Raw genomic sequence first — 288,358 nt, forward strand, 5'->3', positions numbered from 1 at the left:
TGTTATTTCAAACAGCATATTCTTAGCCAAGTTCTGAGACACATGCACTCTACTCAGATGGGAAATGTTAACAATATTGCTAGCTGGCAATTGTGGTGTCAGCTTCTCTGGACAACACAACAACAATAAGACATAAAATATAAGAATACCAACATAAATGGTAGTAGAATAGAATAAACATTTTAGCGTCAATATAATTCAGGAAAGCAGAATTTTTGGTCCAATATTTACACGTGTTTTGGGGAAGGGAGTATTTAGAAATCATAATAAGATTCTGGTAGCAGCTGTTGTGATGTGTGTGTGTGTGTGTGTGTGTGTGTGTGTGTGTGTGTGTGTGTGTGTATGTTGATAAAAAGAAAAAATATTATTTCAACAAGTAATTGGACAATGTCTCTGAGAAAAAAATAAAAGAGCCGAGCGAAAGTTTATTTGTTCGATGTAAATAAGACTTGACGGTAATGTGATTATCTTCCACATCAGGATGAGAGAGAGAGAGAGAGAGAGAGAGAGAGAGACTCCCCGTATTGATGAGCTGTCAGCTACACAGTTAGCTGTTCAGAAAGGTCAAGGATTTTATTAGGCAGGGCTGAGGGCATGAGGGAGACAGCATTAGCAATCAGACCAGTGTTTACATACTATTTTAAATCATTTCAAATACTTTATCTGGGTTTGATTAAGCTCGTTTAGCATAATAGTACCTATACAACAGTCACTAATACTACAAGCTCCACCGATCTGGGACTCCAGGCAGACTAGAGCGAACGCTGAAACTATGTGGAAGAGGTCTGGATCAGACATCCATAGCAATGCAGTATTGATTCTTGTGAGTCCGCTGTCTCCACTTGAACCTCCCTCACTCTGCAAATATGAAGTCAAAATGACAGCAGATTATTTTGATTGCAACTCAGAGCTCCCAAATCACATTACTCTGCAGTGTGGATGAATGTTACAGAGACAGAGGGTATTACAGGAATCTACACTATGACCCAGTACATTCCCATCCCTCTCTGACCCAGTACATTCATATCCCCTCTATGACCCAGTACATTCATATCCCCTATATGACCCAGTACATTCCCATCCCTCTATGACCCAGTATATCCCCATCCCTATATGACCCAGTACATTCATATCCCCTCTATGACCCAGTATATCCCCATCCCTCTATGACCCAGTGCATTTACAACCTCTCTATGACCCAGTACATCCCCATCCCTCTATGACCCAGTACATTCATATCCCCTCTATGACCCAGTACATTCATATCCCCTATATGACCCAGTACATTCCCATCCCTCTATGACCCAGTATATCCCCATCCCTATATGACCCAGTACATTCATATCCCCTCTATGACCCAGTATATCCCCATCCCTCTATGACCCAGTGCATTTACAACCTCTCTATGACCCAGTACATCCCCATCCCTCTATGACCCAGTACATTCATATCCCCTCTATGACCCAGTACATTCATATCCCCTCTATGACCCAGTACATTCATATCTCTCTATGACCCAGTACATTCATATCTCTCTATGACCCAGTACATTCATATCCCTCTATGACCCAGTACATTCATATCCCCTCTATGACCCAGTACATTCCCATCCCTCTTTGACCCAGTACATTCATATCCCCTCTATAACCCAGTACAATCATATCACCTCTATGACCCAATAAATTCCCATCCCTCTATGACCCAGTACATTCCCATCCCTCTATGACCCAGTACATTCATCTCCCTTCTATGACGCAGTACCTTCACCTGTCTGATTTAACTGCATTAGGTGCAATATATAATATTTAGTATTTGACATATTTCACATGTATATCATATGAATATAGTGAGTACTGTAATTGAGTACTGATAATTGCAGTTATTTTCAACATATCTCTTTACATATGAGTACCTTGTGTATGAGTATATTGAGAATTGAGTATCTTGAGTATCTTGAAAATATAGTATCTTGAATATTGAGTATCTTGAGTATCTCGAGTATTGAGTATCTTGAGTATTGAGTATCCTGAGTATCTTGAGCATTGAGTATCTTGAGTATTGAGCATCTTGAGTATTGAATATCGTGAGTATTGAGTATTGGGCATCTTGAGTATTGAATATCGTAGGTATTGAGCATTTTAAGGTCTGCGTGTGTTCTCCCCCGCTTCCACCTTTAACTGTGCTACTCCTGTTCTTCAAGAGAACATGGCCCATGAACTCCATCTCCGTCAGTCGGAAATTCATATTTGTCACTGTTGAGGATGAGCCCCCTCTCCTGCAGTCATCTCAGGACTATGATGTGGTCAGGAAACGAGACTCAGGTTTCAGTTCGGTCTGATGGTGTCCCATCCTCGTCGGCAGTTGTATTGTATCGACTTCACTCAGACTCAGGTGAATCATTTACTTGTACTTTATTATTGGTTCCCCAAGCAAAGCCTCCCTCTGTTCCTCATGTGACTCCTAGTGCCTTGCTGGAATTCAACCACTAGGTGTCAATAATACTCCCGAGTGGCGCAGTGGTCTAAGGAACTGCCTTTCAGTGCAAGAGGTGTCAATGCAGTCCCTGGTTCAAATCCAGGTTGTATCCCAACCGGCCTTGATTGGGAGTCCCACAATTGGCCCAGCGTTGTCTGGGTTTGGCCGGGGTAGGCTGTCATTGTAAATAAAAATGTTTTCTTAACTGACTTGCCTAGTTAAATAAAGTTTAAATTAAAAATGAAATACACAACAGTCACCACAGATTAGTACATGTCCCTGGGTCTGGAAATTATTAATTCCCCCTCCAGGATGGAGAAGCTGGGTAGCACACAGGAGGACATTTTTCAATGATTTACTTTTGAATTTCTAGCCAAACGTAAAATGTTCCTGTTTAGATCAGTTTAAAACCTCTTGAAGCTAGGAGGCACTATTTTCATGTTTGGAAAAATAACGTTCCCAAAGTAAACGGCCTATTTCTCAGGACCAGATGCTAGAATATGCATATAATTGACAGATTAGGATATAAAACACTCAAAAGTTTCCAAAACTGTCAATATATTCTCTGTGAGTATAACAGAACTGATATTGCAGGCGAAACCCTGAGGAAAATCCAATCAGGAAGTGCCTCTTATTTTGAAACCCTTCTGTTCCTATGCATGCCTATCCTCCATTTAAAGGGATTTCAACCAGATTCCTTATTCTATGGCTTCCCTAAAGTGTCATGTCTTTAGACATAGTTTCAGGCTTTTATTTTGAAAAATGAGCGTGAAAGATCACATTGCGTAAGTGGATAGGTGGGGGCTCAGTGTGAGTTTTTGCGCTACAGAGTAAAGCGGCCATTGTTCCTCCCGCTATTATTGAAAAACCTACACACTCGGTTGATATATTATCGAATATATTATTTCTTTTGAACTACCTGAGGAATGATTATAGAAAATGTTTGACATGTTTCTGTGGACATTATGGAGACTATTTGGAATTTCCGTCTGCGTTGTTGTGACCGCTCTTTCCTGTGGATTTCTGAACATAATTGCGACAAACAAACAGAGGTATTTTGGGTATAAAAATAATCTTTATGGAACAAAAGGAACATTTGTTGTGTAACTCGGAGTCTCCTGAGTGAAAACATCCGAAGATCATCAAAGGTAAACGGTTAATTTGATTGCTTTTCTGATTTTCGTGACCAAGCTTCCTGATGCTAAGTGTACCTAATGCTATGCTAGGCTATCGATAAACTTACACAAACACTTAGATTGCTTTCGCTGTAAAGCATCATTTCAAAATCTGAGACGACAGGTGGATTAACAAAAGGCTAAACTGTGTTTTGCAATATTGCACTTGTGATTTCATGAATATGAATATTTTTTGTAATATTATTTGACTGTTGTGCTATGCTATTCAGCGGTTGCTGACGAAAATGATCCCGCGACAGGGATGGGTAGCGTCAAGAAGTTATTAATAGAGTGAGTTAGGTCTGCTCCATATCAAATTAGCATACCCCCTGAGTCCCTTCCCTGTTTCACACCTGGTAGTTTGGTGGATGGGACTACCAGCTCTATGCGACCTAGAGGGCAACCAATGGGTCCATCACCTCTATACTATGTTGCTTGTAGGATGACAATTTCTGTTTTTCTGATGTCTTTGCTGAAGTCCAGGTTCCTGCTCTTTAGGCAAAAAGCAGATGACCTAAGGCTTGGATATTCCAGGATGAGATAGTGAAGGCTTTGTGTTCCATAAAGTGTCCAATGTTGTTCGTGGTGTGGTTTGGGCTTCTCTCTCTTTCCACTCCTTCTCTCTCTCTCTCTCTCTCTTTCCAGCCTGTATCTCTTTACTCTCCCTCTTTCCTCTCCGTCTCTCTCTCTTTCCTCTCCGTCTCTCTATCTTTCCTGCGCTTCTGTCTTTTATCTCTGCCTGTCTGTGACTGGACACGATCAGTCTGGGTGTCCAATACTCTGATGTGATTGGTCGAGAAAGAGACCAGATTATAACTGAGTGTTCTATTCCACTGATCTTCTACAGACTTCTTTCCTCACTCCTGGACTAAAAGTCTTGAATCCTAGTACACCGGATCTGACGCTCATCGGATGTGTCAGGGCTTGAAAACTATAACGGATGACAAATGGAAACCCAGCCGCAAGCTGCCCAGAGACACGAGCCTACCAGATGAGCTAAATACCTTTCATGCTCACTTCGAGGCAAGCAACACTGAAGCATGCATGAGAGCACCAGCTGTTCCTAACGACTATGTGATCACTCTCTCTGTAGCCGATGTGAGTAAGACCTTTAAACGGGTCAACATTCACAAAGCCGCGGGGCCAAATGGATCACAAGGACGTGTATTCAAAGCATGAGCGGACCAGGACGTATACTCGGACCAACTGGCAAGTTTCTTCACTGACATTTTCAACCTCTCCCTGACCAAGTCTGTAATACCTACATTTCAAACAGAATACCATATTCCCTGTGCCCAAGAAAGCGAAGGAAACCTGCCTAAATGATTACCGCCCTGTAGTATGTCGGTAGCCATGAAGTGCTTTGAAAGGCTGGTCATGACTCACATCAACACCGCACTCCAAACTTCCCTTTCCCACCTGGACAAAAGGAACACCTCAGGACTCTTTGGACTAAACATCTCCCTCTGCAACTGTATCCTTGACTTCCTGATGGGCCGCCCCAAGGTGGTAAAGGTAGGTAACAACACATTCGCCACTCTGATCCTCAACACAGGGGCCCCCCAGGGGTGCGTGCTTAGTCCCCTCATGTACTTCCTGTTCACCCATGACTGCATGGTCAAGCACGACTCCAACACCATCATTAAGTTTGCCGACAACACAACAGGGGTAGGCCTGATCACCGACAATGATGAGACAGCCTTTAGGGAGGTGTTCAGAGACCTGGGAGTGTGGTGCCAGGACAACAACCTCTCCCTCAATGTGAGCAAGACAAATGAGCGGATCATGGATTACAGGAAAAGGAGGACTGAACCGGCCCCCATTCTCATCAATTGGGCTGTAGTGGAGCGGGTTGAGAGTTTCAAGTTCCTTGGTGTCCACAACACCAACACACTAACATGTTCCAAATACACCAAGACAGTCGTGAAGAGGGCACGACAACACCTTTTCACCCTCAGGAGACTGAAAAGATTTGGCATGGGTCCCCAGATCCTTAAAAAGTTCTACAGCACGACCATCGAGAGCATCCTGACCGGTTGCATCACCACCTGGTATAGCAACTGCTCGGCTTCTTACCATAAGGCGCTACAGAGGGTAGTGCGCATGGCCCAGTACATCACTAGGTCCAAAAGGCTCCTGAACAAAGAGCTGAACAATTAATCAAATGGCCACCCATACTATTTACATTGTACTTTTCTTGTGTTAGTTTTTGATTTTATTTCATTTTTTAAAACTTTAGTTTATTTAGTAAGTAATTTCTTTACTCTATTTCTTGAACTGCGTCGGTGGTTAAGTCAGCATTTTACGGTAAGATCCACACCTTTTGTATTCGACACAAATACAATTTGATTTGATATAAACATCACCTGGAGGGGCTTCCTCTCTCTCTGTCTGACAAACTATCAAGAGATCACTTTTGATATTAGCATATGAATAAAAACAAACAGGGATATCTTTTGTAATGAGCACAGCTCAAACAGCACTACCATATTCATTTTATTTAACCTTTATTTAACTAGGCAAGTCAGTTAAGAACAAATTCTTATTTTCAATGACGGCCTAGGAACAGTGGGTTAACTGCCTGTTCAGGGGCAGAACGACAGATTTGTACCTTGTCAGCTCGGGGGTTTGAACTTGCAACCTTCCGGTTACTAGTCCAACTCTCTAACCACTAGGCTACCCTGCCGCCCCAAAATAGCCATATGTGTACATGTTGCACAGTATGAGAATGTGTTACCGACAGAAAGAAAAGACCGAGAGATGCTACTCATTGTGAAATGGTCACATTTAATGAACAACCTCTCATTGTATATATATATATCTATAAAAATAACCCATGTACAGGTTACAAGAATCTAAAGCTAATACATTATTAAATAATAAATGTTTTTCATTTTAAAGATACATATCATAGTTTTTACAAAATATGATCATGGAGAATTAAGCCGTTCTGAATGTCTGAAAAAACTATCTTGTGTGTGTGTAGATCCTGTGTGTGTAGATCCTGTGTGTGTAGATCCTGTGTGTGTAGATCCTGTGTGTGTAGATCCTGTGTGTGTAGATCCTGTGTGTGTGTGTAGATCCTGTGTGTGTAGATCCTGTGTGTAGATCCTGTGTGTGTAGATCCTGTGTGTATAGATCCTGTGTGTAGATCCTGTGTGTGTAGATCCTGTGTGTGTGTAGATCCTGTGTGTGTAGATCCTGTGTGTGTAGATCCTGTGTGTGTGTAGATCCTGTGTGTGTAGATCCTGTGTGTGTAGATCCTGTGTGTGTAGATCCTGTGTGTGTAGATCCTGTGTGTGTAGATCCTGTGTGTGTAGATCCTGTGTGTGTGTGTAGATCCTGTGTGTGTAGATCCTGTGTGTAGATCCTGTGTGTGTAGATCCTGTGTGTATAGATCCTGTGTGTGTAGATCCTGTGTGTGTAGATCCTGTGTGTGTAGATCCTGTGTGTGTGTGTAGATCCTGTGTGTGTAGATCCTGTGTGTGTAGATCCTGTGTGTGTGTAGATCATGTGTGTGTAGATCCTGTGTGTGTAGATCCTGTGTGTGTGTATGTAGATCCTGTGTGTGTGTGTAGTTCCTATGTGTGTGTGTAGTTCCTATGTGTGTGTGTAGATCCTGTGTGTGTGTGTAGTTCCTGTGTGTGTGTATAGATCCTGTGTGTGTGTAGATCCTGTGTGTGTGTGTAGATACTGTGTGTGTGTGTAGATACTGTGTGTGTGTGTAGATACTGTGTGTGTGTGTAGATACTGTGTGTGTGTGTAGTTCCTATGTGTGTGTGTAGATACTGTGTGTGTGTAGATACTGTGTGTGTGTGTAGATCCTGTGTGTGTGTGTAGATACTGTGTGTGTGTAGATCCTGTGTGTGTGTGTAGATACTGTGTGTGTGTGTAGTTCCTATGTGTGTGTGTAGATACTGTGTGTGTGTGTAGTTCCTATGTGTGTGTGTAGATACTGTGTGTGTGTGTAGATACTGTGTGTGTGTGTAGATCCTGTGTGTGTGTGTAGATACTGTGTGTATGTAGATCCTGTGTGTGTGTGTAGTTCCTATGTGTGTGTGTAGTTCCTATGTGTGTGTGTAGATACTGTGTGTGTGTAGATCCTGTGTGTGTGTGTAGATACTGTGTGTATGTAGATCCTGTGTGTGTGTGTAGTTCCTATGTGTGTGTGTAGTTCCTATGTGTGTGTGTAGATACTGTGTGTGTGTAGATCCTGTGTGTGTGTGTAGTTCCCATGTGTGTGTGTAGATCCTGTGTGTGTGTGTAGATCCTGTGTGTGTGTGTAGATACTGTGTGTGTGTGTAGATCCTGTGTGTGTGTGTAGATACTGTGTGTGTGTGTAGATACTGTGTGTGTGTGTAGATACTGTGTGTGTGTGTAGATCCTGTGTGTGTGTGTAGATACTGTGTGTGTGTTTTATTATTCAATATTAACCATGTAATAATGCACAACAGTATTCCTTGTAATAATATGAACTTGTGATATTGGCTATTAAAATGTAAACTGCAAAAACACATTTTGAAAAGTCAATGGAACTATAAATTAAACTCTTGTCTTTCTACACATTTTATAGTCCACCTGCCAGAGGACTGACGGCCTAATCGAGTGCTTGTCTTTCTACAGAGTATATAGTCCACCTGCCAGAGGACTGAGGGCCTAATCGAGTGCTTGTCTTTCTACAGAGTATATAGTCCACCTGCCAGAGGACTGAGGGCCTAATCGAGAGCTTGTCTTTCTACAGAGTATATAGTCCACCTGCCAGAGGACTGAGGGCCTAATCGAGAGCTTGTCTTTCTACAGAGTATATAGTCCACCTGCCAGAGGACTGAGGGCCTAATCAAGAGCTTGAAATTGAATGGTTCTATCTGCATTTATGTTATTGAGTTATTGAAATATATATTTTTGTTCTGTACAATGTCTACCTATATAGTGCTGTAAATATGTTGGGAAAGACTACACGTTAAAATTGATCAGACCATTCAAACCAATGAGGTTTTGGAACATTAAAGCCAATTACCTCAGAATCAACTTTTTGCAGATAGACCCTTATCCCTTTTAAAGTCATGTATTGTATGGCAATCTACTTCCTCAAATAGTAAAGTCTCAAACAGACGACGATGATGGAGATGAATTGCTCTCAAATCCACTGTGTTTTAACAGCTCTACTCTCTTGGTGATCGCTGGGTGCAGTAGAAAGCTATAGAATTCTTTTTCAGGATTTCTCCAAAGTGTGTTTTAGTTCTCTGTTATGTTGTTGTTTATGTCATGACGTCATGTTGGTTGTCAGATCAGATACAGAATCCTGGAATTCTCTGGGTTCCATCCCTTCTACACAGGCACAGGCTTAAGGAAGCTGAGGATTGTGGGAAACCTTCTCCAAGACAAGTCTTTGGCATGATGAGTTAGCTGTATGTCACCACAAATGATGACAAAGGGGATCTTGGGATCTCTTACAAGTGTCTCAAAATTCACTGAATAATGAATGAAAAAGTGTTGTTTTTTTTTACTTGGAGAATGGATTCAGTCCACTGTGCTGCTGAGGAGAAGTCTTAACAGTCTCAGATCCACTAACAAGCCTGGAGCTCCATGGAGACACAGTCCAATCAATGATGTCTGCTTCTGTGGTGTCCAATCAATGATGTCTGCTTCTGTGTTGTCCAATCAATGATGTCTGCTTCTGAGGTGTCCAATCAATGATGTCTGCTTCTGAGGTGTCCAATCAATGATGTCTTCTTCTGTGTTGTCCAATCAATGTCTGCTTCTGTGTTGTCCAATCAATGATGTCTGCTTCTGTGTTGTCCAATCAATGATGTCTGCTTCTGAGGTGTCCAATCAATGATGTCTGCTTCTGTGGTGTCCAATCAATGATGTCTGCTTCTGTGTTGTCCAATCAATGATGTCTGCTTCTGTGGTGTCCAATCAATGATGTCTTCTTCTGTGGTGTCCAATCAATGATGTCTGCTTCTGAGGTGTCCAATCAATTATGTCTTCTTCTGTGTTGTCCAATCAATGATGTCTGCTTCTGTGGTGTCCAATCAATGATGTCTTCTTCTGTGTTGTCCAATCAATGATGTCTGCTTCTGTGTTGTCCAATCAATGATGTCTGCTTCTGTGTTGTCCAATCAATGATGTCTGCTTCTGTGTTGTCCAATCAATGATATCTGCCTCTGTGTTGTCCAATCAATGATGTCTGCTTCTGTGCAGTACTGTAGTTCTGCTGTTAGTACCTGCAGTTGTTGTTGTGAGTAGTTGATGGGGGTTTTTTTCTGTAGAAAAATTTTCTTTTAACTTTGACTTCATCACATCTTCACTTTCTATTTAACGTTGTGTGAAACTTGAAATAAATGATCAATGCAGGATGTCCATTAATATGTGCAAAATAGACGAAGAAGACTCCTCAATTTCTTCCACAGGAATAAAACATCTGAGAGAGGGAGATAGAGAGAACAGAGTTAGAAACAGAGGAGTAGCATATAGAGCATTATAACAACAGTATATATGTATTGTCTGTCTGTCTGATTCAAACCAACACTGGTGTTCAGATTGGTTACTGACATGAACCAACCTGACCCTCCTCTACATTATCAGAGTTTACCTAACTACCATGGGGTGTTCCAGTGTCCACCTGTCACATGGGCCACACTGAGTCTGATAAGACCTGTCACATGGGCCAACACTGAGTCTGACAAGACCTGTCACATGGGCCAACACTGAGTCTGATAAGGCCTGTCACATGGGCCAACACTGAGTCTGATAAGGCCTGTCACATGGGCCAACACTGAGTCTGATAAGGCCTGTCACATGGGCCAACACTGAGTCTGATAAGACCTATCACACGGGCCAACACTGAGTCTGATAAGGCCTGTCACATGGGCCAACACTGAGTCTGATAAGCCCTGTCACATGGGCCAACACTGAGTCTGATAAGACCTGTCACATGGGCCAACACTGAGTCTGATAAGACCTGTCACATGGGCCAAAATTGAGTCTGAGTAGACCTGTCACATGGGCCAACACTGAGTCTGATAATACCTGTCACATGGGCCAACACTGAGTCTGAAAAGACCGGTCACATGGGCCAACACTGAGTCTGATAAGACCTGTCACATGGGCCAACACTGAGTCTGATAAGACCTATCACACGGGCCAACACTGAGTCTGATAAGGCCTGTCACATGGGCCAACACTGAGTCTGATAAGACCTGTCACATGGGCCAACACTGAGTCTGATAAGGCCTGTCACATGGGCCAACACTGAGTTTGATACAGTCTGTCACATGGGCCAACACTGAGTCTGATAAGACCTGTCACATGGGCCAACACTGAGTCTGATAAGACCTGTCACATGGGCCAACACTGAGTCTGATAAGACCTGTCACATGGGCCAACATTGAGTCTGATAAGACCTGTCACATGGGCCAACATTGAGTCTGATAAGACCTGTCACACGGGCCAACACCGAGTCTGTTAAGACCTGTCACACGGGCCAACACTGAGTCTGATAAGACCTATCACATGGGCCAACACTGAGTCTGATAAGGCCTGTCACACGGGCCAACACTGAGTCTGATAAGGCCTGTCACATGGGCCAACACTGTGTCTGATAAGACCTGTCACATGGGCCAACACTGAGTCTGATAAGGTCTGTCACATGGGCCAACACTGAGTCTGATAATATCTGTCACATGGGCCAACACTGAGTCTGATAAGACCTGTCACATGGGCCAACACTGAGTCTGATAAGACCTGTCAAAATTGGCTACCACTTAGTCTGATAAGGCCTGTCACATGGGCCAACACTGAGTCTGATAATATCTGTCACATTGGCCAACGCTGAGTCTGATAAGACCTATCACATGGGCCAACACTGAGTCTGATAAGGCCTGTCACACGGGCCAACACTGAGTCTGATAAGACCTGTCACATGGGCCAACACTGAGTCTGATAAGGTCTGTCACATGGGCCACCACTGAGTCTGATAAGACCTGTCACATGGGCCAACACTGTGTCTGATAAGGTCTGTCACATGGGCCAACACTGAGTCTGATAATATCTGTCACATGGGCCAACACTGAGTCTGATAAGACCTGTCACATGGGCCAACACTGAGTCTGATAAGGCCTGTCACATGGGCCAACACTGAGTCTGATAATATCTGTCACATTGGCCAACACTGAGTCTGATAAGACATGTCACATGGGCCAGCACTGAGTCTGATAAGGCCTGTCACATGGGCCAACACTGAGTCAGATAAGACCTGTCGCATGGGCCAACACTGAGTATACAATACATTAGGAACCTGTTCTTTCCACGACATAGACTGACCAGGTGAATCCAGGTGAAAGCTATGATCCCTTATTGATGTCACTTGTTAAATCCATTTCAAATTGCGTAGTTGAAGGGGACGAGACAGGTTAATGGCTTGAATCCCGCTAACGGGATCGATATTACAACAGCCAGTGAAAGTGCAGGGCGCCAAATTCAAAACAACAGAAATCTTATGATTAAAATTCCTCAAACATAGAAGTATTTTGCACCATTTTAAAGGTAAACTTGTTGTTAATCCCACCACAGTGTCCCATTTCAAAAAGGCTTTACGACAAAAGCACACCAAACGATTATGTTAGGTCAACACAGCCATTTTTCCAGCCAAAGGGAGGAGTCACAAAAAGCAGAAATAAAGATAAAAGTAATAACTAACCTTTGATGATCTTCATCAGATAGCACTCATATGACTTCATGTTAGACAACACATGTATGTTTTGTTCGATAAAGTTCATATTTATATACAAAAATCTTTACATTGGCGCGTTATGTTGAGTAGTTCCAAAACATCCGGTGATTTTGCAGAGAGCCACATCATTTTACAGAAATACTCATAATAAACATCGATAAAAGATACAACTATAATGCATGGAATTATAGATAAACTTCTCCTTAACCTCTCTGAACTACTGATACCGTATCCGGGAGCGTAACTACACCCTCAGGCTCATTACCATAACGCAACGTTAACAATTTCTCAAAATCGCAAATGAAATGAAATTAATATGCCTGCTCTCAAGCTTAGCCTTTTCTTAACAACACTGTCATCTCAGATTTTCAAAATATGCTTTTGAACCATAGCAAATCAATCATTTGTGTAAGAGTGATAATGGCTGCCGTAGCATTTAGCGTAGCATTAGCGTAGCATTTAGCACATAACATTTTCACAAAAACCAGCAAAGTAATCAAATAAAATAATTTACCTTTGAAGAACTTCAGATGTTTCAATGAGGAGACTCTCAGTTACATAGCAGATGTCCAGTTTTTCCTGAAAGATTCTTTGTGTAGGACAAATTGCTCCGTTTTGTTACTACACATTTGGCTACCGAAACGAACCGGAAATTCAGTCACCAAAACGTCGAACTTTTTTCCGAATTAACTCCATAATATCGACCGAAACATGGCAAACGTTGTTTGAATCAATCCCCAAGGTGTTTTTTCACATATCTCTTCATTGATATGCCGTTCGTGGAAGCATGGTTTGTCTCTGAATTCCATGGAAAAATACCAGCACCTGAGTTTTGCGCATCAATTTCCACGCAGGACACTTGGAAAATGTAGTCTCTTATGGTCAATCTTCCAATGATATGCCTGCAAATACGTCACAATGCTCCAGACCCCTTGGGGAAACGATAGAAAGGGCAGGCTCATTCCTGTCCCATTCACAGCCATATAAGGAGATTATGCAAATTGGTGCCTCAGAAATCCTGTTCATTTCCTGGTTGCAGAAACATCTTGGTTTCGCCTGTAGCATGAGTTCTGGGGCACTCACAGTGAAAATCTTTGCAGTTCTGGAAACGTCAGAGTGTCTTCTTTCCAAAGCTACAAATTCCATGCATAGTCGAGCATCTTTTTGTGACGATATATTGCGCTTAAAACGGGAACGTCTTTTTATCCAAAAATGAAATAGCGCCCCCGTAGGCTTAAGAGGTTAATGCAACTGCTGTGTCAGATTTCAAAAAAGCTTTACCAAAAAAACACACCATGCTATAATCTGAGTACAGCGCTCAGACAACAAATCAAGCAATACAGTTATCCGCCATGTTGTGGAGTCAACAGAAGTCAAAAATAACATTATCAAAATTCACCTACCTTTGATGATCTTCATCAGAATGCACTACCAGGAATTGCAGTCCCACAATAAATGTTTGATTTGTTCGATAAAGTCCATCATTTATGTCCAAATACCTCCTTTTTGTTCCTGCGTTTAGCCCAGTAATCCAAATTCATGACGCGCAGACCAGACGAAAAGTAAAAAAGTTCCGTTACAGTCTGTAGAAACATGTCAAATGATGTATAGAATCAATCTTTAGGATGTTTTTAAAATAAATCTTCAATAATGTTCCAACCGGAGAATTCCTTTGTCTTCAGAAATGCAATGGAACGCAAGCTAACTCTCACGTGAACGTGCGTGACCAGCTCATGCCACTCTGCAAGACCACTGACTCATTCAGCTCCCATTCCCCCCTCCTTCACAGTAGAAGCATCAAACAAGGTTCTAAAGACTGTTGACATATAGTGGAAGCCTTAGGAAGTGCAAGTTGACCCCATAGACACTGTATATTCGATAGGCAAAGAGTTGAAAAACTACAAGCCTCAGATTTCCCACTTCCTGGTGGATTTTTTCTCAGGTTTTTGCCTGCCATATGAGTTCTGTTATACTCACAGACATCATTCAAGCAGTTTTAGAAACTTCAGAGTGTTTTCTATCCGAATCTACTAATAATATGCATATATTAGCAACTGGGCCTGAGTAGTAGGCAGTTTACTCTGGGCACCTTAATCATCCAAGCTACTCAATATTGCCCCCAGCCATAAGAAGTTAAAGTCTGTAGGTAAACAGCCGCCTCGCTGTGCTACTGATGGCTATTTAACAGTCTGATGGCCTTGAGATAGAAGCTGTTTTTTATTCTCTCGGTCTCAGCTTTGATGCACCTGTACTGAACTCGCCTTTTGGATAATAGCGGGATGAACAGGTCTTGGCTCGGGTGGTTGTTGTCCTTGATGTTCTTTTTGGCCTTCCTGTGACATCAGGTGCTGTAGGTGTCCTGGAGGGCAGGTAGTTTGCCCCCGGTGATGCATTATGCAGACCGCACCACCCTCTGGAGAGCCTTACGGTTGAGGGCAGTGCAGTTGCGTTACCAGGCAATGATACAGCCCGACAGGATGCTCTCGATGGTGCATCTGTAAAGGTTAGTGGGTGTTTTCTGTGATTCTTCACCACGCTGTCTGTGTGTGTGGGACCATTTCAGTTCGTCGGTGACGTGTACACCGAGGAACTTAAAACACTTTCCACCTTCTCCACTGCTTTCCCGTCGATGTGGATAGGGGGGTGCTCCCTTTGCTGTTTCCTGAAGTCCACAATCATCTCTTTTGTTTTGCTGACATTGAGTGAGAGGTTATTTTCCTGACACCACAATCCGAGGGCCCTCACCTCCTCCCTGTAGACTGTCTCGTCATTGTCGGTAATTAAGCCTACCACTGTTGTGTCGTCTGCAAACTTGATACTTGTGTTGGAGGTATGCATGGCCACACAGTAGTGGGTGAACAGGGAGTACAGGACGGGGCTGAGAATGCACCCTTGTGGGGCCCCAGTGCTGAGGATCAGCGGAGTGGAGATGTTGTTTCCTACCTTCACCACCTGGGGGCGGCGCGTCAGGACGTCCAGGACACAGTTGCACAGGGCGGGATCGAGACCCAGTGTCTCAAGCTTGATGACGAGTGAAGGGTACTATGGTGTTGAATGCTGAGCTATAGTCTATGAACAGCATTCTTATATAGGTATTCCTCTTGTCCAGATGGGTTAGGGCAGTGTGCAGTGTGATGGCGATTTCATCATCTGTGGACCTTTTGAAGCGGTAAGCAAATTGAAGTGGGTCTAAGGTGACAGGTAAGATGGAGGTGGTATGGTCCTTGACTAGTCTCTCAAAGCACTTCATGATGACAGAAGCGAGTGCTATGGGGCGATAGTCATTTAGTTCAGTTACCTTAGCTTTCTTGGGAACAGGAACAATGGTGGCCATCTTGAAGCATGTGGGGACAGCAGACTGTGATAGGGATTGATTAAATATGTCCATAAACACACCAGCCAGCTGGCCTGCGCATGTTCTGAGGACGCGGCTAGGGATATCGTCTGGGCCGGCAGCCTTTTAAATGTTTTATTCACGTTGGCCATGGAGAAGGAGAGCCCAAAGTCTTTGGTAGTGGGCCGCGTTGGTGTATTGTCCTCAAAGCGCACAAAGCAAGATGTCGATGTCCGCGACTGGTTTTCGTTTTGTAATCCGTGATTGCCTGTAGAAGCTGCCCCATACGTCTCGTAACTGAGCCGTTGAATTGCGACTCCACTTTGTCTCTATACTGACACTTTGCTTGTTTGATTGCCTTAAGGAAGGAATAACTCAACTGTTTGTATTCGACCATATTCCCAGTTGCGTAGCCATGATTAAATGCGATGTTTCATGCTTTCAGTTTTGCGCGAATGCTGCCATCAATCCATGGTTTCTGGTTTGGGAAGCTTTCCATTGTCACAGTGAGTACAACATCTCCTATACACTTCCTTATAACCTCGCTCACCGAGTCAGCGTTGTTCTCCGAGGCTATCCGGAACATATCCCAGTCCACGTGATCGAAGCAATCTTGAAGCAATCTTGAAGTGGAAACTGATTGGTCAGACTGATTGGATAGACCTAAGCATGGGCGCTTCCTGTTTTAGTTTCTGCCTATGGGAGGGGAACAACAAGCTGGAGTCATGGTCAGATTTGCCAAAAGGAGGGTGGTGGGGGCATTGTGGAAGTTAGAGTTGTGTTACTCGCTCGTGTACTGCAATCGATATGCTGATATATTTATTTATTGCCTTACCTCCCTAGTCTTCTACATTTGCACACACTGTACATAGATATTTCTATTGTGTTTTTGACTGCTCATTTGTTTATGTGTACCTCTGTGTTGTTGTTTGTGTCGTACTGCTTTGCTTTATCTTGGCCAGGTCGCAGTTAAAATGAGAACTTGTTCTCAACTAGCCTACCTGGTTAAATAAAAATATTTAAAAAATATTCCTGATCGTAATTCTGGTTGTGCTGCTAAGTTGACGTCTCTCTGATATCCAATAGTTCTTCCTGAGTGTATGTAATACACTTAAGGTTTTATGGGCTACCAATGTAAGAAATAATACATGAAAAAGCAACATAGTGCGTTATCTAAGGACTAGAAGCATTAAAATCCTACATTAAAAGAATCTTAAATAAGTGTGTCTTCAGCAGGGATATAAAAGAGGCCCTGAATCTGCAGGCCTGATCTCCTCTGGCAGACCATTCCAAATTCTATGGGTCCTAATGGCAAATGTCTAGTCTCCTTCATTTTCAATCTAGACTTTGAAATGGTCAACAGTGGCCTGCAAGAGGATATCAGGCTGTGTCCTGTACCGTAATACCCTGTATATAGCCTCCACATTGACTCTGTACCGTAATACCCTGTATATAGCCTCCACATTGACTCTGTACCATAATACACTGTATATAGCCTCCACATTGACTCTGTACCGTAACACCCTGTATATAGCCTCCACATTGACTCTGTACCGCTACCCCCTGTATATAGCCTCCACATTGACTCTGTACCGGTACCCCCTGTATATAGCCTCCACATTGACTCTGTACCGTAACACCCTGTATATAGCCTCCACATTGACTCTGTACTGGTACCCCTGTATATAGCCTCCACATTGACTCTGTACCGTAATACCCTGTATATAGCCTCCACATTGACTCTGTACCGTAATACCCTCCCTAAATTTTATCAGCATATCGATTGCGCAACCAGGGGTGGAAAGACCCTGGATCATTGTTACTCTAACTTCCGCGACGCATATAAGGCCCTGCCCCGCCCCCCTTTCGGAAAAGCTGACCACGACTCCATTTTGTTGATCCCTGCCTACAGACAGAAACTAAAACAAGAAGCTCCCACGCTGAGGTCTGTCCAACGCTGGTCCGACCAAGCTGACTCCACACTCCAAGACTGCTTCCATCACGTGGACTGGGAGATGTTTCGTATTGCGTCAGCCAACAACATTGACGAATACGCTGATTCGGTGTGCGAGTTCATTAGAACGTGCGTTGAAGATGTCGTTCCCATAGCAACGATTAAAACATTCCCCAACCAGAAACCGTGGATTGATGGCAGCATTCGTGTGGAACTGAAGGCGCGAACCACTGCTTTTAATCAGGGCAAGGTGTCTGGTAACATGACTGAATACAAACAGCGCAGCTATTCCCTCCGCAAGGCTATCAAACAAGCTAAGCGCCAGTACAGAGACAAAGTAGAATCTCAATTCAACGGCTCAGACACAAGAGGCATGTGGCAGGGTCTACAGTCAATCACGGACTACAGGAAGAAACCCAGCCCAGTCACGGACCAGGATGTCTTGCTCCCAGGCAGACTAAACAACTTTTTTGCCCGCTTTGAGGACAATACAGTGCCACTGACACGGCCTGCAACGAAAACATGCGGTCTCTCCTTCACTGCAGCCGAAGTGAGTAAGACATTTAAACGTGTTAACCCTCGCAAGGCTGCAGGCCCAGACGGCATCCCCAGCCGCGCCCTCAGAGCATGCGCAGACCAGCTGGCCGGTGTGTTTACGGACATATTCAACCAATCCCTATACCAGTCTGCTGTTCCCACATGCTTCAAGAGGGCCACCATTGTTCCTGTTCCCAAGAAAGCTAAGGTAACTGAGCTAAACGACTACCGCCCCGTAGCACTCACATCCGTCATCATGAAGTGCTTTGAGAGACTAGTCAAGGACCATATCACCTCCACCCTACCTGACACCCTTGACCCACTCCAATTTGCTTACCGCCCAAATAGGTCCACAGACGATGCAATCTCAACCACACTGCACACTGCCCTAACCCATCTGGACAAGAGGAATACCTATGTGAGAATGCTGTTCATCGACTACAGCTCGGCATTCAACACCATAGTACCCTCCAAGCTCGTCATCAAGCTCGAGACCCTGGGTCTCGACCCCGCCCTGTGCAACTGGGTACTGGACTTCCTGACGGGCCGCCCCCAGGTGGTGAGGGTAGGCAACAACATCTCCTCCCCGCTGATCCTCAACACTGGGGCCCCACAAGGGTGCGTTCTGAGCCCTCTCCTGTACTCCCTGTTCACCCACGACTGCGTGGCCACGCACGCCTCCAACTCAATCATCAAGTTTGCGGACGACACAACAGTGGTAGGCTTGATTACCAACAACGACGAGACGGCCTACAGGGAGGAGGTGAGGGCCCTCGGAGTGTGGTGTCAGGAAAATAACCTCACACTCAACGTCAACAAAACTAAGGAGATGATTGTGGACTTCAGGAAACAGCAGAGGGAACACCCCCCCATCCACATCGATGGAACAGTAGTGGAGAGGGTAGCAAGTTTTAAGTTCCTCGGCATACACATCACAGACAAACTGAATTGGTCCACTCACACAGACAGCATCGTGAAGAAGGCGCAGCAGCGCCTCTTCAACCTCAGGAGGCTGAAGAAATTCGGCTTGTCACCAAAAGCACTCACAAACTTCTACAGATGCACAATCGAGAGCATCCTGGCGGGCTGTATCACCGCCTGGTATGGCAACTGCACCGCCCTCAACCGTAAGGCTCTCCAGAGGGTAGTGAGGTCTGCACAACGCATCACCGGGGGCAAACTACCTGCCCTCCAGGACACCTACACCACCCGATGCTACAGGAAGGCCATAAAGATCATCAAGGACATCAACCACCCGAGCCACTGCCTGTTCACCCCGCTGTCATCCAGAAGGCGAGGTCAGTACAGGTGCATCAAAGCTGGGACCGAGAGACTGAAAAACAGCTTCTATCTCAAGGCCATCAGACTGTTAAACAGCCACCACTAACATTGAGTGGCTACTGCCAACACACTGTCAATGCCACTGACTCTACTCCAGCCACTTTAATCATGGGAATTGATGGGAAATGATGTAAATATATCACTAGCCACTTTAAACAATGCTACCTTATATAATGTTACTTACCCTACATTATTCATCTCATATGCATACGTAGATACTGTACTCTATATCATCGACTGCATCCTTATGTAATACATGTATCACTAGCCACTTTAACTATGCCACTTGGTTTACATACTCATCTCATATGTATATACTGTACTCGATATCATCTACTGTATCTTGCCTATGCTGCTCTGTACCATCACTCATTCATATATCCTTATGTACATATTCTTTATCCCCTTACACTGTGTATAAGACAGTAGGTTTTTTTGGAATTGTTAGTTAGATTACTTGTTCGTTATTACTGCATTGTTGGAACTAGAAGCACAAGCATTTCGCTACACTCGCATTAACATCTGCTAACCATGTGTATGTGACAAATAAATTTGATTTGATTTGATTTGATTTGATTTATAGCCTCCACATTGACTCTGTACCGTAATACCCTGTATATAGCCTCCACATTGACTCTGTACCATAATACCCTGTATATAGCCTCCACATTGACTCTGTACCGTAACACCCTGTATATAGCCTCCACATTGACTCTGTACCGCTACCCCCTGTATATAGCCTCCACATTGACTCTGTACCGGTACCCCCTGTATATAGCCTCCACATTGACTCTGTACCGGTACCCCCTGTATATAGCCTCCACATTGACTCTGTACCGGTACCCCCTGTATATAGCCTCCACATTGACTCTGTACCGGTACCCCCTGTATATAGCCTCCACATTGACTCTGTACCGGTACCCCCTGTATATAGCCTCCACATTGACTCTGTACCGCTACCCCCTGTATATAGCCTCCACATTGACTCTGTACCGGTACCCCCTGTATATAGCCTCCACATTGACTCTGTACCGGTACCCCCTGTATATAGCCTCCACATTGACTCTGTACCGGTACCCCCTGTATATAGCCTCCACATTGACTCTGTACCGGTACCCCCTGTATATAGCCTCCACATTGACTCTGTACCGGTACCCCCTGTATATAGCCTCTACATTGACTCTGTACCGGTACCCCCTGTATATAGCCTCCACATTGACTCTGTACCTGTACCCCCTGTATATAGCCTCCACATTGACTCTGTACCATAACACCCTGTATATAGCCTCCACATTGACTCTGTACCGGTACCCTCTGTATATAGCCTCCACATTGACTCTGTACCTGTACCCCCTGTATATAGACTCCACATTGACTCTGTACCGTGACACCCTGTATATAGCCTCCACATTGACTCTGTACCGGTACCCCCTGTATATAGCCTCCACATTGACTCTGTACTGGTACCCCCTGTATGTAGCCTCCACATTGACTCTGTACCGTAATACCCTGTATATAGCCTCCATATTGACTCTGTACCGGCACTCCCTGTATATAGCCTCCACATTGACTCTGTACCGTAATACCCTGTATATAGCCTCCACATTGACTCTGTACCGGTACCCCCTGTATATAGCCTCCACATTGACTCTGTACCGGTACCCCCTGTATATAGCCTCCACATTGACTCTGTACCTGTACCCCCTGTATATAGCCTCCACATTGACTCTGTACCATAACACCCTGTATATAGCCTCCACATTGACTCTGTACCGGTACCCTCTGTATATAGCCTCCACATTGACTCTGTACCTGTACCCCCTGTATATAGCCTCCACATTGACTCTGTACTGGTACCCCCTGTATGTAGCCTCCACATTGACTCTGTACCGTAATACCCTGTATATAGCCTCCATATTGACTCTGTACCGGCACTCCCTGTATATAGCCTCCACATTGACTCTGTACCGTAATACCCTGTATATAGCCTCCACATTGACTCTGTACCGGTACCCCCTGTATATAGCCTCCACATTGACTCTGTACCGGTACCCCCTGTATATAGCCTCCACATTGACTCTGTACCTGTACCCCCTGTATATAGCCTCCACATTGACTCTGTACCATAACACCCGGTATATAGCCTCCACATTGACTCTGTACCGGTACCCTCTGTATATAGCCTCCACATTGACTCTGTACCTGTACCCCCTGTATATAGACTCCACATTGACTCTGTACCGTGACACCCTGTATATAGCCTCCACATTGACTCTGTACCGGTACCCCCTGTATATAGCCTCCACATTGACTCTGTACTGGTACCCCCTGTATGTAGCCTCCACATTGACTCTGTACCGTAATACCCTGTATATAGCCTCCATATTGACTCTGTACCGGCACTCCCTGTATATAGCCTCCACATTGACTCTGTACCGTAACACCCTGTATATAGCCTCCACATTGACTCTGTACCGTAATACCCTGTATATAGCCTCCACATTGACTCTGTACCGTAATACCCTGTATATAGCCTCCACATTGACTCTGTACCGTAACACCCTTTATATAGCCTCCACATTGACTCTGTACCGTAACACCCTGTATATAGCCTCCACATTGACTCTGTACCGGTACCCCCTGTATATAGCCTCCACATTGACTCTGTACCGTAATACCCTGTATATAGCCTCCACATTGACTCTGTACCGTAATACCCTGTATATAGCCTCCACATTGACTCTGTACCGTAATACCCTGTATATAGCCTCCACATTGACTCTGTACCGTAATACCCTGTATATAGCCTCCACATTGACTCTGTACCGTAACACCCTGTATATAGCCTCCACATTGACTCTGTACCGTAACACCCTGTATATAGCCTCCACATTGACTCTGTACCGTAATACCCTGTATATAGCCTCCACATTGACTCTGTACCGGTACCCCCTGTATATAGCCTCCACATTGACTCTGTACCGTAACACCCTGTATATAGCCTCCACATTGACTCTGTACCGTAACACCCTGTATATAGACTCCACATTGACTCTGTACCGTAACACCCTGTATATAGCCTCCACATTGACTCTGTACCGTAATACCCTGTATATAGCCTCCACATTGACTCTGTACCGTAATACCCTGTATATAGCCTCCACATTGACTCTGTACCGTAATACCCTGTATATAGCCTCCACATTGACTCTGTACCGTAATACCCTGTATATAGCCTCCACATTGACTCTGTACCGTAATAACCTGTATATAGCCTCCACATTGACTCTGTACCGTAATACCCTGTATATAGCCTCCACATTGACTCTGTACCTGTATATTTTTTAGATTTTTTTATTTCACCTTTATTTAACCAGGTAGGCTAGTTGAGAACACCTTTATTTAACCAGGTAGGCTAGTTGAGAACACCTTTATTTAACCAGGTAGGCTAGTTGAGAACACCTTTATTTAACCAGGTAGGCTAGTTGAGAACACCTTTATTTAACCAGGTAGGCTAGTTGAGAACACCTTTATTTAACCAGGTAGGCTAGTTGAGAACACCTTTATTTAACCAGGTAGGCTAGTTGAGAACAAGTTCTCATTTGCAACTGCGACCTGGCCAAGATAAAGCATAGCAGTGTGAGCAGACAACAAAGAGTTACACATGGAGTAAACCATTAACAAGTCAATAACACAGTAGAAACAAAGGGGGAGTCTATATACAATGTGTGCAAAAGGCATGAGGTAGGCAAATAATTACAATTTTGCAGATTAACACTGGAGTGATGTATGATCAGATGGTCATGTACAGGTAGAGATATTGGTGTGCAAAAGAGCAGAAAAGTAACTAAATAAAAACAGTATGGGGATGAGGTAGGTGAAAAAGGGTGGGCTATTTACCAATAGACTATGTACAGCTGCAGCGATCGGTTAGCTGCTCAGATAGCTGATGTTTGAAGTTGGTGAGGGAGATAAAAGTCTCCAACTTCAGCAATTTTTGCAATTCGTTCCAGTCACAGGCAGCAGAGTACTGGAACGTAAGGCGGCCAAATGAGGTGTTGGCTTTAGGGATGATCAGTGAGATACACCTGCTGGAGCGCGTGCTACGGATGGGTGTTGCCATCGTGACCAGTGAGCTGAGATAAGGCGGAGCTTTACCTAGCATGGACTTGTAGATGACCTGGAGCCAGTGGGTCTGGCGACGAATATGTAGCGAGGGCCAGCCGACTAGAGCATACAAGTCGCAGTGGTGGGTGGTATAAGGTGCTTTAGTGACAAAACGGATGACACTGTGATAGACTGCATCCAGTTTGCTGAGTAGAGTGTTGGAAGCCATTTTGTAGATGACATCACCGAAGTCGAGGATCGGTAGGATAGTCAGTTTTACTAGGGTAAGCTTGGCGGCGTGAGTGAAGGAGGCTTTGTTGCGGAATAGAATGCCGACGCTTGATTTGAATTTCGATTGGAGATGTTTGATATGAGTCTGGAAGGAGAGTTTGCAGTCTAGCCAGACACCTAGGCACTTATAGACGTCCACATATTCTAGGTCGGAACCATCCAGGGTGGTGATGCTAGTCGGGCATGCGGGTGCAGGCAGCGACCGGTTGAAAAGCATGCATTTGGTTTTACTAGCGTTTAAGAGCAGTTGGAGGCCACGGAAGGAGTGTTGTAGGGCATTGAAGCTTGTTTGGAGGTTAGATAGCAGTTTCCAAAGACGGGACGAAAGTATATAGAATGGTGTCGTCTGCGTAGAGGTGGATCAGGGAGTCGCCCGCAGCAAGAGCAACATCTTTGATATACACAGAGAAAAGAGTCGGCCCGAGAATTGAACCCTGTGGCACCCCCATAGAGACTGCCAGAGGACCGGACAGCATGCCCTCCGATTTGACACACTGAACTCTGTCTGCAAAGTAATTGGTGAACCAGGCAAGGCAGTCATCCGAAAAACCGAGGCTACTGAGTCTGCCGATAAGAATATGGTGATTGACAGAGTCGAAAGCCTTGGCAAGGTCGATGAAGACGGCTGCACAGTACTGTCTTTTATCGATGGTGGTTATGATATCGTTTAGTACCTTGAGTGTGGCTGAGGTGCACCCGTGACCGGCTCGGAAACCAGATTGCACAGCGGAGAAGGTACGGTGGGATTCGAGATGGTCAGTGACCTGTTTGTTGACTTGGCTTTCGAAGACCTTAGATAGGCAGGGCAGGATGGATATAGGTCTGTAACAGTTTGGGTCCAGGGTGTCTCCCCCTTTGAAGAGGGGGATGACTGCGGCAGCTTTCCAATCCTTGGGGATCTCAGACGATATGAAAGAGAGGTTGAACAGACTGGTAATAGGGGTTGCGACAATGGTGGCAGATAGTTTCAGAAATAGAGGGTCCAGATTGTCAAGCCCAGCTGATTTGTACGGGTCCAGGTTTTGCAGCTCTTTCAGAACATCTGCTATCTGGATTTGGGTAAAGGAGAACCTGGAGAGGCTTGGGCGAGGAGCTGCGGGGGGGGCGGAGCTGTTGGCCGAGGTTGAAGTAGCCAGGCGGAAGGCATGGCCAGCCGTTGAGAAATGCTTATTGAAGTTTTCGATAATCATGGATTTATCAGTGGTGACCGTGTTACCTAGCCTAAGTGCAGTGGGCAGCTGGGAGGAGGTGCTCTTGTTCTCCATGGACTTCACAGTGTCCCAGAACTTTTTGGAGTTGGAGCTACAGGATGCAAACTTCTGCCTGAAGAAGCTGGCCTTAGCTTTCCTGACTGACTGCGTGTATTGGTTCCGGACTTCCCTGAACAGTTGCATATCACGGGGACTATTCGATGCTATTGCAGTCCGCCACAGGATGTTTTTGTGCTGGTCGAGGGCAGTCAGGTCTGGGGTGAACCAAGGGCTGTATCTGTTCTTAGTTCTGCATTTTTTGAACGGAGCATGCTTATCTAAAATGGTGAGGAAGTTACTTTTAAAGAATGACCAGGCATCCTCAACTGACAGGATGAGGTCAATGTCCTTCCAGGATACCCGGGCCAGGTCGATTAGAAAGGCCTGCTCACAGAAGTGTTTTAGGGAGCGTTTGACAGTGATGAGGGGTGGTCGTTTGACTGCGGCTCCGTAGCGGATACAGGCAATGAGACAGTGATCGCTGAGATCCTGGTTGAAGACAGCGGAGGTGTATTTGGAGGGCCAGTTGGTCAGGATGACGTCTATGAGGGTGCCCTTGTTTACAGAGTTAGGGTTGTACCTGGTGGGTTCCTTGATGATTTGTGTGAGATTGAGGGCATCTAGCTTAGATTGTAGGACTGGCGGGGTGTTAAGCATATCCCAGTTTAGGTCACCTAACAGAACAAACTCTGAAGCTAGATGGGGGGCGATCAATTCACAAATGGTGTCCAGGGCACAGCTGGGAGCGGAGGGGGGTCGGTAGCAGGCGGCAACCGTGAGAGACTTATTTCTGGAGAGAGTAATTTTCAAAATTAGTAGTTCGAACTGTTTGGGTATGGACCTGGAAAGTATGACATTACTTTGCAGGCTATCTCTGCAGTAAACTGCAACTCCTCCCCCTTTGGCAGTTCTATCTTGACGGAAGGTGTTATAGTTGGGTATGGAAATCTCTGAATTTTTGGTGGCCTTCCTGAGCCATGATTCAGACACAGCAAGGACATCAGGGTTAGCAGAGTGTGCTAAAGCAGTGAGTAAAACAAACTTAGGGAGGAGGCTTCTGATGTTGACATGCATGAAACCAAGGCTTTTTCGATCACAGAAGTCAACAAATGAGGGTGCCTGGGGACATGCAGGGCCTGGGTTTACCTCCACATCACCCGCGGAACAGAGAAGGAGTAGTATGAGGGTGCGGCTAAAGGCTATCAAAACTGGTCGCCTAGAGCGTTGGGGACAGAGAATAAGGGGACCAGGTTTCTGTTCATGGTAGAATATATTCAGGGCATAATGCGCAGACAGGGGTATGGTGGGGTGCGGGTACAGCGGAGGTAAGCCCAGGCACTGGGTGATGATGAGAGAGGTTGTATCTCTGGACATGCTGGTTGTAATGGGTGAGGTCACCGCATGTGTGGGACAAAGGAGTTATCAGGGGTATGAAGAGTGGAACTAGGGGCTCCATTGTGAACTAAAACAATGATAACTAACCTGAACAACAGTATACAAGGCATATTGACATTTGAGAGAGACATACAGCGAGGCATACAGTAATCACAGGTGTTGAATTGGGAAAGCTAGCTAAAACAGTAGGTGAGACAACAACAGCTAATCAGCTAGCACAACAACAGCAGGTAAAATGGCGTTGACTAGGCAACGGGGCCAACAGATAAAACAAACAAGCAGAATGGAGTACCGTGATTAATGGACAGTCCAGCGTGCATCAGCTATGTAGCCAAGAGATCAGTGTCCAGGGGGCAGCGGTGGATGGGGCAGGGAAGCTGGACTGGCGCGTGTTATCCAGGTTTAAAATGACAAAATAGCTTGTAGCTAGTTAGCTGGTTAGCTTCTGGAGGTTCTTGAGTGTGTTCTAAAAATTAAAAATAATAGCGATTCCGTATCACATTGGGTGAGGCAGGTTTCCGGAAGGTATAAACAAATTAAAAGTCCAAAGAGATAGAAAGTAAATATGGGTCCAGTGAGAGTTTTGGGACGCGGCGATTCAGGCGGTTAGCAGGCCTGTGCTAACAAGCTAACAGTTTGTAGGCCCGGGCTAGACAAGGTAGCAGTTAGCGGACCGGAGCTGGACAAGCTAGCAGTTAGCAGGCCGAAGCAGGGAGATAGCGAGGACTAGAGAGTTAGCCTTTGGGGGACGTTGCGATGGGGTGAGTCTGTTTATTCCTCTTCATGCGGTGACATCGATAGACCGGTCGTGGGCCCGGGTATTGTAGCTCAGGAGTATGCTATGGTGGTAGCACAGGTGCGCAGGCCGGGCTAGCTTCAAGCTAAGTGGGTGGAAACGCTAGCCAGGAGTAATCATCCGGGGTTGCGGTTTAGCTAAATAGCTAGTTGTGAAGATCCAGCTGAAAAATCCAGCTGAAAAATGTTCCGTTTGCGGTGGGAATCCGGGGATGAATCCGGGGATGAAAAATAAGTAGGTCCGTTATGCTCTGGTTAGAGTCGCGTTGTTCGAACTGGCGAGAGCTTTCCGAACTAAAGGTTAGCTGATGACCGGTTAGCTGAAGACCGCTAGCATACCCGCTGGTTAGCTGGCTAGCTTCAGTTGAGGGGTTCCGAAGTAAATATAAATACTTTAGGAAAAATAGCTACATTGGGTGAGGCGGGTTGCAGGAGAGTATTTGGAAGCTTAGGTTTAGCAAAATGTTTTTAAAGAGATATGCGGAGAAAAATATGTAAAAAACGAAAAAGAAACGATATATACAGGGACACGACACGACAGGACGACTTACTGCTACGCCATCTTGGTAGGAGGGGATAGCCTCCACATTGACTCTGTACATTAACACCCTGTATATAGCCTCCACATTGACTCTGTACCGGTACTCCCTGTATATAGCCTCCACATTGACACCCTGTATATAGCCTCCACATTGACTCTGTACCGTAACACCCTGTATATAGCCTCCACATTGACTCTGTACCGTAACACCCTGTATATAGCCTCCACATTGACTCTGTACCTGTACCCCCTGTATATAGCCTCCACATTGACTCTGTACCTGTACCCCCTGTATATAGCCTCCACATTGACTCTGTACCGGTACTCCCTGTATATAGCCTCCACATTGACACCCTGTATATAGCCTCCACAGTGACTCTGTACTGGTACCCCCTGTATATAGCCTCCACATTGACTCTGTACCGTAATACCCTGTATATAGCCTCCACATTGACTCTGTACCGTAATACCCTGTATATAGCCTCCACATTGACTCTGTACCGTAATAACCTGTATATAGCCTCCACATTGACTCTGTACCGTAATACCCTGTATATAGCCTCCACATTGACTCTGTACCGTAATAACCTGTATATAGCCTCCACATTGACTCTGTACCGTAATACCCTGTATATAGCCTCCACATTGACTCTGTACCGTAATACCCTGTATATAGCCTCCACATTGACACCCTGTATATAGCCTCCACAGTGACTCTGTACTGGTACCCCCTGTATATAGCCTCCACATTGACTCTGTACCGTAATACCCTGTATATAGCCTCCACATTGACTCTGTACCGTAATACCCTGTATATAGCCTCCACATTGACTCTGTACCGTAATAACCTGTATATAGCCTCCACATTGACTCTGTACCGTAATACCCTGTATATAGCCTCCACATTGACTCTGTACCGTAATACCCTGTATATAGCCTCCACATTGACTCTGAGCCGTAATACCCTGTATATAGCCTCCACATTGACTCTGTACCGGTACCCCCTGTATATAGCCTCCACATTGACTCTGTACCGTAATACCCTGTATATAGCCTCCACATTGACTCTGTACCGTAATACCCTGTATATAGCCTCCACATTGACTCTGTACCGTAATACCCTGTATATAGCCTCCACATTGACTCTGTACCGTAATACCCTGTATATAGCCTCCACATTGACTCTGTACTGTAATACCCTGTATATAGCCTCCACATTGACTCTGTACCGTAATACCCTGTATATAGCCTCCACATTGACTCTGTACCGGTACCCCCTGTATATAGCCTCCACATTGACTCTGTACTGTAATACCCTGTATATAGCCTCCACATTGACTCTGTACCGTAATACCCTGTATATAGCCTCCACATTGACTCTGTACCGTAATACCCTGTATATAGCCTCCACATTGACTCTGTACCGGTACCCCCTGTATATAGCCTCCACATTGACTCTGTACCGTAATACCCTGTATATAGCCTCCACATTGACTCTGTACCGTAATACCCTGTATATAGCCTCCACATTGACTCTGTACCGTAATACCCTGTATATAGCCTCCACATTGACTCTGTACCGTAATACCCTGTATATAGCCTCCACATTGACTCTGTACCGTAATACCCTGTATATAGCCTCCACATTGACTCTGTACCGTAATACCCTGTATATAGCCTCCACATTGACTCTGTACCGTAATACCCTGTATATAGCCTCCACATTGACTCTGTACCATAATACCCTGTATATAGCCTCCACATTGACTCTGTACCGTAATACCCTGTATATAGCCTCCACATTGACTCTGTACCGGTACCCCCTGTATATAGCCTCCACATTGACTCTGTACCGGTACCCCCTGTATATAGCCTCCACATTGACTCTGTACCTGTACCCCCTGTATATAGCCTCCACATTGACTCTGTACCATAACACCCTGTATATAGCCTCCACATTGACTCTGTACCGGTACCCTCTGTATATAGCCTCCACATTGACTCTGTACCTGTACCCCCTGTATATAGCCTCCACATTGACTCTGTACTGGTACCCCCTGTATGTAGCCTCCACATTGACTCTGTACCGTAATACCCTGTATATAGCCTCCATATTGACTCTGTACCGGCACTCCCTGTATATAGCCTCCACATTGACTCTGTACCGTAATACCCTGTATATAGCCTCCACATTGACTCTGTACCGGTACCCCCTGTATATAGCCTCCACATTGACTCTGTACCGGTACCCCCTGTATATAGCCTCCACATTGACTCTGTACCTGTACCCCCTGTATATAGCCTCCACATTGACTCTGTACCATAACACCCGGTATATAGCCTCCACATTGACTCTGTACCGGTACCCTCTGTATATAGCCTCCACATTGACTCTGTACCTGTACCCCCTGTATATAGACTCCACATTGACTCTGTACCGTGACACCCTGTATATAGCCTCCACATTGACTCTGTACCGGTACCCCCTGTATATAGCCTCCACATTGACTCTGTACTGGTACCCCCTGTATGTAGCCTCCACATTGACTCTGTACCGTAATACCCTGTATATAGCCTCCATATTGACTCTGTACCGGCACTCCCTGTATATAGCCTCCACATTGACTCTGTACCGTAACACCCTGTATATAGCCTCCACATTGACTCTGTACCGTAATACCCTGTATATAGCCTCCACATTGACTCTGTACCGTAATACCCTGTATATAGCCTCCACATTGACTCTGTACCGTAACACCCTGTATATAGCCTCCACATTGACTCTGTACCGTAACACCCTGTATATAGCCTCCACATTGACTCTGTACCGGTACCCCCTGTATATAGCCTCCACATTGACTCTGTACCGTAATACCCTGTATATAGCCTCCACATTGACTCTGTACCGTAATACCCTGTATATAGCCTCCACATTGACTCTGTACCGTAATACCCTGTATATAGCCTCCACATTGACTCTGTACCGTAATACCCTGTATATAGCCTCCACATTGACTCTGTACCGTAACACCCTGTATATAGCCTCCACATTGACTCTGTACCGTAACACCCTGTATATAGCCTCTACATTGACTCTGTACCGTAATACCCTGTATATAGCCTCCACATTGACTCTGTACCGGTACCCCCTGTATATAGCCTCCACATTGACTCTGTACCGTAACACCCTGTATATAGCCTCCACATTGACTCTGTACCGTAACACCCTGTATATAGACTCCACATTGACTCTGTACCGTAACACCCTGTATATAGCCTCCACATTGACTCTGTACCGTAATACCCTGTATATAGCCTCCACATTGACTCTGTACCGTAATACCCTGTATATAGCCTCCACATTGACTCTGTACCGTAATACCCTGTATATAGCCTCCACATTGACTCTGTACCGTAATACCCTGTATATAGCCTCCACATTGACTCTGTACCTGTATATTTTTAGATTTTTTTATTTCACCTTTATTTAACCAGGTAGGCTAGTTGAGAACACCTTTATTTAACCAGGTAGGCTAGTTGAGAACACCTTTATTTAACCAGGTAGGCTAGTTGAGAACACCTTTATTTAACCAGGTAGGCTAGTTGAGAACACCTTTATTTAACCAGGTAGGCTAGTTGAGAACACCTTTATTTAACCAGGTAGGCTAGTTGAGAACACCTTTATTTAACCAGGTAGGCTAGTTGAGAACAAGTTCTCATTTGCAACTGCGACCTGGCCAAGATAAAGCATAGCAGTGTGAGCAGACAACAAAGAGTTACACATGGAGTAAACCATTAACAAGTCAATAACACAGTAGAAACAAAGGGGGAGTCTATATACAATGTGTGCAAAAGGCATGAGGTAGGCAAATAATTACAATTTTGCAGATTAACACTGGAGTGATGTATGATCAGATGGTCATGTACAGGTAGAGATATTGGTGTGCAAAAGAGCAGAAAAGTAACTAAATAAAAACAGTATGGGGATGAGGTAGGTGAAAAAGGGTGGGCTATTTACCAATAGACTATGTACAGCTGCAGCGATCGGTTAGCTGCTCAGATAGCTGATGTTTGAAGTTGGTGAGGGAGATAAAAGTCTCCAACTTCAGCAATTTTTGCAATTCGTTCCAGTCACAGGCAGCAGAGTACTGGAACGTAAGGCGGCCAAATGAGGTGTTGGCTTTAGGGATGATCAGTGAGATACACCTGCTGGAGCGCGTGCTACGGATGGGTGTTGCCATCGTGACCAGTGAGCTGAGATAAGGCGGAGCTTTACCTAGCATGGACTTGTAGATGACCTGGAGCCAGTGGGTCTGGCGACGAATATGTAGCGAGGGAGTCGCCCGCAGCAAGAGCAACATCTTTGATATACACAGAGAAAAGAGTCGGCCCGAGAATTGAACCCTGTGGCACCCCCATAGAGACTGCCAGAGGACCGGACAGCATGCCCTCCGATTTGACACACTGAACTCTGTCTGCAAAGTAATTGGTGAACCAGGCAAGGCAGTCATCCGAAAAACCGAGGCTACTGAGTCTGCCGATAAGAATATGGTGATTGACAGAGTCGAAAGCCTTGGCAAGGTCGATGAAGACGGCTGCACAGTACTGTCTTTTATCGATGGTGGTTATGATATCGTTTAGTACCTTGAGTGTGGCTGAGGTGCACCCGTGACCGGCTCGGAAACCAGATTGCACAGCGGAGAAGGTACGGTGGGATTCGAGATGGTCAGTGACCTGTTTGTTGACTTGGCTTTCGAAGACCTTAGATAGGCAGGGCAGGATGGATATAGGTCTGTAACAGTTTGGGTCCAGGGTGTCTCCCCCTTTGAAGAGGGGGATGACTGCGGCAGCTTTCCAATCCTTGGGGATCTCAGACGATATGAAAGAGAGGTTGAACAGACTGGTAATAGGGGTTGCGACAATGGTGGCAGATAGTTTCAGAAATAGAGGGTCCAGATTGTCAAGCCCAGCTGATTTGTACGGGTCCAGGTTTTGCAGCTCTTTCAGAACATCTGCTATCTGGATTTGGGTAAAGGAGAACCTGGAGAGGCTTGGGCGAGGAGCTGCGGGGGGGGCGGAGCTGTTGGCCGAGGTTGAAGTAGCCAGGCGGAAGGCATGGCCAGCCGTTGAGAAATGCTTATTGAAGTTTTCGATAATCATGGATTTATCAGTGGTGACCGTGTTACCTAGCCTAAGTGCAGTGGGCAGCTGGGAGGAGGTGCTCTTGTTCTCCATGGACTTCACAGTGTCCCAGAACTTTTTGGAGTTGGAGCTACAGGATGCAAACTTCTGCCTGAAGAAGCTGGCCTTAGCTTTCCTGACTGACTGCGTGTATTGGTTCCGGACTTCCCTGAACAGTTGCATATCACGGGGACTATTCGATGCTATTGCAGTCCGCCACAGGATGTTTTTGTGCTGGTCGAGGGCAGTCAGGTCTGGGGTGAACCAAGGGCTGTATCTGTTCTTAGTTCTGCATTTTTTGAACGGAGCATGCTTATCTAAAATGGTGAGGAAGTTACTTTTAAAGAATGACCAGGCATCCTCAACTGACAGGATGAGGTCAATGTCCTTCCAGGATACCCGGGCCAGGTCGATTAGAAAGGCCTGCTCACAGAAGTGTTTTAGGGAGCGTTTGACAGTGATGAGGGGTGGTCGTTTGACTGCGGCTCCGTAGCGGATACAGGCAATGAGACAGTGATCGCTGAGATCCTGGTTGAAGACAGCGGAGGTGTATTTGGAGGGCCAGTTGGTCAGGATGACGTCTATGAGGGTGCCCTTGTTTACAGAGTTAGGGTTGTACCTGGTGGGTTCCTTGATGATTTGTGTGAGATTGAGGGCATCTAGCTTAGATTGTAGGACTGGCGGGGTGTTAAGCATATCCCAGTTTAGGTCACCTAACAGAACAAACTCTGAAGCTAGATGGGGGGCGATCAATTCACAAATGGTGTCCAGGGCACAGCTGGGAGCGGAGGGGGGTCGGTAGCAGGCGGCAACCGTGAGAGACTTATTTCTGGAGAGAGTAATTTTCAAAATTAGTAGTTCGAACTGTTTGGGTATGGACCTGGAAAGTATGACATTACTTTGCAGGCTATCTCTGCAGTAAACTGCAACTCCTCCCCCTTTGGCAGTTCTATCTTGACGGAAGGTGTTATAGTTGGGTATGGAAATCTCTGAATTTTTGGTGGCCTTCCTGAGCCATGATTCAGACACAGCAAGGACATCAGGGTTAGCAGAGTGTGCTAAAGCAGTGAGTAAAACAAACTTAGGGAGGAGGCTTCTGATGTTGACATGCATGAAACCAAGGCTTTTTCGATCACAGAAGTCAACAAATGAGGGTGCCTGGGGACATGCAGGGCCTGGGTTTACCTCCACATCACCCGCGGAACAGAGAAGGAGTAGTATGAGGGTGCGGCTAAAGGCTATCAAAACTGGTCGCCTAGAGCGTTGGGGACAGAGAATAAGGGGACCAGGTTTCTGTTCATGGTAGAATATATTCAGGGCATAATGCGCAGACAGGGGTATGGTGGGGTGCGGGTACAGCGGAGGTAAGCCCAGGCACTGGGTGATGATGAGAGAGGTTGTATCTCTGGACATGCTGGTTGTAATGGGTGAGGTCACCGCATGTGTGGGACAAAGGAGTTATCAGGGGTATGAAGAGTGGAACTAGGGGCTCCATTGTGAACTAAAACAATGATAACTAACCTGAACAACAGTATACAAGGCATATTGACATTTGAGAGAGACATACAGCGAGGCATACAGTAATCACAGGTGTTGAATTGGGAAAGCTAGCTAAAACAGTAGGTGAGACAACAACAGCTAATCAGCTAGCACAACAACAGCAGGTAAAATGGCGTTGACTAGGCAACGGGGCCAACAGATAAAACAAACAAGCAGAATGGAGTACCGTGATTAATGGACAGTCCAGCGTGCATCAGCTATGTAGCCAAGAGATCAGTGTCCAGGGGGCAGCGGTGGATGGGGCAGGGAAGCTGGACTGGCGCGTGTTATCCAGGTTTAAAATGACAAAATAGCTTGTAGCTAGTTAGCTGGTTAGCTTCTGGAGGTTCTTGAGTGTGTTCTAAAAATTAAAAATAATAGCGATTCCGTATCACATTGGGTGAGGCAGGTTTCCGGAAGGTATAAACAAATTAAAAGTCCAAAGAGATAGAAAGTAAATATGGGTCCAGTGAGAGTTTTGGGACGCGGCGATTCAGGCGGTTAGCAGGCCTGTGCTAACAAGCTAACAGTTTGTAGGCCCGGGCTAGACAAGGTAGCAGTTAGCGGACCGGAGCTGGACAAGCTAGCAGTTAGCAGGCCGAAGCAGGGAGATAGCGAGGACTAGAGAGTTAGCCTTTGGGGGACGTTGCGATGGGGTGAGTCTGTTTATTCCTCTTCATGCGGTGACATCGATAGACCGGTCGTGGGCCCGGGTATTGTAGCTCAGGAGTATGCTATGGTGGTAGCACAGGTGCGCAGGCCGGGCTAGCTTCAAGCTAAGTGGGTGGAAACGCTAGCCAGGAGTAATCATCCGGGGTTGCGGTTTAGCTAAATAGCTAGTTGTGAAGATCCAGCTGAAAAATCCAGCTGAAAAATGTTCCGTTTGCGGTGGGAATCCGGGGATGAATCCGGGGATGAAAAATAAGTAGGTCCGTTATGCTCTGGTTAGAGTCGCGTTGTTCGAACTGGCGAGAGCTTTCCGAACTAAAGGTTAGCTGATGACCGGTTAGCTGAAGACCGCTAGCATACCCGCTGGTTAGCTGGCTAGCTTCAGTTGAGGGGTTCCGAAGTAAATATAAATACTTTAGGAAAAATAGCTACATTGGGTGAGGCGGGTTGCAGGAGAGTATTTGGAAGCTTAGGTTTAGCAAAATGTTTTTAAAGAGATATGCGGAGAAAAATATGTAAAAAACGAAAAAGAAACGATATATACAGGGACACGACACGACAGGACGACTTACTGCTACGCCATCTTGGTAGGAGGGGATAGCCTCCACATTGACTCTGTACATTAACACCCTGTATATAGCCTCCACATTGACTCTGTACCGGTACTCCCTGTATATAGCCTCCACATTGACACCCTGTATATAGCCTCCACATTGACTCTGTACCGTAACACCCTGTATATAGCCTCCACATTGACTCTGTACCGTAACACCCTGTATATAGCCTCCACATTGACTCTGTACCTGTACCCCCTGTATATAGCCTCCACATTGACTCTGTACCTGTACCCCCTGTATATAGCCTCCACATTGACTCTGTACCGGTACTCCCTGTATATAGCCTCCACATTGACACCCTGTATATAGCCTCCACAGTGACTCTGTACTGGTACCCCCTGTATATAGCCTCCACATTGACTCTGTACCGTAATACCCTGTATATAGCCTCCACATTGACTCTGTACCGTAATACCCTGTATATAGCCTCCACATTGACTCTGTACCGTAATAACCTGTATATAGCCTCCACATTGACTCTGTACCGTAATACCCTGTATATAGCCTCCACATTGACTCTGTACCGTAATAACCTGTATATAGCCTCCACATTGACTCTGTACCGTAATACCCTGTATATAGCCTCCACATTGACTCTGTACCGTAATACCCTGTATATAGCCTCCACATTGACACCCTGTATATAGCCTCCACAGTGACTCTGTACTGGTACCCCCTGTATATAGCCTCCACATTGACTCTGTACCGTAATACCCTGTATATAGCCTCCACATTGACTCTGTACCGTAATACCCTGTATATAGCCTCCACATTGACTCTGTACCGTAATAACCTGTATATAGCCTCCACATTGACTCTGTACCGTAATACCCTGTATATAGCCTCCACATTGACTCTGTACCGTAATACCCTGTATATAGCCTCCACATTGACTCTGAGCCGTAATACCCTGTATATAGCCTCCACATTGACTCTGTACCGGTACCCCCTGTATATAGCCTCCACATTGACTCTGTACCGTAATACCCTGTATATAGCCTCCACATTGACTCTGTACCGTAATACCCTGTATATAGCCTCCACATTGACTCTGTACCGTAATACCCTGTATATAGCCTCCACATTGACTCTGTACCGTAATACCCTGTATATAGCCTCCACATTGACTCTGTACTGTAATACCCTGTATATAGCCTCCACATTGACTCTGTACCGTAATACCCTGTATATAGCCTCCACATTGACTCTGTACCGGTACCCCCTGTATATAGCCTCCACATTGACTCTGTACTGTAATACCCTGTATATAGCCTCCACATTGACTCTGTACCGTAATACCCTGTATATAGCCTCCACATTGACTCTGTACCGTAATACCCTGTATATAGCCTCCACATTGACTCTGTACCGTAATACCCTGTATATAGCCTCCACATTGACTCTGTACCGGTACCCCCTGTATATAGCCTCCACATTGACTCTGTACCGTAATACCCTGTATATAGCCTCCACATTGACTCTGTACCGTAATACCCTGTATATAGCCTCCACATTGACTCTGTACCGTAATACCCTGTATATAGCCTCCACATTGACTCTGTACCGTAATACCCTGTATATAGCCTCCACATTGACTCTGTACCGTAATACCCTGTATATAGCCTCCACATTGACTCTGTACCGTAATACCCTGTATATAGCCTCCACATTGACTCTGTACCGTAATACCCTGTATATAGCCTCCACATTGACTCTGTACCGTAATACCCTGTATATAGCCTCCACATTGACTCTGTACCATAATACCCTGTATATAGCCTCCACATTGACTCTGTACCGTAATACCCTGTATATAGCCTCCACATTGACTCAGTACCGTAATACCCTGTATATAGCCTCCACATTGACTCAGTACCGTAATACCCTGTATATAGCCTCCACATTGACTCTGTACCGTAATACCCTGTATATAGCCTCCACATTGACTCTGTACCGTAATACCCTGTATATAGCCTCCACATTGACTCTGTACCGTAATACCCTGTATATAGCCTCCACATTGACTCTGTACCGTAATACCCTGTATATAGCCTCCACATTGACTCTGTACCGGTACCCCCTGTATATAGCCTCCACATTGACTCTGTACCGGTACCCCCTGTATATAGCCTCCACATTGACTCTGTACCGGTACCCCCTATATATAGCCTCCACATTGACTCTGTACCGGTACCCCCTGTATATAGCCTCCACATTGACTCTGTACCGTAATACCCTGTATATAGCCTCCACATTGACTCTGTACCCTAATACCCTGTATATAGCCTCCACATTGACTCTGTACCGTAATACCCTGTATATAGCCTTGTGTGTTATTTTACTGCTGCTCTTTAATTATTTGTTACTTATATTTTTAATTATTTACTGCATTGCGCAACTGCATTGTTGTTTAAGGGCTTGTAAGTAATAATTTCAGGTCTACACCTGTTGTATTCAGCACATTTGACAAAAAACATTTGTTTTGATTTGAGAAACTTATTTTGTGAGCTTACTTAGAAGCGCGTTAATTAACTTGTATAGGTCTACTATTTAGTTAACTAGTATAGGCCTGCTATTTATTAATTGAACTAGTGTAGGCCTACTATTTATTTAACTGGTACAGGCCGACTATTTATTTAGTTAACTGGTATAAACCTACCATTTATTAATTTAATTAGTATAGGCCTCTATTTGTTTAGTTAATTAGTATAGGCCTACTGTTTATTTAGTTAACTAGTATAGGCCTACCAATTATTTAGTTAACTAGTATAGGCTTACTATTTATTAATAAGTTAACTAGTGTAGGCCTACTATTTATTTAACTAGTGTATGCCTACTATTTATTTAGTTAACTAGTATAGACCTACTAGTTATTAATTTAACTAGTGTAGGCCTACTATTAATTTAAGTAGTGTATGCCTACTATTTATTTAGTTAACTAGTATAGACCTACTAGTTATTAATTTAACTAGTGTAGGCCTACTATTTATTTAGTTAACAAGTGTAGGCCTACTATTAATTTAAGTAGTGTATGCCTACTATTTATTTAGTTAACTAGTATAGACCTACTAGTTATTAATTTAACTAGTGTAGGCCTACTATTTATTTAGTTAACAAGTGTAGGCCTACTATTAATTTAACTAGTGTAGGCCTACTATTTATTTAGTTAACTAGTATAGGCCTACTATTTATTAATTTATTAATTTCAAATAGCTCTTTGTTGACTGTTGCTGGGTGGTATCGTCCTCCATCAGCACCGTCCGGTACCCTACAGCTCTCTCCTGGCCCCTTACCAGTGCTTCATTTGGAAAATAAATCAGGAGGTGCCAGAAAAGAAAGGGAGTGTGACCTGGGGAGCTCTGGAATGCATTAGTTATTTCATGCAATTCTATGTAATTATTTTTACATGAAGTGTGTAGAGGACAAGGATAGTTAACTAAGAGGCAACTCAAATTAACTTTTTGCTAGCTTTTTTGATACTTTTTGCAAAAAGAGAGAAGAAAAAAAATCTGACCACAATAGGTATCGGATCTGGCCAAGTATTGTTTTAGCCTGTAGCCCTGTAGCCCTGTTGCCATGTAACACTGTAGCCCTGTTGCCATGTAACCCTGTAGCTCTGTAACCCTGTAGCCCTGCAGCCCCGTATCAATGTAGCCATGTATCCATGTAGCCCTGTAGCCCTGTAGCCATGTAGCCCTGTAGCAATGTAGCTCTGTAGCCCTGTAGCAATGTAGCTCTGTAGCCCTGCAGCCCTGTAGCTCTGTAGCCCTGTAGCCATGTAACCCTGTAACCCTGTAGCCATGTAACCCTGTAACCCTGTAGCCCTGTAGCCCTGTAGCCCTGTAGCCATATAACCATGTAGCCATGTAACCCTGTAACCCTGTAACCCTGTAGCCATGTAACCCTGTAACCCTGTAGCCCTGTAACCCTGTAGCCCTGGAGCCATGTTGCCCTGTAGCCATGTAACCCTGTAACCCTGTACCCCTGCAACCCTGTAGCTCTGTAACCCTGTAGCCCTGTACCCCTGTAGCCATGTAGCACTGTAGCCCTGTAGCCATGTAGCCATGTAACCCTGTAGCCCTGTAGCCCTGTAGCCATGTAACCCTGTAGCCCTGCAGCCCTGTAGCCCTGTAACCCTGTAGCCAGGTAGCCCTGTAGCTCTGTACCCATGTAGCTCTGTATCCCTGTAGCCCTGCAGCCCCGTAGCCCTGTATCAATGTATCCATGTAGCCCTGTAGCAATGTAGCTCTGTAGCCCTGTAGCTCTGTAACCCTGTAGCCCTGTAACCCTGTAGCCCTGTAACCCTGTAGCCCTGTAGCCATGTAGTCCTGTAGCCATGTAACCCTGTAGCCCTGTAACCCTGTAGCCCTGCAACCCTGTAGCTCTGTAACCCTGTAGCCCTGTAGCTCTGTAACCCTGTAGCCCTGTAGCCATGTAGCCATGTAACCCTGTAGCCCTGTAGCCATGTAACCATGTAACCCTGTAGCCCTGTAAACCTGTAGCCCTGTAGCCCTGTAACACTGTAACCCTGTAACCCAGTTGCCCTGTAGCCATGTGGCCCTGTAGCTCTGTAACCCTGTAGCCATGTAACCCTGTAACCCTGTAACCCAGTTGCCCTGTAGCCATGTGGCCCTGTAGCTCTGTAACCCTGTAGCCATGTAACCCTGTAACCCTGTAGCCCTGTAGCCATGTATCCCTGTAGCCCTGTAAACCTGTAGCCCTGTAGCCATGTTGCCCTGTAGCCCTATAGCCCTGTAACCCTGTAGCCATATAGCTATGTCACTCTGTAGCCCTGTAGCCATGTAACCCTGTAACCCTGTAACCCTGTAGCCATGTAACCCTGTAACCTTGTAGCCCTGTAGCCCTGTAACCCTGTATCCCTGTAGCCCTGTAACCCTGTAGCCATGTAACCCTGTAACCCTGTAGCCCTGTAACCTTGTAACCTTGTAGCCCCGTAACCCTGTAACCCTGTAACCCTGTAGCCATGTTACCCTGTAGCCCTGTAACCCTTTAGCCCTGTAGCCCTGTAACCCTGTAGCCCTGTAGCCCTGTAACCCTGTAGCCCTGTAGCCATGTAACTCTGTAGCCATGTAACCCTGTAACCCTGTAGCCATGTAACCCTGTAACCCTGTAGCCATGTAACCCTGTAACCATGTAGCCTTGTAGCCCTGTAGCTCTGTAACCCTGTAACCCTGCAACCCTGTAACCCTGTAGCCATGTAACCCTGTAACCATGTAACCCTGTAGCCATGTAGCCTTGTAACCTTGTAGCTCTGTAACCCTGTAACCCTGTAGCCATGTAACCCTGTAACCCTGTAACCATGTAACCCTGTAGCTCTGTAACCCTGTAACCCTGTAGCCATGTAACCCTGTAGCCATGTAACCCTGTAGCCCTGTAGCCATGTAACCCTGTAGCCCTGGAGCCATGTAACCCTGTAGCCATGTAACCCTGTAGCCCTGTAGCCATGTAACCCTGTAGCCATGTAGCCTTGTAACCTTGTAGCCCTGTAGCTCTGTAACCCTGTAACCCTGTAACCCTGTAGCCATGTAACCCTGTAACCCTGTAGCTCTGTAACCCTGTAACCCTGTAACCATGTAACCCTGTAGCCCTGTAGCTCTGTAACCCTGTAACCCTGTAACCCTGTAGCCATGTAACCCTGTAACCCTGTAGCCATGTAACCCTGTAGCCATGTAACCCTGTAACCCTGTAGCCATGTAACCCTGTAACCCTGTAGCCATGTAACCCTGTAGCCCTGTAGCCATGTAACCCTGTAGCCATGTAACCCAGGCTTCACAGATCAGTGACTGAGTTAAACTCAAAATATGTTATTCTATGCCTAAACAAATGAATAAAAATCTATTCGCTGTTTCATGTAGTAGGCTATGTATGATAGAAATATACGGAGCTGCTGAAGGTATAGATCAATATACGGAGCTACTGTAGTTATAGATCAATATACAGAGCTACTGATCACCAGCAGGCCACGTCAACAAGTGGAACATACCGTTTATTTAGGCCTACACTGTGCATTTTCTTACGGGTTTGAAATGTTTTATAAAAATGGGAATTTAAACTCCAACTCCACCCGTTGTATTTTTACATCTCAATAACTAAGGCTGTGGGCACCAAACTGAAAACATAAATGGGCCCATCCATGGAAATTACCGTTCAACTGATTTGTTCTGGCGCCGGGTCTGGGTTATCTACTCAACACAAGAGGGCAGAGTTAGGTCCCCTTGCAGCAGACATCACTGTAGTGTAGGGTTTAGTGTGGAGTGTGTATGTACTCACCATATCAGGGCCAGAGTTAGGGCCCCTTGCAGCAGACATCACTGTAGTGTAGGGTTTAGTGTGGAGTGTGTATGTACTAACCATATCAGGGCCAGAGTTAGGGCCCCTTGCAGCAGACAGGAGGACCAGAGGAGGGGTGAGGGGAGGTGTCGGGACGATGAAGCTCTGCCCACTGGGACACCTGCCCTATGGGGCTCTGCTGAGGGAGGGGCCGGGGAGGGGGTAGTCTCTGGAACACAGCCAATCACAACACAGCCAATTATAACATAACAAGTCAGATACACATATCCAATCAGAACATAGCAGGTTAAAACACAGCCAATAAGAAGGCAACAGAGATGGCAGGACATGTCTGACCATAGTGCAATGTCAGAATAGAGCATAGATACATACATATAGCTCCATACAGTATATCTACAGCCACTATACACTTGTCAACATATCAAAAACTCAATAAAGACAGCAGGGCATGCCAAGACATCTTGACAGAACATCTTCTACTAGAGCAGAACATGGCAGAACATCTTCTACTAGAGCAGAACATGACAGGACATATTCTACTAGAGCAGAACATGACAGGACATCTTCTACTAGAGCAGAACATGGCAGGACATCTTCTACTAGAGCAGAACATGACAGGACATATTCTACTAGAGTAGACCATGACAGAACATCTTCGACCAGAGCATAATATAACAGAACATCTTCTACTAGAGCAGAACATGACAGGACATCTTCTACCAAAACAGAACATGACAGAACAACTTAAACCAGAGCAGAACATGACAGAACATCTTCAACCAGAGCAGAACATCTTCAACCAGAGCAGAACATAACATCTTCAACCGGAGCAGAACATCTTCTACCAGAGCAGAACATGACAGAACATCTTCTACCAGAGCAGAACATGACATCTTCTACCAGAGCAGAACATGACATCTTCTACCAGAACATGACATCTTCTACCAGAGCAGAACATGACATCTTCTACCAGAACATGACATCTTCTACCAGAGCAGAACATGACATCTTCTACCAGAGCAGAACATGACAGAACATCTTCTACCAGAGCAGAACATGACATCTTCTACCAGAGCAGAACATGACATCTTCTACCAGAGCAGAACATGACATCTTCTACCAGAACATGACATCTTCTACCAGAGCAGAACATGACATCTTCTACCAGAGCAGAACATGACATCTTCTACCAGAGCAGAACATGACATCTTCAACCAGAGCAGAACATCTTCAACCAGAGCAGAACATAACATCTTCAACCGGAGCAGAACATCTTCTACCAGAGTAGAACATGACAGAACATCTTCTACCAGAGCAGAACATGACATCTTCTACCAGAGCAGAACATGACATCTTCTACCAGAACATGACATCTTCTACCAGAGCAGAACATGACATCTTCTACCAGAACATGACATCTTCTACCAGAGCAGAACATGACATCTTCTACCAGAGCAGAACATGACAGAACATCTTCTACCAGAGCAGAACATGACATCTTCTACCAGAGCAGAACATGACATCTTCTACCAGAGCAGAACATGACATCTTCTACCAGAACATGACATCTTCTACCAGAGCAGAACATGACATCTTCTACCAGAGCAGAACATGACATCTTCTACCAGAGCAGAACATGACATCTTCTACCAGAACATGACATCTTCTACCAGAGCAGAACATGACAGGACATCTTCTACCAGAGCAGAACATGACAGGACATCTTCTACCAGAGTAGAACTTATAGTAGCCTAGATAGCAACCTCAGCCCAACAACAAGCAACCTCTTCAGATGTTAGGATGTCTTGGCGTAAGGGTTGACAGTAGCTGGACCAGGGTTTGAGTCCCAGCCAGGGCTACCCCCCAAAATGTCATACAATACCTAAAATCAAATCAAATGTTATTTGTCACATGCTTGGTAAACAACCAGTGTAGATGCTTACTTAAGGTCCTTCCCAACAATGGAGAGAGACAAACAGTGAAATGCTTCCTTAGGGCCCTTCCCAACAATGCAGAGAGTAAGAAATTGAGATATCATAGAAAAATAACAATGAATAAATCCACAATGAGTAACAAGAAGTCGATGTGCAGGGGTACGAGGTAATTGAGGTAGATACACTTCATGACCAAAATTATGGGAATTAATATTGAGTTGGTCCCCTCCTTTGCTGCTACAACAGCCTCCACTCTTCTGGGAAGGCTGTTATAGCAGGTCAGGGCTCTGTGCAGGCCAGTCAAGTTCTTCCACATTGATCTCGAAAAACCAATTCTCTAAGGACCTCGCTTTGTGCACAGGGACATTGTCATGCTGAAAAAAATTATATGTGCTCGATTTTATACACCTGTCAGCAATGGGTGTGGCTGAAATAGGTGAATCCAATCATTTGAAGGGGTGTCCACATATTTTCGTATGTACAGTCCATAATGACAGACTGTATTATTAATTACAGTATGACATACTATAATGGTTACAGTAGTTAATGACAGACTACAGTGCCTTCGGAAAGTATTCAGATCCCTTGACTTTTTCTCCATTTTGTTATATTACAAACTTATTATAAAATGGATTATGGAAAATCGCATACTTTCGGCATTCCTAGGAAACTGCAGTATTTAGTTTTTTTTACGTTATTTCTTACATTGATACCCCAGGTAATCTTAGGTTTTATTAGAGACAGTCGGGAGGAACTACTGAATATAAGAGCAACGTCAACTCACCATCATTACGACCAGGAATACGACTTTCCCGAAGCGGATCTTGTGTTTTGCCCACCACCCAGGACAATGGATCGGATCCCAGCCGGCGAACCAAAACAACGTCGCCGTAAAAGGGGCAGATGAAGCGGTCAATCTCCTGGTCAATCTCCAGAGACAGGCACATCACTCCCTAGCATACTACTCACCAATGTCCAGTCTCTTGACTACAAGGTAGATGAAATCCGAGCAAGGGTAGCATTCCAGAGAGACAGAGACTGTAACGTTCTTTGCTTCACGGAAACATGGCTCACTCGAGAGACTATCGGAGTCGGTGCAGCCAGTTGGATTGATGGCAGCATTCACGCGAAACTGAAAGCGCGAACCATTGCTTTTAACCAGGGCAAGACGACCGGATACATGACCGAATACAAACAGTGTAGCTATTTCCTCCGCAAGGCAATCAAACAAGCTAAGTGTCAGTATAAAGACAAAGTAGAGTCGCAATTCAACGGCTCAGACACAAGAGGTATGTGGCAGGGTCTACAGCTGGCTGGTGTGTTTACGGACATATTCAATCAATCCTTATCCCAGTCTGCTGTCCCCACATGCTTCAAGAGGGCCACCAATGTTCCTGTTCCCAAGAAAGGTAAGGTAGGAGAGCTAAACCACTACCGCCCCGTAGCACTCACTTCCGTCATCATGAAGTGCTTTGAGAGACTAGTCAAGGACCATATCACCTCCACCATACCTGACACCCTAGACCCACTCCAATTTGCTTACCGCCCCAATAGGTCCACAGACGACGCAATAGCAACCACACTGCACACTGTCCTAACCAATCTGGACAAGAGGAATACCTATGTGAGAATGCTGTTCATCGACTACATCTCAGCATTTAACACCATAGTACCCGCCAAACTCGTAATCAAGCTCGAGACCCTGGGTCTCGACCCCGCCCTGTGCAACTGGGTACTGGACTTCCTGACGGGCTGCCCCCAGGTGGTGAGGATAGGTAACAAAATCTCCACCCCGCTGATCCTCAACACTGGGGCCCCACAAGGGTGCTTTCTGAACCCTCTCCTGTACTCCCTGTTCACCCACGACTGTGTGGCCATGCACGCCTCCAACTCAATCATCAAGTTTGCAGACGACACTACAGTGGTAGGCTTGATTACCAACAATGATGAGAAGGCCTACAGGGAGGAGGTGAGGGCCCTCGGAGTGTGGTGTCAGGAAAATAAATTCACACTCAACGTCAACAAAACAAAGGAGATGATTGTGGACTTCAGGAAACAGCAGAGGGAACACCCCCCTATCCATATCGACGGGACAGTAGTGGAGAGGGTAATACGTTTTAAGTTCCTCCGTGTACACATCACGGAAAAACTGAATTGGTCTACCGACACAGACAGTGTCGTGAAGAAGGCGCAGCAGTGCCTCTTCAACCGCAGGAGGCTGAAGAAATTTTGCTTGTCACCAAAAGCACTCACAAACTTTTACAGATGCACAATCGAAAGCATCCTGTCGGGCTCTATCACCGCCTGGTACGGCACCTGCTCTAACATTGAGTGGCTGCTGCCAACATACTGACTCAACTCCAGCCACTTTAATAATGGAAAATTGATGTAATTTTTTTATTTTTATTATTATTATTATTATTTTTTCACCTTTATTTAACCAGGTAGGCTAGTTGAGAACACCTTTATTTAACCAGGTAGGCTAGTTGAGAACACCTTTATTTAACCAGGTAGGCTAGTTGAGAACACCTTTATTTAACCAGGTAGGCTAGTTGAGAACACCTTTATTTAACCAGGTAGGCTAGTTGAGAACACCTTTATTTAACCAGGTAGGCTAGTTGAGAACACCTTTATTTAACCAGGTAGGCTAGTTGAGAACACCTTTATTTAACCAGGTAGGCTAGTTGAGAACACCTTTATTTAACCAGGTAGGCTAGTTGAGAACACCTTTATTTAACCAGGTAGGCTAGTTGAGAACACCTTTATTTAACCAGGTAGGCTAGTTGAGAACACCTTTATTTAACCAGGTAGGCTAGTTGAGAACACCTTTATTTAACCAGGTAGGCTAGTTGAGAACACCTTTATTTAACCAGGTAGGCTAGTTGAGAACTCCTTTATTTAACCAGGTAGGCCAGTTGAGAACACCTTTATTTAACCAGGTAGGCTAGTTGAGAACAAGTTCTCATTTGCAACTGCGACCTGGCCAAGATAAAGCATAGCAGTGTGAACAGACAACACAGAGTTACACATGGAGTAAACAATTAACAAGTCAATAACACAGTAGAAAAAAAAGGTGAGTCTATATACATTGTGTGCAAAAAGGCATGAGGAGGTAGGCGAATAATTACAATTTTGCAGATTAACACTGGAGTGATAAATGATCAGATGGTCAGGTACAGGTAGAGATATTGGTGTGCAAAAGAGCAGAAAAGTAATTAAATAAAAACATTATGGGGATGAGGTAGGTGAAAATGGGTGGGCTATTACCAATAGACTATGTACAGCTGCAGCGATCGGTTAGCTGCTCAGATAGCAGATGTTTGAAGTTGGTGAGAGAGATAAAAGTCTCCAACTTCAGCGATTTTTGCAATTCGTTCCAGTCACAGGCAGCAGAGTACTGGAACGAAAGGCGGCCAAATGAGGTGTTGGCTTTAAGGATGATCAGTGAGATACACCTGCTGGAGCGCGTGCTACGGATGGGTGTTGCCATCGTGACCAGTGAACTGAGATAAGGCGGAGCTTTACCTAGCATGGACTTGTAGATGACCTGGAGCCAGTGGGTCTGGCGACGAATATGTAGCGAGGGCCAGCCGACTAGAGCGTACAAGTCGCAGTGGTGGGTGGTATAAGGTGCTTTAGTGACAAAGCGGATGGCACTGTGATAAACTGCATCCAGTTTGCTGAGTAGAGTGTTGGAAGCAATTTTGTAGATGACGTCGCCAAAGTCGAGGATCGGTAGGATAGTCAGTTTTACTAGGGTAAGTTTGGCGGCGTGAGTGAAGGAGGCTTTGTTGCGGAATAGAAAGCCGACTCTTGATTTGATTTTCGATTGGAGATGTTTGATATGAGTCTGGAAGGAGAGTTTACAGTCTAGCCAGACACCTAAGGACTTATAGATGTCCACATATTCAAGGTCGGAACCATCCAGGGTGGTGATGCTAGTCGGGCATGCGGGTGCAGGCAGTGATCGGTTGAAAAGCATGCATTTGGTTTTACTAGCGTTTAAGAGCAGTTGGAGGCCACGGAAGGAGTGTTGTATGGCATTGAAGCTCGTTTGGAGGTTAGATAGCACAGTGTCCAAGGACGGGCCGGAAGTATATAGAATGGTGTCGTGTGCATAGAGGTGGATCAGGGAATCGCCACTAGCCACTTTAAACAATGCTACTTTTATATGTTTACATACCCTAAATTACTAATCTCATATGTATATACTGTACTTGATACCATCTACTGCATCTTGCCTATGCCGTTCTGTACCATCACTCATTCATATATCTTTATGTACATATTCTTTATCCCTTTACACTTGTGTGTATAAGGTAGTTGTTGTGGAATTGTTAGGTTAGATTACACGTTGGTTATTACGGCATTGTCGGAACATCTGCCAACCATGTGTATGTGACAAATAAATTTGATTTAATAGTTTTTTCCCTTATTCCCTTTTCCCCCTCAACAATCTACACACAATACCGCATAATGACAAAGTAAAAACAGGTTCACAGTATTATTTTCAAATTCATAAAAAAATTTTAAACTGAAATACGACATTTACATAAGTATTCAGACCCTTTACTCAGTACTTTGTTTAAGCACCTTTGGCTGCGATTACAGCCTCGAGTCTTCTTGGGTATTACGCGACAAGCTTGGCACACCTGTATTTGGGGAGTTTCTCCAATTCTTCTCTGCAGATCCTCTTAAACTCTGTCAGGTTGGATGGGAAGCATTGCTGCACAGCTATTTTAGGTCTCTCCAGAGATGTTAGATCGGGTTCAAGTCAGGGCTCTGGCTGGGCCACTCAACAACATTCAGAGACTTGTCCCAAAGCCACTCCTGCGTTGTCTTGGCTGTGTGCTTAGGGTCGTTGTCCTGTTGGAAGGTGAACCTTCACCCCAGTCTGAGGTCCTGAGAGCTCTGATGCAGGTTTTCATCAAGGATCTCTCTGTACATTGCTCCGTTCATCTTTCCCTTGATCCTGACTAGAGTCCCAGTCCCTGCCTCTGAAAACAATTCCCACAGAATGATGCAGCCAACATCATACTTCCCTGTAGGGGTGGTGCCAGGTTTCCTCCCAACGCGATGCCAAAGAGTTCAATCTTGGTTTCATCAGACCAGAGAATCTTGTTTCTCTTGGTCTGAGAGTCCATTAGGTGCCTTTTGGCAAACTCCAAGCAGGCTGTCACATTCCTTTTACTGAAGAGTGGCTTTCGTCTGGCCACTGTACCATAAAGGCCTGATTGGTGGAGTGCGGCAGAGATGGTTGTCCTTCTGGAAGGTTCTCCTATCTCCACAGAGGAACTCTGGAGCTCTGTACAGGTAAACCAACAGGACACTCTGTACAGGTAAACCAACAGGACACTCTGTACAGGTAAACCAACAGGACACTATGTACAGGTAGAGGTAAAGCAACAGGACACTCTGTACAGGTAAAGCAACAGGACACTATGTACAGTTAAACCAACAGGACACTCTGTACAGGTAAACCAACAGGACACTCTGTATAGGTAAACCAACAGGACACTGTACAGGTAAAGCAACAGGACACTCTGTACAGGTAAAGCAACAGGACACTATGTACAGGTAAAGCAACAGGACACTATGTACAGGTAAACCAACAGGACACTCTGTACAGGTAAACCAACAGGACACTCTGTACAGGTAAACCAACAGGACACTCTGTACAGGTAAACCAACAGGACACTCTGTACAGGTAAACCAACAGGACACTCTGTACAGGTAAACCAACAGGACACTCTGTACAGGTAAACCAACAGGACACTCTGTACAGGTAAAGCAACAGGACACTCTGTACAGGTAAAGCAACAGGACACTATGTACAGGTAGAGGTAAAGCAACAGGACACTCTGTACAGGTAGAGGTAAAGCAACAGGACACTCTGTACAGGTAAAGCAACAGGACACTCTGTATAGGTAGAGGCAAAGCAACAGGACACTCTGTACAGGTAGAGGTAAAGCAACAGGACACTCTGTATAGGTAGAGGTAAAGCAACAGGACACTCTGTATAGATAGAGGTAAAGCAACAGGACACTCTGTACAGGTAGAGGTAAAGCAACAGGACACTCTGTATAGGTAGAGGCAAAGCAACAGGACACTCTGTATAGGTAGAGGTAAAGCAACAGGACACTCTGTACAGGTAGAGGTAAAGCAACAGGAGACTCTGTATAGGTAGAGGCAAAGCAACAGGACACTCTGTACAGGTAGAGGCAAAGCAACAGGACACTCTGTACAGGCAAAGCAACAGGACACTCTGTATAGGTAGAGGTAAAGCAACAGGACACTCTGTACAGGTAAAGGTAAAGCAACAGGACACTCTGTACAGGTAGAGGTAAAGCAACAGGACACTCTGTACAGGTAAAGGTAAAGCAACAGGACACTCTGTACAGGTAGAGGTAAAGCAACAGGACACTCTGTACAGGCAAAGCAACAGGACACTCTGTACAGGCAAAGCAACAGGACACTCTGTATAGGTAGAGGCAAAGCAACAGGACACTCTGTATAGGTAGAGGCAAAGCAACAGGACACTCTGTATAGGTAGAGGCAAAGCAACAGGACACTCTGTACAGGTAGAGGTAAAGCAACAGGACACTCTGTACAGGTAGAGGTAAAGAAACAGGACAGATAAAAAACAGTATCAGCAGTGAATGTGCAAAAATTGCCAATGCACACTAACTATTTAGCAGTCTTATGGCTTGGGGTTAGATGCTGTTCAGGGTCCTGTTGGTTCCAGACTTGCAATCTATGACTTGGGTGGTTGGAGTCTTTGACAATTTTTAGGGCCTTCCTCTGATTCTGCCTGGTGTAGAGGTCCTGGATGGCAGGAAGCTTGGCCCCAGTGATGTACTGGGCCGTACTCACTACCCTCTGTAGCGCCTTGTGATTGGATGCCAAGTTGTTGTCATACCAAGCGGTGATGCAGCCAGTCAAGATGCTCTCGATGGTACAGCTGTAGAGCTTTTTAAGGATCTGAGGGCCCATGTATGAGGGGGCCAAACCTACTTGTCACAATACACCTGTCAAGATATTTCTAAAAGGTGAACATTTACTACAGCTAATATCAGAAAACTGGCATAAATGTGAAGACGACCAATTCAAATCTCCAAGAACTGTGAATTACATAGTTGTTATAGATAATATATATTGTTGTATAGTCGTTATACATGCAGTTAGGAAGTGAACTGGTACTGAGTACACATTCATATTACTGCTGCCCTGTTAAAAACTTCTTGGTGATAGGCATCCCGTTAATGGGACAGTTGTAAATCCTGCAGCGCCTTGTGTCTCGATCGCAGATTTTTAGAGAAACAACAAATGTCGGTACATATAAGTGTGTTATATTGGCTGAAAGCTTAAATTCTTGTTAATATAAATGCACTTTCCAATGTATAGTAGCTTTTACTGTGAATAAATGCCATGCTATTGTTTGAGGAGAGCTCCTAAGAACAAAACACTTTTTTCACCGCGATAGGTTTGATACCTTCACCTCTAAAGGTGAAATGTGTACTTACATTCTGAAATCTTGCTCTTATTCATCATCCCAAGGGTCCCAGAGATAACATGAAGTGTCGTTTTGTTAGATAAAATAATTTTTCATATCCTAAAAAGGTCCATATAGCATACACGATTGATTGTGTATTTCCATTCGTTCAATTTGCAAAGAAAGGAATCTGTGAAAATCTCACCCTAAAAATAGTTTCAACCAGTCAAATGACGTCCGTATTTATTCCTCAGAGATCCTAGAATGTAACCAGACTTCCCTATATCATTAGGGGGGGGAGTATACCCTACAGGACACCAAATTTGGTCCGAGAGCGACGCCTTCAAGGAGCACCGACGACGCGGGCGGCCATCACTTCATTGACTGTAACTTTGTCAGCTCAGCACCAATCGGGGTTAAACAAAGCTAGCTAGATAGCCAATGAGCTGGGCTTTACGGGAGTATTGGGAAGTCCCGTATCTGTCGCAAAATGTAGCTGCTAACCTTGTGGGACAACCAGCCTTTTCCTTTTGGACAGAAATTACAAGAATATGAAGTTATGAAAACTGGGTGTTTGCAAATGTTGATCTTATCATATGGCTACTAATACTGGAAAAGTTCAATCAAAGTCCAAGTACACAGATTTGATGATATTCTTGCAGAAAAATGTAATGTGAATGTAAATGTCTCCTTCACGATTTGTCCAAATGTACCTGGGTGACTTCACACTAAATGTCATGTAGTTTGCTCATGTTATCTGTCTGAAACATTGCACCTACACTGCTGTACACCATCGGAATTACAACCAGAGTGAAAAATACTTTGTATTTTCTTCTACCAGATCCATTGTGTTATATTCTCCTACATTCCCTTCACATTTCCACAAACTTCAAAGTATTTCCTTTCAAGTGGTACAAAAGAGTATCCTTGCTTCAGGTCCTGAGCTACAGGCAGTTCGGGAAAATTGAACAAAGGGGGATGTACCTGTATGGGCCAAATAATGATGATCCACACCCTATATGGGCCAAATAATGATGATCCACACCCTATATGGGCCAAATAATGATGATCCACACCCGATATGGGCCAAATAATGATGATCCACACCCTATATGGGCCAAATAATGATGATCCACACCCTATATGGGCCAAATAATGATGATCCACACCCTATATGGGCCAAATAATGATGATCCACACCCTATATGGGCCAAATAATGATGATCCACACCCTATATGGGCCAAATAATGATGATCCACACCCGATATGGGCCAAACAATGATGATCCACACCCTATATGGGCCAAATAATGATGATCCACACCCGATATGGGCCAAACAATGATGATCCACACCCGATATGGGCCAAACAATGATGATCCACACCCTATATGGGCCAAAGAATGATGATCCACACCCGATATGGGCCAAATAAGGAGGATCCACACCCTATATGGGCCAAATAATGATGATCCACACCCTATATGGGCCAAATAAGGAGGATCCACACCCTATATGGGCCAAAAAATGATGATTACACACCTCTTCAAATATAGATATAATAATCTATTGAGATCACAAGCAACAAATCAATCTACTATAGTGGGAGATTAATATATGTTTTAAAGTACCTCAATGGACCATAAAGGAAATCACACCACAAACTATCACCCTCTAGCACTTAAGGAGATCACAAAGATCATAGATACATTAGAACTAGTGGATATATGTAGGCTGAAACACCCTGACCTAGTGAGATATACATGGAGGATTCTTAAATCAAGATTACTTCCTGGTCTTGTTCTTGTTGGCATCAAAAGTTTTTAAAAAAGTGTTAATAGGAGACCGAATGCGATTGGACCATCATCTTATTGGCCTCCATATAAGTCTTACAGAATTTCCACGTTGACAGGGATATTGGAAATTTAATCAAAGCCTATTGGATGACAATTTCTTCTTAATTAAGACAAAATATTTCATAATTTACTTTTTTTCTGCACAACACACAGTACCAGTCAGAAGTTTGGACACCTTCTCATTCAAGGGTTTTTCTTTATTTTTGACTATTTTATATATTGTAGAATAACAGTGAAGACATCAAAACTATGAAATAACACACGTGGAATCATGTAGTAAACAAAAAATGGTTAAATAAATGAAAATATATCTTAGATTTTAGATTCTTCAGAGTAGCCACCCTTTGCCTTACTGACAGCTTTGCACACTCTTGGCATTCTCTCAACCAGCTTCATGAGGTAGTCACCTGGAATGCATTTCAATTAAAACAGGTGTGCCTTGATAAAAAATAATTTGTGGAATTCCATTCCTTCTTAATGCGTTTGAGCCAATCAGTTGTGTTGTGACAAGGTAGAGGTGGTATACAGAAGATAGCCATGTTTGGAAAAAGACCAAGTCCATATTATGGCAAGAACAACTCAAATAAGCAAAGAGAAATGAGAGTCCATCATTACTTTAAGACATGAAGGTCAGTCAATCAGGAACATTTCAAGAACTTTGAAAGTTTCTTCAAGTGAAGTCGCAAAAACCATCCAGCGCTATGATGAATAAGTGACTGCCACATGAAAGGAGGACCCAGAGTTACCTCTGCTGCAGAGGAAAATTCCTTAGTGTTAACTGCACCTCAGATTGCAGCCCAATTGAATGCATCAAAGAGTTCAAGTAATAGACAAATCTCAACATCAACTGTTCAGAGATTGTGTGAATCAGGCATTCATGGTCGAATTGCTGCAAACAAACAACTACTAAAGGACACCAATAATTTTGGTTACTGCATAATTCCATGTGTGTTATTTCATAGTTTTGATGACTTCACTATTATTCTACAATGTAGAAAATAGTAAAAATAATGAAAAACCTCAGAATGATTAGGTGTGTCCAGTAGGTGTGTCCAGTAGGTGTGTCCAGTAGGTGTGTCCAGTAGGTGTGTACAAACTGACTGGTACTGTATGTCACATATGCAGCTGTCGAAAATATATCGAAAATATATGTGAATGTTTGCTCAATCCAAAGTTACAACCAACTGATTGTAGCAATACCACAAACATGGAGGAAAAGGGAGAAGGTAGGGAACTTGTTTGAATGCCCTATATGAAAGATACAAACTGGCTGAAAGGAACTGGCATAAATAGAAAAATATTCCACTTTCATTTGAGGACAAAATGTTGACAGCTGAGCCATACAGTTTGCAAAAAAATGGGAAGATATTTTTGATGTACCGATTCAATGACACGTGGTTTAAGAAATGGTACAAAAAACAACACTTGATTCAACACTTCAAGTTTTCTATTTAAATCATTTACAAAATTCTTGCCACCAACAGAATGCTATAATGTATGGGGCGTTTAACAATCTCAGCTCTGTAGATTTAGCTGTGAAGAGACATAATCAATAGGTCATTTATTATGGTATTGCCCCTATGTAGCTGGTCTCTGGTCACGGGCTCAGGAATGGTTCAACAAAATCACAACATTCACTGAAAATGAACCTTAAAATGAACCTTACAAATAGTTAATTGGGCGATTTGGAAAGCCATAGTCAGTCAATAAATAATATAATAATAGTTGTAGGGAAGGTTTTCATCTTTAGCTCACAATCTGTGGAAACTATATGATTAGAAAGGTTCAAAATTAAGTAAAACATCACAGCACAATGGAAAAATATACGGCACATGGAAACCAAATTAGGGTGGACTATGGTGACAGGTGGAATGGGCTGAGAGTGGCTGAGGGGGAGGGATTAAAGAGATGAGGTCTATGGTGATAGGTGGGATGGGCTGAGAGTGGCTGAGGGGGAGGGATTAAAGAGATGAGGTCTATGGTGATAGGTGGGATGGGCTGAGAGTGGCTGAAAGGGAGGGATTAAAGAGCTGAGGTCTATGGTGATAGGTGGGATGGGCTGAGAGTGGCTGAGGGGGAGGGATTAAAGAGATGAGGTCTATGGTGATAGGTGGGATGGGCTGAGAGTGGCTGAAGGGGAGGGATTAAAGAGCAGAGGTCTATGGTGATAGGTGGGATGGGCTGAGAGTGGCTGAGAGTGGCTGAGGGGTGGGATTTAAGAGCTGAGGTCTATGGTGATAGGTGGGATGGGCTGAGAGTGGCTGAGAGTAGCTGAGGGGTGGGATTTAAGAGCTGAGGTCTATGGTGATAGGTGGGATGGGCTGAGCGAGGTTGAGGGGGAGGGATTAAAGAGCTGAGGTCTATGGTGATAGGTGGGATGGGCTGAGAGTGGCTGAGAGTGGCTGAGAGTGGCTGAGGGGTGGGATTTAAGAGCTGAGGTCTATGGTGATAGGTGGGATAGGCTGAGAGTGGCTGAGAGTAGCTGAGGGGCGGGATTTAAGAGCTGAGGTCTATGGTGATAGGTGGGATGGGCTGAGAGAGGTTGAGGGGGAGGGATTAAAGAGCTGAGGTCTATGGTGATAGGTGGGATGGGCTGAGAGTGGCTGAGAGTGGCTGAGAGTGGCTGAGGGGTGGGATTTAAGAGCTGAGGTCTATGGTGATAGGTGGGATAGGCTGAGAGTGGCTGAGAGTAGCTGAGGGGCGGGATTTAAGAGCTGAGGTCTATGGTGATAGGTGGGATGGGCTGAGAGAGGTTGAGGGGGAGGGATTAAAGAGCTGAGGTCTATGGTGATAGGTGGGATGGGCTGAGAGTGGCTGAGAGTGGCTGAGAGTGGCTGAGGGGTGGGATTTAAGAGCTGAGGTCTATGGTGATAGGTGGGATGGGCTGAGAGTGGCTGAGAGTGGCTGAGAGTGGCTGAGGGGTGGGATTTAAGAGCTGAGGTCTATGGTGATAGGTGGGATGGGCTGAGAGTGGCTGAGAGTGGCTGAGAGTGGCTGAGGGGTGGGATTTAAGAGCTGAGGTCTATGGTGATAGGTGGGATAGGCTGAGAGTGGCTGAGAGTAGCTGAGGGGCGGGATTTAAGAGCTGAGGTCTATGGTGATAGGTGGGATGGGCTGAGAGAGGTTGAGGGGGAGGGATTAAAGAGCTGAGGTCTATGGTGATAGGTGGGATAGGCTGAGAGTGGCTGAGAGTAGCTGAGGGGCGGGATTTAAGAGCTGAGGTCTATGGTGATAGGTGGGATGGGCTGAGAGAGGTTGAGGGGGTGGGATTAAAGAGCTGAGGTCTATGGTGATAGGTGGGATGGGCTGAGAGAGGTTGAGGGGGAGGGATTAAAGAGCTGAGGTCTATGGTGATAGGTGGGATGGGCTGAGAGTGGCTGAGAGTGGCTGAGAGTGGCTGAGGGGTGGGATTTAAGAGCTGAGGTCTATGGTGATAGGTGGGATAGGCTGAGAGTGGCTGAGAGTAGCTGAGGGGCGGGATTTAAGAGCTGAGGTCTATGGTGATAGGTGGGATGGGCTGAGAGAGGTTGAGGGGGAGGGATTAAAGAGCTGAGGTCTATGGTGATAGGTGGGATGGGCTGAGAGTGGCTGAGAGTGGCTGAGAGTGGCTGAGGGGTGGGATTTAAGAGCTGAGGTCTATGGTGATAGGTGGGATGGGCTGAGAGTGGCTGAGAGTGGCTGAGAGTGGCTGAGGGGTGGGATTTAAGAGCTGAGGTCTATGGTGATAGGTGGGATGGGCTGAGAGTGGCTGAGAGTGGCTGAGAGTGGCTGAGGGGTGGGATTTAAGAGCTGAGGTCTATGGTGATAGGTGGGATAGGCTGAGAGTGGCTGAGAGTAGCTGAGGGGCGGGATTTAAGAGCTGAGGTCTATGGTGATAGGTGGGATGGGCTGAGAGAGGTTGAGGGGGAGGGATTAAAGAGCTGAGGTCTATGGTGATAGGTGGGATAGGCTGAGAGTGGCTGAGAGTAGCTGAGGGGCGGGATTTAAGAGCTGAGGTCTATGGTGATAGGTGGGATGGGCTGAGAGAGGTTGAGGGGGTGGGATTAAAGAGCTGAGGTCTATGGTGATAGGTGGGATGGGCTGAGAGAGGTTGAGGGGGAGGGATTAAAGAGATGAGGTCTATGGTGATAGGTGGGATGGGCTGAGAGAGGTTGAGGGGGAGGGATTAAAGAGATTTGTTTGTTAATGTATTATTGTTATGTGATTTCTTTATGTAAAATTACCATGTATGTAAAGTGTATGTAGCAGAAAAGCTGAAAAAATATACAAATGTGTCCTCTGAAGAGCGTGTGTTGTAATGGCTACATACTGAGGATCGGTTCCTGCTCGGTGGTGGAGGGGATCTGTTGGGGTTAGGGTTGGGGTCAGGGTTGGGGTACGTACCGAGGAGTGGTTCCTGCTCGGTGGTGGAGGGGATCTGTTTGGGTTAGGGTTGGGGTCAGGGTTGGGGTACGTACCGAGGAGTGGTTCCTGCTCGGTGGTGGAGGGGATCTGTTTGGGTTAGGGTTGGGGTCAGGGTTGGGGTACGTACCGAGGAGTGGTTCCTGCTCGGTGGTGGAGGGGATCTGTTGGGGTTAGGGTTGGGGTCAGGGTTGGGGTACGTACCGAGGAGTGGTTCCTGCTCGGTGGTGGAGGGGATCTGTTGGGGTTAGGGTTGGGGTCAGGGTTGGGGTACATACTGAGGATCGGTTCCTGCTCGGTGGTGGAGGGGATCTGTTGGGGTTAGGGTTGGGGTCAGGGTTGGGGTCAGGGTTGGGGTACGTACCGAGGAGTGGTTCCTGCTCGGTGGTGGAGGGGATCTGTTGGGGTCAGGGTTGGGGTACGTACCGAGGAGTGGTTCCTGCTCGGTGGTGGAGGGGATCTGTTTGGGTTAGGGTTGGGGTCAGGGTTGGGGTACGTACCAAGGAGTGGTTCCTGCTCGGTGGTGGAGGGGATCTGTTGGGGTTAGGGTTGGGGTACGTACCGAGGAGTGGTTCCTGCTCGGTGGTGGAGGGGATCTGTTGGGGTTAGGGTTGGGGTTAGGGTTGGGGTTAGGGTTGGGGTACGTACCGAGGAGTGGTTCCTGCTCGGTGGTGGAGGGGATCTGTTGGGGTTAGGGTTGGGGTCAGGGTTGGGGTACGTACCGAGGAGTGGTTCCTGCTCGGTGGTGGAGGGGATCTGTTGGGGTTAGGGTTGGGGTACGTACCGAGGAGTGGTTCCTGCTTGGTGGTGGAGGGGATCTGTTGGGGTCAGGGTTGGGGTCAGGGTTGGGGTACGTACCGAGGAGTGGTTCCTGCTCGGTGGTGGAGGGGATCTGTTGGGGTTAGGGTTGGGGTCAGGGTTGGGGTCAGGGTTGGGGTACGTACCAAGGAGTGGTTCCTGCTCAGTGGTGGAGGGGATCTGTTGGGGTTAGGGTTGGGGTCAGGGTTGGGGTCAGGGTTGGGGTACGTACCAAGGAGTGGTTCCTGCTCAGTGGTGGAGGGGATCTGTTGGGGTTAGGGTTGGGGTCAGGGTTGGGGTCAGGGTTGGGGTACGTACCAAGGAGTGGTTCCTGCTCAGTGGTGGAGGGGATCTGTTGGGGTTAGGGTTGGGGTCAGGGTTGGGGTCAGGGTTGGGGTACGTACCAAGGAGTGGTTCCTGCTCAGTGGTGGAGGGGATCTGTTTGGGTTAGGGTTGGGGTCAGGGTTGGGGTACGTACCGAGGAGTGGTTCCTGCTCGGTGGTGGAGGGGATCTGTTGGGGTTAGGGTTGGGGTCAGGGTTGGGGTACGTACCGAGGAGTGGTTCCTGCTCGGTGGTGGAGGGGATCTGTTGGGGTTAGGGTTGGGGTCAGGGTTGGGGTCAGGGTTGGGGTACGTACCGAGGAGTGGTTCCTGCTCGGTGGTGGAGGGGATCTGTTGGGGTTAGGGTTGGGGTCAGGGTTGGGGTACGTACCAAGGAGTGGTTCCTGCTCAGTGGTGGAGGGGATCTGTTTGGGTTAGGGTTGGGGTCAGGGTTGGGGTACGTACCGAGGAGTGGTTCCTGCTCAGTGGTGGAGGGGATCTGTTTGGGTTAGGGTTGGGGTCAGGGTTGGGGTACGTACCGAGGAGTGGTTCCTGCTCAGTGGTGGAGGGGATCTGTTGGGGTTAGGGTTGGGGTACGTACCAAGGAGTGGTTCCTGCTCGGTGGTGGAGGGGATCTGTTTGGGTTAGGGTTTGGGTCAGGGTTGGGGTACGTACCGAGGAGCGGTTCCTGCTCGGTGGTGGAGGGGATCTGTTGGGGTTTGTCCATCCAGGGGGTAGCGTGCACCGCGACGCTCCAGTCACTCCAGGTGCCGATCTCCATGTCCTTAGCCGCCACCTGGATGATGTACTCCTTCCCTGCGTACGCATCCGTTATGGTGTGGGCCGTACTGTCTGTCAACTCCACCTGAAACACACCAATCAGAGAGAAGCACCATCCGTTATGGTGTGGGCCGTATTGTCTGACAACTCCACTTGAAACACACCAATCAGAGAGAAGCACCAGACAGCCAATCAGAAAGAAGAGGTAGAAACACTTACACTTACTTAATTTACCAAATAATGGGAAAATGTGGGAATGGAGGATTAAAACCAAACAACAACAAACAATACATATTGAGTGTCACTAAATTACTGCAAGGAAAGGGATGTCAGTGTTCCAACCTAAAGAGAAGAAGAAGAGAGAAATGATTGAAGAACTTCAGAGCTGTTACATCAAGGGACAACTCCTTTAAGGGTCCACTGCAGCCGTCTCAACATCAAAAACAACATTTTACATAGTTGTATAGACACTGAGTGGACAAAACATTAGGAACACCTGCTCTTTCCATGACATAGACTGACCAGGTGAATCCAGGTGATCCCTTATTAAATCCACTTCAATCAGTGTAGATGAAGGGGAGGAGAAAGGTTAAATAAGAATGTTTAAGCCTTGAGACAATTGAGACATGGATTGTGTATGTGTGCCAGAGGGTGAACGGGCAAGACAAAATATTTAAGTGCCTTTGAACGGGGTATGGTAGTAGGTGCCAGGCGCACTGGTTAGATTGTGTCAAGAACTGCAACACAGCTGGGTTTTACACACTCAACAGTTTCCTGTGTGTCAAGAATGTTTCACCACCTAAAGGACATCCAGCCAACTTGACACAACTGTGGGAAGCATTGGAGTCAATATGGGCCAGCATCCCTATGGAACGCTTTCGACACCTTGTAGAGTCTATGACCTGATGAATTGAGGCTGTTCTGAGGTCAAAAGGGGGGGGGGCGGTGGAGTGGAACTCAGTATTAGGATGTAGTGTCCGACCAAACACAGAACGTTGGCAACATACGATATTCATGTTCAAGACACATTTCATGGGTTTTATGAGGGTTTGGAGAATATTCCATCGACGTCCCACCTCGTTCATGACTTCATATATCAATTATACAGTCTACTGTCCAGGAAGAAATGTGAGCCCTGTCCTCTGTAATATAGCTAGCATAATCAATACGTACACTAACATTCTGCAAACACATTAAACCAGTGATGGAGGGAATCTGACCTCTGATCAGGGCATCATGGCAGAACTCAGTACAATTTAGGCAGGATTCATCTATAGGAAATGTTTATGCATTGGTATGGAGAGGAATGGTAATGCACTGGTATTGAGAGGAATGGTAATGCATTGGTATTGAGAGGAATGGTAATGCATTGGTATTGAGAGGAATGGTAATGCATTGGTATTGAGAGGAATGGTATTGCATTGGTATTGAGAGGAATGGTAATGCATTGGTATTGAGAGGAATGGTAATGCATTGTTATTGAGAGGAATGGTAATGCATTGGTATTGAGAGGAATGGTAATGCATTGGTATTGAGAGGAATGGTATTGCATTGGTATTGAGAGGAATGGTAATGCATTGTTATTGAGAGGATGGTAATGCATTGGAGACTGCAGACTGTATAAAGGAAAGGTGATCTTTCACATTGTTCAACATGCAGTGTAGATACTACATTCACCCTGCTACTACAGTAGTGCTAGAAAGGCTCTGACTCACATGTTCCCACTGGTCTCTGATGAGGGGTCTGTATCGTAGGAAGTACTTCAGGGGGAAGATCTCTACATCAGGCCAGGTAGAAGGGCTGTTCCAGGTGACCTCCAGACGACGCACGTTGCTGGGGATGGGAGTGGCCACCACCCTTTCAGGGGGGTCTGGTTTCACTACAGGGAGAGAAATGGGTTGGGGTTCACATCACCACAATATAATATATACAGTTGTCAGAAATGTACACAAATACATTTTTTTTTACAATTACTGACATTAAATCCTAGTAAAAATTAGTTAGTTAGTTAATCAGTTAGGATCACCATTTTATTTTAAGGATGTGAAATGTCAGAATAATAGTAGATTATTTATTTCAGCATTGATTTATTTATTCACACTCCCAGTAGGTCAGATGTTTAAATACACTCAATTAGCATTTTATAGCATTGCCTATAAATTGTTTAACTTGGGTCAAATATTTTGAGTAGCCTTCCACAAGCTTCCCTCAATAAATTGGGTGAATTTTGGCCCATTCCTCCTGACAGAGCTGATATAACTGAGTCAGGTTTGTAGGCCTCCTTGCTCGCACACGCTTTTTCAGTTCTGCCACAAAATGTCTATAGGGTCAGGGGTATATTGAGGTCAGGGCTTTGTGAAGGTCACTCCAATACTTTGACTTTGTTGTTCTTAAGCCATTTTGCCACAACTTTGGAAGTATGCTTGGGGTCATTGTCCATGTGGAAGACCCATTTGCGACCAATCTTTAACTTCCTGACTGATGTCTTGAGATGTTGCTCCAGTATATCCATATCATTTTCCTCATGATGCCATCTATTCCTCATGATGCCATCTATTTTGTGAAGTGCACCAGTCCCTCCTGCCCCAAAGCACCCTACAACATGATGCTGCCACTCCCGTGCTTCATGGTTGGGATGGTGTTCTTCGGCTGGCAAGCCTCCCCCTGTTTCCTCCAAACATAAAGATGGTCATTATGGCCAAACAGTTCTATTTAGGTAGCGGTAAAGTACGATCTTTGTCCCCATGTGCAGTTGCAAACCGTAGTCTGGATTTTTAATGGCGGTTTTGGAGCAATGGCTTCTTTCTTGCTGTGCGGCCTTTCAGGTTACGTCGATATAGGACTCGTTTTACTGTGGATATAGATACTTTTGTGCCTGTTTCCTCCAGCATCTTCACAAGGTCCTTTGTTGTTCTGGGATTGATTTGCACTTTTCACACCAAAGCACCTTCATCTCTAGGAGACAGAACGCGTCTCGTTCCTGAGCGGTATGACTACATTTTATTTTCTGAGGTCTAGGCTGATTTCTTTTGATTTTCCCATGATGTCAAGCAAAGAGGCACTGAGTTTGAAGGTAGGCCTTGAAATACATCCAAGCTGTTTAAATGCACAGTCAACTTAGTGTATGTACACTTCTGACTCACTGGAATTGTGATACAGTGAATTATAAGTGAAATAATCTTTCTGTAAACAATTGTTGGAAAAATGACTTGTGTCATGCACAAAGTAGATGTCCTAACCGACTTGCCAAAACGAAAGTTTGTTTACAAGAAGTTTGTGGAGTGGTTCGAAAAACGAGTTTCAATGACTACAACCTAAGTGTATGTAAACTTCCGACTTCAAATGTATACAGAGAGAGAGACATCAGACCAAACAATACATATGACAAACGGAGGACAACAACATCAACACCATTATCCCAGACACCCTGGATCCACTCCAATGTGCATACCGCCCCAACAGATCCACAGATGATTTCCACTCCACCCTGCCCCAACAGATCCACAGATGATTTCCACTCCACCTTGCCCCAACAGATCCACAGATGATTTCCACTCCACCTTGCCCCAACAGATCCACAGATGATTTCCACTCCACCTTGCCCCAACAGATCCACAGATGATTTCCACTCCACCTTGCCCCAACAGATCCACAGATGATTTCCACTCCACCCTGCCCCAACAGATCCACAGATGATTTCCACTTCACCCTGCCCCAACAGATCCACAGATGATTTCCACTCCACCCCGCCCCAACAGATCCACAGACGATTTCCACTCCACCCCGCCCCAACAGATCCACAGACGATTTCCACTCCACCCTGCCCCAACAGATCCACAGATGATTTCCACTCCACCCCGCCCCAACAGATCCACAGATGATTTCCACTCCACCCTGCCCCAACAGATCCACAGATGATTTCCACTCCACCCTGCCCCAACAGATCCACAGACGATTTCCACTCCACCCTGCCCCAACAGATCCACAGACGATTTCCACTCCACCCTGCCCCAACAGATCCACAGACGATTTCCACTCCACCCCGCCCCAACAGATCCACAGACGATTTCCACTCCACCCTGCCCCAACAGATCCACAGATGATTTCCACTCCACCTTGCCCCAACAGATCCACAGATGATTTCCACTCCACCTTGCCCCAACAGATCCACAGATGATTTCCACTCCACCCCGCCCCAACAGATCCACAGATGATTTCCACTCCACCTTGCCCCAACAGATCCACAGATGATTTCCACTCCACCTTGCCCCAACAGATCCACAGATGATTTCCACTCCACCCCGCCCCAACAGATCCACAGATGATTTCCACTCCACCCTGCCCCAACAGATCCACAGATGATTTCCACTCCACCCTGCCCCAACAGATCCACAGATGATTTCCACTCCACCCCGCCCCAACAGATCCACAGATGATTTCCACTCCACCCTGCCCCAACAGATCCACAGATGATTTCCACTCCACCTTGCCCCAACAGATCCACAGATGATTTCCACTCCACCCTGCCCCAACAGATCCACAGATGATTTCCACTCCACCCCGCCCCAACAGATCCACAGACGATTTCCACTCCACCCTGCCCCAACAGATCCACAGATGATTTCCACTCCACCTTGCCCCAACAGATCCACAGATGATTTCCACTCCACCCTGCCCCAACAGATCCACAGATGATTTCCACTCCACCCTGCCCCAACAGATCCACAGACGATTTCCACTCCACCCTGCCCCAACAGATCCACAGATGATTTCCACTCCACCCTGCCCCAACAGATCCACAGATGATTTCCACTCCACCCCGCCCCAACAGATCCACAGATGATTTCCATTTCATTTGTCACGTACAGCAGCTGTAGACCTTAAATGTATGCAGCTTTAAGAACAGTTAAAAACGTATTTACGAAATAAATTAAAGAAACAAAAGTCAAACAATAAAATAACAATAGCGAGGCTGTATACAGTCGGTACCGGTACGGAGTCAATAGGAAGCGGAGGGGCACGAGAGCTTCAAGTATCTCAGTGTACACATCGCTAAGGAATTAACATGGTCCTCACTGAGGCTCCAGACTCCAGCCACCCAAGTCACAGACTGTTCTCTCTGCTACCGCACAGCAAGTAGTACCAGTGCAGTATGTCTGGAACCAACAATATCCTGAACAGCTTTCACCATCAAGCCATAAGACTGTTAAAACAAGACTTCTAAATAACAAATCAAATTGCTACAGTACCCGTTGCTGTTACTGTCTATTATCTATCCTTTACCCCTACCTACAGTACCCGTTGCTGTTACTGTCTATTATCTATCCTTTACCCCTACCTACAGTATGCTGCTGTTACTGTCTATTATCTATCCTTTACCCCTACCTACAGTATACTGCTGTTACTGTCTATTATCTATCCTTTACCCCTACCTATAGTATACTGCTGTTACTGTCTATTATCTATCCTTTACCCCTACCTACAGTATACTGCTGTTACTGTCTATTATCTATCCTTTACCCCTACCTACAGTATACTGCTGTTACTGTCTATTATCTATCCTTTACCCCTACCTACAGTATGCTGCTGTTACTGTCTATTATCTATCCTTTACCCCTACCTACAGTATACTGCTGTTACTGTCTATTATCTATCCTTTACCCCTACCTACAGTATACTGCTGTTACTGTCTATTATCTATCCTTTACCCCTACCTACAGTATACTGCTGTTACTGTCTATTATCTATCCTTTACCCCTACCTACAGTATACTGCTGTTACTGTCTATTATCTATCCTTTACCCCTACCTACAGTATACTGCTGTTACTGTCTATTATCTATCCTTTACCCCTACCTACAGTATACTGCTGTTACTGTCTATTATCTATCCTTTACCCCTACCTACAGTATACTGCTGTTACTGTCTATCTATCCTTTACCCCTACCTACAGTATACTGCTGTTACTGTCTATTATCTATCCTCTACCCCTACCTACAGTAGCCAGCAGCATACCACCCTGCATACCAGTGCTGGCTTGCTTCTGAAGCTAAGCAGCGTTGGTCCTGGTCAGTTCCTGGATGGGAGACCAGATGCTGCTGGAAGTGGTGTTGGAGGGCCAGTAGGAGGCACTCTTTCCTCTGGTCTAAATAATCATATTAATACATTTATGTCCTAATGCCCCATGGCAGTGATTGGGGACACTGCCCTGTGTAGGGTGCCGTCTTTCGGATGGGATGTTAAACAGGTGTCCTGACTCTCTGAGGTCATTAAAGATCCCATGGGACTTATTGTAAGAGTAGGGGTGTTAACCCCGGTGTCCTGGCTAAATTCCAAATCTTTCCCTCAAACCATCACAGTCACCTAATAATCCCCAGTTTACAAATGGCTCATTCATCCCCCTCCTCTTCCCAGTCAACTTACCTGTTAAAATAATGGAAAAATAAAAAAAGTATTCTGCTGTTACTGTCTATTATTTATCCTGTTGTCTAGTCATTTTACCCTACCTACAGTATACACTGATTATACCAAACATTAGGAACACCTTGTTCCTCACCCATCTACACACAATACCCCATAATGACAAAGTGAAAATGCTTTTAGAAAATGTTGCTAATTTATTGGGAATTAAATACAGAAACATCTAATTTACATAAGTATTCAGACCCCTGAGTCATTACTTGTCACGCCCTGACCTTAGAGCTTTTTATGTCTATATTTTGGTTTGGTCAGGGTGTAATTTCGGTGGCATTCTGTTCCTTTTTCTATGTTTTTGTATTTCTTTGTTTTGGCAGCGTATGGTTCTCAATCAGGGACAGCTGTCTATCGTTGTCTCTGATTGGGAACCATACTTAGGTAGCTTTTTCCCACAGGGTTTTTGTAGGTAGTTATTTTCTGTTTTGTGTTTCTGCACCTGACAGGACTGTTCCGGTTTTCGTTCAATCTCTTTGTTATTAATGTTATTTAGTGTTCAGTGGAAATAAAAGTATGTAACGTGTGGTGCTTTGGTCCACACCTTCTTCAACAGACGATCGTTACAGAGCTAGAGAGGATACCGTTTACCACGCTGTGCTTTGGTCCTCCTTCAACAGACGATCGTTACAGAACTAGAGAGGATACCGTTTACCACGCTGTGCTTTGGTCCTCCTTCAACAGACAATCGTTACAGAGCTAGAGAGGATACCGTTTACCACACTGTGCTTTGGTCCTCCTTCAACAGACAATCGTTACAGAGCTAGAGAGGATACCGTTTACCACGCTGTGCTTTGGTCCACACCTTCTTCAACAGATGATCGTTACAGAGCTAGAGAGGATACCGTTTACCACGCTGTGCTTTGGTCCTCCTTCAACAGACAATCGTTACAGAGCTAGAGAGGATACCGTTTACCACGCTGTGCTTTGGTCCACACCTTCTTCAACAGACGATCGTTACAGAGCTAGAGAGGATACCGTTTACCACTCTGTGCTTTGGTCCACACCTTCTTCAACAGACGATCGTTACAGAGCTAGAGAGGATACCGTTTACCACGCTGTGCTTTGGTCCACACCTTCTTCAACAGACGATCATTACAGAGCTAGAGAGGATACCGTTTACCGTGCGGTGCTTTAGTCCTTCTTCCACATGTCCCTCTATTCATCTGTTTCCTTCCTTCACATGTCCCTCTGTTCATCATCTGTTTCCTTCCTTCACATGTCCCTCTATTCATCATCTGTTTCCTTCCTTCACATGTCCCTCTATTCATCATCTGTTTCCTTCCTTCACATGTCCCTCTGTTCATCTGTTTCCTTCCTGCACATGTCCCTCTGTTCTTCATCTGTTTCCTTCCTTCACATGTCCCTCTGTTCATCTGTTTCCTTCCTTCACATGTCCCTCTGTTCATCTGTTTCCTTCCTTCACATGTCCCTCATCTGTTTCCTTCCTTCACATGTCCCTCTGTTCATCTGTTTCCTTCCTTCACATGTCCCTCTGTTCATCTGTTTCCTTCCTTCACATGTCCCTCTGTTCATCATCTGTTTCCTTCCTTCACATGTCCCTCTGTTCATCTGTTTCCTTCCTTCACATGTCCCTCTGTTCATCTGTTTCCTTCCTTCACATGTCCCTCTGTTCATCATCTGTTTCCTTCCTTCACATGTCCCTCTGTTCATCTGTTTCCTTCCTTCACATGTCCCTCTATTCATCTGTTTCCTTCAGATGTGCCAAGTGAACCTGCAACCACACATCAATAACACTTATCATAAGATCTCCTCTAAGCATTTCAGGGATATGGCTCTGAATATATACAGCAACACCTCCCCCATAAGCATTCCTGTCGCTTCTATCCTTGTATTGCTGCTGATGTATCATCAAAGGAATTATAATTTCATGAACCTTATTTCTAAGGCTACGTATATTAACATGGGCTGTTTTCAGCCCTTTCCTGGGTAGCTGATCAGAGATATACATAATACTGAAAAGACCCGACAAGATAAAAAAAATATAAATTCACCAGTCCATTAATCAGTTTGTGCTTGTGTGCTGCGGGGTTGAAGCTACGAACCCATACTGTAGGCTTGGCTCTCTCATCCCTTCCAGACCTCTGGGTCTGTCCCAAATGGCTCCCTATTCCCTTTGGGTCTTTGCCAAAAGGATTGCAAACTATAGGGAATAGGGAGCCATTTGAGACACAGGCATTGTGTCAATACAGAGAGGATTGAAGGTTATAGGTTTCAGAAAATATTTACCTATGGAATAACGACTATTAATAATGACTGACATATGTTGTCTGTCCTAACAAATTTCTGTCGTCTGTCCTAATGAGTTTAAAGAAAATATAATTAGGCTGCCTGCAGGTTGCTGTTGTAGAGAGTTGGCTATAAAATAAACTATGACTGCTGTGATGTGAAGGTTGACACAGCCTGATAGGACAGGTTGTTCTGAGTGATATTTGGCTGGTGAGGTGAGTTGACATCAAGGTTGACACAGCCTGATAGGACAGGTTGTTCTGAGTGATATTTGGCTGGTGAGGTGAGTTGACATCAAGGTTGACACAGCCTGACAGGACAGGTTGTTCTGAGTGATATTTGGCTGGTGAGGTGAGTTGACATCAAGGTTGACACAGCCTGATAGGAGAGGTTGTTCTGAGTGATATTTGGTTGGTGAGGTGAGTTGACATCAAGGTTGACACAGCCTGCGATACAACAAAAAACAACTATGGTCTACATACCTATGTTGATCTCTTCAAAGGTGATGGTGGTGGAGGCTTTTCCCAGGGCGTTGACAGCTGTAACGTTGACTCTGTAGGGGTAGCTACTGAACACCTCAGGGAACAGAACGTGGCAGCGGTTCTTATGGACCACATCCCTTGTTACTTCTAGGGACTCCTGGTTGTGTCTGAGAGGAGAGAGAGGAGAGAGCGAGAGAGAACAACAGAGGGGGAAGATGACAGGGAGGGGGGAGGATGACAGAGAGATGGTGTCTTATTATGTTATAGAAGGAGATGTCTTATTATGTTAGAGAAGGAGGTGTTGTCTTATTATGTTGGAGAAGGAGATGTCTTATTATGTTAGAGAATGAGATGTCTTATTATGTTAGAGAAGGAGGTGTTGTCTTATTATGTTAGAGAAGGAGATGTCTTATTCTGTTAGAGAAGGAGATGTCTTATTCTGTTAGAGAAGGAGATGTCTTATTATGTTAGAGAAGGAGGTGTTGTCTTATTATGTTAGAGAAGGAGGTGTTGTCTTATTATGTTAGAGAAGGATATGTCTTATTATGTTAGAGAAGGAGATGTCTTATTCTGTTAGAGAAGGAGATGTCTTATTCTGTTAGAGAAGGAGATGTCTTATTATGTTAGAGAAGGAGGTGTTGTCTTATTATGTTAGAGAATGAGGTGTTGTCTTATTATGTTAGAGAAGGAGATGTCTTATTATGTTAGAGAAGGAGATGTCTTATTATGTTAGAGAAGGAGATGTTGTCGTATTCTGTTAGAGAAGGAGATGTTGTCTTATTATGTTAGAGAAGGAGATGTTGTCGTATTCTGTTAGAGAAGGAGGTGTCTTATTATGTTAGAGAAGGAGGTGTTGTCTTATTATGTTAGAGAAGGAGATGTCTTATTATGTTAGAGAAGGAGATGTCTTATTATGTTAGAGAAGGAGATGTCTTATTATGTTACAGAAGGAGATGTCTTATTATGTTACAGAAGGAGATGTCTTATTATGTTACAGAAGGAGATGTTGTCGTATTCTGTTAGAGAAGGAGATGTTGTCTTGTTATGTTACAGAAGGAGATGTCTTATTATGTTGGAGATGGTGTCTCATTATGTTAGACAATGAGATCTCTTATTATGTTGGAGAAGGAGATGGTGTCTTGTTATGCTAGAGAAGGAGATGGTGTCTTGTTATGTTGGAGAAGGAGATGGTGTCTTGTTATGTTGGAGAAGGAGATGGTGTCTTGTTATGTTGGAGAAGGAGATGGTGTCTTGTTATGTTGGAGAAGGAGATGGTGTCTTGTTATGCTAGAGAAGGAGATGGTGTCTTGTTATGTTGGAGAAGGAGATGGTGTCTTGTTATGCTAGAGAAGGAGATGGTGTCTTGTTATGCTAGAGAAGGAGATGGTGTCTTGTTATGTTAGAGAACGAGATGGTGTATTGTTATGTTGGAGAAGGAGATGGTGTATTGTTATGTTGGAGAAGGAGATGTTGTCGTATTATGTTGGAGAAGGAGATGTCTTATTATGTTGGAGAAGGAGATGTCTCATTATGTTGGAGAAGGAGATGTCTTATTATGTTGGGGAAGGAGATGTTGTCTTTTGTTAGTGAAGGACATGTTGTCTTATTATGTTAGAGAAGGAGATGTCTTATTATGTTACAAAAGGAGATGTCTTATATTACAGAAGGAGTTGAAGTCTTGAAAACTTCCTTCACACTGCAACTGTTTCCAAAAGAAAATTCAGACATGGTGATTTTGGTGTTGTCAGTATCTAAGGGCCTCTGAACCAGGGTGCTGAAGGGCTTTCTCAGATCTCTATAGGAGATTGTGGTTGTGTCATTATAGTGGGTGGTAGTGGTCGTTAATGAGGCTCAGAGTATGGGTTGTAGTGTGGGTTGTTATTTATTTTTTATTTTATTTATTTCACCTTTATTTAACCAGGTAGGCAAGTTGAGAACAAGTTCTCATTACAATTGCGACCTGGCCAAGATAAAGCATAGCAGTTCGACACATACAACAACACAGAGTTACACATGGAATAAACAAACGTACAGTCAACAATACAGTAGAAAAATAAGTCTATATACAATGTGAGCAAGTGAGGTGAGATAAGGGAGGTAAAGGCAAAAAAAGGCCATGGTGGTGAAGTAAATACAATATAGCAAGTAAAACACTGGAATGGTTGATTTGCAGTGGAAGAATGTGCAAAGTAGAGATAGAAATAATGGGGTGCAAAGGAGCAAAATAAATAAATAAATACAGTAGGGAAAGAGGTAGTTGTTTGGGCTAAATTATAGATGTACAGGCTATGTACAGGTGCAATAATCTGTGAGCTGCTCTGACAGCTGGTGAGGGAGAATTTTTTTTCCAGTTTCAGAGATTTTTGTAGTTCGTTCCAGTCATTGGCAGTAGAGAACTGGAAGGAGAGGTGGCCAAAGGAAGAATTGGTTTTGGGGGTGACCAGAGAGATATACCTGCTGGAGCGCATGCTACAGGTGGGTGCTGCTATGGTGACCAACGAGCTGAGATAAGGGGGGACTTTACCTAGCAGGGTCTTGTAGATGACCTGGAGCCAGTGGGTTTGGCGACGAGTATGAAGCGAGGGCCAGCCAACGAGAGCGTACAGGTCGCAATGGTGGGTAGTATATGGGGCTTTGGTGACAAAACGGATGGCACTGTGATAGACTGCATCCAATTTATTGAGTAGGGTATTGGAGGCTATTTTGTAAATTACATCACCAAAGTCGAGGATTGGTAGGATGGTCAGTTTTACAAGAGTATGTTTGGCAGCATGAGTGAAGGATGCTTTGTTGCGAAATAGGAAGCCAATTCTAGATTTATCTTTGGATTGGAGATGTTGATGTGGGTCTGGAAGGAGAGTTTACAGTCTAACCAGACACCTAGGTATTTGTAGTCCACATATTCTAAGTCAGAGCCGTCCAGAGTAGTGATGTTGGACAGGCGGGCAGGTGCAGGCAGCGATCGGTTGAAGAGCATGCATTTAGTTTTACTTGTATTTAAGAGCAGTTGGAGGCCACGGAATGAGAGTTGTATGGCATTGAAGCTCGCCTGGAGGGTTGTTAACACAGTGTCCAAAGAAGGGCCAGAAGTATACAGAATGGTGCCGTCCAGAGTAGTGATGTTGGACAGGCGGGCAGGTGCAGGCAGCGATCGGTTGAAGAGCATGCATTTAGTTTTACTTGTATTTAAGAGCAGTTGGAGGCCACGGAATGAGAGTTGTATGGCATTGAAGCTCGCCTGGAGGGTTGTTAACACAGTGTCCAAAGAAGACATGGTGACACAGAATGGTGTCGTCTGCGTTGAGGTGGATCAGAGACTCACCAGCAGCAAGAGCGACATCATTGATGTATACAGAGAAGAGAGTCGGTCCAAGAATTGAACCCTGTGGCACCCCCATAGAGACTGCCAGAGGCCCGGACAACAGGCCCTCCGATTTGATACACTGAACTCTATCAGAGAAGTAGTTGGTGAACCAGGCGAGGGAATCATTTGAGAAACCAAGGCTGTCGAGTCTGCTGATGAGGATGTGGGGATTGACAAGAGTCGAAAGCCTTGGCCAGGTCAATGAATACGGCTGCACAGTATTGTTTCTTTTCGATGGTGGTTAAGATATTGTTTAGGACCTTGAGTATGGCTGAGATGCACCCATGACCAGCTCTGAAACCAGATTGCATAGCGGAGAAGGTATGGTGGGATTCTAAATGGTCGGTAATCTGTGTGTTGACTTGGCTTTGGAAGACCTTAGAAAGACAGGGTAGGATGCATATAGGTCTGTAGCAGTTTGGTTCTAGAGTGTCACCCCCTTTGAAGAGGGGGATGACCACAGCTGCTTTCCAATCTTTGGGAATCTCAGACAACACGAAAGAGAGGTTGACCAGGCTAGTAATAGGGGTTGCAACAATTTCGGCAGATCATTTTAGAAAGAAAGGGTCCAGATTGTCTAGCCCGGCTGATTGTAGGGATCCAAATTTTGCAGCTCTTTCAGAACATCAGCTATCTGGATTTGGGTGAAGGAGAAATCGGTGAGGTTTGGGCAAGTTGCTGTTGGGGGGTACAGTGCAGTTGACCGGGGTAGGGGTAGCCAGGTGGAAAGCATGGCCAGCTGTAGAAAAATGCTTATTGAATTCTCAATTATAGTGGATTTATCGGTGGTGACAGTGTTTCCTATCTTCAGTGCAGTGGGCAGCTGAGAGGGGGTGTTCTTATTCGCAATGGACTTTATAGTGTCTCAGAACTTTTTTGAGTTTGTGTTGCAGGAAGCAAATTTCTGCTTGAAAAAGCTAGCCTTGGCTTTTCTAACTGCCTGTGTATATTGGTTTCTAGCTTCCCTGAAAAGTTGCATATCACGGGGGCTGTTCGATGCTAATGCAGAACGCCATAGGATGTTTTTGTGTTGGTTAAGGGCAGTCGGGTCTGGAGAGAACCAAGGGCTATATCTGTTCCTGGTTATACATTTCTTGAATGGGGCATGGTGAGGAAGGCACATTTAAAGAATAACCAGGCATCCTCTACTGACGGGATGAGGTCAATATCCTTCCAGGTCCAGGTAGATTAGAAAGACCTGCTCGCTGAAGTGTTTCAGGGAGTGTTTGACAGTGATGAGTGAAGGTCGTTTGACCGCGGACCCCATTACGGATGCAGGCAATGAGGCAGTGATCTCTGAGATCTTGGTTGAAAACAGCAGAGGTGTATTTAGAGGGCAAGTTGGTTAGGATGATATCTATGAGGGTGCCCGTGTTTACGGCTTTGGGGTGGTACCTGGTAGGTTCATTGGTGATTTGTGTGAGATTGAGGGCATCAAGCTTAGATTGTAGGATGGCTGGGGTGTTAAGCATGTTCCAGTTTAGGTCACCTAGCAGCACGAGCTCTGAAGATAGATGGGGCAATCAGTTCACATATGGTGTCCAGGGCACAGTTGGGGGCAGACGGTGGTCTATAGCAAGCGGCAACGGTGAGAGACTTGTTTTTAGAGAGGTGGATTTATAAAAGTAGAAGTTCAAATTGTTTGGGTACAGACCTGCATAATATGACAGATCTCTGCAGTAGATTGCAACACCGCCCCCTTTGGTCGTTCTATCTTGTCTGAAAATGTTGCAGTTAGGGATGAACACTTCAGAATTGACTGTTATAGAGGTAGTGTGGGTTGACTGGGTGGGTGGTAGTGGTGGTTAATGAGGCTCAGAGTGTATGTTGTAGTGTGGGTTGACCATTAAAGTGGGTGGTAGTGGTGGGCAATGAGGCTCACAGTGTGGATTGGCAATTATAATGGGTTGTAGTGGTGATTAATGAGGCTCACAGTGTGGATTGGCCATTATAGTGGGTGGTAGTGGTGATTAATGAGGCTCATGGAGAGATATCCTTTCAGACAACAACAGCGTTCAGAGGACCTAGTTGTTCTCTAAATGATTATTCTAATGTGAAATATTGTCTGCACACCATCAATGAGGTTGCTAGGAGACCACCTGCTGAGAGAGGGTGTCAGTGAGTTGTCTGAGGCATGGTGAAGTGTAGCCCCAAACTCAGACAGAACATAGAGACAGAGAGAGACAGAGAGAGACAGAGAGAGACAGAGAGAGAGATAGAGAGAGAGGGACAGAGAGACAGAGAGAGACAGAGAGAGAGACAGAGAGAGAGACAGAGAGAGAGAGAGAGAGAGACAGAGAGAGACAGAGAGAGAGAGAGACAGAGAGAGACAGAGAGAGAGACAGAGAGAGAGCTAGAGAGAGAGAGACAGAGACAGAGAGAGAGAGACAGAGAGAGAGAGACAGAGAGAGACAGAGAGAGAGACAGAGAGAGAGAGACAGAGAGATCCAACGTATGACCATATTAGAGAGACATATTTCCCTCAGATTACACAGATCCACAAAGAATTCGAAAACAAACCCAATTTTGATAAACTCCCATATCTACTGGGTGAAATACCAGTGTGACATCACAGCAGCAAGATTTGTGACCTGTTGCCACAAGAAAAGCGCAACCAGTGAAGAACAAAAAACCATTGTAGCTACAACCCATATTTATGCTTATTTATTTTCCCTTGTGTACCCTTAACCATTTGTGCATCGTTACAACACTGTGTGTATATATATATATATATATATAATACCGGTGATCTATACATATATATATATCTATACATATATAATATGACATTTGTAATGTCTTTATTGTTTTGAAACTTCTGTATGTGTAATGTTTACTGTTAATTGTTATTGTTTATTTCACTTTATATATTATCTACCTCACTTGCTTTGGCAATGTTAACACGTTTCCCATGCCAATAAAGCCCCTTGAATTGAACTGAATTGAGAGAGAGACAGAGAGAGACAGAGACAGACAGAAAGACAGAGAGACGGAGAGACACAGAGAGAGAGAGAGACAGACAGAGAGACGGAGAGACACAGAGACAGACAGAGAGACGGAGAGACACAGAGAGAGAGACAAGGTTTTGATTCTTACAGGACGGTGACGTCGAAGTCTGTGGGTATGGAGGTGGGGTGCTGAAGGTGCCAGCTACAGTAGAAACCTTTAGGGTAGGTGTTGGATCGACACGTCACCGTGGGTTCCCTAGGTGAGGCTGGAGAAAAAGGCACAATACCGGTGAGGATCTCGTACATTCTTCATCAAGTTAGAAAATAGAGAGAGAAAAGGGATTATTCCTACTACTCTGACCCCAGTCCTCTTCCTACTACTCTGACCCCAGTCCCCTTCCTACTACTCTGACCCCAGTCCCCTTCCTACTACTCTGACCCCAGTCCCCTTCCTACTACTCTGACCTCAGTCCCCTTCCTACTACTCTGACCCCAGTCCCCTTCCTACTACTCTGACCCCAGTCTCCTTCCTACTACTCTGACCCCAGTCCCCTTCCTACTACTCTGACCCCAGTACCCATCCTACTACTCTGACCCCAGTCACCTTCATACTACTCTGACCCCAGTCCCCTTTATACTACTCTGACCCCAGTCCCCTTCATACTACTCTGACCCCAGTCCCCTTCATACTACTCTGACCCCAGTCCCCTTCAAACTACTCTGACCCCAGTCCCCTTCATACTACTCTGACCCCAGTCCCCTTTATACTACTCTGATCCCAATCAGAACCCTACTGTCTATACTTTCCACTTCACAGAGGCTGCCTCCCAATCAGAACCCTACTGTCTATATACTGTCCACTTCACAGAGGCTGCCTCCCAATCAGAACCCTACTGTCTATATACTGTCCACTTCACAGAGGCTGCCTCCCAATCAGAAGGAGGAGGAGAGGAGAGGGGGAAGAGAGGAGAGGGATGAAAGGAGAGGAGAGGAGAGGAGAGGAGAGGAGAGGAGAGGAGAGGAGAGGAGAGGAGAGGAGAGGAGAGGAGAGGAGAGGAGAGGAGAGGAGAGGAGAGGAGAGGAGAGGAGGAAGAGAGGGATGAAAGGAGAGGAGAGGAGAGGAGAGGAGAGGAGAGGAGAGGAGAGGAGAGGAGAGGAGAGGAGAGGAGAGGAGAGGAGAGGAGAGGAGAGGAGAGGAGAGGAGAGGAGAGGAGAGGAGAGGAGAGGAGGAAGAGAGGGATGAAAGGAGAGGAGAGGAGAGGAGAGGAGAGGAGAGGAGAGGAGAGGAGAGGAGAGGAGAGGAGAGGAGAGGAGAGGAGAGGAGAGGAGAGGAGAGGAGAGGAGAGGAGAGGAGAGGAGAGGAGAGGAGAGGAGAGGATCCAATTGGAATGTAATGCTGTTCAGCCAATGCAGATGTGCATGGAATTGTTTTACTATCACTAATTGTCATATTTTAGATAATTTATCGATTTGATATGGACTGTTAGTAGCCAATTAGGTATAACAAAAATATATATATATAAATACTGCAATAGCCCAGGAAACATTCAGAAATGGCAAAAAATACAATGATAAAGGAAATCTTGAGCAACAAGATCTAGTAGACATTTAAAATAAAGGAAATATAAACATATTTTTTATTTTACACATATTTAACTCCTTTTTGGGTAGGCACAGACGGCCATTCAAGTACTTAAAAAAGAGTCATGTGACACTTGTTTGGGTTGAAGAGCAAAACAGACCATTTATTTTGTCTTCCTTTTCAAGAGGGAAGAGTTTGTCAAGCTGTTTGAGACGCTACAGACGTTTTCGTTAGAATAACGATTTGTGAGATGCCTCATGTTGTGACCAACACCTATCATAGCTCTGCCCTGGTCTCATCAGGACCATGGCCTGTGTATCATAGCTCTGCCCTGGTCTCATCAGGACCATGGCCTGTGTATCATAGCTCTGCCCTGGTCTCATCAGGACCATGGCCTGTGTATCATAGCTCTGCCCTGGTCTCATCAGGACCACGGCCTGTGTATCATAGCTCTGCCCTGGTCTCATCAGGACCACGGCCTGTGTATCATAGCTCTGCCCTGGTCTCATCAGGACCATGGCCTGTGAATCATAGCTCTGCCCTGATCTCATCAGGACCACGGCCTGTGTATCATAGCTCTGCCCTGGTCTCATCAGGACCATGGCCTGTGTATCATAGCTCTGCCCTGGTCTCATCAGGACCATGGCCTGTGTATCATAGCTCTGCCCTGGTCTCATCAGGACCACGGCCTGTGTATCATAGCTCTGCCCTGGTCTCATCAGGACCATGGCCTGTGTATCATAGCTCTGCCCTGGTCTCATCAGGACCATGGCCTGTGTATCATAGCTCTGCCCTGGTCTCATCAGGACCATGGCCTGTGTATCATAGCTCTGCCCTGGTCTCATCAGGACCATGGCCTTTGTATCATAGCTCTGCCCTGGTCTCATCAGGACCATGGCCTGTGTACCATAGCTCTGCCCTGGTCTCATCAGGACCATGGCCTGTGTATCATAGCTCTGCCCTGGTCTCATCAGGACCATGGCCTGTGTATCATAGCTCTGCCCTGGTCTCATCAGGACCATGGCCTGTGTATCATAGCTCTGCCCTGGTCTCATCAGGACCATGGCCTGTGTATCATAGCTCTGCCCTGGTCTCATCAGGACCATGGCCTGTGTATCATAGCTCTGCCCTGGTCTCATCAGGACCATGGCCTGTGTATCATAGCTCTGCCCTGGTCTCATCAGGACCAAGGCCTGTGTATAATAACTCTGCCCTGGTCTCATCAGGACCATGGCCTGTGTATCATAGCTCATTACATAGCATCATTAAAGATAACCAGGTGCACTCCAACACTCAGACATCATTACAGATAGATAGCCAGGGGAACACTCCAACACTCAGACATCATTACAGATAACCAGGTGCACTCCAACACTCAGACATCATTACAGATAGCCAGGGGAACACTCCAACACTCAGACATCATTACAGATAGATAGCCAGGGGAACACTCCAACACTCAGACATCATTACAGATAGCCAGGGGCACACTCCAACACTCGGACATCATTACCGATAGCCAGGGGCACTCCAACACTCAGACATCATTACAGATAGCCAAGGGCACTCCAACACTCTGACATCATTACAGATAGCCAAGGGCACTCCAACACTCTGACATCATTACAGATAGCCAGGGGCACACTCCAACACTCAGACATCATTAACAGATAGCCAGGGGAACACTCCAACACTCAGACATCATTAACAGATAGCCAGGGGAACACTCCAACGTTCAGACATCATTACAGATAGCCAAGGGCACGCTCCAACACTCAAACATAATTTACAAATGAATCATGTGTGTTTAGTAAGTCCTCCAGATCAGAGCCAGTAGGGATGACCAGGGATGTTCTCTGTTTAGTGAGTCCTCCAGATCAGAGCCAGTAGGGATGACCAGGGATGTTCTCTGTTTAGTGATTCCTCCAGATCAGAGCCAGTAGGGATGACCAGGGATGTTCTCTGTTTAGTGAGTCCTCCAGATCAGAGGCAGTAGGGATGACCAGGGATGTTCGCTGTTTAGTGAGTCCTCCAGATCAGAGGTAGTAGGGATGACCAGGGATGTTCTCTGTTTAGTGAGTCCTCCAGATCAGACCAGTAGGGATGACCAGGGATGTTCTCTGTTTAGTGAGTCTATCAGATCAGAGGCAGTAGGGATGACCAGGGATGTTCTCTGTTTCGTGAGTCCTCCAGATCAGAGGCAGTAGGGATGACCAGGGATGTTCTCTGTTTAGTGAGTCCGCCAGATCAGAGGCAGTAGGGATGACCAGGGATGTTCTCTGTTTAGTGAGTCCTCCAGATCAGAGGCAGTAGGGATGACCAGGGATGTGCTCTGTTTAGTGAGTCCTCCAGATCAAAGGCAGTAGGGATGACCAGGGATGTTCTCTGTTTAGTGAGTCCTCCAGATCAGAGGAAGTAGAGATGACCAGGGATGTTCTCTGTTTAGTGAGTCCTCCAGATCAGAGGCAGTAGGGATGACCAGGGATGTTCTCTGTTTAGTGAGTCCTCCAGATCAGAGGCAGTAGGGATGACCAGGGATGTTCTCTGTTTAGTGAGTCCTCCAGATCAGAGGCAGTAGGGATGACCAGGGATGTTCTCTGTTTAGTGAGTCCTCCAGATCAGAGGCAGTAGGGATGACTAAGGATGTTCTCTGTTTAGTGAGTCCTCCAGATCAAAGGCAGTAGGGATGACCAGGGATGTTCTCTGTTTAGTGAGTCCTCCAGATCAGAGGCAGTAGAGATGACCAGGGATGTTCTCTGTTTAGTGAGTCCTCCAGATCAGAGGCAGTAGGGATGACCAGGGATGTTCTCTGTTTAGTGAGTCCTCCAGATCAGAGGCAGTAGGGATGACCAGGGATGTTCTCTGTTTAGTGAGTCCTCCAGATCAGAGGCAGTAGGGATGACCAGGGATGTTCTCTGTTTAGTGAGTCCTCCAGATCAAAGGCAGTAGGGATGACCAGGGATGTTCTCTGTTTAGTGAGTCCTCCAGATCAGAGGCAGTAGGGATGACCAGGTATGTTCTCTGTTTAGTGAGTCCTCCAGATCAGAGGCAGTAGAGATGACCAGGGATGTTCTCTGTTTAGTGAGTCCTCCAGATCAGAGGCAGTAGGGATGACCAGGGATGTTCTCTGTTTAGTGAGTCCTCCAGATCAGAGGCAGTAGGGATGACCAGGGATGTTCTCTGTTTAGTGAGTCCTCCAGATCAGAGGCAGTAGGGATGACCAGGGATGTTCTCTGTTTAGTGAGTCCTCCAGATCAAAGGCAGTAGGGATGACCAGGGATGTTCTCTGTTTAGTGAGTCCTCCAGATCAGAGGCAGTAGGGATGACCAGGTATGTTCTCTGTTTAGTGAGTCCTCCAGATCAGAGGCAGTAGGGATGACCAGGGATGTTCTCTGTTTAGTGAGTCCTCCAGATCAGAGGCAGTAGGGATGACCAGGGATGTTCTCTGTTTAGTGAGTCCTCCAGATCAGAGGCAGTAGGGATGACCAGGTATGTTCTCTGTTTAGTGAGTCCTCCAGATCAGAGGCAGTAGGGATGACCAGGGATGTTCTCTTGATAAGTATATACATTTGACCATTTTCCTGTCCTGCTAAACATTCAAAATATACTTTGGGTGTATGGAGTAAGAAGTATATGTCACGAATATCACCGAAGGTGGCTCCCCTTCCCATTCGGCTGGCGCTCGGCGGTCGTCGTCGCCGGTCTACTAGCTGCCAACGATCCTTTTCGTTTGGTTTTGTCTAATTGTTTTCACCTGTTCCTTGTTGGGGTTTTTGGGTTGGTGTTATTTGAGTTCGATTAGCCCGCTTGTGTTTGTGTGGGCTTGTTGCTGTGTATGTAAGAGGTGATTGATGATTGTTGGGTTTTCGCTGTCCGGTTTATACCAGTGATACTTGGGTTGTGTTTTACGCCTGTGTTCGGCGTCACCCATGGTACGTGTTCCTGTTTTTTGGACATTAAAGAGTTCTTCTGCTCTCTGTGCCTGACTCCACACCCATCACTCTTTGAGCGTTACAGTATATTTGTTTCTTTAGGAATGTAGTGAAGAAAACATATATATATATACTAATAAAGCATTGTACTGTAATACTGTGTTGTACTGTAATACTGTGTTGTACTGTAATACTGTGTTGTACTGTAATACTGTGTTGTACTGTAATACTGTGTTGTACTGTAATACTGTGTTGTACTGTGTTGTACTGTGATACTGTGTTGTACTGTGTTGTACTGTAATACTGTGTTGTACTGTAATACTGTGTTGTACTGTAATACTGTGTTGTACTGTAATACTGTGTTGTACTGTGTTGTACTGTAATACTGTGTTGTACTGTAATACTGTGTTGTACTGTAATACTGTGTTGTACTGTAATACTGTGTTGTACTGTAATACTGTGTTGTACTGTGTTGTACTGTAATACTGTGTTGTACTGTAATACTGTGTTGTACTGTAATACTGTGTTGTACTGTAATACTGTGTTGTACTGTAATACTGTGTTGTACTGTGTTGTACTGTAATACTGTGTTGTACTGTATACTGTGTTGTACTGTAATACTGTGTTGTACTGTAATACTGTGTTGTACTGTAATACTGTGTTGTACTGTAATACTGTGTTGTACTGTGTTGTACTGTGATACTGTGTTGTACTGTGTTGTACTGTAATACTGTGTTGTACTGTAATACTGTGTTGTACTGTAATACTGTGTTGTACTGTAATACTGTGTTGTACTGTAATACTGTGTGTACTGTAATACTGTGTTGTACTGTGTTGTACTGTAATACTGTGTTGTACTGTAATACTGTGTTGTACTGTAATACTGTGTTGTACTGTAATACTGTGTTGTACTGTAATACTGTGTTGTACTGTGTTGTACTGTAATACTGTGTTGTACTGTAATACTGGTTGTACTGTAATACTGTGTTGTACTGTAATACTGTGTTGTACTGTATACTGTGTTGACTGTACTGTATACTGTGTTGTACTGTAATACTGTGTTGTACTGTAATACTGTGTTGTACTGTAATACTGTGTTGTACTGTGATACTGTGTTGTACTGTGTTGTACTGTAATACTGTGTTGTACTGTAATACTGTGTTGTACTGTAATACTGTGTTGTACTGTAATACTGTGTTGGTACTGTGTTGTACTGTAATACTGTGTTGTACTGTAATACTGTGTTGTACTGTGTTGTACTGTAATACTGTGTTGTACTGTGTTGTACTGTAATACTGTGTTGTACTGTAATACTGTGTTGTACTGTGTTGTACTGTGTTGTACTGTGTTGTACTGTAATACTGTGTTGTACTGTAATACTGTGTTGTACTGTGTTGTACTGTGTTGTACTGTGTTGTACTGTAATACTGTGTTGTACTGTAATACTGTGTTGTACTGTGTTGTACTGTGTTGTACTGTAATACTGTGTTGTACTGTAATACTGTGTTGTACTGTGCTACTGTGTTGTACTGTAATACTGTGTTGTACTGTGCTACTGTGTTGTACTGTGATACTGTGTTGTACTGCACTGACTACCGTATTGTACTGTAATACTGTGTTGTACTGTGATACTGTGTTGTACTGTGATACTGTGTTGTACTGTAATACTGTGTTGTACTGTGCTACTCTAGTGTACTGTATTGTACTGTAATACTGTGTTGTACTGTAATACTCTAGTGTATTGTATTGTCTGGGACTACTGTATTGTATTGTACTGTAATACTGTGTTGTACTGTGTTACTCTAGTGTATTGTATTGTACTGTAATACTGTGTTGTACTGTGATACTGTGTTGTACTGTAATACTGTGTTGTACTGTGCTACTCTAGTGTATTGTATTGTAATACTGTGTTGTACTGTGTTGTACTGTGCTACTCTAGTGTATTGTATTGTACTGTAATACTGTGTTGTACTGTAATACTGTGTTGTACTGTGCTACTCTAGTGTATTGTATTGTCTGGGACTACTGTATTGTATTGTACTGTAATACTGTGTTGTACTGCACTGACTACCGTATTGTACTGTAATACTGTGTTGTATTGTGCTACTCTAGTGTATTGTATTGTAATACTGTGTTGCACTGCACTGACTACCGTATTGTACTGTAATACTGTGTTGTACTGTAATACTCTAGTGTATTGTATTGTAATACTGTGTTGTACTGCACTGACTACCGTATTGTACTGTAATACTGTGTTGTACTGTAATACTCTAGTGTATTGTATTGTCTTGGACTACTGTATTGTATTGTACTGTAATACTGTGTTGTACTGTGCTACTCTAGTGTATTGTATTGTCTTGGACTACTGTATTGTATTGTACTGTAATACTGTGTTGTACTGTGCTACTCTAGTGTATTGTATTGTCTTGGACTACTGTATTGTATTGTACTGTAATACTGTGTTGTACTGTGCTACTCTAGTGTATTGTATTGTCTTGGACTACTGTATTGTATTGTACTGTAATACTGTGTTGTACTGTGCTACTCTAGTGTATTGTATTGTCTTGGACTACTGTATTGTATTGTACTGTAATACTGTGTTGTACTGTGCTACTCTAGTGTATTGTATTGTCTTGGACTACTGTATTGTATTGTACTGTAATACCGTGTTGTACTGTGCTACTCTAGTGTATTGTATTGTCTTGGACTACTGTATTGTATTGTACTGTAATACTGTGTTGTACTGTGCTACTCTAGTGTATTGTATTGTCTTGGACTACTGTATTGTATTGTACTGTAATACTGTGTTGTACTGTGCTACTCTAGTGTATTGTATTGTCTTGGACTACTGTATTGTATTGTACTGTAATACTGTGTTGTACTGTGCTACTCTAGTGTATTGTATTGTCTTGGACTACTGTATTGTATTGTACTGTAATACTGTGTTGTACTGTGCTACTCTAGTGTATTGTATTGTCTGGGACTACTGTATTGTATTGTACTGTAATACTGTGTTGTACTGTGCTACTCTAGTGTATTGTATTGTCTTGGACTACTGTATTGTATTGTACTGTAATACTGTGTTGTACTGTGCTACTCTAGTGTATTGTATTGTCTTGGACTACTGTATTGTATTGTACTGTAATACTGTGTTGTACTGTGCTACTCTAGTGTATTGTATTGTCTTGGACTACTGTATTGTATTGTACTGTAATACTGTGTTGTACTGTGCTACTCTAGTGTATTGTATTGTCTTGGACTACTGTATTGTATTGTACTGTAATACTGTGTTGTACTGTGCTACTCTAGTGTATTGTATTGTCTTGGACTACTGTATTGTATTGTACTGTAATACTGTGTTGTACTGTGCTACTCTAGTGTATTGTATTGTCTTGGACTACTGTATTGTATTGTACTGTAATACTGTGTTGTACTGTGCTACTCTAGTGTATTGTATTGTCTTGGACTACTGTATTGTATTGTACTGTAATACTGTGTTGTACTGTGCTACTCTAGTGTATTGTATTGTCTGGGACTACTGTATTGTATTGTACTGTAATACTGTGTTGTACTGTGCTACTCTAGTGTATTGTATTGTCTTGGACTACTGTATTGTATTGTACTGTAATACTGTGTTGTACTGTGCTACTCTAGTGTATTGTATTGTCTTGGACTACTGTATTGCATTGTATTGTAATACTGTGTTGTACTGTGCTACTCTAGTGTATTGTATTGTCTTGGACTACTGTATTGCATTGTATTGTAATACTGTGTTGTACTGCGCTACTCTAGTGTATTGTATTGTCTTGGCCTACTGTATTGTATTGTACTGTAATACTGTGTTGTACTGTGCTACTCTAGTGTATTGTATTGTCTTGGACTACTGTATTGTATTGTACTGTAATACTGTGTTGTACTGTGCTACTCTAGTGTATTGTATTGTCTTGGACTACTGTATTGTATTGTACTGTAATACTGTGTTGTACTGTGCTACTCTAGTGTATTGTATTGTCTTGGACTACTGTATTGTATTGTACTGTAATACTGTGTTGTACTGTGCTACTCTAGTGTATTGTATTGTCTTGGACTACTGTATTGTATTGTACTGTAATACTGTGTTGTACTGTGCTACTCTAGTGTATTGTATTGTCTTGGACTACTGTATTGTATTGTACTGTAATACTGTGTTGTACTGTGCTACTCTAGTGTATTGTATTGTCTTGGACTACTGTATTGTATTGTACTGTAATACTGTGTTGTACTGTGCTACTCTAGTGTATTGTATTGTCTTGGACTACTGTATTGTATTGTACTGTAATACTGTGTTGTACTGTGCTACTCTAGTGTATTGTATTGTCTTGGACTACTGTATTGTATTGTACTGTAATACTGTGTTGTACTGTGCTACTCTAGTGTATTGTATTGTCTTGGACTACTGTATTGTATTGTACTGTAATACTGTGTTGTACTGTGCTACTCTAGTGTATTGTATTGTCTTGGACTACTGTATTGTATTGTACTGTAATACTGTGTTGTACTGTGCTACTCTAGTGTATTGTATTGTCTTGGACTACTGTATTGTATTGTACTGTAATACTGTGTTGTACTGTGCTACTCTAGTGTATTGTATTGTCTGGGACTACTGTATTGTATTGTACTGTAATACTGTGTTGTACTGTGCTACTCTAGTGTATTGTATTGTCTTGGACTACTGTATTGTATTGTACTGTAATACTGTGTTGTACTGTGCTACTCTAGTGTATAGTATTGTCTTGGACTACTGTATTGCATTGTATTGTAATACTGTGTTGTACTGCGCTACTCTAGTGTATTGTATTGTCTTGGCCTACTGTATTGTATTGTACTGTAATACTGTGTTGTACTGTGCTACTCTAGTGTATTGTATTGTCTTGGACTACTGTATTGTATTGTACTGTAATACTGTGTTGTACTGCGCTACTCTAGTGTATTGTATTGTCTTGGACTACTGTATTGTATTGTACTGTAATACTGTGTTGTACTGTGCTACTCTAGTGTATTGTATTGTCTTGGACTACTGTATTGTATTGTACTGTAATACTGTGTTGTACTGTGCTACTCTAGTGTATTGTATTGTCTTGGACTACTGTATTGTATTGTACTGTAATACTGTGTTGTACTGTGCTACTCTAGTGTATTGTATTGTCTTGGACTACTGTATTGTATTGTACTGTAATACTGTGTTGTACTGTGCTACTCTAGTGTATTGTATTGTCTTGGACTACTGTATTGTATTGTACTGTAATACTGTGTTGTACTGTGCTACTCTAGTGTATTGTATTGTCTTGGACTACTGTATTGTATTGTACTGTAATACTGTGTTGTACTGTGCTACTCTAGTGTATTGTATTGTCTTGGACTACTGTATTGTATTGTACTGTAATACTGTGTTGTACTGTGCTACTCTAGTGTATTGTATTGTCTTGGACTACTGTATTGTATTGTATTGTAATACTGTGTTGTACTGTGCTACTCTAGTGTATTGTATTGTCTTGGACTACTGTATTGTATTGTACTGTAATACTGTGTTGTACTGTGCTACTCTAGTGTATTGTATTGTCTTGGACTACTGTATTGTATTGTACTGTAATACTGTGTTGTACTGTGCTACTCTAGTGTATTGTATTGTCTTGGACTACTGTATTGTATTGTACTGTAATACTGTGTTGTACTGTGCTACTCTAGTGTATTGTATTGTCTTGGACTACTGTATTGTATTGTACTGTAATACTGTGTTGTACTGTGCTACTCTAGTGTATTGTATTGTCTTGGACTACTGTATTGTACTGTACTGTAATACTGTGTTGTACTGTGCTACTCTAGTGTATTGTATTGTCTTGGACTACTGTATTGTATTGTACTGTAATACTGTGTTGTACTGTGCTACTCTAGTGTATTGTATTGTCTTGGACTACTGTATTGTATTGTACTGTAATACTGTGTTGTACTGTGCTACTCTAGTGTATTGTATTGTCTTGGACTACTGTATTGTATTGTATTGTAATACTGTGTTGTACTGTGCTACTCTAGTGTATTGTATTGTCTTGGACTACTGTATTGTATTGTACTGTAATACTGTGTTGTACTGTGCTACTCTAGTGTATTGTATTGTCTTGGACTACTGTATTGTATTGTACTGTAATACTGTGTTGTACTGTGCTACTCTAGTGTATTGTATTGTCTTGGACTACTGTATTGCATTGTACTGTAATACTGTGTTGTACTGTGCTACTCTAGTGTATTGTATTGTCTTGGACTACTGTATTGTATTGTACTGTAATACTGTGTTGTACTGTGCTACTCTAGTGTATTGTATTGTCTTGGACTACTGTATTGTATTGTACTGTAATACTGTGTTGTACTGTGCTACTCTAGTGTATTGTATTGTCTTGGACTACTGTATTGTATTGTACTGTAATACTGTGTTGTACTGTGCTACTCTAGTGTATTGTATTGTCTTGGACTACTGTATTGTATTGTACTGTAATACTGTGTTGTACTGTGCTACTCTAGTGTATTGTATTGTCTTGGACTACTGTATTGTATTGTACTGTAATACTGTGTTGTACTGTGCTACTCTAGTGTATTGTATTGTCTTGGACTACTGTATTGTATTGTACTGTAATACTGTGTTGTACTGTGCTACTCTAGTGTATTGTATTGTCTTGGACTACTGTATTGTATTGTACTGTAATACTGTGTTGTACTGTGCTACTCTAGTGTATTGTATTGTCTTGGACTACTGTATTGTATTGTACTGTAATACTGTGTTGTACTGTGCTACTCTAGTGTATTGTATTGTCTTGGACTACTGTATTGTATTGTACTGTAATACTGTGTTGTACTGTGCTACTCTAGTGTATTGTATTGTCTTGGACTACTGTATTGTATTGTACTGTAATACTGTGTTGTACTGTGCTACTCTAGTGTATTGTATTGTCTTGGACTACTGTATTGTATTGTACTGTAATACTGTGTTGTACTGTGCTACTCTAGTGTATTGTATTGTCTTGGACTACTGTATTGTATTGTACTGTAATACTGTGTTGTACTGTGCTACTCTAGTGTATTGTATTGTCTTGGACTACTGTATTGTATTGTACTGTAATACTGTGTTGTACTGTGCTACTCTAGTGTATTGTATTGTCTTGGACTACTGTATTGTATTGTACTGTAATACTGTGTTGTACTGTGCTACTCTAGTGTATTGTATTGTCTTGGACTACTGTATGTATTGTACTGTAATACTGTGTTGTACTGTGCTACTCTAGTGTATTGTATTGTACTGTAATACTGTGTTGTACTGTGCTACTCTAGTGTATTGTATTGTCTTGGACTACTGTATTGTATTGTACTGTAATACTGTGTTGTACTGTGCTACTCTAGTGTATTGTATTGTCTTGGACTACTGTATTGTATTGTACTGTAATACTGTGTTGTACTGTGCTACTCTAGTGTATTGTATTGTCTTGGACTACTGTATTGTATTGTACTGTAATACTGTGTTGTACTGTGCTACTCTAGTGTATTGTATTGTTTTGGACTACTGTATTGTATTGTACTGTAATACTGTGTTGTACTGTGCTACTCTAGTGTATTGTATTGTCTTGGACTACTGTATTGTATTGTACTGTAATACTGTGTTGTACTGTGCTACTCTAGTGTATTGTATTGTCTTGGACTACTGTATTGTATTGTACTGTAATACTGTGTTGTACTGTGCTACTCTAGTGTATTGTATTGTCTTGGACTACTGTATTGTATTGTACTGTAATACTGTGTTGTACTGTGCTACTCTAGTGTATTGTATTGTCTTGGACTACTGTATTGTATTGTACTGTAATACTGTGTTGTACTGTGCTACTCTAGTGTATTGTATTGTCTTGGACTACTGTATTGTATTGTACTGTAATACTGTGTTGTACTGTGCTACTCTAGTGTATTGTATTGTCTTGGACTACTGTATTGTATTGTACTGTAATACTGTGTTGTACTGTGCTACTCTAGTGTATTGTATTGTCTTGGACTACTGTATTGTATTGTACTGTAATACTGTATTGTACTGTGCTACTCTAGTGTATTGTATTGTCTTGGACTACTGTATTGTATTGTACTGTAATACTGTGTTTTACTGTGCTACTCTAGTGTATTGTATTGTCTTGGACTACTGTATTGTATTGTACTGTAATACTGTGTTGTACTGTGCTACTCTAGTGTATTGTATTGTCTTGGACTACTGTATTGTATTGTACTGTAATACTGTGTTGTACTGTGCTACTCTAGTGTATTGTATTGTCTTGGACTACTGTATTGTATTGTACTGTAATACTGTGTTGTACTGTGCTACTCTAGTGTATTGTATTGTCTTGGACTACTGTATTGTATTGTACTGTAATACTGTGTTGTACTGTGCTACTCTAGTGTATTGTATTGTCTTGGACTACTGTATTGTATTGTACTGTAATACTGTGTTGTACTGTGCTACTCTAGTGTATTGTATTGTCTTGGACTACTGTATTGCATTATACTGTATTACTGTATTGTATTGTACTACTGTGTTGTACTGCACTGTCTACCGTATTGTACTACGTTTTTGTACTGTACTGTCTACTCCACTGTATTGTACTGCTGTACAGTATTGTTATACTGTACTGTACTATTGTATTGGACTACCGTATTGTATTGTCTGTGTCTCTGTGTCTCTCTCTCTCGGTGTCTCTCTCTCTCTCTCTCTCTCTGTCTCTGTCTCTGTCTCTCTGTGTCTGTGTCTCTGTGTCTGTGTGTCTCTCTGAAAGCAGCCTAGCTATGGCTCTGTTTCTCTGTCGCTCTGTGTCTCTCTCTGTGTCTCTCGGTCTTTCTGTGTCTCTCTTTCTGACTCTATGTGTCCCTGTGTCTATCTTTGTCTCTCAGTGTCTATCTGTCTCTCTGAATGTAGCCTAGCCATGGCTCTGAGTCTCTGGCTGAAAGAATGAAAGAATTCCATTGATTCAGCGGGCCCATGAATGGACTTCACATAAGGCCCCCCACCCTACCACTACCCCCAACCCACCACTACCCCCTTCACTGTCCCCTACCAGCTATCTACCACGACTACCCCCAGCTACCACGACTACCCCCAGCTACCACGACTACCCCCAGCTACCACGACTACCCCCAGCTACCACGACTACCCCAGCTACCACGACTACCCCCAGCTACAACTACTACCCCCCAGCTACAACTACTACCCCCAGCTACAACTACTACCCCCAGCTACAACTACTACCCCCAGCTACAACTACTACCCCCAGCTACAACTACTACAACTACTACCCCTACAACTACTACCACCATCTACCACTACTACCGCTCAGTCTCTCCATGCCCACCGTCCAAACCATCCCAAATGGCACCCTATTCCCTAAATAGTGAACTGCTTTAGGGCTCTGGTCAAAAGTAGTGCTCTAGTTATGGACCACGGAGCCATTCAGACTGCATCCAGAGACCCATTAACTACAGCCCAATACATCAGACCATCACAGCACATAACTACAGCCCAATACATCAGACCATCACAGCACATAACTACAGACCAATACATCAGACCCATAACTACAGACCAGCACATAACTACAGACCAATACATCAGACCCATAACTACAGACCAGCACATAACTACAGACCAATACATCAGACCCATAACTACAGATCAGCACATAACTACAGACCAATACATCAGACCCATAACTACAGATCAGCACATAACTACAGACCAATACATCAGACCGTCACAGCACATAACTACAGAACAAAACATCAGACCCATAACTACAGATCAGCACATAACTACAGACCAATACATCAGACCGTCACAGCACATAACTACAGACCAATACATCAGACCGTCAGGGCACATAACTAGACCAAAACATCAGACCCATAACTACAGACCAGCACATAACTACAGACCAATACATCAGACCCATAACTACAGATCAGCACATAACTACAGACCAATACATCAGACCGTCACAGCACATAACTACAGACCAATACATCAGACCGTCAGGGCACATAACTAGACCAAAACATCAGACCCATAACTACAGACCAGCACATAACTACAGACCAATACATCAGACCCATAACTACAGATCAGCACATAACTACAGACCAATACATCAGACCGTCACAGCACATAACTACAGACCAGCACATAACTACAGACCAATATATCAGACCGTCACAGCACATAACTACAGACCAATACATCAGACCGTCACAGCACATAACTACAGACCATCACATAACTACAGACCAATACATCAGACCGTCACAGCACATAACTACAGACCATCACATAACTACAGACCAATACATCAGAAGCCTCGCTGCCTCTGGGAGGGGACATCTTTCAGCTGGAGGAGAAGAAACAGAGTAGAGAGGAAGAGGAGGAGGAGGATGAGGAGGAGAAAGAGGAAGAGAGACATAGGAGAGTAGAGGAGGAGGAGGAGAAACAGGAAGAGAGACATAGGAGAGGAAGATGAGGAGGAGGACGAGGAGGAGAAACAGGAAGAGAGACATAGGAGAGGAGAGGAGGATGAGGACGAGGAGGAGAAACAGGAAGAGAGACATAGGAGAGGAAGAGAAGGATGAGGACGAGAAGGAGAAACAGGAAGAGAGACATAGGAGAGGAAGAGAAGGAGGAAGACGAGGAGGAGAAACAGGAAGAGAGACATAGAAGAGGAAGAGAAGGAGGAAGACGAGGAGGAGAAACAGGAAAAGAGACATAGGAGAAGAGAAGAGGAGGAGGAGAAACAGGAAGAGAGACATAGGAGAGGAGGAGGAGGAGGAGGAGAAACAGGAAGAGAGACATAGGAGAGGAGGAGGAGGAGGAGGAGAAACAGGAAGAGAGACATAGGAGAGGAGGAGGAGGAGGAGAAACAGGAAGAGAGACATAGGAGAGGAGGAGGAGGAGGAGAAACAGGAAGAGAGACATAGGAGAGGAGGAGGAGGAGGAGAAACAGGAAGAGAGACATAGGAGAGGAGAGGAAGAGGAACAGGAAGAGAGACATAGGAGAGGAAGAGGAACAGGAAGAGAGACATAGGAGAGGAAGAGGAGGAGGAGGAGAAACAGGAAGAGAGACATAGGAGAGGAGAGGAAGAGGAACAGGAAGAGAGACATAGGAGAGGAAGAGGAGGAGGAGGAGGAGAAACAGGAAGAGAGACATAGGAGAGGAGGAGGAGGAGGAGAAACAGGAAGAGAGACATAGGAGAGGAGAGGAAGAGGAACAGGAAGAGAGACATAGGAGAGGAGGAGAAACAGGAAGAGAGACATAGGAGAGGAGAGGAAGAGGAACAGGAAGAGAGACATAGGAGAGGAAGAGGAACAGGAAGAGAGACATAGGAGAGGAAGAGGATGAGGAGGAGAAACAGGAAGAGAGACATGGGAGAGGAGGAGGAGAAACAGGAAGAGAGACATAGGAGAGGAGAGGAGGAGGAACAGGAAGAGAGACATAGGAGAGGAAGAGGAGGAGGAGGAGAAACAGGAAGAGAGATCCTACACACTAAACCCTACACACTAAACCCTACTTAATAAACCCTACACACTATACCCTACACACTATACCCTACACACTAAACCCTACATAATATACCATACACACTAAACCCTACACACTATACCCTACATACTATACCCTACACACTAAACCCTACACACTATACCCTACAACCTAACCCTACACGTTAAACACTATTCAATAAACCCTACACACTATACCCTACACACTATACCCTACACACTATACCATACACACTATATCCTACATACTATACCCTACACACTAAACCCTACACACTATACCCTACAACCTAACCCTACACATTAAACCCTATTCAATAAACCCTACACAATAAACCATACACACTAAACCCTACATGCTTAAACCCTATTCAATAAACCCTACACACTAAACCCTACACGCTAAACCCTACTCACTAAACCCCGCAGGAAACCCTACATACTAAACCCTACACACTAAACCCTACACACTATACCCTACACACTACACCCTACAACCTAACCCTACACGCTAAACCCTACTCAATACATCCTACATACTAAACCCTACACGCTAAACCCTATTCACAAAACCCTACACACTATACCCTACACACTAAACCCTACACACTATACCCTACACACTATACCCTACACACTACACCCTACACACTACACCCTACAGACTAAACCCTACAGACTAAACCCTACACACTATACCCTACAACCTAACCCTACACGTTAAACCCTATTCAATAAACCCTACACAATAAACCATACACACTAAACCCTACATGCTTAAACCCTATTCAATAAACCCTACACACTATACCCTACACACTAAACCCTACACACTATACCCTACACACTATACCCTACACACTACACCCTACACACTACACCCTACAGACTAAACCCTACAGACTAAACCCTACACACTATACCCTACAACCTAACCCTACACGTTAAACCCTATTCAATAAACCCTACACAATAAACCATACACACTAAACCCTACATGCTTAAACCCTATTCAATAAACCCTACACACTATACCCTACACACAAAACCCTACTAGTTAAACCCTATTCACTAAACCCTACACCCTACACGCTAAACCCTACTCACTAAACCCCACAGGAAACCCTACATACTTAACCCTACACACTAAACCCTACACACTATACCCTACACACTACACCCTACACCCTACAGACTAAACCCTACAAAATAAACCCTATTCACTAAACCCTACACACTATACCCTACAACCTAACCCTACAACCTAACCCTACATGCTAAACCCTACTCAATACACCCTACATACTAAACCCTACACGCTAAACCCTATTCACAAAACCCTACACACTATACCCTACACACTATACCCTACACACTAAACCCTACACACTACACTCTAAATCCCTACACACTACACCCTACACACAAAACCCTACACAATAAAACCTATTCACTAAACCCTACATGCTAAACCCTACACACTATACCCTACACATTAAACTCTACACACTAAACCCTACACGCTACACCATACACACAAAACCCTACACACTAAATGCTAAACCCTACACACTAAATGCTAAACCCTATTCACTAAACCCTACACACTAAACCCTACACACTAAACCCTATTCACTAAACCCTACATGCTAAACCCTACACACTAAACGCTATACCCTACACACTAAACCCTACACGCTAAACCCTATTCACTACACCGTACACACTAAACCCTACAGACTAAACCCTACACACTAAACCCTACACACTATACCCTACACACTACACAATAAAACCTATTCACTAAACCCTACAGACTAAACCCTACACACTAAACCCTACTCACTAAACCCTACTCATTAAACCCTACTCATTAAACCCTACACATTAAACCCTACACATTAAACCCTACACACTAAACCCTACCCACTATACCCTACACTCTAAACCCTACACTCTAAGCCCTACACTCTAAGCCCTACACTCTAAACCCTATTCACTAATCCCTACACAAAAAACCCTACACACTAAATCCTACTCACTACACCCTACCCGCTATACCCTACACTCTAAACCCTACACGCTAAACCCTACACACTAAACCCTACACGCTAAACCCTACACGCTAAACCCTACACGCTAAACACTACACATTAAACCCTACTCACTACACCCTACACACTAAACCCTACACACTATACCCTACACACTAAACCCTATTCACTAAACCAAACATGCTAAACCCTACACACTATACCCTACACACTAAACCCTATACACTAAACCCTACACGCTAAACCCTACACACTAAACACTTCACCCTACACACTCTTCCCTACACACTATACCCTCCACACTAAACTCTACACACTAAACCCTGCACACTAAACCCTACAGCCTACACACTATGCGCTAAACACTTCACCCTACACACTCTTCCCTACATACTATACCCTCCACACTAAACTCTACACACTAAACCCTACACTCTATTCACTACACCCTACACACTAAACACCACACCCTGCTTCCCTGCCTTGCTCTTTCCCAGGGCCAACTTTCTGCCCCTACCACATTGAGTGTCTGCATATTTATTTTTGTGATATGGTGTGGTATACTGGAATACATTATGGGAACGCTGTGGTCTATCCAAACACATCTCTGCACCTTGCACACACAGTCTGACCCTCCTCCTCCTCTTCCTCTTTGTCTTCCTCCTCTTCCTCCTCCTCTTCCTCCTCCTCTTTGTCCTCCTCCTCCTCTTTGTCCCCCTCCTCCTCCTACTCCTCCTCTTTGTCTTCCTCCTCTTCCCCCTCCTCTTTGTCCTCCTCCTCTTTGTCCTCCTCCTCTTCCTCCTCTTTGTCCTCCTCATCCTCCTCTTTGTTCTCCTCCCTCCTCCTCCTCCTCTTTGTCCTCCTACTTCTCCTCTTTGTCCCCCTCCTCCTCTTTGTCCTCCTCCTCCTCCTCCTCTTTGTCCTCCTCCTCCTCCTCCTCTTTGTCCCCCTCCTCCTCCTCCTCCTCCTCCTCTTTGTCCCCCCCCTCCTCCTCCTCCTCTTTGTCCCCCTCCTCCTCCTCCTCTTTGTCCTCCTTCTCCTCCTCTTTGTCCCCCTTCTCCTCTTTGTCCTCCTCCTCCTCTTTGTCCCCCTCCTCCTCCTCCTCCTCTTTGTCCTCCTTCTCCTCCTCTTTGTCCCCCTTCTCCTCTTTGTCCTCCTCCTCCTCTTTGTCCCCCCCTCCTCCTCCTCCTCCTCCTCCTCTTTGTCCCCCTCCTCCTCCTCCTCTTTGTCCTCCTTCTCCTCCTCTTTGTCCCCCTCCTCCTCTTTGTCCACCTCCTCTTTGCCCCCCTCCTCTTCCTCCTCTTTGTTCTCCTCCCTCCTCCTCCTCAATCTCCTCAGGATGTCTAAACCAAACTGATAATTATCCGCACACACCCAACGTCATCCCTCACCACACACACACACACCAAATGCCACATTGATGCCACACACACTCCATCTACTTTATCACACACACACACACACACAATCACCACTGCATCTCTGAGGATGACAACACATAGCAGCAGCATTGGAAGGCCATAATATCACTCCTATCAGCAGTGGAAGGCCATAATATCACTCCTATCAGCAGTGGAAGGCCATAATATCACTCCTATCAGCAGTGGAAGGCCATAATATCACTCCTAACAGCAGTGGAAGGCCATAATAACACTCCTATCAGCAGTGGAAGGCCATAATATCACTCCTATCAGCAGTGGAAGGCCATAATATCACTCCTAACAGCAGTGGAAGGCCATAATAACACTCCTATCAGCAGTGGAAGGCCATAATATCACTCCTATCAGCAGTGGAAGGCCATAATAACACTCCTATCAACAGTAGAAGGCCATAATATCACTCCTATCAACAGTAGAAGGCCATAATATCACTCCTATCAACAGTAGAAGGCCATAATAACACTCCTATCAACAGTGGAAGGCCATAATATCACTCCTATCAACAGTGGAACAGTACAGAGCTCGAGTCTGTCTGGGCTAAATACATTCTTCCTCATTATGTCTGAAGGATGTTGCTCTTTCTGTCTTGATCAAAAACACACGCACCACACACCACACACACATTGCAGCGTGGCCAACAGCTCTCAGCCTATATCAGTGCCAGCTCCGGTCTAAATGAAAACAGATCTCCTGTGTACTGAACAGCACTGTGCTTCCCCTCCAGAGGACCAGCCATATCCACTCACAGCACACCATCCAAATACCACCCTATTCCCTATGTATTGCACTACTTTTGACCAGGGCCCATAGGGCTACTCATAGGTCTCTGGTCAAAAGTAGTGCACTACATAGGGAATAAGGTGCCACCTGGGACGCACACCAGCTTCATTTATTGTCTCATTGAGAGGCTCTGGGATTTATTAGGTTTCCCAATCTGTAAATGCAGCAGATGTCTGTTTGCGTGTCCCAGGTGACACCCTATTCCCTATATATAGTGCACTACTTTTGACCAGAGCTCAATGGGTAGTCCTATGGGCCATGGTCAAAAGTAGTGCACTACATAGGGAATAAGGTGCCACCTGGGACGCACCCAGTCTTCAACAGTCTCTCTGCTCTGCTTTCTGGATGGTAATTCATCTTGTCCAGAAGGGATGGAAGAGAGGGAGCTAGAATACAGAGCTGTAGATATGGACAGGGAGTTATGCTTTATTCGTTGGATTATTGAGATACAGTATTTGCAATAATCATATGTGCTATAAGATGTCTACCACATCAAAATATTATTCTACACTAAACAAAAGACTTTGTGAATATTGAAGCTTACTTTAAACTCAGTATGTTGTCTGTATATATTATGTATAGCTGTGTGTAGTTACCTATTCCTCTCCTGAAAACCTTGGTATTGTAAGGATTGTTGTCGGGAGAAAGAGAGGAGTACCAAAGCGCAGAGTGGTAAGTGTTCATGAAGTTGTTTAATTAAAACTCAGAACACTAAACAATAAATGACAACGTGAATTTACCAAAACCGAAACAGTACCGTGTGGCCCAAACACTCACACGGAAACAAACACCCACAAACCAAAAGTGAAACCCAGGCTACCTAAGTATGATTCTCAATCAGGGACAACAATTGACAGCTGCCTCTGATTGAGAACCATACTAGGCCGTATTCAAAAACCAACATAGAAAAACAAACAGACTGCCCACCCCAACTCACGCCCCGACCATACTAAAACAGACAAAAACAAAGGAACTAAGGTCAGAACGTGACAGGTATGAGTACCATGGACTAACATCATGTAGTTAACAGGAAGAGATGGATACAGTCAAGAGTACTCAATGGAAGAGAAATTATAACCAGATCCCTCTGTTTACCTACCTAGAATCATCATTAGTCCAGTCTAACCGTTAAGACTATGTGTCTGTAGGAACCAACAGTTTTTTAAATGACGTATATCTGATTATTCTGTCTGATTAATACCCCATGAGAAGACTCATCATCAAGCCTGTCAACTATCATCTCTCCTCAATACATCCTGATGTTCTGTCAGACAGAAGCTGCCAGGTTCAGACGTGTCTGTCTGTTCCCTGCAGCACCTGGAAGACAGAACATCCAGCAGAGCTGCCAGGTTCAGAGCTGTCTGTCTGTTCCCTGCAGCACCTGGCAGACAGAACATCTAGCAGAGCTGCCAGGTTCAGAGCTGTCTGTCTGTTCTCTGCAGCACCTGGCAGACAGAACATCTAGCAGAGCTGCCAGGTTCAGAGCTGTCTGTCTGTTCTCTGCAGCACCTGGCAGACAGAACATCTAGCAGAGCTGCCAGGTTCAGAGCTGTCTGTCTGTCTGCAGCAGACAGATTGTATACTACAACAAGACAACCAATGGTAGAGGAGTTGGTAACATCTATATAATAAACCCAGCAAAAAAACAAAAGTCCCCTTTTCAGGACCCTGTCATTCAAAGATAATTCGTAACAATCCAAATTACTTCACAGATCTATATTGTAAAGGGTTTAAACACTGTTTCCCATGCTTGTTCACTAAACCTTAAACAATTCATGAACATGCACCTGTGGAAAGGTCGTTAAGACACTAACAACTTACAGACGGCAGGCAATTAAGGTCACAGTTATGAAAACTTAGGACATTAAAGAGGCCTTTCTACTGACTCTGACTCAAATTGAAAGATCCGCAGGGTCCCTGCTCATCTGCGTGAACGTGCCTTAGGCATGCTGCAAGGAGGCATGAGGACTGCAGATGTGGCCAGGGCAATACGCTTAAGACAACGCTACAAGGAAACAGGACGGACAGCTGATCATCCTCGCAGTGGCAAACCACTTGTAACAACACCTGTACAGGATCGGTACATCCAAACATCATCCCTGCGGGACAGGTACAGGATGGCATCAACAACTGCCCAAGTTACACCAGGAACGCACATTCCCTCCATCAGTGCTTAGACTGTTCGCAATAGGCTGAGAGAGACTGGACTGAGGGTTTGTAGGCCTGTTGTAAGGCAGGTCCTCACCAGACATCATCGGCAACAACGTTGCCTATGGGCACAAACCCACCGTTGCTGGACCAGACATGACTGGCAAAAAGTGCTCTTCACTGGCGAGTCATGGTTTTGTCTCACCAGGGGTGATGGTCGGATTCACGTTTATCGTCGAAGGAATGAGCGTTACACCGAGGCCTGTACTCTGGAGCGGGATTGATTAGAGATTAAGGTACTTTGGTGCGAAAAGTGCAAATCAATCGAAGAACAACAGCAAAGGACCTTGTCAAGATGCTGGAGGAAACAGGTACAAAAGTATCTATATCCACAGTAAAATGAGTCCTATATCAATAAAACCTGACAGGTCTCTCAGCAAGGAAGAAGCCACTGCTCCAAGTATGCTTGGGGTCAATGTCCATTTGGAAGACACATTTGCGACCAAGCTTTAACTTCTTGACTGATGTCTTGAGATGTTGTGTCACGCCCTGGTCTTAGTATTTTGTGTTTTCTATATTTATTTGGTCAGGCCAGGGTGTGACATGGGTTTATTTTGTGTTGTGTTTATGTATGGGGTTTTTTCGTAGGTTTTGGGATTGTGGCTTAGTGGGGTGTTCTAGCAAAGTCTATGGTTGCCTGAGGCGGTTCTCAATCAGAGGCAGGTGATTCTCATTGTCTCTGATTGGGAACCATATTTAGGCAGCCATATTCTTTGAGTGTTTTGTGGGTGATTGTTCCTGTCTCTGTGTTAGTTGTCACCAGATAGGCTGTTTAGGTTTTCACGTTCCGTTTCTTGTTTTTGTATTGTTCGTGTTTTTTCATTTATTAAAGATGTATTGATTTAACCACCCTGCATTTTGGTCCGACTCTCTTTCAACGGAAGAAAACCGTAACATGTTGCTTCAATATATCCACATCATTTGGATATATAAAAACAAGGGGTGCATTGCTGCAGGAGGTTCTGGTGGACTTCACAAAATAGAGGGCTTCATCAGGATGGAAAATGATGTGGATATATTGAAGCGATATCTCAAGACATCAGTCAGGAAGTTAAAGCTTGGTCGCAAATGGGTTTTCCAAATGGACATTGACCCCAAGCATACTTCCAAAGTTTTGGCATAATGGCTTAAGGACAACAAAGTCAAGGTATTGGAGTGACCATCACAAAGCCCTGACCTCAATCAAATATAACATTTCTGGGCAGAACTGAAACAGTGTGTGTGAGCAAGGAGGCCTACAAACCTGACTCAGTTACACCAGCTCTGTCAGGAGGAATGGGCCAAAATTCCCCCAACTTATTGTGGGAAGCTTGTGGAAGGCTACCTGAAATGTTTGACCCAAGTTAAACAATATATAATCCAAGATGGCGTAGCAGTAAGTCGTCCTGTCGTGTCCCCTTGTATATATCGTTTCTTTTTCGTTGTTTACATATTTTTCTTCGCATATCTCTTTAAAAACATTTAGCTAAACCTAAGCTTCCAAATACTCTCCTGCAACCCGCCTCACCCAATGTAGCTATTTTTCCTAAAGTATTTATATTTACTTCGGAACCCCTCAACTGAAGCTAGCCAGCTAACCACCAGCTATGCTAGCGGTCTTCAGCTAACCGGTCATCAGCTAACCTTTAGCTCGGAAAGCTCTCGCCAGTTCGAACAACGCGACTCTAACCAGAGCATAACGGACCTATTTATTTTTCATCCCCGGATTCATCCCCGGATTCCCACAGCAAACGGAACATTTTTCAGCTGGATCTTCACAACTAGCTATCTAGCTAAACCGCAACCCCGGATGATTACTCCTGGCTAGCGTTTCCACCGACTTAGCTTGAAGCTAGCCCGGCCAGTGCACCTGTGCTACCACCGTAGCATACTCCTGGGCTACAATACCCGGGCCCACGACCGGTCTATCGATGTCACCGCATGAAGAGGAATAAACAGACTCACCCCATCGCGACGTCCCCCAAAGGCTAACTCTCTAGCCCTCGCTATCTCCCTGCTTGCTAATTCGGCCTGCTAGCTTGTCTAGCGCCGGTCCGCTAACTGCTACCTTGTTTAGCCCGGGCCTACGAACTGTTAGCTTGTTAGCACAGGCCTGCTAACCGTCTGAATCGCCGCGTTCCAAACACTCACTGGACCCATATTTACTTTCTACCTCTTTTTGATTTTTAATTTGTTTATACCTTCCGGAAACCTGCCTCACCCAATGTGATACGGAATCGCTATTATTTTTTATTTTTAGAACACACTCAAGAACCTCCAGAAGCTAACCAGCTAACTAGCTACAAGCTATCTAGTCATTGTTAGTTTTTCTTTAACCTGGATAACACTCGCCAGTCCAGCTTCCCTGCCCCATCCACCGCTGCCCCCTGGACACTGATCTCTTGGCTACATAGCTGATGCACGCTGGACTGTCCATTTATCACGGTACTCCATTCTGCTTGTTTGTTTTATCTGTTGTCCCCGTTGCCTAGTCAACGCCATTTTACCTGCTGTTGTTGTGCTAGCTGACTAGCTGTTGTTGTCTCACCTACTGTTTTAGCTAGCTTTCCCAATTCAACACCTGTGATTACTGTATGCCTCACTGTATGTCTCTCTCAAATGTCAATATGCCTTGTATACTGTTGTTCAGGTTAGTTATCATTGTTTTAGTTCACAATGGAGCCCCTAGTTCCACCCTTCACACCCCTGATAACTCCTTTGTCCCACCTCCCACACATGCGGTGACCTCACCCATTACAACCAGCATGTCCAGAGATACAACCTCTCTCATCATCACCCAGTGCCTGGGCTTACCTCCGCTGTACCCGCACCCCACCATACCCCTGTCTGCGCATTATGCCCTGAATATATTCTACCATGCCCAGAAACCTGCTCCTCTTATTCTCTGTCCCCAACGCTCTAGGCGACCAGTTTTGATAGCCTTTAGCCGCACCCTCATACTACTCCTTCTCTGTTCCGTGGGTGATGTGGAGGTAAACCCAGGCCCTGCATGTCCCCAGGCACCGTCATTTGTTGGCTTCTGTGATCGAAAAAGCCTTGGTTTCATGCATGTCAACATCAGAAGCCTCCTCCCTAAGTTTGTTTTACTCACTGCTTTAGCACACTCTGCTAACCCTGATGTCCTTGCTGTGTCTGAATCCTGGCTCAGGAAGGCCACCAAAAATTCAGAGATTTCCATGCCCAACTATAACATCTTCCGTCAAGATAGAACTGCCAAAGGGGGAGGAGTTGCAGTCTACTGCAGAGATAGCCTGCAAAGTAATGTCATACTTTCCAAGGCCATACCCAAACAGTTCGAACTACTAATTTTGAAAATTACTCTCTCCAGAAATAAGTCTCTCACTGTTGCCCCCTGCTACCGACCCCCCTCAGCTCCCAGCTGTGCCCTGGACACCATTTGTGAATTGATCACCCCCCATCTAGCTTCAGAGTTTGTTCTGTTAGGTGACCTAACAATCCTTCAAACATCAGCTATCTGAGCAGCTAACCGATCGCTGCAGCTGTACATAGTCTATTGGTAAATAGCCCACCCATTTTCACCTACCTCATCCCCATACTGTTTTTATTTATTTACTTTTCTGCTCTTTTGCACACCAATATCTCTACCTGTACCTGACCATCTGATCATTTATCACTCCAGTGTTAATCTGCAAAATTGTAATTATTTGCCTACCTCCTCATGCCTTTTGCACACATTGTATATAGACTCCCCCTATTGACTTGTTAATTGTTTACTCCATGTGTAACTCTGTGGTCTGTTCACACTGCTATGACATATCAGGGCCAGGTCGCAGTTGCAAATGAGAACTTGTTCTCAACTAGCCTACCTGGTTAAATAAAGGTGAAATAAAAAAATAAAAAAAATATAGCCAATGCTACCAAGCTAATTGAGTTTATGTAAACTTCTGACCCACTGGGAATGTGATGAAAGCTGATATAAATATACTATTATTCTGACATTTCACATTCTTAAAATAAAGTGGTGATCCACTGACCCAAGACATGGATTTTTATACGAGGATTAAAAGTCAGTAATTGTGAAACTGGAGTTGAAATGTATTTGGATAAGGTGTAAACTTCATACTTCAAATGTATACTGTAAGGTCTTTATAATGTGTATATACTGCAATGTCTATATAATATGTACATACTATCTATGTATTGTCTTTATACTGTAATGCACATATATTGTGTATATACTATAAATGTGTATTTAATATACCTACTGTGACTTCCAATGAGCCTTTCATTTCTGCCTGTGTTGTACAACCACAGCCACTCTGAGTAGACAGTGAGAGTATGTGACTACAGTTTGCTCTTAGGTTATGTTAGGTTATGGTAAGGACCTGTATGTGATTATAACTCTGAATCTTCCACCAACACTTTCAACTCTACTTTTCGTGTGAAAAGATCAAGAGCAGTTTGTTGACATGTGAACACATGTCCAGAATGAGAGAAACAAATGGGAATTTAGGGGAACATTTAATTAAAGCTGTTTGGAACATTGAAACAAAGACAGACAGACCACAGCCCTTGTTAAAGCTCTTTAATATACAACAAGACATGATTAGACTGTCTATATATAGAGGTTTGTTACTGTTGTAGATTAATAGTCTATCTATCTATCTATCTATCTATCTATATATATGTTTGGCTCAGGTAGACAGGCTAATCTACAGACTATCTGTTGATGCCAGAAGGTCTAGAGTAACATATTGTAACACAGGAGTCAGAAACACAGTGTTATGAAAAAAATGTATTTAACTAGGTGAGTCAGTTTAGAACAAATTCTTAATTACAATGACAGCCAACACATACCAAACCCGACGACGCTGGGCCAATTGTGCACCGCCCTATGGGACTCCCAATCAAGGCCAGTTGGGATACAGCCTGGATTCAAACCAGGGTGTCTGCAGTGACACGTCAAGCACTGAGATGCAGTGCCATAGACAGCTGTGCCACTCAGGAGCTGTAGAGAGGTCTGGCCCTTGGCAGAGATTAGAAACATTGTGTTAGATAAATAGCTGTATGAAGGTCTGGCCCTTGGCAGAGATTAGAAAAAGATTGTAATTCAGCCTGTGTATTCTGGTAATCACATTAATTATTACAGAGTCACTATAGATTACAGACATTAAATCACCCCTGAGAGAGACATGATCCTGCTTCTATTCTAACAAATAAAAGATCAGAGGAGAGAAACTAGGGAGGAGCTTTTTCTACATCTAGCAGTTACAGAGGACAGGTCAGATTCCTATCAAAGACTTGTCCCATACTATACAGATGTAGTTAACTAAACTATCCTTGTCCCATACTATACCTGTAGTTAACTAAACTATCCTTGTCCCATACTATACAGATGTAGTTAACTAAACTATCCTTGTCCCATACTATACAGCTGTAGTTAACTAAACTATCCTTGTCCCATACTATACAGCTGTAGTTAACTAAACTACTATACAGCTGTAGTTAACTAAACTACTATACAGCTGTAGTTAACTAAACTACTGTACAGCTGTAGTTAACTAAACTATCCTTGTCCCATACTATACAGATGTAGTTAACTAAACTATCCTTGTCCCATACTGTACAGCTGTAGTTAACTAAACTATCCTTGTCCCATACTATACAGCTGTAGTTAACTAAACTACTATACAGCTGTAGTTAACTAAACTATCCTTGTCCCATACTATACAGCTGTAGTTAACTAAACTACTATACAGCTGTAGTTAACTAAACTATCCTTGTCCCATACTATACAGCTGTAGTTAACTAAACTACTATACAGCTGTAGTTAACTAAACTATCCTTGTCCCATACTATACAGCTGTAGTTAACTAAACTATCCTTGTCCCATACTATACAGCTGTAGTTAACTAAACTATCCTTGTACCATACTATACAGCTGTAGTTAACTAAACTATCCTTGTCCCATACTATACAGCTGTAGTTAACTAAACTATCCTTGTCCCATACTATACAGCTGTAGTTAACTAAACTACTATACAGCTGTAGTTAACTAAACTATCCTTGTCCCATACTATACAGCTGTAGTTAACTAAACTACTATACAGCTGTAGTTAACTAAACTATCCTTGTCCCATACTATACAGCTGTAGTTAACTAACTACTATACAGCTGTAGTTAACTAAACTACTATACAGCTGTAGTTAACTAAACTACTGTACAGCTGTAGTTAACTAAACTATCCTTGTCCCATACTATACAGATGTAGTTAACTAAACTATCCTTGTCCCATACTGTACAGCTGTAGTTAACTAAACTATCCTTGTCCCATACTATACAGCTGTAGTTAACTAAACTATCCTTGTCCCATACTATACAGCTGTAGTTAACTAAACTACTATACAGCTGTAGTTAACTAAACTACTATACAGCTGTAGTTAACTAAACTACTGTACAGCTGTAGTTAACTAAACTATCCTTGTCCCATACTATACAGATGTAGTTAACTAAACTATCCTTGTCCCATACTGTACAGCTGTAGTTAACTAAACTATCCTTGTCCCATACTATACAGCTGTAGTTAACTAAACTACTATACAGCTGTAGTTAACTAAACTATCCTTGTCCCATACTATACAGCTGTAGTTAACTAAACTACTATACAGCTGTAGTTAACTAAACTATCCTTGTCCCATACTATACAGCTGTAGTTAACTAAACTACTATACAGCTGTAGTTAACTAAACTATCCTTGTCCCATACTATACAGCTGTAGTTAACTAAACTATCCTTGTCCCATACTATACAGCTGTAGTTAACTAAACTATCCTTGTACCATACTATACAGCTGTAGTTAACTAAACTATCCTTGTCCCATACTATACAGCTGTAGTTAACTAAACTATCCTTGTCCCATACTATACAGCTGTAGTTAACTAAACTACTATACAGCTGTAGTTAACTAAACTATCCTTGTCCCATACTATACAGCTGTAGTTAACTAAACTACTATACAGCTGTAGTTAACTAAACTATCCTTGTCCCATACTATACAGCTGTAGTTAACTAAACTACTATACAGCTGTAGTTAACTAAACTACTATACAGCTGTAGTTAACTAAACTACTGTACAGCTGTAGTTAACTAAACTATCCTTGTCCCATACTATACAGCTGTAGTTAACTAAACTATCCTTGTCCCATACTATACAGATGTAGTTAACTAAACTATCCTTGTCCCATACTGTACAGCTGTAGTTAACTAAACTATCCTTGTCCCATACTATACAGCTGTAGTTAACTAAACTACTATACAGCTGTAGTTAACTAAACTATCCTTGTCCCATACTATACAGCTGTAGTTAACTAAACTACTATACAGCTGTAGTTAACTAAACTATCCTTGTCCCATACTATACAGCTGTAGTTAACTAAACTACTATACAGCTGTAGTTAACTAAACTATCCTTGTCCCATACTATACAGCTGTAGTTAACTAAACTATCCTTGTACCATACTATACAGCTGTAGTTAACTAAACTATCCTTGTCCCATACTATACAGCTGTAGTTAACTAAACTATCCTTGTCCCATACTATACAGCTGTAGTTAACTAAACTACTATACAGCTGTAGTTAACTAAACTATCCTTGTCCCATACTATACAGCTGTAGTTAACTAAACTACTATACAGCTGTAGTTAACTAAACTACTGTACAGCTGTAGTTAACTAAACTATCCTTGTCCCATACTATACAGATGTAGTTAACTAAACTATCCTTGTCCCATACTGTACAGCTGTAGTTAACTAAACTATCCTTGTCCCATACTATACAGCTGTAGTTAACTAAACTACTATACAGCTGTAGTTAACTAAACTATCCTTGTCCCATACTATACAGCTGTAGTTAACTAAACTACTATACAGCTGTAGTTAACTAAACTATCCTTGTCCCATACTATACAGCTGTAGTTAACTAAAACTACTATACAGCTGTAGTTAACTAAACTATCCTTGTCCCATACTATACAGCTGTAGTTAACTAAACTATCCTTGTCCCATACTATACAGCTGTAGTTAACTAAACTATCCTTGTACCATACTATACAGCTGTAGTTAACTAAACTATCCTTGTCCCATACTATACAGCTGTAGTTAACTAAACTATCCTTGTCCCATACTATACAGCTGTAGTTAACTAAACTACTATACAGCTGTAGTTAACTAAACTATCCTTGTCCCATACTATACAGCTGTAGTTAACTAAACTACTATACAGCTGTAGTTAACTAAACTATCCTTGTCCCATACTATACAGCTGTAGTTAACTAACTACTATACAGCTGTAGTTACTAACTACTATACAGCTGTAGTTAACTAAACTACTGTACAGCTGTAGTTAACTAAACTATCCTTGTCCCATACTATACAGCTGTAGTTAACTAAACTATCCTTGTCCCATACTATACAGATGTAGTTAACTAAACTATCCTTGTCCCATACTGTACAGCTGTAGTTAACTAAACTATCCTTGTCCCATACTATACAGCTGTAGTTAACTAAACTACTATACAGCTGTAGTTAACTAAACTATCCTTGTCCCATACTATACAGCTGTAGTTAACTAACTACTATACAGCTGTAGTTAACTAAACTATCCTTGTCCCATACTATACAGCTGTAGTTAACTAAACTACTATACAGCTGTAGTTAACTAAACTATCCTTGTCCCATACTATACAGCTGTAGTTAACTAAACTATCCTTGTACCATACTATACAGCTGTAGTTAACTAAACTATCCTTGTCCCATACTATACAGCTGTAGTTAACTAAACTATCCTTGTCCCATACTATACAGCTGTAGTTAACTAAACTACTATACAGCTGTAGTTAACTAAACTATCCTTGTCCCATACTATACAGCTGTAGTTAACTAAACTACTATACAGCTGTAGTTAACTAAACTATCCTTGTCCCATACTATACAGCTGTAGTTAACTAAACTACTATACAGCTGTAGTTAACTAAACTACTATACAGCTGTAGTTAACTAAACTACTGTACAGCTGTAGTTAACTAAACTATCCTTGTCCCATACTATACAGATGTAGTTAACTAAACTATCCTTGTCCCATACTGTACAGCTGTAGTTAACTAAACTATCCTTGTCCCATACTATACAGCTGTAGTTAACTAAACTATCCTTGTCCCATACTATACAGCTGTAGTTAACTAAACTACTATACAGCTGTAGTTAACTAAACTACTATACAGCTGTAGTTAACTAAACTACTGTACAGCTGTAGTTAACTAAACTATCCTTGTCCCATACTATACAGCTGTAGTTAACTAAACTACTATACAGCTGTAGTTAACTAAACTATCCTTGTCCCATACTATACAGCTGTAGTTAACTAAACTACTATACAGCTGTAGTTAACTAAACTATCCTTGTCCCATACTATACAGCTGTAGTTAACTAAACTATCCTTGTCCCATACTATACAGCTGTAGTTAACTAAACTATCCTTGTACCATACTATACAGCTGTAGTTAACTAAACTATCCTTGTCCCATACTATACAGCTGTAGTTAACTAAACTATCCTTGTCCCATACTATACAGCTGTAGTTAACTAAACTACTATACAGCTGTAGTTAACTAAACTATCCTTGTCCCATACTATACAGCTGTAGTTAACTAAACTACTATACAGCTGTAGTTAACTAAACTATCCTTGTCCCATACTATACAGCTGTAGTTAACTAAACTACTATACAGCTGTAGTTAACTAAACTACTATACAGCTGTAGTTAACTAAACTACTGTACAGCTGTAGTTAACTAAACTATCCTTGTCCCATACTATACAGATGTAGTTAACTAAACTATCCTTGTCCCATACTGTACAGCTGTAGTTAACTAAACTATCCTTGTCCCATACTATACAGCTGTAGTTAACTAAACTACTATACAGCTGTAGTTAACTAAACTACTGTACAGCTGTAGTTAACTAAACTACTATACAGCTGTACTTACCTAAACTATCCTTGTCCCATACTGTACAGCTGTAGTTAACTAAACTATCCTTGTCCAATACTATACAGCTGTAGTTAACTAAACTATCCTTGTTCTATACTATACAGCTGTAGTTAACTAAACTATCCTTGTTCTATACTATACAGCTGTAGTTAACTAATCTAGCCTTGTCCTATACTGTACAGCTGTAGTTAAAACCTCTTAGGGATACTCAAGTGGCCAATAGCCTCGGGAAATGCATAGCGCCAAATTCAAATAAAACGCGATAAAACTCTAACTTTCATTAAATCACACATGCAGGGTACTCAATTAAAGCTACACTCGTTGTGAATCCAGCCAACATGTCAGATTTAAAAAATGCGAAAGCATGAGAAGCTATTATCTGATAGCATGCACCCCCCCTGAACCACCTGACCGAGTTGTAAACAAAATAATTAGCGTAGACGGCGCTACACAAAACGCTGAAATAAAATATAAAACATGCATTACCTTTGACGAGCTTCTTTGTTGGCACTCCAATATGTCCCATAAACATCACAATTTGTCATTTTTTTCGATTAATTCCGTCCATGTATACCCAAAATGCCCATTTATAAAGCAGGTTTGATCCAGAAAAAAACAGCTTTCCAAAACACAACGTCACTACAAAACATTTCAAAAGTTGCCTATAAACTTTGCCAAAATATTTCAAACTACTTTTGAAATACAACTTTAGGTATTTTTAAATGTTAATAATCGATGAAATTGTAGACGGGGCAAACTGTATTCGATAGAGAAAGTAAACAAAACATGCCCCTTTTTCCCTCTTGCGTAACTCTCAACAGTGTAACGTTGTTCCAGGATGTGCCTCTTCTTCGTTTCACCAATGATTAACTTCAACCTAATTCCAAAGACTCGTGATATCCTGTGGAAGTCGTAGGAACTGTAAAATGGGCGCTATCTAATTTCCCTTGGCAAAGACAATTGAGGGAACTGTCAGAGGAAAAGACATGTTTATTCTGAACAGTTTTTCCTTGGGGTTTTGCCTGCTACATAGGTTCTGTTATAGTCACAGACATGATTGTACCCGTTTTAGAAACGGAGTGTTTTCTATCCACACCTACTAATCATATGCATATAATATATTGCTGGCATGAGTAGCAGGAAGTTGAAATTGTGCACGCTATTTATCAAAAAGTGGAAATGCTGCCCCCTATCTCTAAGAAGTTAACTAAACTATCCTTGTCCAATACTATACTGCTGTAGTTAACTAAACTATCCTTGTCCAAAAACTGTACAGCTCTAGCTAACTAACCAGACCAGCACTATATTATTAATATCACCTTCCAGACCAGCACTATAATATTAATATCACCTTCCAGACCAGACCAGCACTATAATATTAATATCACCTTCCAGACCAGACCAGCACTATAATATTAATATCACCTTCCAGACCAGCACTATAATATTAATATCACCTTCCAGACCAGACCAGCACTATAATATTAATATCACCTTCCAGACCAGCACTATAATATTAATATCACCTTCCAGACCAGCACTATAATATTAATATCACCTTCCAGACCAGCACTATAATATTAATATCACCTTCCAGACCAGCACTATAATATTAATATCACCTTCCAGACCAGCACTATTATATTAATATCACCTTCCAGACCAGCACTATAATATTAATATCACCTTCCAGACCAGAACCAGCACTATAATATTAATATCACCTTCCAGACCAGACCAGCACTATAATATTAATATCACCTTCCAGACCAGACCAGCACTATAATATTAATATCACCTTCCAGACCAGACCAGCACTATAATATTAATATCACCTTCCAGACCAGACCAGCACTATAATATTAATATCACCTTCCAGACCAGCACTATTATATTAATATCACCTTCCAGACCAGCACTATAATATTAATATCACCTTCCAGACCAGCACTATAATATTAATATCACCTTCCAGACCAGCACTATAATATTAATATCACCTTCTAGACCAGACCAGCACTATAATATTAATATCACCCTTCCAGACCAGCACTATAATATTAATATCACCTTCCAGACCAGCACTATAATATTAATATCACCTTCCAGACCAGACCAGCACTATAATATTAATATCACCTTCCAGACCCAGCACTATAATATTAATATCACCTTCCAGACCAGCACTATAATATTAATATCACCTTCCAGACCAGACCAGCACTATATATTAATATCACCTTCCAGACCAGACCAGCACTATAATATTAATATCACCTTCCAGACCAGACCAGCACTATAATATTAATATCACCCTTCCAGGACCAGCACTCTATAATATTACATATCACCTTCCAGACCAGACCAGCACTATAATATAATATCACCTTCCAGACCAGACCAGCACCTATAATATTAATATCCACCTCCAGACCAGCATATAATATTATATCACCCTTCCAGACCAGACCAGCCCTATAATATTAATATCACCTTCCAGACCAGACCAGCACATAATATTAATATCACCTTCCAGACCAGACCAGCACTATAATATTAATATCACCTTCCAGACCAGCACTATTATATTCATATCACCCTTCCAAGACCAGCACTTAATTAATATCACCTTCCAGACCAGCACTATAATATTAATATCACCTTCCAGACCAGCACTATAATATTAATATCACCTTCCAGACCAGCACTATAATATTAATATCACCTTCCAGACCAGCACTATAATATTAATATCACCTTCCAGACCAGCACTATAAATATTAATATCACCTTCCAGACCAGCACTATAATATTAATATCACCTTCCAGACCAGACCAGCACTATAATATTAATATCACCTTCCAGACCAGCACTATAATATTAATATCACCTTCCAGACCAGACCAGCACTATAATATTAATATCACCTTCCAGACCAGACCCAGCACTATAATATTTAATATCACCTTCCAGACCAGCACTATAATATTAATATCACCTTCCAGACCAGACCAGCACTATAATATTAATATCACCTTCCAGACCAGCACTATAATATTAATATCACCTTCCAGACCAGACCAGCACCTATAATATTAATATCACCTTCCAGACCAGACCAGCACTATAATATTAATATCACCTTCCAGACCAGACCAGCACTATAATATTAATATCACCTTCCAGACCAGCACTATAATATTAATATCACCTTCCAGACCAGACCAGCACTATAATATTAATATCACCTGTCCAGACCAGGCACTATAATATTAATATCACCTTCCAGACCAGCACTATAATATTAATATCACCTTCCAGACCAGCACTATAATATTAATATCACCTTCCAGACCAGCACTATAATATTAATATCACCTTCCAGACCAGCACTATAATATTAATATCACCTTCCAGACCAGACAGCACTATAATATTATATCACCTTCCAGACCAGACCAGCACTATAATATTAATATCACCTTCCAGACCAGCACTATAATATTAATATCACCTTCCAGACCAGACAGCACTTATAATATTAATTTCACCTTTCCAAACCAGAACCAGCACTATAATATAATATCAGCCTTCCAGACCAGCCACTATAATATTAATATCACCTTCCAGACCAGCACTATAATATTAATATCACCTTCCAGGACCAGCACTATAATATTAATATCACCTTCCAGACCAGCACTAGTAATATTAATATCACCTTCCAGACCAGCCACTATAATATTAATATCACCTTCCAGACCAGACCAGCACTATAATATTAATATCACCTTCCAGACCAGACCAGCACTATAATATTAATATCACCTTCCAGACCAGCACTATAATATTAATATCACCCTTCCAGACCAGACCAGCACTATTAATATTAATATCACCTTCCAGACCAGCACTATAATATTAATATCACCTTCCAGACCAGCACTATAATATTAATATCACCTTCCAAGACCAGCACTATAATATTAATATCACCTTCCAGACCAGCACTATAATATTAATATCACCTTCCAGACCAGCCACTATAATATTAATATTCACCTTCCAGACCAGACCAGCACTATAATATTAATATCACCTTCCAGACCAGCACTATAATATTAATATTCACCTTCCAGACCAGACCAGCACTATAATATTAATATCACCTTCCAGACCAGCACTATAATATTAATATCACCTTCCAGACCAGCACTATAATAGAATATCACCTTCCAGACCAGCACTATAATATTAATATCACCTTCCAGACCAGACCAGCACTATAATATAATATCACCTTCTAGACCAGCACTATAATATTAATATCACCTCCAGACCAGACAGCACTATAATATTAATATCACCTTCCAGACCAGGACCAGCACTATAATATTAATATCACCTTCCAGACCAGACCAGCACTTAATAATTAATATCACCTTCCAGACCAGCACTATAATATTAATATCACCTTCCAGACCAGACCAGCACTATAATATTAATATCACCTTCCAGACCAGCACTATAATATTAATATCACCTTCCAGACCAGCACTATAATATTAATATCACCCTTCCAGACCAGACCAGCACTATAATATTAATATCACCTTCCAGACCAGCACTATAATATTAATATCACCTTCCAGACCAGACCAGCACTATAATATTAATATCACCTTCCAGACCAGCACTATAATATTAATATCACCTTCCAGACCAGACCAGCATTATAATATTAATATCACCTTCCAGACCAGCACTATTATATTAATATCACCTTCCAGACCAGCACTATAATATTATATCACCTTCCAGACCAGCACTATATATTAATATCACCTTCCAGACCAGCCACTATAATATTAATATCACCTTCCAGACCAGCACTTATTATATTAATATCACTCCAGACCAGCACTATATATTAATATCACCTTCAGACCGACCAGCACTATAATATTAATATCACCTTCCAGACCAGAACCAGCACTATAATATTAATATCACCTTCCAGACCAGACCAGCACTATAATATTTAATATCACCTTCCAGACCAGACCAGCACGATATATAATATCACCTTCCCGACAACCAGACAACTATAATATTAATATCACCTTCCAGGACCAGCACTATATATTAATATCACCTTCCAAGGACCAGCACTATAATATTAATATCACCTTCCAGACCAGCACTATATATAATATCACCTTCCAGACCAGCACTATAATATTAATATCACCTTCCAGACCAAGCACTATAATATTAATATCACCTTTCCAGACCAGCACTATAATATTAATATCACCTCCAGACCTTCCAGACAGACCAGCACTATAATATTAATATCACCTTCCAGACAGACCAGCACTATAATATTAATATCACCTTCCAGACCAGCACTATAATATTAATATCACCTTCCAGACCAGCACTATAATATTATATCACCTTCCAGACCAGCACTATAATATTAATATCACCTTCCAGACCAGACCAGCACTATAATATTAATATCACCTTCCAGACCAGACCAGACACTATAATATTAATATCACCTTCCAGACCAGCACTATAATATTAATATCACCTTCCAGACCAGCCACTATAATATTAATATCACCTTCCCAGACCAGCACTATAATATTAATATCACCTTCCAGACCAGACCAGCACTATAATATTAATATCACCTTCCAGACCAGACCAGCACTATATATATTAATATCACCTTCCAGACCAGACCAGCACTATAATATTAATATCACCTTCCAGACCAGCACTATAATATTAATATCACCTTCCAGACCAGCACTATAATATTAATATCACCTTACCAGACCAGCACTATAATATTAATATCACCTTCCAGACCAGACCAGCACTATAATCATTAATATCACCTTCCAGACCAGCACTATAATATTAATATCACCTTCCAGACCAGCACTATAATATTAATATCACCTTTCCAGACCAGACCAGCACTATAATATTAATATCACCTTCCAGACCAGACCAGCCACTATAATATTAATATTCACCTTCCAGACCAGCACTATAATATTAATATCACCTTCCAGACCAGCCACTATAATATTAATATCACCTTCCAGACCAGCACTATAATATTAATATCACCTTCCACAGCCAGACCAGCCACTATAATATTAATATCACCTTCCAGACCAGCACTATAATATTAATATCACCTTCCAGACCAGCACTATTAATATTTAATATCACCTTCCAGACAGCACTATAATATTAATATCACCTTCCAGACCAGCACTATAATATTAATATCACCTTCCAGACCAGCACTATAATATTAATATCACCTTCCAGACCAGCACTATAATATTAATATCACCTTCCATAGACCAGCACTAGTAATATAATATCACCTTCCAGACCAGCACTATAATATTAATATCACCTTCCAGACCAGCACTATAATATTAATATCACCTTCCAGACCAGCACTATAATATTAATATCACCTTCCAGACCAGACCAGCACTATAATATTAATATCACCTTCCAGACCAGCACTATAATATTAATATCACCTTCCAGACCAGACCAGCACTATAATATTAATATCACCTTCCAGACCAGACCAGCACTATAATATTAATATCACCTTCCAGACCAGCACTATAATATTAATATCACCTTCCAGACCAGCACTATAATATTAATATCACCTTCCAGACCAGCACTATAATATTAATATCACCTTCCAGACCAGCACTATAATATTAATATCACCTTCCAGACCAGACCAGCACTATAATATTAATATCACCTTCCAGACCAGCACTATAATATTAATATCACCTTCCAGACCAGCACTATAATATTAATATCACCTTCCAGACCAGACCAGCACTATAATATTAATATCACCTTCCAGACCAGACCAGCACTATAATATTAATATCACCTTCCAGACCAGACCAGCACTATAATATTAATATCACCTTCCAGACCAGCACTATAATATTAATATCACCTTCCAGACCAGCACTATAATATTAATATCACCTTCCAGACCAGCACTATAATATTAATATCACCTTCCAGACCAGACCAGCACTATAATATTAATATCACCTTCCAGACCAGCACTATAATATTAATATCACCTTCCAGACCAGCACTATAATATTAATATCACCTTCCAGACCAGCACTATAATATTAATATCACCTTCCAGACCAGACCAGCACTATAATATTAATATCACCTTCCAGACCAGACCAGCACTATAATATTAATATCACCTTCCAGACCAGACCAGCACTATAATATTAATATCACCTTCCAGACCAGCACTATAATATTAATATCACCTTCCAGACCAGACCAGCACTATAATATTAATATCACCTTCCAGACCAGCACTATAATATTAATATCACCTTCCAGACCAGCACTATAATATTAATATCACCTTCCAGACCAGACCAGCACTATAATATTAATATCACCTTCCAGACCAGCACTATAATATTAATATCACCTTCCAGACCAGACCAGCACTATAATATTAATATCACCTTCCAGACCAGCACTATAATATTAATATCACCTTCCAGACCAGCACTATAATATTAATATCACCTTCCAGACCAGACCAGCACTATAATATTAATATCACCTTCCAGACCAGCACTATAATATTAATATCACCTTCCAGACCAGCACTATAATATTAATATCACCTTCCAGACCAGCACTATAATATTAATATCACCTTCCAGACCAGACCAGCACTATAATATTAATATCACCTTCCAGACCAGCACTATAATATTAATATCACCTTCCAGACCAGCACTATAATATTAATATCACCTTCCAGACCAGCACTATAATATTAATATCACCTTCCAGACCAGACCAGCACTATAATATTAATATCACCTTCCAGACCAGACCAGCACTATAATATTAATATCACCTTCCAGACCAGCACTATAATATTAATATCACCTTCCAGACCAGCACTATAATATTAATATCACCTTCCAGACCAGCACTATAATATTAATATCACCTTCCAGACCAGCACTATAATATTAATATCACCTTCCAGACCAGACCAGCACTATAATATTAATATCACCTTCCAGACCAGACCAGCACTATAATATTAATATCACCTTCCAGACCAGCACTATAATATTAATATCACCTTCCAGACCAGCACTATAATATTAATATCACCTTCCAGACCAGCACTATAATATTAATATCACCTTCCAGACCAGACCAGCACTATAATATTAATATCACCTTCCAGACCAGACCAGCATAATATTAATATCACCTTCCAGACCAGCACTATAATATTAATATCACCTTCCAGACCAGCACTATAATATTAATATCACCTTCCAGACCAGCACTATAATATTAATATCACCTTCCAGACCAGACCAGCACTATAATATTAATATCACCTTCCAGACCAGACCAGCACTATAATATTAATATCACCTTCCAGACCAGACCAGCACTATAATATTAATATCACCTTCCAGACCAGCACTATAATATTAATATCACCTTCCAGACCAGCACTATAATATTAATATCACCTTCCAGACCAGCACTATAATATTAATATCACCTTCCAGACCAGCACACTATAATATTAATATCACCTTCCAGACCAGCAGCACTATAATATTAATATCACCTTCCAGACCAGCACTATAATATTAATATCACCTTCCAGACCAGCACTATAATATTAATATCACCTTCCAGACCAGCAGCACTATAATATTAATATCACCTTCCAGACCAGCCACACTATAATATTAATATCACCTTCCAGACCAGCACTATAATATTAATATCACCTTCCAGACCAGCACTATAATATTAATATCACCTTCCAGACCAGCACTATAATATTAATATCACCTTCCAGACCAGCACTATAATATTAATATCACCTTCCAGACCAGCACTATAATATTAATATCACCTTCCAGACCAGCCACTATAATATTAATATCACCTTCCAGACCAGCACTATAATATTAATATCACCTTCCAGACCAGCACTATAATATTAATATCACCTTCCAGACCAGCACTATAATATTAATATCACCTTCCAGACCAGCACTATAATATTAATATCACCTTCCAGACCAGCACTATAATATTAATATCACCTTCCAGACCAGCACTATAATATTAATATCACCTTCCAGACCAGACCAGCACTATAATATTAATATCACCTTCCAGACCAGACCAGCACTATAATATTAATATCACCTTCCAGACCAGACCAGCACTATAATATTAATATCACCTTCCAGACCAGCACTATAATATTAATATCACCTTCCAGACCAGACACTATAATATTAATATCACCTTCCAGACCAGACAGCACTATAATATTAATATCACCTTCCAGACCAGCACTATAATATTAATATCACCTTCCAGACCAGCACTATAATATTAATATCACCTTCCAGACCAGACCAGCACTATAATATTAATATCACCTTCCAGACCAGACCAGCACTATAATATTAATATCACCTTCCAGACCAGACCAGCACTATAATATTAATATCACCTTCCAGACCAGCACTATAATATTAATATCACCTTCCAGACCAGACCAGCACTATAATATTAATATCACCTTCCAGACCAGCACTATAATATTAATATCACCTTCCAGACCAGCACTATAATATTAATATCACCTTCCAGACCAGCACTATAATATTAATATCACCTTCCAGACCAGCACTATAATATTAATATCACCTTCCAGACCAGCACTATAATATTAATATCACCTTCCAGACCAGACCAGCACTATAATATTAATATCACCTTCCAGACCAGACCAGCACTATAATATTAATATCACCTTCCAGACCAGCACTATAATATTAATATCACCTTCCAGACCAGCACTATAATATTAATATCACCTTCCAGACCAGACCAGCACTATAATATTAATATCACCTTCCAGACCAGCACTATAATATTAATATCACCTTCCAGACCAGACCAGCACTATAATATTAATATCACCTTCCAGACCAGCACTATAATATTAATATCACCTTCCAGACCAGACCAGCACTATAATATTAATATCACCTTCCAGACCAGACCAGCACTATAATATTAATATCACCTTCCAGACCAGCACTATAATATTAATATCACCTTCCAGACCAGACAGCACTATAATATTAATATCACCTTCCAGACCAGCACTATAATATTAATATCACCTTCCAGACCAGACCAGCACTATAATATTAATATCACCTTCCAGACCAGCACTATAATATTAATATCACCTTCCAGACCAGCACTATAATATTAATATCACCTTCCAGACCAGACCAGCACTATAATATTAATATCACCTTCCAGACCAGCACTATAATATTAATATCACCTTCCAGACCAGACCAGCACTATAATATTAATATCACCTTCCAGACCAGACCAGCACTATAATATTAATATCACCTTCCAGACCAGCACTATAATATTAATATCACCTTCCAGACCAGCACTATAATATTAATATCACCTTCCAGACCAGACCAGCTATAATATTAATATCACCTTCCAGACCAGCACTATAATATTAATATCACCTTCCAGACCAGACCAGCACTATAATATTAATATCACCTTCCAGACCAGACCAGCACTATAATATTAATATCACCTTCCAGACCAGACCAGCACTATAATATTAATATCACCTTCCAGACCAGACCAGCACTATAATATTAATATCACCTTCCAGACCAGACCAGCACTATAATATTAATATCACCTTCCAGACCAGCACTATAATATTAATATCACCTTCCAGACCAGCACTATAATATTAATATCACCTTCCAGACCAGACCACACTATAATATTAACATCACCTTCCAGACCAGCACTATAATATTAATATCACCTTCCAGACCAGCACTATAATATTAATATCACCTTCCAGACCAGCACTATAATATTAATATCACCTTCCAGACCAGCACTATAATATTAATATCACCTTCCAGACCAGCACTATAATATTAATATCACCTTCCAGACCAGACCAGCACTATAATATTAATATCACCTTCCAGACCAGACCAGCACTATAATATTAATATCACCTTCCAGACCAGACCAGCACTATAATATTAATATCACCTTCCAGACCAGACCAGCACTATAATATTAATATCACCTTCCAGACCAGACCAGCACTATAATATTAATATCACCTTCCAGACCAGCACTATAATATTAATATCACCTTCCAGACCAGCACTATAATATTAATATCACCTTCCAGACCAGACCAGCACTATAATATTAATATCACCTTCCAGACCAGCACTATAATATTAATATCACCTTCCAGACCAGACCAGCACTATAATATTAATATCACCTTCCAGACCAGACCAGCACTATAATATTAATATCACCTTCCAGACCAGACCAGCACTATAATATTAATATCACCTTCCAGACCAGACCAGCACTATAATATTAATATCACCTTCCAGACCAGACCAGCACTATAATATTAATATCACCTTCCAGACCAGCACTATAATATTAATATCACCTTCCAGACCAGCACTATAATATTAATATCACCTTCCAGACCAGACCACACTATAATATTAATATCACCTTCCAGACCAGCACTATAATATTAATATCACCTTCCAGACCAGCACTATAATATTAATATCACCTTCCAGACCAGACCAGCACTATAATATTAATATCACCTTCCAGACCAGCACTATAATATTAATATCACCTTCCAGACCAGCACTATAATATTAATATCACCTTCCAGACCAGACCAGCACTATAATATTAATATCACCTTCCAGACCAGACCAGCACTATAATATTAATATCACCTTCCAGACCAGACCAGCACTATAATATTAATATCACCTTCCAGACCAGCACTATAATATTAATATCACCTTCCAGACCAGCACTATAATATTAATATCACCTTCCAGACCAGCACTATAATATTAATATCACCTTCCAGACCAGACCAGCACTATAATATTAATATCACCTTCCAGACCAGACCAGCACTATAATATTAATATCACCTTCCAGACCAGCACTATAATATTAATATCACCTTCCAGACCAGCACTATAATATTAATATCACCTTCCAGACCAGACCAGCACTATAATATTAATATCACCTTCCAGACCAGACAGCACTATAATATTAATATCACCTTCCAGACCAGACCAGCACTATAATATTAATATCACCTTCCAGACCAGCACTATAATATTAATATCACCTTCCAGACCAGACCACTATAATATTAATATCACCTTCCAGACCAGCACTATAATATTAATATCACCTTCCAGACCAGCACTATAATATTAATATCACCTTCCAGACCAGACCAGCACTATAATATTAATATCACCTTCCAGACCAGCACTATAATATTAATATCACCTTCCAGACCAGACCAGCACTATAATATTAATATCACCTTCCAGACCAGCACTATAATATTAATATCACCTTCCAGACCAGCACTATAATATTAATATCACCTTCCAGACCAGCACTATAATATTAATATCACCTTCCAGACCAGCACTATAATATTAATATCACCTTCCAGACCAGCACTATAATATTAATATCACCTTCCAGACCAGCACTATAATATTAATATCACCTTCCAGACCAGACCAGCACTATAATATTAATATCACCTTCCAGACCAGCACTATAATATTAATATCACCTTCCAGACCAGCACTATAATATTAATATCACCTTCCAGACCAGCACTATAATATTAATATCACCTTCCAGACCAGCACTATAATATTAATATCACCTTCCAGACCAGCACTATAATATTAATATCACCTTCCAGACCAGCACTATAATATTAATATCACCTTCCAGACCAGCACTATAATATTAATATCACCTTCCAGACCAGCACTATAATATTAATATCACCTTCCAGACCAGCACTATAATATTAATATCACCTTCCAGACCAGCACTATAATATTAATATCACCTTCCAGACCAGCACTATAATATTAATATCACCTTCCAGACCAGCACTATAATATTAATATCACCTTCCAGACCAGACCAGCACTATAATATTAATATCACCTTCCAGACCAGCACTATAATATTAATATCACCTTCCAGACCAGCACTATAATATTAATATCACCTTCCAGACCAGCACTATAATATTAATATCACCTTCCAGACCAGACCAGCACTATAATATTAATATCACCTTCCAGACCAGCACTATAATATTAATATCACCTTCCAGACCAGCACTATAATATTAATATCACCTTCCAGACCAGCACTATAATATTAATATCACCTTCCAGACCAGCACTATAATATTAATATCACCTTCCAGACCAGCACTATAATATTAATATCACCTTCCAGACCAGCACTATAATATTAATATCACCTTCCAGACCAGCACTATAATATTAATATCACCTTCCAGACCAGCACTATAATATTAATATCACCTTCCAGACCAGCACTATAATATTAATATCACCTTCCAGACCAGCACTATAATATTAATATCACCTTCCAGACCAGCACTATAATATTAATATCACCTTCCAGACCAGCACTATAATATTAATATCACCTTCCAGACCAGCACTATAATATTAATATCACCTTCCAGACCAGACCAGCACTATAATATTAATATCACCTTCCAGACCAGCACTATAATATTAATATCACCTTCCAGACCAGACCAGCACTATAATATTAATATCACCTTCCAGACCAGACCAGCACTATAATATTAATATCACCTTCCAGACCAGACCAGCACTATAATATTAATATCACCTTCCAGACCAGACCAGCACTATAATATTAATATCACCTTCCAGACCAGACCAGCACTATAATATTAATATCACCTTCCAGACCAGCACTATAATATTAATATCACCTTCCAGACCAGACCAGCACTATAATATTAATATCACCTTCCAGACCAGACCAGCACTATAATATTAATATCACCTTCCAGACCAGCACTATAATATTAATATCACCTTCCAGACCAGACCAGCACTATAATATTAATATCACCTTCCAGACCAGACCAGCACTATAATATTAATATCACCTTCCAGACCAGACCAGCACTATAATATTAATATCACCTTCCAGACCAGCACTATAATATTAATATCACCTTCCAGACCAGACCAGCACTATAATATTAATATCACCTTCCAGACCAGACCAGCACTATAATATTAATATCACCTTCCAGACCAGACCAGCACTATAATATTAATATCACCTTCCAGACCAGACCAGCACTATAATATTAATATCACCTTCCAGACCAGCACTATAATATTAATATCACCTTCCAGACCAGCACTATAATATTAATATCACCTTCCAGACCAGACCAGCACTATAATATTAATATCACCTTCCAGACCAGCACTATAATATTAATATCACCTTCCAGACCAGACAGCACTATAATATTAATATCACCTTCCAGACCAGCACTATAATATTAATATCACCTTCCAGACCAGACCAGCACTATAATATTAATATCACCTTCCAGACCAGACCAGCACTATAATATTAATATCACCTTCCAGACCAGCACTATAATATTAATATCACCTTCCAGACCAGACCAGCACTATAATATTAATATCACCTTCCAGACCAGCACTATAATATTAATATCACCTTCCAGACCAGCACTATAATATTAATATCACCTTCCAGACCAGACCAGCACTATAATATTAATATCACCTTCCAGACCAGACCAGCACTATAATATTAATATCACCTTCCAGACCAGCACTATAATATTAATATCACCTTCCAGACCAGACCAGCACTATAATATTAATATCACCTTCCAGACCAGCACTATAATATTAATATCACCTTCCAGACCAGACCAGCACTATAATATTAATATCACCTTCCAGACCAGACCAGCACTATAATATTAATATCACCTTCCAGACCAGACCAGCACTATAATATTAATATCACCTTCCAGACCAGCACTATAATATTAATATCACCTTCCAGACCAGCACTATAATATTAATATCACCTTCCAGACCAGCACTATAATATTAATATCACCTTCCAGACCAGACCAGCACTATAATATTAATATCACCTTCCAGACCAGCACTATAATATTAATATCACCTTCCAGACCAGACCAGCACTATAATATTAATATCACCTTCCAGACCAGACCAGCACTATAATATTAATATCACCTTCCAGACCAGCACTATAATATTAATATCACCTTCCAGACCAGCACTATAATATTAATATCACCTTCCAGACCAGACCAGCACTATAATATTAATATCACCTTCCAGACCAGCACTATAATATTAATATCACCTTCCAGACCAGCACTATAATATTAATATCACCTTCCAGACCAGCACTATAATATTAATATCACCTTCCAGACCAGACCAGCACTATAATATTAATATCACCTTCCAGACCAGACCAGCACTATAATATTAATATCACCTTCCAGACCAGCACTATAATATTAATATCACCTTCCAGACCAGACCAGCACTATAATATTAATATCACCTTCCAGACCAGACCAGCACTATAATATTAATATCACCTTCCAGACCAGACCAGCACTATAATATTAATATCACCTTCCAGACCAGCACTATAATATTAATATCACCTTCCAGACCAGCACTATAATATTAATATCACCTTCCAGACCAGACCAGCACTATAATATTAATATCACCTTCCAGACCAGCACTATAATATTAATATCACCTTCCAGACCAGCACTATAATATTAATATCACCTTCCAGACCAGCACTATAATATTAATATCACCTTCCAGACCAGACCAGCACTATAATATTAATATCACCTTCCAGACCAGCACTATAATATTAATATCACCTTCCAGACCAGCACTATAATATTAATATCACCTTCCAGACCAGACCAGCACTATAATATTAATATCACCTTCCAGACCAGCACTATAATATTAATATCACCTTCCAGACCAGCAGCTATAATATTAATATCACCTTCCAGACCAGCACTATAATATTAATATCACCTTCCAGACCAGACAGCTATAATATTAATATCACCTTCCAGACCAGACCAGCACTATAATATTAATATCACCTTCCAGACCAGACCAGCACTATAATATTAATATCACCTTCCAGACCAGCACTATAATATTAATATCACCTTCCAGACCAGACCAGCACTATAATATTAATATCACCTTCCAGACCAGACCAGCACTATAATATTAATATCACCTTCCAGACCAGACCAGCACTATAATATTAATATCACCTTCCAGACCAGACCAGCACTATAATATTAATATCACCTTCCAGACCAGACCAGCACTATAATATTAATATCACCTTCCAGACCAGCACTATAATATTAATATCACCTTCCAGACCAGCACTATAATATTAATATCACCTTCCAGACCAGCACTATAATATTAATATCACCTTCCAGACCAGCACTATAATATTAATATCACCTTCCAGACCAGACCAGCACTATAATATTAATATCACCTTCCAGACCAGCACTATAATATTAATATCACCTTCCAGACCAGACCAGCACTATAATATTAATATCACCTTCCAGACCAGCACTATAATATTAATATCACCTTCCAGACCAGCACTATAATATTAATATCACCTTCCAGACCAGCACTATAATATTAATATCACCTTCCAGACCAGACCAGCACTATAATATTAATATCACCTTCCAGACCAGACCAGCACTATAATATTAATATCACCTTCCAGACCAGCACTATAATATTAATATCACCTTCCAGACCAGACCAGCACTATAATATTAATATCACCTTCCAGACCAGACCAGCACTATAATATTAATATCACCTTCCAGACCAGCACTATAATATTAATATCACCTTCCAGACCAGCACTATAATATTAATATCACCTTCCAGACCAGCACTATAATATTAATATCACCTTCCAGACCAGACCAGCACTATAATATTAATATCACCTTCCAGACCAGCACTATAATATTAATATCACCTTCCAGACCAGCACTATAATATTAATATCACCTTCCAGACCAGACCAGCACTATAATATTAATATCACCTTCCAGACCAGACCAGCACTATAATATTAATATCACCTTCCAGACCAGCACTATAATATTAATATCACCTTCCAGACCAGACCAGCACTATAATATTAATATCACCTTCCAGACCAGCACTATAATATTAATATCACCTTCCAGACCAGACCAGCACTATAATATTAATATCACCTTCCAGACCAGACCAGCACTATAATATTAATATCACCTTCCAGACCAGCACTATAATATTAATATCACCTTCCAGACCAGCACTATAATATTAATATCACCTTCCAGACCAGACCAGCACTATAATATTAATATCACCTTCCAGACCAGCACTATAATATTAATATCACCTTCCAGACCAGCACTATAATATTAATATCACCTTCCAGACCAGCACTATAATATTAATATCACCTTCCAGACCAGCACTATAATATTAATATCACCTTCCAGACCAGCACTATAATATTAATATCACCTTCCAGACCAGACCAGCACTATAATATTAATATCACCTTCCAGACCAGCACTATAATATTAATATCACCTTCCAGACCAGCACTATAATTATATCACTTCCAGACCAGCACTATAATATTAATATCACCTTCCAGACCAGCACTATAATATTAATATCACCTTCCAGACCAGCACTATAATATTAATATCACCTTCCGACCAGACCAGCACTATAATATTAATATCACCTTCGCCAGACCAGCACTATAATATTAATATCACCTTCCAGACCAGCACTATAATATTAATATCACCTTCCAGACCAGCACTAATTCACCTCCAGGACCAGCACTATAATATTAATATCACCTTCCAGACCAGACCAGCACTATTAATATTAATATCACCTTCCAGACCAGCACTATAATATTAATATCACCTTCCAGACCAGACCAGCACTATATATTAATATCACCTACCAGACCAGCACTATAATATTAATATCACCTTCCAGGACCAGCACTATAATATTAATATCACCTTCCAGACCAGCACTATAATATTTAATATCACCTTCCAGACCAGCACTATAATATTAATATCACCTTCCAGACCAGACCAGCACTATAATATTAATATCACCTTCCAGACCAGCACTATAATATTAATATCACCTTCCAGACCAGACCAGCACTATAATATTAATATCACCTTCCAGACCAGGACCAGCACTATAATATTAATATCACCTTCCAGACCAGCACTATAATATTAATATCACCTTCCAGACCAGCACTATAATATTAATATCACCTTCCAGACCAGACCAGCACTATAATATTAATATCACCTTCCAGACCAGCACTATAATATTATATCACCTTCCAGACCAGCACTATTAATATTAATATTCACCTTCCGACCAGACCAGCACTATAATATTAATATCACCTTCAGACCAGACCAGCACTATAATATTAATATCACCTTCCAGACCAGCACTATAATATTAATATCACCTTCCAGACCAGACCAGCACTATAATATTAATATCACCTTCCAGACCAGACCGCACTATAATATTAATATCACCTTCCAGACCAGCACTATAATATTAATATCACCTTCCAGACCAGCACTATAATATTAATATCACCTTCCAGACCAGCACTATAATATTAATATCACCTTCCAGACCACCAGCACTATAATATTAATATCACCTTCCAGACCAGCACTATAATATTAATATCACCTTCCAGGACCAGCACTATTAATATTAATATCACCTTCCAGACCAGACCAGCACTATAATATTAATATCACCTTTCCAGACCAGACCAGCACTATAATATTAATATCACCTTCCAGACCACCGCACTATATATTAATACACCTTCCAGACCAGCCACATATTAATATCACCTTCCAGACCAGCACTATAATATTAATATCACCTTCAGGACCAGCACTATAATATTAATATCACCTTCCAGACCAGCACTATAATATTAATATCACCTTCCAGACCAGCACTATAATTTAATATCACCTTCAGACCAGCCACTATAATATTAATATCAACCTTCCAGACCAGACCAGCACTATAATATTAATATCACCTTCCAGACCAGACCAGCACTATAATATTAATATCACCTTCCAGACCAGCACTATAATATTAATATCACCTTCCAGACCAGCACTATAATATTAATATCACCTTCCAGACCAGACCAGCACTATAATATTAATATCACCTTCCAGACCAGCACTATAATATTAATATCACCTTCCAGACCAGACCAGCACTATAATATTAATATCACCTTCCAGACCAGCACTATAATATTAATATCACCTTCCAGACCAGACCAGCACTATAATATTAATATCACCTTCCAGACCAGACCAGCACTATAATATTAATATCACCTTCCAGACCAGCACTATAATATTAATATCACCTTCCAGACCAGACCAGCACTATAATATTAATATCACCTTCCAGACCAGACCAGCACTATAATATTAATATCACCTTCCAGACCAGCACTATAATATTAATATCACCTTCCAGACCAGCACTATAATATTAATATCACCTTCCCAGACCAGACCAGCACTATAATATTAATTATCACCTTCCAGACCAGCACTCTAATATTAATATCACCTTCAGACCAGCACTATAATATTAATATCACCTTCCAGACCAGACCAGCACTATAATATTATATCACCTTCCAGACCAGCACTATAATATTAATATCACCCTTCCAGACCAGACCAGCACTATAATATTAATATCCCCTTCCAGACCAGACCAGCACTATAATATTAATATCACCTTCCAGACCAGCACTATAATATTAATATCACCTTCTAGACCAGCCTACTAATATTAATATCACCTTCCAGACCAGCACTTATAATATTAATATCACCTTCCAGACCAGACCAGCACTATAATATTAATATCACCTTCCAGACCAGCACTATAATATTAATATCACCTTCCAGACCAGACCAGCACTATAATATTAATATCACCTTCCAGACCAGACCAGCACTATAATATTAATATCACCTTCCAGACCAGCACTATAATATTAATATCACCTTCCAGACCAGACCAGCACTCTAATATTAATATCACCTTCCAGACCAGCACTATAATATTAATATCACCTTCCAGACCAGACCAGCACTATAATATTAATATCAACCTTCCAGACCAGACCAGCACTTATAATATTAATATCACTTCCAGCCCAAGCCCACCAACTATCATATTAATATCCACCTTCCAGACCAGACCAGCACTATAATATTAATATCACCTTCCAGACCAGCACTATAATATTCATATCACCTTCCAGCCCAGCACTAATATAATATCACCTTCCAGACCAGAACCAAGCACTATAATATTAATATCACCTCCAGACCAGACCAGCACTATAATATTAATATCACCTTCCAGACCAGACCCAGCACTATAATATTAATATCACCTTCCAGACCAGCACTATAATATTAATATCACCTTCCGACCAGCACTATAATATTAATATCACCTTCCAGACCAGCACTATAATATTAATATCACTTCCAGACCAGCACTATAATATTAATATCACCTTCCAGACCAGACCAGCACTATAATATTAATATACCTTCCAGACCAGACCAGCACTATTATATTAATATCACCTTCCAGACCAGACCAGCACTATTATATTAATATCACCTTCCAGACCAGCACTATAATATTAATATCACCTTCCAGACCAGCACTATTATATTAATATCACCTTCTAGACCAGCACTATAATATTAATATCACCTTCCAGACCAGACCAGCACTATAATATTAATATCACCTTCCAGACCAGACCAGCACTATAATATTAATATCACCTTCCAGACCAGCACTATAATAATTCACCTTCCAGACCAGACACAGCACTTAATATTAATTATCACCTTCCAGACCTAGCACTATAATATTCATATCACCTTCCAGAACCAGACCAGCAACTATATATAATATCACCTTCCAGACCAGCACTATAATATTAATATCACCTTCCAGACCAGCACTTATAATATTAATTATCAACTTCCAGACCAGACCAGCACTATAATATTAATATCACCTATCCAGCCAGCACTATAATATTAATATCACCTTCCAGCCAGACCAGCACTATAATATTAATATCACCTTTCCAGAACCAGCACTATAATATTAATATCACCTTCCAGGACCAGCCACTATTAATATTAATATCACCTCCAGGACCAGCACTATAATATTAATATCACCTTCCAGACCAGACCAGCACTATAATATTAACTATCACCTTCCAGACCAGCACTATAATATTAATATCACCTTCCAGACCAGCACTATAATATTAATATCACCTTCGAGACCAGACCAGCACTATAATATTAATATCACCTTCCAGACCAGCACTATAATATTAATATCACCTTCCAGACCAGCACTATAAATATTAATATCACCTTCCAGACCAGACCAGCACTATAATATTAATATCACCTTCCAGACCAGCACTATAATATTAATATCACCTTCCAGACCAGCACTATAATATTAATATCAACCTTCCAGACCAGACCAGCACTATAATATTAATATCACCTTCCAGACCAGCACTATTATATTAATATCACCTTCCAGACCAGCACTATAATATTAATATCACCTTCCAGACCAGCACACTATAATATTAATATCACCTTCCAAGACCAGCACTATAATATTAATATCACCTTCCCAGACCAGACCAGCACTATAATATTAATATCACCTTCCAGACCAGCACTATAATATTAATATCACCTTCTAGACCAGCACTATAATATTAATATCACCTTCCAGACCAGACCAGCACTATAATATTAATATCACCTTCCAGACCAGACCAGCACTATAATATTAATATCACCTTCCAGACCAGACCAGCACTATTATATTAATATCACCTTCCAGACCAGCACTATAATATTAATATTACCTTCCAGACCAGCACTATAATATTAATATCACCTTCCAGACCAGCACTATAATATTAATATCACCTTCCAGACCAGCACTATAATATTAATATCACCTTCTAGACCAGACCAGCACTATAATATTAATATCACCTTCTAGACCAGACCAGCACTATAATATTAATATCACCTTCCAGACCAGACCAGCACTATAATATTAATATCACCTTCCAGACCAGACCAGCACTATAATATTAATATCACCTTCCAGACCAGCACTATAATATTAATATCACCTTCCAGACCAGACCAGCACTATAATATTAATATCACCTTCCAGACCAGCACTATAATATTAATATCACCTTCTAGACCAGCACTATAATATTAATATCACCTTCCAGACCAGCACTATAATATTAATATCACCTTCCAGACCAGCACTATAATATTAATATCACATTCCAGACCAGACCAGCACTATAATATTAATATCACCTTCCAGACCAGACCAGCACTATAATATTAATATCACCTTCCAGACCAGACCAGCACTATAATATTAATATCACCTTCTAGACCAGCACTATAATATTAATATCACCTTCCAGACCAGACCAGCACTATAATATTAATATCACCTTCCAGACCAGCACTATAATATTAATATCACCTTCTAGACCAGCACTATAATATTAATATCACCTTCCAGACCAGCACTATAATATTAATATCACCTTCCAGACCAGCACTATAATATTAATATCACCTTCCAGACCAGACCAGCACTATAATATTAATATCACCTTCCAGACCAGACCAGCACTATAATATTAATATCACCTTCCAGACCAGACCAGCACTATAATATTAATATCACCTTCCAGACCAGCACTATAATATTAATATCACCTTCCAGACCAGCACTATAATATTAATATCACCTTCCAGACCAGCACTATAATATTAATATCACCTTCCAGACCAGCACTATAATATTAATATCACCTTCCAGACCAGCACTATAATATTAATATCACCTTCCAGACCAGCACTATAATATTAATATCACCTTCCAGACCAGCACTATAATATTAATATCACCTTCCAGACCAGCACTATAATATTAATATCACCTTCCAGACCAGCACTATTATATTAATATCACCTTCCAGACCAGCACTATAATATTAATATCACCTTCCAGACCAGCACTATAATATTAATATCACCTTCCAGACCAGCACTATAATATTAATATCACCTTCCAGACCAGACCAGCACTATAATATTAATATCACCTTCCAGACCAGACCAGCACTATAATATTAATATCACCTTCCAGACCAGCACTATAATATTAATATCACCTTCCAGACCAGACCAGCACTATAATATTAATATCACCTTCCAGACCAGACCAGCACTATAATATTAATATCACCTTCCAGACCAGCACTATAATATTAATATCACCTTCCAGACCAGACCAGCACTATAATATTAATATCACCTTCCAGACCAGCACTATAATATTAATATCACCTTCTAGACCAGCACTATAATATTAATATCACCTTCCAGACCAGCACTATAATATTAATATCACCTTCTAGACCAGCACTATAATATTAATATCACCTTCCAGACCAGCACTATAATATTAATATCACCTTCCAGACCAGCACTATAATATTAATATCACCTTCTAGACCAGCACTATAATATTAATATCACCTTCCAGACCAGACCAGCACTATAATATTAATATCACCTTCCAGACCAGACCAGCACTATAATATTAATATCACCTTCCAGACCAGCACTATAATATTAATATCACCTTCCAGACCAGCACTATAATATTAATATCACCTTCCAGACCAGCACTATATTATTAATATCACCTTCCAGACCAGCACTATAATATTAATATCACCTTCCAGACCAGCACTATAATATTAATATCACCTTCCAGACCAGACCAGCACTATAATATTAATATCACCTTCCAGACCAGACCAGCACTATAATATTAATATCACCTTCCAGACCAGCACTTGCCTACCTGGTTAAATAAAGGTAAAATAAAAATAAATACATAAATAAATAAACTATAATAAAGGCCTGAACTTCAAACACCAGCCCTTCCCACAGTCTCTCTCTCCTTCTCGCTGTCTCTGTCTGTCTCTCTCTCCCAGAGGGCTCAAGTCTCTCTCTCCAAAAGGGCTCTGGTCTCTCTCTCTCCATTTCTCTCTCTCTCTCTCTCTCTCTCTCTCTCTCTCTCTCTCTCTCTCTCTCTCTCTCTCTCTATCTCTCTCTCTCTAAAAAGTGAAGGATCCCTGTAGCCAAGTGTGTCAGCCTCCGAGGTGGTGAGGTAGGTAATAAGGGGTGATTTACTTCCCTCTTTTCTCATTTTGTTTTCCCTCCTGACTGATTAACATAAAGAATAGCACAGCACCTTGTCTGTACTGAGATGGACCCTAAAGACCACCACTTCACACAAGCAAAACAATTTCACAAGCAAATGTTTCAAATCCCTGTCTGGAGAGATTGCTGTTCATTGGCATTGCCTCAGTGCTTAATTAACATTTTCAACAAAGCATTCCTCAGAGGCTAGGTGCATTGCATTGGAGTGTGTGTCGAAGCTCCTGTATTCAGATATCAGCACTAACAGAGAGGAAGAACACCTCAACACCTGGAAACTACTGACAACACTAATTTCCTGCTCCACATCCCCTGGCCCAGTCAGCTGCTGTGAGCACTACCATTCACCCAATCATCCGCTGTGAGCACTACCATTCACCCAATCTGCTGGTGTAAGCACTCCAATTAACCCAATCAGCCGCTGAGAAATCTCAGATTCAACCAGCCACTGCCTAACATAATCTTTCATAAAGCATTTCCAATTGAGCTAATCAGCAATAATAACAACCACACAAACCCATTTAATCTACAGTAGCGGACTACAATGGCACCAATGGAGATGGCTCCCTTTTTACGGTCTCTGTTTTTTCGGTATATTTGTAACTTATTTTGTACATAATGTTTCTGCCGCTGTCTCTTACGACTGAAAAGAGCTTCCAGATATCAGAACAGCGATTACTCACCTCGTACTGGACAAAGATTTTTCTTTAATGAGTCAGACGCAAAGGATTTACTTCAGACACCCGACAAGGCCCAAACCACGTGATTCGCGTGAAGAAGAGACAGAAATATCGGGGACATAAGGCGGGGTGCCTTGTAAGGATCCGACAGCGAGTGGGTCATCTGCCTCTACCATCAGTCCTATTAGCAACAGTTGGTACATGAAATCTAATATTAAGGAAGTCTCAAGGTTTAGCTCACCAAAGGAAGAGTATCTCATGATTAGCTGTAGACCATACTATTTCCCAAGAGAGTTTTCATCTATATTCTTCGTGGCTGTCTATTTACTTCCAGGGACTTATTAATGCAGGGAAACTTAAATCCGTTTTAACAAATTTCTAATAGCATGTTAAATGTGCAACCAAAGGAAGAAAAAAAAACTCTAGACCACCTTTACTCCACAGACAGTGATGCGTACAAAGCTCTCCCTCGCCATCCATTTGGAAAATCTGACCATAATTCTATCCTCCTGATTCCTGCTTACAAGCAAAAATTAAAGCAAGAAGCACCAGTGACTCGGGTCAATAAAGAAGTGGTCTGAGGAAGCAGATGATAAGCTACAGGACTGTTTTGCTAGCACAGACTTGAACATGTTCTGGGATTCTTCCGATGGCATTAAGGAGTACACCACATCAGTCACTGGTTTCTTTAATAAGTGCATGATGTCGTCCCCACAGTGACTGTACGAACATACCCCAACCGGAAGCCATGGATTACAGGCAACATCCACACTGAGCTAAAGGCTAGAGCTGCCGCTTTCAAGGAGCGAGACTCTAACCAGGAAGCTTATAAGAAATCCTGCTCTGCCCACCGACGAACCATCAAACAAGCAAAGCATAAATACAGGACTACACCAGCTCTGATGCTCATCGGATGTGGCAGGGCCTGCAAACTATTCAAGACTACAAAGGGAAGCACAGCCGTGAGCTGCCCAGTGACAAGAGCCTACCACACCAGCTAAATTACATCTATGCTTGCTTTGAGGCAAATAACACTGAAACATGCATGAGAGCATCAGATGTTCCGGATGACTGTGTGATCATGCTCTCCGTAGCCGAAGTAAGTAAGCCCTTTAATAAACAGGTCAACATTCATAAGGACGCAGGGCCAGATGGATTACCAGAACTCTGAGCTGACCAACTGGCAAGCGTCTTCACTGACATTTTCTACCTCTCCATGACTGAATCTGTAATGTTTCAAGCAAACCACAATAGTCCCCGTGTCAAAGAAAGTGAAGGTAACCTGCCTAAATGACTGCTGACCCATAGCACTCACTCACGTCTATAGCCATGAAGTGCTTTGAAAGGCTGGTCATGGCTCACATCAACACCATTATCCCAGAAACTCTAAACCCACTCCAATTTGCATACCGCCCCAACAGATTCACATATGATGCAATCTCTATTGCACTCCACACTGCTCCTTCCCACCTGGACAAAAGGAACACATATGTGAGAATGCTATTCATTGACTACAGCTCAGCATTCAACACCATAGTGCCCTCAAAGCTCAACACTAAGCTAAGGACCCTGGGACTAAACACCTCCCTCTGCAACTGGATCCTGGACTTCCTGACGGGCCTCCCCCAGGTGGTAGGGGTAGTTAACAACACATCCACCACGCTGATCCTCAAAACGGGGCCACTCAGGGGTGCGTGCTCAGTCCCTTTCTGTACTCCTTGTTCACTCATGACTGCATGGGCAGGCACGACTCCAACACCATCATTAAGTAATGCCCAAGGCAAAACAGTGGTAGGCCTGATCACTGAAAAAGACAAGAAAGCCTATAGGGAGGAGGTCAGAGACCTGGCCATGTGGTGGATAACAATATTTCCCTTAACGTGATCAAGACAAAGGAGATTATTGTGGACTACAGGAAAAGGAGGACCAAGCACACCCCCATTCTCATCGACGGGGCTAAAGTGGAGCAGGTTGAGAGCTTCAAGTTCCTTGGTATCGACATTACCAACAAACTTTCATGGTCCAAACACACCAACACAGTTGTCAAGAGGGCACGACAATGCCTTTTCCCCTTCAGGAGACTGAAAAGATTTGGCATGGGTCCTCAGATCCTCAAAAAGTTACAGCTGCACCACCGAGAGCATCCTGACTGGTTGCATCACTGCCTGGTATGGCAACTGCTCGGCCTCTGACCACAAGGCACTATAGAGGGTAGTATGTTCGGCCCAGGACATCAATGGGGCCAAGCTTCCTGACATCCAGGACCTCTATACCAGGCGGTGTCAGAGGAAACCACAAAAAATTGTCAAAGACTCCAGCCACACCAGTCATATAATTTTTCTCTGCTACCACACGGCAAACCCTACCGGGGCTCCAAGTCTAGGTCCAAGAGGCTTCTAAACAGCTTTTAACCCCAATCCATAAGACTCCTGAACACCTGAACATGTAATCAAATGGCTACCCATACAATTAGCATTGCCCCCATCCTCCTTTTTTACGATTCTGCTACTCTCTGTTTATTATTTATGCATAGTAACTTTACCTCTACCTACATGTACATATTATCTCAATTACCTCGACTAACCAGTGCCCCCGCACATTTACTCTGTACCGGTACCCCCTGTATATAGCCTCCACATTGAATCTGTACCGGTACCTCCTGTACATAGCCTGCACATTGATTCTGTACTGTAATACCCTGTATATAGCCTCCACACTGACTGTACCGGTACCCCCCTGTAAATAGCCTCCACATTGACTGTGTACCGGTACCCCCTGTACATAGCCTCCACATTGACTCTGTACCGTAATACCCTGTATATAGCCTCCACATTGACTCTGCACCGGCACCTCCTAGTATATAGCCCCCACATTGACTCTGTACTGTAATACCCTGTATAGAGTCTCCACATTGACTCTGTACCGTAATACCTTGTACATTGCCTCCACATTGACACCGTACCTGTACCCCCTGTATATAGCCTCCACATTGACACCGTACCTGTACCCCCTGTATATAGCCTCCACATTGACACCGTACCTGTACCCCCTGTATATAGCCTCCACATTGACACCGTACCTGTACCCCCTGTATATAGCCTCCACATTGACACCGTACCTGTACCCCCTGTATATAGCCTCCACATTGACACCGTACCTGTACCCCCTGTATATAGCCTCCACATTGACACCGTACCTGTACCCCCTGTATATAGCCTCCACATTGACACCGTACCTGTACCCCCTGTATAGCCTCCACATTGACACCGTACCTGTACCCCCTGTATATAGCCTCCACATTGACACCGTACCTGTACCCCCTGTATATAGCCTCCACATTGACACCGTACCTGTACCCCCTGTATATAGCCTCCACATTGACACCGTACCTGTACCCCCTGTATATAGCCTCCACATTGACACCGTACCTGTACCCCCTGTATATAGCCTCCACATTGACACCGTACCTGTACCCCCTGTATATAGCCTCCACATTGACTCTGTACCGTAATACCCTGTATATAGCCTCCACATTGACTCTGTACCGGTACCCCCTGTATATAGCCTCCACATTGACTCTGTACCGTAATACCCTGTATATAGCCTCCACATTGACTCTGTACCGTAATACCCTGTATATAGCCTCCACATTGACTCTGTACCGTAATACCCTGTATATAGCCTCCACATTGACTCTGTACCGGTACCCCCTGTATATAGCCCCCACATTGACTCTGTACCGTAATACCCTGTATATAGTCTCCACACCCCCCTGTATATAGCCTCCACATTGACTCTGTACCGTAACACCCTGTATATAGCCTCCACATTGACTCTGTACCGTAATACCCTGTATATAGCCTCCACATTGACTCTGTACCGTAATACCCTGTATATAGCCTCCACATTGACTCTGTACCGTAATACCCTGTATATAGCCTCCACATTGACTCTGTACCGTAATACCCTGTATATAGCCTCCCCCTGTATATATTGTTAATTTACTGCTCCTCTTTAATTCCTTGTTACTTTTATCTCTTATTCTTATCTGTATTGTTTTAAACTGCACTGTTGGTTAGGGGTTCGTAAGGAAGCATTTCACTGTTGTATTTGGTGCATGTGACTAATACAATTTGTTTTGATTTGATGCCCACATGCACAATATTTTCTGTCAACACAGAAGTCATCAGAGGTGAAATTATGAATTCACATTCAGAGATGCTCTGATAGAGTATTTGAACACTTACTGAACCGTAGCAGACATAAATAATGTGATATAGTTTTAGACTGATCTGTGTTTAGTCAACTGTGTCGCTAAAGTTACAAATAAAGTCACACCTCAGATATTTGTTGGAGGGAAGAACGTCTGAGTGCTATTGCTATGAGATCCTGAGGTTGAGGTGTTACAGTATTTAATGTGACCATAGATTATTTATCATAATGGAAAAACCTTTGTTATTCTCCAATGACACAGTACCCATCCCTCCCGCTCTTCCTCCCTCTTCTTCCCTCTCTTCCCTCCCTCTTCTAACTCTTCTTCCCTCCCTCTGTAACGGTTTTCTTTAGGTGAAGTAGAGGCGGACCAAAATGCAGCGTGGTTGTTCATGTTCTTTAATTTATAAAGACACTACACACGAGATAACTAACAAAAACAACAAACGTGAGAAAACCTATAACAGTCCTATCTGGTACAAAACACAGAGACAGGAACAATCACCCACAAACACACAGTGACACCCAGGCTACCTAAGTATGATTCTCAATCAGAGACAACTAATGACACCTGCCTCTGATTGAGAACCATACTAGGCCGAAACATAGAAATACCCAAATCATAGAAAATCAAACATAGACTACCCACCCAACTCACGCCCTGACCATACTAAATAATGACAAAACAAAGGAAATAAAGGTCAGAACGTGACACCCTCTCCTCGCTCTCCTCCCCTCTCTCTCCTCCCTCTCCTCCCTCTTCTTCCCTCCCTCTCTTCCTCCCTCTTTTTCCCTCATCTCCTCCCTCTTCTTCCCTCCCTCTCTTCCCTCTCCTCCCTCTTCTTCCCTCTCTTCCCACACTCTCCTCCCTCTCTTCCCTCCCTCTCCTCCCTCTCTTCCTCCCTCTTCTTCCCTCTCTTCCTCTCCACCGTCCCTCTCTTCGCTGTCCTCTCTCCCTTCCTTCCTCCCTCTTTTTCTCCCTCGTATCCTGTTTTGAATGTACTTTTGAATGTACAAAATGACCTTACGGTGAAATGCTTACTTACATGCACTTGTAAGGGAGATAGCAGTCTATGACTGGAGTCTTTGACAATTTTTTGGGCCTACATATAAAACTGCCTAGTATAGAGGTCTTGGATGCCAGGAAGCATGGCCCCAGTGATGTACTGGGCTGTAGCACTACCCTCTGTAGCGCCTTACAGTCGGATGCTTAGAAGTTGCCATACCAGGTTGTGATGTAACCTGTCAGGATGCTCTCGATAGTGCAGCTGTAGAACTTTTTATGGATCGGAGGACCCATGCCAAATATTTTCCCTCTCATGAGGGGGAATAGGCGTTGTCGTACCTTCTTCACGACTGTCTTGGTGTGTTTGGACCATGATAATTTGTTGGTGATGTGGACACCAAGGAAATTAAAACTCTCGACCTGCTTCACTACAGCCCTGTCAATGTGAACAGGTTGGTGTCCTGGCACCACACTGCCAGGTCTCTGCCCTCCTCCCTATTGGCCATCTCATCGCTGTCGGTGATCAGGCCTACCACTGGTGTGAAGTCAGCAAACTTAATGATGGTGTTGGAGTCGTTCCAAGCAGTCGTAGGTGAACAGGGAGAACAGGAAGGGACTGAGCCCGCACCACTGAGAGGCCCCCGTGTTGAGGATCAGCGTGGCAGATGTGTTGCTACCTACCCTTACCATCCCGTCAGCAAGTCCAGGATCCAGTGACAGAGGGAGGTGTTTAGTCCCAGGGTCCATAGCTTAGTGATGAGCTTTGAGGGCACTATGGTGTTGAACACTGAGCCGTAGTCAATGAATAGCATTCTCACATAGATGTTCCTTTTCTCTAGGTGGGAAAGGGCAGTGTGGAGTGCAATAGAGATTGTGTCATCTGTGAGTCTGTTGGGGCGGTTGGCAAATTGGAGTGGGTATGAGGTTTCTGGGAAGATGGTGTTGATGTGAGCCATGACCAGCCTTTCAAAGCACTTCATGGCTACAGTCGTAAGTGCTACTGTTCTGTAGTCATTTAGGCATGTAATCGTCGCGTTCTTGGGCACAAGGACTATGGTGGTCTGCTTGAAACATGTTGGTATTACAGACTCGTTCAGGGAGAGTTTGAACATGTCAGTGAAGACATTTGCCAGTTGGTCCACGCATTCTATGAGTACACGTCCTGGTAATCCGTCTGGCCCTGCGGCCTTGTGAATGTTGACCTGTTTAAAGGTCTTGCTCACATCAGCTACGGAGAGTGTGATCACACAGTCATCCGGAACAGCTGGTGCTTTCCTGCATGCTTCAGTGTTGCTTGCCTCGAAGCGAGCATTAAAGCCATATAGGCTGTCTTGTAGGCTCGTGTCACTGGGCAGCCCGTGGCTGGTTTTCCCTTGGTAGTCCATGATAGTTTGCAGGCCCTGCCACATCCGACAAGCGCCAGAATCAGTGTAGTAGGATTCAAACTTAGTCCTACATTGATGCTTTGCCTGTTTGATGGTTCGTTGGAGGGCAGAGCAGGATTTCTTATAAGCGTCCCGATTAGTGTCCCACACCTTGAAAGAGGAAGCTCTAGCTTTTAGCTCAGTGCGGACTTTGCCTGAAAACCATGGCTTCTGGTTGGGATATGTATGTACGGTCACCCGTCTCCTTCCTTCCTTCCTTCCTTCCTTCCTTCCTTCCTTCCTTCCTTCCTTCCTTCCTTCCTTCCTTCCTTCCTTCCTTCCTTCCTTCCTTCCTTCCCTCCCTCCCTCCCTCCCTACCTCCCTCCAGTCTCTCCCTTTCTGTGGGATAGAGACCATGCAACATTAATCAGCCTCTTAGCCACACCACTTATGTCATGATCTCTCTCTCTGCTCTGACCCAGACCCACCCAGCGGACTATTTACAGCTGACCCCAGTAACATTATACTCCTAGAGAAGAAGGTGCTATCTAGAAGGTTCTTCGGCTGTCCCCATAGGAGAACCCTTCGAAAAACCCTTTTGGTTCCAGGTAGAACCATTTTGGGCTCCATGTGGAACCAACCCTACAGAGGGTTATACAAAAGGGTTCTACCTGGAACAAAAAGGGGTTCTCCTTTGGGGACAGCTGAATACCCCTTAAGAACCCTTTTTTCTAAGAGTGTACTGTACATCTCTATTTCTCTCTCTATCTCTCTATCTATCTATCTCTGTCTCTTTTTGTCTCTCTCTCAATCTTTCTCTCTCTGTCTCTCTCTCTCCACCTCCACCTCTATATATCCTCTCCTCTCATCCTTTCTTTCTTCCCCTCTTTCTTTTATGCTCCATCTCTTTATTTATTAAATGAACACCAAGATAAACGACACAAAGTATAGTAGCGCTAAACCAGCAACTAACAAAAACAAGATCCCACAACAGAAAGTGGGCAAAAGGGCTGCCTAAGTATGATCCCCAATCAGAGACAACGATAGACAGCTGCCTCTGATTGGGAACCATACTCGGCCAAAAACAAAGAAATTGACAACATAGAATGCCCACCCAAATCTCACCCTGACCTAACCAAATAGAGAAATAAAATGGCTCTCTAAGGTCAGGGCGTGGCTCTCTAAGGTCAGCCCCCCTCACCCCCTATCCCAAAGGTGCGGACTCCCGGCCGCAAACCAAAACCTATAGGGGAGGGTCCGGGTGTGCATCTACCCTCGGTGGCGGCTCTGGTTCTGGACGTAGCCCCCGCTCCCTACGCTGATCCCTTCGCTTCTGTGGAACCGGACCGTGGCTCGTTGCCGGAGACTCCGGACCGTGAATCGTTGCCGGAGGAACCGGACAGTGAGTCATTGCCGGAGGCTCCGGACTGGGAACCCCCGCTAGAGGCTCTGGACTGCAGCTTGTTGCTGGAGGCTCCGGGCTACGGACCATCTCTGGAGGCCCCGGACTGGGTGCTGGCCGCTTGCGGCTCCGGACTGGGGGCCAGCCGCTGGAGGCTCCGGACTGGGGGCCGTCGCTGGAGGCTCCGGACTGGGGGCCGTCGCTGGAGGCTCTGGACTGGGGGCCGTCGCTGGAGGCTCCGGACTGGGGAACCTCGCTGGAGGCTTCGTGCCATGGATCGTCACTACAGGCTCCGGCCCATGGGTCATCACTACAGGCTCCAGGCCATGGATCATCACTGGAGGCTTCGTGCCATGAATTATCACTGGAGGCTCCGGGCCATGGATCATCACTACAGGCTCCGGGCCATGGATCATCACTGGAGGCTTCGTACGTGGAGCTGGAACAGGTCTCACCGGACTGAGGAGACGCACTGGAGGCCTGGTGAGTGGAGCTGCCATAGGGCTTACCAGGCTGGGGAGACATACTGGGGGCCTGGTACGTGGACCCGGAACAGGCCTCACTGGACTGAGGAGACGTACTGGAAGCCTGGTGCGTGGACCTGCCAAGGTCTCACCGGACTGGGGAGATGTACTGGAAGCCTGGTGCGTGGAACAGGCACCGGATACACTAGGCCGTGGATGCGCACTGGAGGTCTCGAGCGTAGAGCTGGCACAACCCGTCCTGGCTGGATGCTTAGTTTCGCCCGGCAAATGCAGGGTGCTGGCACAGGATGCACTGGGCTGTGAAGGCGCACCAGAGACACAGTGTGCAGAGCCGGCGCCGGATATCCTGTGCCAAAGAGACGCACCGGAGACTAGGAGCGCTGAGCCGGCACAATCCGTCCTGGCTGAATGCCCACTCTAGCACGGCAAATGCGAGGAGCTGGCACAGAGCTCACCGGGCTGTGAATGAGCACTGGAGACACAGTGGGCATCACCGCATAACACGGTGCCTGACCAGTCACACTCTCCCCACGGTAAGCAGCGTTGGAGGAACAGCGACGAGACCAGGAGTCACGGCAACGACGTAAGCCCGAGAGACAGCTCCAAAACAAATGTTGGGTGGGCACACGGGGAGATTGGTGGAGACAGGGTTTAGACCTGAGCCAACTCCCCGTGTGCCCACCCAACATTTGTTTTGGAGCTGTCTCTCGGGCTTACGTCATTGCCGTGACTCCTGGTCTCGTCGCTGTTCCTCCCTCGCTGCTTCCATCTGTTCCCATGGGAGGCGATCCCTTTTCGGCCAGGATCTCCTCCCACGTCCAGGATCCTTTACCATCCAGGATGTCCTCCAATGTCCGCTGCTTGGTCCGTTTTTGGTGGGATCTTCTGTTACGTCCGTTGTTAGTGGTAGAATGACCGGACCAAGGTGCAGCGTTGTAGGCGTACATTTTCTTTATTAAATGTTTCAGTACTTGAATACAGCACTAGGTAGATGTAGTGAGTGTTTACTGACTATTTGTTTCCAGAGAAATGAAAAGTTCTGCTTTGAACACGTTGTTTAGTGATAGCATAACATCCAGCTAGACATTAAGAAATACTTCACGATCGCAGATACACAGACAAATGGCACCATATTCCCTTAATAGTGAACTACTTTTGACCAAGTGAACAATTTGGTAACTAATGTTGTTATGATTCAACAGTGATGTCAAACGTAAAACAAAGACAATAAAAACAGTGCTGTCAGGTGAATTAGAAGCTTGTGCAGTAGAGCTTTGTAAACACAAAGGGAGTAATGAAGTGTTAAGAGTCTGACGCAGTCGTGCACAAATCTAAATAACATATTTTTTTCATTCGCATCACAATCTGTCAATTTAAGCAGTTTAATCCACCTATGTCGTCCTTCCACATTTACAATGGAAATTTGCAAAGCTACAGCGCTGTTTGTCAGACAAAAAGACCTGTAGAGTCCAAACGAATATGACCTCACACGATGGTGTTCTCCGTTTTGCTCTACGACCTGCATAACTGTCACAGGACTCCGCTGAAGGTAACCCATACAAATGAATGGAAGAATTGAGATTTATATAGATAATTAACCTTCATCTGAAGGTAACCCATGCAAATGAATGGAAGAATTGAGATTTATATAGATAATTAACCTTCATATGAAGGTAACAAATACAAATGAATGGAAGAATTGAGATTTATATAGATATCAAATCAAATCAAATCAAATTTTATTTGTCACATACACATGGTTAGCAGATGTTAATGCGAGTGTAGCGAAATGCTTGTGCTTCTAGTTCCGACAATGCAGTAATAACCAACAAGTAATCTAACTAACAATTCCAAAACTACTGTCTTATACACAGTGTAAGGGGATAAAGAATATGTACATAAGGATATATGAATGAGTGATGGTACAGAGCAGCATAGGCAAGATACAGTAGATGGTATCGAGTACAGTATATACATATGAGATGAGTATGTAAACAAAGTGGCATAGTTAAAGTGGCTAGTGATACATGTATTACATAAGCATGCAGTCGATGATATAGAGTACAGTATATACGTATGCATATGAGATGAGGTAGCATTGTTTAAAGTGGCTAGTGATATATTTACATCATTTCCCATCAATTCCCATTATTAAAGTGGCTGGAGTTCAGTCAGTGTCAGTGTCAGTGTGTTGGCAGCAGCCACTCAATGTTAGTGGTGGTCTGATGGCCTTGAGATAGAAGCTGTTTTTCAGTCTCTCGGTCCCAGCTTTGATGCACCTGTACTGACCTCGCCTTCTGGATGATAGCGGGGTGAACAGGCAGTGGCTCGGGTGGTTGATGTCCTTGATGATCTTTATGGCCTTCCTGTAACATCGGGTGGTGTAGGTGTCCTGGAGGGCAGGTAGTTTGCCCCCGGTGATGCGTTGTGCAGACCTCACTACCCTCTGGAGAGCCTTACGGTTGTGGGCGGAGCAGTTGCCGTACCAGGCGGTGATACAGCCCGACAGGATGCTCTCGATTGTGCATCTGTGACAAGTGCTTTTGGTGACAAGCCGAATTTCTTCAGCCTCCTGAGGTTGAAGAGGCGCTGCTGCGCCTTCTTCACGATGCTGTCTGTGTGAGTGGACCAATTCAGTTTGTCTGTGATGTGTATGCTGAGGAACTTAAAACTTGCTACCCTCTCCACTACTGTTCCATCGATGTGGATAGGGGGGTGTTCCCTCTGCTGTTTCCTGAAGTCCACAATCATCTCCTTAGTTTTGTTGACGTTGAGTGTGAGGTTATTTTCCTGACACCACACTCCGAGGGCCCTCACCTCCTGCCTGTAGGCCGTCTCGTCATTGTTGGTAATCAAGCCTACCACTGTTGTGTCGTCCGCAAACTTGATGATTGAGTTGGAGGCGTGCGTGGCCACGCAGTCGTGGGTGAACAGGGAGTACAGGAGAGGGCTCCGAACGCACCCTTGTGGGGCCCCAGTGTTGAGGATCAGTGGGGTGGAGATGTTGTTGCCTACCCTCACCACCTGGGGGCGGCCCGTCAGGAAGTCCAGTACCCAGTTGCACAGGGCGGGGTCGAGACCCAGGGGCTCGAGCTTGATGACGAGCTTGGAGGGTACTATGGTGTTGAATGCCGAGCTGTAGTCGATGAACAGCATTCTCACATAGGTATTCCTCTTGTCCAGATGGGTTAGGGCAGTGTGGTTGAGATTGCATCGTCTGTGGACCTATTTGGGCTGTAAGCAAATTGGAGTGGGTCTAGGGTGTCAGGTAGGGTGGAGGTGATATGGTCCTTGACTAGTCTCTCAAAGCACTTCATGATGACGGAAGTGAGTGCTACGGGGCGGTAGTCGTTTAGCTCAGTTACCTTAGCTTTCTTGGGAACAGGAACAATGGTGGCCCTCTTGAAGCATGTGGGAACAACAGACTGGGATAGGGATTGATTGAATATGTCCGTAAACACACCAGCCAGCTGATCTGCGCATGTAATGCCTTGCGCTCAGAGGCTGAGCAGTTGCCATACCAGGCAGCGATGCAACCGGTCAGGATGCTCTCGATGCTGCAGCTGTAGAACCTTTTGAGGATCTCAGGACCCATGCCAAATCTTTTCAGTCTCCTGAGGGGAAATAGGTTTTGCCGTGCCCGCTTCATGACATAATGGTGTGCTTGGACCATGTTAGTTTGTTGGTGATGTGGACACCATGGAACTTGAAACTCTCGACCTGCTCCACTGCAGCCACGTCGATGAGAATGGGGACGTGCTCGGTCCTGTTTTTCCTGTAGTCTACAATCATCTCCATTGTCTTGATCACATTGAGGGAGAGGTTGTTGTCCTTGCACCACACGGTCAGGTCTCTGACCTCCTCCCTATAGGCTGTCTCGTTGTTGTCGGTGGTCAGGCCTACCACTGTGTCATCGGCAAATGTAATGATGGTGTTGAAGTCGTGCCAGGCTTTGCAGTCATGAGTGAACAGGGAGTACAGGAGGAGGCTGCACACGCACCCTGAGGGGCCCCTGTGTTGAGGATCAGCATGCCGGATGTGCTGTCAACTACCCTTACCACCTGGGGGTGACCCGTCAGGAAGTCCAGGAGCCAGTTGCAGAGGGAGGTGCATCAAAGTCCCCGGCTACTAGAAGAGCCGCCTTTGGGTCAGCATTTTCTTGTTTGCTTGTATAAACTGGTATAGGGATTGATTGAATATGTCCGTAAACACACCGGCCAGCTGGTCTGCGCATGCTCTGAGGGCGCGGCTGGGGATGCCGTCTGGGCCTGCAGCCTTGCGAGGGTTAACACGTTTAAATGTCTTACTCACCTCGGCTGCAGTGAAGGAGAGTCCGCATGTTTTCGTTGCATGCTGTGTCAGTGGTACTGTATTGTCCTCAAAGCGGGCAAAAAAGTTATTTAGTCTGCCTGGGAGCAAGACATCCTGGTCCGTGACTGGGCTGGATTTCTTCTTGTAGTCTGTGATTGACTGTAGACCCTGCCACATGCCTCTTGTGTCTGAGCCGTTGAATTGAGATTCTACTTTGTCTCTGTACAGACGCTTAGCTTGTTTGATAGCCTTGCGGAGGGAATAGCTGCACTGTTTGTATTCGGTCATGTTACCAGTCACCTTGCCCTGATTAAAAGCAGTAGTTCGCGCTTTCAGTTTCACGCGAATGCTGCCATCAATCCACGGTTTCTGGTTAGGGAATGTTTTAATCGTTGCTATGGGAACGTCATCTTCAACGCACGTTCTAATGAACTCGCACACCGAATCAGCGTATTCGTCAATATTGTTATCTGACGCAATACGAAACATATCCCAGTCCACGTGATGGAAGCAGTCTTGGAGTGTGGAGTCAGCTTGGTCGGACCAGCGTTGGACAGACCTCAGCGTGGGAGCCTCTTGTTTTAGTTTCTGTCTGTAGGCAGGGATCAACAAAATGGAGTCGTGGTCAGCTTTTCCGAAAGGAGGGCGGGGCAGGGCCTTATATGCGTCACGGAAGTTAGAGTAACAATGATCCAAGGTTTTTCCACCCCTGGTTGCGCAATCGATATGCTGATAAAATTTAGGGAGTCTTGTTTTCAGATTAACCTTGTTAAAATCCCCAGCTACAATGAATGCAGCCTCCGGATAAATGGATTCCAGTTTGCAAAGAGTCAAATAAAGTTCGTTCAGAGCCATCGATGTGTCTGCTTGGGGGGGATATATACGGCTGTGATTATAATCGAAGAGAATTCTCTTGGTAGATAATGCGGTCTACATTTGATTGTGAGGAATTCTAAATCAGGTGAACAGAAGGATTTGAGTTCCTGTATGTTTCTTTCATCACACCATGTCTCGTTAGCCATAAGGCATACGCCCCCGCCCCTCTTCTTACCAGAAAGATGTTTGCTTCTGTCGGCGCGATGCGTGGAGAAACCCGCTGGCTGCACCGCCTCCGATAGTGTCTCTCCAGTGAGCCATGTTTCCGTGAAGCAAAGAACGTTACAGTCTCTGATGTCCCTCTGGAATGCTACCCTTGCTCGGATTTCATCAACCTTGTTGTCAAGAGACTGGACATTGGCGAGAAGAATGCTAGGGAGTGGTGCACGATGTGCCCGTCTCCGGAGTCTGACCAGAAGACCGCCTCGTTTCCCTCTTTTTCGGAGTCGTTTTTTTGGGTCGCTGCATGGGATCCATTCCGTTGTCCTGTTTGAGAGGCAGAACACAGGATCCACGTCGCGATAAACATATTCTTGGTCGTACTGATGGTGAGTTGACGCTGATCTTATATTCAGTAGTTTTTCTCGACTGTATGTAATGAAACCTAGGATGACCTGGGGTACTAATGTAAGAAATAACATGTAAAAAAACTAAAAACTGCATAGTTTCCTAGGAACGCGAAGCGAGGCGGCTATCTCTGTTGGCGCCGGAAGAGTTATAATTAACCCATACAAATGAATGGAAGAATTGAGATTTATATAGATAATTAACCTTCATCTGAAGGTAACCCATACACGTTTTTATTTATTTTATTTCACCTTTATTTGACCAGTTGAGAACAAGTTCTCATTTACAAATGCGACCTGGTCAAGATAAAACAAAGCAGTGCGACAAAAACAACAACACTGAGTTACACATAAACAAACGTACAGTCAGTAACACATTAGAAAAGTCTATATACAGTGTGTGAAAATTGAGTAAGGAGGTAAGGCAATAAATAGGCCATAGTGGCAAATTAATTACAATTTAACAAATTAACACTGGAGTGATAGATGTGCAGATGATGTGCAAGTAGAGATACGGTGTGCAAAAGAGCAAAAAAAGTAAATAAAAACAATATGGGGATGAGGTAGGTAGTTGGATGAGCTATTTACAGATGGGCCATGTACAGCTGCAGCAATCGGTAAGCAGCTCAGATAGCTGATGTTTGAAGTTAGTGAGGAAGATAAGATATTAGTCTCAAACTTCAGCAATTTTTGCAATTTGTTCTAGTCAATGGCAGCAGAGAACTGGAAGGAAAGGTGGCCAAAGTAGGTGTTGGCTTTGGGGGTGACCAGTGAGATACACCTGCTGGAGCGCATGCTACGGGTGGGTGTTGTTATGGTGACCAGTGAGCTGAGACAAGGCGGAGCTTTACCTAGCAAAGACTTATAGATGACCTGGCGCCAGTGGGTTTGGCAATGAATATGTAGCCAGGGCCAGCCGACAAGAGCATACAGGTCACAGTGGTGGGTAGTATATGGAGCTTTGGTGACAAAACGGATGGAACTGTGATAGACTGCATCCAGTTTGCTGAGTAGAGTGTTGGAGGCTATTTTGTAAATGACATCGCCGAAGTCGAGGATCGGTAGGATAGTCAGTTTTACGAGGGTATGTTTGGCTGTGTGAGTGAAGGAGGCTTTGTTGCGAAATAGGAAGCAGTTTCTAGATTTAATTTTGGATGGGAGATGCTTAATATGAGTCTGGAAGGAGAGTTTACAGTCTAGCCAGATATCTACGTATTTGTAGATCAGAGTAGCGATGCTAGTCGGCGGGTGGGTGCAGGCAGCGATCGGATGAAGAGCATGCATTTAGTTTTACTAGCGTTTAAGAGCAGTTGAAGGCCACAGAAGGAGTGTTGTATGGCATTGAAGCTCGTTTGGAGGTTAGTGTCCATAGAAGGGCCAGATGTATACAGTATGGTGTCGTATGCTTGGAGGTGGATCAAGGAATCACCAGCAGCAAGAGCGAAATCTGTTGTGAACTTGAGTGAGGACCCAAAAGCGGTTTAACAAAAACAGAGTACTTTAATGTAAAAACACAGGGAAGACATAGATCCTCTTCAGATGTAGAAAAATGGCAAAATAGACAACCCTCAGAGAGGGCGACAAATGAAACAGAAAGTCCTTCTGATATTTACAAAAGAGTCCCCTTCTTAGCAGCAGAGGAGAATAGCTGGGTTGCGGCGACAGACTGCTGGTCTCTCTGGGTAGGCGCGGGTCATAGCGGACAGAGGTACCTGATCACACGTAGCATCAGAAGAACAGGCAGATTCCGACAGGATGGGACAAGGGTGAAGCAAACAAGACGATAGTTTGGTTCTGGCATGAGAAACTCAAATGAGAATCTGACAAAGAAAGAAGCAGGAACAGAGAGAGAAATAGAGACCTAATCAAAGGGAAAAAGGGAACAGGTGGGAAAAGAGTGAACGAGGTAGTTAGAGAAGATGAGGAACAGCTGGGGGAAGGAGAGGAAGAGAAGGTAACCTAATACGACCAGCAGAGGGAAACGGAGTGAAGAGAAAGAACAGGAACAAGACATAATATGACAATACATGACAGTACCCCCCCACTCACCGAGCGCCTCCTGGCGCACTCGAGGAGGAAACCTGGCGGCAACGGAGGAAATCATCGATCAGCGAAAGGTCCAGCACGTCCCGAGAGGGAACCCAACTCCTTTCCTCAGGACCGTACCCCTCCCAATCTACTAGGTACTGATGACCACGGCCCCGAGGACGCATGTCCAAAATCTTACGGACCCTGTAGATAGGTGCGCCCTCGACAAGGATGGGGGGGGGGGAAGACGAGCGGGGGTGCGAAGAACGGGCTTAACACAGGAGACATGGAAGACCGGGTGGACGCGATGAAGATATCGCGGGAGAAGAAGTCGCACTGCGACAGGATTAATGATCTGAGAAATACGGAACGGACCAATGAACCGCGGGGTCAACTTGCGAGAAGCTGTCTTAAGGGGAAGGTTTTGAGTGGAGAGCCATACTCTCTGACCGCGACAATATCTAAGACTCTTAGTTCTACGCTTATTAGCGGCTCTCACAGTCTGCGCCCTATAACGGCAAAGTGCAGACCTGACCCTCTTCCAGGTGCGCTCACAACGTTGGACAAAAGCCTGAGCGGAGGGGACGCAGGACTCGGCGAGCTGAGACGAGAACAGCGGAGGCTGGTACCCGAGGCTACTCTGAAAAGGAGATAGACCGGTCGCAGACGAAGGAAGCGAGTTGTGGGCGTATTCTGCCCAGGGGAGCTGTTCTGACCAAGACGCAGGGTTACGAAAAGAAAGACTGCGTAAGATGCGACCAATAGTCTGATTGGCCCGTTCTGCTTGACCGTTAGACTGAGGGTGAAAGCCGGAAGAGAGACTGACGGAAGCTCCAATCAAACGGCAAAACTCCCTCCAAAATTGAGATGTGAATTGCGGACCCCTGTCCGAAACGACGTCTGACGGAAGGCCATGAATTCTGAAAACATTCTCGATGATGATTTGTGCCGTTTCTTTAGCAGAAGGAAGCTTAGCGAGGGGAATAAAATGAGCCGCCTTAGAGAACCTATCGACAACCGTAAGAATAACAGTCTTCCCCGCTGACGAAGGCAGTCCGGTGATAAAATCTAAGGCGATGTGAGACCACGGTCGAGAGGGAATGGGAAGCGGTCTGAGACGGCCGGCAGGAGGGGAGTTACCGGACTTAGTCTGCGCGCAGACCGAACAAGCAGCCACGAAACGACGCGTGTCACGCTCCCGAGTGGGCCACCAAAAACGCTGGCGAATGGAAGCAAGCGTACCCCGAACGCCGGGGTGGCCGGCTAACTTGGCAGAGTGAGCCCACTGAAGAACGGCCAGACGAGTAGGAACGGGAACGAAAAGAAGGTTCCTAGGACAAGCGCGCGGCGACGGAGTGTGAGTGAGTGCTTGCTTTACCTGCCTCTCAATTCCCCAGACAGTCAACCCGACAACACGCCCCTCAGGGAGAATCCCCTCGGGGTCGGTGGAGACTACTGAAGAACTGAAGAGATGAGATAAAGCATCAGGCTTGGTGTTCTTAGAGCCCGGACGATAAGAAATTACGAACTCGAAACGAGCGAAAAACAGTGCCCAACGAGCCTGACGCGCATTAAGTCGTTTGGCAGAACGGATGTACTCAAGGTTCCTATGGTCAGTCCAAACGACAAAAGGAACGGTCGCCCCCTCCAACCACTGTCGCCATTCGCCTAGGGCTAAGCGGATGGCGAGCAGTTCGCGGTTTCCCACATCATAGTTACGTTCCGACGGCGACAGGCGATGAGAAAAATACGCGCAAGGGTGGACCTTGTCGTCAGAGAGGGAGCGCTGAGAAAGAATGGCTCCCACGCCCACCTCTGACGTGTCAACCTCGACAACGAACTGTCTAGAGACGTCAGGTGTAACAAGGATAGGTGCGGATGTAAAGAGATTCTTGAGAAGATCAAAAGCTCCCTGGGCGGAATCGGACCACTTAAAGCACGTCTTGACAGAAGTAAGGGCTGTGAGGGGAGCTGCCACCTGACCAAAATTACGGATGAAACGACGATAGAAATTCGCGAAGCCGAGAAAGCGCTGCAGCTCGACGCGTGACTTAGGAACGGGCCAATCAATGACAGCTTGGACCTTAGCGGGATCCATCTTAATGCCTTCAGCGGAAATAACAGAACCGAGAAATGTGACGGAGGAGGCATGAAAAGTGCACTTCTCAGCCTTCACATAAAGACAATTCTCTAAAAGGCGCTGGAGGACACGTCGAACGTGCTGAACATGAATCTGGAGTGACGGTGAAAAAATCAGGATATCGTCAAGGTAGACGAAAACAAAGATGTTCAGCATGTCTCTCAGGACGTCATTTACTAATGCCTGAAAGACAGCTGGAGCGTTTGCGAGGCCGAAAGGAAGAACCCGGTATTCAAAGTGCCCTAACGGAGTGTTAAACGCCGTTTTCCACTCGTCCCCCTCCCTGACGCGCATGAGATGGTAAGCGTTACGAAGGTCCAACTTAGTGAAAAACCTGGCTCCCTGCAGGATCTCGAAGGCTGAAGACATAAGAGGAAGCGGATAACGATTCTTAACTGTTATGTCATTCAGCCCTCGATAATCTATGCAGGGGCGCAGGGACCCGTCCTTCTTCTTAACAAAAAAAAACCCCGCTACGGCGGGAGAGGAGGAGGGGACTATGGTACCGGCGTCGAGAGCTACAGACAAATAGTCTTCGAGAGCCTTACTCAGAGAGTATAGTCTACCCCGGGGGGGGGTTCCTGGAAGGAGATCAATACTACAATCATACGACCGGTGCGGAGGAAGAGAGGTGGCCCTGGACCGACTGAACACCGTGCGCAGATCATGATATTCCTCCGGCACCCTCGTCAAATCACCAGGCTCCTCCTGTGAAGAAGAGACAGAGGAAACAGGAGGGATAGCAGACATTAAACATTTCACATGACAAGAGACGTTCCAGGAGAGGATAGAATTACTCGACCAATTAATAGAAGGATTATGACAAACTAGCCAGGGATGACCCAAAACAACAGGTGTAAAAGGTGAACGAAAAATTAAAAAAGAAATGGTTTCGCTATGATTACCAGAGACAGTGAGGGTTAAAGGTAGCGTTTCACGCTGAATCCTGGGGAGAGGACTCCCATCCAGAGCGAACAAGGCCGTGGGCTCCTTTAACTGTCTGAGAGGAATGTCATGTTCCCGAGCCCAGGTCTCGTCCATAAAGCAGCCCTCCGCCCCAGAGTCTATCAAGGTGCTGCAGGAAGCTGACGAACCGGTCCAGCGTAGATGGGCCGACAAGGTAGTGCAGGATCTTGAAGGAGAGACCAGAGTAGTAGCGCTCACCAGTAGCCCTCCTCTTACTGATGAGCTCTGGCTTTTACTGGACATGAAGTGACAAAATGACCAGCGGAACCGCAATAGAGACAGAGGCGGTTGGTGATTCTCCGTTCCCTCTCCTTAGTCGAGATGCGGATACCCCCCAGCTGCATAGGCTCAGCACCCGAGCCGGCGGAGGAAGATGGTAGTGATGCGGAGAGGGGGGCAACGGAGAACGCGAGCTCCTTTCCCCGAGCTCGGTGACGAAGATCAACTCGTCGCTCTATGCGAATAGCGAGTTCAATCAAGGAATCCACGCTGGAGGGAACCTCCCGGGAGAGAATCTCATCCTTTACCTCAGCGCGGAGACCCTGCAGAAAACGAGCGAGCAAAGCTGGCTCGTTCCAGTCACAGGAGGCAGCAAGAGTGCGAAACTCAATAGAGTAATCTGTTATGGATCGATTACCTTGACATAGGGAAGCCAGGCCCTGGAAGCTTCCTCCCCAAAAACAGAACGATCAAAAACCCGTATCATCTCCTCCTTAAAGTCCTGATACTGGTTAGTACACTCAGCCCTCGCCTCCCAGATAGCCGTGCCCCACTCACGAGCCCGTCCAGTAAGGAGAGATATGACGTAGGCGATACGAGCTGTGCTCCTGGAGTAAGTGTTGGGCTGGAGAGAAAACACAATATCACACTGGGTGAGGAACGAGCGGCATTCAGTGGCCTCCCCAGAGTAACACGGCGGGTTATTGATTCTGGGCTCCGGAGATTCGGAAGCCCTGGAAGTGGCCGGTGGATCGAGGCGGAGATGGTGAACCTGTCTTGTGAGGTCGGAGACTTGGGCGGTCAAGATCTCAACGGCATGTCGAGCAACAGACAATTCCTGCTCGTGTCTGCCTAGCATCGCTCCCTGGATCTCGACGGCTGAGTGGAAAGGATCCGAAATCGCTGGGTCCATTCTTGGTCAGATTCTTCTGTTGTGAACTTGAGTGAGGACCCAAAAGCGGTTTAACAAAAACAGAGTCCTTTAATGTAAAAACACAGGGAAGACATAGATCCTCTTCAGATGTAGAAAAATTGCAAAATAGACAACCCTCAGAGAGGGCGACAAATGAAACAGAAAGTCCTTCTGATATTTACAAAAGAGTCCCCTTCTTAGCAGCAGAGGAGAATAGCTGGGTTGCGGCGACAGACTGCTGGTCTCTCTGGGTAGGCGCGGGTCGTAGCGGACAGAGGTACCTGATCACACGTAGCATCAGAAGAACAGGCAGATTCCGACAGGATGGGACAAGGGTGAAGCAAACAAGACGATAGTTTGGTTCTGGCATGAGAAACTCAAACGAGAATCTGACAAAGAAAGAAGCAGGAACAGAGAGAGAAATAGAGACCTAATCAAAGGGAAAAAGGGAACAGGTGGGAAAAGAGTGAACGAGGTAGTTAGAGAAGATGAGGAACAGCTGGGGGAAGGAGAGGAAGAGAAGGTAACCTAATACGACCAGCAGAGGGAAACGGAGTGAAGAGAAAGAACAGGAACAAGACATAATATGACAATACATGACAGAAATCATTGATATATACAGAGAAAAGAGCCCCCATAGAGACTGCCAGAGGTCCAGACAACAGGCCCTGCGATTTGACACACTGAACTCTAAAGTAGTTGGTGAACAAGGTGAGGAAGTCATTTTAGAAACATCTGCTACCTGGATTTGGATGAAGGAGAAGCTGGGGAGGCTTGGGCAAGTAGCTGCGGGGGGTGCGGAGCTGTTGGCCGTGGTTGGGGTAGCCAGGAGGAAAGCATGGCCAGCAGTAGAAAAATGCTTCCTGAAATTCTCGATTATCGTGGATTCATCGGTGGTGACAGTGTTTTCTATTTTCAGTGCAGTGGGCAGCTGGGAGGAGGTGCTCTTGTTCTCCATGGACTTTGCAGTGTTCCAGAACTTTTTGGATGCACATTTGGATGCACAAATGCACATGCAGGATGCGCATTTCTTTTTGGAAAAGCTAGCCTTTGCTTTCCTGCCTGACTGTGTGTATTGGTTCCTGACTTCCCTGAAAAGTTGCATATCGCGGGGAATATTCGATGCTAGTGCAGTATACCACAAGATGTTTTTGTGCTGGTCGAGGGCAGTCAGGTCTGGAGTGAACCAATGGCTACATCTATTCTTAGTTCAACATGTTTTTAAAGGGTTATTAAAGAACAGCCATACATCCTCTACTGATGGGATGAGGTCAATATCCTTCCAGGATACCCCGGCCAGGTCGATTAGAAAGGCCTGCTCGCTGAAGTGTTTCAGGGAGCGTTTGACAGTAATGAGTGGAGGTCGTTTGACTGCGGACCCATTATGGATGCAGGCAATGAGGCAGTGATCGCTGAGATCTTGGTTGAAGACAGCAGAGATGTATTTGGAGGGTAAGTTGGTCAGGATAATATCTATGAGGGTGCCCATGTTTACGGATTTAGGGTTGTACCTGGTGGGTTCCTTGATAATTTGTGTGAGATTGAGGGCATCTAGCTTAGATTGCAGGGCGGCCCGGGGTTTTAAGCATATCCCAGAATAGGTCACCTAGTAGAAAGGACTCTGAAGACAGATGGGGGAAATCAATTCACATATGGTGTCCAGGGCAGAGCTGGGAGCTGAGGGGGGTCTATAACAGGAGGCAACAGTGAGAGACTTATTTCTGGAGAGATTAATTTTTAAAATTAGAAGCTAAAACTGGAGAAATATAATGATATTAAATCTTCATCTGAATGTGACCCATACAAATGAATGGAAGTATGAAGATATACTCTATATATATATAGATATTAACCCACATCCCTCCATCAGTCTCACTGTCCTGTTAAAACAACCCACATCCCACAGGTAGGAGGAAAGGGGGGGGGTGGAGAAAGGGGGAATGGGGGGAATGGGCGGAATGCGGAAAGGTAGGGAGGGGGAAGGGATTGAGGGGGAAAGGGAGGGAGGGGGTAGGGATTGAGGGAGAGGGAAAGGGAGGGATGCGGAATGGGAGGGAGGGGGAAAGGGATGGAGGGGTAATGGAAGAATGGGAGGGAGGGTGAAAGGGATGGAGGGGTAATGGGAGAATGGGAGGGAGGGTGAAAGGGATGGAGGGGTAATGGGAGAATGGGAGGGAGGGGTAATGGGAGAATGGGAGGGAGGAGTAATGGGAGAATGGGAGGGAGGGTGAAAGGGATGGAGGGGTAATGGGAGAATGGGAGGGAGGGTGAAAGGGATGGAGGGGTAATGGGAGAATGGGGAGAGAGGGGTAATGGGAGAATGGGAGGGAGGGTGAAAGGGATGGAAGGGTAATGGGAGAATGGGAGGGAGGGGTAATGGGAGGGAGGGTGAAAGGGATGGAGGGGGTGATGGGAGGGAGGGTGAAAGGGTGGGAGGGAGTGTCAGAAGATGCCATCTATTGTTATTAATGAGGGTCTGAAAATACTCAGCTGGGTGCATCCAGACAAGCTGTTCAGGTGTGAAACAGCGCCAGACTGCTGTGAGTGTGTCAGAGCCAGGATGCCTGGTCATAGAATAGACAGACCAACACAGACCAACCACAGGTCAGAGAGAGAACATCTCTCACTATTTAGAGCAGAGAGAGAGAAAAGAGAAGATTGTCATTACTACAACTCACTGCCAATGGATGGAGGGAGAGAGTAGGAGAGCCTTAGAACTCACTGCCAATGGCGGAAGGGAGAGAGGGAAGGAGAGAGCATTAGAACTCACTGCCCATGTACAGAGAAAGAGAGAGGGAAATGATGGTCATTAGAACTCACTGCCCATGTGCAGAGAAAGAGAGAGGGAAATGATGGTCATTAGAACTCACTGCCCATGTGCAGAGAAAGAGAGAGGGAAATGATGGTCATTAGAACTCACTGCCCATGTGCAGAGAAGGAGAGAGGGAAATGATGGTCATTAGAACTCACTGCCCATGTGCAGAGAAAGAGAGAGGGAAATGATGGTCATTAGAACTCACTGCCCATGTGCAGAGAAAGAGAGTGGGAAATGATGGTCATTAGAACTCACTGCCCATGTGCAGAGAAAGAGAGAGGGATATGATGGTCATTCAAACTTACTTCCGATGCGCAGGTTGATCTGGTCCCGTCGTTCTCCATTGGGGTTCTGAAAGCAGCTGTAAAGTCCATTGTTTGAGAGGTCCACCTCCATCAGTATGAGTCTAGACCCCTCCTCCCGGTGGTGTGCCTTCACGTCTGTCCCGTTTACCTTCCATGTCACGCTGGCATCGCTGTCCAGAGAGCCACACTGCATAGTCACGTCCCCATCCATACGCTCATACTGAATACTGGCCCCTAGAGAGGAGAGAGGAGCAGGAAACTGTTACTACACTATTACTAGACTGTTACTAGACTGTTACTAGACTGTTACTGTTACTATGTCAGCTTGTCGGGGGTGAACTGGGAGCACAGTGCTGTAGCCGTGGGACAGAAGAGATGGCAACGGAGACAGCTTCCTGAGCCCTATATTACCTATACTTCTCAACAGAGAGTGAGACAGACAGTGAGACAGAAGAGATGGCAACGGAGACAGCTTCCTGAGCCCTATATTACCTATACTTCTCAACAGAGAGTGAGACAGACAGTGAGACAGAAGAGATGGCAACGGAGACAGCTTCCTGAGCCCTATATTACCTATACTTCTCAACAGAGAGTGAGACAGAAGAGATGGCAACGGAGACAGCTTCCTGAGCCCTATATTACCTATACTTCTCAACAGAGAGTGAGACAGAAGAGATGGCAACGGAGACAGCTTCCTGAGCCCTATATTACCTATACTTCTCAACAGAGAGTGAGACAGACAGTGAGACAGAAGAGATGGCAACGGAGACAGCTTCCTGAGCCCTATATTACCTATACTTCTCAACAGAGAGTGAGACAGACAGTGAGACAGAAGAGATGGCAACGGAGACAGCTTCCTGAGCCCTATATTACCTATACTTCTCAACAGACAGTGAGACAGAAGAGATGGCAACGGAGACAGCTTCCCGAGCTCTATATTACCTATACTTCTCAACAGAGAGTGAGACAGACAGTGAGACAGAAGAGATGGCAACGGAGACAGCTTCCTGAGCCCTATATTACCTATACTTCTCAACAGAGAGTGAGACAGACAGTGAGACAGAAGAGATGGCAACGGAGACAGCTTCCTGAGCCCTATATTACCTATACTTCTCAACAGAGAGTGAGACAGACAGTGAGACAGAAGAGATGGCAACGGAGACAGCTTCCTGAGCCCTATATTACCTATACTTCTCAACAGAGAGGGAGACAGACAGTGAGATAGACAGTGAGATAGACATAGTGACCGACAGTGAGACAGACAGTGTGACAGACATTGTGACGGACAGTGAGACGGACAGTGTGACAGACAGTGAGAGAGACAGTGTGACAGACATTGTGACGGACAGTGAGACGGACAGTGTGACAGACAGTGAGATAGACAGTGAGACAAACAGTGAGACACACAGTGAAACACATAGTGAGACACACAGTGAGACAGACAGTGAGACGGACAGTGAGACGGACAGTGAGACAGACACTAACCACCAGGCCCTTGTATTTCTCTGTTAGTTTAAAGGCTGGGATGCCAGTGATATGTTCAATTAGGAGATGTGTGGAGTCAACTCCACCTGTCGCTTCCATGTCCACGTGAATATCCTCCCCTCAGCTCCTCAACGGCTCAATGGCTCCTCAATGTATATTTATAAATACCTTTCTCTCCTTCCCATCTATCCCTCTCTCCCCACTCTGTATTCCTCTGGAGAGGCCTGCCTCCGATGAATGAGACCGAGGACAACCCCCCAATGCCACCAACTCGTCTCACTGAAGAACGACGAAGGCAAGACTGAGGAGTATAAGAGGAGTATAAGTGTGGGGCAGTAGAGGAAGATATACTGGTTTGGGACAGGGACAGTAGAGGAAGATATACTGGTTTGGGACAGGGACAGTAGAGGAAGATATACTGGTTTGGGACAGGGACAGTGGAGGAAGAGATACTGGTTTGGGACAAAGAGAGTGGAGGAAGAGATACTGGTTTGGGACAGGGCCAGTGGAGGAAGATATACTGGTTTGAGACCAGTGTGGGACAGTAGAGGAAGATATAAAGGATTGAGACCAGTGTGGGGCAGTAGAGGAAGAGATACTGGTTTGGGACAGGGACAGTAGAGGAAGATATAAAGGATTGAGACCAGTGTGGGGCAGTAGAGGAAGAGATACTGGTTTGGGACAGGGACAGTAGAGGAAGATATACTGGTTTGAGACCAGTGTGGGTCAGTAGAGGAAGATATACTGGTTTGAGACCAGTGTGGGACAGGGACAGTGGAGGAATATATACTGGTTTGAGACCAGTGTGGGACAGGGACAGTGGAGGAATATATATTGGTTTGAGACCAGTGTGGGACAGGGACAGTGGAGGAAGATATACTGGTTTGAGACCAGTGTGGGACAGTAGAGGAAGATATACTGGTTTGAGACCAGTGTGGGACAGGGACAGTGGAGGAATATATACTGGTTTGAGACCATTTTGGGACAGTGGAGGAATATATTTTGGTTTGAGACCAGTGTGGGACAGGGACAGTAGAGGAAGATATACTGGTTTGAGACCAGTGTGGGACAGGGACAGTAGAGGAAGATATACTGGTTTGAGATCAGTGTGGGACAGTGGAGGAAGATATACTGGTTTGAGACCAGTGTGGGACGGGGACAGTACAGGAAGATATACTGGTTTGAGACCAGTGTGGACAGGGACAGTAGAGGAAGATATACTGGTTTGAGATCAGTGTGGGACAGTGGAGGAAGATATACTGGTTTGAGACCAGTGTGGGACGGGGACAGTACAGGAAGATATACTGGTTTGAGATCAGTGTGGGACAGTGGAGGAAGATATACTGGTTTGAGACCAGTGTGGGACAGGGACAGTAGAGGAAGATATACTGGTTTGAGACCAGTGTGGGACAGGGACAGTAGAGGAAGATATACTGGTTTGAGACCAGTGTGGGACAGGGACAGTAGAGGAAGATATACTGGTTTGAGACCAGTGTGGGACAGGGACAGTAGAGGAAGATATACTGGTTTGAGACCAGTGTGGGACAGGGACAGTAGAGGAAGATATACTGGTTTGAGACCAGTGTGGGACAGGGACAGTAGAGGAAGATATACTGGTTTGAGACCAGTGTGGGACAGGGACAGTAGAGGAAGATATACTGGTTTGAGACCAGTGTGGACAGGGACAGTGGAGGAAGATATACTGGTTTGAGACCAGTGTGGGACAGGGACAGTAGAGGAAGATATACTGGTTTGAGACCAGTGTGGGACAGTAGAGGAAGATATACTGGTTTGAGACCAGTGTGGGACAGTAGAGGAAGATATACTGGTTTGAGACCAGTGTGGGACAGGGACAGTAGAGGAAGATATACTGGTTTGAGACCAGTGTGGGACAGGGACAGTAGAGGAAGATATACTGGTTTGAGACCAGTGTGGGACAGGGACAGTAGAGGAAGATATACTGGTTTGAGACCAGTGTGGACAGGGACAGTGGAGGAAGATATACTGGTTTGAGACCAGTGTGGGACAGGGACAGTAGAGGAAGATATACTGGTTTGAGACCAGTGTGGGACAGTAGAGGAAGATATACTGGTTTGAGACCAGTGTGGGACAGTGGAGGAAGATATACTGGTTTGAGACCAGTATTGGACAGTGGAGGAAGATATACTGGTTTGAGAACAGTATTGGACAGTGGAGGAAGATATACTGGTTTGAGACCAGTATTGGACAGTGGAGGAAGATATACTGGTTTGAGACCAGTGTGGGACAGGGACAGTAGAGGAAGATATACTGGTTTGAGACCAGTGTGGACAGGGACAGTGGAGGAAGATATACTGGTTTGAGACCAGTGTGGGACAGGGACAGTGGAGGAAGATATACTGGTTTGAGACCAGTGTGGGACAGGGACAGTAGAGGAAGATATACTGGTTTGAGACCAGTGTGGACAGGGACAGTGGAGGAAGATATACTGGTTTGAGACCAGTGTGGGACAGGGACAGTGGAGGAAGATATACTGGTTTGAGACCAGTGTGGGACAGGGACAGTAGAGGAAGAGGTACTGTTTTGAGAACAGTATTGGACAGTGGAGGAAGATATACTGGTTTTGAATTAGCACTGCACACCTGATTCAAATCCTCATCACTTGATGGGTGGATGGTTTGAATTGGCTGTATAGTGCTCAGGCAAAAACAAACAATGTGTTCCCCGTTGGGTTCCCAGGAGCAGGATTAAGAAATACTGTTATGCAGACTGATCCCAATCCCCACCTCTCCTCTCCTCTCCTCACCTGGCTACTGGATGTAGGCATGATCCAACTCTGAACACATTGACTACACTTCAATCAATGTTTGTTACTTGTACCTGTTTGGTTTATTTGCAGACCACACGCGTGTAGGTTAAATAAGAGAGCATTGATTGTTTTGTTTTTAACTTTCAGTGTTGCTACAGGCTGGAAACAAAGTAATTGTTGGTTCATTGATTCTGTTGGTCCATTGATTCTGTTGGTTCATTGATGCATTTGCTTCATTGATGCAGTTGTTTCATTGATTCTGTTGGTTCATTGGTTCTGTTGATTCATTGGTTCTGTTGGTTCATTGATGCTGTTGGTTCATTGATTCTGTTGGTCCATTGATTATGTTTGTTCATTGGTTCTGTTGGTTCATTGATGCAGTTGGTTCAGTGATGCAGTTGGTTCATTGATGCAGTTGGTTCATTGATTCTGTTGGTTCATTGATTCTGTTGGTCCATTGATTCTGTTGGTCCATTGATTCTGTTGGTCCATTGATTCTGTTGGTCCATTGATTCTGTTGGTCCATAGTTCCTGTGCAGATATCACTTGGTTTCCCAAATTTAGCACTGGGTAGCTGCAGGAACAGGGTTGGAGAGCCCATTACATACAGAGTACTGGGTAGCTTCAGGAACAGGGTTGGAGAGCCCATGGCATCCAGAGTACTGGGTAGCTGCAGGAACAGGGTTGGAGAGCCCATGGCATACAGAGTCCTGGGTAGCTGCAGGAACAGGGTTGGAGAGCCCATGGCATGCTGAGTACTGGGTAGCAGGAACAGGGTTGGAGAGCCCATGGCATACAGAGTACTGGGTAGCTGCAGGAACAGGATTTGCGAGCCCATGACATACAGAGTACTGGGTAACAGGAACAGGGCTGGAGAGCCCATGGCATGCAGAGTACTGGGTAGCTGCAGGAACAGGGTTGGAGAGCCCATGGCATACAGAGTACTGGGTAGCTGCAGGAACAGGGTAGGAGAGCCCATGGCATGCAGAGTACTGGGTAGCAGGAACAGGGTTGGAGAGCCCATGGCATACAGAGTACTGGGTAGCTGCAGGAACAGGGTTGGAGAGCCCATGGCATACAGAGTACTGGGTAGCTGCATGAACAGGGTTGGAGAGCCCATGACATAAAGAGTACTGGGTAGCAGGAACAGGGTTGGAGAGCCCATGACATACAGAGTACTGGGTAGCTGCAGGAACAGGGTTGGAGAGCCCATGGCATACAGAGTACTGGGTAGCTGCATGAACAGGGTTGGAGAGCCCATGACATACAGAGTACTGGGAATTTTGGTAATGCCAATAGTGTGCAAAGTTGTCATCAAGGCAAAGGGTGGCTACCTTGAAGAATCTAAAATCTAAAATATATTTTGATTTGTTTGCCACTTTTTTGGTTACTACATGATTCCATATGTGTTCTTTAAAAGTGTTGATGTCTTCACTGTTATTCTACAATGTAGAAAAATACAGAAAAACCCTTGAATCCCTTGAATGTCTGTCCAAACTATTGATTGGTACTGTACTTACTGCTGGACATCCCACAACTCATCAAGACAAATGTTTTAGTATGTGTGTCAGATCCGTATGCCTTTAAACACGCTCCCCTTTAATCTGAATTAAAACATCTGCCAAAGAAATAAGAAGCACAAACGGATCATAAAATGTGGTTTAACATCTGATGTCTGTACTGTGCTGCAATATATCTGCAGTATTGCCAGTTTAACAGTCATGTACTGAGCTGTGCATATGAAAGACAGGGTCACCATATTTCACATCTCCTCTCTTCTAAAATCATTACTTTGCCCTCCGTCTAATCCAGTGGAGGCTGGTGAGGAGGAGGACGGCTCATAATAATGTCTGGAATGGAGCCCATGTGTTTGATGCATGTGATACCATTCCACATATTTTGCTCCAGCCATTGCCACTAGCCTGTCCTCCCCAATTAAGGTGCCACCAACCTCCTGTGTTCTAATCCCTTCATTGTATCCCTTGTTTCCAGTGAGGGCTCTGATTAACATGTTCTCTATCTCTCTCTCTCTCTCTCTCTCCCTCTCCCTGCCTCCCTCCCTCCCTCTCTAAACAGCTGCAAAACGTCATCCTCTCCTTCTTTCCCTCCTCATTCTCTCTTCCTTTCTCTTCCTTCTCACCATCTCTCCCTCCTCTTTCATTCTCTCCTTCCTCTCTCTTCATTCTCCTCTTCTCTCCTTCCTCTCTCTTCCTTCTCCTCTTCCTCTCTCCTTCTCTTTCCCTTTCCCCTTCTTCTCTCTTCCTCTCCTTCCTCTCTCCTCCTCCCCTTCCTCTCTGATTCTCTTCCTCCTCTTTCCTTCTCTCCTTCCTGTCTCCTCATACTCTCCCTTTTCTTCCTCTCTCCTTCCTCTCTCCTCCCTCTCTCCTTCCTCTCCTCCCTCCTTCTCTCCCTCCCTCTCTCCTTCCTCTTCTCCCTGCCCTCTCCTTCTCTCCCTCCTCTCTCCTTCCTCTCCTCCCCCCTTCTCTCTGTCCCTCTCTCCTTCCTCTTCTCCCTCCTTCTCTCTGTCCCTCTCTCCTTCCTCTTCTCCCTCCTCTCTCCCTCCCTCCCTCTCTCCTTCCTCTCCTACCTCTCCCCCCCCTCTCCGTCCTTATATCTGGGCTGAGCCACAAGAGGGATGCTGCAGATGAAATTCAACCAAACACACAAACCCTTTCAATGGGGGCAGAATAAACACAGTCATAAAGTTCCCCCGCCCTGTGAAGGCAGTACAGAAACACAGGGGGTCCATGGCTCCATTCAACTAGGGAAGCGAAGGGAAACCAGTCTGACATGAAGATGAAAAGGGGGTAAAGCTTTAATTGATGCTTTACATTTAGGAGTGAGTTGGTTTGGGTTCATATAGCCATCAGCAATCTATCTTTCTGTTTTGTTCTGTGGGAGTGGGTGAACTCACATAGAAGAGATACACTTTTACGGGCTGAGCAGGGATGTTGGGATGTGGGAATATGCAGCTCAGCTCAGCTCAGCTCTAGTCTGTCTGGGAAACACACATGGGAGATATCTGGGTTCTGGGGCGTTGTGGGGTTAGGTTTAGGAGTGGTTCTGGGGTGTTGTGGGGCTAGGTTTAGGAGGGGTTCTGGGGTGTTGGGGGATTAGGTTTATGAAGGATTCTGGGGTGTTGTGAGGTTAGGTTTAGGAGGGGTTCTGGGGTGTTGTGGGGTTAGGTTTAGGAGGGGTTCTGGGGCGTCGGGGGTTTGGTTATCTGTCCATAGTAGAACAACATCAGCATCATTATGTAACACTAACCAAACCCTTAACTCTAACTAGACTCCACAGCAACATAATTCACAACACTAACCAAACCCTAACTAGACTCCACAACAACATAATTCACAACACTAACCAAACCCTTAACTCTTCTTCTAGACTCCACAACAATATAATTCACAACACTAACCAAACCCTAACTAGACTCCACACCAACATAATTCACAACACTAACCAAACCCTAACTAGACCCCACACCAACATAATTCACAACACTAACCAAACCCTAACTAGACCCCACACCAACATAATTCACAACACTAACCAAACCCTAACTAGACTCCACACCAACATAATTCACAACACTAACCAAACCTTTAACACTAACTAGACTCCACAACAACATAATTCGCAACACTAACCAAACCTTTAATCCTAACTAGACTCCACACCAACATAATTCACAACACTAACCAAACCCTAACTAGACTCCACAACAACATAATTCACAACACTAACCAAACCCTTAACTCTAACTAGACGCCACAACAACATAATTCACAACACTAACCAAACCCTAACTAGACTCCACACCACATAATTCACAACACTAACCAAACCCTAACTAGACTCCACAACAACATAATTGACAACACTAACCAAACCCTAACTAGACTCCACAACAACATAATTCACAACACTAACCAAACCCTTAACTCTAACTAGACGCCACAACAACATAATTCACAACACTAACCAAACCCTAACTGGACTCCACAACAACATAATTCACAACACTAACCAAACCCTTAACTCTAACTAGACTCCACAACATCATGAGGACTATATTGATGACTATTCATGATGACTACTGTGATGACTATCATGAGGACTATATTGATGACTATATTGATGACTGTATTGATGACTATATTGATGACTGTATTGATGACTATATTGATGACTGTATTGATGACCATATTGATGACTATCATGATGACTGTATTGATGACTATCATGATGCCTGTATTGATGACTATCATGATGCCTGTATTGATGACTATCATGATGACTGTATTGATGACTATCATGATGCCTGTATTGATGACTATCATGATGCCTGTATTGATGACTATCATGATACTGTATTGATGACTATCATGATGACTGTATTGATGACTATCATGATGACTGTATTGATGACTATCATGATGACTGTATTGATGACTATCATGATGACTGTATTGATGACTATAATGATGACTGTATTGATGACTATTCATGATGACTACTGTGATGACAATCATGAGGACTATATTGATGACTATATTGATGACTGTATTGATGACTATATTGATGACTATTCATGATGACTACTGTGATGACTATCATGAGGACTATATTGATGACTATATTGATGACTGTCATGATAACTGTATTGATGACCATATTTATGACTATCACGATGACTGTATTGATGACTATTCATGATGACTGTATTGATGACTGTCATGATGACTGTATTGATGACTATTCATGATGACTGTATTGATGACTATTATGATGACTGTATTGATGGCTATCATGATGACTGTATTGATGACTGTATTGATGACTATCATGATGACTGTATTGATGACTATCATGATGGCTGTATTGATGACTAGCATGAGACTGTATTGATGACTATATTGATGACTGTATTGATGACTGTGTTGATGACTATCATGATGACTGTATTGATGACTATTCATGATGACTACTGTGATGACTATCATGAGGACTATATTGATGACTGTATTGATGACCATATTGATTACTATATTGATGACTGTATTGATGGCTATATTGACGACTATCATGATGACTGTATTGATGACTATCATGATGACTGTAATGATGACTATATGCCTTATTATTATTCGACCATGCTGGTCATTTATGAACATTTGAACATCTTGGCCATGTTCTGTTATAATCTCCTCCCGGCACAGCCAGAAGAGGACTGGCCACCCCACATAGCCTGGTTCCTCTCTAGGTTTCTTCCTAGGTATTGGCCTTTCTAGGGAGTTTTTCCTAGCCACCGTGCTTCTACACCTGCATTGCTTGCTGTTTGGGGTTTTAGGCTGGGTTTCTGTACAGCACTTTGAGATATCAGCTGATGTACGAAGGGCTATATAAATACATTTGATTTGATTTGATTTGATGACTATCATGATGACTGTATTGATGACTATCATGAGGACTATATTGATGACTATCATGAGGACTATATTGATGACCACAGTGAAGACTATTGTGATGACAATTTGATGACTATATACAGATGTTTGACCTTAACTTGATCATTCTCCTGTCACAGAGAATTATCCTGCTGCATCAGGAAATTCAAATGGGCTTTATGAGTCCCTGAAAAATAGCAGTTGTGTTTCTCTCCGTGCTGGGGCTGTTGAGTCATTGGTATCAGGGCGTGCTATCGAAAAAATCATCTCTCTCACTCGCTAGGTTAGGTCCAATTACTGCAGCATTCAAATGTACAAAATCTGAAATGCAGCAATACACATCAACAACCACCATTTTACATAGCTGAATAAAACAAGATAGGATACAATTGGCACTATTATGTTGTAGCCTAGTGGAGACCAATAGCTAAGGTCAAAATGTATGTTGTAGCCTAGTGGAGACTAATAGCTAACGTCAAAATGCATGTTGTAGCCTAGTGAAGACCAATAGCTAGCATCAAAATGGAGTTCAATCGTGGGGGGCGGCCTAGCGATTAGGGCTGCTGCCTTCAGCACATACAGGCCTACCGTGTTGGTGTGATTCCAGCCCACACCCTTCTGACACAAATAACTCAATCACCCCGATTTACTTGATTTATTCACGCATTTCAAATATGGACATTACAAGGATATTTTTCAATAAGAAATTATCACATCTTGGTGTGGATTGAAAGCCTGTATTGTGTGGCTTCTTGAAAACACTAAGCTTACATATGGAATTGTTTTGAGAAGGTCATAACAAGGATCATTTAGCTATTTGATTTGGAATTTTAAAGACACCTTGAAGTTTCAGAAGTATATATATATAAAAAAAGATTTGCTGTTAGCCAATAGAAACACATTCATTAACATATTCACTTCATAGTGTTAGCCAATAGAAACACATTCATTAACATATTCACTTCATAGTGTTAGCCAATAGAAACACATTCATTAACATATTCACTTCATAGTGTTAGCCAATAGAAACACATTCATTAACATATTCACTTCATAGTGTTAGCCAATAGAAATACATTCATTAACATATTCACTTCATAGTGTTAGCCAATAGAAATACATTCATTAACATATTCACTTCATAGTGTTAGCCAATAGAAACACATTCACATTCGTTCTGAAGTGTCTGTCCTCTATCTGAGAGATATTATTTAACCCCTTATTTGTGGCACTTAACAGTCTCCATATATACTGTAAATCCATTCATTTTTTGGACTGGTACAGTGGGACCTTGAGACGAGTCTTGTGAGGCCTGTGGGCGTCCTAGAACAAAACATATGTATGTGTTCATGAGCGTCTGTTGGGGAATAATCAGAATTGGTGGGTAACATAGATAAGATGTTTTATATTCATCATATGCTTATGAGTTATTTCTCATAAGAGTGTATTTTGTTGTACTATAGTGGTGGCCATTGGCAGTTATCTGTCAAGACTAAGTTGCATGGGCCGCAGAGAGAGGAGAGGTCAAGGTGTCATCATGTGTAAACATATCTTTTGCTCCACTGTGTCTGTGTGCCAGTCACTCCCTACTTTTCCCATCGGGGAGAGGAGGATGGCAGTGTCTGGAATCATTCTATGCTCCCCGTGAGCTTGTCCAGGATTGGTTGTATCTAAATGACAATTTGATATATGCCTGTTGATATGGAGGATTGGTTTATGGTTCTGTGTTTGAGTAAGGAGACAAAGCTGAACGATTTATTATGTCTATGCTGTCTGACTATGTGTGTTCTTTGCTATTAAAGGATCTCAGTTGCAATGTAGAAGGGGCTCTCAGAGAATTCATTGATAGACACTGAATTGATCTGAGAGTCACAGGGTTGTGATAGAGCTCATATAATTAAAGATGGACTTTGATAACTAACTCTGACTTGTGTTGTGGTTTGCTCTCATGATTTGGTAAATAGAGGAAATTTCCACGACACGTCTCACCTTTGCACCGACCAATATCCCCGCACACTGACTCGGTAGCGGTACCCCCTGTTTATAGCCTCGTTATTGTTATGTTATTGTGTTACTTTAATTATTCTTAATTTTGGTTTATTTGGTAAATATTTTCTTAACTCTTCTTGAACTGCACTGTTCGTTAAGCGCTTGTAAGTAAGCATTTCACAGTAAGGCTACAAGTGTTGTATTCGGCGCGAGTGACAAATAAAGTGTGATTTGATTTGATTTTGAGTCACCAAGTCACAGTGATACAGGATGACTCACCAAGTCACCATGATACAGGATGATTCACCAAGTCACCGTGATACAGAATGATTCACCAAGTCACCGTGATACAGAATGATTCACCAAGTCACCGTGATACAGAATGATTCACCAAGTCACCATGATACAGAATGATTCACCAAGTCACCGTGATAAAGAATGATTCACCAAGTCACCGTGATACAGAATGATTCACCAAGTCACCACGATACAGAATTATTCACCAAGTCACCACGATGCAGAATGATTCACCAAGTCACCATGATACAGAATGATTCACCAAGTCACCATGATACAGAATGAATGTTGCTGGTTCTCATTGATATGATGACCACAAATTACAAATTATGATGACCACCTTGGTCTCCTTCAAACAATGCACGTTACAGAAGATCCCACCACAAAAAGACCAAGCAGCGTTTTCTGGAGGAGTGGACATGGGAGGAGATACTGGAAGGCAAGGGACTCTGGGCGCAGGCTGGATAATATCGCTGTCCTAAGGAGGAAATGGAAGCAGCAAAGGCGGAACGGAGCAAAGCATGCAAAACGGAACGAAGCATGCACGAGAGGCAGCCCCCCCCGGGGCCTGCAATGAGGGTCCCCAGTCCGGAGCCTCCAGCGACGGTCCCCGGTCCGGGGCCTGCAACGAGGATCCGCAATCCGGAGCCTACTGAGAGGGTCCCCAGTTCGGGGTCGGCAACGAGGCCCCCGCACCGGAGCCGCCACCGAGGATAGATATGTTCAGGTTTTGCGGCCAGAGTCCGCACCTTTGGGGGGGCCTTTTTCTGTCTCTATTTGGTTTGGTCAAGGTGTGATTTGGGTGGGCATTCTATGTTTTGTATTTCTTTGTGTTTGGCCGAGTGTGGTTCCCAATCAGAGGCAGCTGTCGATCGTTGTCTCTGATTGGGAATCATACTTAGGTAGCCTTTTCCCCAACCTATGTTGTGAGATTTTTTTTTGTACAGCTCTTGTAGCCTACGGAACGGTATGTTCGTTTTGGTTTCACTTTGTTATTTTGTTGCTGGTTCTCATTGAAATAAATATGATGACCACAAATTACGCTGCGCCTTGGTCTCCTTCAAACAACGCACGTCACAATATCAGAGTTAATATCATAACCCTAGCCAGCCTATAGTCCTAATATTAGAGTTAATATCCCGACACTAGCCATGTTAGGGGCTCAAAAGTGTTTGATACGGTTGTCGTCGGGGCTCTGGGCAGGCCAGTCAAGTTCCTCCACACCGATCTCGACAAACCATTTCTGTTGGGCCTCGCTTTGTGCACGAGGGCATTGTCATACTGAAACAGTTAAGGGCCTTCCACAAACTGTTGCCACAAAGTTGGAAGCACAGAATCGTCTAGAATGTCATTGTATGCTGTAGTATTAAGATGTCCCTTCAGTGGAACTAAGAGGCCTAGCCCGAACCATGAATAAGCCCAGGCCATTATACCTCCGCCAAACTTCACAGTTGGCACTATGCATTCTAGCAGGTAGCGTTCTCCTGGCATCCGCTAAACCCAGATTTGTCCGTCGTACTGCCAGATGGTGGAGCGTGATTTCTCAATCCAGAGAACACGTTTCCACTGCTCCAAAGTCCAATGGCAATGAGCTTTATGAAACTCCAGCCGATGCTTGGCATTATGCATGGTGATCTTAGGCTTGTGTGAGGCTGCTCGGCCATGAAAACCCATTTCACCAATCTCCCTACGAACAGTTATCGTGCTGACGTTGCTTCCTGAGTCAGTTTGGAACTCGGTGGTGAGTTTCGCAACCTAAGACAAATATTTTTACACACCACTCGCTTCAGCACTCGGTGGTCCAGTGTTGAGCCGTTGTTTCTCCTAGACGTTTTCCACTTCATAATAATAGCATTTACAGTTGACAGGTGCAGCTCTAGCAGTGCAGACATTTGAAGAACTGACTTGTTGGAAAGGTAGCATCCTATAACGGTGCCACGTTGAAAGTCACTGAGTTTTTCAGTAAGGCCATTCTGCTGTCAATGTTTGTCTATGGAGATTGCATGGCTGTGTGCTCGATTAGCTGATATAGCTGCATCCAGTAACTTGAAGGGGTGTCCACATACTGCTGAGTCAGCATATTCATTGACGTTATTTCCAGAGGTGATCTATTAGTCCACAAGATCAAAACAGTCTTGGAGCATTAATTCTGATTGGTCGGACCAATGCTGTACAGACCTGACAAACGGAACGTCCCTCTTGAGTCTTTGTTTGTAGGTGGTGTCATGACTGTCCTGTGAGGATCACAATGGGTCAGATCAGCTTTAAAATGGTTGAGAATAGCCAGACCTTCTCTCAACCACAGACTAGTGGAGGGAACTGGTGTGGGGGTTGACACCTCCATGCCCTGTCATGAATTTAAGTAGAAGAGGACTTTCTTTCTCTCTTTTCAACCAAAGGAATGTCTGTTATCCACAGACAATTTTTCAATGAAAAAAATGAATGTAACATTGGTTTTGATTTTGTGATGTCATTAAAAACTATATGGACGAAATACTGTGACTTGGAAAGTATATTCCCTGTATAGTAATGTTATTTTAGGAGATATAATATAATATAAACTATGCATAAGTAAGTAGAGTGAGATCGGAGAGCATGTCAGGCTGACGGAACCATCGCTTTTGGACAAAGTGCATAGAAAGCCTTGGTTTTGAAATTAATATTAGACCAGGAAATGTGATTAGGGTAGCTACACGTTTAAAAGGGTTGGAACTTTGAACCTCAACACAAGGTGGAGAAGTAAACCTTCCTTTAGACCAGAGAGACGACGAGCTGCAGCTCATGTCCAAAGTGAATCTGAATCCTGAACCCTGAATAATCAACACACGGAGGAAGAGGCTACAAACTCCCCTCTCAGACAATCAGCTGATTAGCTGTCCTGAGTAAAATATCTCAAACTCTTCAAACCATCTACCCTTGTCAAATCCCGTAGTACACTACTCTCATCATCCCATTGGAGCCATCAGCATGGCTGATGGCTTTTCTTCAAATAAGCAGCTCCAGGAGTGAATGGAACAGAGTGAACTCTAGTTCTGTTCAGGACTACACAACAGAGAAAGACACCCACACGTAAATACATTCATGATTTCTTATTCTAAACGGGCGGTGGTTTGTGTGCTTTATGATTAATGTTACTGTGAGAATAGTTCTGAAATGTCCTCGATGATAAGTGTGCCTCTTTTCTCCCCCCCTCTCCGTTGTAACAAGCCGTCATATTTTGTCAGTCCAATAGGGACCTTTTTCTCATGTAAAGGGTGTATGTTTATTCTGTGTTATTATTTTGTTAGCTAGTAAATAAATAATTAAACCAATTTGTGTAGTACTGAATCATAAGTAAGGCTGGGGTTCTTGCAGATGCACGAGGTTGCGACTGTTCAGAATGACGATTTGATAAGAGTTTATGATTAACACGTTGACTGTCTTATGGATGTGATAGATAACTTGTAGATGTAATAGATATATATTCTAGAGTTTCATTCAGGAGATGTAATAGATATATAGCTTATAGAGTTTAATTCAGGAGATGGTAACTCTTTAAACAAACTCTTCCGTGGTGCCCTGAATCCTAATGAGTTAATTGTTTCACGATTCATTTAATTAAATTAAATAAATAACAATCATCAGATTATTGAAAATAAAATCACGACAACGGGGAGAATAAAGACGGAATATTGGTCAGATTTTCCGAAAGGGGTATGGGAGAGGGCCTTATAGGCCTGTCTAAAAGGCATGTAGCGGTGGTCAAAGGTAGAATGTCCATGAGTTAGACAGTCAATGTGTTGGTAATAATTTGGGAGCTTGGTTCTGAAATGAGTTTTGTAAAAGTCCCCCACAACAATGAATGTCCAGGGTCCATTGAAGATCTTTGAGAGCCTTTTTGATGTCGGCTTGGGGCAGGATGTACACAGCCATGGCGGTAATTCCTGAGAACTCTCTCGGAAGGGGCAACATTTGATGACCAAGTCATGGGAACAGAAGTTCATGTACGTTTCCTCCATCGCACCATGTGTTGGTCATAAAGCAGAGCCCACCACCTTTGCTCTTGCCAGAGAGAGTTTCCTTCCTATCTGCTCGAAAAACTGTAAAACCCGCTGGTTGAATATAACCCATCCGGATGTTGGAGGAAAGCCAAGTCTCAGAAAAACAGAGCATGTTATAGGATCAAGTCCATCCTCGCTCTGAGTTCGTCAAGTTTGTTCTTTAATGATTGAACATTGACGAGTAGTATGCTCAGTAATGGAGGACAGCTCGACCTGCGTCTTAATCTCACTAAGACCCTGCCACGTCAGCTCCTTGCCTCACCGAAAAAGCTAGTCCATTGTTCTGCCGTCTCAGGGTATTCTGGGAGGTCGGGTGGCCGGTTAGTACCCAGCGATTAATATTCCAATACTTCTACCCAGGTGTGTGTAAGTAATGCAAGAAAGAAACTGATTAATAAAGTTGGAGGAAAACAATAGACACTGAACAGGTGCAGTGAAATAAGTTGTTTTACAGGGTCAGCCATAGTATTATGATAGGTGCAGTGTAACGTGTTGTTTTACAGGGTCAGCCATAGTATTATGATAGGTGCAGTGTAACGTGATGTTTTACAGGGTCAGTCATAGTAGTATGATAGGTGTTGTTTTACAGGGTCAGTCATAGTATTATGATAGGTGTTGTTTTACATGGTCAGTCATAGTAGTATGATAGGTGCAGTGTAACGTGTTGTTTTACAGGGTCAGCCATAGTATTATGATAGGTGCAGTGTAACGTGTTGTTTTACAGGGTCAGCCATAGTAGTATGATAGGTGCAGTGTAACGTGTTGTTTTACAGGGTCAGCCATAGTATTATGATAGGTGCAGTGTAACGTGTTGTTTTACAGGGTCAGCCATAGTATTATGATAGGTGCAGTGTAACGTGTTGTTTTACAGGGTCAGCCATAGTAGTATGATAGGTGCAGTGTAACGTGTTGTTTTACAGGGTCAGCCATAGTAGTATGATAGGTGCAGTGTAACGTGTTGTTTTACAGGGTCAGCCATAGTAGTATGATAGGTGTTGTTTTACAGGGTCAGCCATAGTAGTATGATAGGTGCAGTGTAACGTGTTGTTTTACAGGGTCAGCCATAGTAGTATGATAGGTGCAGTGTAACGTGTTGTTTTACAGGGTCAGCCATAGTATTATGATAGGTGCAGTGTAACGTGTTGTTTTACAGGGTCAGCCATAGTATTATGATAGGTGCAGTGTAACGTGTTGTTTTACAGGGTCAGTCATAGTAGTATGATAGGTGTTGTTTTACAGGGTCAGTCATAGTAGTATGATATGTGTTGTTTTACAGGGTCAGTCATAGTATTATGATAGGTGCAGTGTAATGTGTTGTTTTACAGGGTCAGCCATAGTAGTATGATAGGTGTTGTTTTACAGGGTCAGCCATAGTAGTATGATAGGTGCAGTGTAATGTGTTGTTTTACAGGGTCAGTCATAGTATTATGATAGGTGCAGTGTAATGTGATGTTTTACAAGGTATAAAATAGTAGTAATATAGGTGGTGATTTACTATAGTAGTATGATAGATCCTGGAGCAGATTAGGGGTCAAGTTTCTTGTTCAAGTACATAGACATATTTTTCACCGGCTCAAGTATTCGTTTATCGACTTTATGTCAAAATGAACATGGTGAGAGACATACCTCAGCCTCTCTGTTAGTCAGTCCCTGTTACCAGCGCTAAGAGAGCTGGTTGTTTTACACATCACGAGGCAGATAAACAGACAAACAGACAGCTTGAAGGAATTAATATAGTGCATTCCGGTCACTTAGCAGAGACTATGTCTGTTTATACACTGGCATTCAAATAGAAGCAGGAGCGTGACTCACACACACTCACACACGCAGACACGCACACACAACACATACATATCTCAACACAAACTGTACTGATTAGACTAAACAATCTGTTTCCCTCATTTAGAATGCATATTATTTTCAACTCTTGAATCAATGGATTCCCAGAGGTCTACAAAATAGATTATGATTATTATTGTTATTAAATTCAGTTTTCCTGTTTATAGCAGACTATAATATAGAACCCATTCTGTAGGATGTGAGGGGAAAGTTAAATGAGCAGCTGGGGAGGAACAGAGGGACACTAACAACCCGAATCACTAAAACCTCTCCTTTGTAATGGAAGGGTTTTGTACTCCACTCCTAAGAAAGAAGGCATAGTTCAATAGTAAAATAGCGTAGTCCTTGGAGTTGGGACTCCTGACACAATGCTACTGACAAAAGCGTGCACTCTAAAACATGCTGGATTGTTTGTATGGACCATTTGGGTTCCAGGCCACTTAGTTGTTGTTGGATACCTGGTAGGGTTTGAGGGAGTAGAGGGTTACTTTTCTTCTGCCCCATTCCTCAGCTTTAATTAGTAGGGCTGCTGTGGTTTTGCTACCCCATTCCTCAGCTTTAATTAGTAGGGCTGCTGTGGCTTTGCTACCCCATTCCTCAGCTTTATTTAGTAGGGCTGCTGTGGCTTTGCTACCCCATTCCTCAGCTTTAATTAGTAGGGCTGCTGTGGCTTTGCTACCCCATTCCTCAGCTTTAATTAGTAGGGCTGCTGTGGTTTTGCTACCCCATTCTTCAGCTATAATTAGTAGGGCTGCTGTGGTTTTACTACCCCATTCCTCAGCTATAATTAGTAGGGCTGCTGTGGTTTTGCTACCCCATTCCTCAGCTTTAATTAGTAGGGCTGCTGTGGCTTTGCTACCCCATTCCTCAGCTATAATTAGTAGGGCTGCTGTGGTTTTGCTACCCCATTCCTCAGCTTTAATTAGTAGGGCTGCTGTGGCTTTGCTACCCCATTCCTCAGCTTTAATTAGTAGGGCTGCTGTGGTTTTGCTACCCCATTCCTCAGCTTTAATTAGTAGGGCTGCTGTGGTTTTGCTACCCCATTCGTCAGCTTTAATTAGTAGGGCTGCTGTGGTTTTGCTACCCCATTCCTCAGCTTGAATTAGTAGGGCTGCTGTGATTTTGCCACCCCATTCATCCTCTTTATTTGGTGGGGCTAATGTTATAAGCAAACAAGAAAACGCTGACCCAAAGGCGGCTCTTCTAGTAGCCGGGGACTTTGATGCACCTCCCTCTGCAACTGGCTCCTGGACTTCCTGACGGGTCGCCCCCAGGTGGTAAGGGTAGTTAACAGCACATCCGGCATGCTGATCCTCAACACAGGGGCCCCTCAGGGTGCGTGTGCAGCCTCCTCCTGTACTCCCTGTTCACTCATGACTGCAAAGCCTGGCACGACTTCAACACCATCATTACATTTGCAAATGACACAGTGGTAGGCCTGATCACCGACAACAACGAGACAGCCTATAGGGACGAGGTCAGAGACCTGACCGTGTGGTGCAAGGACAACAACCTCTCCCTCAATGTGATCAAGACAATGGAGATGATTGTAGACTACAGGAAAAACAGGACCGAGCACGTCCCCATTCTCATCGACGTGGCTGCAGTGGAGCAGGTCGAGAGTTTCAAGTTCCATGGTGTCCACATCACCAACAAACTAACATGGTCCAAGCACACCATTATGTCATGAAGCGGGCACGGCAAAACCTATTTCCCCTCAGGAGACTGAAAAGATTTGGCATGGGTCCTGAGATCCTCAAAAGGTTCTACAGCTGCAGCATCGAGAGCATCCTGACCGGTTGCATCGCTGCCTGGTATGGCAACTGCTAGGCCTCTGAGCGCAAGGCATTACACGCGCAGATCAGCTGGCTGGTGTGTTTACGGACATATTCAATCAATCCCTATCCCAGTCTGTTGTTCCCACATGCTTCAAGAGGGCCACCATTGTTCCTGTTCCCAAGAAAGCTAAGGTAACTGAGCTAAACGACTACGGCCCCGTAGCACTCACTTCCGTCATCATGAAGTGCCTTGAGAGACTAGTCAAGGACCATATCACCTCCACCCTACCTGACACCCTAGACCCACTCCAATTTGCTTACCACCCAAATAGGTCCACAGACGATGCAATCTCAACCACACTGCACACTGCCCTAACCCATCTGGACAAGAGGAATACCTATGTGAGAATGCTGTTCATCGACTACAGCTCGGCATTTAACACCATAGTGCCCTCCAAGCTCGTCATCAAGCTCGAGACCCTGGGTCTCGACCCCGCCCTGTGCAACTGGGTACTGAACTTCCTGACGGGCTGCCCCCAGGTGGTGAGGGTAGGCAACAACATCTCCACCCCGCTGATCCTCAACACTGGGGCCCCACAAGGGTGCGTTCTGAGCCCTCTCCTGTACTCCCTGTTCACCCACGACTGCGTGGCCACGCACTCCTCCAACTCAATCATCAAGTTTGCGGACGACACAACAGTGGTAGGCTTGATTACCAACAACGACGAGACGGCCTACAGGGAGGAGGTGAGGGCCCTCGGAGTGTGGTGTCAGGAAAATAACCTCACACTCAACGTCAACAAAACTAAGGAGATGATTGTGGACTTCAGGAAACAGCAGAGGGAACACCCCCTATCCACATCGATGGAACAGTAGTGGAGAGGGTAGTAAGTTTTAAGTTCCTCGGCGTACACATCACAGACAAACTGAATTGGTCCACCCACACAGACAGCACCGTGAAGAAGGCGCAGCAGCGCCTCTTCAACCTCAGGAGGCTGAAGAAATTTGGCTTGTCACCAAAAGCACTCACAAACTTCTACAGATGCACAATCGAGAGCATCCTGTCGGGCTGTATCACCGCCTGGTACGGCAACTGCTCCGCCCACAACCGTAAGGCTCTCCAGAGGATAGTGAGGTCTGCACAACGCATCACCGGGGGCAAACTACCTGCCCTCCAGGACACCTACACCACCCGATGTCACAGGAAGGCCATAAAGATCATCAAGGACAGAAACCACCCGAGCCACTGCCTGTTCACCCCACTATCATCCAGAAGGCGAGGTCAGTACAGGTGCATCAAAGCTGGGACCGAGAGACTGAAAAACAGCTTCTATCTCAAGGCCATCAGACTGTTAAACAGCCACCACTAACATTGAGTGGCTGCTGCCAACACACTGACTCAACTCCAACCACTTTAATAATGGGAATTGATGGGAATTGATGTAAAATATATCACTAGCCACTTTAAACAATGCTACCTAATATAATGTTTACATACCCTACATTATTCATCTCATATGTATACGTATATACTGTACTCTATATCATCTACTGCATCCTTATGTAATACATGTATCACTAGCCACTTTAACTATGCCACTTTGTTTACATACTCATCTCATATGTATATACTGTACTCAATACCATCTACTGTATCTTGCCTATGCCGCTCTGTACCATCACTCATTCATATATCTTTATGTACATATTCTTTATCCCCGTAAACTTGTGTCTATAAGGTAGTAGTTTTGGAATTGTTAGCTAGATTACTTGTTGGCTACACTCGCACTAACATCTGCTAACCATGTGTATGTGACAAATACAATTTGATTTGATTTGAGGGTAGTGCAAATGGCCCTGTACATCACTGGGGCCAAGCTTCCTGCCCTCCACGACCTCTATACCAGGTGGTGTCAGATGACAGCAATGAAAATTGTCAAAGACTCCAGCCAACCTAGTCATAGACTGTTCTCTCTGCTACCACACGGCAAACCGGAGTACCGGAGTGCCAAGTACCGGAGTGCCAAGTCTAGGTCCAAGAAGCTTCTAAACAGCTTCTACCCCCAAGCCATAAGACTCCTGAACATCTAGTCAAATGGCTACCCAGACTATTCACATCCCCCCCCTCTCCACACCACTGCCACTCTCTGTTGTTATCTGTGCATAGTCACTTTAACTAACTTCCTACATGTACATACTACCTCAAATAACCGGTGGCCCCGCACATTGACTCTGTACCGGTACCACCTGTATATAGCCTCCACATTGACTATGTACCGTAATACCCTGTATATAGCCTCCACGTTGACTCTGTACCGTAACACCCTGTATGTAGCCTCCACATTGACTCTGTACCATAATACCCTGTATATAGCCTCCACATTGACTCTGTACCGGTACCCCCTGTATATAGCCTCCACATTGACTCTGTACCGTAACCCCCCTGTATATAGCCTCCACATTGACTCTGTACCGTAACACCCTGTATATAGCCTCCACATTGACTCTGTACCGTAATACCCTGTATATAGCCTCCACATTGACTCTGTACCGTAATACCCTGTATATAGCCTCCACATTGACTCTGTACTGTAATACCCTGTATATAGCCTCCACATTGACTCTGTACCGTAATACCCTGTATATAGCCTCCACATTGACTCTCTACCGTAATACCCTGTATATAGTCTCCACATTGACTCTGTACCGTAATACCCTGTATATAGCCTCCACATTGACTCTGTACCGGTACCCCCTGTATATAGCCTCCACATTGACTCTGTACCGTAATACCCTGTATAGAGTCTCCACATTGACTCTGTACCGTAATACCCTGTATATAGCCTCCACATTGACTCTGTACCGTAATACCCTGTATATAGCCTCCACATTGACTCTGCACCGGCACCTCCTAGTATATAGCCCCCACATTGACTCTGTACCGTAATACCCTGTATATAGTCTCCACATTGACTCTGTACCGTAATACCCTGTATATAGTCTCCACATTGACTCTGTACCGTAATACCCTGTATATAGCCTCCACATTGACTCTGCACCGGCACCTCCTAGTATATAGCCCCCACATTGACTCTGTACCGTAATACCCTGTATATAGTCTCCACATTGACACCGTACCTGTACCCCCTGTATATAGTCTCCACATTGACTCTGTACCGTAATACCCTGTATATAGCCTCCACATTGACTCTGTACCGTAATACCCTGTATATAGCCTCCACATTGACTCTCTACCGTAATACCCTGTATATAGTCTCCACATTGACTCTGTACCGTAATACCCTGTATATAGCCTCCACATTGACTCTGTACCGGTACCCCCTGTATATAGCCTCCACATTGACTCTGTACCGTAATACCCTGTATAGAGTCTCCACATTGACTCTGTACCGTAATACCCTGTATATAGCCTCCACATTGACTCTGTACCGTAATACCCTGTATATAGCCTCCACATTGACTCTGCACCGGCACCTCCTAGTATATAGCCCCCACATTGACTCTGTACCGTAATACCCTGTATATAGTCTCCACATTGACTCTGTACCGTAATACCCTGTATATAGTCTCCACATTGACTCTGTACCGTAATACCCTGTATATAGCCTCCACATTGACTCTGCACCGGCACCTCCTAGTATATAGCCCCCACATTGACTCTGTACCGTAATACCCTGTATATAGTCTCCACATTGACTCTGTACCGTAATACCCTGTATATAGTCTCCACATTGACTCTGTACCGTAATACCCTGTATATAGCCTCCACATTGACTCTGCACCGGCACCTCCTAGTATATAGCCCCCACATTGACTCTGTACCGTAATACCCTGTATATAGTCTCCACATTGACACCGTACCTGTACCCCCTGTATATAGTCTCCACATTGACTCTGTACCGTAATACCCTGTATATAGCCTCCACATTGACTCTGTACCGTAATACCCTGTATATAGCCTCCACATTGACTCTGTACCGTAATACCCTGTATATAGCCTCCACATTGACTCTGTACCGTAATACCCTGTATATAGCCTCCCCCTGTATATATTGTTCATTTACTGCTCCTCTTTAATTCCTTGTTACTTTTATCTCTTATTCTTATCTGTATTGTTTTAAACTGTATTGTTGGTTAGGGGTTCGTAAGGAAGCATTTCACTGTAAGGTCTACACCTGTTGTATTCAGCGCATGTGACTAATAATTTGACTAAAATTTGATTTAATTTGATTCCTCAGCTTTAATTGTCAGGGCTGCTGTGATTGGGCTATCCCATTCCTCAGTTTTAATTGGCAGGACAACTGTGATTGGGCTATCCCGTTCTTCAGTTTTAATTGTCAGGACAACTGTGATTGGGCTATCCCGTTCCTCAGTTTTAATTGTCAGGGCTGCTGTGATTGGGCTATCCCATTCCTCAGTTTTAATTGGCAGGACAACTGTGATTGGGCTATCCCGTTCCTCAGTTTTAATTGGCAGGACTACTGTGATTGGGCTATCCCGTTCCTCAGTTTTATTTGGCAGGACAACTGTGATTGGGCTATCCCGTTCCTCAGTTTTAATTGGCAGGACTACTGTGATTGGGCTATCCCATTCCTCAGCTTTAGCTGCTGTGATTGTAGTTTAAAAGGTTTAGTTTATTTGGGTGTTCCTTGTTTGTTGTTAGTCTTTTGCATGACTTCATTTTGAAGCTGAAATTCTTTTTTGAACCTAAACATGCATTTTATCTACAATGTGTATTGATTGGCCTTGGGTCATGTTGCAAATGTAATAGACTGTGTAACATTGATTGTTATTGTTAGAATTATTTGTACACACACTCAAGCAGGGGAGGCAGTCTCCTGCTAATGACTGGAGCAGAATCAGTGGAATAGTACTAAATTCAACAAACATATGGTTAGGGCTGTGGAGGCTAAACGTGTTTATGTTAATTAATGGTCAGTTACCATAAAACCAACAGTCTTTGGCAAGACAATAACCGGCTGACAAAATGTCATGACCGCCACAACCCTACCAAGGACAGACACCATATTGAAGTTTATCCAGTTACAGACACCAACCTGAAGGTATTCCAGTTACAGACACCGACCTGAAGGTATTCCAGTGACAGACACCGACCTGAAGGTATTCCAGTTACAGACACCAACCTGAGGGTATTCCAGTTACAGACACCAACCTGAAGGTATTCCAGTTACAGACACCAACCTGAAGGTATTCCAGTTACAGACACCGACCTGAAGGTATTCCAGTTACAGACACCGACCTGAAGGTATTCCAGTTACAGACACCGACCTGAAGGTATTCCAGTTACAGACACCAACCTGAAGGTATTCCAGTTACAGACACCAACCTGAAGGTATTCCAGTTACAGACACCAACCTGAAGGTATTCCAGTTACAGACACCAACCTGAAGGTATTCCAGTTACAGACACCGACCTGAAGGTATTCCAGTTACAGACACCAACCTGAAGGCTGTAGAATAATTCTGTTTAATATAAACCATCACAATAAATCCATTATGTATTTTAGTCAGGTCTAAAGAAACATTATGATATGAAGAAAATGTTTTTCAGAAGAACAGAATATGAATCAAATCAAACTGTATCAGTCATATGCGCCGAATGTAACAAGTGTAGACTTTACCGGGAAATGCGTACTTAGAATTAACCTTATTAACCAACAGTGCAGTTCAAGAAGAAGAAAATATTTACCAAGTTCGCTAAAATAAAAATAATAATAAAAAGTAACACAATAAGAATAACGAGGCTATATACAGGGGGCACCGGTACCGAGTCAGTGTGGAGGCTATATACAGGGGGCACCGGTACCGAGTCAGTGTGGAGGCTATATACAGGGGGTACCGGTACCGAGTCAGTGTGGAGGCTATATACAGGGGGCACCGGTACCGAGTCAGTGTGGAGGCTATATACAGGGGGCACCGGTACCGAGTCAGTGTGGAGGCTATATACAGGGGGCACCGGTACCGAGTCAGTGTGGAGGCTATATACAGGGGGCACCGGTACCGGAGTCAGTGTGGAGGCTATATACAGGGGGCACCGGTACCGAGTCAGTGTGGAGGCTATATACAGGGGGCACCGGTACCGAGTCAGTGTGGAGGCTATATACAGGGGGTACCGGTACCCGAGTCATGTGGAGGCTATATACAGGGGGCACCCGGTACCGAGTCATGTGGAGGCTATATACAGGGGGGCACCGGTACCGCGTCAGTGTGGAGGCTATATACAGGGGGCACCGGTACCGTAGTCAGTGTTGGAGGCTATATACAGGGGGCACCGGTACCGAGTCAGTGGTGGAGGCTATATACAGGGGGCACCGGTACCCGAGTCAGTGTGGAGGCTATATACAGGGGGCACCGTACCGAGTCATGTGGAGGCTATATACAGGGGGCACCGGTACCGAGTCAGTGTGGAGGCTATATACAGGGGGCGACCGGTACCGAGTCAGTGTGGAGGCTATATACAGGGGCACCGGTACCGAGTCAGTGTGGAAGGCTATATACAAGGGGGCACCGGTACCCCGAGTCAGTGTGCGGGGGTACAGGCTAGTTTAAGTCATCTGTACATGTAGGTTGGGGCGAAGTGAGTATGCATAGGTAACAAACAAACAGCGATTAGCAGCAGTGAAGAAAAGTTGGGGTAGTCAATGTAAATTGTACAGTGGCGATTGTTATGAATTGTTCAGCAGTCTAATGGCTTGGGGGTAGAAGCTGTTGAGGAGCCTTTTGGTCCATGACTTGGCGCTCCGGTACCGCTTGCCATGGAGTAGCAGAGAAAGTCTATGACAATTTTAAGGGGTTTCCTTTGACACCGCCTATTATATAGGTCCTGGATGGCAGGAAGCTTGGCCCCAGTGATGTACTGGGCTATTCGCACTAACCACTAACCACTAACCGCACTAACCTCTGTAGCGCCTTATGTTCAGATGCCGAGCAGTTGCCATACCATCGAGAGCAACCGGTCATGATACTCACGATGGTGCAGCTGTAGAACGTTTTGAGGATCTGGGGGCCCATGCCAAATATTTTCAGTCTCCTGAGGGGGAAAAGGTTTTGTCGTGCCCTCTTCACGACTGTCTTAGTGTGCTTCGACCATGATAGTTCATTGGTGATGTGGACACCAAGGTACTTGAAACTCTCGACCCACTCTAATACAGCCCAGTCGATGTTATTGGGGCCCTGTTTAAAGGTTTTGTTCACATCGACTACCGAGAGCGTTATCACATAGTCATCCAGAACAGCAGAACAGCTGGTGCTGTCGTGCATGATTTTGTGTTGCTTGCCTCGAAGCGAGCATAAAAGGCATTTAGCTCGTCTGGTCGGCTCGCGTCACTGAGAAGCTCGCGTCTGGGTTTCCTTTTGTAGTCCGTAATAGTTTTCAAAACCTGCCACATCCGACGAGCGTCAGAGCCGGTGTAGTAGGATTCAGTCTTAAACCTGTATTGACACTTTGTTTGTTGGATGGCTCATCTGAGGGCATAGCAAGATTAGTTATAAGGGTCTGAATTAGTCTCCCGCTCCTTGACAGCAGCAGCTCTAGCCTTTAGCTCGATGCGGATGCTGCCTGTAATCCATGGCTTCTGGTTGGGATATGTACAGATATGTACAGTCACTGTGGAGATTTTTCCCTGGTTGCACATGTGACATGCAGGTGAAAATGTGTTAAAACTGATTTAAGTTTGGCTGCATTAAAGTCCCCGGCCACTAGGAGCGCCGCTTCTGGGTCTTTGTTGCTTATGGCCTGAATTGGCCTACTCTATGTTTTCTGGCTATGCGCCAAATCTGACAACCCCCTCTGTAGGTTAACCCTGCCCTACAATGACCATAACCCTAGACACTAATGTCCTACAGCTTAAGACCTCCTTGCTGGGCTAAAGTGTTCTAGCGTCCTCTCCTCTCCTCTCCTCCTCTCCTCTCCTCTCCTCTCCTCTCCTCTCCTCTCCTCTCCTCTCCTCTCCTCTCCTCTCCTCTCCTCTCCTCTCCTCTCCTCTCCTCTCCTCTCCTCTCCTCCCCTTCTCCACTGTTGTCTCCTCTTCTCCTCTCCTTTCCTTCCACACTGTCTCCTCTCCTCTCCTCTCATCTCCTGTCCTCTCCTCCCCTTCTCCACTGTCGTCTCCTCTTCTCCTCTCCTTTCCTCTCCTCCCCTTCTACACTGTCTCCTCTCCTCTCCTCTCCTCTCCTCTCCTCTCCTCTCCTCTCCTCTCCTCTCCTCTCCTCTCCTCTCCTCTCCTCTCCTCTCCTCTCCTCTCCTCTCCTCTCCTCTCCTCTCCTAGCCTGTCCTCTCCTCTGGTGTGTTCTGTTAAGTTCTCGCTACAGCAGTAGTCTGTTAGCCTTGTTCCAGTCTGAAAGATTGATCCAGCTCCTCATAATAGGAGGGGTCAGAGGGTGAAGCAGGCTGGGACTGTAGCCAACAGATGTTAAATTATCCATTTATACTTTAGCACATTATCATTAGGCCAGGCTCACCTTGCTGTACCCCCAATATGTATGAATAAGTTCCTCTGTGTCACCCTACCGCACCGCACCACTCCAGACTCACAGGCCCTGCTGCTGAATTCTGAATGAGCTGAGGGTTAAGAGGGCCAGGCCGGAGAGTATTGGTGCGCGCACACACACACACACACACACACACACGGCACACACACACGGCACACACAGACAAGGCACACAGACACACAGTTCTTACAACCAGTTTTCTCCGGATTCTAATATTTAATCTGTCTATTCCATCGTTCATACCTCCGTCCCTCCTCCGTCCCTCCTAAGCCCCTCCTAAATCCCTCCTACATCCCTCCTAAATCCCTCCTACATCCCTCCAGCGTCCCTCCTCCATCCCTCCTCCGTGCCTCCCCATCCCTCTTCCGTCCCTCCTCTGTCCCTCCTCCATCCCTCCTCCGTCCCTCCCCCATCCCTCTTCCATCCCTCCTCTGTCCCTCCTCCATCCCTCCTCCGTCCCTCCCCATCCCTCTTCCGTCCCTCCTGCATCCCTCCTCCGTCCCTCCCCTATCCCTCTTCCGTCCCTCCTCCATCCATCCTAAATCCCTCCTTCGTCCCTCCTCCGTCCCTCCTAAATCCCTCCTAAATCCCTCCTCCATCCCTCCTCCATCCCTCTTCCGTCCCTCCTCCATCCATCTTAAATCCCTCCTCCGTCCCTCTTCCATCCATCCTAAATCCCTCCTTCGTCCCTCCTCCGTCCCTCTTCCATCCCTCCTAAATCCCTCCTCCATCCCTCCTCCGTCCCTCTTCCATCCATCCTAAAGCCCTCCTTCGTCCCTCCTCCGTCCCTCCTCCATCCCTCCTGCGTCCCTCCTCCATCCCTCCTGCGTCCCTCCTCCATCCCTCCTTTGTCCATCCTCCATCCCTCCTCCATTCCTCTTCTTGTCCTTCTGTCCTTCTAGCTCCAACAGTACAGTAATACATAACTAAATGTTGGTGTTTCTACAGTACAGTAATACATAACTAAATGCTGGTGTTTCTACAGTACAGTAATACATAACTAAATGCTGGTGTTTCTACAGTACAGTAATACATAACTAAATGCTGGTGTTTCTACAGTACAGTAATACATAACTAAATGCTGGTGTTTCTACAGTACAGTAATACATAACTAAATGCTGGTGTTTCTACAGTACAGTAATACATAACTAAATGCTGGTGTTTCTACAGTACAGTAATACATAACTAAATGCTGGTGTTTCTACAGTACAGTAATACATAACTAAATGCTGGTGTTTCTACAGTACAGTAATACATAACTAAATGCTGGTGTTTCTACAGTACAGTAATACATAACTAAATGCTGGTGTTTCTACAGTACAGTAATACATAACTAAATGCTGGTGTTTCTACAGTACAGTAATACATAACTAAATGCTGGTGTTTCTACAGTACAGTAATACATAACTAAATGCTGGTGTTTCTACAGTAGAGTAATACATAACTAAATGCTGGTGTTTCTACAGTACAGTAATACATAACTAAATGTTGGTGTTTCTACAGTACAGTAATACATAACTAAATGCTGGTGTTTCTACAGTACAGTAATACATAACTAAATGTTGGTGTTTCTACAGTACAGTAATACATAACTAAATGCTGGTGTTTCTAGCTCCAACAGTACAGTAATACATAACTAAATGCTGGTGTTTCTACAGTACAGTAATACATAACTAAATGCTGGTGTTTCTACAGTACAGTAATACATAACTAAATGTTGGTGTTTCTACAGTACAGTAATACATAACTAAATGCTGGTGTTTCTACAGTACAGTAATACATAACTAAATGCTGGTGTTTCTACAGTACAGTAATACATAACTAAATGCTGGTGTTTCTACAGTACAGTAATACATAACTAAATGCTGGTGTTTCTACAGTACAGTAATACATAACTAAATGTTGGTGTTTCTACAGTACAGTAATACATAACTAAATGCTGGTGTTTCTACAGTACAGTAATACATAACTAAATGCTTGTGTTTCTACAGTACAGTAATACATAACTAAATGTTGGTGTTTCTACAGTACAGTAATACATAACTAAATGCTGGTGTTTCTACAGTACAGTAATACATAACTAAATGCTGGTGTTTCTACAGTACAGTAATACATAACTAAATGTTGGTGTTTCTACAGTACAGTAATACATAACTAAATGCTGGTGTTTCTACAGTACAGTAATACATAACTAAATGTTGGTGTTTCTACAGTACAGTAATACATAACTAAATGCTGGTGTTTCTAGCTCCAACAGTACAGTAATACATAACTAAATGTTGGTGTTTCTACAGTACAGTAATACATAACTAAATGCTGGTGTTTCTACAGTACAGTAATACATAACTAAATGTTGGTGTTTCTACAGTACAGTAATACATAACTAAATGCTGGTGTTTCTACAGTACAGTAATACATAACTAAATGCTGGTGTTTCTACAGTACAGTAATACATAACTAAATGCTGGTGTTTCTACAGTACAGTAATACATAACTAAATGCTGGTGTTTCTACAGTACAGTAATACATAACTAAATGCTGGTGTTTCTACAGTACAGTAATACATAACTAAATGCTGGTGTTTCTACAGTACAGTAATACATAACTAAATGCTGGTGTTTCTACAGTACAGTAATACATAACTAAATGTTGGTGTTTCTACAGTAGAGTAATACATAACTAAATGCTGGTGTTTCTACAGTACAGTAATACATAACTAAATGCTGGTGTTTCTACAGTACAGTAATACATAACTAAATGCTGGTGTTTCTACAGTACAGTAATACATAACTAAATGCTGGTGTTTCTACAGTACAGTAATACATAACTAAATGCTGGTGTTTCTACAGTACAGTAATACATAACTAAATGCTGGTGTTTCAACAGTACAGTAATACATAACTAAATGCTGGTGTTTCTACAGTACAGTAATACATAACTAAATGCTGGTGTTTCTACAGTACAGTAATACATAACTAAATGCTGGTGTTTCTACAGTACAGTAATACATAACTAAATGCTGGTGTTTCTACAGTACAGTAATACATAACTAAATGCTGGTGTTTCTACAGTACAGTAATACATAACTAAATGCTGGTGTTTCTACAGTACAGTAATACATAACTAAATGCTGGTGTTTCTACAGTACAGTAATACATAACTAAATGCTGGTGTTTCTACAGTACAGTAATACATAACTAAATGCTTGTGTTTCTAGCTCCAACAGTACAGTAATACATAACTAAATGTTGGTGTTTCTACAGTACAGTAATACATAACTAAATGTTGGTGTTTCTACAGTACAGTAATACATAACTAAATGCTTGTGTTTCTACAGTACAGTAATACATAACTAAATGCTGGTGTTTCTACAGTACAGTAATACATAACTAAATGTTGGTGTTTCTACAGTACAGTAATACATAACTAAATGCTGGTGTTTCTACAGTACAGTAATACATAACTAAATGCTGGTGTTTCTACAGTACAGTAATACATAACTAAATGCTGGTGTTTCTACAGTACAGTAATACATAACTAAATGCTGGTGTTTCTACAGTACAGTAATACATAACTAAATGCTGGTGTTTCTACAGTACAGTAATACATAACTAAATGTTGGTGTTTCTACAGTACAGTAATACATAACTAAATGCTGGTGTTTCTACAGTACAGTAATACATAACTAAATGCTGGTGTTTCTACAGTACAGTAATACATAACTAAATGCTGGTGTTTCTACAGTACAGTAATACATAACTAAATGCTGGTGTTTCTACAGTACAGTAATACATAACTAAATGCTGGTGTTTCTACAGTACAGTAATACATAACTAAATGCTGGTGTTTCTACAGTACAGTAATACATAACTAAATGTTGGTGTTTCTACAGTACAGTAATACATAACTAAATGCTGGTGTTTCTACAGTACAGTAATACATAACTAAATGCTGGTGTTTCTACAGTACAGTAATACATAACTAAATGCTGGTGTTTCTACAGTACAGTAATACATAACTAAATGTTGGTGTTTCTACAGTACAGTAATACATAACTAAATGCTGGTGTTTCTACAGTACAGTAATACATAACTAAATGCTGGTGTTTCTACAGTACAGTAATACATAACTAAATGCTGGTGTTTCTACAGTACAGTAATACATAACTAAATGTTGGTGTTTCTACAGTACAGTAATACATAACTAAATGCTGGTGTTTCTACAGTACAGTAATACATAACTAAATGCTGGTGTTTCTACAGTACAGTAATACATAACTAAATGCTGGTGTTTCAACAGTACAGTAATACATAACTAAATGCTGGTGTTTCTACAGTACAGTAATACATAACTAAATGCTGGTGTTTCTACAGTACAGTAATACATAACTAAATGCTGGTGTTTCTACAGTACAGTAATACATAACTAAATGCTGGTGTTTCTACAGTACAGTAATACATAACTAAATGCTGGTGTTCCTAGCAGTGCAGTAATACATAACTAAATGCTGGTGTTTCTAGCAGTGCAGTAATACATAACTAAATGCTGGTGTTTCTACAGTACAGTAATACATAACTAAATGCTGGTGTTTCTAGCAGTGCAGTAGTATCTAACAATTCACAGCAAGTCAAATAAATATAAAAAGTAAAATAATGGAATTAAGAAACATAGAAATATTAGAACGAGCTATGTCAGAGTCCGAAGTATGTGTGTATATATATATATATATATATATACACACACACTACCGGTCAAAGGTTTGGGGTCACTTAGAAATGTCCTTGATTTGGAAAGAAAAGCACATTTTTTTCCATTAAAACAACATCAATTGATTAGAAATACAGAGTTATACTGATAGAAGGGTTAGAGTTATACTGATAGAAGGGTTTTCTTCCTGGGAAGGAGAGGAGGACCAAAATGCAGCGTGGTTATGGTTGAACATCTTTAATGAAAGATGAAAACGTGAACACTATACAAAATAAGAAACCGTGGAAAAACCGAACCAGTCCTAACTGGTGCAAAACACAGAGACAGGAACAATCACCCACGAAATACCCAAAGAATATGGCTGCCTAAATATGGTTCCCAATCAGAGACAACGATAAACACCTGCCTCTGAACCATAGACTTACCTAGAATACTACACTAAACACAACCCCATCAATCTACAAAACCCCTAGACAAGACAAACACATAATCACCCACGTCACCCCCTGGCCTAACCAACATAATAAAGAAAACACAGAATACTAAGGCCAGGGTGTAACAGTTACTGTCTATTATCTATCCTTTACCCCTACCTACAGTATACTGCTGTTACTGTCTATTATCTATCCTTTACCCCTACCTACAGTATACTGCTGTTACTGTCTATTATCTATCCTTTACCCCTACCTACAGTATACTGCTGTTACTGTCTATTATCTATCCTTTACCCCTACCTACAGTATACTGCTGTTACTGTCTATTATCTATCCTTTACCCCTACCTACAGTATACTGCTGTTACTGTCTATTATCTATCCTTTACCCCTACCTACAGTATACTGCTGTTACTGTCTATTATCTATCCTTTACCCCTACCTACAGTATACTGCTGTTACTGTCTATTATCTATCCTTTACCCCTACCTACAGTATACTGCTGTTACTGTCTATTATCTATCCTTTACCCCTACCTACAGTATACTGCTGTTACTGTCTATTATCTATCCTTTACCCCTACCTACAGTAGACTGCTGTTATTGTATATTATCTATCCTTTACCCCTACCTACAGTATACTGCTGTTACTGTCTATTATCTATCCTGGCTATTATGAGCCTGTAATCGAACCCACAAATGCTGATGCTCCAGATACTCAACTAGGACAACAGTTTTCAGTTCTGCTGAAATTAGTGATTGCAAATGGGTTTGCAAAAGGGTTTGCTAGTGATCATTTAGCCTTTTAAAATGATAAACTTGGATTAGCTAACACAATGTGCCATTGGAACACAGGAGTGATGGTTGCTGATAATGGGCCTCTGTACACCTATGAATATATTCCATAAAAAATCTGTAATTTCCAGCTACAATAGTCCTTTACAACATTAACAATGTCTACACTGTATTTCTGATCAATTTGATGTTATTTTAATGGACAAAATATTTCCTTTTCTTTCAAGAACAAGGACATTTCTCTAATTAGCTGCCAAAACAGAGACAGGTGACAATCTGAACAGCAGCACCATCTGTCTGTCACTGTGTTACCTCTAGTTACTGTGCCTTGCTAAAGTATCATCCCCCTTGGTGTTTTTACTATTTTGTTGCATGGATGACTGGCTGACTGACTGTTACAATCACAGAAATAGAGACAGACAGACGGAGTGACTGACTGATTGACTGACTGACTGACTGATTGACTGGATGTTACAATCACAGAAATAGAGACAGACAGACGGAGTGACTGACTGATTGACTGACTGACTGACTGATTGACTGACTGTTACAATCACAGAAATAGAGACAGGCAGATGGAGTGACTGACTGATTGACTGACTGACTGACTGATTGACTGACTGTTACAATCACAGAAATAGAGGATGACGGACTGACTGACTGACTGACTGACTGACTGATAGACTGACTGATAGACTGACTGATAGACTGACTGATAGACTGACTGATTGATTGGATGTTACAATCACAGAAATAGAGGATGACTGGCTGACTGACTGACTGACTGGCTGACTGACTGTTACAATCACAGAAATAGAGGATGACTGGCTGACTGACTGACTGACTGACTGGCTGACTGACTGACTGTTACAATCACAGAAATAGAGGATGACTGGCTGACTGACTGACTGACTGGCTGACTGACTGTTACAATCACAGAAATAGAGGATGACTGGCTGACTGACTGTTACAATCACAGAAATAGAGGATGACTGGCTGACTGACTGTTACAATCACAGAAATAGAGGATGACTGGCTGACTGACTGACTGATTGACTGACTGTTACAATCACAGAAATAGAGGATGACTGGCTGACTGACTGACTGACTGGCTGACTGACTGTTACAATCACAGAAATAGAGGATGACTGGCTGACTGACTGTTACAATCACAGAAATAGAGGATGACTGGCTGACTGACTGACTGATTGACTGACTGTTACAATCACAGAAATAGAGGATGACTGGCTGACTGACTGACTGACTGGCTGACTGACTGTTACAATCACAGAAATAGAGGATGACTGGCTGACTGACTGTTACAATCACAGAAATAGAGGATGACTGGCTGACTGACTGACTGACTGGCTGACTGACTGTTACAATCACAGAAATAGAGGATGACTGGCTGACTGACTGACTGACTGGCTGACTGACTGTTACAATCACAGAAATAGAGGATGACTGGCTGACTGACTGTTACAATCACAGAAATAGAGGATGACTGGCTGACTGACTGTTACAATCACAGAAATAGAGGATGACTGGCTGACTGACCTACTGACTGGCTGACTGACTGTTACAATCACAGAAATAGAGGATGACTGGCTGACTGACTGACTGACTGACTGGCTGACTGACTGGCTGACTGACTGTTACAATCGCAAATATAAATATGAACTTCATCAAACAAAACATGCATGTATTGTGTAACATGAACATGAAGATATTTCAAGGTTAGTGAATTCATTTTATCTTTCTTTCAGTTTTTTGTGAATGCTATATTTTTCTGGAAAATGGCTGTGCTATTTGTGGTTTGGTGGAGACCTAACATAATCGTTTGTAGTGCTTTCGCTGAAAAGCCTATTTAAAATCGGACACTTTGGTGGGATTCACAACAAGATTACATTTAAAATGATATGACACATGTATGTTTTAGGATTTGTAATTATGAGATTTCTGTGGTTTGAATTTGGCTCCCTCTATTTTCACTGGTAGTTGTCATATCGATCCCGGTATTTGGATTGCCGCCATAACAAGTGAAATAAAGTCCACCTGTGTGCAATCTAAGTGTCACATGATCTCAGTAAATATACACCTGTTCTGAAAGGACCCAGAGTCTGCAACACCACTAAGCAAGTGACACCACCAAGCAAGTGACACCATGAAGACCAAGGAGATCTTCAAACAGGTCAGGGACAACGTTGTGGAGAAGTACAGATCAGGGTTGGGTTATGAAAAAATATCAGAAACTTTTCACATCCCACGGTGCACCACTACATCTATTATTAAAAAATTGAAAGAATATGGCACCACAACAGAACCTGCCAAGAGAGGGCCGCCGACCAAAACTCACGGACCAGGCAAGGAGGGCATTAGTCAGAGAGGCAACAAAGAGACCAAAGATAACCCTGAAGGAGCTGCAAAGCTCTACAGCAGAGATTGGATTATCTGTCCATAGGACCCCTTTAAGCCGTACACTCCACAGAGTTGGGCTTTATGGAAGAATGGCCAGAAAAAAGCCATTGCTTAAAGATAAAAAGAAGCAAACACATTTGGTGTTCACCAAAAGGTATGTGGGAGACTCCCCAAACATATGGAAGAAAGTACTCTGGTCAGATGAGACTAAAATGTTGATTTTTGGCCATCAAGGAAAACGCTACATCTTGCGCAAACCCAACACCTCTCATCACCCAGAGAACATCCACCACCGTTTTTCTTCGGCAGGGAATGGGGAACTGGTCAGAAGTGAATGAATGATGGACAGCATTAAATACAGGGAAATTCTTGAGAGAAACCTGTTTCAATCTTCCAGAGATTTGAGACTGGGATGGAGGTTCACCTTCCAGCAGGACAATAACCCTAAGCATACTGCTAAAGCAACACTTGGGTGGTTTATGTGGATATTTTGAAATGTCTTGGAATGGCCTAGTCGAAGCCCAGACCTCAATCCAATTGAGAATCTGTGTAATGACTTAAAGACTGCTGTACACCAGTAGAACCCATCCAACTTGAAGGAACTGGAGAATCCCAGTGTCTAGATGTGCCAAGCTTATACAGACATACCCCAAGAGGATTGCAGCTGTAATTGCTGCAAAAGGTGGCTCTACAAAGTATTGACTTTGGGGGGGTGAATGTAGACTCAAGTTTTCAGTCTTTTGTCTTTTGTCTTATTTCTTGTTTGTTTCAAAATAAAAAAATATGTTGCATCTTCAAAGTGGTAGGCATGTTGTGTAAATGAAATGATACAAGGCCCCCAAAAATCTATTTTAATTCCAGGTTGTAAGGCAAAAAAAATGGAAAAATGCCAAGGGGGTGAATAATTGCGCAAGCCACTGTAGCTGCCAACACAGAGACAGGTGACAATCTGTACAGTAGCACCATCTGTTTGTCGCTGTGTTACCTCTAGTTAGCTGCCAACACAGAGACAGACAGACAGACAGACAGACACACACACACACACACTCCTAGCCTGGAGTGCTCAGAAGCACCCTAGCAGTCTAAGCTCTCCCTTCCACCCTCCATCCCTTGCTACTCCCCCCTCTCATCCTATATCTGTGTATGACCTCGTTTTTATTTTATTTTTATTTCACCTTTACTTAACCAGGTAAGCCAGTTTAGAACAAGTTCTCATTTACAACTGAGACCTGGTCAAGATTAAGCAAAGCAGTGCAACACAAACAACAACACAGAGTTACACATGGAATAAACAAGTGTACAGTCAATAACACAATAGAAAAAAAAGAAAATCTATATACAGTGTGTGCAAATGGCATGAGGAGGTAAGGCAATAAGTAGGCCATAGTAGCAAGTAATTACATTTTAGCAGATTAACACTGGAGTGATACATGAGCAGATGATGATGTGCAAGTAGAAATGCTGGTGTGCAAAAGAGCAGAAAAGTACATAAAAACAATACGGGGATGAGGCAGATAGATTTACAGGTGGACTATGTACAGCTGCAGCGATCGGTTAGCTGCTCAAATAGCTGATGTTTAAAGTTAGTGAAGGGAAAATAAATCTCCAGCTTCAGCGATTGTTGCAATTTGTTCCAGTCATTGGCAGCAGAGAACTGGAAGGAAAGGCGGCCAAAGGAGGTGTTGGCTTTGGGGATGACCAGTGAGATATACCTGCTAGAACACGTGCTACGGGTGGGTGTTGTTATCGTGACCAGTGAGCTGGGATAAGGCAGAGCTTTATCTAGCATAGACTAATAGATGACCTGGAGCCAGTGGGTCTGGCGACGAATATGTAGCGAGAGCCAGCCGACTACAGCATACAGTCGTGGCCAAAAGTTTTGAGAATGACACAAATATTAATTTTCACAAAGTCTACTGCCTCAGTTTGTATGATGGCAATTTGCATATACTTCAGAATGTGATCAGATGAATAGCAATTCATTGCAAAGTCCCTCTTTGCCACACAAATGAACTGATTCCCCCAAAAACATTTCCACTGCATTTAAGCTCTGCCACAAAAGGACCAGCACACATCATGTCAGTGATTCTCTCGTTAACACAGGTGTGAGTGTAGACGAGGACAAGGCTGGAAGCTTCAAAAGGAGGGTGGTGCTTGGAATCATTGTTCTTCCTCTGTCAACCATGGTTACCTGCAAGGAAACACGTGCAATCATCATTACTTTGCACAAAAAGGGCTTCACAGGCAAAGGTATTGCTGCCAGTAAGATTGCACCTAAATCAACCATTTATCAGATCATCAAGAACTTCAGGGAGAGCGGTTAAATTGTTGTGAAGAATGCTTCAGGGCACCCAAGAAAGTCCATCAAGCGTCAGGACCATCTCCTATAGTTGATTCAGCTGCGGGATCGGGGCATCACCAGTACAGAGCTTGCTCAGGAATGGCAGTAGGCAGGTGTGAGTGCATCTGCACACACAGTGAGGCGAATACTTTTGGAGGATGGATGGTGTCAAGAAGGGCAGCAAAGAAACCACTTCTCTCCGGGAAAAACATCAGGGACGGATTCTGCAAAAGGTACAGGGATTGAACTGCTGAGGACTGGGGTAAAATCATTGTCTCTGATGAATCCCCATTCCGATTGATTGGGGCATCCGGAAAAAAGCTTGTCCGGAGAAGACAAGGTGAGCGCTACCATCAGTCCTGTGTCATGCCAACAGTAAATAATCCTGAGACCATTCATGTGTGGGGTTGCTTCTCAGCCAATGGAGTGGGCTAACTCGCAATTTTGCCTAAGAACACAGCCATAAATAAAGAATGGTCTCAACACATCCTCCGAGAGCAACTTCTCCCAATCATCCAGGAACAGTTTGGTGAGGAACAATGCCTTTTCCAGCATGATGGAGCACCTTGCCATAAGGCAAAATTGATAACTAAGTGGTTCGGGAAAAAAACATCAATATTTTGGGTCTATGGCCAGGAAACTCCCCAGACCTTAATCCCATCGAGAACTTGTGGTCAATCCTCAAGAGGTGGGTGAACAAACAAAAACCCACAAATTCTGACAAACTCCAAGCATTGTTTATGCAAGAATGGGCTGCCATCAGTCAGGATGTGGCCTAGAAGTTAATTGACAGCATGCCAGGGCAGATTGCATAGGTCTTGAAAAAGAAGGGTCAAAACTGACTCTGCATCAAATTCATGTAATTGTCAATAAAAGCCTTTGATACTTATGAAATGTTTGTAATTATACTTCAGTATTCCATACTAACATCTGACAAAAATATCTGAAGACAAAAGAAGCAGCAAACTTTGTGGAAATGAATATGTGTGTCATTCTCAAAACTTTCGACCACAACTGTACAGGTTGCAGTGGTGGGTGGTATATGGTGTTTTGGTGACAAAATAGACGGCACTGTGATAGACTGCATCCAGTTTGCTGAGTAGAGTATTGGAAGCTATTTTGTAAATGGCATCGCCAAAGTCGAGGATCGGTAGGATAGTCAGTTTTACAGGGTAAGTTTGTAAATGGCATCGCCGAAGTCGAGGATCGGTAGGATAGTCCGTTTTACAGGGTAAGTTTGGCGGCCTGAGTGAAGGAGGCTTTGTTGCAAAATAGAAAGACAATTATAGATTTTATTTTGGATTGGAGATGTTTAATACGAGTCTGGAAGGAGAGTTTACAATCTAGCCAGACACGTAGCTTATTGTAGTCGTCCACATATTCTAAGTCAGAACCGTCCAGAGTAGTTCCCGATTCATCGGAATTAGGGCCGATTTCAAGTTTTCATAACAATCGGAAATCTGTATTTTTGGGCGCCGACTTGCCGATTTTGTAAAAGCATTTTACATTTTGTATACCTTTATTTAACTAGGCAAGTCAGTTAAGAACACATTCTTATTTTCAATGACGGCCTAGGAACGGTGGGTTAACAGCCTTGTTCAGGGGCAGAACGACAGATTCTCACATTGTCAGCTCGGGGGATCCAATCTTGCACCCTTACAGTTAACTGGTCCAACGCAATAGCGACCTGCCTCTCTCTCGTTGCACTCCACAAGGAGACTACCTGTTATGCGAATGCAGTAAGCCAAGGTAAGTTGCTAGCTAGCATTAAACTTATCTTTACAAAAAACAATCAATCATAATCACTTGTTAACTACACATGGTTGATGATATTACTAGATATTATCTAGCGTGTCCTGCTTTACATATAATCTGAATCAGCATACGAGCATACAAGTATCTAAGTATCTGACTGAGCGGTGGTAGGCAGAAGCAGAAGCAGACACATAAACATTCATTCAAACAGCACTTTCGTGCGTTTTGCCAGCAGCTCTTTGTTGTGCGTCAAACATTGCGCTGTTTATGACTTCAAGCCTATCAACTCCCGAGATGAGGCTGGTGTAACCAAAGTGAAATGGCTAGCTAGTTATCGAGCGCTAATAGCGTTTCAAACGTCACTCGCTCTGAGCCTTCTAGCAGTTGTTCCCCTTGCTCTGCATGGGTAACGCATGGGTAACGCTGCTTCGATGGTGGCTGTTGTCGTTGTGTTGCTGGTTCGAGCCCAGGGAGGAGCGAGGAGAGGGACGGAAGCTATACTGTTACACTGGCAATACTAAAGTGCCTATAAGAACATCCAATAGTCAAAGGTTAATGAAATACAAATGGTATAGAGGGAAATAGTCCTATAATAACTACAACCTAAAACTTCTTACCTGGGAATATTGAAGACTCATGTTAAAAGGAACCACCAGCTTTCATATGTTCTCATGTTCTGAGCAAGGAACTGAAACGTTAGCTTTCTTACATAGCACATATTGCACTTTTACTTTCTTCTCCAACACTTTGTTTTTGCATTATTTAAACCATATTGAACATGTTTCACTATTTACTTGAGGCTAAATAGATTTTATTGATGTATTATATTAAGTTAAAATAAGTGTTCATTCAGTATTGTTGTAATTGTCATTATTACAAATAAATGAATAAATAAAAATCGTCCGATTAATCGGTATCGGCTGTTTTGGTCATCCAATAATCGGTATTGGGTGTCGGCGTTGAAAAATCATAATCGGTCAACCTCTAGTCCAGAGTATTGATGCTAGTCGGGCGGGTGGGTGCGAGCAGCGAACGGTTGAAAAGCATGCATTTAGTTTTACTTGTATTTACTTGTGACAGAGGAGACAGTCCTCTGCTGCTCAGAGGGGAGAGAGGAGGGAGGAGAGAGGAATGGAGGATGGGAGAGAGGAGGGCTCACTCAGCCTCCAAACCCCATAGTCAGGTGAAAGGGAGCAGGCTCTGAGCTCTAAGAACACAATACACTATGTTCTGATCCAAACAGAGACCGAAGGACAGAACCGAAGAGAAGGGACAACAACAACACTGACAACATCAACAACAACAACGCTGACAACAACAACAATGCCGCTGACAACAACAACAACGACAACACTGACAACATCAACAACAACACTGACAACAACAACAACACTGACAAAAACACTAACAACAACACTGTCAACAACAATAATACTGACAACAACAACACTGTCAACAACAACAATGCTGACAACAACAACACTGTCAACAACAACAATACTGACAACAACAATGGTGACAACAACAACACAGTCAACAACAACAATACTGACAACAACAATGGTGACAACAACAACACTGACAACAACAACAATACTGACAACAACAACACTGTCAACAACAACAATACTGACAACAACAATACTGTCAACAACAACAATACTGACAACAACAACACTGTCAACAACAACAATACTGACAACAACAACACTGTCAACAACAACAATACTGACAACAACAATGGTGACAACAACAACACTGACAACAACAACAATACTGACAACAACAACACTGTCAACAACAACAATACTGACAACAACAATACTGTCAACAACAACAATACTGACAACAACAACACTGTCAACAACAACAATACTGACAACAACAACACTGTCAACAACAACAATACTGACAACAACAACACTGTCAACAACAACAATACTGACAACAACAATACTGTCAACAACAACAATACTGACAACAACAACACTGTCAACAACAACAATACTGTCAACAACAACACTGTCAACAACAACAATACTGACAACAACAACACAGTCAACAACAACAATACTGACAACAACAATGGTGACAACAACAACACTGACAACAACAACAATACTGACAACAACAACACTGTCAACAACAACAATACTGTCAACAACAACACTGTCAACAACAACAATACTGACAACAACAACACAGTCAACAACAACAATACTGACAACAACAACACCGACAACAACAACACTGACAACAACAACAACACTGACAACAACAACACTGACAACAACAACAACAACAACACTGACAACACTGACAACAACAACACTGACAACACTGACAACAACAACAACACTGACAACAACAACACTGACAACAACAACAACAACAACACTGACAACACTGACAACAACAACACTGACAACACTGACAACAACAACAACACTGACAACAACAGTACTGACAGCAACAGCAACAACAACAACAATGACAACAAAAACAACCTTGACAACACTGACACAAACAACACCGCTGACAAAAACAACAACACTGACAACAACAACATCAACAACAACAATAATGAGTCCATGTGCAACAAGGTTGTTATATAATATATATCTCATCAATAGACAGACAGGCAGGGTAAAAGCAGTGAGATAGATAGATAGATAGATAGATAGATAGATAGATAGATAGATAGATAGATAGATGGGTTGTTGTAGTAGGAGTGTGTTGGTTCTTACCTGTCTGGTTGCGTCTCTGCGCGTATGCCACCACCACAGCAGCTAGCACTACACAGCACAGCAACGTTACGGTGTTGGCCATCTGGAGACAGAGACACAGAGGAGCATGTCAGAGTCCTGCTGGGTCAGGGAGGGGCGGGACTGCAAGGTCAGTCTGGAGGGAGACGGTTAGCGCCTCAGAGCTGAAACACAGGCTTTCCCCTTCTCTCTCTGTTTCCTTTTACTATCACTCTTTATCTGCTTCTCTCTTTCTCACTCTCTCTCTCTCTGCCTCTATCTCCCCCCTCTGCCTTGCTCACTCAATCTATCACTCTCTGCTTCTCTCTCTCTCTCAATTCAATTTAAATTTAGGGACCTTTATTGGCATGGGAAACATATGTTTACATTGCCAAAGCAAGTGAAATAGATAATATTCTCTCTCTCTCTCTCTCTCTCTCTCTCTCTCTCTCTTTCTCTCTATGTCTCTGTCTCTCTCTTTCCTATCTCTCTCTCTATGTCTCTGTCTCTCTCTTTCCTATCTCTCTCTCTATGTCTCTGTCTCTCTCTTTCCTATCTCTCTCTCTATGTCTCTGTCTCTCTCTTTCCTATCTCTCTCTCTCCGTCTCTGTCTCTCTCTTTCCTATCTCTCTCTCTATGTCTCTGTCTCTCTCTTTCCTATCTCTCTCTCTATGTCTCTATCTCTCTCTTTCCTATCTCTCTCTCTATGTCTCTGTCTCTCTCTTTCCTATCTCTCTCTCTATGTCTCTGTCTCTCTCTTTCCTATCTCTCTCTCTCCGTCTCTGTCTCTCTCTTTATGTCTCTGTCTCTCTATGTCTCTCTCTTTCCTATCTCTCTCTCTATGTCTCTCTCTTTCCTATCTCTCTCTCTATGTCTCTGTCTCTCTCTTTCCTATCTCTCTCTCTATGTCTCTGTCTCTCTCTTTCCTATCTCTCTCTCTATGTCTCTGTCTCTCTCTTTCCTATCTCTCTCTCTATGTCTCTGTCTCTCTCTTTCCTATCTCTCTCTCTATGTCTCTGTCTCTCTCTTTCCTATCTCTCTCTCTATGTCTCTGTCTCTCTCTTTCCTATCTCTCTCTCTATGTCTCTGTCTCTCTCTTTCCTATCTCTCTCTCTATGTCTCTGTCTCTCTCTTTCCTATCTCTCTCTCTCCGTCTCTGTTTGTCCGTCCTCCTTCCTATGCATTGTTCAGCTAATCTGTGGGAGGGTGAGGCAGCAGCAGCTCTTAAAGGACCAGCAGGCAGCCTGTAGACGGTGGTAGAAAAATCACCCAATTGTCATACGTAAGTAAACGTAAAGATAACTTACTAGAAAATGAGTCAAGTGAAAGTAAAAGTCACCCAGTAAAATATAACTTGAATAAAACTCTAAACGTATTTGGTTTTAAATACACATAAGTATAAAAGTTAATGTAATTGCTAAAATATATTTAAGTATCAAAAGTAAAAGTATGATTGACCCAGTGTCGTCCCGATTTGGCATTGGTAGGCTGTCACTGTACATACTAATTAGTTCTTAGCTGACTTGCCTACTGACTTGCACATTTAAAAAACCTTTTTTTTAAAATGTGTGTTTAATGATTCCGCAGCGAGGATGACCACCCCACATCTCCCCACCCCACATCTCCCCACCCCACATCTCCCCTCCCCACATCTCCCCCCACATCTCCTCTCCCACATAACCTCACATCTCCTCACCCCACATCTCCCCACACCACATCTCCCCACCCCACATCTCCCCTCCCCACATCTGCCCTCCCCACATCTCCCCACCCCACATCTCCCCTCCCCACATCTCCCCACCCCACATCTCCCCTCCCCACATCTCCCTACGCCACATCTCCCCACCCCACATCTCCCCTCCCCACATCTCCCCACCCCACATCTCCCCTCCCCACATCTCCCCACCCCACATCTCCCCACCCCACATCTCCCCACCCCACATCTCCTCTCCCACATAACCTCACATCTTCCCACACCACATCTCCCCACCCCACATCTCCCCTCCCCACATCTGCCCTCCCCACATCTCCCCACCCCACATCTCCCCTCCCCACATCTCCCCACCCCACATCTCCCCTCCCCACATCTCCCTACGCCACATCTCCCCACCCCACATCTCCCCTCCCCACATCTCCCCACCCCACATCTCCCCTCCCCACATCTCCCCACCCCACATCTCCCCACCCCACATCTCCTCACCCCACATCTCCCCACCCCACATCTCCATACAACACCACCTATCTCCCCACCCCACATCTCCCCACCCCACATCGCCCCACTCCACATCTCCATACAACACCACCCATCTCCCCTCCACACAACACCACCCATCCCCCCTCCATACAACACCACCCATCCCCCCTCCACACAACACCACCCATCTCTCCTCCACACAACATCACCCATCTCCCCTCCACACATCTCCTCTCCACACAACACCACTCATCTCCCCTCCACACATCTCCCTTCTACACAACACCACCCATCCCCCCTCCATACAACACCACACCATTTTCAGATTCCTATCTCTGCATGTTGAACAACTGGATTAGTCAAATCGATGGCTCAAACTAAACTGACTTTTTGGGATATAAAAAATATTTTATCGAACAAAATGACACTATATGTTATAGCTGGGACACTTTGGATGACAAATTAGAGGAAGGTTTTCAAATGTAAGTGAATATTTAATCGCTATTTGTGAATTTATGAAACCTGTGCAGGTGGAAAAATATTGGGGTGCTATCCTCAAACAATCGCATGGCATGTTTTCGTTGTAATGGCTACTGTAAAAGAGATGTATTTATTTATTTTACCTTTATTTAACCAAGTAGGCAAGTTGAGAACAAGTTCTCATTTACAATTGCGACCTGGCCAAGATAAAGCAAAGCAGTTCGACAGATACAACGACACAGAGTTACACATGGAGTAAAACAAACATACTGTCAATAATACAGTATAAACAAGTCTATATACAATGTGAGCAAATGAGATGAGAAGGGAGGTAAATGCAAAAAAGGCCATGGTGGCAAAGTAAATACAATATAGCAAGTAAAACACTGGAATGGTAGTTTTGCAATGGAAGAATGTGCAAAGTAGAAATAAAAATAATGGGGTGCAAAGGAGCAAAGGAGCAAAATAAATAAATAAATTAAATACAGTAGTTGGTTGGGCTAAATTATAGGTGGGCTATGTACAGGTGCAGTAATCTGTGAGCTGCTCTGACAGTTGGTGCTTAAAGCTAGTGAGGGAGACAAGTGCTTCCAGTTTCAGAGATTTTTGTAGTTCGTTCCAGTCATTGGCAGCAGAGAACTGGTAGGAGAGGCGGCCAAAGAAATAATTGGTTTTGGGGGTGACTAGAGAGATATACCTGCTGGAGCGTGTGCTACAGGTGGGAGATGCTATGGTGACCAGCGAGCTGAGATAAGGGGGGACTTTACCTAGCAGGGTCTTGTAGATGACATGGAGCTAGTGGGTTTGGGGACGAGTATGAAGCGAGGGCCAGCCAACGAGAGCGTACAGGTCGCAATGGTGGGTAGTATATGGGGCTTTGGTGACAAAACGGATTGCACTGTGATAGACTGCATCCAATTTGTTGAGTAGGGTATTGGAGGCTATTTTGTAAATGACATCGCCAAAGTCGAGGATTGGTAGGATGGTCAGTTTTACAAGGGTATGTTTGGCAGCATGAGTGAAGGATGCTTTGTTGCGAAATAGGAAGCCAATTCTAGATTTAACTTTGGATTGGAGATGTTTGATATGGGTCTGGAAGGAGAGTTTACAGTCTAACCAGACACCTAAGTATTTGTAGTTGTCCACGTATTCTAAGTCAGAGCCGTCCAGAGTAGTGATGTTGGACAGGCGGGTAGGTGCAGGTAGCGATCGGTTGAAGAGCATGCATTTAGTTTTACTTGTATTTAAGAGCAATTGGAGGCCACGGAAGGAGAGTTGTATGGCATTGAAGCTTGCCTGGAGGGTTGTTAACACAGTGTCCAAAGAAGGCCCGGAAGTATACAGAATGGTGTCGTCTGCGTAGAGGTGGATCAGAGACTCACCAGCAGCAAGAGCGACCTCATTGATGTATACAGAGAAGAGAGTCGGTCCAAGAATTGAACCCTGTGGCACCCCCATAGAGACTGCCAGAGGTCCGGACAGCAGGCGAAGCAATCATTTGAGAAACCAAGGCTGTCGAGTCTGCTGATGAGGATGTGGTGATTGACAGAGTCGAAAGCCTTGGCCAGATCAATGAATACGTCTGCACAGTAATGTTTCTTATCGATGGCGGTTAAGATATCGTTTAGGACCTTGAGCGTGGCTGAGGTGCACCCATGACCAGCTCTGAAACCAGATTGCATAGCAGAGAAGGTATGGTGAGATTCGAAATGGTCGGTAATCTGTTTGTTGTCTTGGCTTTCGAAGACCTTAGAAAGGCATGGTAGGATAGATATAGGTCTGTAGCAGTTTGTGTCAAGAGTGTCCCCCCCTTTGAAGAGGGGGATGACTGCAGCTGCTTTCCAATCTTTGGGAATCTCAGACGACACGAAAGAGAGGTTGAACAGGCTAGTAATAGGGGTGGCAACAATTTCGGCAGATAATTTTAGAAAGAAAGGGTCCAGATTGTCAAGCCCGGCTGATTTGCAGGGGTCCAGATTTTGCAGCTCTTTCAGAACATCAGCTGAATGGATTTGGGCGAAGGAGAAATGGGGAAGGCTTGGGCGAGTTGCTGTTGGGGGTGCAGTGGTGTTGACCGGGGTAGGAGTAGCCAGGTGGAAAGCATGGCCAGCCGTAGAAAAATGCTTATTGAAATTCTCAATTATGGTGGATTTATCAGTGGTGACAGTGTTTCCTATCTTCAGTGCAGTGGGCAGCTGGGAGGAGGTGTTCTTATTCTCCATGGAATTTACAGTGTCCCAGAACTTTTTTGAGTTAGTGTTGCAGGAAGCAAATTTCTGCTTGAAAAAGCTAGCCTAGGCTTTTCTAACTGCCTGTGTATAATGGTTTCTAGCTTCCCTGAACAGCTGCATATCATGGGGGCTGTTCGATGCTAATGCAGAACGCCATATGATGTTTTTGTGTTGGTTAAGGGCAGTCAGGTCTGGGGAGAACTAAGGGCTATATCTGTTCCTGGTTCTAAATTTCTTGAATGGGGCATGTTTATTTAAGATGGTTAGGAAGGCATTTAAAAAAATATCCAGGCATCCTCTACTGACAGGATGAGATCAATATCCTTCCAGGATACCCCGGCCAGGTCGATTAGAAAGGCCTGCTCGCTGAAGTGTTTCAGAGAGCGTTTTACAGTGATGAGTGGAGGTCGTTTGACTGCTGACCCATTACGGATGCAGGCAATGAGGCAGTGATCGCTGAGATCTTGGTTGAAGACAGCAGAGGTGTATTTAGAGGGGAAGTTGGTTAGGATGATATCTATGAGGGTGCCCGTGTTTAAGGCTTTGGGGAGATACCTGGTAGGTTCATTGATAATTTGTGTGAGATTTAGGGCATCAAGTTTAGATTGTAGGATGGCTGGGGTGTTAAGCATGTTCCAGTTTAGGTCGCCTAGCAGCACGAGCTCTGAAGATAGATGGGGGGCAATCAGTTCACATATGGTGTCCAGAGCACAGCTGGGGGCAGAGGGTGGTCTATAGCAGGCGGCAACGGTGAGAGACTTGTTTTTAGAGAGGTGGATTTTTAAAAGTAGAAGTTCAAATTGTTTGGGTACAGACCTGGATAGTAGGACAGAACTCTGCAGGCTATCTTTGCAGTAGATTGCAACACCGCCCCCTTTTGCAGTTCTATCTTGTCTGAAAATGTTGTAGTTTGGAATTAAAATGTCTGAATTTTTGGTGTTCTTCCTAAGCCAGGATTCAGACACAGCTAGAACATCCGGGTTGGCAGAGTGTGCTAAAGCAGTGAATAGAACAAACTTAGGGAGGAGGCGTCTAATATTAACATGCATGAAACCAAGGCTATTACGGTTACAGAAGTCGTCAAAAGAGAGCACCTGGGGAATAGGAGTGGAGCTAGGCACTGCAGGGCCTGGATTCACCTCTACATCGTCAGAGGAACATAGGAGGAGTAGAATAAGGGTGCGGCTAAAAGCAATAAGAATTGGTCGTCTAGAACGTCTGGAATGGAGAGTAAAAAGGGAGGTTTCTGGGGGCGATAAAATAGCATCAAGGTATAATGTACAGACAAAGATATGGTAGGATGTGAATACAGTGGAGGTAAACCTAGGTATTGAGTGATGAAGAGAGAGATATTGTCTCTAGAAACATCATTGAAACCAGGAGATGTCATTGCATGTGTGGGTGGTGGAACTAATAGGTTGGATAAGGTATAGTGAGCAGGACTAGAGGCTCTACAGTGAAATAAGCCAATAAACACTAACCAGAACAGCAATGGACAAGACATGTTGACATTAAGGAGAGGCATGCTTAGTCGAGTGATCAAAAGGGTCCAGTGAGTGGAGAGGTTGGTTGGGGGTCACGGCGATTTAGACAGCTAGCCAGGCCATCGGTAGCAGGCTAGCATAGGATGGAGGTCTGTTGTTAGCCACCTCTTGCGTTCCGTCAGTAGATTAGTGTGGTTCCGTGTGGTTTGAGGGGATTAATCCAAATCACACAACAACAACAAAAATAAAAACAATAGATATAGTTATAGAGGCCCAAGAAGAAAACATAATAATAATAAAAATAAATAAATTGTCCGATTGTCTATTCAGATAGCAGCCGGTTAGCAGGCCGCAGATGGACTTTCAGGTAACGTCGTGACGGAGGAGCCAGCCGGATCTCCTTCGGGTAGGTAACGTCGGCAGTCCAGTTGTGAAGGCCCGGTGGGGCTCCGCGTAGGCAGTAAAACGGGTCCGGATAGGTGACTGCAGGTGACTGCAGCCCAGGAGTGATTGATGGAACTCAGGAATAATTGATGTTTGCTCCGGAATCGGCGAAAGCCGATAGTCACACGGATAGCAGCTAGCTAGCTGTGAGATCCGGGAATGAATGTCCAGAGAGCAGTTGATATCCAGGGACATGGAGAGAAAAATTTGTCCGGTATGTTCCGTTCCGAGCCGCGAAGCGCCGTACAAAACTGGCGATAGCTTTTCGAGCTAAAGGATAGCTGATGACCACAAACCGTGGTTAGCTGAATCCTAACGATTTGCCAGTGAAGAAGCTAACTAGCTTCTGAACTAGCTTCTGATTAGCTTCTGGATTAGCTTCTGGGCTAGCTTCTGGCTAGCTCCTGGCTAGCTTCTGGCTAGTTTCTGGCTAGCTTCTTGGTGTTTCTGGCTAGCTTCTTGGAGGATTACAGATTTGAGGTAAATAATACTTTTTTTATAAATATACATTGGTGAGGCGGGTTGCAGGAGAGTGTTTTGAAGATGAGTTGATGGAGAAAAAAAAAATGTACTTGAAAAAAGTTGTAAATATATATATATATACAGGACACGACAAGACGAGGACAAAAGACGTCTGAACTGCTATGCCATCTTGGTTTAAAAATGTGCAGATAGACTAACAAGAATTTAAGCTTTCAACTGATATAAGACACTATGTACTATGTACTATGTAGTCTAATATCCACATATTTTTTATTTTTTATTTGAGACCAGTTGAACCGGAAGTTGTCCTAGCGGGACGCCAAACAGGATAAAGACACAGCTCTCACATGAAGACACAGCTCTCACATGAAGACACAGCTCTCACATGAAGACACAGCTCTCACATGAAGACACAGCTCTCACAATGAAGACCCAGCTCTCACATAAAAACCCAGCTCTCACATAAAGACACAGCTCTCACATGAACACACAGCTCTCACATAAAGACACAGCCCTCGCATAAAGACACAGCTCTCACATGAAGAAACAGCTCTCACATGAAGACACAGCTCTCACATAAAGACACAGCTCTAATATGAAGACACAGCTCTCACATAAAGACACAGCTCTCACATAAAGACACAGCCCTCGCATAAAGACACAGCTCTCACATAAACACACAGCTCTCACGTGAAGAAACAGCTCTCACATGAAGACACAGCTCTTACAAAAAGACACAGCTCGCACATAAAGACACAGCTCTCACATAAAGACACAGCTCTAACATTCAAACACACCTCTCACATAAAGACACAGCTCTCACGTAAAGACACAGTTCTCACATAAATACACAGCTCTCACATAAAGACACAGCTCTCACATAAAGACACAGCTCTCACATTCAAACACACCTCTCACATAAAGAAACAGCTCTCACGTAAAGACACAGCTCTCACATAAATACACAGCTCTCGCATAAAGACACAGCTCTCACATAAACACACAGCTCTCACGTGAAGAAACAGCTCCCACATGAAGACACAGCTCTCACATAAAGACACAGCTCTCACATGAAGACACAGCTCTCAAATGAAGACACAGCTCTCACACAAAGACACTGCTCTCACATAAAGACTCAGCTCTCACAAAAAGACACAGCTCTCACATAAAGACACAGCTCTCACATGAAGACACAGCGCTCACACAAAGACACTGCTCTCACATGAAAACACAGCTCTTTCATTAAGACAAAGCTCCTTTATGAAGACACAGCTTTCACATAAAGACACAGATCTCACATGAAGACACACCTCTTACATAAAGACACAGCTCTTACATAAAGACACAGCTCTCACATAAAGACACAGCTCTCACATAAAGACACATCTCTCATAAAGACACAGCTCTCACATGAAGACACAGCTCTCACATAAAGACACAGCTCTCAGATGAAGACACAGCTCTCAGATGAAGACACAGCTCTCACATAAAGACACAGCTCTCTCATGAAGACACAGTTCTCACATGAAGACACAGCTCTCACATAAAGACACAGCTCTCACATAAATTCACAGCGCTTACATAAAGACACAGCGCTTACATGAAGACACAGCGCTTACATGAAGACACAGCGCTTACACGGACACAGCTCTTACATAAAGACACAAGTCTTTCATAAAGACACAGCTCTTACATAGGGACACAGGGCACACATAAAGACACAGTTCTTACATAAAGACTCAGCTCTCACATAAAGACACAGCTCTCACATAAAGACACATCGCATACATGAAGACACAGCTCTTACATAAAGACACAGCTCTCACATAAAGACACAGCTCTCACATAAAGACACATCTCTCATAAAGACACAGCTCTCACATGAAGACACAGCTCTCACATAAAGACACAGCTCTCAGATGAAGACACAGCTCTCACATAAAGACACAGCCCTTACATAAAGACACAAGTCTTTCACATAGACACAGCTCTTACATAGGGACACAGGGCATACATAAAGACACAGTTCTTACATAAAGACTCAGCTCTCACATAAAGACACAGCTCTCACATAAAGACATGTGAGAGCCGGGGCGGCAGGGGCGGCAGGGTAGCCTAGTGGTTAGAGCGGAAGGTTGCAAGTTCAAACCCCCAAGCTGACAAGGTACAAATCTGTCGTTCTGCCCCTGAACAGGCAGTTAACCCACTGTTCCCAGGCCGTCATTGAAAATAAGAATTTGTTCTTAACTGACTTGCCTGGTTAAATAAAGGTAAAAAAACACAAAAAAAACACATCGCATACATGAAGACACAGCTCTTACATAAAGGCACAGCTCTCGAATAAAGACACAGCTCTCACATGAAGACACAGCTCTTACAAAAAGACACAGCTCTCTTATATGAAGACACAGCCTCTCATAAAGACACAGATCTTACATAATGACACAGTTCTTACATTAAGACACAGCTCTTTCATAAGGACAGAACTCTCTCATAAAGACACAGCTCTCACATGAAGACACAGCGCTTACATAAAGACCCAGCTCCACAGCACTTACATAAAGACACAGCTCTTTCATAAAGACACAGTTCTTACATAAATTCACAGCTCTTTCATAAAGACACAGCGCTTACATGAAGACATAGTGCTTACATGAAGACACAGCACTAACATAGACACAGTGCTTACATAGATACAGCTCTTTCATAAAGACACAGCTCTCTCATAAAGACACAGCTCTCACATGAAGACCCAGCTCTCACATGAAGACACAGCTCTCTCACGAAGACACAGCTCTCACATGAAGACCCAGCTCTCACATGAAGACACAGCTCTCTCATAAAGACACAGCTCTCTCATGAAGACACAGCTCTCACATAAAGACACAGCGCTTACATAAAGACACAGCGCTTACTTGAAGACACAGATCTTACATAAAGACCCAGCTCTCTCGTAAAGACACATCTCTCACATAAAGACACATCGCTTACATAAAGACACAGCTCTTTCATAAAGACACGGCTCTTTCATAAAGACACAGCTCTTTCTTAAAGACACAGCTATTTCATAAAGACACAGCTCTTTCATAAAGACACAGCTCTTTCATAAAGACACAGCTCTTTCATAAAGACACAGCTCTTTCATAAAGACACAGCTCTTTCATAAAGACACAGCTCTTTCTTAAAGACACAGCTCTTTCATAAAGACACAGCTCTTTCATAAAGACACAGCTCTTACTTAAAGACAACTATTTCCTAGTGCTTTCTTTCTTCAATCAGTTCTTCCTTTGAAGCTTTGAAAGAACAAGTAACAACATTCTATCTGAAGGTCGAAGTATCAATCAGTTGCTTTTCGAACTGGTGGGAGGAGGTACAACATTAAATCACCATTTTATTTTCCATTTTAACTTTCTTCATTGTATATTTAGATGACATTTAGTAAAAGCAAAATGAATTGCTTGTCCCCAGTGAATACACACAAAACAGAAAGTGAATATAAACACATGTAAGAATAATAGAGCTGTTGTGTCTTTAAGGTATGTTCAACCATGACTCCTAGTTTTCCATTACAATGAGTTATAGACTGCTGAGATGTCCACACCATACATACAGAACTGTAGGAAAAACACAACCATAGCTGGGTTGACTGTGGAACTGGTCTTACACTGAGTGTACAAAACATTAAGAACACCTTCCTAATACTGAGTTGCACCCACTTTTGTCCTCAAGGGAGACGCAATTCATCAGGTCATAGACTGTACAAGGTGTCGAAAGCGTTCCACAGGGATGCTGGCCCATGTTGACTACAATGCTTCCCACAGTTGTGTCAAGTTAGCTGGATGTCCTTTAGGTGGTGAACCATTCTTGACACACAGGAAAATGTTGAATGTGTAAAACCCAGCAGTGTTACAGTTCTTGACACAATTTAACCGGTGCGCCTAGCACCTACTACCATACCCCGTTCAAAGGCACTTAAATATTTTGTCTTGCCTGTTCACCCTCTGGCACACATACACAATCCATGTCTCAATTGTCTCAAGGCTTAAACATTCTTATTTAACCTTTCTCCTCCCCTTCATCTACACTGATTGAAGTGGATTTAATAAGGGATCACCTGGATTCACCTGGTCAGTCTATGTCATGGAAAGAGCAGGTGTTCCTAATGTTTTGTCCACTCAGTGTCTATACAACTATGTAAAATGTTGTTTTTGATGTTGAGACGGCTGCAGTGGACCCTTAAAGGAGTTGTCCCTTGATGTAACAGCTCTGAAGTTCTTCAATCATTTCTCTCTTCTTCTTCTCTTTAGGTTGGAACACTGACATCCCTTTCCTTGCAGTAATTTAGTGACACTCAATATGTATTGTTTGTTGTTGTTTGGTTTTAATCCTCCATTCCCACATTTTCCCATTATTTGGTAAATGAAAAACCTTTGGTTCAGGTTTTCAGGCTATTCGTCATGTCAGGGGAAGTGGTGAGCAGCAGCCTGAGAGCAGAGTGTTGAAACTACACGTTCTTTCCTTCTCACAGACAGGTGTAGAACTGGTTATTTCCAGTGTTTCCCTAAAGGAGATTTGTTTTCTCCATAATGGGTTGAAGTGCCTCCATCTACTAATGCTGACCGTGTGGTCCACATCAGCAGTGATCCTCAGTATTGTTAGTTCGTTGTTGTGTCATTTATTACATCACTTTGTTTTAATCAATAATATCACACTTCCTGTGTTTCTACCTCTTCTTTCTGATTGGCTGTCTGGTGCTTCAGACAGTACGGCCCACACCATAACGGATGGTGGTTCTTGTCGGACAACAAAACAACACTAAGCAGTTTAAAGGCCCAGTGCAGTCAAAAACATGATTTCCTGAGTTTTATATATATTTCCACGCTGTGACATTGAGAAAATTATGATAATTTCCTTTTATTAAAAGACCTGTTGAAAAAGCCGCCTGAAAGTTCAGCCTGTTTTGGTGGAATGGAGTTTTGGCCTTCCACGGTATTTGTATTGTATTTATTATAGATCCCCATTATCGGGTGCCTTAATTTTGTCAGAACCCAGGGAGAGTGGCTACATCCTCGGGAATCCATAATAAATACAGTACAGCAAAATTAAGGCAGAAATACAATTTAAAAACATTACAATATATTCATAGACTGTGCCCCCTCAGGCCCTTACTACTACCACATGTCTACAGTACTAAATCCATGTGTCTGTACCTTTGTGTGTCTCTTCACAGTCCCCGTTGTTCCATAAGGTGTATTTTTAAATCTAATTCTACTGCTGCGTCAGTTACTTTATGTGGAATAGAGGTCGATGTAGTCATGGCTCTATGTAGTACTGTGGAATAGAGTTCCATGTAGTCATGGCTCTATGTGGTACTGTGGATTAGAGTTCCATGTAGTCATGGCTCTATGTAGTACTGTGGAATAGAGTTCCATGTAGTCATGGCTCTATGTGGTACTGTGGAATAGAGTTCCATGTAGTCATGGCTCTATGTGGTACTGTGGATTAGAGTTCCATGTAGTCATGGCTCTATGTAGTACTGTGGAATAGAGTTCCATGTAGTCATGGCTCTATGTGGTACTGTGGATTAGAGTTCCATGTAGTCATGGCTTTATGTAGTACTGTGGATTAGAGTTCCATGTAGTCATGGCTTGATGTAATACTGTGGAATAGAGTTCCATGTAGTCATGGCTTGATGTAATACTGTGGAATAGAGTTCCATGTAGTCATGGCTCTATGTGGTACTGTGGAATAGAGGTCCATGTAGTCATGGCTCTATGTAGTACTGTGGAATAGAGTTCCATGTAGTCATGGCTCTATGTGGTACTGTGGATTAGAGTTCCATGTAGTCATGGCTCTATGTAGTACTGTGGAATAGAGTTCCATGTAGTCATGGCTCTATGTGGTACTGTGGATTAGAGTTCCATGTAGTCATGGCTTTATGTAGTACTGTGGATTAGAGTTCCATGTAGTCATGGCTTGATGTAATATTGTGGAATAGAGTTCCATGTAGTCATGGCTTGATGTAATACTGTGGAATAGAGTTCCATGTAGTCATGGCTCTATGTAGTACTGTGGAATAGAGTTCCATGTAGTCATGGCTCTATGTAGTACTGTGGAATAGAGTTCCATGTAGTCATGGCTTGATGTAATACTGTGGAATAGAGTTCCATGTAGTCATGGCTCTATGTAGTACTGTGGAATAGAGTTCCATGTAGTCATGGCTCTATGTAGTACTGTGGAATAGAGTTCCATGTAGTCATGGCTCTATGTAGTACTGTGGAATAGAGTTCCATGTAGTCATGGCTTTATGTAGTACTGTGGATTAGAGTTCCATGTAGTCATGGCTTGATGTAATACTGTGGAATAGAGTTCCATGTAGTCATGGCTCTATGTTGTACTGTGGAATAGAGTTCCATGTAGTCATGGCTCTATGTAGTACTGTGGAATAGAGTTCCATGTAGTCATGGCTCTATGTAGTACTGTGGAATAGAGTTCCATGTAGTCATGGCTTTATGTAGTACTGTGGATTAGAGTTCCATGTAGTCATGGCTTGATGTAATACTGTGGAATAGAGTTCCATGTAGTCATGGCTCTATGTTGTACTGTGGAATAGAGTTCCATGTAGTCATGGCTCTATGTAGTACTGTGGAATAGAGTTCCATGTAGTCATGGCTCTATGTTGTATTGTGGAATAGAGTTCCATGTAGTCATGAATCTATGTAGTACTGTGGAATAGAGTTCCATGTAGTCATGGCTCTATGTAGTACTGTGGAATAGAGTTCCATGTAGTCATGGCTTTATGTAGTACTGTGGATTAGAGTTCCATGTAGTCATGGCTTGATGTAATACTGTGGAATAGAGTTCCATGTAGTCATGAATCTATGTAGTACTGTGGAATATAGTTCCATGTAGTCATGAATCTATGTAGTACTGTGGAATATAGTTCCATGTAGTCATGGCTCTATGTAGTACTGTGGAATAGAGTTCCATGTAGTCATGGCTCTATGTAGTACTGTGGAATAGAGGTCGATGTAGTCATGGCTTGATGTAATACTGTGGAATAGAGTTCCATGTAGTCATGAATCTATGTAGTACTGTGGAATATAGTTCCATGTAGTCATGAATCTATGTAGTACTGTGGAATATAGTTCCATGTAGTCATGGCTCTATGTAGTACTGTGGAATAGAGGTCGATGTAGTCATGGCTTTATGTAGTACTGTGGAATAGAGTTCCATGTAGTCATGGCTTTATGTAGTACTGTGGAATAGAGTTCCATGTAGTCATGGCTTTATGTAGTACTGTGGAATAGAGTTCCATGTAGTCATGAATCTATGTAGTACTGTGGAATAGAGTTCCATGTAGTCATGGCTCTATGTAGTACTGTGGAATAGAGTTCCATGTAGTCATGGCTCTATGTAGTACTGTGGAATAGAGTTCCATGTAGTCATGGCTTTATGTAGTACTGTGGATTAGAGTTCCATGTAGTCATGGCTTGATGTAATACTGTGGAATAGAGTTCCATGTAGTCATGGCTCTATGTTGTACTGTGGAATAGAGTTCCATGTAGTCATGGCTCTATGTAGTACTGTGGAATAGAGTTCCATGTAGTCATGGCTCTATGTAGTACTGTGGAATAGAGTTCCATGTAGTCATGGCTTTATGTAGTACTGTGGATTAGAGTTCCATGTAGTCATGGCTTGATGTAATACTGTGGAATAGAGTTCCATGTAGTCATGGCTCTATGTTGTACTGTGGAATAGAGTTCCATGTAGTCATGGCTCTATGTAGTACTGTGGAATAGAGTTCCATGTAGTCATGGCTCTATGTTGTATTGTGGAATAGAGTTCCATGTAGTCATGAATCTATGTAGTACTGTGGAATAGAGTTCCATGTAGTCATGGCTTGATGTAATACTGTGGAATAGAGTTCCATGTAGTCATGAATCTATGTAGTACTGTGGAATATAGTTCCATGTAGTCATGAATCTATGTAGTACTGTGGAATATAGTTCCATGTAGTCATGGCTCTATGTAGTACTGTGGAATAGAGGTCGATGTAGTCATGGCTTTATGTAGTACTGTGGAATAGAGTTCCATGTAGTCATGGCTTTATGTAGTACTGTGGAATAGAGTTCCATGTAGTCATGGCTTTATGTAGTACTGTGGAATAGAGTTCCATGTAGTCATGAATCTATGTAGTACTGTGGAATAGAGTTCCATGTAGTCATGGCTCTATGTAGTACTGTGGAATAGAGTTCCATGTAGTCATGGCTCTATGTAGTACTGTGGAATAGAGTTCCATGTAGTCATGGCTTTATGTAGTACTGTGGATTAGAGTTCCATGTAGTCATGGCTTGATGTAATACTGTGGAATAGAGTTCCATGTAGTCATGGCTCTATGTTGTACTGTGGAATAGAGTTCCATGTAGTCATGGCTCTATGTAGTACTGTGGAATAGAGTTCCATGTAGTCATGGCTCTATGTAGTACTGTGGAATAGAGTTCCATGTAGTCATGGCTTTATGTAGTACTGTGGATTAGAGTTCCATGTAGTCATGGCTTGATGTAATACTGTGGAATAGAGTTCCATGTAGTCATGGCTCTATGTTGTACTGTGGAATAGAGTTCCATGTAGTCATGGCTCTATGTAGTACTGTGGAATAGAGTTCCATGTAGTCATGGCTCTATGTTGTATTGTGGAATAGAGTTCCATGTAGTCATGAATCTATGTAGTACTGTGGAATAGAGTTCCATGTAGTCATGGCTCTATGTAGTACTGTGGAATAGAGTTCCATGTAGTCATGGCTTTATGTAGTACTGTGGATTAGAGTTCCATGTAGTCATGGCTTGATGTAATACTGTGGAATAGAGTTCCATGTAGTCATGAATCTATGTAGTACTGTGGAATATAGTTCCATGTAGTCATGAATCTATGTTGTACTGTGGAATATAGTTCCATGTAGTCATGGCTCTATGTAGTACTGTGGAATAGAGTTCCATGTAGTCATGGCTCTATGTAGTACTGTGGAATAGAGGTCGATGTAGTCATGGCTTGATGTAATACTGTGGAATAGAGTTCCATGTAGTCATGAATCTATGTAGTACTGTGGAATATAGTTCCATGTAGTCATGAATCTATGTAGTACTGTGGAATATAGTTCCATGTAGTCATGGCTCTATGTAGTACTGTGGAATAGAGGTCGATGTAGTCATGGCTTTATGTAGTACTGTGGAATAGAGTTCCATGTAGTCATGGCTTTATGTAGTACTGTGGAATAGAGTTCCATGTAGTCATGGCTTTATGTAGTACTGTGGAATAGAGTTCCATGTAGTCATGAATCTATGTAGTACTGTGGAATAGAGTTCCATGTAGTCATGGCTCTATGTAGTACTGTGGAATAGAGTTCCATGTAGTCATGGCTCTATGTAGTACTGTGGAATAGAGGTCGATGTAGTCATGGCTTTATGTAGTACTGTGGAATAGAGTTCCATGTAGTCATGGCTTTATGTAGTACTGTGGAATAGAGTTCCATGTAGTCATGGCTTTATGTAGTACTGTGGAATAGAGTTCCATGTAGTCATGAATCTATGTAGTACTGTGGAATAGAGTTCCATGTCGTCATGGCTTTATGTAGTACTGTGGAATAGAGTTCCATGTAGTCATGGCTTTATGTAGTACTGTGGAATAGAGTTCCATGTCGTCATGAATCTATGTAGTACTGTGGAATAGAGTTCCATGTAGTCATGGCTCTATGTAGTACTGTGGAATATAGTTCCATGTAGTCATGGCTCTATGTAGTACTGTGGAATAGAGGTCGATGTAGTCATGGCTTTATGTAGTACTGTGGAATAGAGTTCCATGTAGTCATGAATTTATGTAGTACTGTGGAATAGAGTTCCATGTAGTCATGGCTCTATGTAGTACTGTGGAATAGAGTTCTATGTAGTCATGAATCTATGTAGTACTGTGAAATAGAGTTCCATGTAGTCATGAATCTATGTAGTACTGTGGAATAGAGTTCCATGTAGTCATGGCTCTATGTAGTACTGTGGAATAGAGTTCCATGTAGTCATGGCTTTATGTAGTACTGTGGAATAGAGTTCCATGTAGTCATGGCTCTATGTAGTACTGTGGAATAGAGTTCCATGTAGTCATGGCTCTATGTAGTACTGTGGAATAGAGTTCCATGTAGTCATGGCTTTATGTAGTACTGTGGAATAGAGTTCCATGTAGTCATGGCTTTATGTAGTACTGTGGAATAGAGTTCCATGTCGTCATGAATCTATGTAGTACTGTGGAATAGAGTTCCATGTAGTCATGGCTCTATGTAGTACTGTGGAATATAGTTCCATGTAGTCATGGCTCTATGTAGTACTGTGGAATAGAGGTCGATGTAGTCATGGCTTTATGTAGTACTGTGGAATAGAGTTCCATGTAGTCATGAATTTATGTAGTACTGTGGAATAGAGTTCCATGTAGTCATGGCTCTATGTAGTACTGTGGAATAGAGTTCTATGTAGTCATGAATCTATGTAGTACTGTGAAATAGAGTTCCATGTAGTCATGAATCTATGTAGTACTGTGGAATAGAGTTCCATGTAGTCATGGCTCTATGTAGTACTGTGGAATAGAGTTCCATGTAGTCATGGCTCTATGTTGTACTGTGGAATAGAGTTCCATGTAGTCATGGCTTTATGTAGTACTGTGGAATAGAGTTCCATGTAGTCATGGCTCTATGTAGTACTGTGGAATAGAGTTCCATGTAGTCATGGCTCTATGTAGTACTCTGGAATAGAGTTCCATGTAGTCATGGCTCTATGTAGTACTGTGGAATAGAGTTCCATGTGGTCATGGCTCTATGTAGTACTTTGTACCTTCCATAGTCTGGTCTGGACTTGGGGACTGTGGAGAGCTCTCGTGGCATGTCTTCTGGGGTATGCATGGGTGTCTGAGCTGTGTGCCAGTAGTTAAAACAGACAGCTCGGTGCATTCAACACGTCAATACCTCTCAGAAATACAAGTAGCGATGAAGTCATTCTCTCCTCCACTTTGAGCCAAGAGAGAACTGCATATTATTAATGTTAGCTCTCTGTGTACATCCAAGGGCCAGCCGTGCTGTCCTGTTCTGAGCCAATTGCAATTTGGCTCAGAAGTCCTTTTTTTGTGGCACCTGACCACACGACTGAACAGTAGTCAAGGTGCGACAAAACTAGGGCCTGTAGGGGCTTTACTATTCTTGGGAAGCAGAATGACTTTAGCTTCTCTCCAGGCCTGGGGGCACACTCTTTCTAGTAGGCTTAAATTGAAGATATGGCAAATAGGAGTGGCAATATAGTCTGCCATTATCCTCAGTTATTTTCCATCCAAGCTGTCAGACCCAGGTGGCTTGTCATTGTTGATAGACAATAATAACTTTCTCACCTCTTCCACACTCACTTTATGGAATTCAACATTACAATTCTTGTCTTTCATAATTTGGTCAGATATTATTGGATGTGTTTGATGCTGACATGTAATTTCTAAATACGCTAATCTTGCCAATGAAAAAAATCATTAAAGTAGTTGGCAATATCAGTCAGTTTAGTGATGAATGAGCCATCTGATTCAATGAATGATGGAGCGGAGTTTGCCTTTTTTCCCAAAATGTTAAAAGCTTTTAAAGATCATTCTTTAGATTATTTGTTATTTTTTTCATAATGTAGTTTCTTCTTCTTTTTATTCAGTTTGTTCCCTTGATTTCTCAATATGAAATACGTTTGTCAATCGGTTGTGCAGCCAGACTTATTTGCCTTTCCTTTTGCCTCGTCCCTCTCAACAGTACAATTGTTCAATTCCTCATCGATCCACAGAGATTTAACAGTTTTTACAGTCATTTTCTTAATGAGCTTATTAGTAACTGGAATAAGCAATTTCATAAATGTGTCAAGTGCAGCGTCTGGTTGCTCCTCATTACTCACCACAGACCAGCAACTATTCTTTACATCAACAACATATTAATCACTATGAAACTTCTTGTATGACCTCTTATACCCTGTATTAGGCCCAGCCTTTGGAACGTTGGTTTTCCTAGATATGGTTACTATATTATAATCACTACATCCTATGGATCTGGAAACTGCTTGAAAGCAAATATCTGCAGTGTTAGTAAAGATGTGATCATGTTGATGATGTTGATGATTTCATTCCTGTGCTGTTTGTAACTACCCTGGTAGGTAGACTGATAACCTATACCAGGTTGCAGGCTCTGGTTACAGTTGAATGTTTTTTGTTGAATGGGCAGCTTGATCATAGCCAGTCAATATTTAGGTCACTTAGAAAATATACCTCTCTGTTAATATCACATACATTATCAATCATTTCACATCCAGATACTGGCTGTTAGCATTGCATGGTCTAAAGCAGCTTCCCACAAGAATGGTGACAACACCAGGCGGTAAATTTGTTCATTGACCAATAAGAAAGAGAGTTCCAAACCTCTCTGCCAATAACAGCTAGTTTTCAGTTCTCCAGTCCTCACTCAGACCACCCCCAGACATTCCTAAATTATTGCTTGAGAAGTTTCTCTTTGATATTTTTGTTTCTTTTTGACCATTTTAATTGAAAACAATCACTGTAAGGTACTTATTTGTTGCCAAAAATGATTTGATATTGAGATAAAAGTGGCTGCATTGGACCTTTAAAGAGATGGAGATGAAATTAAATGTTTTTCTGACCTTTCTGGAATTTTCCAACGTTTCTGAGCTGTTTCTGTAAAAGCAGTACAGTACGGCCCACACCATAACGGATGGTGCTTCTCTCTGATTGGTGTGTTTCAGGTGGAGTTGTCAGACAGTACGGCTCACACCATAACGGATGGTGCTTCTCTCTGATTGGTGTGTTTCAGGTGGAGTTGTCAGACAGTACGGCTCACACCATAACGGATGGTGCTTCTCTCTGATTGGTGTGTTTCAGGTGGAGTTGACAGACAGTATGGCCCACACCATATAACGGATGGTGCTTCTCTCTGATTGGTGTGTTTCAGGTGGAGTTGTCAGACAGTACGGCCCACACCATATAACGGATGGTGCTTCTCTCTGATTGGTGTGTTTCAGGTGGAGTTGACAGGCAGTACGGCCCACACCATAACGGATGCGTACGCAGGGAAGGAGTACATCATCCAGGTGGCGGCTAAGGACATGGAGATCGGCACCTGGAGTGACTGGAGCGTCGCGGTGCACGCTACCCCCTGGATGGACAAACCCCAAACAGATCCCCTCCACCACCGAGCAGGAACCGCTCCTCGGTACGTACCTGAAGCCTAACCCCGAACCTAACCCTAACCCCAACAGATCCCCTCCACCACCGAGCAGGAACCGCTCCTCGGTACGTACCCCAACCCTGACCAAAACCCTAACCCAAACAGATCCCCTCCACCACTGAGCAGGAACCGTTCCTCGGTACGTACCCCAACCCTGACCCAAACCCTAACCCCAACAGATCCCCTCCACCACCGAGTAAGAACCGCTCCTCGGTACGTACCCCAACCCCGACCCAAACAGATCCCCTCCACCACCGAGCAGGAGCCGCTCCTCGGTACGTACCCCAACCCTGACCCCAACCCTGACCCAAACAGATTACCTATACCACCAAGCAAGGGCCCCTCCTCAGTATGTAGCCATTACAACACACACAGTGGTTCTCAAACTTCTCCTCAGGAACCCCCATGTAAATGTTGTTTGTACTGTAATGGTAATGATAGAGAAAGAGTATTTCAAAATATTTCAAAATATAAATTATAAGTAAAAATATCTCAAAATTATATTTTAGTTTGATTTTTGGCAGATTCTACCGATTGAAACTACTTCCAGTTATCACTACAGTTACCATGATACTATAATGACAGGATCTCATCCAGTCTGCAGAAGAAACTGGCTCTACAGAGCCATATGAAACAGACCAGGTGTTCCAAATGGTTCCCTATGCCCTTTATGGTGAACTACTGGCTCTGGATCCCCTTTAGTTCCTACCAAGGCAGCAGCTACTCTTCCTGGGGTTTATTATGGATCCCCATTAGTTCCTGCCAAGGCAGCAGCTACTATTCCTGGGGCTTATTATGGATCCCCATTAGTTCCTGCCAAGGCAGCAGCTACTCTTCCTGGGGTTTATTATGGATCCCCATTAGTTCCTGCCAAGGCAGCAGCTACTCTTCCTGGGGTTTATTATGGATCCCCATTAGTTCCTGCCAAGGCAGCAGCTACTATTCCTGGGGCTTATTATGGATCTCCATTAGTTCCTGCCAAGGCAGCAGCTACTCTTCCTGGGGTTTATTATGGATCCCCATTAGTTCCTGCCAAGGCAGCAGCTACTCTTCCTGTGGTTTTATAGACCGAGTCACTGGTGTTTCCTGCTTAAATTTTTAGCTTGTAAGCAGGAATCAGGAGGATAGAGTTGTGGTCAGATTTACCAAATGGAGGGCGAGGGAGAGCTTTGTACGCGTCTCTATGTGTGGAGTACAGCTGATCTAGAATGTTTTATTCCCTCTGATTTCACATTTAACATGTTGATGGAAATTTGGTGGAACTGATTTAAGTTTGCCTGGATTAAAGTCTCCGGCCACTAGGAGCGCCACCTCTGGGTGAGTGGTTTCCTGTTTGCTTATTTCTTTATACAGCTGACTGAGTCTGGTCTTAGTGCCAGTGATGGTAAATAACCAGCCACAAAAGGTATAGCTGAAAACTCTCTAGGCAAGTAGTGTGGCCTGCAATTTATCACAATATACTCTACTTCAGGCAAGCAAAATCTAGAGGCTTCCTTAGATTTCGTGCACCAGCAGGTGTGTTTCACCCTGCTGGAAATATCATTGAATCCTTCAGGGAGATGTTTTGGTATGGTGCATCACATAATGCAAGGGAGGATGTGAAGAGGAGAGGAAGGGAGGACGGGAAGAGGAGAGAATGAGAGGGGGAGAGGATGGGAGGAGGAGAGGAGAGAATGTGAGGAGAAGAGGAGGAGAGGAGGAGGAGAGGAAGAAAGGATCAGAGGAGGAGAGGAGAAAAGGAGGAGTGGATGGGAAAGGAGAGGTGGAGCGGAGGAGAGGAGGAGAGGAGAAGAGGAGATGATGAGTGGAGGAGAAGAGGAGTGGAGGAGAGGAGGAGAGAAATGGAGGGAGACATATTCACTAACAATAAAAATTTTCCCCCGTCTGCAAATCTCTGATACGGGTTCATGCTGCCTTCCTTCCTATCTTCAACTGTCAGAAATAAGACACTTTCATAATGGATGTATGTTAAGTACACCCCCTGGACAGGACACTAGTCTACCTCCTGTTTCTGTAGTGAGACAGCTTGATGTACAGTACACCCCCTGGACAGGACACTAGTCCATCTCCTGTTTATCTATCTATCTATCTATCTATCTATCTATCTATCTATCTATCTATCTATCTATCTATCTATCTATCTATCTATCTATCTATCTATCTATCTATCTATCTATCTATCTATCTATCTATCTATCTATCTATCTATCTATCTATCTATCTATCTATCTATCTATCTATCTATCTATCTATCTATCTGTCTGTCTGTCTGTCTGTCTGTCTGTCTGTCTGTCTGTCTGTCTGTCTGTCTGTCTGTCTGTCTGTCTGTCTGTCTGTCTGTCTGTCTGTCTGTCTGTCTGTCTGTCTGTCTGTCTGTCTGTCTGTCTGTCTGTCTGTCTGTCTGTCTGTCTGTCTGTCTGTCTGTCTGTCTGTCTGTCTATATAGATATAGATCTATCTATCTATCTATCTATCTATCTATCTATCTATCTATCTATCTATCTATCTATCTATCTATCTATCTATCTATCTATCTATCTATCTATCTATCTATCTATCTATCTATCTATCTATCTATCTATCTATCTATCTATCTATCTATCTATCTATCTATCTATCTATCTATCTATCTATCTATCTATCTATCTATCTATCTATCTATCTATCTATCTGTCTGTCTGTCTGTCTGTCTATATAGATATAGATATATATACAGTATATATATTATATAGGCTGGTGTCTAGAGATATATCAATAGTTTTGAACATTGACATTGATATTGAACATTGATATACAGTATATATATCTATATACATAATATATATATATATATATATATCTCTAGACACCAGCCTACATAATATATTTGTTATATATAGACACAAGCCTACATCATATCAATGTATCTCTAGACACCAGCCTACATAATATATTTGTTATATATAGACACAAGCCTACATCATATCAATGTATCTCTAGACACCAGCCTACATAATATATTTGTTATATATAGACACAAGCCTACATCATATCAATGTATCTCTAGACACCAGCCTACATAATATATGTTTATATACAGACACAAGCCTACATCATATCAATGTATCTCTAGACACCAGCCTACATAATATATGTTTATATACAGACACAAGCCTACATCATATCAATGTATCTCTAGACACCAGCCTACATAATATATTTGTTATATATAGACACAAGCCTACATCATATCAATGTATCTCTAGACACCAGCCTACATAATATATTTGTTATATATAGACACAAGCCTACATCATATCAATGTATCTCTAGACACCAGCCTACATAATATATGTTTATATACAGACACAAGCCTACATCATATCAATGTATCTCTAGACACCAGCCTACATAATAGATGTTTATATACAGACACAAGCCTACATCATATCAATGTATCTCTAGACACCAGCCTACATAATAGATGTTTATATACAGACACAAGCCTACATCATATCAATGTATCTCTAGACACCAGCCTACATAATAGATGTTTATATACAGACACAAGCCTACATAATATATATTTATATATAGACACCAGCCTACATAATATGTATATATCTCTAGACACCAAACCTATATAATATATATCTCTAGACACCAGCATACATAATATATATTTATACATAGACACCAGCCTACATAATATGTATATATATCTAGACACCAAACCTATACAATACATATCTCTAGACACCAGGCTACACATTATCTATATATAGTGATGCATTAAAGTATTTAGTCAGCCAACAGTTGTGCAAGTTCTCCCACTTAAAAAGATGAGAGAGGCCTGTAATTTTCATAATAGGTACACTTCAACTAATACTTATTTTCCACCATAATTTGCAAATAAATTCATAAAAAATCCTACAATGTGATTTTCTGGATTTTTTTTCTCATTTTGTCTGTCATAGTTGAAGTGTACCTATGATGAAAATGACAGGCTTCTCTCATCTTTTTAAGTGGGAGAACTTGCACAATTGGTGGCTGACTAAATACTTTTTTGCCCCACTGTATATATATATAGACACCAGCCAACATATTATCTATATATCTCTAGACACCAGGCTACATCAAATCTACAGTTGAAGTCGGAAGTTTACACACACTTAGATTGGAGTCATTAAAACTCATTTTTCAACTACTCCACAAATTTCTTGTTAACAAACTATTGTTTTGGCAAGTCGTTTAGGACATCTACTTTGTGCATGACACAAGTAATTTATCCAACAATTGTTTACAGACAGATTATTTCACTTATAATTCACTGTATCACAATTCCAGTGGGTCAGAAGTGTACATACACTAAGTTGACTGACTTTAAACAACTTGGAAAATTCCTGAAAATTATGTCATGGCTTTAGAAGCTTATGATAGGCTAATTGACATCATTTGAGTCAATTGGAGGTGTACCTGTGGATGTATTTCAAGGCCTACCTTCAAACTCAGTGCCTCTTTGCTTGACATCATGGGAAAATCAAAAGAAATCAGCCAAGACCTCAGAAAGAAATTATAGACCTCCACCAGTCTTGTTCATCCTTGGGAGCAATTTCCAAATGCCTGAAGCTACCACGTTAATCTGTACAAACAATAGTATGAACGTATAAACACCATGGGACCACGCAGCCATCATACCGCTCAGGTTGGAGATGAGTTCTGTCTCCTAGAAATGATTATACTTTGGTGCGAAAATGCAAATCAATCCCAGAACAACAGCAAAGGCCCTTGTGAAGGTGCTGGAGGAAACAGGTACCAAAGTATCTATATCCACAGTAAAACGAGTCCTAAATCAACATAACCTGAAAGGCTGCTCAGCAAGGAAGAAGCCACTGCTCCAAAACCTCCATAAAAAAGCCAGACTACGGTTTTCAACTGCACATGGGGACAAAGATTGACAAAGAAATGTCCTCTGGTCTGATGAAACAAAAATAGAACTGTTTGGCCATAATGACCATCGTTATGTTTGGAGGAAAAAGGGGGAGGCTTGCAAGCCGAAGAACACCATCCCAAATGTGAAACACGGGGGTGGCAGCATCATGTTGTGGGGGTGCTTTGCTGCAGGAGGGACTGGTGCACTTCACAAAATAGATGGCTTCATGAGGTATCAAAATTATTTGGATATATTAAAGCAACAATTCAAGTCATCAGTCACCAAGTTAAAGCTTGGTTGCAAATGGGTCTTCGAAATGAACAATGACCCCAAGCATACTTCCAAAGTTGTGGCAAATGGCTTAAGGACAACAAAGTCAAGATATTGGAGTGGCCATCACAAAGCCCTGAGCTTAATTCCATAGAACATTTTTGGGCAGAATTGAAAAAGCATGTGCGAGCAAGGAGGCCTATAAACCCAACTCAGTTACACCAGCTCTGTCAGGAGGAATGGGCCAAAATTCACCCAACGTATTGCGGGAAGCTTGAACAGGCTGGTAAGATGGCGTAGCAGTAAGTCGTCCTGTCCTGTCGTGTCCCTGTATATATCCCTGTATATATTGTTTCTTTTTCGTTTTTTACATATTTTCTCCACATATCTCTTTGAAAACATTTTGCTAAACCCTAAGCTTCCAAATACTCTCCTGCAACCCGACTCACCCAATGTAGCTATTTTTCCTAAAGTATTTATATTTACTTCGGAACCCCTCAACTGAAGCTAGCCAGCTAACCAGCGGGTATGCTAGCGGTCTTCAGCTAACCGGTCATCAGCTAACCTGTAGTTCGGAAAGCTCTCGCCTGTTCGTACAACGCGACTCTAGCATAACGGACCTATTTATTTTTCATCCCCGGATTCATCCCCGGATTCCCACCGCAAACGGAACATCTTTCAGCTGGATTTTTCAGCAACTAGCTATCTAGCTAAACCGCAACCCCGGATTACTCCTGGCTAGCGTTTCCACCCACTTAGCTTGAAGCTAGCCCGGCCGTAGCACCTGTGCTACCACCGTAGCATACTCCTGAGCTACAATACCCGGGCCCACGACCGGTCTATCGATGTCATCGCATGAAGAGGAATAAACAGACTCACCCCATCGCGACGTCCCCCAAAGGCTAACTCTCTAGCCCTCGCTATCTCCCTGCTTGCTAATTCGGCCTGCTAACTGCTAGCTTGTCCAGCTCCGGTCCGCTAACTGCTACCTTGTCTAGCCCGGGCCTACAAACTGTTAGCTTGTTAGCACAGGCCTGCTAACCGCCTGAATCGCCGCGTCCCAAACGCTCACCGGACCCATATTTACTTTCTATCTCTTTTGACTTTTAATTTGTTTATACCTTCCGGAAACCTGCCTCACCCAATGTGATACGGAATCGCTATAATTTTTTTATTTTTAGAACACACTCAAGAACCTCCAGAAGCTAACCAGCTAACTAGCTACAAGCTATTTAGTCATTGTTAGTTTTTTTAACCTGGATAACACTCGCCAGTCCAGCTTCCCTGCCCCATCCACCGCTGCCCCCTGGACACTGATCTCTTGGCTACATAGCTGATGCACGCTGGACTGTCCATTAATCACTGTACTCCATTCTGCTTGTTTGTTTTATCTGTTGGCCCCGTTGCCTAGTCTACGCCATTTTACCTGCTGTTGTTGTGCTAGCTGATTAGCTGTTGTCTCACCTACTGTTTTAGCTAGCTTTCCCAATTCAACACCTGTGATTACTGTATGCCTCGCTGTATGTCTCTCTCAAATGTCAATATGCCTTGTATACTGTTGTTCAGGTTAGTTATCATTGTTTTAGTTCACAATGGAGCCCCTAGTTCCACTCTTCATGCCCCTGATAACTCCTTTGTCCCACCTCCCACACATGCGGTGACCTCACCCATTACTACCAGCATGTCCAGAGATACAACCTCTCTCATCATCACCCAGTGCCTGGGCTTACCTCCGCTGTACCCGCACCCCACCATACCCCTGTCTGCGCATTATGCCCTGAATATATTCTACCATGCCCAGAAACCTGCTCCTCTTATTCTCTGTCCCCAACGCTCTAGGCGACCAGTTTTGATAGCCTTTAGCCGCACCCTCATACTACTCCTTCTCTGTTCCGCGGGTGATGTGGAGGTAAACCCAGGCCCTGCATGTCCCCAGGCACCCTCATTTGTTGACTTCTGTGATCGAAAAAGCCTTGGTTTCATGCATGTCAACATCAGAAGCCTCCTCCCTAAGTTTGTTTTACTCACTGCTTTAGCACACTCTGCTAACCCTGATGTCCTTGCTGTGTCTGAATCCTGGCTCAGGAAGGCCACCAAAAATTCAGAGATTTCCATACCCAACTATAACATCTTCCGTCAAGATAGAACTGCCAAAGGGGGAGGAGTTGCAGTTTACTGCAGAGATAGCCTGCAAAGTAATGTCATACTTTCCAGGTCCATACCCAAACAGTTCGAACTACTAATTTTGAAAATTACTCTCTCCAGAAATAAGTCTCTCACGGTTGCCGCCTGCTACCGACCCCCCTCAGCTCCCAGCTGTGCCCTGGACACCATTTGTGAATTGATCGCCCCCCATCTAGCTTCAGAGTTTGTTCTGTTAGGTGACCTAAACTGGGATATGCTTAACACCCCGCTAGTCCTACAATCTAAGCTAGATGCCCTCAATCTCACACAAATCATCAAGGAACCCACCAGGTACAACGCTAACTCTGTAAACAAGGGCACCCTCATAGATGTCATCCTGACCAACTGGCCCTCCAAATACACCTCCGCTGTATTCAACCAGGATCTCAGCGATCACTGCCTCATTGCCTGTATCCGCTACGGAGCCGCAGTCAAACGACCACCCCTCATCACTGTCAAACGCTCCCTAAAACACTTCTGTGAGCAGGCCTTTCTAATCGACCTGGCCCGGGTATCATGGAAGGACATTGACCTCATCCCGTCAGTTGAGGATGCCTGGTCATTCTTTAAAAGTAACTTCCTCACCATTTTAGATAAGCATGCTCCGTTCAAAAAATGCAGAACTAAGAACAGATACAGCCCTTGGTTCACCCCAGGCCTGACTGCCCTCGACCAGCACAAAAACATCCTGTGGCGGACTGCAATAGCATCGAATAGTCCCCGTGATATGCAACTGTTCAGGGAAGTCCGGAACCAATACACGCAGTCAGTCAGGAAAGCTAAGGCCAGCTTCTTCAGGCAGAAGTTTGCATCCTGTAGCTCCAACTCCAAAAAGTTCTGGGACACCGTGAAGTCCATGGAGGACAAGAGCACCTCCTCCCAGCTGCCCACTGCACTGAGGCTAGGTAACACGGTCACCACTGATAAATCCATGATTATCGAAAACTTCAATAAGCATTTCTCAACGGCTGGCCATGCCTTCCGCCTGGCTACTTCAACCTCGGCCAACAGCTCCGCCCCCCCCGCAGCTCCTCGCCCAAGCCTCTCCAGGTTCTCCTTTAACCAAATCCAGATAGCAGATGTTCTGAAAGAGCTGCAAAACCTGGACCCGTACAAATCAGCTGGGCTTGACAATCTGGACCCTCTATTTCTGAAACTATCTGCCACCATTGTCGCAACCCCTATTACCAACCTGTTCAACCTCTCTTTCATATCGTCTGAGATCCCCAAGGATTGGAAAGCTGCCGCAGTCATCCCCCTCTTCAAAGGGGGAGACACCCTGGACCCAAACTGTTACAGACCTATATCCATCCTGCCCTGCCTATCTAAGGTCTTCGAAAGCCAAGTCAACAAACAGGTCACTGACCATCTCGAATCCCACCGTACCTTCTCCGCTGTGCAATCTGGTTTCCGAGCCGGTCATGGGTGCACCTCAGCCACACTCAAGGTACTCAACGATATCATAACCGCCATCGATAAAAGACAGTACTGTGCAGCCGTCTTCATCGACCTTGCCAAGGCTTTCGACTCTGTCAATCACCATATTCTTATCGGCAGACTCAGGAGCCTCGGTTTTTCGGATGACTGCCTTGCCTGGTTCACCAATTACTTTGCAGACAGAGTTCAGTGCGTCAAATCGGAGGGCATGCTGTCTGGTCCTCTGGCAGTCTCTATGGGGGTGCCACAGGGTTCAATTCTCGGGCCGACTCTTTTCTCTGTGTATATCAATGATGTTGCTCTTGCTGCGGGCGATTCCCTGATCCACCTCTACGCAGACGACACCATTCTATATACTTTCGGCCCGTCTTTGGACACTGTGCTATCTAACCTCCAAACAAGCTTCAATGCCATACAACACTCCTTCCGTGGCCTCCAACTGCTCTTAAACGCTAGTAAAACCAAATGCATGCTTTTCAACCGGTCGCTGCCTGCACCCGCATGCCCGACTAGCATCACCACCCTGGATGGTTCCGACCTAGAATATGTGGACGTCTATAAGTACCTAGGTGTCTGGCTAGACTGCAAACTCTCCTTCCAGACTCATATCAAACATCTCCAATCGAAAATCAAATCAAGAGTCGGCTTTCTATTCCGCAACAAAGCCTCCTTCACTCACGCCGCCAAGCTTACCCTAGTAAAACTGACTATCCTACCGATCCTCGACTTCGGCGATGTCATCTACAAAATGGCTTCCAACACTCTACTCAGCAGACTGGATGCAGTTTATCACAGTGCCATCCGTTTTGTCACTAAAGCATCTTATACCACCCACCACTGCGACTTGTATGCTCTAGTCGGCTGGCCCTCGCTACATATTCGTCGCCAGACCCACTGGCTCCAGGTCATCTACAAGTCCATGCTAGGTAAAGCTCCGCCTTATCTCAGCTCACTGGTCACGATGGCAACACCCATCCGTAGCACGCGCTCCAGCAGGTGTATCTCACTGATCATCCCTAAAGCCAACACCTCATTTGGCCGCCTTTCGTTCCAGTACTCTGCTGCCTGTGACTGGAACGAATTGCAAAAATCGCTGAAGTTGGAGACTTTTATCTCCCTCACCAACTTCAAACATCAGCTATCTGAGCAGCTAACCGATCGCTGCAGCTGTACATAGTCTATTGGTAAATAGCCCACCCTTTTTTACCTACCTCATCCCCATACTGTTTTTATTTATTTACTTTTCTGCTCTTTTGCACACCAATATCTCTACCTGTACATGACCATCTGATCATTCATCACTACAGTGTTAATCTGCAAAATTGTAATTATTTGCCTACCTCCTCATGCCTTTTGCACACATTGTATATAGACTCCCCCTTTGTTTTCTACTGTGTTATTGACTTGTTAATTGTTTACTCCATGTGTATCTCTTTGTTGTCTGCTCACACTGCTATGCTTTATCTTGGCCAGGTCGCAGTTGCAAATGAGAACTTGTTCTCAACTAGCCTACCTGGTTAAATAAAGGTGTTCTCAACTAGCCTACCTGGTTAAATAAAGGTGTTCTCAACTAGCCTACCTGGTTAAATAAAGGTGTTCTCAACTAGCCTACCTGGTTAAATAAAGGTGTTCTCAACTAGCCTACCTGGTTAAATAAAGGTGTTCTCAACTAGCCTACCTGGTTAAATAAAGGTGTTCTCAACTAGCCTACCTGGTTAAATAAAGGTGTTCTCAACTAGCCTACCTGGTTAAATAAAGGTGTTCTCAACTAGCCTACCAGGTTAAATAAAGGTGTTCTCAACTAGCCTACCTGGTTAAATAAAGGTGTTCTCAACTAGCCTACCTGGTTAAATAAAGGTGTTCTCAACTAGCCTACCTGGTTAAATAAAGGTGTTCTCAACTAGCCTACCTGGTTAAATAAAGGTGTTCTCAACTAGCCTACCTGGTTAAATAAAGGTGTTCTCAACTAGCCTACCTGGTTAAATAAAGGTGTTCTCAACTAGCCTACCTGGTTAAATAAAGGTGTTCTCAACTAGCCTACCTGGTTAAATAAAGGTGTTCTCAACTAGCCTACCTGGTTAAATAAAGGTGTTCTCAACTAGCCTACCTGGTTAAATAAAGGTGTTCTCAACTAGCCTACCTGGTTAAATAAAGGTGTTCTCAACTAGCCTACCTGGTTAAATAAAGGTGTTCTCAACTAGCCTACCTGGTTAAATAAAGGTGTTCTCAACTAGCCTACCTGGTTAAATAAAGGTGTTCTCAACTAGCCTACCTGGTTAAATAAAGGTGTTCTCAACTAGCCTACCTGGTTAAATAAAGGTGTTCTCAACTAGCCTACCTGGTTAAATAAAGGTGTTCTCAACTAGCCTACCTGGTTAAATAAAGGTGTTCTCAACTAGCCTACCTGGTTAAATAAAGGTGTTCTCAACTAGCCTACCTGGTTAAATAAAGGTGTTCTCAACTAGCCTACCTGGTTAAATAAAGGTGTTCTCAACTAGCCTACCTGGTTAAATAAAGGTGTTCTCAACTAGCCTACCTGGTTAAATAAAGGTGTTCTCAACTAGCCTACCTGGTTAAATAAAGGTGTTCTCAACTAGCCTACCTGGTTAAATAAAGGTGTTCTCAACTAGCCTACCTGGTTAAATAAAGGTGTTCTCAACTAGCCTACCTGGTTAAATAAAGGTGTTCTCAACTAGCCTACCTGGTTAAATAAAGGTGTTCTCAACTAGCCTACCTGGTTAAATAAAGGTGTTCTCAACTAGCCTACCTGGTTAAATAAAGGTGAAATAAAAATAAATTTAAAAAAACGTTTGACCCAAATTAAACAATTTAAAAGCAATGCTACCAAATACTAATTGAGTGTATGTAGTCTTCTTACCCACTGGGAATGTGATGAAATAAATAAAAGCTGAAATAAATCATTTTCTCTGCAAATATTCTGACTTTTCACATTCTTAACATAAAGTGGTGATCCTAACGGACCTCAGACAGGGAATCTTTACTAGGAGTAATTGTCAGGAATGGTTGAAAACTGTATATGGCTAAGGTGTATGTAAACTTCCCATCAATGGAAACAGGATGCACCTGAGCTCAATTTCAAGTATCATAGCAAAGGGTCTGAATACTTATGCAAATATGGTCTTACTTGTTTTTTTAATGTTCATAAATTAGCAAACATGTACAGTATATCAAAATGCAGGGGTCTGAAAACTTTCTGAATGCAAAGTATATTTGGGATCCCGAGTGGCCCAGCGGACTAAGACACTGCATCTCAATGCAAAAAGGCGTAGCTACAGTCCCTGGTTCTAATCCAGCCTGTTCCACATCCGGCCGTAATTGAAGTCCCTTAGGGCGGCGCACAATTTGCCCAGCGTCGCCCAGATTTAGTTGATTTACATCATTGTAAAAAAAATATGTTCTTAACTGACTTGAATAGTTGAATTAAGGTGCTTTTTTAGACCATGTAAATTATGTCATAGTGGAGTCTAGGGACTGCTACTATAGACCATGTAAATTATGTCATAGTGGAGTGTAGGGACTGCTACTATAGACCATGTAAATTATGTCATAGAGACCCCATTACGGACCTCCTGGTTTACAGACTGTAGTGTACAGAGACCCCCATTACAGATCTCCTGGTTTACAGACTGTAGCGTACAGAGACCCCCTATTAGAGACCTCCTGGTTTACAGACTGTAGTGTACAGAGACCCCCATTACAGCGTACAGAGACCCCCTGGTTTACAGACTGTAGAGTACAAAGACCCCCATTATAGACCTCCTGGTTTACAGACTGTAGCGTACAGAGACCCCCTTAGAGACATCCTGGTTTACAGATGGTAGAGTACAAAGACCCCCATTACAGACCTCCTGGTTTACAGACTGTAGCGTACATAGACCTCCATAACAGACCTCCTGTTTACAGACTGTAGAGTACAAAGACCCCCATTATAGACCTCCTGGTTTACAGACTGTAGCGTACAGAGACCCCCATTAGAGACCTCCTGGTTTACAGACTGTAGCTTACAGAGACCCCCATTACAGACCTCCTGGTTTACAGACTGTTGCGTACAGAGACCCCCATTAGAGACCCCCTGGATTTACAGACTGTAGCGTACAGAGACCTCCATTAGAGACCTCCTGGATTACAGACTGTAGTGTACAGAGACCTCCCATTAGAGACCTCCTGGTTTACAGACTGTAGCGTACAGTAGCGACCTCCTGAAGGTAAGAGCAGAACAGAGAGCTGCTGTACTCAAACACACCACAACCTTATTTACAGACGGTCAGGGTGTAAACAGCTCAGCTCAATGACTCATTGAAAGAGAGCTGTGAGGCCATGAACCGTGGCAGTGAGTGTGTGTATGTGTGTCGAAACCGTGGCTCTGTGTAATTGAAAACTGTTTGCGCAGGGCTAACAATTCTGTACAGCATCCACCCATGCTAGTGGCTATCCACACACACACACACACACTCACACACACACACACATGAACACACACATACACACACAGCCAGATACATAGACTGGAGCGTCATCTACAGTATGAGGACCTTCTGTGGAGTTAAACCATGGTGTTGCAACCTTCAGCTCTCAGCCGCTAACTTTATGTAGGCTTTACAGACGCTCCCCATTCGTTAACTTTATGTTGGCTTTACAGACGCTCCCTAGCCACAAACTTTATGTAGGCTTTATAGATGCTCCCTAGCCACTAACTTTATGTAGGCTTTACAGACGCTCCCCATTCGCTAACTTTATGTAGGCTTTATAGACGCTCCCAAGCCGCTAACTTTATGTAGGCTTTACAGACGCTCCCTAGCCACTAACTTTATGTAGGCTTTACAGACGCTCCCTAGCCACTAACTTTATGTCGGCTTTACAGATGCTCCTTAGCCAATAACTTTATGTAGGATTTACAGACGCTCCCTAGCCGCTAACTTTATGTAGGCTTTACAGACGCTCCCTAGCCGCTAACTTTATGTAGGCTTTACAGACGCTCCCTAGCCACTAACTTTATGGAGTCTTTACAGATGCTCCCTAGCCACTAACTTTATGTCGTCTTTACAGACGCTCCCTAGCCACTAACTTTATGTCGGCTTTACAGATGCTCTTTAGCCAATAACTTTATGTAGGATTTACAGACGCTCCCAAGTCTCTAACTTTATGTAGGCTTTACAGACGCTCCCTAGCCGCTAACTTTAAGTAGGCTTTACAGACGCTCCCTAGCCACTAACTTTATGGAGTCTTTACAGATGCTCCCTAGCCGCTAACTTTATGTCGGCTTTACAGATGCTCCTTAGCCAATAACTTTATGTAGGATTTACAGACGCTCCCTAGCCGCTAACTTTATGTAGGCTTTACAGACGCTCCCTAGCCGCTAACTTTATGTAGGCTTTACAGATGCTCCTTAGCAAATAACTTTGTGTAAGCTTTACAGACGCTCCCTAGCCACTAACTTTATGTAGGCTTTACAGACGCTCCCCATTCGCCAACTTTACGTAGGCTTTACAGACGCTCTCTAGCCACTAACTTTATGTAGGCTTTACAGACGCTCCCTAGCCACTAACTTTATGTAGGCTTTACAGACGCTCCCTAGCCACTAACTTTATGTAGTCTTTACAGACGCTCCCTAGTCGCTAACTTTATGTAGTCTTTACAGACGCTCTCAAGCCACTAACTTTATGTAGGCTTTACAGATGCTCCTTAGCCAATAACTTTGTGCAAGCTTTACAGACGCTCCCTAGCCACTAACTTTATGTAGGCTTTACAGACGCTCCCCATTCGCCAACTTTACGTAGGCTTTACAGACGCTCTCTAGCCACTAACTTTATGTAGTTTTTACAGACGCTCCCTAGCCACTAACTTTATGTAGGCTTTACAGACGCTCCCTAGCCACTAACTTTATGTAGACTTTACAGACGCTCCCTAGCCACAAACTTTATGTAGGCTTTACAGACGCTCCCTAGCCACTAACTTTATGTAGGCTTTACAGACACGACCCATTCGCTAACTTTATGTAGGCTTTACAGACGCTCCCTAGCCGCTAACTTTATGTAGGCTTTACAGATGCTCCCAAGCCACTAACTTTCTGTAGGCTTTACAGAAGCTCCCTAGCCACTAACTTTATGTAGTCTTTACAGATGCTCCCTAGCCACTAACTTTATGTAGGCTTTACAGACGCTCCCTAGCCACTAACTTTATGTAGGCTTTACAGATGCTCCCTAGCCCTTGCCTGCAATAATTCTAAGTTAGTGTACCCTGCCTGCACAACCCATGTGAATTCCTGGTTTCTGGCGGCGTTTGGAACTGCACATCTGTGAACAAGAACATCAAGTTCTTCTCAGTCTATGCTGCCCTTCAGTTCCTTGACTTTTTGTTCCAGACAGAAGCATGGATCACCCCAGAGAACTCTGCTGCTCCAGCTGCTCTCTCTTTATCTGATAAAATTTTCTCGCATTCCGAGAGCGTCTGGTCGTCACGGTGATGGCACAGGGCTACTTGTTTCTGAAAGCTGGAGATTTTCTCTTTTCTCCCTCTCTCACCTGTCCATCTCCAATCTCACCTGTACATCTCCTCTCACAGCTGTCGATCTCCTCTTTCACCTGTCCATCTCCTCTCTCACCTGTCCATCTCCTCTTTCACCTGTCCATCTCCATTCTCACCCGTCCATCTCCTCTCTCACCTGTCCATCTCCTCTCTCTCCTGTCCATCTCCCTCTCTCTCACCTGGCCATCTCTTCTCTCACGCGTCCATCTCCTCTCTCTCCTGTCCATCTCCCTGTCTCTCACTTGTCCATCTCCTCTCTCACCTGTCCATCTCCATTCTCACCTGTCCATCTCCTCTCTCACCCGTCTATCTCCTCTCTAACGTGTCCATCTCCTCTCTCACCTATCCATCTCCTCTCTCACCTGTCCATCTCCTCTCTCACCTGTTCATCTCTTCTCTCACCTGTCCATCTCCCTCTCTCTCACCTGTCCACCTCCTCTCTCACCTGTCCATCTCCTCTCTCACCTGTTCATCTCCTCTCTCACCTGTCCATCTCCCTCTCTCTCACCTGTCCATCTCCTCTCTCACCTGTCCATCTCCTCTCTCACCTGTCCATCTCCTCTCTCACCTGTCCATCTCCTCTCTCACCTGTCCATCTCCCTCTCTCTCACCTGTCCATCTCCCTCTCTCTCACCTGTCCATCTCCTCTCTCTCCTGTCCATCTCCCTGTCTCTCACTTGTCCATCTCCTCTCTCACCTGTCCATTTCCATTCTCACCCGTCCATCTCCTCTCTCACCCGTCTATCTCCTCTCTAACGTGTCCATCTCCTCTCTCACCTATCCATCTCCTCTCTCACCTGTCCATCTCCTCTCTCACCTGTTCATCTCCTCTCTCACCTGTCCATCTCCCTCTCTCTCACCTGTCCATCTCCTCTCTCACCTGTCCATCTCCTCTCTCACCTGTTCATCTCCTCTCTCACCTGTCCATCTCCCTCTCTCTCACCTGTCCATCTCCTCTCTCACCTGTCCATCTCCTCTCTCACCTGTCCATCTCCTCTCTCACCTGTCCATCTCCCTCTCTCTCACCTGTCCATCTCCCTCTCTCTCACCTGTCCATCTCCTCTCTCTCACCTGTCCATCTCCTCTCTCACCTGTCCATCTCCTCTCTCAACTGTCCATCTACATTCTCACCCGTCCATCTCCTCACTCTCCTGTCCATCTCCTATATCTCCTGTCCATCTCCTCTCACACCTGTCCATCTCCTCTCACCTGTCCATCTCCTCTGTCACCTGTCCATCTCCATTCCCCGCCTGTCCATCTCCTCTCTCACCTGTCCATCTCCTCTCACCTGTCCATCTCCTCTCTCACCTGTCCATCTCCTCTCTCACCTGTCCATCTCCTCTCACACCTGTCCATCTCCTCTCACCTGTCCATCTCCTCTCTCACCTGTCCATCTCCTCTCTCACCTGTCCATCTCCTCTCACACCTGTCCATCTCCTCATTTGAATTCAGTACTGTCACTGTCACTTGTCCACCCAAGCTTAACACCTTGATAAGATAATATCCTGACGATGGATCACCACTCTTCAAACTCTTCAAACCCCCTGCAGGTCTCTGTTCTCCTACTAATCTCACTGTGCCCCCCCTCCAGGTGTCTGTTCAGCTACGAATCTCACTGTAACCCCCTCCAGGTCTCTGTTCTCCTACTAATCTCACCTTGACCCCCCTCCAGGTCTCTGTTCTCCTACTAATCTCACTGTAACCCCCCCCAGGTCTCTGTTCTCCTACTAATCTCACTGTAACCCCCTCCAGGTCTCTATTCTCCTACTAATCTCACTGTAACGCCCCCCCCCCTCCTGCAGGTCTCTGTTCTCCTACTAATCTCACTGAACCCCCCTCCAGTTTTATGATCACTACTTTATTTCCTTTTCTGTGTCCCTTTCCTCCGAACCTAACCACATAGCCCCTACCCAGTGGGTCATGCAGTATCACAATCTTCTCCCTCTCTCCCGCTACTCTCTCCTCTTCTATCCTATCATCTCTCACTTCTGCTAAATCCTTCTCCTTCCTGTCTCCTAATTCTGCCTCTTCAACCCTACTCTCCTCCCTTTCCTACGTAAGGGACGCATGTGGCAGTTCCCTTATAGGATTTTCATAGGGCAAATGGACTGTCCTTTACGAGACGTCCGCAGGTGCTATTAAAATAGGCCGACAGCCTCAGGTCATCCCCTGCTCCCGGTCTTCCGGGAAGTCAAAAATAAAGTTTCCAGGACACTCGGGTTTCCGATAAATAATTGTTATTACTATTGTTTTTCTTTCTGTTGTAACTGGAAAATTCCACCAGATGGTGACTGACTGCATATGGCATATGGACATTTCATAACCAAATGGACATGTTTGTTTCTCGTAAATTGAACAGACTTCAAAGACGAAAATTGGTGAGTACAGGGGTGAACAAATGTACTTTTAGCCCAGAAACAAGATGGCGTCGAGGCCACAATGCTCTGAGTTAATGCAAATTTTGTGGGATTAAAGGTTGAAAACGGTAATACAGTGCTAATTTGACAGCTTCACATCAAAGTGCATAAAGCTACTGTGTAGGAAAAAATAGAACCAGACGTTTTTCTATCGTAGTTTACGATAAATAGTGCAACGTCCATTTCATGATGCTTAAAAAAAGTTATAGATCTAGTTCAGTTGTGTTAAGGCGAATCCGTTAAGGCGGGTTTCGGAGCTCTACGTAATTTCTGTGATTTTTTGAACTCACACACACACACAGCCAGTATGGAGTGACACGGTGTGGGGCTTACAGACACACAGAGACTGCAACTGTTATCGGCCTTCGAACCATTAAAGAACTATCAGACCTAGAGCTCTGAAATTTTATAAACCGTTTCTCGAGCTTAAGTCTGTAATGCATGGTGAGTTATGTGGATCTAGAAGGTTCTCAGAGTGATATTTCTACATGACAGTAATAGTAATACATTTATCCTGGAATGTACTAGTAATAATATTAGATTTCTACAGGATTGTAATAGAAATACATGTCTACAGGATAGAAATAGTAATATATTTCTACAGTATAGTAATACATTTCTACAGGATAGTAATTGAAATAGTAATATATTTCTACAGGATAGTAATAGTAATAGTAATATATTTCTACAGGATAGTAATAGTAATATATTTCTACCGGATAGTAATATATTTCTACAGGATAGTAATAGAAATAGTAATATATTTCTACAGGATAGTAATATATTTCTACAGGATAGTAATAGTAATATATTTCTACAATATAGTAATACATTTCTACAGGATAGTAATTGAAATAGTAATATATTTCTACAGGGCAGCAATAGTAATATATTTCTACAGGATAGTAATAGTAATAGTAATATATTTCTACAGGACAGTAATATTGTTTTAGTGGCTGATCCAACTGATGTAATGTCCTTAAAACAAGTCAAAATGAGGCTCAGTAGTGTATGTGGCCTCCACGTGCCTGTATGACCAACGCCTGTTCTTGCTCCTGATGAGGTGGCGGATGGTCTCCTGAGGGATCTCCTTCCAGACCTGGACTAAAGCATCCGCCAACTCCTGGACAGTCTGTGGTTAAACGTGGCATTGGTGCGTGGAGCGAGACATGATGTCCCAGATATGCTCAATTGGATTCAGGTCTGGGGAATGGGCGGGCCAGTCCATAGCATCAATGCCTTCCTCTTGCAGGAACTGCTGACATACTCCAGCCACATGAGGTCTGGCATTGTCTTGCATTAGGAGGAACCCAGGGCCAACCGCACCAGCATATGGCCTCACAAGGATCTCATCTCAGTACCTAATGGGAGTCAGGCTATCTCTGGCGAGCACATGGAGGGCTGTGTGGCCCCCCAAAGAAACCATGACTGACCCACCGCCAAACCGGTTATGCTGGAGGATGTTGCAGGCAGCAGAACATTCTCCACGGCGTCTGCAGACTCTGTCACATCTGTCACATGTGCTCAGTGTGAACCTGCTTTCATCTGTGAAGAGCACAGGGCGCCAGTGGCAAATTTGCCAATCTTGGTGTTCTCTGGCAAATGCCAAACGTCCTGCATGGTGTTGGGCTGTAAGCACAACCCACACCTGTGGATGTCGGGCCCTAATACCGCCCTCATGGAGTCTGTTTCTGAGCGTTTGAGCAGACACATGCACATTTGTGGCCTGCTGGGGGTCATTTTGCAGGGCTCTGGCAGTGCTCCTCCTGCTCCTCCTTGCACAAAGGCAGAGGTAGCGGTCCTGCTGCTGGGTTGTTGCCCTCCTACGGCCTCCTCCACATCTCCTGGTGTACTGGCCTGTCTCCTGGTAGCACCTCCATGCTCTGGACACTACGCTGACAGACACAGCAAACCTTCTTGACACAGCTCGCATTGATGTTCCATCCTGGATGAGCTGCACTACCTGAGCCACTTGTGTGGGTTGTAGACTCCGTCTCATGCTACCACTAGAGTGAAAGCACCGCCAGCATTCAAAAGTGACCAAAACATCATCCAGGAACCATTGGAACTGAGAAGTGGTCTGTGGTCACCACCTGCAGAACCGCTCCTTTATTGTCTTGCTAATTGCCTATAATTTCCACCTGTTGTCTATTCCATTTGCACAACAGCATGTGGAATTTATTGTCAATCAGTGTTGCTTCCTAAGTGGACAGTTTGATTTCACAGAAGTGTGATTGACTTGGAGTTACATTGTGCTGTTTAAGTGTTCCCTTTGTGTATTTCTACAGGATGGTAATAATAATAGTAATATATTTTTACAGCATAGTAATAGTAATATATTTCTACAGGATAGTAATAGTAATATATTTCTACAGGATAGTAATAGTAATATATTTCTACAGGATAGTAATAGTAATATATTTCTACAGGATAGTAATAGTAATATATTTCTACAGGATAGTAATAGTAATAGTAATATATTTCTACAGGATAGTAATAGTAATATATTTCTACAGGATAGTAATAGTAATATATTTCTACAGGATAGTAATAGTAATATATTTCTACAGGATGGTAATAGTAATATATTTCTACAGGATAGTAATTGAGACGCACACGCATGCACGCACACACGCACACGCACACGCACACACACACACACACGCACACACGCACACACGCACACACACACACACACCACGGCTGGCATTTGTCACGAGGAGGAGAGAAGGGATTGGCGGGGCCTGGCGCTACAATCTCCTCCCCTCTCCTCCCCTTGCATCTGCTAGTCTCTCTCCTCGCCTTGCGCCTTGGCTCATAGCTGACTCACTTTATATCTTCAAAGGCCTGAGCACGGCACCCTCAGAACCCTGGAACATATAGATTTATCACTACGTTGATCAGCCAATCAGAAATAAGAAGTGAAATGTCCCACACCCTCCTGCACAAATGCTGAGCATCACAGCACAGTCTAAATTCAGATCAATGAACAGCATCTCAGGTAACAGCAGATTGCTGCACTGAACCATGTTGTCGGATGGAGAAACAACAACAACCAGACACAACCAAAATACATGAATCATCTCCAACAACACAACAGGAAGATGACAAGAATACAGAGAGCTTTCTCAGTCACAAAGAAACATGATGATGTACAGTATATCTGCTAATGTTGGTTTAACCCTCTCCTGGATGTCCTATAGAGATAATAGGCTGCTTAACCCTCTCCTGGATGTCCTATAGAAATAATAGACTGTTTAACCTTCTCCTGTATGTCCTATAGAGATAATAGACTGCTTAACCCTCTCCTGGATGTCCTATAGAGATAATGGACTGCTTAACCCTCTCCTGGATGTCCTATAGAGATAATAGACTGTTTAACCCTCCCCTGTACGTAATATAACCCTCTCCTGGATTTTGTAGAGGCAGAATGTGTTTAACATTAGGAGATGTCTAATCAATGGAAGATGGAATTAGAATGATGAAATGAAAAGTAGAGGAGAAGGATGGGCTACAGCGACCAAGAGCCAAAAGGTAGGCTGCTACTTAATATTCTGAATGGAGTTATTGTTGTGTATTACTCTTGGGTGATAAAATGCATGCAATGCAGCCTTAATTAGCCTAGCTAGCTAACGTTAGATTATGTGTCACTGTCTGACATGGAGCACCAGTAGAATACTGAAGCTGAGTACAGCAGATGTCAACCTGATGTATTTCATGAGTCAAGGAGAGGTGGAGGAGATGGAGTACAAAGCTCCAGGGGGTTATACACTTGTTATTCTGCTAGTCTGTTTAGCAGTCAGATGCATGTTGCATGATACGTAAAATGGCGATGCATGATACGTAAAATGGCACCGGAAGGGAAGGCTCCCATCTTATTGGCTCTTAACCAACCATGCAAAAAAAAAGTCTATGTGTTTCATGACTTGTTTTGTACGTAATGTTGCACGTAATTGTACGTAATCAGAATTGAGTTAGCTCACCTAAAACTGGACGAAGAGTTCTTCTTCAATGAGTCGGACACCCGACCAGGCCCAGATCCCTGTTATTCAATGAGTTGGACACCCGACCAGGCCCAGATTCCTGTTATTCAATGAGTCAGACACCCGACCAGGCCCAGATCCCTGTTATTCAATGAGTTGGACACCCGACCAGGCCCAGATCCCTGTTATTCAACGAGTCGGACGAGAGGGATATAATACAGACACCCGACCAGGCCCAGATCCCTGTTATTCAATGAGTCGGACACCCGACCAGGCCCAGATCCCTGTTATTCAATGAGTCGGAAACCCGACCTGGCCCAGATCCCTGTTATTCAATGAGTCGGACAACCGACCAGGCCCAGATCCCTGTTATTCAACGAGTCGGACGGGAGGGATATAATACAGACACCCGACCAGGCCCAGATCCCTGTTATTCAATGAGTCGGACGGGAGGGATATACTACAGACACCGACCAGGCCCAGATCCCTGGTATTCAATGAGTCGGAGAACCGACCAGGCCCAGATCCCTGTTATTCAATGAGTCTGACACCCGACCAGGCCCAGATCCCTGTTATTCAATGAGTCGGACACCCGACCAGGCCCAGATCCCTGTTATTCAATGAGTCGGACGGGAGGGAGATACTACAGACACCCGACCAGGCCCAGATCCCTGTTATTCAATGAGTCGGACACCAGACCAGGCCCAGATCCCTGTTATTCAATGAGTCGGAGGGAGGGAGATTCTACAGACACCCGACCAGGCCCAGATCCCTGTTATTCAATGAGTCATACACCCGACCAGGCCCAGATCCCTATTATTCAATGAGTCGGACACCCGACCAGGACCAGATCCCTGTTATTCAATGAGTCAGACAACCGACCAGGCATAGATCCCTGTTATTCAATGAGTCGCACACCCGACCAGGCCCAGATCCCTGTTATTCAATGAGTCGGAAACCCGACCAGGCCCATATCCCTGTTATTCAATGAGTCAGACACCCGACCAGGCCCAGATCCCTGTTATTCAATGAGTCGCACACCCGGCCAGGCCCAGATCCCTGTTATTCAATGAGTCGGACACCCGACCAGGCCCAGATCCCTGTTATTCAATGAGTCGGACACCCGACCAGGCCCAGATCCCTGTTATTCAATGAGTCGGACACCCGAACAGGGCCAGATCCCTGTCATTTAACGAGTCGGACGGGAGAGATATAATACAGACACCCGACCAGGCCCAGATCCCTGTTATTCAATGAGTCGGACACCCGACCAGGCCCAGATCCCTGTTATTCAATGAGTCAGACACCCAACCAGGCCCAGATCCCTGTTATTCAATGAGTCGGACACCCGACCAGGCCCAGATCCCTGTTATTCAATGAGTCGGACGGGAGGGAGATACTACAGACACCCGACCAGGCCCAGATCCCTGTTATTCAATGAGTCGGACACCAGACCAGGCCCAGATCCCTGTTATTCAATGAGTCGGAGGGAGGGAGATTCTACAGACACCCGACCAGGCCCAGATCCCTGTTATTCAATGAGTCATACACCCGACCAGGACCAGATCCCTGTTATTCAATGAGTCGGACAAACGACCAGGCATAGATCCCTGTTATTCAATGAGTCGCACACCCGACCAGGCCCAGATCCCTGTTATTCAATGAGTCGGAAACCCGACCAGGCCCATATCCCTGTTATTCAATGAGTCAGACACCCGACCAGGAGTCAGACACCCGACCAGGCCCAGATCCCTGTTATTCAACGAGTCGGACGGGAGGGATATAATACAGACACCCGACCAGGCCCCGATCCCTGTTATTCAATGAGACGGACGGGATGAATATAATACAGACACCCGACCAGGCCCGGATCCCTGTTATTCAACGAGTCGGATGGGAGGGATATACTACAGACACCCGACCAGGCCCAGATCCCTGTTATTCAATGAGTCGCACACCCGACCAGGCCCAGATCCCTGTTATTCAATGAGTCGGAAACCCGACCAGGCCCATATCCCATTTATTCAATGAGTCAGACACCCGACCAGGCCCAGATCCCTGTTATTCAATGAGTCGGACACCCGACCAGGCCCAGATCCCTGTTATTCAATGAGTCGGAAACCCGACCAGGCCCATATCCCTGTTATTCAATGAGTCGGACACCCGACCAGGCCCAGATCCCTGTTATTCAATGAGTCGGAAACCCGACCAGGCCCATATCCCTGTTATTCAATGAGTCGGACACCCGACCAGGCCCAGATCCCTGTTATTCATTGAGTCAACACCCGACCAGGCCCAGATCCCTGTTATTCAATGTGTCGAACAACCGACCAGGCCCAGATCCCTGTTATTCAATGAGTCGGATGGGAGGGATATACTACAGACACCCGACCAGGCCCAGATCCCTGTTATTCAATGAGTCGCACACCCGACCAGGCCCAGATCCCTGTTATTCAATGAGTCGGAAACCCGACCAGGCCCATATCCCTGTTATTCAATGAGTCAGACACCCGACCAGGCCCAGATCCCTGTTATTCAATGAGTCGGACACCCGACCAGGCCCAGATCCCTGTTATTCAATGAGTCGGAAACCCGACCAGGCCAATATCCCTGTTATTCAATGAGTCGGACACCCGACCAGGCCCAGATCCCTGTTATTCAATGAGTCGGAAACCCGACCAGGCCCATATCCCTGTTATTCAATGAGTCGGACACCCGACCAGGCCCAGATCCCTGTTATTCAATGAGTCAACACCCGACCAGGCCCAGATCCCTGTTATTCAATGTGTCGAACAACCGACCAGGCCCAGATCCCTGTTATTCAATGAGTCGGATGGGAGGGATATACTACAGACACCCGACCAGGCCCAGATCCCTGTTATTCAATGAGTCGCACACCCGACCAGGCCCAGATCCCTGTTATTCAATGAGTCGGAAACCCGACCAGCCCCATATCCCTGTTATTCAATGAGTCAGACACCCGACCAGGCCCAGATCCCTGTTATTCAATGAGTCGGACACCCGACCAGGCCCAGATCCCTGTTATTCAATGAGTCGGAAACCCGACCAGGCCCATATCCCTGTTATTCAATGAGTCTGACACCCGACCAGGCCCAGATCCCTGTTATTCAATGAGTCGGAAACCCGACCAGGCCCATATCCCTGTTATTCAATGAGTCGGACACCCGACCAGGCCCAGATCCCTGTTATTCAATGAGTCAACACCCGACCAGGCCCAGATCCCTGTTATTCAATGTGTCGAACAACCGACCAGGCCCAGATCCCTGTTATTCAATGAGTCGGACGGGAGGGATATACTACAGACACCCGACCAGGCCCAGATCCCTGTTATTCAATGAGTCGGACTCCCGACCAGGCCCAGATCCCTGTTATTCAATGAGTCGTACACCCGACCAGGCCCAGATCCCTGTTATTCAACGAGTCGGACGGGAGGAATATAATACAGACACCCGACCAGGCCCAGATCCCTGTTATTCAATGAGTCGGACTCCCGACCAGGCCCAGATCCCTGTTATTCAATGAGTCGGACACCCGACCAGGCCCAGATCCCTGTTATTCAATGAGTCGGACGGGAGGGATATACTACAGATACCCGACCAGGCCCAGATCCCTGTTATTCAATGAGTCGGACGGGAGGGATATACTACAGATACCCGACCAGGCCCAGATCCCTGTTATTCAATGAGTCGGACACCGGACCAGGCCCAGATCCCTGTTATTCAACGAGTCGGACTTGAGGAATATAATACAGACACCCGACCAGGCCCCCGATCCCTGTTATTCAATGAGTCGCACACCCGACCAGGCCCAGATCCCTGTTATTCAATGAGTCGGAAACCCGACCAGGCCCATATCCCTGTTATTCAATGAGTCGGAAACCCGACCAGGCCCATATCCCTGTTCTTCAATGAGTCGCACACCCGACCAGGCCCAGATCCCTGTTATTCAATGAGTCGGAAACCCGACCTGGCCCAGATCCCTGTTATTCAATGAGTCGGACACCCGACCAGGCCCAGATCCCTGTTAATCAACGAGTCGGACGGGAGGGATATAATACAGACACCCGACCAGGCCCAGATCCCTGTTATTCAATGAGTCGGACGGGATGAATATAATACAGACACCCGACCAGGCCCAGATCCCTGTTATGAAATGAGTCGGACACCCGACCAGGCCCAGATCCCTGTTATTCAACGAGTCGGATGGGAGGGATATAATACAGACACCCGACCAGGCCCAGATCCCTGTTTTTCAATGAGTCGGACGGGAGGGAGATACTACAGAAACCCGACCAGGCCCAGATCCCTGTTATTCAATGAGTCGGACACCCGACCAGACCCAGATCCCTGTTATTCAATGAGTCGCACACCCGACCAGGCCCAGATCCCTGTTATTCAATGAGTCGGACACCAGACCAGGTCCAGATCCCTGTTATTCAATGAGTCGGACACCCGACCAGGCCCAGATCCCTGTTATTAAATAAGTTGGACACCCGACCAGGCCCAGATCCCTGTTATTCAATGAGTCGCACACCCGACCAGGCCCAGATCCCTGTTATTCAATGAGTCGGACACCCGACCAGGCCCAGATCCCTGTTATTCAATGAGTCGGAAACCCGACCAGGCCCATATCCCTGTTCTTCAATGAGTCGCACACCCGGCCAGGCCCAGATCCCTGTTATTCAATGAGTCGGACACCCGACCAGGCCCAGATCCCTGTTATTCAATGAGTCGGACACCCGACCAGGCCCAGATCCCTGTTATTCAATGAGTCGGACACCCGAACAGGGCCAGATCCCTGTCATTTAACGAGTCGGACGGGAGAGATATAATACAGACACCCGACCAGGCCCAGATCCCTGTTATTCAATGAGTCGGACACCCGACCAGGCCCAGATCCCTGTTATTCAATGAGTCAGACACCCAACCAGGCCCAGATCCCTGTTATTCAATGAGTCGGACACCCGACCAGGCCCAGATCCCTGTTATTCAATGAGTCGGACGGGAGGGAGATACTACAGACACCCGACCAGGCCCAGATCCCTGTTATTCAATGAGTCGGACACCAGACCAGGCCCAGATCCCTGTTATTCAATGAGTCGGAGGGAGGGAGATTCTACAGACACCCGACCAGGCCCAGATCCCTGTTATTCAATGAGTCATACACCCGACCAGGCCCAGATCCCTATTATTCAATGAGTCGGACACCAGACCAGGACCAGATCCCTGTTATTCAATGAGTCGGACAAACGACCAGGCATAGATCCCTGTTATTCAATGAGTCGCACACCCGACCAGGCCCAGATCCCTGTTATTCAATGAGTCGGAAACCCGACCAGGCCCATATCCCTGTTATTCAATGAGTCAGACACCCGACCAGGAGTCAGACACCCGACCAGGCCCAGATCCCTGTTATTCAACGAGTCGGACGGGAGGGATATAATACAGACACCCGACCAGGCCCCGATCCCTGTTATTCAATGAGACGGACGGGATGAATATAATACAGACACCCGACCAGGCCCGGATCCCTGTTATTCAACGAGTCGGATGGGAGGGATATACTACAGACACCCGACCAGGCCCAGATCCCTGTTATTCAATGAGTCGCACACCCGACCAGGCCCAGATCCCTGTTATTCAATGAGTCGGAAACCCGACCAGGCCCATATCCCTGTTATTCAATGAGTCAGACACCCGACCAGGCCCAGATCCCTGTTATTCAATGAGTCGGACACCCGACCAGGCCCAGATCCCTGTTATTCAATGAGTCGGAAACCCGACCAGGCCCATATCCCTGTTATTCAATGAGTCGGACACCCGACCAGGCCCAGATCCCTGTTATTCAATGAGTCGGAAACCCGACCAGGCCCATATCCCTGTTATTCAATGAGTCGGACACCCGACCAGGCCCAGATCCCTGTTATTCATTGAGTCAACACCCGACCAGGCCCAGATCCCTGTTATTCAATGTGTCGAACAACCGACCAGGCCCAGATCCCTGTTATTCAATGAGTCGGATGGGAGGGATATACTACAGACACCCGACCAGGCCCAGATCCCTGTTATTCAATGAGTCGCACACCCGACCAGGCCCAGATCCCTGTTATTCAATGAGTCGGAAACCCGACCAGGCCCATATCCCTGTTATTCAATGAGTCAGACACCCGACCAGGCCCAGATCCCTGTTATTCAATGAGTCGGACACCCGACCAGGCCCAGATCCCTGTTATTCAATGAGTTGGAAACCCGACCAGGCCCATATCCCTGTTATTCAATGAGTCGGACACCCGACCAGGCCCAGATCCCTGTTATTCAATGAGTCGGAAACCCGACCAGGCCCATATCCCTGTTATTCAATGAGTCGGACACCCGACCAGGCCCAGATCCCTGTTATTCAATGAGTCAACACCCGACCAGGCCCAGATCCCTGTTATTCAATGTGTCGAACAACCGACCAGGCCCAGATCCCTGTTATTCAATGAGTCGGACGGGAGGGATATACTACAGACACCCGACCAGGCCCAGATCCCTGTTATTCAATGAGTCGGACTCCCGACCAGGCCCAGATCCCTGTTATTCAATGAGTCGTACACCCGACCAGGCCCAGATCCCTGTTATTCAACGAGTCGGACGGGAGGAATATAATACAGACACCCGACCAGGCCCAGATCCCTGTTATTCAATGAGTCGGACTCCCGACCAGGCCCAGATCCCTGTTATTCAATGAGTCGGACACCCGACCAGGCCCAGATCCCTGTTATTCAATGAGTCGGACGGGAGGGATATACTACAGATACCCGACCAGGCCCAGATCCCTGTTATTCAATGAGTCGGACGGGAGGGATATACTACAGATACCCGACCAGGCCCAGATCCCTGTTATTCAATGAGTCGGACACCGGACCAGGCCCAGATCCCTGTTATTCAACGAGTCGGACTTGAGGAATATAATACAGACACCCGACCAGGCCCCCGATCCCTGTTATTCAATGAGTCGCACACCCGACCAGGCCCAGATCCCTGTTATTCAATGAGTCGGAAACCCGACCAGGCCCATATCCCTGTTATTCAATGAGTCGGAAACCTGACCAGGCCCATATCCCTGTTCTTCAATGAGTCGCACACCCGACCAGGCCCAGATCCCTGTTATTCAATGAGTCGGAAACCCGACCTGGCCCAGATCCCTGTTATTCAATGAGTCGGACACCCGACCAGGCCCAGATCCCTGTTAATCAACGAGTCGGACGGGAGGGATATAATACAGACACCCGACCAGGCCCAGATCCCTGTTATTCAATGAGTCAGACGGGATGAATATAATACAGACACCCGACCAGGCCCAGATCCCTGTTATGAAATGAGTCGGACACCAGACCAGGCCCAGATCCCTATTATTCAACGAGTCGGATGGGAGGGATATAATACAGACACCCGACCAGGCCCAGATCCCTGTTTTTCAATGAGTCGGACGGGAGGGAGATACTACAGAAACCCGACCAGGCCCAGATCCCTGTTATTCAATGAGTCGGACACCCGACCAGACCCAGATCCCTGTTATTCAATGAGTCGCACACCCGACCAGGCCCAGATCCCTGTTATTCAATGAGTCGGACACCAGACCAGGTCCAGATCCCTGTTATTCAATGAGTCGGACACCCGACCAGGCCCAGATCCCTGTTATTAAATAAGTTGGACACCCGACCAGGCCCAGATCCCTGTTATTCAATGAGTCGCACACCCGACCAGGCCCAGATCCCTGTTATTCAATGAGTCGGACACCCGACCAGGCCCAGATCCCTGTTATTCAATGAGTCGGAAACCCGACCAGGCCCATATCCCTGTTCTTCAATGAGTCGCACACCCGGCCAGGCCCAGATCCCTGTTATTCAATGAGTCGGACACCCGACCAGGCCCAGATCCCTGTTATTCAATGAGTCGGACACCCGACCAGGCCCAGATCCCTGTTATTCAATGAGTCGGACACCCGAACAGGGCCAGATCCCTGTCATTTAACGAGTCGGACGGGAGAGATATAATACAGACACCCGACCAGGCCCAGATCCCTGTTATTCAATGAGTCGGACACCCGACCAGGCCCAGATCCCTGTTATTCAATGAGTCAGACACCCAACCAGGCCCAGATCCCTGTTATTCAATGAGTCGGACACCCGACCAGGCCCAGATCCCTGTTATTCAATGAGTCGGACGGGAGGGAGATACTACAGACACCCGACCAGGCCCAGATCCCTGTTATTCAATGAGTCGGACACCAGACCAGGCCCAGATCCCTGTTATTCAATGAGTCGGAGGGAGGGAGATTCTACAGACACCCGACCAGGCCCAGATCCCTGTTATTCAATGAGTCATACACCCGACCAGGCCCAGATCCCTATTATTCAATGAGTCGGACACCAGACCAGGACCAGATCCCTGTTATTCAATGAGTCGGACAAACGACCAGGCATAGATCCCTGTTATTCAATGAGTCGCACACCCGACCAGGCCCAGATCCCTGTTATTCAATGAGTCGGAAACCCGACCAGGCCCATATCCCTGTTATTCAATGAGTCAGACACCCGACCAGGAGTCAGACACCTGACCAGGCCCAGATCCCTGTTATTCAACGAGTCGGACGGGAGGGATATACTACAGACACCCGACCAGGCCCAGATCCCTGTTATTCAATGAGTCGGACACCCGACCAGGCCCAGATCCCTGTTATTAAATGAGTCGGACACCCGACCAGGCCCAGATCCCTGTTATTCAATGAGTCGCACACCCGACCAGGCCCAGATCCCTGTTATTCAATGAGTCGGAAACCCGACCAGGCCCATATCCTTGTTCTTCAATGAGTCGCACACCCGACCAGGCCCAGATCCCTGTTATTCAATGAGTCGGAAACCCGACCTGGCCCAGATCCCTGTTATTCAATGAGTCGGACACCCTACCAGGCCCAGATCCCTGTTATTCAATGAGACGGACGGGATGATTATAATACAGACACCCGACCAGGCCCGGATCCCTGTTATTCAGCGAGTCGGACGGGAGGGATATACTACAGACACCCGACCAGGCCCAGATCCCTGTTATTCAATGAGTCGGACACCCGACCAGGCCCAGATCCCTGTTATTCAACGAGTCGGATGGGAGGGATATAATACAGACACCCGACCAGGCCCAGATCCCTGTTTTTCAATGAGTCGGACGGGAGGGAGATACTACAGAAACCCGACCAGGCCCAGATCCCTGTTATTCAATGAGTCGGACACCCGACCAGACCCAGATCCCTGTTATTCAATGAGTCGCACACCCGACCAGGCCCAGATCCCTGTTATTCAATGAGTCGGACACCCGACCAGGTCCAGATCCCTGTTATTCAATGAGTCGGACACCCGACCAGGCCCAGATCCCTGTTATTAAATGAGTCGGACACCCGACCAGGCCCAGATCCCTGTTATTCAATGAGTCGCACACCCGACCAGGCCCAGATCCCTGTTATTCAATGAGTCGCACACACGACCAGGCCCAGATCCCTGTTATTCAATGAGTCGGACACCCGACCAGGCCCAGATCCCTGTTATTCAACGAGTCGGACAGGAGGGATATAATACAGACACCCGACCAGGCCCAGATCCCTGTTATTCAATGAGTCGCACACCCGACCAGGCCCAGATCCCTGTTATTCAATGAGTCGGACTCCCGACCAGGCCCAGATCACTGTTATTCAATGAGTCATACACCCGGCCAGGCCCAGATCCCTATTGTTCAATGAGTCGGACATCCGACCAGGACCAGATCCCTGTTATTCAATGAGTCGGACACCAGACCAGGCCCAGATCCCTGTTATTCAATGAGTCGACACCCGACCAGGCCCAGATCCCTGTTATTCAATGAGTCGAACACCGACCAGGCCCAGCTCCCTGTTATTCAATGAGTCGGACGGGAGGGATATACTACAGACACCCGACCAGGCCCAGATCCCTGTTATTCAATGAGTCGGACTCCCGACCAGGCCCAGATCCCTGTTATTCAATGAGTCGGACACCCGACCAGGCCCAGATCCCTGTTATTCAATGAGTCGGACGGGAGGGATATACTACAGATACCCGACCAGGCCCAGATCCCTGTTATTCAATGAGTCGGACACCCGACCAGGCCCAGATCCCTGTTATTCAACGAGTCGGACGGGAGGAATATAATACAGACACCCGACCAGGCCCAGATCCCTGTTATTCAATGAGTCGGACACCCGACCAGGCCCAGAGATCCCTGTTATTCAATGAGTCGGACGGGAGGGATATACTACAGATACCCGACCAGGCCCAGATCCCTGTTATTCAATGAGTCGGACGGGAGGGATATACTACAGATACCCGACCAGGCCCAGATCCCTGTTATTCAATGAGTCGCACACCCGACCAGGCCCAGATCCCTGTTATTCAACGAGTCGGATGGGAGGGATATAATACAGACACCCGACCAGGCCCAGATCCCTGTTTTTCAATGAGTCGGACGGGAGGGAGATACTACAGAAACCCGACCAGGCCCAGATCCCTGTTATTCAATGAGTCGGACACCCGACCAGACCCAGATCCCTGTTATTCAATGAGTCGCACACCAGACCAGGCCCAGATCCCTGTTATTCAATGAGTCGGACACCAGACCAGGTCCAGATCCCTGTTATTCAATGAGTCGGACACCCGACCAGGCCCAGATCCCTGTTATTAAATAAGTTGGACACCCGACCAGGCCCAGATCCCTGTTATTCAATGAGTCGCACACCCGACCAGGCCCAGATCCCTGTTATTCAATGAGTCGGACACCCGACCAGGCCCAGATCCCTGTTATTCAATGAGTCGGAAACCCGACCAGGCCCATATCCCTGTTCTTCAATGAGTCGCACACCCGGCCAGGCCCAGATCCCTGTTATTCAATGAGTCGGACACCCGACCAGGCCCAGATCCCTGTTATTCAATGAGTCGGACACCCGACCAGGCCCAGATCCCTGTTATTCAATGAGTCGGACACCCGAACAGGGCCAGATCCCTGTTATTTAACGAGTCGGACGGGAGAGATATAATACAGACACCCGACCAGGCCCAGATCCCTGTTATTCAATGAGTCGGACACCCGACCAGGCCCAGATCCCTGTTATTCAATGAGTCAGACACCCGACCAGGCCCAGATCCCTGTTATTCAATGAGTCGGACACCCGATCAGGCCCAGATCCCTGTTATTCAATGAGTCGGACGGGAGGGAGATACTACAGACACCCGACCAGGCCCAGATCCCTGTTATTCAATGAGTCGGACACCAGACCAGGCCCAGATCCCTGTTATTCAATGAGTCGGAGGGAGGGAGATTCTACAGACACCCGACCAGGCCCAGATCCCTGTTATTCAATGAGTCATACACCCGACCAGGCCCAGATCCCTATTATTCAATGAGTCGGACACCCGACCAGGACCAGATCCCTGTTATTCAATGAGTCGGACAACCGACCAGGCATAGATCCCTGTTATTCAATGAGTCGCACACCCGACCAGGCCCAGATCCCTGTTATTCAATGAGTCGGAAACCCGACCAGGCCCATGTCCCTGTTATTCAATGAGTCAGACACCCGACCAGGAGTCAGACACCCGACCAGGCCCAGATCCCTGTTATTCAACGAGTCGGACGGGAGGGATATACTACAGACACCCGACCAGGCCCAGATCCCTGTTATTCAACGAGTCGGACGGGAGGGATATACTACAGACACCCGACCAGGCCCAGATCCCTGTTATTCAATGAGTCGGACTCCCGACCAGGCCCAGATCCCTGTTATTCAATGAGTCGGACACCCGACCAGGCCCAGATCCCTGTTATTCAACGAGTCGGACGGGAGGAATATAATACAGACACCCGACCAGGCCCAGATCCCTGTTATTCAATGAGTCGGACACCCGACCAGGCCCAGATCCCTGTTATTCAATGAGTCGGTCGGGTAGGGATATACTACAGATACCCGACCAGGCCCAGATCCCTGTTATTCAATGAGTCGCACACCCGACCAGGCCCAGATCCCTGTTATTCAATGAGTCGGAAACCCGAAATGGCCCAGATCCCTGTTATTCAATGAGTCGGACACCCGACCAGGCCCAGATCCCTGTTATTCAATGAGACGGACGGGATGATTATAATACAGACACCCGACCAGGCCCAGATCCCTGTTATTCAGCGAGTCGGACGGGAGGGATATACTACAGACACCCGACCAGGCCCAGATCCCTGTTATTCAATGAGTCGGACACCCGACCAGGCCCAGATCCCTGTTATTCAACGAGTCGGATGGGAGGGATATAATACAGACACCCGACCAGGCCCAGATCCCTGTTTTTCAATGAGTCGGACGGGAGGGAGATACTACAGAAACCCGACCAGGCCCAGATCCCTGTTATTCAATGAGTCGGACACCCGACCAGACCCAGATCCCTGTTATTCAATGAGTCGCACACCCGACCAGGCCCAGATCCCTGTTATTCAATGAGTCGGACACCCGACCAGGTCCAGATCCCTGTTATTCAATGAGTCGGACACCCGACCAGGCCCAGATCCCTGTTATTAAATGAGTCGGACACCCGACCAGGCCCATATCCCTGTTCTTCAATGAGTCGCACACCCGACCAGCCCAGATCCCTGTTATTTAACGAGTCGGACAGGAGGGATATAATACAGACACCCGACCAGGCCCAGATCCCTGTTATTCAATGAGTTCGACACCCGACCAGGCCCAGATCCCTGTTATTCAATGAGAAGGACGGGTTGAATATAATACAGACACCCGACCAGGCCCAGGTCCCTGTTATTCAACGAGGCGGACGGGAGGGATATACTACAGACACCCGCCCAGGCCCAGATCCCTGTTATTCAACGAGTCGGACGGGAGGGATATAATACAGACACCCGACCAGGCCCAGATTCCTGTTATTCAATGAGTCGGAAACCCGACCAGGCCCAGATCCCTGTTATTCAATGAGTCGCAAACACGACCAGGCCCAGATCCCTATTATTCAATGAGTCGGACACCCGACCAGGCCCAGATCCCTGTTATTCAAATGAGTCGCACACACGACCAGGCCCAGATCCCTGTTATTCAACAAGTCGGACAGGAGGGATATAATACAGACACCCAACCAGGCCCAGATCCCTGTTATTCAATGAGTCGCACACCCGACCAGGCCCAGATCCCTGTTATTCAATGAGTCGCACACACGACCAGGCCCAGATCCCTGTTATTCAATGAGTCGGACACCCGACCAGGCCCAGATCCCTGTTATTCAACGAGTCGGACAGGAGGGATATAATACAGACACCCGACCAGGCCCAGATCCCTGTTATTCAATGAGTCGCACACCCGACCAGGCCCATATCCCTGTTATTCAATGAGTCGGACTCCCAACCAGGCCCAGATCACTGTTATTCAATGAGTCGGACTCCCGACCAGGCCCAGATCCCTGTTATTCAATGAGTCGGACACCCGACCAGGCCCAGATCCCTGTTATTCAATGAGTCGGACGGGAGGGATATACTACAGATACCCGACCAGGCCCAGATCCCTGTTATTCAATGAGTCGGACACCCGACCAGGCCCAGATCGCTGTTATTCAACGAGTCGGACGGGAGGAATATAATACAGACACCCGACCAGGCCCAGATCCCTGTTATTCAATGAGTCGGACACCCGACCAGGCCCAGATCCCTGTTATTCAATGAGTCAGACGGGATGAATATAATACAGACACCCGACCAGGCCCAGATCCCTGTTATGAAATGAGTCGGACACCCGACCAGGCCCAGATCCCTATTATTCAACGAGTCGGATGGGAGGGATATAATACAGACACCCGACCAGGCCCAGATCCCTGTTTTTCAATGAGTCGGACGGGAGGGAGATACTACAGAAACCCGACCAGGCCCAGATCCCTGTTATTCAATGAGTCGGACACCCGACCAGACCCAGATCCCTGTTATTCAATGAGTCGCACACCCGACCAGGCCCAGATCCCTGTTATTCAATGAGTCGGACACCAGACCAGGTCCAGATCCCTGTTATTCAATGAGTCGGACACCCGAACAGGGCCAGATCCCTGTCATTTAACGAGTCGGACGGGAGAGATATAATACAGACACCCGACCAGGCCCAGATCCCTGTTATTCAATGAGTCGGACACCCGACCAGGCCCAGATCCCTGTTATTCAATGAGTCAGACACCCAACCAGGCCCAGATCCCTGTTATTCAATGAGTCGGACACCCGACCAGGCCCAGATCCCTGTTATTCAATGAGTCGGACGGGAGGGAGATACTACAGACACCCGACCAGGCCCAGATCCCTGTTATTCAATGAGTCGGACACCAGACCAGGCCCAGATCCCTGTTATTCAATGAGTCGGAGGGAGGGAGATTCTACAGACACCCGACCAGGCCCAGATCCCTGTTATTCAATGAGTCATACACCCGACCAGGCCCAGATCCCTATTATTCAATGAGTCGGACACCAGACCAGGACCAGATCCCTGTTATTCAATGAGTCGGACAAACGACCAGGCATAGATCCCTGTTATTCAATGAGTCGCACACCCGACCAGGCCCAGATCCCTGTTATTCAATGAGTCGGAAACCCGACCAGGCCCATATCCCTGTTATTCAATGAGTCAGACACCCGACCAGGAGTCAGACACCTGACCAGGCCCAGATCCCTGTTATTCAACGAGTCGGACGGGAGGGATATACTACAGACACCCGACCAGGCCCAGATCCCTGTTATTCAATGAGTCGGACACCCGACCAGGCCCAGATCCCTGTTATTAAATGAGTCGGACACCCGACCAGGCCCAGATCCCTGTTATTCAATGAGTCGCACACCCGACCAGGCCCAGATCCCTGTTATTCAATGAGTCGGAAACCCGACCAGGCCCATATCCTTGTTCTTCAATGAGTCGCACACCCGACCAGGCCCAGATCCCTGTTATTCAATGAGTCGGAAACCCGACCTGGCCCAGATCCCTGTTATTCAATGAGTCGGACACCCTACCAGGCCCAGATCCCTGTTATTCAATGAGACGGACGGGATGATTATAATACAGACACCCGACCAGGCCCGGATCCCTGTTATTCAGCGAGTCGGACGGGAGGGATATACTACAGACACCCGACCAGGCCCAGATCCCTGTTATTCAATGAGTCGGACACCCGACCAGGCCCAGATCCCTGTTATTCAACGAGTCGGATGGGAGGGATATAATACAGACACCCGACCAGGCCCAGATCCCTGTTTTTCAATGAGTCGGACGGGAGGGAGATACTACAGAAACCCGACCAGGCCCAGATCCCTGTTATTCAATGAGTCGGACACCCGACCAGACCCAGATCCCTGTTATTCAATGAGTCGCACACCCGACCAGGCCCAGATCCCTGTTATTCAATGAGTCGGACACCCGACCAGGTCCAGATCCCTGTTATTCAATGAGTCGGACACCCGACCAGGCCCAGATCCCTGTTATTAAATGAGTCGGACACCCGACCAGGCCCAGATCCCTGTTATTCAATGAGTCGCACACCCGACCAGGCCCAGATCCCTGTTATTCAATGAGTCGCACACACGACCAGGCCCAGATCCCTGTTATTCAATGAGTCGGACACCCGACCAGGCCCAGATCCCTGTTATTCAACGAGTCGGACAGGAGGGATATAATACAGACACCCGACCAGGCCCAGATCCCTGTTATTCAATGAGTCGCACACCCGACCAGGCCCAGATCCCTGTTATTCAATGAGTCGGACTCCCGACCAGGCCCAGATCACTGTTATTCAATGAGTCATACACCCGGCCAGGCCCAGATCCCTATTGTTCAATGAGTCGGACATCCGACCAGGACCAGATCCCTGTTATTCAATGAGTCGGACACCAGACCAGGCCCAGATCCCTGTTATTCAATGAGTCGACACCCGACCAGGCCCAGATCCCTGTTATTCAATGAGTCGAACACCGACCAGGCCCAGCTCCCTGTTATTCAATGAGTCGGACGGGAGGGATATACTACAGACACCCGACCAGGCCCAGATCCCTGTTATTCAATGAGTCGGACTCCCGACCAGGCCCAGATCCCTGTTATTCAATGAGTCGGACACCCGACCAGGCCCAGATCCCTGTTATTCAATGAGTCGGACGGGAGGGATATACTACAGATACCCGACCAGGCCCAGATCCCTGTTATTCAATGAGTCGGACACCCGACCAGGCCCAGATCCCTGTTATTCAACGAGTCGGACGGGAGGAATATAATACAGACACCCGACCAGGCCCAGATCCCTGTTATTCAATGAGTCGGACACCCGACCAGGCCCAGAGATCCCTGTTATTCAATGAGTCGGACGGGAGGGATATACTACAGATACCCGACCAGGCCCAGATCCCTGTTATTCAATGAGTCGGACGGGAGGGATATACTACAGATACCCGACCAGGCCCAGATCCCTGTTATTCAATGAGTCGCACACCCGACCAGGCCCAGATCCCTGTTATTCAACGAGTCGGATGGGAGGGATATAATACAGACACCCGACCAGGCCCAGATCCCTGTTTTTCAATGAGTCGGACGGGAGGGAGATACTACAGAAACCCGACCAGGCCCAGATCCCTGTTATTCAATGAGTCGGACACCCGACCAGACCCAGATCCCTGTTATTCAATGAGTCGCACACCAGACCAGGCCCAGATCCCTGTTATTCAATGAGTCGGACACCAGACCAGGTCCAGATCCCTGTTATTCAATGAGTCGGACACCCGACCAGGCCCAGATCCCTGTTATTAAATAAGTTGGACACCCGACCAGGCCCAGATCCCTGTTATTCAATGAGTCGCACACCCGACCAGGCCCAGATCCCTGTTATTCAATGAGTCGGACACCCGACCAGGCCCAGATCCCTGTTATTCAATGAGTCGGAAACCCGACCAGGCCCATATCCCTGTTCTTCAATGAGTCGCACACCCGGCCAGGCCCAGATCCCTGTTATTCAATGAGTCGGACACCCGACCAGGCCCAGATCCCTGTTATTCAATGAGTCGGACACCCGACCAGGCCCAGATCCCTGTTATTCAATGAGTCGGACACCCGAACAGGGCCAGATCCCTGTTATTTAACGAGTCGGACGGGAGAGATATAATACAGACACCCGACCAGGCCCAGATCCCTGTTATTCAATGAGTCGGACACCCGACCAGGCCCAGATCCCTGTTATTCAATGAGTCAGACACCCGACCAGGCCCAGATCCCTGTTATTCAATGAGTCGGACACCCGATCAGGCCCAGATCCCTGTTATTCAATGAGTCGGACGGGAGGGAGATACTACAGACACCCGACCAGGCCCAGATCCCTGTTATTCAATGAGTCGGACACCAGACCAGGCCCAGATCCCTGTTATTCAATGAGTCGGAGGGAGGGAGATTCTACAGACACCCGACCAGGCCCAGATCCCTGTTATTCAATGAGTCATACACCCGACCAGGCCCAGATCCCTATTATTCAATGAGTCGGACACCCGACCAGGACCAGATCCCTGTTATTCAATGAGTCGGACAACCGACCAGGCATAGATCCCTGTTATTCAATGAGTCGCACACCCGACCAGGCCCAGATCCCTGTTATTCAATGAGTCGGAAACCCGACCAGGCCCATGTCCCTGTTATTCAATGAGTCAGACACCCGACCAGGAGTCAGACACCCGACCAGGCCCAGATCCCTGTTATTCAACGAGTCGGACGGGAGGGATATACTACAGACACCCGACCAGGCCCAGATCCCTGTTATTCAACGAGTCGGACGGGAGGGATATACTACAGACACCCGACCAGGCCCAGATCCCTGTTATTCAATGAGTCGGACTCCCGACCAGGCCCAGATCCCTGTTATTCAATGAGTCGGACACCCGACCAGGCCCAGATCCCTGTTATTCAACGAGTCGGACGGGAGGAATATAATACAGACACCCGACCAGGCCCAGATCCCTGTTATTCAATGAGTCGGACACCCGACCAGGCCCAGATCCCTGTTATTCAATGAGTCGGTCGGGTAGGGATATACTACAGATACCCGACCAGGCCCAGATCCCTGTTATTCAATGAGTCGCACACCCGACCAGGCCCAGATCCCTGTTATTCAATGAGTCGGAAACCCGAAATGGCCCAGATCCCTGTTATTCAATGAGTCGGACACCCGACCAGGCCCAGATCCCTGTTATTCAATGAGACGGACGGGATGATTATAATACAGACACCCGACCAGGCCCAGATCCCTGTTATTCAGCGAGTCGGACGGGAGGGATATACTACAGACACCCGACCAGGCCCAGATCCCTGTTATTCAATGAGTCGGACACCCGACCAGGCCCAGATCCCTGTTATTCAACGAGTCGGATGGGAGGGATATAATACAGACACCCGACCAGGCCCAGATCCCTGTTTTTCAATGAGTCGGACAGGAGGGAGATACTACAGAAACCCGACCAGGCCCAGATCCCTGTTATTCAATGAGTCGGACACCCGACCAGACCCAGATCCCTGTTATTCAATGAGTCGCACACCCGACCAGGCCCAGATCCCTGTTATTCAATGAGTCGGACACCCGACCAGGTCCAGATCCCTGTTATTCAATGAGTCGGACACCCGACCAGGCCCAGATCCCTGTTATTAAATGAGTCGGACACCCGACCAGGCCCAGATCCCTGTTCTTCAATGAGTCGGACACCCGACCAGGCCCAGATCCCTGTTATTCAATGAGTCGGAAACCCGACCAGGCCCATATCCCTGTTCTTCAATGAGTCGCACACCCGACCAGCCCAGATCCCTGTTATTTAACGAGTCGGACAGGAGGGATATAATACAGACACCCGACCAGGCCCAGATCCCTGTTATTCAATGAGTTCGACACCCCGACCAGGCCCAGATCCCTGTTATTCAATGAGAAGGACGGGTTGAATATAATACAGACACCCGACCAGGCCCAGGTCCCTGTTATTCAACGAGGCGGACGGGAGGGATATACTACAGACACCCGCCCAGGCCCAGATCCCTGTTATTCAACGAGTCGGACGGGAGGGATATAATACAGACACCCGACCAGGCCCAGATTCCTGTTATTCAATGAGTCGGAAACCCGACCAGGCCCAGATCCCTGTTATTCAATGAGTCGCAAACACGACCAGGCCCAGATCCCTATTATTCAATGAGTCGGACACCCGACCAGGCCCAGATCCCTGTTATTCAAATGAGTCGCACACACGACCAGGCCCAGATCCCTGTTATTCAACAAGTCGGACAGGAGGGATATAATACAGACACCCAACCAGGCCCAGATCCCTGTTATTCAATGAGTCGCACACCCGACCAGGCCCAGATCCCTGTTATTCAATGAGTCGCACACACGACCAGGCCCAGATCCCTGTTATTCAATGAGTCGGACACCCGACCAGGCCCAGATCCCTGTTATTCAACGAGTCGGACAGGAGGGATATAATACAGACACCCGACCAGGCCCAGATCCCTGTTATTCAATGAGTCGCACACCCGACCAGGCCCATATCCCTGTTATTCAATGAGTCGGACTCCCAACCAGGCCCAGATCACTGTTATTCAATGAGTCGGACTCCCGACCAGGCCCAGATCCCTGTTATTCAATGAGTCGGACACCCGACCAGGCCCAGATCCCTGTTATTCAATGAGTCGGACGGGAGGGATATACTACAGATACCCGACCAGGCCCAGATCCCTGTTATTCAATGAGTCGGACACCCGACCAGGCCCAGATCGCTGTTATTCAACGAGTCGGACGGGAGGAATATAATACAGACACCCGACCAGGCCCAGATCCCTGTTATTCAATGATTCGGACACCCGACCAGGCCCAGAGATCCCTGTTATTCAATGAGTCAGACGGGAGGGATATACTACAGATACCCGACCAGGCCCAGATCCCTGTTATTCAATGAGTCGGACGGGAGGGATATACTACAGATACCCGACCAGGCCCAGATCCCTGTTATTCAATGAGTCGGAAACCCGACCAGGCCCAGATCCCTGTTATTCAATGAGTCGGAAACCCGACCAGGCCCATATCCCTGTTATTCAATGAGTCGGACACCCGACCAGGCCCAGATCCCTGTTATTCAATGAGTCGGAAACCCGACCTGGCCCAGATCCCTGTTATTCAATGAGTCGGACACCCGACCAGGCCCAGATCTCTGTTATTCAATGAGACGGACGGGATGATTATAATACAGACACCCGACCAGGCCCGGATCCCTGTTATTCAGCGAGTCGGACGGGAGGGATATACTACAGACACCCGACCAGGCCCAGATCCCTGTTATTCAATGAGTCGGACACCCGACCAGGCCCAGATCCCTGTTATTCAACGAGTCGGACGGGAGGGAGATACTACAGAAACCCGACCAGTCCCAGATCCCTGTTATTCAATGAGTCGGACACCCGACCAGACCCAGATCCCTGTTATTCAATGAGTCGCACACCCGACCAGGCCCAGATCCCTGTTATTCAACGAGTCGGATGGGAGGGATATAATACAGACACCCGACCAGGCCCAGATCCCTGTTTTTCAATGAGTCGGACGGGAGGGAGATACTACAGAAACCCGACCAGGCCCAGATCCCTGTTATTCAATGAGTCGGACACCCGACCAGACCCAGATCCCTGTTATTCAATGAGTCGCACACCCGACCAGGCCCAGATCCCTGTTATTCAATGAGTCGGACACCCGACCAGGTCCAGATCCCTGTTATTCAATGAGTCGGACACCCGACCAGGCCCAGATCCCTGTTATTAAATGAGTCGGACACCCGACCAGGCCCAGATCCCTGTTCTTCAATGAGTCGGACACCCGACCAGGCCCAGATCCCTGTTATTCAATGAGTCGGAAACCCGACCAGGCCCATATCCCTGTTCTTCAATGAGTCGCACACCCGACCAGCCCAGATCCCTGTTATTTAACGAGTCGGACAGGAGGGATATAATACAGACACCCGACCAGGCCCAGATCCCTGTTATTCAATGAGTTCGACACCCGACCAGGCCCAGATCCCTGTTATTCAATGAGAAGGACGGGTTGAATATAATACAGACACCCGACCAGGCCCAGGTCCCTGTTATTCAACGAGGCGGACGGGAGGGATATACTACAGACACCCGCCCAGGCCCAGATCCCTGTTATTCAACGAGTCGGACGGGAGGGATATAATACAGACACCCGACCAGGCCCAGATTCCTGTTATTCAATGAGTCAGAAACCCGACCAGGCCCAGATCCCTGTTATTCAATGAGTCGCAAACACGACCAGGCCCAGATCCCTATTATTCAATGAGTCGGACACCCGACCAGGCCCAGATCCCTGTTATTCAAATGAGTCGCACACACGACCAGGCCCAGATCCCTGTTATTCAACAAGTCGGACAGGAGGGATATAATACAGACACCCAACCAGGCCCAGATCCCTGTTATTCAATGAGTCGCACACCCGACCAGGCCCAGATCCCTGTTATTCAATGAGTCGTACACACGACCAGGCCCAGATCCCTGTTATTCAATGAGTCGGACACCCGACCAGGCCCAGATCCCTGTTATTCAACGAGTCGGACAGGAGGGATATAATACAGACACCCGACCAGGCCCAGATCCCTGTTATTCAATGAGTCGCACACCCGACCAGGCCCATATCCCTGTTATTCAATGAGTCGGACTCCCAACCAGGCCCAGATCACTGTTATTCAATGAGTCGGACTCCCGACCAGGCCCAGATCCCTGTTATTCAATGAGTCGGACACCCGACCAGGCCCAGATCCCTGTTATTCAATGAGTCGGACGGGAGGGATATACTACAGATACCCGACCAGGCCCAGATCCCTGTTATTCAATGAGTCGGACACCCGACCAGGCCCAGATCGCTGTTATTCAACGAGTCGGACGGGAGGAATATAATACAGACACCCGACCAGGCCCAGATCCCTGTTATTCAATGATTCGGACACCCGACCAGGCCCAGAGATCCCTGTTATTCAATGAGTCGGACGGGAGGGATATACTACAGATACCCGACCAGGCCCAGATCCCTGTTATTCAATGAGTCGGACGGGAGGGATATACTACAGATACCCGACCAGGCCCAGATCCCTGTTATTCAATGAGTCGGAAACCCGACCAGGCCCAGATCCCTGTTATTCAATGAGTCGGAAACCCGACCAGGCCCATATCCCTGTTATTCAATGAGTCGGACACCCGACCAGGCCCAGATCCCTGTTATTCAATGAGTCGGAAACCCGACCTGGCCCAGATCCCTGTTATTCAATGAGTCGGACACCCGACCAGGCCCAGATCTCTGTTATTCAATGAGACGGACGGGATGATTATAATACAGACACCCGACCAGGCCCGGATCCCTGTTATTCAGCGAGTCGGACGGGAGGGATATACTACAGACACCCGACCAGGCCCAGATCCCTGTTATTCAATGAGTCGGACACCCGACCAGGCCCAGATCCCTGTTATTCAACGAGTCGGACGGGAGGGAGATACTACAGAAACCCGACCAGTCCCAGATCCCTGTTATTCAATGAGTCGGACACCCGACCAGACCCAGATCCCTGTTATTCAATGAGTCGCACACCCGACCAGGCCCAGATCCCTGTTATTCAATGAGTCGGACACCAGACCAGGTCCAGATCCCTGTTATTCAATGAGTCGGACACCCGACCAGGCCCAGATCCCTGTTATTAAATAAGTTGGACACCCGACCAGGCCCAGATCCCTGTTATTCAATGAGTCGCACACCCGACCAGGCCCAGATCCCTGTTATTCAATGAGTCGGACACCCGACCAGGCCCAGATCCCTGTTATTCAATGAGTCGGAAACCCGACCAGGCCCATATCCCTGTTCTTCAATGAGTCGCACACCCGGCCAGGCCCAGATCCCTGTTATTCAATGAGTCAGTCGGACACCCGACCAGGCCCAGATCCCTGTTATTCAATGAGTCGGACACCCGACCAGGCCCAGATCCCTGTTATTCAATGAGTCGGGCACCCGAACAGGGCCAGATCCCTGTTATTTAACGAGTCGGACGGGAGAGATATAATACAGACACCCGACCAGGCCCAGATCCCTGTTATTCAATGAGTCGGACACCCGACCAGGCCCAGATCCCTGTTATTCAATGAGTCAGACACCCGACCAGGCCCAGATCCCTGTTATTCAATGAGTCGGACACCCGATCAGGCCCAGATCCCTGTTATTCAATGAGTCGGAGGGGAGGGAGATACTACAGACACCCGACCAGGCCCAGATCCCTGTTATTCAATGAGTCGGACACCAGACCAGGCCCAGATCCCTGTTATTCAATGAGTCGGAGGGAGGGAGATTCTACAGACACCCGACCAGGCCCAGATCCCTGTTATTCAATGAGTCATACACCCGACCAGGCCCAGATCCCTATTATTCAATGAGTCGGACACCCGACCAGGACCAGATCCCTGTTATTCAATGAGTCGGACAACCGACCAGGCATAGATCCCTGTTATTCAATGAGTCGCACACCCGACCAGGCCCAGATCCCTGTTATTCAATGAGTCGGAAACCCGACCAGGCCCATATCCCTGTTATTCAATGAGTCAGACACCCGACCAGGAGTCAGACACCCGACCAGGCCCAGATCCCTGTTATTCAACGAGTCGGACGGGAGGGATATACTACAGACACCCGACCAGGCCCAGATCCCTGTTATTCAACGAGTCGGACGGGAGGGATATACTACAGACACCCGACCAGGCCCAGATCCCTGTTATTCAATGAGTCGGACACCCGACCAGGCCCAGATCCCTGTTTTTCAACGAGTCGGATGGGAGGGAGATACTACAGAAACCCGACCAGGCCCAGATCCCTGTTATTCAATGAGTCGGACACCCGACCAGACCCAGATCCCTGTTATTCAATGAGTCGCACACCCGACCAGGCCCAGATCCCTGTTATTCAATGAGTCGGACACCCGACCAGGCCCAGATCCCTGTTATTCAATGAGTCGGACACCCGACCAGGTCCAGATCCCTGTTATTCAATGAGTCGGACACCCGACCAGGCCCAGATCCCTGTTATTAAATGAGTCGGACACCCGACCAGGCCCAGATCCCTGTTATTCAATGAGTCGGACGGGAGGGATATACTACAGATACCCGACCAGGCCCAGATCCCTGTTATTCAATGAGTCGGACACCCGACCAGGCCCAGATCGCTGTTATTCAACGAGTCGGACGGGAGGAATATAATACAGACACCCGACCAGGCCCAGATCCCTGTTATTCAATGATTCGGACACCCGACCAGGCCCAGAGATCCCTGTTATTCAATGAGTCGGACGGGAGGGATATACTACAGATACCCGACCAGGCCCAGATCCCTGTTATTCAATGAGTCGGACGGGAGGGATATACTACAGATACCCGACCAGGCCCAGATCCCTGTTATTCAATGAGTCGGAAACCCGACCAGGCCCAGATCCCTGTTATTCAATGAGTCGGAAACCCGACCAGGCCCATATCCCTGTTATTCAATGAGTCGGACACCCGACCAGGCCCAGATCCCTGTTATTCAATGAGTCGGAAACCCGACCTGGCCCAGATCCCTGTTATTCAATGAGTCGGACACCCGACCAGGCCCAGATCTCTGTTATTCAATGAGACGGACGGGATGATTATAATACAGACACCCGACCAGGCCCGGATCCCTGTTATTCAGCGAGTCGGACGGGAGGGATATACTACAGACACCCGACCAGGCCCAGATCCCTGTTATTCAATGAGTCGGACACCCGACCAGGCCCAGATCCCTGTTATTCAACGAGTCGGACGGGAGGGAGATACTACAGAAACCCGACCAGTCCCAGATCCCTGTTATTCAATGAGTCGGACACCCGACCAGACCCAGATCCCTGTTATTCAATGAGTCGCACACCCGACCAGGCCCAGATCCCTGTTATTCAACGAGTCGGATGGGAGGGATATAATACAGACACCCGACCAGGCCCAGATCCCTGTTTTTCAATGAGTCGGACGGGAGGGAGATACTACAGAAACCCGACCAGGCCCAGATCCCTGTTATTCAATGAGTCGGACACCCGACCAGACCCAGATCCCTGTTATTCAATGAGTCGCACACCCGACCAGGCCCAGATCCCTGTTATTCAATGAGTCGGACACCCGACCAGGTCCAGATCCCTGTTATTCAATGAGTCGGACACCCGACCAGGCCCAGATCCCTGTTATTAAATGAGTCGGACACCCGACCAGGCCCAGATCCCTGTTCTTCAATGAGTCGGACACCCGACCAGGCCCAGATCCCTGTTATTCAATGAGTCGGAAACCCGACCAGGCCCATATCCCTGTTCTTCAATGAGTCGCACACCCGACCAGCCCAGATCCCTGTTATTTAACGAGTCGGACAGGAGGGATATAATACAGACACCCGACCAGGCCCAGATCCCTGTTATTCAATGAGTTCGACACCCGACCAGGCCCAGATCCCTGTTATTCAATGAGAAGGACGGGTTGAATATAATACAGACACCCGACCAGGCCCAGGTCCCTGTTATTCAACGAGGCGGACGGGAGGGATATACTACAGACACCCGCCCAGGCCCAGATCCCTGTTATTCAACGAGTCGGACGGGAGGGATATAATACAGACACCCGACCAGGCCCAGATTCCTGTTATTCAATGAGTCGGAAACCCGACCAGGCCCAGATCCCTGTTATTCAATGAGTCGCAAACACGACCAGGCCCAGATCCCTATTATTCAATGAGTCGGACACCCGACCAGGCCCAGATCCCTGTTATTCAAATGAGTCGCACACACGACCAGGCCCAGATCCCTGTTATTCAACAAGTCGGACAGGAGGGATATAATACAGACACCCAACCAGGCCCAGATCCCTGTTATTCAATGAGTCGCACACCCGACCAGGCCCAGATCCCTGTTATTCAATGAGTCGCACACACGACCAGGCCCAGATCCCTGTTATTCAATGAGTCGGACACCCGACCAGGCCCAGATCCCTGTTATTCAACGAGTCGGACAGGAGGGATATAATACAGACACCCGACCAGGCCCAGATCCCTGTTATTCAATGAGTCGCACACCCGACCAGGCCCATATCCCTGTTATTCAATGAGTCGGACTCCCAACCAGGCCCAGATCACTGTTATTCAATGAGTCGGACTCCCGACCAGGCCCAGATCCCTGTTATTCAATGAGTCGGACACCCGACCAGGCCCAGATCCCTGTTATTCAATGAGTCGGACGGGAGGGATATACTACAGATACCCGACCAGGCCCAGATCCCTGTTATTCAATGAGTCGGACACCCGACCAGGCCCAGATCGCTGTTATTCAACGAGTCGGACGGGAGGAATATAATACAGACACCCGACCAGGCCCAGATCCCTGTTATTCAATGATTCGGACACCCGACCAGGCCCAGAGATCCCTGTTATTCAATGAGTCGGACGGGAGGGATATACTACAGATACCCGACCAGGCCCAGATCCCTGTTATTCAATGAGTCGGACGGGAGGGATATACTACAGATACCCGACCAGGCCCAGATCCCTGTTATTCAATGAGTCGGAAACCCGACCAGGCCCAGATCCCTGTTATTCAATGAGTCGGAAACCCGACCAGGCCCATATCCCTGTTATTCAATGAGTCGGACACCCGACCAGGCCCAGATCCCTGTTATTCAATGAGTCGGAAACCCGACCTGGCCCAGATCCCTGTTATTCAATGAGTCGGACACCCGACCAGGCCCAGATCTCTGTTATTCAATGAGACGGACGGGATGATTATAATACAGACACCCGACCAGGCCCGGATCCCTGTTATTCAGCGAGTCGGACGGGAGGGATATACTACAGACACCCGACCAGGCCCAGATCCCTGTTATTCAATGAGTCGGACACCCGACCAGGCCCAGATCCCTGTTATTCAACGAGTCGGACGGGAGGGAGATACTACAGAAACCCGACCAGTCCCAGATCCCTGTTATTCAATGAGTCGGACACCCGACCAGACCCAGATCCCTGTTATTCAATGAGTCGCACACCCGACCAGGCCCAGATCCCTGTTATTCAATGAGTCGGACACCAGACCAGGTCCAGATCCCTGTTATTCAATGAGTCGGACACCCGACCAGGCCCAGATCCCTGTTATTAAATAAGTTGGACACCCGACCAGGCCCAGATCCCTGTTATTCAATGAGTCGCACACCCGACCAGGCCCAGATCCCTGTTATTCAATGAGTCGGACACCCGACCAGGCCCAGATCCCTGTTATTCAATGAGTCGGAAACCCGGCCAGGCCCATATCCCTGTTCTTCAATGAGTCGCACACCCGGCCAGGCCCAGATCCCTGTTATTCAATGAGTCAGTCGGACACCCGACCAGGCCCAGATCCCTGTTATTCAATGAGTCGGACACCCGACCAGGCCCAGATCCCTGTTATTCAATGAGTCGGACACCCGAACAGGGCCAGATCCCTGTTATTTAACGAGTCGGACGGGAGAGATATAATACAGACACCCGACCAGGCCCAGATCCCTGTTATTCAATGAGTCGGACACCCGACCAGGCCCAGATCCCTGTTATTCAATGAGTCAGACACCCGACCAGGCCCAGATCCCTGTTATTCAATGAGTCGGACACCCGATCAGGCCCAGATCCCTGTTATTCAATGAGTCGGACGGGAGGGAGATACTACAGACACCCGACCAGGCCCAGATCCCTGTTATTCAATGAGTCGGACACCAGACCAGGCCCAGATCCCTGTTATTCAATGAGTCGGAGGGAGGGAGATTCTACAGACACCCGACCAGGCCCAGATCCCTGTTATTCAATGAGTCATACACCCGACCAGGCCCAGATCCCTATTATTCAATGAGTCGGACACCCGACCAGGACCAGATCCCTGTTATTCAATGAGTCGGACAACCGACCAGGCATAGATCCCTGTTATTCAATGAGTCGCACACCCGACCAGGCCCAGATCCCTGTTATTCAATGAGTCGGAAACCCGACCAGGCCCATATCCCTGTTATTCAATGAGTCAGACACCCGACCAGGAGTCAGACACCCGACCAGGCCCAGATCCCTGTTATTCAACGAGTCGGACGGGAGGGATATACTACAGACACCCGACCAGGCCCAGATCCCTGTTATTCAACGAGTCGGACGGGAGGGATATACTACAGACACCCGACCAGGCCCAGATCCCTGTTATTCAATGAGTCGGACACCCGACCAGGCCCAGATCCCTGTTTTTCAACGAGTCGGATGGGAGGGAGATACTACAGAAACCCGACCAGGCCCAGATCCCTGTTATTCAATGAGTCGGACACCCGACCAGACCCAGATCCCTGTTATTCAATGAGTCGCACACCCGACCAGGCCCAGATCCCTGTTATTCAATGAGTCGGACACCCGACCAGGCCCAGATCCCTGTTATTCAATGAGTCGGACACCCGACCAGGTCCAGATCCCTGTTATTCAATGAGTCGGACACCCGACCAGGCCCAGATCCCTGTTATTAAATGAGTCGGACACCCGACCAGGCCCAGATCCCTGTTATTCAATGAGTCAGACACCTGACCAGGCCCAGATCCCTGTTATTCAATGAGTCGGACACCCGACCAGGCCCAGATCCCTGTTATTCAATCAGTCGGAAACCCGACCAGGCCCATATCCCTGTTATTCAATGAGTCGGACACCCGACCAGGCCCAGATCCCTGTTATTCAATGAGTCGGACACCCGACCAGGCCCAGATCCCTGTTATTCAATGAGTCGACACCCGACCAGGCCCAGATCCCTGTTATTCAATGAGTCGAACACCGACCAGGCCCAGATCCCTGTTATTCAATGAGTCGGACGGGAGGGATATACTACAGACACCCGACCAGGCCCAGATCCCTGTTATTCAATGAGTCGGACTCCCGACCAGGCCCAGATCCCTGTTATTCAATGAGTCGGACACCCGACCAGGCCCAGATCCCTGTTATTCAATGCGTCGGACGGGAGGGATATACTACAGATACCCGACCAGGCCCAGATCCCTGTTATTCAATGAGTCGGACACCCGACCAGGCCCAGATCCCTGTTATTCAACGAGTCGGACGGGAGGAATATAATACAGACACCCGACCAGGCCCAGATCCCTGTTATTCAATGAGTCGGACACCCGACCAGGCCCAGATCCCTGTTATTCAATGAGTCGGACGGGTAGGGATATACTACAGATACCCGACCAGGCCCAGATCCCTGTTATTCAATGAGTCGGAAACCCGACCAGGCCCAGATCCCTGTTATTCAATGAGTCGGAAACCCGACCAGGCCCATATCCTTGTTCTTCAATGAGTCGCACACCCGACCAGGCCCAGATCCCTGTTATTCAATGAGTCGGAAACCCGACCTGGCCCAGATCCCTGTTATTCAATGAGTCGGACACCCGACCAGGCCCAGATCCCTGTTATTCAATGAGACGGACGGGATGATTATAATACAGACACCCGACCAGGCCTGGATCCCTGTTATTCAGCGAGTCGGATGGGAGGGATATACTACAGACACCCAACCAGGCCCAGATCCCTGTTATTCAATGAGTCGGACACCCGACCAGGCCCAGATCCCTGTTATTCAACGAGTCGGATGGGAGGGATATAATACAGACACCCGACCAGGCCCACATCCCTGTTTTTCAATGAGTCGGACGGGAGGGAGATACTACAGAAACCCGACCAGGCCCAGATCCCTGTTATTCAATGAGTCGGACACCCGACCAGACCCAGATCCCTGTTATTCAATGAGTCGCACACCCGACCAGGCCCAGATCCCTGTTATTCAATGAGTCGACACCCGACCAGGCCCAGATCCCTGTTATTCAATGAGTCGAACACCGACCAGGCCCAGATCCCTGTTATTCAATGAGTCGGACGGGAGGGATATACTACAGACACCCGACCAGGCCCAGATCCCTGTTATTCAATGAGTCGGACTCCCGACCAGGCCCAGATCCCTGTTATTCAATGAGTCGGACACCCGACCAGGCCCAGATCCCTGTTATTCAATGCGTCGGACGGGAGGGATATACTACAGATACCCGACCAGGCCCAGATCCCTGTTATTCAATGAGTCGGACACCCGACCAGGCCCAGATCCCTGTTATTCAACGAGTCGGACGGGAGGAATATAATACAGACACCCGACCAGGCCCAGATCCCTGTTATTCAATGAGTCGGACACCCGACCAGGCCCAGATCCCTGTTATTCAATGAGTCGGACGGGTAGGGATATACTACAGATACCCGACCAGGCCCAGATCCCTGTTATTCAATGAGTCGGAAACCCGACCAGGCCCAGATCCCTGTTATTCAATGAGTCGGAAACCCGACCAGGCCCATATCCTTGTTCTTCAATGAGTCGCACACCCGACCAGGCCCAGATCCCTGTTATTCAATGAGTCGGAAACCCGACCTGGCCCAGATCCCTGTTATTCAATGAGTCGGACACCCGACCAGGCCCAGATCCCTGTTATTCAATGAGACGGACGGGATGATTATAATACAGACACCCGACCAGGCCTGGATCCCTGTTATTCAGCGAGTCGGATGGGAGGGATATACTACAGACACCCAACCAGGCCCAGATCCCTGTTATTCAATGAGTCGGACACCCGACCAGGCCCAGATCCCTGTTATTCAACGAGTCGGATGGGAGGGATATAATACAGACACCCGACCAGGCCCACATCCCTGTTTTTCAATGAGTCGGACGGGAGGGAGATACTACAGAAACCCGACCAGGCCCAGATCCCTGTTATTCAATGAGTCGGACACCCGACCAGACCCAGATCCCTGTTATTCAATGAGTCGCACACCCGACCAGGTCCAGATCCCTGTTATTCAATGAGTCGGACACCCGACCAGGCCCAGATCCCTGTTATTAAATGAGTCGGACACCCGACCAGGCCCAGATCCCTGTTCTTCAATGAGTCGGACACCCGACCAGGCCCAGATCCCTGTTATTCAATGAGTCGGAAACCCGACCAGGCCCATATCCCTGTTCTTCAATGAGTCGCACACCCGACCAGCCCAGATCCCTGTTATTTAACGAGTCGGACGGGAGGGATATAATACAGACACCCGACCAGGCCCAGATCCCTGTTATTCAATGAGTTCGACACCCGACCAGGCCCAGATCCCTGTTATTCAATGAGAAGGACGGGTTGAATATAATACAGACACCCGACCAGTCCCAGGTCCCTGTTATTCAACGAGGCGGACGGGAGGGATATACTACAGACACCCGCCCAGGCCCAGATCCCTGTTATTCAATGAGAAGGACGGGTTGAATATAATACAGACACCCGACCAGTCCCAGGTCCCTGTTATTCAACGAGGCGGACGGGAGGGATATACTACAGACACCCGCCCAGGCCCAGATCCCTGTTATTCAATGAGTCGGAAACCCGACCAGGCCCAGATCCCTGTTATTCAATGAGTCGCAAACACGACCAGGCCCAGATCCCTGTTATTCAATGAGTCGGACACTCGACCAGGCCCAGATCCCTGTTATTCAAATGAGTCGCACACACGACCAGGCCCAGATCCCTGTTATTCAACGAGTCGGACAGGAGGGATATAATACAGACACCCGACCAGGCCCAGATCCCTGTTATTCAATGAGTCGGACACCCGACCAGGCCCAGATCCCTGTTATTCAATGAGACGGACGGGATGATTATAATACAGACACCCGACCAGGCCTGGATCCCTGTTATTCAATGAGTCGGACACTCGACCAGGCCCAGATCCCTGTTATTCAAATGAGTCGCACACACGACCAGGCCCAGATCCCTGTTATTCAACGAGTCGGACAGGAGGGATATAATACAGACACCCGACCAGGCCCAGATCCCTGTTATTCAATGAGTCGGAAACCCGACCAGGCCCAGATCCCTGTTATTCAATGAGTCGGAAACCCGACCAGGCCCATATCCTTGTTCTTCAATGAGTCGCACACCCGACCAGGCCCAGATCCCTGTTATTCAATGAGTCGGAAACCCGACCTGGCCCAGATCCCTGTTATTCAATGAGTCGGACACCCGACCAGGCCCAGATCCCTGTTATTCAATGAGACGGACGGGATGATTATAATACAGACACCCGACCAGGCCTGGATCCCTGTTATTCAGCGAGTCGGATGGGAGGGATATACTACAGACACCCAACCAGGCCCAGATCCCTGTTATTCAATGAGTCGGACACCCGACCAGGCCCAGATCCCTGTTATTCAACGAGTCGGATGGGAGGGATATAATACAGACACCCGACCAGGCCCACATCCCTGTTTTTCAATGAGTCGGACGGGAGGGAGATACTACAGAAACCCGACCAGGCCCAGATCCCTGTTATTCAATGAGTCGGACACCCGACCAGACCCAGATCCCTGTTATTCAATGAGTCGCACACCCGACCAGGCCCAGATCCCTGTTATTCAATGAGTCGACACCCGACCAGGCCCAGATCCCTGTTATTCAATGAGTCGAACACCGACCAGGCCCAGATCCCTGTTATTCAATGAGTCGGACGGGAAGGATATACTACAGACACCCGACCAGGCCCAGATCCCTGTTATTCAATGAGTCGGACTCCCGACCAGGCCCAGATCCCTGTTATTCAATGAGTCGGACACCCGACCAGGCCCAGATCCCTGTTATTCAATGCGTCGGACGGGAGGGATATACTACAGATACCCGACCAGGCCCAGATCCCTGTTATTCAATGAGTCGGACACCCGACCAGGCCCAGATCCCTGTTATTCAACGAGTCGGACGGGAGGAATATAATACAGACACCCGACCAGGCCCAGATCCCTGTTATTCAATGAGTCGGACACCCGACCAGGCCCAGATCCCTGTTATTCAATGAGTCGGACGGGTAGGGATATACTACAGATACCCGACCAGGCCCAGATCCCTGTTATTCAATGAGTCGGAAACCCGACCAGGCCCAGATCCCTGTTATTCAATGAGTCGGAAACCCGACCAGGCCCATATCCTTGTTCTTCAATGAGTCGCACACCCGACCAGGCCCAGATCCCTGTTATTCAATGAGTCGGAAACCCGACCTGGCCCAGATCCCTGTTATTCAATGAGTCGGACACCCGACCAGGCCCAGATCCCTGTTATTCAATGAGACGGACGGGATGATTATAATACAGACACCCGACCAGGCCTGGATCCCTGTTATTCAGCGAGTCGGATGGGAGGGATATACTACAGACACCCAACCAGGCCCAGATCCCTGTTATTCAATGAGTCGGACACCCGACCAGGCCCAGATCCCTGTTATTCAACGAGTCGGATGGGAGGGATATAATACAGACACCCGACCAGGCCCACATCCCTGTTTTTCAATGAGTCGGACGGGAGGGAGATACTACAGAAACCCGACCAGGCCCAGATCCCTGTTATTCAATGAGTCGGACACCCGACCAGACCCAGATCCCTGTTATTCAATGAGTCGCACACCCGACCAGGTCCAGAGCCCTGTTATTCAATGAGTCGGACACCCGACCAGGCCCAGATCCCTGTTATTAAATGAGTCGGACACCCGACCAGGCCCAGATCCCTGTTCTTCAATGAGTCGGACACCCGACCAGGCCCAGATCCCTGTTATTCAATGAGTCGGAAACCCGACCAGGCCCATATCCCTGTTCTTCAATGAGTCGCACACCCGACCAGCCCAGATCCCTGTTATTTAACGAGTCGGACGGGAGGGATATAATACAGACACCCGACCAGGCCCAGATCCCTGTTATTCAATGAGTTCGACACCCGACCAGGCCCAGATCCCTGTTATTCAATGAGAAGGACGGGTTGAATATAATACAGACACCCGACCAGTCCCAGGTCCCTGTTATTCAACGAGGCGGACGGGAGGGATATACTACAGACACCCGCCCAGGCCCAGATCCCTGTTATTCAATGAGAAGGACGGGTTGAATATAATACAGACACCCGACCAGTCCCAGGTCCCTGTTATTCAACGAGGCGGACGGGAGGGATATACTACAGACACCCGCCCAGGCCCAGATCCCTGTTATTCAATGAGTCGGAAACCCGACCAGGCCCAGATCCCTGTTATTCAATGAGTCGCAAACACGACCAGGCCCAGATCCCTGTTATTCAATGAGTCGGACACTCGACCAGGCCCAGATCCCTGTTATTCAAATGAGTCGCACACACGACCAGGCCCAGATCCCTGTTATTCAACGAGTCGGACAGGAGGGATATAATACAGACACCCGACCAGGCCCAGATCCCTGTTATTCAATGAGTCGCACACCCGACCAGGCCCAGATCCCTGTTATTCAATGAGTCGCACACACGACCAGGCCCAGATCCCTGTTATTCAATGAGTCGGACACCCGACCAGGCCCAGATCCCTGTTATTCAACGAGTCGGACAGGAGGGATATAATACAGACACCCGACCAGGCCCAGATCCCTGTTATTCAATGAGTCGCACACCCGACCAGGCCCAGATCCCTGTTATTCAATGAGTCGGACTCCCGACCAGGCCCAGATCACTGTTATTCAATGAGTCATACACCCGACCAGGCCCAGATCCCTATTATTCAATGAGTCGGACACCCGACCAGGACCAGATCCCTGTTATTCAATGAGTCGGACACCCGACCAGGCCCAGATCCCTGTTATTCAATGAGTCGACACCCGACCAGGCCCAGATCCCTGTTATTCAATGATTCGAACACCGACCAGGCCCAGATCCCTGTTATTCAATGAGTCGGACGGGAGGGATATACTACAGACACCCGACCAGGCCCAGATACCTGTTATTCAATGAGTCGGACTCCCGACCAGGCCCAGATCCCTGTTATTCAATGAGTCGGACACCCGACCAGGCCCAGATCCCTGTTATTCAATGAGTCGGACGGGAGGGATATACTACAGATACCCGACCAGGCCCAGATCCCTGTTATTCAATGAGTCGGACACCCGACCAGGCCCAGATCCCTGTTATTCAACGAGTCGGACGGGAGGAATATAATACAGACACCCGACCAGGCCCAGATCCCTGTTATTCAATGAGTCGGACACCCGACCAGGCCCAGAGATCCCTGTTATTCAATGAGTCGGACGGGAGGGATATACTACAGATACCCGACCAGGCCCAGATCCCTGTTATTCAATGAGTCGGAAACCCGACCAGGCCCAGATCCCTGTTATTCAATGAGTCGGAAACCCGACAGGCCCATATCCCTGTTCTTCAATGAGTCGCACACCCGACCAGGCCCAGATCCCTGTTATTCAATGAGTCGGAAACCCGACCTGGCCCAGATCCCTGTTATTCAATGAGTCGGACACCAGACCAGGCCCAGATCTCTGTTATTCAATGAGACGGACGGGATGATTATAATACAGACACCCGACCAGGCCCGGATCCCTGTTATTCAGCGAGTCGGACGGGAGGGATATACTACAGACATCCGACCAGGCCCAGATCCCTGTTATTCAATGAGTCGGACACCCGAGCAGGCCCAGATCCCTGTTATTCAACGAGTCGGATGGGAGGGATATAATACAGACACCCGACCAGGCCCAGATCCCTGTTTTTCAATGAGTCGGACGGGAGGGAGATACTACAGAAACCCGACCAGGCCCAGATCCCTGTTATTCAATGAGTCGGACACCCGACTAGACCCAGATCCCTGTTATTCAATGAGTCGCACACCCGACCAGGCCCAGATCCCTGTTATTAAATGAGTCGGACACCCGACCAGGCCCAGATCCCTGTTCTTCAATGAGTCGGACACCCGACCAGGCCCAGATCCCTGTTATTCAATGAGTCGGAAACCCGACCAGGCCCAGATCCCTGTTATTCAATGAGTCTGACACCCGACCAGGCCCAGATCCCTGTTATTCAATGAGACGGACGGGATGAATATAATACAGACACCCGACCAGGCCCAGGTCCCTGTTATTCAACGAGTCGGACGGGAGGGATATACTACAGACACCCGACCAGGCCCAGATCCCTGTTATTCAACGAGTCGGACGGGAGGTGATATAATACAGACACCCGACCAGGCCCAGATCCCTGTTATTCAATGAGTCTGACACCCGACCAGGCCCAGATCCCTGTTATTCAATGAGACGGACGGGATGAATATAATACAGACACCCGACCAGGCCCAGGTCCCTGTTATTCAACGAGTCGGACGGGAGGGATATACTACAGACACCCGACCAGGCCCAGATCCCTGTTATTCAACGAGTCGGACGGGAGGTGATATAATACAGACACCCGACCAGGCCCAGATCCCTGTTATTCAATGAGTCGGAAACCCGACCAGGCCCAGATCCCTGTTATTCAATGAGTCGCAAACACGACCAGGCCCAGATCCCTGTTATTCAATGAGTCGGACACTCGACCAGGCCCAGATCCCTGTTATTCAAATGAGTCGCACACACGACCAGGCCCAGATCCCTGTTATTCAACGAGTCGGACAGGAGGGATATAATACAGACACCCGACCAGGCCCAGATCCCTGTTATTCAATGAGTCGCACACCCGACCAGGCCCAGATCCCTGTTATTCAATGAGTCGCACACACGACCAGGCCCAGATCCCTGTTATTCAATGAGTCGGACACCCGACCAGGCCCAGATCCCTGTTATTCAACGAGTCGGACAGGAGGGATATAATACAGACACCCGACCAGGCCCAGATCCCTGTTATTCAATGAGTCGCACACCCGACCAGGCCCAGATCCCTGTTATTCAATGAGTCGGACTCCCGACCAGGCCCAGATCACTGTTATTCAATGAGTCATACACCCGACCAGGCCCAGATCCCTATTATTCAATGAGTCGGACACCCGACCAGGACCAGATCCCTGTTATTCAATGAGTCGGACACCCGACCAGGCCCAGATCCCTGTTATTCAATGAGTCGACACCCGACCAGGCCCAGATCCCTGTTATTCAATGATTCGAACACCGACCAGGCCCAGATCCCTGTTATTCAATGAGTCGGACGGGAGGGATATACTACAGACACCCGACCAGGCCCAGATACCTGTTATTCAATGAGTCGGACTCCCGACCAGGCCCAGATCCCTGTTATTCAATGAGTCGGACACCCGACCAGGCCCAGATCCCTGTTATTCAATGAGTCGGACGGGAGGGATATACTACAGATACCCGACCAGGCCCAGATCCCTGTTATTCAATGAGTCGGACACCCGACCAGGCCCAGATCCCTGTTATTCAACGAGTCGGACGGGAGGAATATAATACAGACACCCGACCAGGCCCAGATCCCTGTTATTCAATGAGTCGGACACCCGACCAGGCCCAGAGATCCCTGTTATTCAATGAGTCGGACGGGAGGGATATACTACAGATACCCGACCAGGCCCAGATCCCTGTTATTCAATGAGTCGGAAACCCGACCAGGCCCAGATCCCTGTTATTCAATGAGTCGGAAACCCGACAGGCCCATATCCCTGTTCTTCAATGAGTCGCACACCCGACCAGGCCCAGATCCCTGTTATTCAATGAGTCGGAAACCCGACCTGGCCCAGATCCCTGTTATTCAATGAGTCGGACACCAGACCAGGCCCAGATCTCTGTTATTCAATGAGACGGACGGGATGATTATAATACAGACACCCGACCAGGCCCGGATCCCTGTTATTCAGCGAGTCGGACGGGAGGGATATACTACAGACATCCGACCAGGCCCAGATCCCTGTTATTCAATGAGTCGGACACCCGAGCAGGCCCAGATCCCTGTTATTCAACGAGTCGGATGGGAGGGATATAATACAGACACCCGACCAGGCCCAGATCCCTGTTTTTCAATGAGTCGGACGGGAGGGAGATACTACAGAAACCCGACCAGGCCCAGATCCCTGTTATTCAATGAGTCGGACACCCGACTAGACCCAGATCCCTGTTATTCAATGAGTCGCACACCCGACCAGGCCCAGATCCCTGTTATTAAATGAGTCGGACACCCGACCAGGCCCAGATCCCTGTTCTTCAATGAGTCGGACACCCGACCAGGCCCAGATCCCTGTTATTCAATGAGTCGGAAACCCGACCAGGCCCAGATCCCTGTTATTCAATGAGTCTGACACCCGACCAGGCCCAGATCCCTGTTATTCAATGAGACGGACGGGATGAATATAATACAGACACCCGACCAGGCCCAGGTCCCTGTTATTCAACGAGTCGGACGGGAGGGATATACTACAGACACCCGACCAGGCCCAGATCCCTGTTATTCAACGAGTCGGACGGGAGGTGATATAATACAGACACCCGACCAGGCCCAGATCCCTGTTATTCAATGAGTCGCACACCCGACCAGGCCCAGATCCACGTTATTCAATGATTCGGACAACCGACCAGGTCCAGATCCCTGTTATTCAATGAGTCGGACACCCGACCAGGCCCAGATCCCTGTTATTAAATGAGTCGGACACCCGACCAGGCCCAGATCCCTGTTCTTCACTGAGTCGGACACCCGACCAGGCCCAGATCCCTGTTATTCAATGAGTCGGAAACCCGACCAGGCCCAGATCCCTGTTATTCAATGAGTCGGACACCCGACCAGGCCCATCCCTGTTATTCAATGAGACGGGCGGGATGAATATAATACAGACACCCGACCAGGCCCAGGTCCCTGTTATTCAACGAGTCGGACGGGAGGGATATACTACAGACACCCGACCAGGCCCAGATCCCTGTTATTCAACGAGTCGGACGGGAGGGATATAATACAGACACCCGACCAGGCCCAGATCCCTGTTATTCAATGAGTCGGAAACCCGACCAGGCCCAGATCCCTGTTATTCAATGAGTCGCACACACGACCAGGCCCAGATCCCTGTTATTCAATGAGTCGGACACCCGACCAGGCCCAGATCCCTGTTATTCAACGAGTCGGACAGGAGGGATATAATACAGACACCCAACCAGGCCCAGATCCCTGTTATTCAATGAGTCGCACACCCGACCAGGCCCAGATCCCTGTTATTCAATGAGTCGCACACACGACCAGGCCCAGATCCCTGTTATTCAATGAGTCGGACACCCGACCAGGCCCAGATCCCTGTTATTCAATGAGTCGGACAGGAGGGATATAATACAGACACCCGACCAGGCCCAGATCACTGTTATTCAATGAGTCATACACCCGACCAGGCCCAGATCCCTATTATTCAATGAGTCGGACACCCGACCAGGACCAGATCCCTGTTATTCAATGAGTCGGACAACAGACCAGGCATAGATCCCTGTTATTCAATGAGTCGGACTCCCTACCAGGCCCAGATCCCTGTTATTCAATGAGTCGGACGGGAGGGATATAATGCAGACACCCGACCAGGCCCAGATCCCTGTTATTCAATGAGTCGGACACCCGACCAGGCCCAGATCCCTGTTATTCAATGAGTCGGACACCCGACCAGGCCCAGATCCCTGTTATTCAATGAGTCGGACGGGAGGAATATAATACAGACACCCGACCATGCCCAGATCCCTGTTTTTCAATGAGTCGGACGGGAGGGATATACTACAGATACCCGAATAGGCCCAGATCACAGTTAATCAATGAGTCGGACACCCGACCAGGCCCAGATCCCTTTTATTTAACGAGTCGGACGGGAGGGATATAGTACAGACACCCGACAAGGCCCAGATCCCTGTTATTCAACGAGTCGGACAGGAGGGATATAATACAGACACCCAACCAGGCCCAGATCCCTGTTATTCAATGAGTCGCACACCCGACCAGGCCCAGATCCCTGTTATTCAATGAGTCGCACACACGACCAGGCCCAGATCCCTGTTATTCAATGAGTCGGACACCCGACCAGGCCCAGATCCCTGTTATTCAACGAGTCGGACAGGAGGGATATAATACAGACACCCGACCAGGCCCAGATCCCTGTTATTCAATGAGTCGCACACCCGACCAGGCCCAGATCCCTGTTATTCAATGAGTCGGACTCCCGACCAGGCCCAGATCACTGTTATTCAATGAGTCATACACCCGACCAGGCCCAGATCCCTATTATTCAATGAGTCGGACACCCGACCAGGACCAGATCCCTGTTATTCAATGAGTCGGACAACCGACCAGGCATAGATCACTGTTATTCAATGAGTCGGACTCCCTACCAGGCCCAGATCCCTGTTCTTCAATGAGTCGCACACCCGACCAGCCCAGATCCCTGTTATTTAACGAGTCGGATGGGAGGGATATAATACAGACACCCGACCAGGCCCAGATCCCTGTTATTCAATGAGTCGGACACCCGACCAGGCCCAGATCCCTGTTATTCAATGAGACGGACGGGATGAATATAATACAGACACCGACCAGGCCCAGGTCCCTGTTATTCAACGAGTCGGACGGGAGGGATATACTACAGACACCTGACCAGGCCCAGATCCCTGTTATTCAATGAGTCGGACACCCGACCAGGCCCAGATCCCTGTTATTCAACGAGTCGGACGGGAGGGATATAATACAGACACCCGACCAGGCCCAGATCCCTGTTATTCAATGAGTCGGAAACCCGACCAGGCCCAGATCCCTGTTATTCAATGAGTCGCACACACGACCAGGCCCAGATCCCTGTTATTCAATGAGTCGGACACCCGACCAGGCCCAGATCCCTGTTATTCAACGAGTCGGACAGGAGGGATATAATACAGACACCCAACCAGGCCCAGATCCCTGTTATTCAATGAGTCGCACACCCGACCAGGCCCAGATCCCTGTTATTCAATGAGTCGCACACACGACCAGGCCCAGATCCCTGTTATTCAATGAGTCGGACACCCGACCAGGCCCAGATCCCTGTTATTCAACGAGTCGGACAGGAGGGATATAATACAGACACCCGACCAGGCCCAGATCCCTATTATTCAATGAGTCGGACACCCGACCAGGACCAGATCCCTGTTATTCAATGAGTCGGACAACCGACCAGGCATAGATCCCTGTTATTCAAGGAGTCGGACACCCGACCAGGCCCAGATCCCTGTTATTCAATGAGTGGGAGAACCGACCAGGCCCAGATCCCTGTTATTCAATGAGTCGGACACCCGACCAGGCCCAGATCCCTGTTATTCAATGAGTCGGACACCCGACCAGGCCCAGATCCCTGTTATTCAATGAGTCGGACACCCGACCAGGCCCAGATCCCTGTTATTCAATGAGTCGGACACCCGACCAGGCCCAGATCCCTGTTATTCAATGAGTCGGACACCCGACCAGGCCCAGATCCCTGTTATTCAATGAGTCGGACGGGAGGGATATACTACAGATACCCGAATAGGCCCAGATCACAGTTAATCAATGAGTCGGACACCCGACCAGGCCCAGATCCCTTTTATTCAACGAGTCGGACGGGAGGGATATAGTACAGACACCCAACCAGGCCCAGATCCCGTTTATTCAATGAGTCGCACACCCGACCAGGCCCAGATCCCTGTTATTCAATGAGTCGGACACCCGACCAGGCCCAGATCCCTGTTATTCAATGAGTCAGACACCCGACCAGGCCCAGATCCCTGTTATTCAATGAGTCGGACGGGAGGGATCTAATACACACACCCGACCAGGCCCAGATCCCTGTTATTCGCTGGAGAAGGAAACGCAGATTTTTCAGAAAAATATGTGCTTTGTGAGGATCAGGCAGCGAGTGTCTACTCGTCCTTTGTCTTCCATCCTGCTAGCTAATGTACAATCCCTGGAAAATAAATGGAACAAACTAAAAGCACGTTTATCCTACCAATACGACAATAAACACTTTAATATCTTATGTTTCACAGAGTCGTGGCTGACCGATGACATTAATAACATACAACTGGTGGGTTATACACTCCATTAGCAGGACAGAACAGCAGCCTCTGGTAAGACACGGGTTGGGGGCCTATGCATGTACACGTATGTAAACAACAGCTGGTGCACAATATCTAAAGAGGTCTCTAGGTTTTACTCGCCTGAGTATCTCATGAGGGCCCGTGTTAAGGTTATTGGATAGAGGGCACGTGTTAAGGTGATTGGATAGAGGAGATGTGTTAAGGTGATTGGATAGAGGGCACGTGTTAAGCTGATTGAATAGAGGAGATGTGTTAAGGTGATTGGATAGAGGAGATGTGTTAAGGTGATTGGATAGAGGAATTATGTTAAGGTGATTGGATAGAGGGCACGTGTTAAGATTACCAACCACAACGAGACGGCCTACAGGCAGGAGGTGAGGATAATAACCTCCCACTCAATGTCAACAAAACAAAGGAGATGATCGTGGACTTCAGGAAACAGCAGAGGGAGCACCCCCCTATCCACATCGACGGAACAATAGTGGAGAGGGTAGTAAGTTTTATGTTCCTCAGCATACACATCACGGACAAACTGAATTGGTCCACCCACACTGACAGTGTGGTGAAGACCTCAGGAGGCTGAAGAAATTCGGCTTGTCACCAAAAGCACTCACAAACTTCTACAGATGCACAATCGAGAGCATCCTGTCGGGCTGTATAACCGCCTTGTACGGCTACAGCACCGCCCTCAACCGTAAGGCTCTCCAGAGGGTGGTGAGGTCTGCACAACACATCACCGGGGACAAACTACCTGCCCTCCAGAACACCTACACCACCCGATGTCACAGGAAGGCCATAAAGATCATCAAGGACAACAACCACCCGAGCCACAGCCTGTTCACCCTGCTATCATCCAGAAGGCGAGGTCAGTAGAGGTGCATCAAATCTCGGACCGAGAGACTGAAAAACAGCTTCTATCTCAAGGCCATCAGACTGTTAAACAGCCATCAGTAACATTGAGTGGCTGCTGCCAACATACTGACTCAAATCACTGGCCACTTAAATAAATGGATTTATTAATAAATGTATCACTAGTCACCTTAAATAACTCACTTTAATAATGTTTACATACCCTACATTACTCATATCATATGTATATACTGTACTCTACACCATCTACTGCATCTTTATGTAATACATGTATCACTAGCCACTTTAACTATGCCACTTTGTTTACATACCCTAAATTACTCATCGCATATGTATATACTGTACTCTATACCATCTACTGCATCTTTATGTAATACATGTATCACTAGCCACTTTAAACTATGGCACTTTATATAATGTTTACATACCCTACATTACTCATCTCATATGTATATACTGTACTCTATACCATCTACTGCATCTTTATGTAATACATGTATCACTAGCCACTTTAAACTATGGCACTTTATATAATGTTTACATACCCTACATTACTCATCTCATATGTATACACTGTACTCTACACCATCTACTGCATCTTGTCTACGCCGCACGGCCATCACTCACTTATTCATTCCTTTACATTGTGTGTATGAGGAGTCGTTGTGAAATTATTAGATTACTTGTTAGATATTACTGCTTTGACGGAACTAGAAGCACAAGCATTTCGCTACACTTACATTAACACCTGCTGACCATGTGACCATTAACATCTGCTAACCATGTGTATGTGACCAATAACATTTGATTTTATTTGTTTGTCTGCCAGAGATATAAAAATAGATGTGAACAATTTTAAGAGCTAATTTGGGGTCAGGCATGCACCTCATAGAGGAAATGTTTATGTGTATATATATATATTTTTATCTCAGCGTAAAATGTGTATTTTGGCCGAAGCCACATATATAACCAAGGGCTGCCATATTTAGAGAACATGATGCCACATGATTTGACATATATAGCCACCCATCACCATTTTCTCAATGTGTCCCACATGAAGACGCTGTAATCAGCCATGTCCTTATCCGTATATCAAGAAGGTCCATACTTGACATCAAACTGTATACGTTGATATGTAACAGCCCAAGCCCTCTAACTCAAATTAAATCCCATTTTATTGGTCACATACACATGGTTAGCAGATGTTATTGCGAGTGTAGTGAAACGCTTGTGCTTCTAATTTCGACAGTGCAGTAATAACCAACAAGTAATCTAACAATTTCACAACAACTACCTTATACACACACATCTAAGTCATGACAGAGCAGCATAGGCAAGCTGCAATAGATGGTATAAAATACAGTATTTACATATGAGATGAGTAATACATCTTGATTCCAAGATGGCGTAGCAGTAAGTCGTCCTGTCCTGTCGTGTCCCTGTATTTATCATTTCTTTTTCGTTTTTTACATATTTTCTCCACATATCTCTTTGAAAACATTTTGCTAAACCCTAAGCTTCCAAATACTCTCCTGCAACCCGACTCACCCAATGTAGCTATTTTTCCTAAAGTATTTATATTTACTTCGGAACCCCTCAACTGAAGCTAGCCAGCTAACCAGCGGGTATGCTAGCGGTCTTCAGCTAACCGGTCATCAGCTAACCTGTAGTTCGGAAAGCTCTC

At 45.0% G+C, this 288,358-nt stretch overlaps 1 protein-coding gene and 1 pseudogene across 1 annotated transcript; both read right to left on the bottom strand.

The window, feature by feature from the left end:
- The window catches only part of LOC109880599 (interleukin-11 receptor subunit alpha-like), a 130,936-nt pseudogene extending 88,611 nt beyond the window's left edge, over positions 1–42,325 (bottom strand).
- A 24,364-nt stretch (positions 42,326–66,689) lies between these two features.
- Positions 66,690–201,756, bottom strand: LOC109885060 (ciliary neurotrophic factor receptor subunit alpha-like). Its single transcript, XM_031802358.1, has 5 exons — positions 201,352–201,756; positions 157,960–158,193; positions 75,492–75,609; positions 69,032–69,198; positions 66,690–68,034 (listed from the first exon to the last, which is right to left on the bottom strand). The coding sequence occupies exons 1-5, from the start codon at positions 201,431–201,433 to the stop codon at positions 68,003–68,005; spliced, it is 633 nt and encodes a 210-aa protein (XP_031658218.1). The 5' UTR covers positions 201,434–201,756; the 3' UTR covers positions 66,690–68,002.
- Between the last annotated feature and the right edge of the window lie 86,602 nt (positions 201,757–288,358).

Source organism: Oncorhynchus kisutch, linkage group LG23 (assembly GCF_002021735.2).
Source record: "Oncorhynchus kisutch isolate 150728-3 linkage group LG23, Okis_V2, whole genome shotgun sequence".
NCBI lineage: Eukaryota > Metazoa > Chordata > Actinopteri > Salmoniformes > Salmonidae > Oncorhynchus > Oncorhynchus kisutch.

What these genes read in the sequence shown, in the direction of transcription:
- LOC109885060 (XM_031802358.1), bottom strand. Translation starts at nt 201,433, where the DNA reads ATGGCCAACACCGTAACGTTGCTGTGCTGTGTAGTGCTAGCTGCTGTG. An exon ending in GACTTCGACGTCACCGTCCT is followed by an intron (nt 69,199 to 75,491) that starts GTAAGAATCAAA and finishes CTCTCCTCTCAG; the next exon opens with ACACAACCAGGAGTCCCTAG. An exon ending in CTTTGAAGAGATCAACATAG is followed by an intron (nt 68,035 to 69,031) that starts GTATGTAGACCA and finishes GTGTGGTTGCAG; the next exon opens with GTTCACTTGGCACATCTGAA.